Consider the following 268681-nt stretch of genomic DNA (forward strand, 5'->3'; position numbering starts at 1 on the left):
GTGGGCAGGAGCGTGTGATACAAGAACAGACTGGGCTCTACACTGAAAGGTACAGGAGACTCCAAAATCAGCACTGCCTTGGTCAAGTTTTCACTTCTGCACTCTGTCTGGCTCTCTTAATGGAGGTGGAAAGGTGTGTCTCAGTCAAGCTGAGCCCTGGAATTACAACAACACTAGTCAAGGACCAAAAGACTATCCAAGTTCAAAGGGAACGATATGCCCTATAATCAAAAGGTTGCCCTTGGCAAAATTCTGAACTAAAACATAATGCGTCCTTACAACATAATCTCAAATCCTTCACTTGTGGTCCACGTAGGCATCTACCAGCATATTCAGAGAGCCAGGCTGAGGAGTCCCAGACTGACGGGTCTGATGGACTCTGTCCCAAAATGTTTCTTCACATTCTGTCCAAGGATATAAAAAGTAATGTGTCTGGCGCAACCTCTATGAAGTAGCCTGAAGTGGGAATATTACATGAGCTTTTGTGCACAGATCTAGTACATAGATGGATAAGCTGCACTGTTCAGGGAACCACATTCAGACCAGTTCATGATCTCTCAAGTAGCATAAGCGTACATGGCCCAGCCTAGACATGCATCAGACTTGATAGAGTCCTATAGCGGAGAATACAGAACTGATTGCTGAGCAGCTCTGCAGAAGCCACCTTGGGTCTGGCGAGGCTAGCAGTGAACTATAGGAAGTAATTCCAGGCTGGTGCCAGGCTAGGTCGTGTGGAGACAGTAAACTGATTCCTCGATCACGCTCCCTTCTCTTACACATAGAGCTGGCATTACTGTTCACCTCAAATCACAGAGAACAGACTGCATGCTTTCAAAGTGCCAACAACACAAATGAAGCAATGCAATTACACTCTGGCCTATTGACGCATCACGAAATCAGAGGTTTTGACTGTAGTCACAGTGTGATATAGGATCATGTTTCACACAAAAATCAAATTAGGGAAGTTAATTGTCCTAGGGTCACTTCTCCATATATAGGGTTTTTTAGTTGCTTTGGGTTTTGCAAGTCAACCTCCATCACTGGTCTTTCCAGTGCTTAAAACTACCTTGAAATTGTACTGTTTTCTGCTGCAACAGCAGTAGAAACTGCTAAGCAGTAGTCACGTTGCTCCTGAAATGTAGTTATGGTTTTGGAATGAGTTCAATCCATCTGTGCTCAAACCTCAGTGTAACCATCTTCAGAGTAAAAAAAAATCTGATTAAATAATTTTAATCTACTGTTCTGTGTTTAGTCCAATATTTTTATACATAATTATTGGGTTTTAGTCAGCAAAAATTACTACATACATGTTAGGACAACATGTTTATGTTTAGAAAAAAATATTTCATTTTCTTTGAAAATACTTGCCAGACCTGAAAAATTCAGGGCATAAGCTGTTCACTGATTACCAAGGCTTACAAAGAAAGAAGCAGCCTCTTGTCGAGGCAAGTCTTACACACAATGGAATTTTTTGCACCTGCCCCATAAGAATCTAATGATACCCAGTGCTAGAATGCTGGAGTGACAATGACAATGGATAAACAAGGAAGATCCACTATCCTTTTTCATTGTATATGAGAAAAGACATTGTGCATAAACAAAAGCAGAAGAAAACAACAGGCCACAATTCAGACTATTCAGTGGATGGAGGCAGGACATTCATTTCTCAAGTCAAGTTGAGGGCCCAGAGAAGAATTTTGTTTGGCCCTGGATTGTCAGTGTGGGAATTAGACTGAACAGGAAAACTGAGAAAATATTCAATGTTATGATTATCAAACTCAAATCACAGTAACTTTAACGTGTCAGAAACGTTCCCTTAATACTCAGTATGACTTTTTTCTTCTTTTTTATTCCAATATTTTCCAGTTCTACACCTTTATTATTTTAAAAGTCTACAAATATAGGAAAAAGTCAGTCTTAGGTTCTTTTTATTTTCAACTGTGTATGTCAGAGATAGCTTTAGAACAAGCTAACATTACTGTGGTTCAGGTGTATGCAACTGGTACAGTTCAGTAGTACGTGAACAACTCTAAAACAAATGCACCATAGAACTTAAATTACCAAAAATAAACAACATTAAATGATGTAGGGCAGTAGGTAAAAATAATTACCTTTAGATCTTACACACTAACAGAAAAATATCTAATTATGATTGAAATTATGAAGTTCTACTACAGATTATTGAGATATATTACAAATAAAAAGAAACATGAGAAGTTGTTGTCACATTTGGGTTTTCTTCCAGTGATGTACAGTCACATGAAATCTTACATCAGTTTTTCATGAAATTAACATCTAGTTACTTTAACTACAATATTTCATGAGCTTATAATGGTGGGTTGGGTTTTTTTTGGGGGGGGGGGGGGGGGGTTGGTGTGTTGTTTTTTGTTTCTTGTTTTAATTTTTGAAAAACTTGCATGTAAAAACAAAGTAAAATAATGTTGCCGGTTGTTTACAGTTTCCTTATGGATTATAGGATTAAAAGCAGTCAGGAAGCTGCAGTGTTTTTAACATTGGTAAACAAATACTGGATTAAAGTGCAACAGTCCTTCTGACAGCACACCTGCTCTGCGCTGAAAGGAAATCTTTTCCTCTCTGCAGAGAAGCGACTTTTTTGTCGCTTTTTTTCAACTTTTTTTCAGCGTCAGGCATGTTTCTCTCGAAAGTCAGTGATGGCCTTCCACAGCGTGCATAGCATTCCTCCTCTGTAAAGAAAAATCATAAAGATGCTCAGGTACAAAGATACTCTCTAGCCTGAAAGCATTCCAATTTAGGTGCCTTCTGATTTCCTTGCTCTGGTTTTGACCAGTGAAATTCAGCGGGAAGGCTGATCAAAGGTGAAATTCAACATGCAATACTCAAATAGAGAACAGAGTCCTTTTCTGATTACAGTACTGGGCAATATTTCCACTTTTCAGATGCCTGCTGTTTGGAATTCAGACTTCTGGTCCAAAGGACCTCCATAACCCACAGCAGGCTGTCAACATTATGAAAGTGTAGATTACAAAAAAAAAAAAAAAAAAAAAAAAAATCTTAACACCTGCCTTTTTTTTTTTTTTAATTTTTATTTAGTTAGTTATTTTTAAACTGACTGGGCACACATACAGTGTTTGATAACTTCTACTCTTTCTACTTAAACATGGTTCTGCAGTGACCCACACACCTGGCATGATTAGGTGAAATCCAGAGTTAGTTGCAGTCCATAAGTATTATTTTCAAAGTTTGATGATGATGATAAACTACAGAAAGTTTTGCTGTCTCTACTTTTTTAAATAAAAGCAAGACTGTAATGCGATATCCAGTGTCTCCAGGTATAAGGTAAAACATTTACTTGAAAATTTTCCCTTTGCTTGCCTTTAATAGACAAGCTTATTTTAAAATAATTTAAACAATATCAGCTGTTTATCAGGAATGCATCAGTATACAAAGACATACTGGAAAGTGTTACTTATTTTAGATTAACACTGCACAGTCCAATAAATTGAGACTTGGTTCTCTTGTAACAAAACACAACTCCGGCTCAGCACAGTTAGTGTAACTTTGAAGAAGCATTACCTCAGTCTCAAACACTTCAGATCATCTCGCGTAACATAGCAGAGAACATCCATTAATGTATAGTCTTCAGCCAAGAACTACAAAAAGAAGTTAAAGTGAATGTTTTGTTAGAAATATAATCTAACTTTCTAAGCTTTATATACCATGTGCCCTTAAAAATACAGGTTTAGAAGAAACCTAAAATTGGGCCAAAACGTGATACATGTAACAGATTAATCCACATTGTTTCTAGAAATGCAGTGAAACTACTTATTTTATTTTTTTTTTTACTTTTGAGGAACCTTTGATGCAATGTGTAGGAGTGATAACTATGTGCAGGTTTTCTTAAGTCAGCTGAAATTCTGAGATGCTCAACACCTCTAATATTATATAATTTGCTGCAGAGCAGACTAATCTACTTCAGGAGATTTCACTTCAACATAGCTAGCTAAGGGTGAACATGTACCCTGCATCCAGGGTATAATTGGCAGGAACTGCTGCAATGTGTAAAGACACTGAAAAATTATGAACCAAAGCAATACTGCCTATTTACCAGGAGATTTTATTCCCTTATTCCTAATCAGATACAGGAATTATTAACAATACTGTATTTGTGTGAAGGCCTTCATATTCATGGCTTTTTCCTATCTTCTGAAAACAAATTTATCTCTTAAAATGCGCTAAAGTAATTTAAAAGCTTCGGTATCTTCTTGCATTGAGTCACAAAACCAGTACTGCAACTGTATCAAAGAGTGAACAGAATCATTGCTACCTTGTTTATTGTGGCCTCATCAGCTCCTTGAACACTCAGCCACTTTACCAGATCAGGATCTTCGGTTCCTGTGCCAGTGGAATGACGATGACAGACAGACAATCCAGGAATATCTAGAACAAGCATTTTTGAGAAAAGGTTTTGTGTTGCCAAAGCAACCTCTTGTTATTTTTGAATGCTAAAGAACTTTCTTCAGTGAACTTTCCCTTCAACCTTAGAATGCCAGTATCCCCATAAATAAAGTGTCAATTCCCAAAGCACACAATTACAGTTCATAGACAGTTATACACCAATTACTCTACTTGGTTAGGGGTACAGTTAAAATAGTGTGAACACTGATACAGATACATTTTCTGTCCTCTTTGAAAAACAACTTTACTGGTAGGAGCACATAATTTTCACTGTAACTGTTTCTACACTGACGTTGCATCAATTTAAACTGTTCAGCATAACTCATATGATTGGTGCGTAGGCAATGCCTTAGACTGAGAATCAGCTGCATTTGGAAAGCAACACTTCTTTGAAGCACATTACGTGGAAACATCAAACTGCATTAGCACTTCCATCTTCTTCAGGGCAGATATGTGTCAAACTCAACTTCCCTCAGTAAGCTTTAAGTTGTATTTACATCTCACCAATTAGATCCTCTTGAACTTTCAGGGTAACAAATGGAACAGTCCATAATTCAGGGAACACATACCTAAACATACTAGATTATCCTCTTTAGAAATAATATTTATTCTGTAGGATATGAGCCTTGTACTCTTCCATGTAATCACAATCAAAAATATTTAAATCATACCATTGCTTGTACTGTGATTAAGAAATTCAGTAATTTGTCTCCACAACATACATTCTTACTTCAAAGCAAACCCTATTAGAAGCAGCACAATAAAGCTCCTTTGCTGAGACTGGCTCAATAAAAATAACAGAAGTTTAGCTGCCACTGTCTTCATCTGTAGCCAGTATAAAACTTTTCCTTGAAAATTATTCTCACTTACTTATTGGCTGTGACCTAAGCCGTAGGTTTCTGATCTCTTGATCTTTTTCTTCTATAGCTTGATGTAAGAGGACTTGAAATTCTCTCTCCTTTTGAACTAACTCCTCCAATAACCTGTGAAGCAACAGGAAGGAAGCACACATTTCCTTAAGTAGTTTCAAATTTTCAGGACAGCAAAGATCTTAGTACACTTAAACTGGAACTTTCTTGACAGAGACAAGGATAGCCACCTTCAGCTTTCATAGGAATATCCTCTCAGTATAGATTTATTATGACCTATATCAAGATATAAATATTCACTGGTTCCTAAAGCTATAGCTCTTAAAAAAAAAAAAAAAAAAAAAAAGCCCCAAACACACCAGCCTCCATATACACATCCTCCCACTGAACAGGTGGTATGGTACAGAATTTCAGTGAAATTTCTACAGCCAAAACTCTGTTTTAAATGAAACTGTGTAACCAAGAAGAACAAATATCAAAGCATTTCATAAACCAAGGGCTAAACTTTGTGACATAATCCTTTGTAAGGAAAAAAGCCCCTTGACATCTCTCCAGCAGACATTTTCAAAGGTATGGCAAGGGTGGAGCTGTGATGAAAATGTGGTGAAAACTTATGGTTGCATTTCTTAAATGGGGAAAAATACATTCTCATCCACACAAGGGCTGTCTCTTCCTTACATACTAGGCACTTTGTGCCTACCCTTCTATGCTATATGAAGAGTGAGAAAAGAGGAGGCAAAATACCTTGTGTCCTCTCCTAAGCAATTACTTTTGAGAATGTCAAGCAGAAGCAAATTGGAACCTATGTTTGACTTCCTTCATAACACAAACACAGAGAGAAACCCAGAGAGATTCAGTGGTCAGCACCTTTCAAACTGATCAAAGGAAAATAATCAGAATACAATGGAAAATTAGTATGTGAAACTGCTGCAATTTGTTATTTTGGAAAAGTGTTTCAGTAAAAAGGAGGACTTGTGAACAGTATGTATTCAGAAACTTGGTCAGAAAAAAATTGGACATGGAAAACACACTTAGAAACTTATCACTGACTTCAGAGTCTTAGGAAGTTCTGCCTTGAAAGAACTGCAGCACCTTCATCCCTTTCTTGAAGCCCTTGTCAGCCTGACAACTATGCAATAAATGTTCCATTTTAGTATGATTTTGTTTCCTTTTTTCTTCCTTTTTAAAAAAAAATAAATATTTATTTATTTATACTAGTTGAGCACTGCAACTTTTTTTCTGGGACACAGAAAGATAGGGACATTCTGGAATTCAACTAGAGAACGTGCCACAAAAGCATCTTACGTGTCTTTGCAGAGAAGTAAACTGCATCCCATATGATTGCTTTGTAAAAATAACCTAGCCCTACTTTTAGATTGCATGTAGGCCTACCAGCAGCGTAGCTGCATTTGAGTGCTTCCACACCTAAGCTAACAATTCTTAACAAGTCCACCCTGCATGTGAACAGAGCTGCTTTGTGCCTCTACACACCCTCACAGCTTGGTTAATCTTGGTGCAGATATATATTCTGTCCAGACAGGTGTGCAGTCACTTTTCAGTTAATTTATTCCTCCTCTAACCATTCTGGTTGAAAAAGGCCTTCAGGGCCGATAAAATAATCAACTATTTTCTCTTGATAACTGCTTGCTGCTTATGCCAATAAAGCCTTACCTAATACTTAAACAACTGTCCTTATTATTTACCTCAAAATTTCTGCATGAATGTCAGGATGTGATTATTTGGCCAAAGGCTTTGTATTTGAGAAATTTACAAAAGCAAAGTGCTAGAAAACAGTATGTGTACAAATCGATTGCTTCTGATGCTACTCCCCGTCATAAACTTGGGAAGTAAAGTGAGCCAATCTAAACTATTTATGTATTTATTTAAGTGTATGATAAGGCAATCAAAATATTTCTCAGTGGTCATCACAAGCAAAAAATAAATTGTAACATAAGAACTCAAAAATACTGGTACTAAGAACAGTACAGTCTAATGAATTACTCTATGGCAAAATTCTTGGACACATTTAAAAGTAAAGTGCAATTTAACATTTTAATTTAAATTAGAACAATAACTACAAAGAATGTTCTAGCAGCATAACAGTTGTCTTACTGAAGACATTCTCCTTCTTTCAAAGTCATGTTCAAAATTTACTGAGGTCAGTAGGAAATCCAATGTCATAAATCAGATGCTGCAAAAGCTAAAATATCTACTTTAAACAGATTATCTGGTATATTTTAATGAAAAGAAAACAAAATATATAGAATATTATTTGGATAAAATAATGGAGACAGATTTGTCTCTGACATTTCTTAAACAAACAAAAAACCCAAAAGAACCACTTCTCAGGTTTAAAGTAGAATATGTATATTTCTGAAAAAAATCCAATATCCAAATCTCTGGCTTATTTCTTCTTTCAAACAACACACCTTTTTCCCCATCTTTCTCTGATGAACACAATTTATTTAATTAAAAGGTAGTGCATGCTGGTAAGCACAGATTCTGCTGCAGTGAATTCTGTGTACAAAATAAGTCTGAAGCAGTTTCCTTGTAGAGTTCACATGTGGCTGTCAACTAGCTTGAGTTCATTCCCCAAGAAGAACTATAGAAAAGAACAGCAAGTTCTGCCTTAATGGAAACAAAACATAACAGCATTCACCAGCCATACACAGCATATGAAGGAGAGAAAAAGCAGAAGCTTGGCAGAAAGCTCAACTTTTTCAGACCTTCCTTGAAAGGGCACCTGAAAACAAGACTGACCTTAACTTGCATCACTATTGTTTTGAAATAAATAAAACTAATAAAAGTGATCAGTCACAGCTAAACAATGACCATCATTTAAATGAACAGCTTGCAGCACTATGGAATTTTGATACTGTCACTAGTATTCTAGCACATATATTTTAAAAGCAAAACAATACATACTGTCACAAGTAGGCTAGTGTCTCCTGATGTCCAGACTCACCTGTTTGTCTCTAATTTTAGCCGCCCCAGCTGGACACTCAGTGATCTGTGAGCAGCCTGGGAGTCATGAGATACCGTAGAGCTGAGTGTGCTTACACCTGAGGTAGCTACTGCATCTTCCATGACAATGCAAGGCTGTTGGATAGTTTGATTCTGAGGCTGTTCATCTTGATCTTCTTCAACTTCTATATCGTCCTGATCTGCTGTATCACTTTCAGATGCAAGACTAAAATGTGGTCTCAATTCTATTGGTAACATTAAAATATAAGCAAAAGAAAAAATATTAAAGATGTTAAAAATTAGTTAAACACTAAAACGAAAGCAGACCTAAGTGGCTATTTACAGATCATCTTACAGCTTTGGTTAAACCAGACCTGAAATTTCTGTAGCAGGAGAACAAATGATATTATCTAGCGGTTTAAGAACACTCAGACCATAACAGCATCTTCATTTACGCTAATTATTATTCAGCCTATTGAATGTTCAAAAGCTCTAAAAACCAAAAATCTGGATGAATAGGATTCCAGATTTGGCTAGCATTTCATGTCAAATTGTGCTGAAGTACTACGTGCAGCAGAAATACTTTCTTTTGCTTAATTCGATTCTCAATGGTTTGTAGTTTCTTATGTGTCTGACCTGAAATGTTTTATTAAACAAATAACCATTATTTCTTTTATATCCAGCTATTTTTGTTGCTGTTGCTATTCTGGCACATTAAGCATTCTCTCATTATAAGACTACCGTGTTTACTAAAAAATTGTGTCCAAAGATATAGAGAGGAAATAACAAATAAACCCTTCTTTATGACAATTAAAAGTAGCATACATCCCTTCTCCTTATCAGAGAGAAGACTGCCTATTTTGTAACAATGTACATCCACAAAATTGCAGACACAAAGCTATACGTGTACTCTGGTTTCTGTTATTCCCTGTTTAAACTACCTACCAGAGCTTGCCAGGTATGCAAGATATGTACCCAAGATCTTATACTCCTACACAACCTATTACTGCAACAACATCTGTTTGTTAATTCTAACCATTTAATATAAATTTTCCTTCCTTCCTTCCTTCAATTGTGGCTTTTTACTGCTGAGCACTCCCTTTAGTCTCCTCACCAAAACATCTTTTTTCTGAATCACACTTGGGTTTTGTACGTTTTTGTCCTTTCTGCTGAAGAACTAACAAGTCCCTTCTTTACAAAAGGGAGATTCGTTCCTTGATCCATTATGTCTCTTCATTTCAAGAGAAATACATACCTTTTTCAAGGCTGAACATACTAAGACCAACAGAGCTGTGCTTCCTCTAAACGCAAGAAAGCAGATTTATTATACAGCAGTTACCCAAATATTGCTAGGCAAATAAGCCTGAATTTGCTTTGAACTTCTGCATCATGCTAATAAGAACAGAAGTTCATTTTGCCGTTGTTCACCACTAGGCAGTGTAACTATACATCATCTGCTTTGTACCACTCCTAAAACATCCCATAACTTTAAAAAGTGTTAAGGCCAGAGATAAATCTTCACATCATTCAGGGCTGGGGGGGGGGGGGGGGGTAGTCAGAGAAAGGCAAGGGGAAGCAATCAGAAGTAGGGTAAGGCAATTAGGGAAGAAGCAGATGATCAGTGCCCAAAGGCTACTAGGGCACAGAGGCTTTTGTTTAAGCTTGACCATGTACAATTGATGCTGATACTGAGCTGTATGGGGAAGAAGAGACTATTAAGGAGGAATTCTACAGTACTACTATTATACAGCAATAAAGTATATGCCTGTTAAAGGTGTTCGATTCTAATCAAAAGACAGATTTTCCTTAGGACTCAAAAGTAACACAGAAACCTTATTTATGCCTTGCTGGTTGTGCTGGGGATATGGAAAATACCAAGGAGAACAGGAAAAGATGTAACTGTTGGAATTTTCAGATCTCCTTGTTGATAATTTAAGACTTAACCCACCACAGAAAACAGGAACGTAAGTATTCTGACTTCAGACTTAAAGCATTAAATCATATATTTGAAAATTTCACCATTAATTCCAATGTAGAGAATAGGGGAATCACAAGCTTAAAAGTTAAGAAGCAGCAGAGAAACTAACTCTGGAAATACATAGAGTAATAACAGAATCGGCTACAGTTTCTCCTACACAGACTCCTTCCCTCAGCTAAGCCATGCATTCTACTTCCACAACATTTAAAATACAATATTCAAACTGCAGACACTGCAGATTTATTTTTTTCTTTTTGCTTTAGACAGCTTCTGACCAGGAGCCAGAGAAACTTTCAAGTGCTCCAAAAAGCAGGTCTTCAATCTACACTTTGTAAAACACCTTCCAAAATCAGCATGTGTTGGCAAGCAGCCTGTCCTTTGAATTTCAAGAGGCAGCGCTGTGCACCTCAAAAACTGCTCACTGTGCTGCAGAATTGTTTAGATTACACATCTTGGAAAGGTACTTTCCAAAATAACACGGACAATACGCTGATTAGTTTTTGAGTTGCAAAACAGACAAGTGAACCGGAAAAAAGGCCACTGCTGGTTTCAAAACCTTAAGTGAAGCATCATAATTACAGCTCTAAAGCACGTTTAAAGAGAGCAAGCAGCTAATGAATATTTGCTGAGTATTAAATTACTCACCTGGGACCAGAATAGTAATAGCAGTCTGCACCGCTTTTCGGATTATGCTGTCCAATGCAAACATCCAATGTGGCTTGATGTTATGATTTCGGAGAACTTTATTGACCTAGCAACACAGAATTCAGTTCAGGTGGTATATCCCGCACCCAACTTTATAATATATGTCAGCATTATATAAAGTGTTTGAACTTATAGATGCTGTATCAAAGCAGGCAATTAAAACTATTCCATGTTGTCATTAAATGAAGACAATAGCAACATTGACAACTTTCACTGTTTTATTACAAGTTGTACAACATTTTGTATTTTTTATCAAGTTCTAGTTCATGTGTTAGGTGATTTTTGATAATTGTGATACTGAAGTTTATTTAACCTTCACGGCTATGGAGATAAAGAGAATGTAAGCAAGACAAATACCAAGGACCACATTATGAAAGGCTTGTAATTTAAGCTAATTAATCTTGGGGGTTTTTTGGCATCATTTTCACTGCTTGCTCTGAGAAATACTTAGCTATTTTAAAGTACAATTGTAGGAAATATCAAAGAACTAATGTAATGCTGCTCCTTCTTGATTCAGAAAATAGTTAGTTAACCTTAGCTTAAATAGTCAGGGATCTTCATTTGTATGCTGTACCATTTTCTCTTTCCTTCTACTTTTTACTTTGTACAATCAGATAGTTTCTTACCCTGGGTCGCTCCTAATTGCCTACAGGGCTGCTTTCAGACTGCTTTAAACCATACTCCTAGGTGCCTCTATGGATGCTCCATGGCACTTGCAAGAATGTCTCTACCTTGGGGGAATTGTTTTCCAACTCCCAGATGACAGGGAAGAAGCAGGAGGGGTGACAGCGCTAGAACGAAATGCCTAGCCACAGTAACTGGCAATAGCACAAAACAGACTCGGTGCTGTTTTCCAGGCACAGAAGCAGCCCAAAGCAACAGATTCTGTAGGACTTGAGAAGTTGTAGGAAAAAACAAATATAACTGTATTTAGAAAATTATGAGGTTACTCAAAGCCTTATAAAAAAGGTAGCAACTAGTGCTTACTAAGAATGTGTCAAGAAGATACTTCACTCCTAGGTCTTTCTAAAAAAGGGATTAGTTCAACTTTCTCACATTGTGATAACCTCTCTGCAAAAAATGACTGAAGTTACACAAATGATGCCTTCAGAAGATGTGTAAAAGTTAATAAACGTTACTAATCATTATTTTCACTGCCCCAAAGCAACAGCATTCAGTAATACAGTAATTTATGTAGGTACCTGTACTGGGGTTGGCTGGAATGGAATTAATTTTCTTCACGGCAGCCCAGCTGGTGCTCTGTTTCAGACTGGTGACTAAAACAGCCTTGATAACACACCCATGTTTTAGCTATTGCTGAGCAGAGCTTACACAGTGTCAAGGCCTTCTCTGTTTCTTACGCTGCCCCGCCAGTGAGTAGGCTGGGGGGTGGACTAAAGGCTGGAAGGGACATGGCTGGCACAGCTGACTAGAACTGACCTAAGAGATATTCCCTTCCACATAATAATATCACGCTCACCAATAAAACTAGGGGGTTAGTTTTTTCTAAGGAAGCTTTTGCTCAGGGACAGGCTGGGCATTATTCTACTAGTGATGAGTGATTGCTTCTGCGTCAGCTGTGACGTTTGTTGCTGTTTCCCGCTCGCCCTTCACTTACTAAACAGTCTTTACCTTGATCCACAAGTCTTCTCGCTTTTTGCCCTTCCGATTCTCTCCCTCATCCTGCTGCAAGGGGGTGAATGAGCCACTGGGTGGGGGCTTTCCTGTACCTGCCAGCCACAGTCAGCCCACCACAGTACCCGTCTCCTCAATCCTATTGCCAATGGCCACCAGGTGGCACTGGGGCACTGCCTGGACTCGGGGAGCTCTCGGCAGCGCCCGGGGAGCCTGCCCTGCGCCCGGGGAGCCTGCCCTGCGCCCGGGGAGCCTGCCCTGCGGCCGGTACCTGGGCAGCAGCTGCCTAAGGGCCCCAAAGCCTCGCCCACGGCCCTCTGAGGCAGCACAACTCCTGTTTGCAAGCGCTTCGCACCTTCCCGTACCGACTCCTACCAAGGCACTGACATGTCTCTAGCCAGGTGCTAAGAGCTGAAGAAGCACGCTGTAACTTTGTCAAGAACACAACAATGCACTGTAACGTGATTCAGATATTTATATCACAGCACATAACTACTTTTTCTTGGTTGCTCCAATGAGGATATTGTGATTATTAAACCTTGTTACCCGAGATTACCTTATTAGGTCCTAAGAACAAGGGAACTACTTTCCCTCACTTTTAGCAATATCCCAATCTCTGCAGCATCGAGCTCTTGATACTGATCTGGATTTCAGTGTTCTACTATAGAAATCTAATGCTTGACCAAAAGAATTAAGACCGGGTATATATAAAGCAGTGTTTTTCTTTGAACTTTCTGTGAGTTATCTTAGTTAAACAATGGAGAGATAGTAACGAAAGAGACACTTATCAGTTAAAAAACAGCAACTTGTAATGACGCAGGTAACAGAGGAGGGTGAAATTTTTACTGAAATAACACGAGTCATGCAATTACCACCGAACAACTGATGCCCAGCAACATCTCTATCAGAAAACCAACCCAGATATTTGTGCTTTCCCCCCCTCAATTTTTTTCTTGACCTCGTATGTTTGGTTTTTTCTTCCAAGTGTCAAAACAGTATTAATATGAGGCTAAGCAGAATGGAAAGCTGAAGTGTACTCCAAAGTGAAGACTCAAAAAACTTTGGTTTTCATTTCACACATTAGGGTTTTTTTTGTAAACAGCGTCTAATTCTTGTCAGTGTAGTCTATGCGACAAACAGTTTACATGCTAATGCAATCCTTCCTGACAGCTCTTTTACTTGTCAGAGTGCCCAGGTTTAAATGCTAACAGAATCATCCACCTCAAACGCCTACTTGGATTGTCTTTTCATTTTTACTACATGACATCAGTCTGGACAAGTGATGACCAGCATGGCTGCACCCTCCCATGTTGCTTTTTCAACTTAATTATTAAGCCTAATTGCTTGTGACCAAACATTTAAATACATAGCTTAAGAAGAAAAAGCATGTGCTCTTGGTAAAGTAGCTATTTAAAGGTTATCCGTGTGTGTGTTTGGTTGCTCACTGGAGGAAATCCTAAATTTTGCACTAATTATTGACAGAAAAGTAACCTTTTTTCTTCCTTCTTATCCCACTGCTTATAAATTGAAGTGAAAATGTCTAGTTTGGCAAAAATCTGCTGCTAATCAAAAATACTAGAATAAGACCTCAGTACAATATTACAAGATAAACAGACTACTATTGGGGGCATAAAGCAGTTTAATGTATTAATTTATAAAAGAAGTTCAAGAGATCTGCATTTACGTAGGATAAGCCTGACATGCAGTGCTGGTCTTATTTACCAGAAAACCATCTAAGCCGAATTATTTTTTTAAAAAAGGCTTTCCTGCTTTAGTACTATGACATAATGTTTACACAACTATGCTGAACCTTCCAGATCTTTAATAGCAACATCTCAAAAGCTGTGTTCAGGGTCTGTGTCCTGCCAAAGGATCACATGGCAACCATGGCTGTCGGCTGAGCTTTTGTTATTACAGGTTCAAAGCCCTCAAACATTATTGTTTCAGTAACTCTGGGTGGAAGTTAATGAAGTTCCGTCTGCTTCTGGCTTCTGGCTTTTTTTCTTTTTTTTTTTGGCAGTTTTGGTGCACAAAGTTCTTAGTAAAAATGACAACTTACAGCGTCTTGAAAACCAAACAGCACGAGCTGCACTTGACTGATACCATGGCTGTCAAAGTCTAACTCCAGTTTCAGTTTTGAAAGAGTGGTTGCTATGATTTTACGATCGGTGGACCGTACAAACTCTCTGAGGCTGGAAACGAGCGTTGTGATATGTTCCCATTTTAGCTTGGGTTCTTCGGCTCCCTGGTAGAAGAGAGAGGAAAAGAAATAGTTTTTGACAGCCATCTTTTGAAACATACAAGCCAGAGGGACTTTAGCCAATAATGTCAGTTGGCAATATGGATTTCCAGAAATTCTACTGCTATAGTTAAGGAAAAGGCACAGTTGCAGGTCAGATAATGGTAGCAGCATAACTACTGCAGCAAAGACCTCTACCGCTGAGCTCTCTGGTAATGCAGATTACTTGGCAAGCAAGTAGCTGACTTCATTTTATATCAGTTCCTGAAATATACATGCACACTATAGTCTGTATGTCTCATTGTACAGGAGTGAAAAGATATGAATAAATATACTGTGCATTGAACACTACAAATTACTCTTAATTGCAAACAAACATGTACTTTGCATTGCCTCTAATTTCAGAGTGCCTCTGACAGACAACATGCAAAGTCCCACAGTAGCATTTAAAAGAAAAGGTTAGTCAAAGTTACACAGAAGGCTCAGAAAGAGACTAATTCTTTACTACATCATTTCCCTTGTTACAGAACTTCTACACTTACCTATTCTTAGAGCAGGTCTACAAATCTCTTACCTTTCTATTATAAATATTCATATGCCTATTTTTAAAATCTTTTGTGTTTTTGCATGAGCTACTGAAGTAGCAAAAGGCTCAAACACATTCATCAGAATAATCAGTGCAGGTAACTAGGAAATAGAGGACTGTATTTACTCTCCAAAATAAAATTATGCCAACTAAATATAAATTTCAATTCTCAATCTTAAAATTAAACCCGACATGGAAAACCATACTAGTTGTTCAACATGAAGTACTAGATGCTTATTCTGAAGGAAGCTAAATAATTATTTATATAGACTAAAGATACCTAACAGTGTTTTCCGTAACAGAAGGACATATGGTGTTTGGTTCTGTTGCATTTGCCATTTTTAAGCCATGAATGTTATAGCTGGCCAGACATAAAGAACTCTGCCAACTGTAGTTCATTAATTCTGATGAGGATCAAACAAAGATAATTTTATTATTTGAGACAGAGAGAAACAAAAAAAAAAAAAAAGAAAAAAAGAAAAAAAGAAGAAGGAAAAAGGAAAAAGCTCTAGAGCAGTCAAACATTCTACAGACTAAAGTACCCATCTCTGAGATAAAAGATCCTAGGCTCTGATCCTGATCCGCTTTGATTTGGAGAATTCACCTGATGATTAGCTATACTGAAGTGGATCCCTCACTCTGTCCTGCAGTAGCTGATCTTCTTTTCGTGTAAATAATTAAAAAGCCATTAGGGCAGATAGGTGGACACATAACACACTGTAGCCCTGGACTAGAAGATCCAAGTCCATCAAGGCATGCTGGGGACAGGGCAACCAGTATGGCTCCCTAATAAGAAGAGTGACCTATTTTAGGAGGGTCATTCTCCTCCCCTAGCCGACACACACGACGACTTTGTTGAAGTTGTTCTTATGAAAAGTTTTTGTGAAGGGAAAAGTACTACTAAAGCCTAAATCCTGATGAGGCCTAACAAGCAAGTCAGGCTTCCATCTATTGGTAAACTTCTTGCATTTACGCAGGACATAACAAGAAGCTAACTCAACTTTGCCTTAATTGCAGTTAATACCACTTCCTGGTGGTTTGAGTAAGTTTCCTACTCTTTGACCAGGGTCCCTCTCTCAAGGGAGAAAATAGTGTTTGGGAGTTAGAGTTCTGCATCCTCTCGAAGGGCAGACAGTTCCAGGCACATGTGCTTTAAACTCTTTGGCTTTACAACTCTGTGTCTCTCTGCTCCTCTCTTGGGCTGTTCCAGCCCCAGCTGAGGAAGGCATGAAACACCAAGCATCCTCTCTGGATTCTGTGCTTGAGTTTCAGCCCCTCACTATAACTTATTATTCCTTTCATACACATGCTAACAACTGTGTCTGTTATAGCAACACTCTAGCAAAGCGCAGATCACTGGCATCTCTTATTGCCTTCTATTTTAACACTTTCTATAGTTACCAGGACAACTGTGGGTTCCTCCCTCCCCCCACCAAGAGTTAGAAGCTCTTTTTATTGGTACAGCAGCAATTTCCAATTACATTAACTGTACTACATGCGTAAGAATCATATTTGTTTGCATCAGTTTCTAAACAGTACTATCTTTAAGAAGATGAGTCGTCACATTTTATACAAATATGTTTTAGACCAGCAATGCTGAGCCTTGAGAATGAAGTAAGTCAATTAACTACTAACACACACATTACAAACAAGAACAAAAAGTCATGTCATCCAATTACAGTGTTGCAACATTTAGCAGTGTAGTCATGACCTGTAATTTATTCAGTGTCATCCTGAATGATACATCATCATGAATTGTCCCCACAAAGGAAAGCCAAAAGGTCATTCTGCAATTATATTGTTTGCTGTAGCTCCCACTGTCACTCCATCTTCCCTCCCCCTCCATATGTGCTCCCAACTACTGTGAGGAAGAGCTGCAATTTCTTTTCTCCCTAGCTCCCTCTTTCCTCTTTTACGGCTGTTGGCTAGAAGGCAACGGTGCACCAGTCAGACATATTTTTTCTATGCAATAACTTAACATAAGGCTAGAGCAGGCCAAAACACCTACACCTCCCTCCATCAAACTAGTCAGCCAGAAGACAGAACTCTAAAATAGGGGCAAGGTAATCTCCTTCTAGGGATGATTGACCTGACAGCGTCAACCTGACCTGACAGCGTCAACCTGACCTGACAGCGTCAGTCCCATTTGAAAATCACTGGTAAAATATAATACAATGAAAACACATTTTTCTGTTGTCTGGCCAGCACTAATATATACATATTGTATTTACGAACAACACAAAAAGCACATGTAATGCAGCATAAACAATTTCAAAGCTTATTTTTAATAGCCCAAATAAAACAATAAATTGTGAAAGCTTACATGGTGTATGCCATCTAGATTAATAAAACTTTATTTTTTAATTACTTTACTATGTGTAATTTCAAAAGTTCCAGGTAACTGCAGATAAGTCTTCCAATTCCATAAAATTTTGTTGCTTTCTGAAATTACTTTACCTGAGCCAAAGCTTCCATCAAGTTCCTCACCACCTTCTCTTGGTCCTCAGTTAATATCCTGTGAAGGGTGGCTCTCCTTTCACTATCCTTCTTCAACATGAAAAACCCAGAGTCTTTCTCTTCAGGTGAAGGAGGTGCACTGTGATCCTCAAAATTTTCATCTGGGATGCTGAATGAAAGACAGTCAGTGAAAAGAAACTTTATAAAAGCCACCCCAATGCACACATTCCTAATCTACTGTGTAACGTAAATGCCAGATAGCTCTTTACCTCAGAAAAAGGGAACGGATTCCCTTCCCATCTTTTTCTCCACAGGATTTGGCTCTTGTTTTGAAAGAGAATGGATCAATTTTTAATTCTGTATCAGGCGAGACAGAACCGTATTCACTGCTGCTACTTGTATCTTCCACCAGAACAGGGACAGGTAAGGATATACTCCGAAGATACTCTATTCATATAGGAATATTCAGAAATTAGAATTTAATAGTGTCGTGACAGTTCTGAAGTGAAAAGGTTATTCTTTCAGAGAAAACAGAAAGACTCCAGTCTTCCCACACACCAATACAAAATACTAAAACAAAATCGACAAAAAACTCCTAAAGCTTATTCTTCTGGAATAGCATTCTCTTTCAGTTATGTTTTTATTCAAAAGCTTTCTGAGATACAGAAATGCTTGGGTCTGTGCAAGTTCACTTATGGAACTTTACCACTGGAGTGAACGCACATCTTGTATCACCAGTACGCACTTTCAGCAGTAGCAAAATGTTTCTACAGGGGAAGTCATCCCAGCACCTTCAAGATCTTAATTTTATGTGTGTATATAAATATATATTTTTATATATACAATACATATAAGTATATATACTATAACACATATAAGATACCTTTATTTATCAGATTATTTTGTACAAGTTTAATTAGTTCATAGTCTTTGATTAATAATAAACATGCAGAATTTTGTTTTTAAATCCAGAGCATACATTACTGCTGCAAGAAACTATTCATACCTCTTTCACATGTGCATATTTCAAGATGTACTTTGATAGCAACTCAGCATGAAGATTACTGTGTTTGTTCAGTTCCCCCCTCCTCCCCCCAGTTCATTTCCTGAAAGAGAGGAGTATCCTGTACCGAGGCCTGACAAGGAGTGTCAGATGCATTCCGCTTTTTTCAATCATAGAATTTACCTTAATAAAAGCCTATGTTATCTTTCTCCACAAACTTTGGCTCTATTGCTACTATAAAACAGCCATTTAGTTTCCTGTTCAAATTTACACTAAATGACCCTATAACAACAACACAGCTCTTCAAGTCCATACTACCCACCTGTCTAGATTAAGCCATAGCCTGGTAGGATTACAAATAGTGGTTTAAATTTGCACATGAATTAGAGGTTCCTAACAGAGAAAGGTCACTTATTTTCATAATTGTGCCCGCTTCTCTTTACAACATTTTAGTATGACAAATTACACCGGAATAAGTGATAACCACAAGTAGCTACACAGTTATGATGTTATGTTGAAACTCACCATTTGTATTAGTTGAAAGAACTGTTGGAGAAAAGCAAAGAAAGAAAAAAGTTAAATGTGCTGAAATTAACTGAGAAAATAAGCATAGTCTAAAAGATAAGTCTCTTCTTATTTTTATGGACTATCTGAACTCTTCTGTCTGCAGTCTCTAAAAGTGTAGTCTATTGTGATTTGAAGTTAATCTGCAAGGGATGGAAACCATGTTAAAAGTGATCATCCAGTGCCATCTCCTTTACCTGGTATTTTTATTTCTTTTAAGTACCATGCTAAAAATATACAAAAGATATTTTCATACATATATATGCAGACATAGAATATGTCATTCATACTCTCAAAACTTCTTTGTTACTTTCCATAATTTAGAACACTACAGGAAATGAGTATGTGAAACAAAAATAGTGCAGTGCATACACATTTGCTATGGGATAAAGATTCTTTTGCTCATGTAGAAAACTCCCCTGAGGGTCGATAGCATGTTCTAACCTTACACAAAATGTACTTTATGCAAACATTCTTTGAACGAAAACATATGCAAATTTAACAAACAAACAAACAAACAACAGCCAACCACAAAAGCTGCACAAAACCATAAACAGACTTTTAGAAACCTTTTGAGAAATATTTAGATAAATCACCTCTGTGACCACATGATAACAGAATTCTGCTACAACAGTGTTTCTGCAGCAAGCTGCTAGAACAGAAGGTTACAACTGGAGATCTGTGTTCATCTTAAAGACTAAATCAGCAGTTTCAGAAAACAGTATCATCAACAAGAGAAAAATTCCGGATTGAGTTTAGCAATGCTTATTACCCGAGAGCTTTGATGGGGATTTTCTTTTTTTGCTTGAAACCTTCAAGAATTCATCTATAAGTAGCTCATGAGCAAAAGCTCGTTTATCAGGATCTGGTTCAAAGCAACGCAATATGAAAGCCTTGGCTTCTGCAGACATGGATTCAGGAATCTCTGGGTGTATTTTAAACATTCCGACCTGAGACAAATAAAGGGAAAAACAATAGCCTACACTGTTCATTTCCCAAACACTAAATAGCATCAAAAAAGTGTATAGATAGTAAAAGTGGTATATTGCTTTTAAGTTTTGATGTTATATTTCTGTAACTAGTTTATTAATTCAGAGAAAAAAAAACTATTATAAACTGTATAAACAATTACATTAAAAAAACACAACTGCAAGTAGAGGCTCTTGCAAAGCAAAACCTGCTTCTTTTCTTAGGTGTTTTTTTGTTTTGTTTTGTTTTTTTTTAAACACCCAGGCTGCTGAATAGCTGCTATTGCTCCATTACTCTCTTCAAAACTAAACAGCACTCCCACTCAATTGAATCAGCTCATTCTTCTTAACATCCTCACTAACCAAGTATTTCCTTTATCTTCTCTTCCTGCAATCTCTAATTCTAGCTTCTCCAAAAGAGTCATAAGATTTCCTATGTTTACAAATACTGGCCTGAGTTATACAAGGAAGATGTCTGACCTTAAACATAGCTGCTTGTGGTTCTCCCAGTTCATAAAATGGGGGCTTCCCTGTAGCCATCTCAATGATTGTGCATCCCAAAGACCAGATGTCTGCAGCCTTTCCATAGCCACGTGGCCCTTTGTCTATGATTTCTGGTGCCATGTACTGAAGGGTACCTGTTTAAAACATACTCATTTTTTTATTACGTGCACCAATGAAACAAATAGATAGCTAAAGGACAAGAGGAACAAAATGACCGAGGAGCGAGCAGCATCAGGAGAGTTTTTTTTAAAAAAACACTCTATTATTCAAAATTCAAAAATTTCCATATGCATTCTACATAAAACTCAAAATACTATTCAAAAGATTACTTGTGCTAAAAGCATCTGATATCATCTACTGATCTGGTAATATAGCTTTTCAAAGTCAATGACAATTATTAAGAGGTTTCAGTGATCTTTGGACCAGACATAATTTTCATTTACTGTATTTATAGATTAAGATTAAAATAAGGAAGATGACCCTGAATTGCATCCAGAGAGGAAAAGCAACTGAAATCTGAATCTAAACCAGCAGGTGATACGAACCCTTTTTCTGAAGTAAGAGAATCAACCTGACACATCATTCTGCATTCTGTTTCATTTAAAGCAGAAGTAGAAGACCAGAGGATGGAATTAAAATAACAGTCACTTCTCATTTTGCATAATTATTTAATGCAGTGCCACTGCATGATTTAACATCCAAATCAAATTATCAGTCAGAATGAAGATCAAGTTAATGACAGGCTCTGTAGATTCTGGAGATGAAGGCAGGACATCCAAGCCAGTCATGAAATTAAAAAAAAAAGTTAGCCTTCGATCAGCAAGATGAAAAACCCATGCGCACAGAAAAAAGACTCAAATACAATATAGGAAAGACACAGCTCTTCTGTTGTACAGGACTTTCATGCCTCAAGTAGAACTTACAAAACAGTATTATTCTCTTTCAACAGTTCATACAAGTACAGTGTATAGTTTAAGATTAGGTATACAAAAAGTTATCCTTGCAACAACCTTTTACATTGATTTGAAGTCAATGAAAGTTCAGCAGCTGTGGATTCTGACCCTACATGTGCAGCTCAAGTGAGGAAACAGAGTCTCCTCTGGGAACATACCAGTGAAAGTTTCAGTACATGGGTTGATTCCTGCAAGTCTCTTTGAAGTTCCAAAGTCTGAAATCTTTAACACTCCACTGTATGTATTGATAAGCACGTTATCACCCTGAGGAACAGAACATTCAGAGCAATTATTTTTCTCTGCTGACTCTTCATCTAAGAGTTCTTGCATAGCCTGTTTCTACAATGCGCTCTTTAGTAACTAACAATTACCTCCTAAGGCTCTTAAGATGGGAGATGAAAGAAGAATCAATAGCGTTCCTGCCTTATGTAATCCCATTATCAGAAACTTCGTCTCAAAGTGAACTTCCCCTAATATAGGAATACTACAGGAATTCAGTTAAAGAATCTTAAGAGAGGGAAAAGTTTTGGTTTTGTTTTTTTTGTTGTTTTTTTTTTTTTTTTAAAGGGAATTTTTTCATCTGTAATCTCCTTGGAAGAGAACCTCCTAATATCCCATCCATAATCTTCTCCACTTCTAATAAGCTTTTATTAAAGTTCGATCATGTCATTGAAAACAGAAATAAAAAAATCCACTTTATTACATCTTAAGTGGCTATATGTCATTTCTTCTAAAATAAGAAAAATATTTTGTTTGTGCAAATTCAAATCAACAATGGTTCACGTACGTAACCCACAGTTCAGAATAGCGGAGAGGGTATGTGAAAATAAAGAACTTTCAGAAAAAAAGCTTTTAAATTACAGGACAAATAGTGTTATGTAACTGCATAACCATTTTTAGGGCTTAATTATCTGCAAATTCTTACCTTTATGTCTCGATGCACTATTTGATTATCATGGAGGTATTTTAATCCTTCAAGAATCTGCTTGGTGTAAAAGCCAATTGTCTGCTCGTTATTTTTTAATGGTCCCCATTTTGATCGTAGAAGAGCAGAAAGGCTGCCTATAATTTTGGAGAGCAAAAAAGTGAGAGTAAAAATCTAGTTAAGTTCTGCCTTGTCCCCCAAAGGAAAAAAAAAAAAAAAGTAACAACAAACATGAATCTCAAACCAAGTGCAGGGACCTATTCTATAACCAAAGGCCTCTCCAGGCAAATGCTTACTTGCATCATCATCGACCCGAGTAATTAAAAAGAGACTCTCAGTATCTCCACTGGCCTCAGCTGCAGCAGAGAAGCATATGCTTCCTCAAGCAGACAGATCAGAACACATTTAATTAATTAATTAATGTACTCACCTCCCTCCTATGCCTGGAGAGAAGTTGCCCGAAAGGAATGTCGTAAGAGTGAAAAAGGGTGGATGTGCACGTGCACGTCTCTGTACATACACCAACTCCACAGTTTCTCAAAAAACTAAGCTCAAGAAGTGGGATTTTTGTTGCGTCTGGCTGCTGGGAGTTCTTTGGTCTCAAACAGAAGCAACAGTCACCAATCACCTTTCTCTTGTGTTAGGTACCCGAGGAGGGCTCAGCCAACCGAGACTAGCTACAGCCTTTCTAGTAGGATGACCACAGATCATCTCTGATCTTGTACTGGGTTTGTGTGGCAAGGTTTTAGTAGCAGGGGGGTTACAGGGGTGGCTTCTGTGAGAAGCTGCTAGAAGCTTTCCCCCATGTTCAACAGAGCTAATGCCAGCTGGGCCCACTGCTGGTCGAGGCTGAGCCCATCAGTGACAGTGGTAGCACCTCTGGGACAACATATTTAAGAAGGGGAAAAAGAACCTGCGCAACATCACTGCAGCCGAAGAGAGGAGTGAGAATATGCGAGAGAAACAGCCCTGCAGACCCCCAGGTCAGTGAAGAAGGAGGGGGAGGAGATGCTCCAGGCGCTGAAGCGGAGATTCCCCTGCAGCCCCTGGTGAAGACCGTGGTGAGGCAGGCTGTCCCCCTGCAGCCCAGGGAGGTCCACGGTGGAGCAGATATCCACCTGCAGCCCAGGGAGGACCCCACACCAGAGCAGGTGGGTGCCCAAAGGAGGCTGTTGACCCTGTGCGAAGCTCATCCTGGAGCAGGCTCCTGGCAGGATCTACGGCCCCATGGAGAGAGAAGCCCACACTGGAGCAGGTTTTCTGGCAGGACTTATGACCCCACAGGGGACCCACACTGGAGCAGTCAGTGCCTGAAGGACTGCACCTTGTAGAAGGGACCCGTGCTGGAGCAGAACCCACAGGAAGTACTCATGTTGAAAGAAGTTTGCAGAGGACTGTCTCCCATGGGAGGAACCCCACGCTGGAGCAAAGGAAGAGTGTGAGGAGTCCTCCCCCTGAGGAGGAAGGAGTGGCAGAGCCAACGTGTGATGAACTGATTGCAACCTCCATTTCCCATACCCCTGCATTACTAGGGTAGAAAAAGGGAGAGAATCCAGGAGTGAAGCCGTGCCCAGGAAGAAGGGAAGGGTGGGGGGAAGGTGGGTTTTAAGATTTGGGTTTATTTCTGATTATCCTACTCAGATTTGATTGGTAATAAATTAAATTAATTTTTCCCCAAGTTGAGTCTGTTTTGCCCATGACAGTACTTGGTGAGTGATCTCTCCCTGTCCTTATCTTGACCCATGAGTCTTTCATCATATTTTCTCTGCCCTATCCAGCTGAGGAAGGGAGTGATAGAGTGGCTTTGGGGGGCACCTGGCACCCAGCCAGGGTCAACCCACCACAGATTTGTAGGTAAAAGGACGTAGCCTGCCACAGCAACGATCTGAGCTGCATCTGTAGCACATCCTATCTAAATACTGAATAAAAGGACTCAAGCACTTTGAAGACACAGTTTTCCCCATTAATTTAGGAAAGAGATGGTAAAGAATATTACATTTGCATGAAATACATCTTGTTGCAGTACTATAGGTTTTTATAATTTAAAACGTTAAAAAACAAAGCAACCAACCACCAAACCAGTCTCCCCCACAACTTACCACCTGGCACCTGTTCCATGAATATCTTAATAAAGCCATTCTCACTAAGAGAACCTAAATACTGGACAATGTTCTTATGTTTGAGATGTTTATGCAAAGCTATTTCTTCATGCAGAGGTTGGGAGTACCTGGAAAGAAAAGAAGCAGTTGATGCAATATTGACCTTCGGGAAGAAAGTCTTGTGTTTACTGTAATACCTAAAGTTCTGCTTTAGGTCCCATGAAAGACATTTACACTGAAAATGACTATGTGTTAAGATGCATTTAACAACAGTGGTTGTGACTACGACATACTAAAAAATTATGTAATCATATATGAATACACATAACATATATAAAATATATATAATACTATGTATACATACACACACAAAGTGTTATAAATGTACATAGACAGACTGAGCAAAACATAATTTGTGGAAAATTAACTCCTCTCCAGCCTAACTCAAAGAGAATGAACAGTTGGGCAAGCGGTTGGATTCAGACTAGTGCCAAAGTGAACTAGTAAACCATAAAGTTAGCGTATAATTAAAATCACCTCAAGAATGAAAGCTAATTAATTAAAATTGAAATGGTGATTTACATAGGAGTCTTATCTGAAAGCAAGAGTGGATAGCTATCAGAGTAAGAAAATAGGAAGCTTTTCATGGGGAGATATTGAGAAGAACTGATCAAAACAATTTCACCAAATGTAGTCCAAGGTAAAACATTTTTCAGAGATGTAAGCTTTTCAGCAGTCTTTTTGCCAAGAAGGTTTCTGGAGTCCAGATACTTCTCCAGTGTGCAACACCACCAGAGCTCAGCAGCTGATGTGCTCCCTGGGCCAGTCCAACCACAGATGAGCTGGAAGCAGGTCAGCTGCCAGATTCTGTGCATTGTCTGGCAAAATGTAAGCAATATGCTTAGAGTCTGGTGGCTATTTTCACTAAAGCACTAACATCTGCAGCCAGACCTTCAGGGTAGCTGAAATAGATGAAGGACACAGATCTCCTTCTGTTAGTGCAGACACGAGAACGAGCTGCAGTCTTGAGCAAGTGGAAGACATTCTGATGCTTACGCTGAGGGAGTACTAAACATAACTGCAAACTCAACCTTCCAGCAACTTGCCAAAAAAAGGAATAGTTTTACTGCCACCTTTACCAGGTTGGTCTCAGCATAGACTTCACAACAACACTGCTATGTTCTTGTCCCCTAATGAACTGGCAGAAAACTTTTATTTTATTTATTTACTGGGAAAAAGGGTAGCTTCCTGCTGCCTCAGGTTCAGGAGTTAGCTCTCCCTGGACCCATCGGAGTGCCAGTGCCAGGAATGCAATCAAAGCACAAATGCAATTGAAGTTGTTAGGGGAAAAGTGCCTGTAAGCTCCACTCCCTTTTGAGGCAGGTAGTTATCAGCTCACCCTAACAGCAGCATTAAGCTACAAGTGGAGGCTGAACTCTTAAAAAAAAAAACATAGAGAGAAAAGAAGAAAAAAAAAAAGTGGGCATCTGAAAATCCCTCTGGAAAACAACTGTTGCAAAAACCAAGGAAAGTATTTGGTTAATGAAAAGTATGATTATGCAACTCTGAGTCTATTTAATAAAAACTAATTTGAGTTTTTGTTTGCCTCTCCACACATGACTATAAAGATTCTGACTACGCTGTTAGTCATTCAGAAATGCAAAATCATCAGAGATTATATTCCTGAGTTCTACTAATAGGATATTCATTCAGAGCAGCAACAGCAAGACCATTATAATTCTTCCCCCTGCACTTTTAAACTGCAGTTAATTGAGTCTTGAGCAACTAAAATAATTTAGCAAATAAAATAAAGCCGTAAGAAAATTCTCCAGTGGGATGAAGCATTTATTATTTTAGAACTTGGTCATTAGGAAACTCTAAATGGTATGAAGAAAGACAAATTCTAAATCCTAGAAAGCTAGATCTTATTACCTACCTAACATGGTTTTACTTTAACTTGGAAAGTTGATATTGGTACTATTTTGTAGTACTGGAAATGCATTTGAGGGCAACAGTATTGCAGGAACGTTTCCTTTTCTTTCAGAATGTGTGTCCATAGTCTAACGTTTCCTGACAATTAAGTACATAATTCAGTAGCTTATACTTAACATATAGCTGTATTGAAGACTCACTGCTTTTTGCACAGAAATCAATGCATTTCTGGCCATGCTTTGACTTGGAACTTACTTATTTCTCATGAATCCAAAAGATGGTCATTTTTACTTTGAAAGTGTTAAGAATTAACTTCAGAGATGAATCTTTTTATTTCTGCAAATTTCTTTTGAAGTGCTAAAAGATCAGGTTATAATTAATCAGAAATAAATTAATAAATTTTTCTTACTTTGCCATTAAAAAAAAAACCAAACTTGAAATTCGTCCTGCAAGCCTGTAAATATTTTTGAAAGTCTAGATGAAAGACTAACAACTTCTTAATAATCTGTTTTCCAGTATGCTTTTCACATTTAACCTGAAACCTTTTCCATTGAAAAGTCTTTTGAAATGTATACTGGAGAAGAAAAATCTGGAATAACCTTTTTTTTCCTTTAAAGTAGTTCCTGCACTACTCAGGCTATCTTTCTATTAACCACAGTTGTTACAAACAACAAATTTCTTCTTAGCACATACAAAACTTGCAACTCTATTTTGAGTCAAGAGATTGTTTTATGTAATTGAGGCCATACTTTCTGAGTAATTATAACACATCTTCAAGTTAAATTTACAATAACAATATAGAGGATGGAAGGATTCCCCTAAATTCCCTTGGATTCCCTTTTCCATAACCTAAGTTCCAGTATCTTTAAAAGAGCATGAGTATGGAAAAATTATTAGATCACACACATACCCATATTTAACAGCCAATATATACATGGATTCAAAAAAATTTAGAAGGATTCATTTTTTAAACATCAAAGAAAAGAACAGCTAAGTGAGGACGGAAGAACCAAAGGAAGGCCCACAAGAGACCCACCAAAAAGAAACAGCTAGGACACCAGGTGGCATTACTGACCTCCCAGTCTGTAGGTTACACAAAGAAAACATTATGATCACACAGTGTCCTGTCAACATCTAGGCTTCAATACAATTTAAATAACAGTCCTTGATACTGGACAGCTTGTAGAGAATAATGTTCCTCTTCCACAAACGGTGGTTTTACCCCCAGGGACATACATTCTAGATAAAAGTGAGAGGAGTAACAGCCACTGTGGTGGGTTAGAATAGCCTCTTGTATTTACTGTTTTGAATACAAGCATTCTCTGAGGTGACTGCTATGTAGGGACAGGTAAACCCAACTTCCTTCCTGATATTAGTTGTGGATCAAATACTGCACAAACAAGGATACAGTTATTTCCTCCTACAGAGGAAATGCAGCATGCCAAAATATGGGAAATCCTGCTGCAGGACAAGCTATCCAGTAGATCGCAGTAGTAAACCAAAAAAGCCAAATGGGCAAAAGAAGTCAAGAAACTTGGAAATATGGATTCCATTCCTGACTGAAATGATGGACAAAAATTTACCAGTTGGTACACTTAATATTTTCTCTACATTCATTTAGCATGCGTTTCTTCCTGCTACCAAGGAGTATTCTGTCTTTATCAGAAAAGCTTCCTTCATAAAAGTTATTTTTTCAACCACTGGGAAAGGAGTGATTTATCTTTGTTAGCAACCATGGCAATGTCTTTATTTCCTACTTTTCATAGCGTTCCTGAACATAAGCATGAGTTACAGCCTTTGATAATATTTTACAGTCTGTCTAAGAGGCACTTTAAAGATCCAGGCACTCAAGTCACCTGTTAAGCAGCAGCTTGTACAACACTCGACTACAAAAAACAAAGGCTAATGTAGAATTAAAGCATAACTTGACAGTTTAATACAGTCAGTTTCATTTGAAAAATCTTATCTTTAGACTTGCTATCACTTTTATCACAATATTTGTGGAAATCATGTATTCAAAATAGGACACAGCAGAAGCCTCCAGATACACAAGTACTCACGATATTAAGCGTCTGGTCTTTACATGGCATCCTTTATAAATGAGAGATGGCAATACATATATAAAGAGACTCTGCATTAAAAAAAATGCAGACAAAATGATTGTTCCACATGAATTATTCTAATGTTTAGAGGCTCCATAATAAATGATGCACAAAAAGGACAGAAAAATAGCTTTATCAGCAATTCAGGCTCAGAAATTTCAAGCACACCACAAATCACAAATTTCAGTTGTTCTTTTATAAGGACATGCCTGAGCATGCCTAAGTAGATAGGGCTTGTCACTAGGTGTTTGAGTGGGATTCGGCACTTGAGCAATATTTCTTTTGGAAAGAAAGAGTATTACAAAGTACTAGTACCAAACCCAGTAAACATCTAAATTCTCAGTTGTGATCACTCTATTTAGCAACTTGGAAACGTCTAGTTGCAAAGACAAGGAACACCATTAAATACCACAAACAGGTAATTTATTGGCAGCTTTGTAGAAGAGGTACTCCTTGATCAGCAAACTGGTTGATGATGTTACTGATGAAATTATGTAATGCACAACATTTGGAATCAGCCACAGTTACTATACCTGCTGTCTCTCTCTGGGATTTCTTTAATAGCAATTCTGACTTGATTGCTCAAATCTCGTCCTGCATATACAATGCCATATGTTCCTTTTCCCAGAATGACTCGCTCGCCATTTTCATCATATTCATAATCATACTGCAAAACAAACAACATGAAATGAAACAGTTGCATAAGATTTATTCCATCTGACCCTGTGCTCCTAACTAAGGCATCGAGGAAGATAGTTGCTTTCTGCAGACCATGGAGAAGGAAAGAAAAACACTTCAAAATGACAAATCGGATACCGAGCCGACACTGACTCTCCACTGACTGTACAGGAAGCATTGGCTTCTAAGGTAGCCATTTCAGGTAAGTGCATAAAGCTAAGCTAGCCTTTACCTGTTCTGTGTAGTTACACTTGCATGTCTTGCTCAACAGCACCCGCAATTCAAGGGCAGGTGCTGTAAAAACAAGAGAAGACAACAGAGGGCACTCGGCACCAAGCTGAGAACTTTGGCTCCCACACAGACATAGACAGCAAGGCAGGATGCACTTAATTTATTCCAGATGCTCTCCTGACCTGACCACATCTTCCAAAACCAGCACAACCTCAATTTTGCCAGCACCAGGTCAACCAGCAGAGTGTGCCAAGGGAGGTTAGTCAGGATTGTAGTGTATTAAGCATGGTTTCGGCTGAATTTGAATTTCAAAGAGTTTAAGGCCAGTCTAGAAATGTTCATTAGATAATCTTATCTGATCTGTCCTCTTGTGTAACACAAACATGTAATTTCACATGCTCATGCCCATGCTAAACCCAGTAGTTTATGCCTAAAGTATTTTTTATTTTCCTCCAAATAAAGACTGCTATCTTTTGAATAAGAGAGAGAATCCACTACTTCTTCTAGTACTTTGTTTCAACAATTAATTACTCTCATGGCGAAGTCATGCCTCATAATTTGAATTTCTTTGGTGTCACTATTTAATTACATTTTTCCTCCACAGATTAAAGAGACCATTAGCACATTGTAATTTTCCCTGTAAAAAGACTTACCCGCTGTAATCAAGTCACCCACTGCTTTTCTTTTTGCTAAAATAAACAAATTGGGCACCCTGAGTTTCTCATTATAGGGTATGCTTCTATCCCACAAGTCACTCTAGAGGTTTCTCTGTCCCATCTTCAATTTCAGATGTATTATAAAATGCCAACATCAAAACTGGGACAGAGGGCTGTCAGTATTCATTACACAGCACTGACTCTCTCAGTTTTGGATGTCTCTAGAGCTTCAGGACACCAGATTTTTATGTGATAGGACGTGGGTTTAGATACTCTATCTTGTTCCCTGCCACCTAAAAGAAAGCCTAAACACCCTAAGTACTGCCTTGCACCAAATGGCCCTGTACTCACTTTTCAACCATGTATACGTTCAGATAGAAACCCAAGGTGAGAATACAGTGTGTAATGGCACACCCAGGCAAGCTATAACTTAGCTAACAGGGGTGGTAGCAGAAGTAGGGCATCCTAAGCTTCAGTGTGAGTTAGTGGGCTAAGGGTATAAACAGACTCCCAGCAGCACCAACATCATCATCTGATTTAAGTTTGCTGTTCATTGCTGTGCTTGCCCACAGATGGTAAGTAGCAAGGCCAAGCCCTACTCTACTACAATTATATCCTTACTTGTTGTGCAGACAACCTGCCAATAACGTAAAGTGCACACAATTCTAGCGATGCATAAAACAGACAACAAACAATCTTTAAAATTTAAACAGATGCTAATGCTGCCTGACTATGATTACGCTCTGAAGTAACTGTTACAAGACTCACTCTGTAATAAGCACGACTGGAGAATTCCAGAGTTGAGTACCTTCTCAAGCCAGTATGCTAACTGAAACACAAGAGATTTAGCTATGCTGGTTATAAAAATGCATGAGGACCTACATGAGGACCATCGAAAAGAATCATTAATTTATAAACAGAATAGGATAAAATTTTGTAAACAATAACTTGTCTAACTTCCTCCAGAGAAGGGATGTGTAATTTACTCCCTTCAGTGAAATGCTACACTAGAAGCCCCAAATTCTTAGTATGGTGGGGGAGGCAGGGGTGGGGTGGGTAAAAATACCTCTAGAGAGTCTCCGTCACATTCCCCTTCCTCTGTAGCCTTCCCTATTTCTTCAGTGATACTGTTCACCATGTCAAAAAACCTGGGACGAGAAAAGGGACGAGAAAAGGGACGAGAAAAGGACGAGAAAGGGACGAGAAAGGGACGAGAAAGGGACGAGAAAGGGACGAGAAAGGGACGAGAAAATATGCACTTGAGACAGTATCGGGACAAAGAGAACACTTCTCTAAAGTAATGAATGAAAAGAGGACTTACTATACTTAAGTATAAAAGTGTAAAAGTTTGCTTATCAGCAAAAAGAAAAAAATTATTTACATGCAGAATTAACAGTCAAAAATCTGCAGTTTTCCTACTTCTTTCACATACTCCTTTCATATATGCAAGACATCCATGATGTCTGAAATTATTAATTTAATTCATATTTCAAAATCTATGTATCAGGTGAAATTCTCATCCTATACCACCATTTCTTTATGTCCAATAAAAGCACTGAAGCATCACGAAAAGTGCCTAGAAGTCCTGCCTACACATTCGGAGAAGTTTTTGTACTGCAGGAAGGCTAGCTTCAAGTTTTTGCTTGAATGAAAAGGGGGTCTATTTTACAACTTCCCATTTAAAAAATATACTCTTACATATGACTTCCTTCTACCCCTTTGAAATAATGCAAGTACAAATACCATGTCATGCTAAGGTATTGCTTACTTGTCTTCTAAGAAGTGCTCAGATATGAAGGGGAATGAACATGGTAAAAGAACCTGCACAAACTAGAATGGATGAGAGAACAAGCTAGGGGCTGGGCTGGGAGGTGGCCACAGCCATTAATATGGAGTATTGCAGTGATTTTTGGTAATGTTTCAGCCTTTTTTAGCACAAAAAACCATGAAATTTCCTCTGGGAATGCCTTCTGGATCAATTCAAGACCACAGCCCTCAAGCTTATGGAGCAGAAACACAGCTTAGAGAAACTGAGACACCCCCGATTTTATGCAACAAACCCTTGCCAAGCTTTCTGTGGGGATACTGGTACAATCTTACTTATGTAAACATGATGCTAATGTAAAGGAAATCAAGTGTGCTTCTTCATAATTAATAAATAAAATTTTATTTACAGTAAATGAGAAATCTTGACCAGACCTTGTGTTACACCCCAAATGTTCCCACTTCAGAAAGTCCGTTTTAAGTTTAGGATGCATTGTTGGATTGGAGGCACCAAACACTTGTAGTAAGCCTTAATATGGTAAGTATTAAAAAAATAATCCCACAAAAGTATGTTAAAAAAAATAAATTAAATTTGTAATCATATTTGTTTCTAATGTTTGTCTGAGCTCGCACTTTGACCCTTCAAACCTCATACATCTCCAGGGTACTATAGTACTAAGCTTTCATTTGAAAGGTGGTGATCACTGAAAATGCTCAGATCAACTTTCACTACAGTTCTGAAACAGACGTCATTGTGCATGCAGATACCATCTACCCCATCACAAGCCATGTGTTTTTCTAAAATAACAACAGTGACACACCTCCTGCAATGAAGTTCCGTGCAGAAATAGATTTGAAAGTCGTCTGAGTTGTGCAGCACATATAGGAAACAGCATCGTTCTTCAAACTTCGAAATGCTGAAAGAAGAGCCAAACAGAACATGTTATTGGAAAGATGCATTTGGACTTCTGCTGGCTATGCCAAACCATACAGGTCAACCCATTTAACATGGGAAAACACCACATTAAACCTAAGAAGCTATGTTTTTTTCCTTATTGTAAAATTACCCTCTTGTATCCTCTAAAGTTCACATTCTGCTGTTTGCTGTCATTCAGCTTGCCCCCTCCCTAGTTCACACATTGCCCAAGAAAGAGTAGGAGCAAAGAAGTTAATAGGATTATTTCCATTGACCCGAGTCATTTTTGTCTTCAGTGCATTTAGGTAAGGCCCTTAATTTCCACTGCTGCAGCCAGGATGAAACATTCTTTCAGGATCACATTAGGAAGCTGGACTTTGAACTCAAATGATGAATTCTTCCTGCTTTAGAAATCAGCCACAGCTCAACCTGAACACAAAAATTTCTGATCACTTCCTTGTGAATTGGTACATTGATAGTAAGTTGGAAAAATATTTTAAAACTAAGTCAGCATCAAAAAATTAGGTGAATGACTCTACCACCCTTATGCACCCACAGCTTTCTTCAGTTTTGGTTTTATCTGCTATACCAGGAGAACAAAAATAATGAAGAAGTACGTATGCCATTTTCTTATGGATGCATAGATGTCTCAACAGAAGAGCAGAAGAGGTGCAAACTCCAGTATAGTTGTCAGTTTTCTACCCCAAGTAGGCTGCAGCTCTTGCAAAGATATCCTTTCACCAGAACTGTTTTATATGCGTGTCATTACTGTGCTCCTTAGAGAAAATATTAAACATTATTTGAAATAGCTCTTTCTGTAACTTTGTTGCATGTTGAGTGCCAGGTGTCAAGCTGATGCAGTATAATTGATTGTTACTATATTAGAAAAGGAAAGAAAAACATGGCTAGAGATGTTATAAGGGAATATAATGCAGTATTTGAGAAACCAAGACAAATTAAGTCTCCTTATAAACATTCATAAGATACTGGACAAAATCCACAGTCCTAGTGAAATCAATCTATTTTAGCTGGATCAAGATAGCCATCATGTTTTTAGTTAATTTATAACACAATAAAGTAGAATGGTATTCTATGTTGTGCCAAAGGATTGATGATTTGATTACCATAACAGTTTTTCTTTAAATATCAGGAAATACTTGTGATTTTCAACCTTTAATAGGTGTCTAAGGTTGTCCAATCCTTGTTTCCTTTTGATTCCCCTGTTGTAGACCCCTGTAACTTTTGATAACTTTAGACAAGCTGGGGGGGCTGCCTTTGATAAAGCTACGTAAAAGAAGAGCAAGCTTCATTATAAGAATATTTGTCTTTGGGTGTGGTGACTTATTTTTACTTTAGGGAAAATTTGTAAGTGATAAGTAATGTACAGATCTGTAAAGACAGTCACTGTCCCCAGCTTATAAAATAATTTTTAATTCAAGTTTTTCAAGCATATAGGTAAACTCTCCAGATGTAGAGTAACTGACATTAACAGAATTACTCATTCATTTCAAGTTCCATGTGAGTTTAAACATTTTACTGAATAAACTGTCAGTTTAAACCTGACATGCACAGAAGCCACTGGCTAACACAGCAGTGAATAAAAGGGTAAGAATGTGGACTGTACACAGAGGGCAGGCAAATTCATAAATATTTAAGGCCTTTAAGGAAATGCCTCCTTCTGACAGTTCCTGAGCACACGTAGTACCCACTGACTTATACGACAGCAGAATTGGGGATGAATTTGCGAAACTCCAAAGACAAACAGGGAAGCACAATGTAGTATGGCCTTGTGCCCAGCTCATCTTCATCCAAAACTCCCCTTAGTCAACAAGAAATACTGCAAATGCTGTAATCACTGCTTACTAATACTTCCAGATGAAGCTACAGATAAAACAGTTGGCAGCAACCACAGAAAAGCAGCTCGGTGGAACTTTTGTCTGTTTTCTACTAGTGTAGCAGTATAGACACCTTCCACTGTCGTAAATAAGTAGTCCGACAAGACTCCAAGAACATGGGATGGAAAATGAACACGTCAATTCTTAAGCTACAAAGAAAAGTGGATGAAGATCTAGATCCAATTTTTTCCCTATTTCTAACACTACATTCATCAGCATGACCTCTGAGGCACTCTCCCATGGAAACACTACAAGTAGCGGTTATTTTATAATCCAGAGCTTGTCCCAAACACTGAGAAAAACCCAATTTGTAGTTTAGCAACTTCAGTCTGCTATCTTTTTTTTTTTTTTTTATTTTTAAACTGGAAAAATAAAGACAGTATCTTCTTGCTCATATGATGTCAGTTCTGCAGAACTCTAGGGACTATTCCGTATAACCGAAAATGCAAAGCACCTTGGGGTAGCAGCCATGCTCCAAAGCTCTCATGAAGCCTTTAGGATTAACAGTATTTTTTGGCCCAATTCCATAACAAACATTTGTGTTTAAGACATCAAGAAGGCACATGACAAAAGCAGGGTTAATTTACATCGGCGCACCAACCGCTAATCTATGAGTTTGTTAGGCTAAACCCAATTACTATGACTCCCTACATACAGAGTATGTAGTAGCACTCTGCTGCTCAGAGAGCTCTACATACTTTCCAAGCCCCTTTGCAATTCTTGAGAGCTGAACTCTATTACTCATGAAATAAGATGCTGATTACACCAGCTGATACATAGCACACAGAAATAGCGACCCCTCAGTCACTTCCTTCAAGTATTTACCAAAAACATTAGCCATATCAATGCTAGATGTCTCTTCAGACCTGCTGTCTCCTTATGTAATGCAGTAAATATTTATGGAGGCCGTTGTTGAAAAAGCCTCCAAGATCATGTACAAAGACCTGCCTTGTACATTAAGGCTGCACTTCTAAAGCTGGTTCTTACTAGTCTAGAAAGGCTGAGAATCCTCATCAAGCTGCAAACTCCCCCTTCCTATACCACTTTAAGTCTAGGAGCTTCAAAGGAGCCAAAAATAGTCTTGATACAAAAATAGATTAGAAACAGGCCTGGTTCTGAAGGCTGTCCTACTCTGAAGAATACCTGCCTTCATAAAACTTGGAAAAAACGTGAAAAACTCTGAAAAATTAAGTGATCAGTAACATGCATATATTTGGGGGGGGGGGGGGGGGGGACAAGAGGGGCATATTCACTTTCATACTTGCATAAGATAAAGATTTCCCCCTGCAGCTCCTCATGGAGGCAGCCAGAGAGTTTTCTAAGAATTCACAGTGACTCTTGGCTCACTGTAAAGTCTTCCAAGTTGTTCTGGACATCTATCCAGATGAACTGATTGTGAATTTAATTGACAAGTTAAATGAAAATTGACAGCTTAAATAACAAATGCAGAAGGGTACACCAGAAACAGCAGTACCGACCACAGCATGGTTTAATAAGGGGGAGGGAAAGGAAGAAGATTACAATAAATAAATACTTTTTTTTTTTCCTGTTTTTAGAAGCACACAAAAACATACTGTAACCAAAACCCAAACCAGACTGAACTAAGTGTATCATTGCAATTTTTGCCTAAATTAAGCTGAATCCCACAGGATTGAATTTCTGTGCCTATTGATAGTTTGTTTTTTTAAGTTACTTTTTGGAAGGAAAAAGAATCATCCATCTGTCTGAAGACGTCCTGTAGACATAGCAACAGTTTTGTGTGTATGGAACAGTTATTATTAGAACAGAGCAATGACTATTTTAAAAAAAATGTAAGATTCCTGGCTTTTTTTTTTTTTTTTTTAAGATTACACTAAAAGCAAACACCAAAGTGGAAAGTTGCAGGATGCCAAAATACAGAGAAATCCTGGGGGGGGCGGGGGCGGGAAGAGAGACTAAGACAAAGAATTGATCCCAGGAGGTCACAGCAGTGGTAGAACACTGCTTTCTTACTATCAGAAGATACAAACTGCAAGGCTGGACCCTGCCAAACAGGGTGCACACTATGTTCAACCTGGGCTAGCAGAGCAGACCCACTAGCTCAGATTTGGCTGTTCTCTACTGACAATATGGCACACAATCCAGTAAAGAATTCTCCCTAGAAGAAGTCTCCCTAGTAGACAGAAAACATTTTGCTGAAATCAAGCAAATAGATGGCAAAGTTCCTCCTTTGTCATTATCTCACAAGCCCTGGCCCAAAGAGGAAAGTGTGCTGAAGGAAAGAAAGGTGGCATTGAACATATAATATCATTCTCTTCTGATCCAGTCTTGCTCATGTTGTTCCTGATCCTATGTTTTATTAATCCACTTTAACCTACCCTACATGAATTTCTGGGAGGTTAGGGGTTGATATCCCCAACCCCACCCCTGCCTTCTCCTGTTTACTCCCTTTTCTGCTCTCTCAGTCTTCAAGTTTTCACTTTGTGGTCTAACTACCACTCTGTGTTGACGGGCTCCTCTCCTTATAGGCCTCCTCTAAAACAGTTTTGCTGCCATAAACAGACACAGAAACAAAAAAAAAACCCAAATGTACACACTCACACCAAAACCCAACAGGTAAGCAATTAGGATATTGCAAGACACCCTGATCTTGTCGGTTCCTCATATCCTCCTGCTCTGAATACACATGTTACTTCCTGGCTTACATATTCCATGCACCAGGCAGCTGCTGGCTGTGACAGAACTCAGGTAAAATGACATGAGACATTGGCAGTTATTTTAATTCAATCTTAATTAGCATAGAGTAAGTGACTGCCAACTTTTAGAAAATATTAGTTCTTTAATTCAAGGGGCTATGTTAGCTAAGTTTTACATAATGAACTCTGCAAGTGGTCATTTCTGAATCTGGAATAAGACTCCTGGGGCTTTACTTAGAGCGGGGCATCTGTGAAAGTACCTGCAATACTCTGTGGAGTAACAGAGACAGAATTGGAGCAAAGATCCACAGCAGCAGTGTAATACAATACTCATTCAATTACTCTTTTAATTTCAAAACATGAAAGGGAAACAACTTACCTTACTCCTCTGATAGAAGCAGCACTGAAGTTCCACTCATGGATACCCTTCTGTAACATGCAGAACAAAATAAATAAATAAAACTTTTTTTTTTTTTTTTGTGAATGAAGTGCCAGTAGGCATATCTTCTAGACTGAAACTCAAAAGATGGAAAGAGAAACACTTGAATTACAACAGCCCATTACCTTTTAACAGTTATTTTTCAGGGCATTTTTTTTCCCCCCACCCAAAACCAAAGCAACAGCAGTTCTAGATACAAGTTTTGGTTGGTTTGTTTCTTCACTGTTTACTCTGCAAACACAATATATTATTTTAGAAAGCATGCAAGCAAATCAGAAGATCAGAAAGTCTGCCAGTATAGCCTGGTGCTGAATGTGGGGTCACATGCAACCCTCTGGAAAGTAGGGGGAAAAAATTCCACTTCTGAGAATAACAAGAGCTTGCTCTGCATGTTCAATGCCCTAGGTGTGTGGGAGGAGGTGGTGGAGAGAGCTACAAGCAGGAAGTCTGACACTGGAGAGCAAAGTGGGACATTCTTGAAAAGTAGGAGGAATTGCCTGGGGAAGGAGCAGATCCGAAGGCCAAGTGTCTAAAGAAGCAGAAAGGAGGCTATTTCCCTAGGAATCCAGAAGAAAGCAGTAAGAACGTACCCAAACCCCTAAGAGCTGCTGGAGTAATAAACAAGGCTACAAGAAAGAAGCCAACCTATGAACACACAAAGAGCCAGGACTCACTTATTTTCATATCTTTTAAATTTACATGTGTCACATTCAGCAGAATTGATTTCTCTCTGCAGACCGTCATAATGCTCTATGTTTACGTTCTAATAAAACTGTACTGTAGGAAATGGAAGGCTTTTGTATCTTCTAAAGAAAACATTCTCCTTTCAGGAAAAGGTGGAACTACACCACCTCAAAGTCCTGGCAACCTTGGAAGCCCACCACAATGAGCAACATATTTGAAGAACCTCCACTTTCTAGAGCTGAATGTCATTTGGCATTTTAGTGACCTGAGCAATTAAAAGGCACAGAAACATTTCTTGATGAGAAGTAATTTACAGCCTAAGAGCACAGTGTCAAGCAATCAAATGTATTCCAAAAGAGGACATGAAAATGTGTAGCTTATAAAACATTTCATGAATAGTGAAATATGCAGAACAGATACACTGCCAAAATAGTTGCACAATGTGCAGGAAATGACAGAGGAAGTTATCCTCCCAGCTATAACAGCTTTCTATAAGGCTTCCTACAACAATTTTCTCCTCTTCTGTAATTCCCTCCTTCCTGCTCAAATCACATTAAAGGTTGTGATGCTAATATAAAATGCCTAACACAACGTACCAAAAATACAAGCAAACATCTTTGAAGCACAAGCTTCACACTATTATAATTATAAAGTACAAAGCGGTTAACTCCAATATCTCTTCAATGTTAAATGGGGGGGAGGGTTTCTCCAGTGGCATACAGGGACAGGAAAATAGCCTGATATTAAGAAAAGGTAGGATTGCATCTTGAAGTGGAGGTACTAACTGACACTAGTATGAAACGCTTGTGAAATTACTATTCAAGCTGCCTGGTTCTCTTGCATGAAGAAAGACCACCAACTCAATCCCCCTGCTAAGGAGGGTGTATCTGAACTATCTTTTAATCCTCCCTCCACATACAAACTCTGACACTTTCCAATTTTCCATGCTTGGAAACTCTCTTCAGAGCTTAGCTATTGATACTTGTCCAATTCCCACTATTAGGAATAATCTGAAATCTAAGTAAGTGAAAATATATGTCCTGACAGGCAGACACGCTCAAGAAGTTAAACAAGAAGCATTAAGTATTGTGGGTTTTACCCATCATCTACGTGCAACTGATCTCTCAGATTCATACATCTTTTATTCACCACACGAAGTTCTCAGGCAATGAAAAAATATAAAAGTTCTGTCCCTCATAATCTTGCCAAGTTTTGAGTACATTGGAGTAAATATATCAGGCGTGCTATCCAAATTCAGCATCTGTTCTTTGGTTAGGCAAAAAACCACCAACCACCCAAAACAAAACTCAAAACGGATTCAGAAGCCAATGCAAAACAGAGACAGGCTGTTCTATTTCAAACTTGCAAACAGCACTGCTGCATTCCTCTAACCCCATGCGGAAAGGGCTGCTAAAATTAGGGAACTGCAAGGCAAAGGTAATGTGCATTCTACAAAATAAAATGCTATCTGATTTTTATAGGCATTTGTTTATGTTAAGCTTGGTACTATTAAAAGGCATAAATGTTAAGATATGCTGCTAAAAAAGCCATGGAAAAGGAAGAGGTCACATTATTTATCCTGGTATTGAGTGTCATTTGCCCACTGATTACAAAATTGCCAGATGCAGGCTCCACTGAGTTCCAGTTTGGATTTGAAACAAATTCAGTTTCTTTGTGCATGAAAGGAAGATCATACACTTCGTAACTCACAATTATGATCCTCAGAGCACTGACTGAATTTCGGAAAATAAGTAGAACCATTAATTTATAAGACAAAATGAACTGACACCTGAAGCACAAGCTGGGAAAGCTCTGACAGACCTATGGTAGGCAGACTGATATTAGGTAGTTGAAGTTTTCAAACCCAGCTGTCTAACCTGCCCTTGCAGTAGGAATAGGTGGTCTTTGCTTGTTAATCAGCCCCTAAAATACCTGTTTTCAGCCTAGTATGGATCAAAGTAAGAATATTCCTCTTTGCAGTGGGCTGACAGTTAATACATCAATTTCCTTCACAAAATCTCTTATAAGACAAATATTTTACTGGTCATATTCAACTGAAAAGGAAGCTGGTGTCTCCAAATTTTTCTAGTCCCTTTCTCCCTGTAAGGTTTCTGATGGATTCCAAGAACTTTGACAACCTTGCAACAACAGACTATAATTGTACAGCTGAAGGGATAACTACCAAGTTGCCCATTGCATTCTTTTGATAGGTATTACAGCTCACAGGGCAAGGATGCCTCCACTGCGTATCAATCAGATCCCAGGCTACTGAATAAGCTCACAACAGTAAGGATTCTGGCCAGAGCAAAAGTACTAGGGAGTGCATTTAAAACTGACCTTGTCTAATGTTATTGATTAACTCCAGCGTTTTTCTATTTTTGCTGCTCTAATGTGCAGAAAACACAGAGACACTCCCCAAATCAGGAAGGAGGGGAGAAAAGAGGAAAAAAAAGGTATAACATTCTATAAAGAAACTTTAAAAATGGAACAACAGGTTACAAAGTCTGCAATGCCAAAATACCTATCTACTGAACACCAAACAGGTACAAACTAATACATCCAAATCCTTCTCCCAGTCACAAGATGACTGGGCAGTCAAGTGACACTGATTATGAAAAAAGCTATGAAAAAGGCCATTGCTGAAAGTATCAAGCAAAATAGCCCAGTAGCTGAAAGATACATGAATGCACCTTGAAATACCATTTTTAGAATATTAGTGCATGTGCTTAAGCAAGGTTAACTCAAACTGGAACATAAGAAGTTGTGGCAATGAAACGCCATGTGTGGCCAGGACACCAAGCCTACTTGTTTTGCCTAAAAAAAACAAACAGCCCAAACCACTAAGAGATATTAGAATTCTCCTTAAAACTACTCTAAGGTAAACATCAGAGACAGAAAGGAACCACTTAAACACTGTGCTAGCAAAAGAACAAATGAGTATGAAATGGCAACAAATTCAGACTGAAAGCTAGAAGACTTAAAAGTAACAGTCTAGTTCACCAGCAGTATTCCACTCTAGGCTCTTCTAGAGGTGCAGTGGCATTCCCAAAGCACTTTCCAGCACAAAAGGTCATCTGTGAAACCTACACTAGTATTCGGAGCTTGATCACTTTGTGAAAAATTATATGGCAAGAGTTTCTGCAACAGAGGTGAACAGGATTCAATAATCCAGAAAATTCCTTCTAGCCCTATGTTCCTTCTTATGCTATAGATAAGCCACTTAACAGAATGGAAAGTATTTTTTGGAGGTAAACTACATACACACAAATAAAAGCCTACAAAACAAACAAACAAAAACCATATACAGGTAGTTTCTAAATAGACTAAATTCTGAATACAGAAATACTTTCAGAACAGATATTTTACAATAGAAAGGTTTACTCTGTAGTACTGACAAATCATTATTTACTGTACGGCAAATTTTGGTTTTGTCCAAGAATTGCATAAATTTATTTTTTATATTATTCTTAGAGGCTGAGCCTACTTAGAAAAACATCAGTCAGAATAAACCACAAATAAACAGAAATTCATTGGTCTAGGCAAACATTTCAGTTCATGCTCAAAATACGCTATTTCAGCCACTGTCCACTTACATTTTCTCATGTACTCACAACAAAAATGCTAAGCAGTATGGCCTCACATATTCTGCATACAAAAATATTTCTCCTTTAACAGACTAAAAGTACAAAAGCTGAAGGATGGATCACCTGAAAAATAGGTCTTCACTGTCCTATCCTGCAGGCAAACAAAATGCTTTCATGGAAGAATGAATGGTGCTAGTTCTTACAAATCCCACCATCTCCATTGTTGTGCCTCCAGCCGACTCAGCCTCCACTCACTCTTCATATACTCCCCCCATGTTTCTGTGCTCCTGTCCTTCTCTGAGGTTCTACGATGTCGTCCCTGTCTTCACTCTTACCAACATTTTGCTTCCTAAGCATCCCAGAATGCAATAATCATTCTAGGTTTTCCTCTCCCCTTGCATGTCCAGATTTTCTAAGCTCCTTTCCAAACATGTCTGGCTATCTCACACCTTGACATATGGACTTCTCAGCTTTTTCAATTTCTAGAACTTCTGAGCATCTATCTATCATTCTGCCAAATATTTCTTTGGCTTTTGATTGATTCCGCTCCCCTTTTAAGACACCAGTCTCTATTACTTTCATGTTAAAGGAGTATTTACCACAGCTGACAAGTAATACTGCAAGTACAGAAGACGATTCTTCTGTTTGTCTAAATAATTTATGTGACATTATTTGTATGATGACAGTATATTGTAAATTACTTATGAAATCTTAAGAAACAGACTTCTTGTATATTAGTCACCGATTTAAAACCTGAAAGGAGGTGCAAATTATTTTTAAAAATGTAGAGAAAAGATCCATTGAACAAGACAAACTTAAAGAAAAAGTTAAGAATGCCATATTAAAACAAAAAAAAACCATGATGGCAACATATATCCACAGAATCTTCCTGTGCGTTACTGAAACACTTTTCTCCTTTGCAGAATCCATCATTAGATTCAACCATTTACATGTTATATGCCTTATGTACCGTGCATACTTTTAAATTGTGAAAAAAGTTACAACTACAGACAACATCATGGTATACCTTGTCATCAGGCAGCACATGCCAGATAGATACAGTCTTCTCCTCGGCTTCACTGTTGATGGAGAGATATGAGGGCTGATAGATTTTTGTTGGTTCCAATATTAAAACCTTGTAGAAAAAATAAATTTTTAAAGAGTTGGTACAAAACATGTAGAATTTTAAAAAGTATTAAAATCTGTTAAAACTATTTCTGTAGTCATACCATAGCAGGAAAAACAGGGGAAACAGAATGAAAGGTAAAATTTTGGGTATTGGGCTAGTTTAGTAAGGCTGACAGTAACTTAGGTTAAAAAAAAAAAAAAAAAAAGCCAATTTTAACTTAGTTTTCATATAAGGTTATTACGTGTCAATTGGTAGCATGTATTAATTTTCCAAATTATTTCTCTGACAGCTATCACATTTTAAAATATTTCTGTCACAATTCATTCTCTTCCAATGCCATTCAATAACCTCCATCTTCCACGTGGACAGGATTCATGGTATACCTTTATCATCTTTTGGTAAAAGCGCATTTGGGTGAATCAGAAAAACACATCAACCTAGAGCTAGCCTGAACCGCTTTTGATTTAGACCACCATGAAGGGTAGCCACCAGATCAAATTATTTTTTCAAAAGCAACGGGCACCACTGCAAGAGGCTGACAGCTAAAGATTATAGACAATTTCCTGGAATAAGTGAAACAAAAACTAGAACCATCACGTAAAAGAGATGGCATGCAATGCAGCAAGATTTAGTCTAACGTAACCACTTAGTAAACAAAGCCAGCCACTCTGCCACTTTAATTATGTTCTGCCAGAATTACTTCCAGATCTTTAAAGCTTCCAGCATGCTTTAAAGGAAAGTCAACAAAAATTTGGCTATTTGAAGACGTGTGGTTTCTTATTAGAACTGTTTATTTATTTTAGATTTTCAGTGGTTAAAATCTGATGTCTAAAACACCAATTCTACATTGCCTGTGTTGAAGGTATTCTCATTCTTCAGAATGTAAAGTATTGGTATTAATTAAAGAAAAAGCTACTTTTCCACTGCAGCACACATAGGAAGATTTCTAGCCCTCAGTGTTTAGCTGAAAGACATTTATAAAATAGGACTAAGTTAAAGATGGTTAACAAACTGATAACCTCCTTCCTTTCTTCTGCCCTTCCCTCTCCCTTAAAAGCTCCAATCAAATATCATCTTCAAAATATCCAAGACACAGAATTTCTCATTTGAAAATTTTTGAAGTTCAAAGAATTGCTTTGAATGCTTGACTAGGGCAACTTGGTCTACACCTATTTAAAAAAAAAAAAACAAACACCACAACAAAACCATAAACACCTAAGCAGAAAATCTTTTAAAGAGCCATGGCTTAGAGTCACCTCCTACAGAGTCAATGAGCACACAGATACACTGGAAGAAGTGCAAGGCCAAATTTTAAAAAGTACCTAGGCATTTAACTCTGTAAATGATGATCAGTGGGACTTCAAATCTGTTGCTTGGCATCCCAGACACTTTTAACTTCTAAAATCTGGTTTAAACCATTTCACAGATCAGGGTCTTTAGCCTATAGCAAGTTACCCACACGCTGTGTCGTTTCTTCCTCCAAAGGCCAAAAAGAGGATGATGACACTGATGCTACCAGATAAGAGAGTAATTGACAGCTAAGTACCGATGGATAGTGAATTCCTTAAGTTCAAGCTCTGAGAACAATTCACAATAAGGAAATGTGCAAAAAACTTTTTAGAATAAATTATTTATAAGAATCGGGGAGAAGGGAGGGAAAAGGAAGTTACTATGTTTCGTTTTGTTGACTTGTTGAATGGTGTGATTTTCCTTCTGAATAGGCACAAATAGAATTTTTGTATTATGAGAAATCATGTACGTCTGTCTGCAACACCAGCATAGTTTGCTGTACAACACAAACTATGTGGTCACTGGGTTTATCTTTTGGCTTATGCTATCACAATGTTCTGTTTTGCTTTGTCTCTTAACAAAAATCCAAACCATTTGACTTGGACAGTTTTGTAAGTCAGAGCCTATTTTAAGTATCTAATTGCGCCATTTAATCATCAAAAAAAAAAATCTAAAAATAATATGGCCTTGTCTTTTACAAAAAACAGAGAATTCAAAATATTTTTTGCTTCCCTGCAAAACTTTACATCCGTTCTCCTCGGAGGAAAACCAGGCTCCCTAGAGAGTCTCATGTTGCTTTCACTTTACTGTCTCAAGCTGTTGCTGTTCAACACTTGAGTCTTCCTTATGGTTTATCATCTCATCTACACACGGAAGCCAAAAGAACTGTACAAAACAACCAGTATGCACTTCAAGTATCTGGGAGACAATAGCAACTGCTATTTAAAACAAAAAGCTGTATTTGCTAATGGTTAGCTGAAAGGAATACCCAAGATATTATTTCCCATACACATATAGTTAACATGTACAGGGAACAACAATCTTTTTACAGTATACTTTCAGGATGTTGTAGAACACCAGGGTATCTAATAAAAATTTTCAGCAAAATGTTAGAAATCAGAGAAGTGCATATATATGTATACTTATAGTGCAATGCTGTTGAAATACATTGTCTAGTAGCTGGAACAATAGATTTCTGACTGCTTGGGCTAATTTTTAACCTCTAAGAGCACAGGCTTAATTGGCAGTAGCATATGCAAGGCCTGCTGAGCTAGAAAGAGACTGGAATTAAATATCTTTTTTTCAAAACATAATATAGTTAATATAGTATCACCTGGAATGCACTGCAAAGGTTTGCTTTAGAAGTATACCCATCGGTAGGAAACACTAAATAGCAAAATTCTATCTTGACTTTTTTTTTCCTCATTACTTTCATATGGAACACACTGTGCAATCCCATTAGCCACATGCAATCAATTAAAACCAATCTAATATGCAGGCCAAATACATTTCTTCTGGACAAGCAGTTTATTGTCTGGCAACCTAAAAACAAGCAGTGTTTTGTGTTCATTTCCTTCATGTCACAATTTATTTAAAAAACCCAAACTAACAATGAAACAACCACTTACTGGAAATCGAACTACAGACACATCTGTCTTTGTGGCTTCAACAAGGAAGTCCATCCAGAAGTCCACAAGTTCCTGTTTGGCCGTATGTTGTTCTGGAGTCAGTTTCTTAAAATGCTGATATATCAAAATAGTCTCTACAATAGACTTCAGGTACCTGTGATCATCCAACCATACATAGATTATAAATTCAATACAGTTTGTAAATGATAATGTCTCTACCTTTAATCACAACTGAAACATTCACCACTGCAACACCAAGGCAGCCAGTAAGATTTTGGTTCTCTAGGATGGCTTTTAATAACAACAATTCCCCATTTAGAACTGGAAATGTAGCTGCTATATTAGTAACCTGAAATACAAATGAGTTCTGGGACACTCCTTCCTGCATATATTCCTGATCCTGTCTCCTATCCTAAACCATGAAAGCTTCATGAAATAGCTAAATCCTCTACCTATGGACCAAACTGAGCCCATGTCAAACTTGTTTCAGTAGTGACCAACCTCAAATAAATACCCAGGTGAAAAGTCCACTGGTTTAACTTTCTACACTGCTCTGTCCTTGTTATTGTATCTGCATTGGCAGTTGTTTAACACAGATTTCTAAAACACGACACTTCTGGAACTGACTATGCTATACAGATGACAACAGCTACGCTAAGCAGCCTTTGGCATTGCTAGGGAAGGACAACAGCAGTGCTGAATGTCTCCCCTAAATGCAGCTCTCTCTGTTGTTCTACTTTCTGGGGCTGATTTATGGGGCCTCTCCTAACATTGCTTTCTCTTGGCATTTTTGAAAAAAGTTGTAAACATAATCTTATGCAATTTTTATGAATTGCAATGAGATACACATGCTTAAAGAGGATTTACCACAGCTATCACCTTATTGCAATTAGACTATTCACGGAAGGTTTGTTTCCAGGCTTATGATAAGAAGGTATAATGTAACGTCAGAGATCCTTTTGGGAAAGTTCCATAGCTGTACATTTTCCAATCACCCTTCTTAGGCCATGGAGATATCTGGCTTAATGTACTGTATCTACTCCCCTTTGCACCAAGTGGGCTCTGCTGAACAGCCCACAACAGACTGGGCAGGAATTGCTCACAGGAGAAATCCTTCCTGAAACACAAGTGAGTGTGCTGCATTCTCAGAGTTTAATTCACAGACTTAAACTCCAAAGGCAATGGTAACAAAATCCTGACAACCAGGCATTCATAAACTCTGGAAAACTCTACCAGAAGGCTTCCAGAGAGTGCCATCCAGCTTCTCAGTAAAACATGCACATAGTAAAAATGGAAAACCTTGCAAATAAATACACCGTAAACAGCATTTCTAAAATATTTGGTCAGAAAATCAGAGTTCTTGATTTTGACATAATTCCTATGTTATGTGAATACAGAAGTTTAGCATTTCCATATTTTAGCACACATATGTACATTCCCCTCTGATCAGCTTTTGGAGACACTTTCTAGAACAAAAATACATCGGCTGTGATGTATGCACTCTTTCAATTGGCTGAATGACAACTTTTTTTGGCCAGAAAAGAGTCTCCCCAGCTAATAGGATCCCAGCCCTTGATGAGTAGGTAACTGGTGCTTACTTGCTGCCTATATCCAAAGCAGAACAGGTGCCGGGAGCCTGTTGCCAGCGCAGACATCTCTGGGCCTTTGCAAAACAGATGTTGAATCTACAGGGTTGTCTTTAATGCTAGATTTACAGCTTTTCTGTTCATTGGAATTTAATCTGCATTCTTCTCGATCATAATGAGATGCAACTTGCACCGTACAGCTCATTCATGTTCAAGTTCCTAAACCAGCTGGTATAACCAATAACCACCACAGTATTCCAAGGTATATCCATGCTTTTCTAGCCAAGCTGTCTGCATTTCCAAAACCTTTCAGGCAGTTATGACTAAACCCACGTGTTAGTACCACTTCTCTTCAGCAATGTAATCACTGAAGTATGGTGCCTACAAGCAACTCCACCTTTCCACTTTTGCCCTCAGAAGAGCCTCAAGCCAATGGTGAATCTGTCCTTCTCAGACATCAAATTAAAGACCCATATCAAATCTGTTCCTGAATAAGGGCAAAAGGGGAAGAGAGTCCTTTGTCTGGGTAAAAGTGCAGTGAAACAACACACAGACAGCAAAATCTGTTAAAGGAAATAAACCAAAACACACCCCAAACCAATCTCCCATCAGATAAATATGATGCCAAATGTGAAAGCTGAAGGATTCCAATGTTTCAATACATAGCAATGTACATGATCTTGTTTACCACCTTACCATGCTGGTGCCTTTAGCTTAAACAGCTTTTCTGAAGCCTGGATCACTCTTATATGGTCATTAGCCAACATACTGGCCCCCAAGAAAGATCCTACTTCCCAATAGCTCTGCAGTTTCTCCAAGCTCCCCTTTTTACCAAGCAGGCTGCTGATCTTTACTCCTGTAGTAAAAAGAATAATAGGTCACAGGAATTATTAATACAGTTTTAAAATATCAATTTCCCTGATTTGAAATCTATTAATTGCTTAAATTACCATAATTTCTCAATTTCAATGAAGATGGAAATCATACTTACCAGTTTGTGTTATATGCCTTCCAAACTCCCTAAGCGATAGCGGACTAGTTTTTTTTCTCCCCTCCCCCTCTTCCTAAAGGCTTCTCAAGAAAGGACTTTAAGACATCGCTGTCAGGACAAGGCCACAGTCAGATTACCTATGTTCTTGCATGGACCTCATCTACAAAGGTAAATTGGGGCCTTAGGCTACACAACATAGCTGTAAAAACTTAACAGATGCTGAATAAGGCACCTATTATGTTTTTTTCTGCTTTGTTTTTTTGACTTACAAGTCCCAAGCCCCAAACTTACCTTTATAGACAAGGTCCCATGCAGAAGGAACAGATGATCCACTGGGCTTCTTTCAGCAGTGATGTTCTTTTAATTGCCGCAAATCCTACCCCAATGAAAGACATCTATTAATATTCATAAGTCCCTCAGCAACTCAAGGCTATGGAGAGCCTCAGGTTTTATTTTGACTTGCTAAGTTTTCTGAGAACTACAAGTTTCCCTGTGGCCTTCAGGATGATTTTTAGTTCATATTAGCTGTTACATACTTATAGCTAACATGAGATACGCTACACCATCCCCTGCAAATAAAACAATTTGCAGCTTACAAGACAAGCCTCTTTACCACCATAGACTTTTATTCACTTTTCCCACACTACTCCGCTATGACAGTTTCCCTCCCACACCACGTTCTGTTGTCCTTGATATTAAGGCTGAGTATTCGCAAGAAATTTCAATGCAATTGTTGACCTTTTTTTCCCCCTTAACCTTCCTTCAGTAGCAAGCAGACTAAACTTCATGCTGGAAGCAGCAATAAATCTTATCAAGATGGATAGACACTACATTAGCTACATTTCAGTCTACAAAATTCATCTTGTTTTCTCACATTGTTTGCATTTTTATGTTATCAACATCAGACAAAAGATGTTTTTAAAATGTGAAATTGTATCCAAGAGGTCTATAGCCTATTTCACATCTGTATTTCACACTTTGTGCTCTCTTGCTAACAAGAAATAGTCGTGCTTGAGTAACATACAGAACAAAATAATACTTAAATCATACAAAAACATTATTTGTTCGCTTCTTGGGAAAGAAGTTTGTTTAGTTATTCCTGAAGGAAAAAAAATGCAATAGATTTTGCACAATATCTCAGATGCGAGACATGATGCAATGTACGTCACCGCCATCAACTCCACAACATACAGAGGTGACCATCTCTATGTCTATCAGCTTTGCAAGGTTTTAAGCCAGGGTGCTGTATGCATGCACACTGTCAAGAGACCGCTTGAGGATGTACACATTGGGTGTACATTGTCAGTGTAGGATAGGAAGGGGGAATTTGTGTCAAATGTGTTCAACTTCAGTTGGGTTCTAGAAAGCAAAACTTACACACTATGCACACAACACAGTAAATGGGAAAAATTAGTCTTCCCCAGGACCCTAGAGTAACACTAGTCAGCAATATCCTCAAAGGCTGAAGGGCTCTGCTAGAACATTTAAAACATTTGCATGCACATGACAGCAACGTACAAGAGCTGATAGACACCTACTAACTTCCACAGGCTTTGAATGCGATCTCATCACAAGGGAAGTAAGAAATTGGTATCACAGGGATACATGAATCATTTCAGATGGCTGTACCTTTGCTGGGAGGAAGGGGAAAAGGAGCAATTTAGCTGTGCGGAGGGCCTTCGCTGACTACTGGGCGATGGCACTCACAGTTGCAGTGACCGCTGACAAGCTATCACAAACTATTTGTCACAGCGAGCAACCGTACTGGTCTCTGGTTCACAGGCTTACATACTCCACTATGCTTCACTGAGTCTGCGGGAACTCACCCATCACAACCCTTCAGATGTGGTTAACTGAGCCAAAGCAAGGTACAAACTGAGTGTGTTGTTTTGATGAAAGGTACAACTCACATGGGAAGGGACTGGGATTACAGGTGTGGCAGGGAGAAGTGTTTGTTAGGAGGGTAAAACTGGTGATAGCAAGGATTTTGAGTCCCAGCTGATGGAGTAAGGGAGAGCTATAGGAAGATGGTGGGAAAAAGGATGGATGTGTAGCAGCAACGATATCTGAGGACACCACGTTTGGGAATCATTACTGTTACGTAGCCTGAGTGAACTGGAAGTTTTAGCCAAGTATTTTGTGATGTGGATCCTATTACCGTAGAGAAGACAACCTCAACCTCTCATCAAATTCTTCCAAGAAAGATGAGGTACTCAGTGCTAAAACTCACTCTAGTTTGCTGACCTTCCTCTACAAAGCTCATCTATAAAACTTACTTACCCCTGAAAAGCAAGTTGGAAAAATGCAGTTGCAGCATGGAGACATTAGCAATAGGTTCAAAGGACTGTAACTAATTTATAAAGGTGGGTGGGGCTTTTTTGTTTTGTTTTCCAGTGGGGTTGGTCTTTTCTGGAGGGTGGGGGAACAAAAAAAACCTTTCTGTGCAAACATGCAAAGTGAACACCTGCATGAATTTCACTCTGAGTTTGTGGTCTCCTTGTATAATTTCTCTTTAATTTATTTTGATTTCACCATCTTTAAAAGTTTTTTGAGTACATAAGAAAATCCAAGCAAAGTCAAGACATTCTCTCCTTCCATGATAAATTTGGCATTCAAGGGGGAGAAAAAAAAGCAGCAGCTGCATTCCAGTATATTTTATCAAAAATATTTTGCCTTAAAAATAAATGAGCCAAAATAGAGAAACAATTAATGCCAAAAAAGCCACTGTTTTTATAATGCCAAGAATATACCCACAGCTTGAAGAAAATAAGATACAGAAGTAGATATTACCAGTTAAATATTACTATGAAGGCTTTATAAATAAACTGCTTTCCTTGCTCAAATATTGACAGAGCAATTCATATTACAGGATCCTTTGTGTCTCAAAGCTGCACAGCCTGCAGAAATCATTACTGTCGATGCACTTACTGAGCACTGCATTTCTGTTTCAAGTTCTGCAATTTTGTACAGTTAAGAAAGCAGTACTGTTCAGAAAATAGAAGGAGGATTTTCATTAATGCTTCACATGATTATTTAGTTGTGGACTATTGTCTGACAAGTAGAGGTATGAACTTTTAGAAGGCAAATTTTCTGATATGATGCAGATTGGTAAAAATTCTCTTGGATACTGGACTTAGTTGTATTGGAGTTATTACATCACTGCCAATGTACTCAGATATGCATCTTCTAATTACAGCCCTCTAAAGTGCTGTTAGGGACCATATCCTTCCTTAGCCTTTCCCAACCTACCAATATAATTTCCATATAACCTGGCCTGAACTTTAACCAGCTTGCTCTCACCTCTCTCCCCATCTCCCACCAGAAGACAGACTTCCTTTAATTTCTGTGTGCTACAGATAATGCTGCAGGTGGACACCAAACTGAAAGCACTGCCAGGCAAATCTAACTACTGCTAATGAATGGTCTTGTATACACAGATCTAAATAAGAAGTGACATTGAAAGAATGACACATATTTAAGAGATTTTGGGGACAGGAAAAAAAAGAAAAAAATCAAAACATTTTCCCACACAGCCTCTGTGGTTTTGCTTATTTTTGTTTAAAACATTAACGTTAACTCAAGACCAATAAAATAATACGTTACCCTCAGAATCTGGCACAACTCAAGCCAGCTGACAAACGTCATTGTACAAAGACAAATGTACGGTCTTGCACCTGGGAAAACATAATCCAGGAGTGCAGCACAGGCTGGGATCTACCCTGCTGGGGAGCAGCTTTGTGGAAAGGGACCTGGGGGTCCTGGTGGACAACAAGCTCAATATGAGTGAGGAGTGTGCTGCTGCGGCAAAACAAGACAACAGGATGCTGGGCTGGATCAACAAGGGCATCACCAGCAGAGATAAAGAAGTCGTTATCCCACTCTACTCAGCACTTGTCAGGCCATACCTGGAATACTGTGTTCAGCTTTAGTCCCCACTATACAAAAAAAGATATGGACAGGCTGGAGAGGGTCCAGAGAAGGGCCACAAAGGTGAGCAAAAGACTGGGAAGCCTGCTGTATGAGGAAAGGCTGAGTGAACTGAGTTTGTTCAGCCTGGAGAAAAGAATTTAAGGGAGACCTTATCACTATGTTTCAGTATTTAAAGGATGGCTACAAAGGAGACGGAGACTCTCTTTTTACAAGGAGTCATGTGAAAAAGAGTAGGGGTAATGGGTACAAGTGACTCATAGGGAGATTCCAACTGGACACAAGAGGAAAATTTTTCACAATGAGAACAATCAGCCATTGGAATAATCTCCCCAGGGAAGTGGTGGATTCCCCAACATCAGACACTTTTAAGATTTGGCTGGACAGGGTGCTGGGCCATCTTGCCTGGACTGTGCTTTTGCCAAGAAAGGTTGGACCAGGTGATCCTTGAGGTCCCTTCCAACCTGGTGTTCTATGATTCTATGAACAGTGACCACAGTCTTATCAACAAGAAATCAATGACCAATGACACACATAGGGTCTATATTACATACGTATTTGAAAACTTGTTTCAAAATAGCTAAGTCTGAGGCTTAAAGTATCTTGAAAACACTTCCCATAACAAAATAAGAAAGATAGACACTAGCAGATAACAGCAGGGGTTGCTATATCAAGGGGTTTCAGCAGACACCAAGTAAATGTTTACTTAAGAGAGGGGCACAGTAACAGCTAAAAAAAAAAAAAAATTCCACCAAATAGCCACCGGATATTTCTCCACTAAATCATTCATTGGCCATGTATGAAACCTTAAGTAAAAAGGAACCTTAATTTCTGTAATGTTCTCCATACAACCAATAGGGAAAACAGCACTGGACAAACTCACAACAAGATGATACCAAACATCTGATCCCTACAAATAACAGCCAGATTTCATCAGTACAATTAATTTGTCCAAATCTAGTTGGCTGTAGCCTGTGTGCAATTGAGAAGTTTCTTTAAAATGGAGAGATTCAAATTAAACTACCCAATAAATACAGCCCAGCTTTGCTAAATTATCTGATTTAAAATTAGGCCAGCTGAGTGAATATTTGCAAATGCTATGTAGGAAGTAAAACGTGTATTTTTACCTCCTACACTGGCACAAGAATTCAAATTTCAGTGTAGGAGATGAAAGTATTCTATCTGACCTGAAAAGCAAAATCTCACCCACTCACAGAAGGGCAAATATAGTAGCTGAGGCAACTCTAAGCAGCCTATCGCATCCAAGTGAATACCGTCATTCACACCAGAGAACTTTAATTTCACTTCCATTATCTATGTGAAAGTAACCATCTCACTTTGACCTTCACACTCAAAAAGACCTTCTCTATGTAGAAAATTACTTACCGACATACAGTGCACGTCTAACTTCTAAATTAGAGCAGTGGCTGATTACAGATATATTCTGTGGAACAAAGAACATTGTTCCTTTCTCACTTGACTACCTCTTCAGGAGACAGAATGATAAAAAAGACTTTACAATAATGCAAGAATTATGGAAATTCATGGAGAAGAATGCCAGTTGAAAAGGATATGTTACTACACATCACAACTTTCAGTGCTTTCTCCCATACCTTCCCTGAAAGTATTACTAACTAATCTTGACTTTGCACTCTCCTCAAATCCAGCAAAATCACAAACAAAATGGACACTTTAATTCTTCCTTCTTAAGAAAGAAATTTTTTACGATGATGGTGGTGAGATGTTGGATGAGGTTGCCCAGGGAATTTATGAATGCCCCATCATTGGAAGTGTTCAAAGTCAGGCTGAGCAACCTGGTCTAGTGAAAGATGTCCCTGCCCATGGCAAGGGGGTTGGACAAGATGGTCTTTAAAAGGTCTCTTCCAACCCAAACTACTCTGTGATTCTATGAATACAGACATTTAGGAAACCTCAAAAAAAGTATTGGAAGAGAAATATTCTTCTCTCAGCCCATCCCAAGCTCAAGTGCATTTTCCCCACTCTCTGGATGGACTTTTTGTCCACATTCCCTACAGTTCTACAGGGGGTTTTGTTTGTTTATTTTTAAGAATGCTAGCTGGAACTGGATTGCCCCTTCAGGTGTTCCTGTTTCATGCAAATGATGCCCTTGCAAAGAAGGGCTGCCATTTTTCACTAAGCTCGGGTAACCAGTTAAGACCTTGAAACTGGAACCAGGTCTTCATGACAGCGCTCACCTGCAGTTAGGTGGGATCAGTGGTGGTGGGACAGACCAACTTAAATATTCACATGCTCACTATCAAAGCATTCATATACAACCATCGGATTTTTCCTCTACAACAGTGGGTGGTGTCATACTTTCACTAGAATGCGATTTCACTGTGAATTTGCAAGCTATAATTACCAACTTTCCGCAGCTCAAAAGAAGTATCAAAGCAATGTCCAGCTGCCAGGAGGAGTACTGCATAATTAATTCCTGACTGTAATGTTGGCTCCGACTCAAACGCCTTCTTGAACCTAGAGAAAAAACCAAACATACAAGTTTACTTTCTAAATAATGCGGTCTAATAGGGACATAATTATACTTTTAGGTACTTTAAGTGCTTATCTTCTGTTTACACAGCAAGAATCCATGGAAGCAAAAATATTACTGTTTTCCATACATGCTTTGTGGTTATTTTGGGGAGTCCATTATTTATACATCCTCCTCCCATTTCCTTTCCCCATACACAGCAAGCACAGACCCTACTCATCCATCCCAGTAAAGTTATAATATCTTACTAGATTTCCAATTTTATTTGGGATTAAAGAAAAAAATACTATGAGCTTGTAAGAGACCTGTTTCACAGTTATATTAATAAGTTCATTAATTTACTCTTAAGTATACGAATTTTCACTGACTTGAAACCTTAGATTCTATTGTGGATCTGCTACAGTGACATACAAGCATATCAAAATGTATAAGCACAAAAGCAAGCGATACATGAAGATACTTTGCATTTAGCTATGATTTCAGCTACTCCAAATCTTATTCTTTACTGGGTGTCTCATTGACATCGTCCTTATGAGTCTATTCACATAAAAAAAGGACTGTATCAGATTTCATTCCCCTCAAGAGGAAGCGAGCGAGCCAGAGGAACAGCAGTGGTATTCACCTAGCCTAAATCTTGTCTTAAAAGAAGTTGAGGGTCTTCACACAAACACTGTCCTCATGCTAGCAAAGCATGTTGTGGTGACAACAGCAGATCTACAGTGCTTTAAACTTGTTCTATAGAGTGAGAACATGTTTGGTTGCATATACATATACATACCACCCCCCTGCCACCCCGTATGAGGAGGCAAACAAGACTATCATATGTGAGTTAAGGAGCACAAGAGATTCAGTTAACACAACTCTGCAACAGTAAAAAGCAATGGAGTTTAAAATTACTTTCAAAAGGATGGGAAAAATCCAAACAGATGGATTATATAAAAAAAAATTAAGCAGGTTGTGAGATTAATATAGAAGGAAGGAAAGAAAAATAATCTATGCAAAACCTAAGAATTTGGCTTCCAGACCACACTTTGACATGTAAGCAAATCTAAGGCATTTTGATCCTAGCAGGCCAAAAATATGGCTGGTTTGTAATTTTTTAATTTTATTTTGTTTGTTGTTTTTCCTGCTCTAATGATTCAGGACTTTGCATCCTCTGCAAGCATAAGCTCTGCTTTCCAAAACTGTAAGACAGGTTTCTCTTCAATCTGGTACAGATACACTCTTGCTATACTCCAGCTGCCCACCTCCAAAGAACTTAATCATTAGACAAGAGTCTAGTCCTCTAAAAAAAAGCATGATGAGCAGAGTAGACTCAATTAATGCTTTTCTTTCATCATCTGCTTTTCCTTTTGTACTGTGAATTACAACAAAACAATGAAGAAAGTACACACAAAATATTTTCGCTCACTTAAAAAAAATAAACCACAACTCACAACAAAACCCAAACCCCATAAAACCCCACCGAACAGGATGACACTTTCATTGATTCTAAGCACATATAGCTAGAAGAGACCTGTTGGCTGGCATAATCTGTTTGGAGAGACAGTGATGTTAGCAACTAGACTCCCTTTATTGCCCCAGAGATCTTTCATGCTGTAATCCTCATGCAGTATCAGGAAAAGGAAAGATTGACAGAAGAAGAAAAAACCTTGCAAGTATTTTTGTTCCAATACAGGAGACTGTACTTTCACTTTTTTTGTTTTGCCCCCAAATACCTAATTCCTGGCATGACAATCAAAATTTCTCTAGTTCTTAGACAGATACAGACAAAACTTCAAAATTTAAAGATAAAATAAGCATCTCTCATGCGTTTCAACAGGTGAGCACATTTGTGCTGTAAACAGTGTTACTCGTACAGGCAAAGGAGGTGGAGGTGAGCTTAAGTTTGCAATATAGTTACTGCTTGCAGAAGCGCTGGTGAAACAGCCCCCCAGAAAACCTTTTCCCCTTTTCTTAAATAAGTTACCACAGAGGTGCCACCAGAGTTACTGATGTCCTCAGTTTTGGCCAGTGATGAGTCCACTGGAGCTGGCTGGAACTGGCTGTGCCTGACATAGGGCAGCTCCTCATCTCTTGTCAGAGACCACCCCTTCAGTCGCCTGCTGCCAGGAGCTAGCCATCTACCCCCAGCAGACCAGAAGGGACATCCTGGGAATTTTCATTCCTGGGTTCTGCCTTTTCTTTCCAAATTGCTTCCACATCTCCCTTCCCCACAGCAGAAATTCATTTTTCTAGCCATCTTTACATGCTACTCACACCAAGAAATACTGGTATCTTGGACCTCTGTAGTCTTATTTACCTCTCCTAAATTGTTATAACCAGAAGTGTAGTTTTGTATTTGGTGCGATCCTGTGCTGACATTCTTAAACCTGCCTTATAGCCACATAGCCTGCACAGCAAAAATTTACAGACAAAAAGTAAAACATAACCTGTAATAAATAATTTTGAACAGATAAAAATATTCACAGTTTCCCAAACAACTCATAAGCCACATCTGTTGACTGAACTGATTTAAATTCAACTGGTACAATTGCTGAACCTTGTCATGCCCCAAATACCACTGGAGGAGCCTGTGCAGTATCATAGAAAGGCGGTAAGTTTTAAAAGTCTGCCTATAAAGTAGAGGCTGGCTTAGCTGATGCGATTATGAATGCCATCAAGAAATTGAAAGCTAACATTTGGGAAAATGTTGCAGTGCAAATGCTGAATTAAGGAGATAGCAGTGAAGAGATTTGAATAAAGACTTGATAGCTTTGGTAAGTCTGATTTACACTGTCAGTATGCAACAAGAAAGTGACAGTTAATAATTAATCTTTCATCTCTTGTCTCATATTTATACGAAAGATGTATTTTGTTCTGTTTTTTAATTATCAGGAAAGCACACTGCCTGTCTTTTTTTTTTTTTTTTTTTTGAATAAAGTACCTCGACATCACTGGTTGTTGCAAAAACAGTGCTTTGGTTCTGCTACCAAATTCTCATTATCTTATGCAATTCACCATAATTCTGCATCCTCATTTCTCCAAGACTGAAATAATAACCCTTACCTCAAAATAAAGTTACACTACCATGGAGGTATTGCTCCCGCACACACCTTCCCTCATTGTGGCCTGGTGTAGCACTAGAGTAGGTCTGCTCCTTCCCAAGAGCCTTCCACTGAGTTATGAGTCAACCCTTCAGCCATGTCAAGCCTCTTATATGACTAACTAGAATTTAAATCAATGTCCAGCATAAAGTACAAACAAAAAGCAGCTGGCCCATCTGGTACAGCTTCCAGCCAAACTCGAGCTTGACTCAACAGAGATCACCTTGTTCTATGGCAGCGGGCACAGGGAGCAGTCTGTACAGGGTCTGACTTGCCAGAGACTTCAGGGATTATTCATGGGCTGGCTGGTCAGCATCCTACCCCGCTGCAGGAGCTGCCAGCCTGCTGTCCTTTCCCAAACTAGTATGCCTGACTGCAATCACTTCCCCTCATCAGATGTCTGAATATCATGACTGCCAAGATGCACCAGCTAAAAGTGTGTTCTACGTGAAATATCCTAGAAGTAATTACCACTTTTTTACATATAATCGTTCTTAGTTCAATTGTGTTCGAAAATGTCAAAGTTTTATCTATTCATAAGGCACTATGAATGAGGAAAAAGCAAGATGTACAATACCAAAAGTAATTTCTATTTATTCTATTTAGCCTGTGATAATGTGTAGTATTTGTATACAGGACTACAGTTTTCTTTTTACATTAGTTCATGACATGAGCACAATATTTTTTTTTTTTTTTAAAGAGAATCTTGAAAGTTTGTTATGGGCTTTGCCTCGGAGGAAATAAAATTTTTCTTTAATTCAAAATTATGAAGAGGGGGATGACAACAATATGCTGCATTCCTGTTCTTGCAACATCTTAAAAAAAAGTCCAATAAGCATTGCAAAACTGTGAAGCATGACCAGCAATTCTAAACTGTACTCGTATTCTGAGGCCACAAATGGTAAATAATTATATCTTATCCCTTACCAAAGACAGTTCTAATCTGAAGTTTACTGAAAACAAGTGATAAATGACGAAGGGAGAAGAAAACTTTCCATTCTAAGCATTTACTTCAACAGGCAGCTGATGAGCACAAGACCAGAACTAGAATCTGATGTGCAGGATACATAAACACAGATTGCCTGTTCCCTCATCTGAATCATAATGGAGAAAAGGAGCTCATCCTCACAGAAGTCTAGGATGGCATCCAGTGCCTCCATTTGTTAACTTATTCCACATAACAGTGGTTTAGTGCATTTCAAAAGCAATAAAAAACATGATACTTGCCTCTAAGATAAGAATTTGTCTAGCCTATTGTGTGCTACTTTGTCTATTGATGGGACTATAGTCCACTGTAATATGCATATACTATTTGGTGATGATGGGGTGATAAAACTTGTGCCAGCGTGAGCTTGTAAGAGTCATATTACTTGTAAGCATGGAAGCAAAAAAAAAAAAAAAAAAAAAAAAAAAAAGACAGACAGACAGAACGGTACATCCTAAGCATCAGTGCAGAGTTAAACCTCAGCATTTTTAAGCCTAGCTAGCTAGTGTCTATCAGATTGCAGATATGCCAATTGATTCACAGCTGATTGTGTGGCTCAGATTCCCAAGAATAATATAGTAAACAGGAGACTTCATATTTGGGAAAAAAGGAGGAAAATGCACTCCAATGAGAGCTACCTAAACTTCCAAGTCTCTGAGGCACTTCAAGAACTTTGTGGAACCAGATCTGTGAACAACATAAGTCTCTCATTCTTAACAAATAAGCAAAGAAGATTAGAAGATTCAGTGTATCCCTTAAGGATGCCAAATCCTTGGAATGAAAAACAGTTGAAATACATTCTTGTTTAAGGAATATTTTTCCAAAGCTAACAAAAGGACATAGACCAGGAAAACAGTACTCACCAGAACGTCCCTTTGTCCCTGCTTTCTGTATCTGTGAACCCAGATTCCAAAAATATGTCCTTGTAAATTCGACCAACCAGGCAGTACATATCTGAAGCTACTTGGTCTTCCTGTTCTACCAGGGGAATCATAATTTCTAGAGCTTTCTGTCTGTCTCCAGGCAGATTTCGCCTATTAAAAAATAAAAATTTTGTTTAAAACAACCAATAAAGTTAACAAGAAAGCTTTTCATGACCATGTTTGAATATATATGTATGATTTTATCCATGTAAAATGTGCCTCTAGACACAATGGATTATATTATATATCCACACTTTTTTCTCCCCCTTTCTTTCTCTTATTTTCCCCCTTTTCTTAATATCACGGGACACGTTTATAAAAGCCCTGAAACACGTTTTCTCTCTCTCAGGAAGCATCAGCTAGAGCAAAGCACTAACAGCAGCAACAAGAGCCTCAAAAGAAATTCTTAGAAAGATCACTTGTTACTTTCTTACAAAATAGAAAGATATGGACCTCAGGTTTCATATCTAATATTTCTTTCATAGTAATTCATGCTTTAAAGGAAAAAAAGATTCCATCTTGTGTTTGTGGGGTTTTATATATCTATCTCTCTCTATATATATGTATGTATATACACACACATTTTGATCGTGAATGTAAAGCAAAAAACCCAAAATGTATAAACCAGACTGAATTCCCATAATAGGGAAGGTTAGGAAGTGAAGCTGATAATATTAACAGGAGCACTTAAGACAAATAAACCACATAATTGCAAGCATTAGACACTTCCTGGTGACTCACAGTTTAGATACATACATTGTTCAGTATCAAGAGTTTAGAATTTTTTACATATTTGTGTACTGAACAAGCAAACGACTCCTTTCTCAGCAAAAACTATTCTTCAGTGGTTTGGAAAGAGTATTATAGTCTTTGGGAGAAATTGTTTGTAATATTTCAGTGGCTACAATTTGAATTGAGGAGAATATTTTAAAGTGGTTTTGTATCTGTCTTGCAAGCTTCACATTGAAGAAGTTTGCAAGAGAAAGCTACCTCCAAAAGAAAAAAAAACACAACAAAACACATCAAAAGCCACAGCCATCTTAAAGCAGATACTATTTGATCGGAAGTTCAGTAGTGGATTTTTTCTTCCCCCTCTACAAGAACACATCAAAGTTTTGATGCATCTGCACAGGTAGTGTCAATGTCAAACCTGAGAGAGCAGAGCATGTGTACTCGAAGTGATACCTGAGCCTGCAAGCTCTGAGCTCATGTATGCAGCTCCAGAAGGGAGTGATGTGGAAGAAAAGATTTAAATCAAGCAGAATAGGTAACAAAGGATGAATGAGTACTTGCATCATAACAAAAATAATTAAGAAAACAGAGCAAAAACACTTGCTTGAGCAGACAGTATAAAACGCTTTCCTGAGCAAAAAAATGCCAGAGTGTGCAAGTCTACGTACTGGGCCAACCTCTATTGTTATCTCAGCCTGATGAGAAAGACAGATGAAACCCAGTACTGCCTCTTTCCAACCTTCAGACTAGTCAGATTCTAACAAATTAGGAAAAGTCCCCTCAGACTACAGAGCTGCATTAGGCTCCCCAAGTACTTCTAGAGTGGCACAGCAAGGCTGGTGTACTCATTTGAGATGGACAATCCCAGGCCCCAGGGAGAGAAATCGAGTGCTCCTGGCTGAGCAAGTAACAGTCTCCTTCAGGTCTGTGTTACTTAGTTCCTCTGCCAACTGATCACTTGCCAGTTGTTGAAGGTTTGCTTCCTTTCGTTTTCTCTTCTCATATTGACCACTTAAGCAAAGGAACAAGGGTAAGTCTGCAGCTTCTTTGTTTTTCGGCTGACTTTCGTTACAGAAGGGCAATTTTCAGAATGGCGTTTCAGGTGGATAACTCTTCCACATCTTGTATCAACTATCACTAATCCAGATCAAACCAATAGCTACCTGAACTTAATGAGAACAAAACCAGTAAGACACAACAGTGTTTTGTAATATGAGCCATTTACATTTTGCTGGTCTCCAGAAACAGAGGTTGCCACTTTTCTTTCTGCTTACTCTTCCATCATCAATGTCCTCACACACTTTCTTGATTTAGGTCAGACTAATCCTGACTAATTGAGCCGCTCCATCCTTCCGTACTCATGACCTGGATTAGAAGCAAGAGGGACAGCTTCTTCCACAACAGACATTCAGATGTGCAGAGTATTCCAGACCTGCCTTAGCTCAGGAAACATCCTCTATATTCCCAATAAAGAGAAAGCTACAATTAACTCAAATAATTCCTTCCTAGCATACAGCAAAGCATAAACATTTTCATGGCTCTCATGGATTCCAGTGGAATGTACAATCTGGAGAAGGGAGGGAAAGGAAAATCTGAACCCCTTTGGAGGTACTGTGCAGACCTTTTGTATGAAGATACCCTCAAAGGCTACGTCTTAATAGTCACATCTATAAAAACAGACATTTCAGTCTGCAAGAAGTCTCAACAGAACCAATGAAGTCTAAGAATCTGCCTGAAAAGATTGTACTGCAGTTCTGCAGGTTTTTTAGTGCCCGAGTGAACTAGTCAAGTCCTGTTTTGAAAGGTGACTTTGTTTTAGAAAATGGTGACCCTGAGGTCTAAATAACTTCTTAAATATCCAAGGTACACCTAGTGACCTTTATGAAGGCTACATAGAAGCAGCAGACACACGCTGGATTATTTAATCTGCAAAGCTCCACATATTTATGGCAAAGCAGGAACAAAAAGGGCACAATATTTATACCTTCATATACTTGGTACAAAGGAACAAAAAAGGATCTGGACATTTTATTCAAACAAAACAATGCCAGATAGCTGTTTTTCATGTTTGTTTTGTTTCAAAAAAAGGTTTAGTTTTTCAGCTAATTACTTGTGACATATTTTGACATCACTTCGACATGACATGCAGTTTTGAGGCTGTTCAGCAAACCTGAATTACAATATTCAAATCTGTGAGAAGCAGAAAGATCTGTAGACATTTTCTACATTTGAGAATTTCAATGCTGACACCTGGTCTACTCCTCTAAATGTCAACAGCAAAATGTTCGTTGTGATAACAGCAAGGAAGCAGAAAACCTCTGTAGTTTCCTCTAAAAAACTCCCCCTTTAGTGCCTTGCCCAATTGCCAGTGTCCTAGAAAAAGAAAAATCTAGGCTTGGCTCTCATTTAACCCAAGAAAATAGTGCATGCTGCTCCATGTGGCACATTTTGTGCATGTTATCAGAGAACATGAAAATTAGTTATTATAATAAAATCTTCTGATGGACACTTGATGAAAGTTCTCCTCCTGTCTCCTGACACCACCAGACCTCAGACTTGAATAAGATGATGTCTAAGTTAGCCCAAATGCTGCAGCACTGCCACTCATACAGCAATGTTAAAAGTGTATTTCATAGAGGTAAAATACTGCTAGGTATTTATTTGCTCTGATTTAGGTACTGAAATAAAGAAATGATACAAACCTATGGAAAGACAAATCAAACACATTTAAGGAAAAGGAATGGAATTTGACAGTACAAGAGAAAGCAAGCTTAGATTGATCACTAAGCTCAGAGTCCCCAGAGTTGCTTCACTGAAAAACCCTAGATGTGCGTATGAAGATTCCAGTAGGGAACTTCACCAGGGACTACCAAGCCTGTGAGAAGTCTGCAGTTCTGATTTACTGTTCAACAGCAGAAGAAAGAAAGGATTCTTACCTGTTCAGCGCAAACGCATAATGAAACCTCACATGGTGGTGGGAAGCCAAGTCAAAAGTAGGCAGTTTTTCTAAAGTTTTCACCAGTTTCACAATGGAATCATAATCCTTTCAAAAGAAGGGAATAATGAAATTTTATGTAGCTCTACTGAGGTATACCTATATAAACTCCTCTTTGAACTAAGCACCTCTTATTTCATACTAAGAAGTATTTTCAGTTCATTTTAAGTTTTACAGATTTTGGTTTCTTCAGTCTCAAACTGTAAACAGCCTGGCACTCATCAGAAATGTGAATATGCACAGTATTTAGCAGGGACACGCAATTTGGTCTCCTGTACTGCTTCAACATGGACCTGTGGAAATTTTAGTGCATTTATGTCATGATTAAAGTTAACTTCAGGGACTGAATGCATATCAGAGTTCATATTGTACAGACATTACAATGCTAACTGCTTCTGAATTAAGGCATCCCAAAACTCTGAAGTAGGCATGAGCCACAAAAACACAATAAAATAATCTTTCAATACCACAGTTTTTAAAGTAGCTTACTCTCTGACATATTTAAAAACCAACCAAACAAAACCAAAATTGAAACCAAACCACTTCAAAATGTTTAAGGAACAACAGTTGAAATTCTAACAAAGTAAGCAATTACTTGCACCGTTCCAGAAGCCGAAATGCACATGAATGTGTTATGTTTCCACGAGAAATGTCACAAGCATGTTGACAAAGAATACATACACGTATCAATAGCAGAATGCTACCATAGCCTTTAAGTAGGAGACACTACAGGATGTTTGTCACATAGTAACTCTGAGATGGAGAAGAGTTATTCTATGTTGTGTACTTTTTAGATGCTGTTATAAAATAACAGCACTTACCTGCTATGAGCAGTCTAACTACAAAAAAAAGTAAAAAGCATCAGTGAAGATACTGTAAAAGATTTTTACTAGTGTGCATTATTTGTATAGTTTGTTAGCAAATATGTGCAAAATACACTGAGAATGTAATTTAATTTGCTATGTTTTAGCTGATCTTAGGGCATAGGATTCATACCTGGATGTCTCTGTAGGACAGCAGCAAGTTTATTACAATGTCAGCAGACAAGACTTCAACATTATCCACTCGCTGTCGAATCCTTGCCAGCTCTGCTGCAAGCTCTTTGCCTGTGTAGAGGTTACGGGCCTTCCTGATGTCGTTCAGAATGGATTCCCGGAAATACTGGCTGGAGATAAACAACTTCACGTCAGCAATTTGGGACAGGTCCCTTGCATTTGTTTTTCTGGCCTTGCAGCTCTCCCACAGTGTATATGTGGAACAATTATTGATAGAGCAGTGTCAATGGACAGATTTGGCCAAGGTAAGTCATTCATTATTAATTTGTCTCAACAGAAGGCAAAACATCACATCATCCTGAAGCAAGAGTCTGACATTTATATTGCCAGCAGGAACATATGAGTTTTAGACAGGGGTACAAAAAGACAACTCACCTTGAACTGGCCTGTGCCACCTTCAAGAGCTGAATAAATCGATCCACCAGAGGTAAGCATATAGGCCCAAGCAGCGACTCAAAACTGGGCTGCATTAGTTCTGTTAGTCCCTTCATAAAACTGCTATCACAGCAGTACACCTTGTTATGTGGAGTTATCATATAAGGAACAAATATGTAGTTACCAGTGCACATCTGTAAGGAAACAAGGTGCAATATTTAGGGCAGTTATGGTTTGACAAGCCTAAGCATACAACAACTGCATATACTACCTGCAGAATTTCCCCTGTTAAAGGGAGATCTGCTGCTTATTTCAGCAAAACCAAGGGTTTACCTATGAAGCTCCAGGGTTACATAAATTCAGTATGAAATACACCTGAAATGTATTCTTTCAGATTTCTGAACTTCTTCCTCCAAGACGAGTCTTTTTAGAAGCATCGTGTTGACCTTAAAATAGTCATTAGCTCAATGGCAAAACAATTCTGAGGGCACACTCTAGTCACCCCAAAGTGGCAGGCAGACTAAAGTGAAGCTGACGTACTCTTTTCAAGCTGACTGATGTTCAGAAAAGAGCAAGCACTCTGCAATTTAGTATAGTTAGGCTCACAAATGTTGAAATCGATAACACAAGCTAGTTGCCTCAAAACAGGAAAATTGTAGAGAAAAACTAATCCTCATATGAACTGCAAAATGACTCAAATAGTTTAGCATAAAAAAGACAAATTAGATTCCCTGCTATGTGGCAAACTTTCTTGGCCAGTGGGACTTAAAACTGTTCATGTTTCAGAATAACCACTTATGGAACACCTTAGCATTGCTAAATTGTATTGTTTTCTATATACCAATGTATGACAAATACATCACAACAACAAAAAAAAAAAAAATCATTTAAGTTTGTCTTCCAGGAAAGAGGAAGGCAAGATGTCTGGTGCCTGTGGCATGCGTGTGAGTACGGATTTATGCACATAGAAAATTTGCTGAGTATTTGTGGTTCTGAAGGGTCTTAGCTATGAGACAGCACACCATCAAAATCAGGAGGAGTTCTGCCATTTGGCTCTCAAAGCTGACTCCACTACTGAAGTGGCCAGCAGCCCAGCAAGAAAAGCCTTAAGGAAGCAATTCTTGAGACCCATCATTTCGGTGCCCCTAAATTACTTCCAAGGTTAATTACTTTCTGGTCAGTTTCTTCTGCTTTCCCAGAAGTCAATATAGCAATGAGGACATCACTTCAGAGTTTTCCCTGGCAAGCTGAGCTCCGTGCATTGAGAGAGCAGCGACTGAATAGTTTTCAAATGCACAATACCAGCTGTGTGCTTAAAACAGGCATTTTAACATGCAGTATTAGATTTTAAAAACATGGAAGGATTGAGGTACTCCAGTCTGTATGAATGTATGTGTACAGTTATATCAGTAAACATATGTTTGGGTACAGATCAGAGATTGGCTATGAAGAGTGCAAGAATTTTTTTATTTTTTTTTTTTAAATTACACCTATTATGCTATGACACTATAAGACCTCACTATAAAGGCAATCCCACCCCCACTTCTGAGGGATATAGACAAACTGTAAAATGTAGAAGTAATTGATGCAGGCAATTACATTAGGTCCATTGAGCTCAATTAACCTAGAACTTGGTTGGAGATTATTGCATACACACACTTGCACAAGGATGAATTTAGTCTTCTGCCCCCAACAACTGCAAAATGTTACAGCTGAATAGCTAAGACATTTTTTTGTGCATGACTGTAGCAATTCCAAAGGAAATTTGAGAACTGGGACGTGTATGACATTATTTTTAAGAAGCAATTAAGAAGTGTGATTCTAGAACCCAAACTGCTCATCTTTATGATAGAGAACTGAATGGACACTTCTCAAAAATATGCTACCACGTAAGGGGATCACACACTTTTAAGAGTGAATGGATGAACCTTTGACCCTGTTAAAACCTAATAAGCCCCACAGTCAAAAGCAGAGAGGAAATTATGAATTTGCTGGAACTGGTTTCTGCAATTACAGGACAAGGGCAGTCAGTGACTGGCACAGGAACCACTATTAAGCATAGGCAGACTATTCTCCAAATTTCCTTTTTTAAATAAAGGAGAAAAAAATTTGGGAAGTCAGAGCCAAGAGAAAGGGTGAAGTAGCTACAGATATCCTGGGGCAAGCATTTTACTTCCTAATGTTTATTCAGTGCATTAAAAATAAATTCAAGACTGCTTTCAGGAAGGCCTTCTCAGACCTCTGGCACACTGTTCCCAAAGCTCAAGTCTTAATTAAAAATCAGCTCTGAAAAAGGATGTTTCCAGCTTTTGAAATCCACAGAACCCAAAGTTTATCCTGGCGTGATGGTCGGGCCACCTACAGAGACAGTACTGGAGTCTTCACAAATAATCCTACAAGCAGGAAAACTACTCTTCCTGCAGAGGCCAAGTGCCTGAGTCCATTACTGAGCAGGAGCTCTTGTAAACTGATCCCATGTGCACCTTCTGGAGGCAGTAGGTATCTATTTTGGTGGAACAAGAAAGCCAGCAAAAATTAGCTTACATGCAGTTTTCCTGGTACCTGGGCAGGGCGGGGGGAAAGCTGGTTATATTACAGAGCTTGCTATGGAAGACATGCAGACCCAGTAGCCTTTGAAAGCAGTGAACTAGGAAGAACTTAAAAGACAGGAGAAACCACTGTGTGGGAAGAAAACAGAAGAAAGTAAGATCAACTTGGTTCAGAGGGCCCCCAGGGTTCTCAGGGAATTGTCTCAAGGTAGAATCTCATCTTGATCCTTGGTGGCAGGTACCATGGGAATAACAGTAGCCTTTCCCTCAGCCAGGGCGTTAATTTGGTCATTAACTTAACCTAGACAGTTACGTTTTGTGGGGAGCTCTGTATCTCTGAAACCTCTCAAATTTGGCTGAAATTCATCAGACAGACAAACGGGCAGATACGGAAAGAGGGTGGAGGATGAATAAAAAAAGTACAAGCTCTTAAGTTTAATTTCCTTAGGATATAGGCTTTAACAAAAAAACAACAAAACAAAACAAAAAACCCACAACCCAAAAAAAAAAACCTCACCAGAAAAAAACCCCACGTGCAGCAAAGTTAAGAAATACAAGAAATATTGACCTCAGTTTCACTTTACTAGCTAAAGAATACATTAGATATTTAACAGCTGAACCTGACAAAGGCAGATATACACCAGCTCTGATGACAAAAAAAAACCCAACAAAAAACCAACAAAAAACCAAACAAAAAACCCCAAAACAAACAAGAAAAGGAATCAAAAGATATATATTATTTATTAAAGGTGGTGGTGGAAGAACGATAACAGTGACGACAAGACTGCTCTTGTGTAATGAAGTCTATAGTCTCCCACTATGGAGAAATATATTTTGTCACCATCACGAATTCTAATTACAAAGAGTCCAACCCCGGCTGCATTTGGGAAATGATTGGGATGGGAGCCCAAGAGGACCAGGCTGTGGGGGCTGCAGCTGAGGAGCTGCTCCAGTGTCAGACAGCTCTAAACCTTCTTCCCCAAAACAGAGTGCATGACTTGCTTCTTTCCTCATTCCCAGGCTATGCAACCTCTGCCTCAGCCACTTTTACTTCCTTTCTCACCCTTCCTTGTCAAAATACAAGCTACACTAACTTAAGTCAGAAAGGATCAGGTGGTCTTTCTGACACACCCTTCCTATCTGCTCACACATTGCTTTACATTTTGACTTAGTGCACATTATTCCACTTGGAAGTTTAAATACATTCCACTTATCCTATTAAAATCTACCCTGTAAAACTCCATCCAAACTCTGCTTTCACAAAGTCTGATATTCTTTCCTAACCCTAATTAACTTCACTCCATATTCTAAGTTTGTTGAGCACCCAAGACAAAATTGCTATTTTCCTTTGATCCATTCCTCTGACTTGCTATACTATGTACAATGAAAGTAACAGAATCAAGCCACTCAAGAAAAATGGGCAATTCTTGAAGGAACACCTTAAATCCAATTGCAATATTCTCAGCTACATCAACACCCTCTAAAAAAACATGAGTAGCATAAAGGGTCTTCAAAAGTGGGTAGGAATAGACTCCCCCCACCAATCAACAACAGGTGCTGGAAGTTTCATTTTCCAACCCTCTTTCTTTATAAATCCCTCATTATTTCAGGTTCAAAAGCTCAAACTACACTAGTGAAAGTTACAAAGTGACTGCAGGTGACCCAAGTTGTAAGCTGAAAGACGTTACTGAAAACATCAGGGGCTGGGACAGGCCATGACTGTGCATGCAGATAGTTACTATGGTTCAGCCTGATGCACAAGAACTCAGGGTATTAGATAAGGTAAACTTGGCCTGAGCTCTCAGGTCAGCTGAACTAGTTATATCTAAGAGATAAGAACATACATAACTTCCCAGGCTTTGGGCCAGCACACTCAGTACCTGGCAACATAAGGCCACCTTCTGAAAGACTATCTGTGCCATAGCCCATTTCATCAAACCCGTCAGACTAATCAGAAGGCAGAAGTACTGGCTGGAGCCAGCTACACATGCTTAAATGCTTACCACAAAGTAACAAAACCTGTAATTCATTTTTGCAAATGTTTTAATTGGTTTATATTTTTCTAATGTCCCTTCCTCACTTACTATGCAAAATTAAACAGTTCCAGAGTGTGTGTAATTTCAGTTTAAATACAGCCATAAGATTGTCATAATGGCTCTACAGTTACAGAATTTAAGATTATGCTGCTGCTAGCTAGACCTACTGGTCACTGGAACATTAAGCACTTCTTTCTTGTTTGATATCCTTTCTCAGCTTCTGAAAAGAAATTAATATAGCACCTACTTGTATTTAAGTAGATAATAAAGATGCATTAAAGAGATAATAAAAATGCACAGCATATAGCTATATGTTAATGATCACAGTAAGAATATAAAACAGCCCTTCTTTCAATATCCTCCTCTAATACAGAACTGTTACTTGTAAAAGGGACATCTTTTGGGGACTTCAATTTGGAGACAATGTCTTCTTAGAAAGAACATCATGCAATAAGGTAAACACTATTCTCTCCCCCGCAAATACATCTGACATAGTACAGAAGATTTTTCTCTGAAAGTTGTACATATTAAGATGACATGGTGCTATACAAATGAGCATTTCAGTTCTGCCCAATCAATTCTCAGATCTTGAATTTTACTTCAAAAGGAAGGAGAAAACCCTGCAAAATCCCAGGGAGCCAATGGTGTGCAGTCCTCTTGATTCCCTGAGGCTCTTTACGAACACTGCTCTGTTGGAATCATTTAACAGTCAAATATCCACAAACAGAAGAAAGCTGCCTTCAAAGACAAGAAGTGTCAAAGAAAACAAAAATCTCCCAAAACAAAACCATGATGTTTTACTCGGTGGGAGAATCTAGCAGAATCCCATCTACTTGCCTAAGCTTCATGTCAGCATCCAATGTAACTTTTTTTTTTTTTTAATAAATAAATAAAATCAGCTGAGGTAATAAAAATAGCAGTATCACTCACAAGTAGGAACTGTTCTTCCTGCTGACTTTCCTTTAATTAAGATCAGCTTTTTTGCATTTCTCCTACTAGATCTTTTGAGAAATATCTGCTCTTATTTCAATTCTTCTGATAAGATTTTTCTTAGAGGTAATTCTCCGACTGCACATGGTGTTACACATAGCAGATGGCAAAATCCTAAACCAAGTTATGAAATCTATTCCCTCCATCCCCCAAACACACCGTAAATCAATATGTGCTGATGTTTTAATGAATACAGACTCAGCTTGGGTTTACTTCAAGTCCCACCCACATGAATGACAGCCTTGCTACTGATTTGAGAAGGAACATAAGTAAGCCTCGCACCTCAAATGACATGAAGCACAGAGACTGGGTCTACTCTTTTAAATACTTCATTTTCTTTGGAAATATATTCTTTCTTTATCTGTCCAGCAATAACGTTCTATTGCAGCCATGCCACATCCTAAATGGTTGTTAAAAAAAAAAAAAAAAAAAAAAAAAAAAAAATCAGCATACACTCTATATGGTCCTTTCATCATATTCACATAGGAAAAAGAGTTCTAACTTTTTCCAAGGAAACTATGTGCCAAATATATTAGCCAAAGAATTCAAAAAATGAAAGAACAAGCAAGAGGTAGTGATGTATCATAAATACATACCACAGTTGTCATCATAATGAAATATTTACTGAAGGTTACTACATAGCATTTTTACATACTTGGATACCAAAAATCAAACTGCCCCTGAATCCTTTGTCAGCTGTGTGAGGAGTATCAAAAATGTTTCCCTCTATTTCCACAGGGAAAGAGACAAATACCTAAACATATCCTATGGGATCTACAGTCTTCTAGCAGTACCTATATGGAGGCTCCAAGCTTGCCGACGCCTCTGGCATGCCTCATCCAGGGTCACTCATTCTCCCACTTCTGCTGAAGGAGCACTACACCAAACTGCCTCCCAAGCTACACCTTAAACAGGAGCCAATTAGGAAGGGCCGTGGAAAACCAGTAAAAATTACAATCTCTGATCCCTCCAAGTGTCAGGAAAGGAAAAGACTGTTAAGAGTCCCCAGGCATACAACATTAACCCTGTTGCTTAATCACTGATGCCTGCGAGTCAGCTGCCCAGCAGAACTGTTCCCATGGCCTTGCATTCCCTCCTCCGATCAGGCCAGCAGCTGTACCGTGGTCTCCCACCCCGGCAGCTCCCGAGGCTACCCATCACCCCAACCTGGTGCAAGCAGCAGCCTGAACTGAAAGGTGAGCACTGTGTCGAGGTGTTACTGCAATTGGTTGTAAACCACATGTATAATGCATGCACATTAAACTTCCTCAGATTCAGCAAGAAGCGAAATTTTAAAAAAATTGAATAAATGGCCATTTGGAACCTGACCTGCAAATTTTCTCCAAAGCTGGTAAAACTCAAACCAGGGAGAATTAGGATGAAATAAAAACTGGTGAACTAAAACAAGCAAAGTACAGCCACGAACTGTAACCTTTATACCAACATCTCCTTGTGACTGAAACTCTTTACTAGTAATTTCTAGAACGCCTCTGCTGCTTGGTTGACCTCAAAAATCAGATAAAAGAAAAAACTAAACTTAAGCTTTCAAATATCAAAGAAACTGCCTCCTGTCGAAGTTTCACTCCCTGTAAAAATGTATGAGTTTGGCATTACTGCAGCATTTGGAAGAGGTCCAACTAAATAGCTATAAAACCACATATAACAGGAAATGAGCCTATGTTATCTTGCACTGCTCTGCCCTGACAGGCTCCAGGCAGCTTATCCTAGCTATGCAACATTGTATTGACTATTATTAGGAAGCACAAAAATCCGATCAGAACAAAGAACAAAACAATTGGTAATGTTTGTTTGTTTGTTTTTTCTCCCCACCAGTTTTAGGGATACAACGTTCAGGAAAAGCAAACACAAGGCATTTCAGTTAGACAGATATATATAGATACACACACACATGCACTTGTTTTGCAGCCTTTTTAATCCCCTGGTGCCAGGGATACCATTGTCCTGTTACAGCTGATGTTTGCATGCTATTAAAAAACATGTTCTAGAACAACAGGGCTAAACTCCTAGTTTATTCATATGTGAATTTCATTTTTGCATATTTGCAACCTCACATAATCATTCATATTACTATTTTGGTAAGGGTGGACATCAGTCACAGACTCTTAAGAACAGCACCTTCGTCATACCCATTTATCCAGGAGTCTTACAATTTATGAGGAAACATGATTTTCATGAAGCAGGAACTATATTCAATAGCTAGGCATGCGCCAACATTGTGAAAAGTCTACTTCCAGGTAATTTGTCTGACATCATGCCAAAAAATAAGGAAAAAGGAGAAGAAAAAAAAAAATCAGCTGTGGAGTTGCTAAGCCAGTTTCACTGACCTCTCTGTTCTAATCCCTGGGAAAATACTTCCTCCCAGAAAAGATGTTATGTGGGCGTGCTTGAAAACATCTAAGACTCTCAAGGAACACGTCCTTTTTGTGGCATACACTGAAACATTTCTAAAAGTGATAAAAGACAGTTTCACAGCCACCTATCCAAATTTAAATGGAAAACAGAACAATCCTTTCTCAAACAGGTGAAGGCCAAGTTATCACACCTCTTCTTGAGCTTCAGGGACTGCCATTTAAAAACAGGACAAGAGAACAACTCCCCTTTATTGTACCGTACCAGTCATCTCCTGCTGGTTTCCTGGTAACAGAGCTCTTCCCCATACCCTCCCAAGGACATTACATTAGTCACACATCATTTTCACTAGATCCTGGGTGACCAGAACAAAAATACAGAATGCAATACGTTCATTTACATGAAAGGCCTTACAGTTCTCTTTCATTTTGTGTAAAGGCCTAACTGATCACTTACCCACTTTCATTAGAGAAAGGCAAGAGATTTTTAGTCTAGCACATCATTCACAGCACTGTGTGAGTCTCTGAAAAACACTTTTTGGTTAAGAGCTGTACAGAAACTCTAAATAGAATGCTCTGCTTTTTTTTTTATTTTAAAAAAAAGTAACTTAAAATGCAGCATTAGGGCCAAAGCTTACACTGGTTTTGAAGCCATCTTTAGAAACTCTTATCAGCTATAGTAGGTAACTGCATCCTTTTCAAAGAATCATGTTTCATACTGGCAGAAGTCAGTATTAATCCATGAATTTCACTGTTAAACAAAAAAGTAAAACCAGGAATACTGCAGGTTTTATGGCATTTTAACACTGTGGGAAATAAAACCTGACCAATTTCTAAAATTAAATAATTCATATGACCCTTAGAAAACTTTATTCAAATATATTGAATTGTACAGCACATACATAACACCTCAGGGTATCTGCACACCACTGACTAACCACTATAAAATTATATCTTAGCATATATGGCTACCAGTAAGTCCCAAAATGAAGCCAAGAACAACTCAACATGCCAGATATATATTCTGACATGACTGGCCCTGCTGCTCCAGCACAAACCACATTGAGAAAGCAGTGTTCTCACAGTCAGAGGTCTGCCTCCCTTGAACTTTGGAGTGAGAAAGAGAAGAGGGATTTGCAAGGCCAACCTCAGAAACCAGAGGGATGCCAGGTGCAGAAACCTACAGTTTAATGACTGACAGTCACAGACAGACTACTGGGATCTGCACTGCACTAGGACTAACAGGCTCCAGGACTCAACTTCCAGAAATAAATACACACACACACTCTTTCTTTATAAATATACATATTTTCGTAGCTGTAGCTAAGGGTTTCTAAAATGGGCATCAGTTTCCAAATAGCTCTCCTTTTCAAAAGAGTATTTGTTAAAAACACTGAAGAACACTGTACAGAAAAAGGCAACAGAAAAAAAACCCCTACAAGATGACAGATGTAAATAGTGTGCGAAAAAATACGACAGACAAGTAAAGGCAACAAGGAAAATACCACTGATAGATGGAGGCAAGGTAAGAAGTGAGCCTGGTACCTAGCAACGAAGTGATATACACAGATTTGCTGCTAGGATTTCCAGAATTCTGCCTCTAACTCTGTAAAATACAGTAGGAGAGTGTTAAATGATTCAAGTGGAAAGCATAAGATAAACAACATTAAATGGAAGAGAGGTTTGGAATGCCTGGAATTCAGCTGGCACCCAGAAATCATACTTACATTATTCTTCTGGCAAATAATTTCCTAGAATAAAAAAAAAAAAAAAGAGAAAAAAATAATGTTGATAGCACTGAACAACTACTAGGAAAGATACCTGATCAGCATGACTTGCTAATATTAATGTTTACAGACACATGACAGGAAAAGACTAGTTGGTAGATGTTTTCTATGGTTATCAAATCAATATAAATCAGGTATTGTCTCAGGAGAGACAAAACAACTATGGAACCAAGTAGATACATACATCCTATATATACAGACAGGAGCATATGTAGTGTATCTGTATATACATATATACATGCATACATGTACATACCCCTCCCTATATAAATTTTTCTATAGGGATGCTGTTCAAAAGTTGACTATTAATACACATGCATTCATATTTGAGAAGTTAAATATTGTAAGTAACATTTTGCTGCCAGCAGAAGAAAATGTGAAGAATAGTAAAAGCAGTATTTCTATGAAGTTTTAAAATATTCTGAAACTGGTTGAAATTCATGTTGCTCTAGTAAGCCTGATGCAAAGAATATATCTTCACATTTTAAATGTAAAGTTTCAGAGAACAAGAAGCCAGAGCACACACAGATGAGAAGAGCTGGTGCTTACACTCTAATCTGGGTGGTATAGCCCAAGTGCAAACCAGTTGTGGACAGTGACCTTGCTTTTAGGAAAATTTGTCAGCAAGTTCTGACCCCAGCAACTGATTACCCTGCCAGATTTATCAGACAATGATGCTACTACTCCGCCACACTGGGACCGGTGAGTGGCTTCACCTACACCACAGCATCAAAAACAAACAGTGTCAAACCAAGGCACCTCAAACTTTACAGGTTGCCCAAGTCAGGCTTCCATAAAACTGCTCTTCGCCCTCTTGAGGGGGCATGTTTCACCTGTGACTGTTGCTAGCTTTTGAAGTGTGGGACATAAATACGTTTATATACATAAGTATACAAACCTATACATATACATATATATATATATAAATAAAATCATAGAACTGTTTGGGGTGGAAGGGACCTTTAAGATCACCTAGTTGAACTCCCTGGCATAAGTAAGTATTGAACTTCCAATACTTTCACTTGATCAGGTTGCTCGAAGCTGCATCCACCCTGATCTGAATGTTCATTCAGAGGAATATTCCACCAGCAGAAGTTTACCTACGTGGCTTTGTACCCCAGTTAAATCATGTGCTGCAGTTTTGTATTTCCTGCATTTCCATGACCATTTTCAGTTTTTGAATACACCACCTTCTATACAAGATTAAAATGGCCCACACACTCCTGCATTGCTTCTACTCTCTCTGGTGATTGTAACAAATACAGGAACAAACGTTATCTCAGAAGATGCCCAGGCATGCCCACAACTACTTTTTTCAGGCAGTCACTAAATAATATGGAAGGGGTCTTGCTCTCTGAAGACTTTTCTGCAAACTATCACAAGCAGAAACATGGCCTCAGCTCAAAGCTAAAGGAAACTCAAGGGAGTCTTTCAGTGGGCACTGTACCAGTGGCAAATGGGACATCCAAGTCTCCCCATGCAGATTTGGGCTTCTACTGATGTCAGTAGGAACCCCGCACGTGACCCATTTGCAAAGTCCAGCTCCTAAACTAGTAAAAAGTTCTCCCAAGTGCCCAAGGAAGCCTGGTGTTTCACTCCAAGTGATTTTCAGTGGGAGTTGGGTATTTGGCTCCTTATCCTGTACAATGAAATTCTGCTCTGCTTATACTGTAGATCATTGTACTTGCAAAACTGAATTCAAGCCACAGATAGATCTTTTGTCATTAGCAGTTTTATTTTTAGGGCTATCTGTATACATTTTGTCTTGCAAAAAGAAAGGAAGTAATTGGATTGCAACCAGTCCAGTTGGCCAAGAAAATCTGGAGGATTCTTATCCCTCAGGAAGAAACTGATTTACTCAAGGTATGTCCCTCCCAATAGAGGGCCAAACTGCAAATAATGGGACAGAATCAAAACCAAATATCCTGCACTAGCCAGAAGCAGCGGAAGCAAACTCTTCATGAGAAGGAGCAGTGCCCAGAATGCAGTCTGACTCACCAAGCTGCTTACTTAAAATGGTTTTCATCAATGCCTAGAATGGAAGCGCAATAGCATAAAACACCTCCTCATCAGAGCCAATGAATCTGAGGGAGGGAAATAACTGAAAAGGCTGCCATCCAAGTTGTCTGCCCTCCTCCACCCCCATGGAAGTTACTAAACCTTTACTAGAGTTGCAGGAGGAAGCAAGTATCAACTCTTTGGCTGACACAATTCACAGCCCCATAAATTATCTTAAACCACCATCATGCCTTAAACCAATCTACCGTATCATGAACTGTAGCCCTGAGGACCACACGCAAGTTTTGTTTTTACTAACTCTGCTACACTGCTGGTAATCTCCAGCACAGCAAATCCTGCAGGTACCTGATGTAAACAGCTGTAACTCAGCAAGACATACCAGAGGCCATCTGGAGCCCCATCAGATTGGCAGAAAACTGCTATTTTACACAGGAGCTAAAAAACTTAAGGATTATTTCATTGTCCCCTACACACTACCATTCTCACACGGTTGTTATTACTGTAACAATTTACCCCAACACCAGTAGCTCCCTTGAATGACAAACCCATGTATTTAATTTCTCATGTCAAATGTGTCAGACTTCTGTTTCCGTAAAGAGCCATTTAACACCTAGGTATTTAACTCACTGTGATAGTCATCTAAATCTTTCTCTTGAGAAAACTAAACTGAGTTTTTCAGCATTTCACTGCAGACATGTTTTCCAGGCCTCAGAATATTTTTGCTATTCTTTTGTGAACCACAGGTGGCATCTGTATTTCCTATGGAAACAGAGAACCTCTTTCAAGAGCTGGACCAACTGTGACTTGCCCTCACCCCCCATTTTTCCATTCAGGGCTACCTTGAGTGACTGCAGAGACTCCGCATTTGTATCACAGTAGAGGATAATGTTGTTAGCCATGCTGAAGCTCTCCCTGACTCCCAGATGGTAGAACAGGGAAGGCTGACGGAAGGCATCGCTCATCTCTACGACAGCAATATCTGCAAAAAGAAATGGAAAATTTATTGTCAATGCCACACATTTCTGACAGCCAAATACTTCTAGGCCATGCCTCTTCACACAATTTGCTTTGATAAGATGACCCAATTTTAAGTAGGAAATAAGAGATCTAGAGGGATTTCCCCATTTTAGCTGTTATGTCTGAAATTTGAATATAGTTGGCAGGATGTGGTTTGATTTTTTTCTCTTTTCTTTCTTTCTTCCTTCCTTCCTCCCCCTTTCTTTTCTTTAAATGAGACCTTTATTTCCTCAGGTAAAAACACCACTAATCAAGAAAAAGCAAAAAGTTCATTTAGTGCATTGGAGGATAAAATCTGTTTGGTTAATCTCCACATGATGACTGATGACCTTATCAGAAAAAAAAAAAAAAAGAAAAAATTACATTGGATATATATTTTCACCCTCTGTGCAAGTTGCAATAAAAATTCATGTAATACATTTACATCATGGAAGAACATACTGTATAGATACTGTATTAGAAGTTTGGAAGAAAAGAGCTGTAAACTGAAAAAAAGTAAAGTTCCAATATAAGTTACCATTCAGTTCTATTTTGATTCACGTAGGACTAGAAAAAGGCAAGGTACAGCAGAAGAGAAGGAAAGCGGGTACAGCAGAAAAGAAAGGAAAGCCATAGAAACTCCCATATAAGTAAGAACTTTATTGTGCGGAGAATTCTGTTCACAATAATTTTTACCTACATGAATAAAATGAAGCATATGCACAAATGCTCACAGAACAGGAAATGTAGTCCACAATTTCTCTTAAAATGTGCGTTTCACTTGCCCAGATTCACACCAAAGTAAACCAAAAGGCAATTACAAAATGTACAAAATGGCAGCAGAAATAGTTAAGGCTTCTATTATAACAGGCAGCATATTTCTACTGCAAGAGGCTTGTGGGATCAAGAGGACAAAACAAGAAAACTGACTCATCTCCACCTCTCCTGCAAATACCCTTCTGTTTCTTCACCCAATTCAGTTTTTATCTTTCTTTCAGAATTCCGCCTCCTCCCCCCCCACCCCCCAAGAGAAATGAATGTACTTCTGTTAAGAGTATAATAAAAAAAAGCAGCCTGGTTTCCAGTGTCTCTCCCTGCTTTCCCATTCCCACAGATGCTTTTATGACAGAAAAGACAGATAGCAAGACAAGCTCTGTATGCAAAAAGCTTATGTACCGTCAAGTTTCTCCACACTAATTGACCTAATAAGAGATTCTACCTCAAACCACAGTTTTTTACCTTGCCTATTTACTTACATCATCAAAACTGTAATGAAGATATTCAATAAAAGAAAAGCCTTGTGGACATGCTCTCAACTGGGAAGGCAGTAAGGGTGTCTCTCCAACTTATTGAAAAGTAACATCTTTGAGACATCTACTTTTCAGCCATACGTTACTGTAACTGGCCTACAGGCTTAGAAATTATTAAAAAGCTGAAAAAAGGATAGATACACACGGGGATGAACAGACAACATCTGCCTATACAAGCTTAGGCTCTTCAGGAAACAAGATTAAAAGAGGAGACTAACATGGTATAAAAAAAGGGATTCCTCCCCCCCCCCAAAAAAAAAAAAACACCCTAATATTAAAGTATGCTTTCTAAAAGTTTCATAATTTGTGTTCTAGGAAACTCCCTCTATCCAATTTCACATAAATATCTGCAGTGTAGATTCCACCAAATACATTTTATTGAAGCAAAGAAGGCAGTGCATTGCTAAGACCACACATAAACTGACTTCCATTAATTTTAGGAAACAGACATCACAAAAGCCAAATAAGAATGACACTATTGGTACTATATTTTGTTTGGGTGAGATTAGGGCTTGTTTATTTTCTTTAGGAAGTTGCCATAATACAAGCTCTATTTTTAACTACTCTTACTCATATAAAAGTCTAGTCTTGAGCAACTGTAAATCTATGGTACATTTCTGTTACACTGACCAGGAGGAAAACTTGCACAACTTGCCATGACTTAATTCTCAAATCTTGCAAATAACGTGCTCTCGTTAGAGTTGCAAAACTAAGATTAAAAGAGAAATATTACTTTAAAAAGAAAAATAAAGCGATAGCGCTAGATCGAAGTCAGAATACAGAAAATACTTTAGAAATCCTATGTTAAAATGGCAAGTTCCCAGGACCACGAAGAAGGAAAGAATAACTCCTTAAAAAAAAAAAAATATATGTGTGTGTATATATAATGCATGTATAAATATATTGTCAAGATCAGCTGGCCAAATCCATTTAACACAATCTCAGGGCCACACCACAAGAAATGTTCTTGGGTCCTGTCCTATCCCTATCATAGCAATAAACAAAAAAAAACCAAACAAAAGCCTTGAGTGACTTAAACAGAGGAGGGAAGGACCACAAGAATAAGGAAATATTTGTAAGAAAAACTACACTAAGACACTGATATAAACTCTATTGTGATACTTGTATTCCTTGTGTAACTAAAGATGATCTCTTTCCTTTACATGTTAAGACTTTGGTGAAATCCAAGTCTTCTGGACAATCTCATTCGATAAAGCAATATCTTCCTTAGAATAGGTCCAACTTCTGTGATGTTCTCCTTGCTCTAGCAGTTATGTATTTTAAGATGAAGACGTCATTCATGACAGAGATCATATTTCTAAAGTCCAGGTTAGCACTCAGGGCTAGCACCACAGTTTCCAAGGGGAACAGCCCAATTCTTACCTGCAATTCCAAGAAGCCACAAAAAGTATGCAAACTTTTGGGATCCGGTGTCTATCCAGTAAAAAACAAACAAACAAACAAAAAAACCAAACCAAAACAAACAACCCCCCCCCAACCTATAGCCTAAACCAGCTCTTCTCACAGACTCATTTCTGACTATCTTCTTTCACAACATCGGGAGACAATCTCCTCTGACCAAAGATAAGGATAAGTGTATGGAGCACTGGTCAGAAGTTCAGAAGTCAAATACAAAGCAGCAAATGGAAGGTCCTAAAAAAAGGGTAGTGCTAATGATTCCTGCAAAGCACCTGAAATGTACTGTCAAGTACACTACAAAGCAGCTAAATACTATATTCAATTACATAAAGTATGATTAGAACTTTTGCAAAGCTGAGCAAGACTGATGGTTTTCAAGACAAATCTGAGTCAAGTAAACATACATCAAAATTCTCACTAGTTCGGAAGAGCCCAGATTCAGCTAAGCCCAAAAGAACTGTTTGTTCATCAGTATATAAACTGCCAGAATCCCATTTATCAGGCTCTCAAACTCTCTTTTCCTCAGATGAAATTAATCTAATACCCTGCTGCAATGAAAGATTGTATTTTCCAGTGAATGGAAAAATGTTCCTCACAAGTAGCAAAATGGTATTTCACTAAAAGTGGAAGAATTATCTCTACAGTTACACTGGAACAAAATCCACTTACCAAAGTATTTGCAGTTTCAGTTTCAAGACAAGTAAAACAATAATTGGCCAGCACAGGAATCAGGGTAGAGCCCTCTCAACCCCTAAGCCATTAGGATGAAGCACTTTGAAGACCGGAGACTGACAATTCACTCCAAACGCTCTTGCACATCATCTATGTCACAGCAAAGAAAGTCTGTTCAGGCTCCAGCAGACTAATGAGCAAGGTGGGTATGGAGGCACACTGTGCAAAACAGGAGCCAGAGAGAGACAGGGAAGTGGAACAACTGCAATTCTTGCAACCCCACAGGTTGCAGGAAAGAATAAATTTTATCCCTTACTTTGGTCTCGGGCACAAGATTAAATAAATTAAAATGGACCTGGTTACAGATCACCAATACTATTTAAAGATAACAGGGATAGCATGGTCTTCGCCTTTGCTACTCATCTTTGACATTACGGCTAAAAAGTCTTATACTAAATCTTACAATAAATTATTGTGTCTTGCTAGTTTATGAACAATAAAGTAAGTCTAGCCAAAACCTTCTCTCCCATCTCCTTAAACAACTGGCATGCCTACACAGATGTGACCAAAGTGTACCATAAGCATGAGACTAGAGCTTAGCTCTGGCCTAGGCAGCAGAAGCAGCATAAACGCAGCAGCAGGCAGTTCAGTAGGCTAAACAACCCCAAGCTCTACCTGCCTGCTGACAGCAGGCAAGCTGCCTGTAATGAAGCTGTCTACCTACACATTAGCTGGTTAACCATACACTGAGCTGCATACAGCCACAGAGCCGTCACACTCTATGTTATTAGGCTAACATCTACACCAACAATAGCTTGAAACACACCATCACATGTTCAAGAGAACAAAATATCACTACGCTGGAAATCGGCTTCCGATTACCCTGGGAAAACAGATTCATGTGATGGAATTGGAGGCAGTCGACTTGACCCATCTTGACTGAGAAGCCCAGGAAGAGGACACATCTCTGTGAAGCTTGACATATATTACAATTGTGTTACCAACAATTCTTACCTGCAGTGTAAATCCACTTCACTCTAAGCTATCTGCACAAAGACCGAGACCTTCACATACAACATCTCTGCCAATTAACCTTTCTTAAGAAATGGTAAAAAGATTACACATGGTAACATGGTGAAGAAGGGTAAATATCCATTAGTGGATACAAAGCCCTTTGCTCTTGGCTATTAGCAATGCCTTTAGTCACCCAGAAAGCAATAAATGAAATGCAGTGGTCAAAGTTCATCTCCTACTCCTTGTTTAAAATAGGGCAAAGAATGTTGAAACAAATGCTCCGAGATTTTGTACATGTACACCCTACATTTTGATACTGCCTGCTTACTACAGTGCTGCCAGGAAAAATGATGAATACAAACAGAGAAGCTATAAAACTAATGAATGTTTATGTTTGCTATTATCTTCTGATTAATTGGTATTAAACACGCGGCCATTGCCTTACATTCATCGTCCCACAATCAATCAGTGCAAAAGGAAACCTGATAATGACAACTTCTGAGACAGACCAATATTTAGGGTTCTTTTCCACCTGGGGATTAAAAGACACAGTAAAATACTCTTCTAACAGAGATATAGGAAGAAAACAGCTTGCGACAAAATTTATTGCAGTGCAAGTCTGAACACTAAGTGTTTTTCATACCGTAGTAGCAGGTCTCCATTCGACATTAGAACAATGGTTTTGACAAGCCATGATGACATTTACTATCCGGTCACCTTTCAGAAACAAGCAAACATCATCCTTACCTACTTCAGCTTCTTCATGGTTCTCTGTGCTTGGCATGGATATCTCCCTCTTTACCCAGAGACTGCCTACAAGAGGTAGGAAGGAAACCTGCTTGGGAAATCCCAGCACCACGTCAGTACCAGACTTGGTATTTCTGGTTCAACCATGCAAACCACAGCGTCACTGACTTGTCAGCAGCACTGGAATCAGACATTTCCTGTCAAGAGCACCTCATACATTTCCAAGACCAGAAACAATTGATGGGAGCCACTGGGGTGAGAACACCTAAACACAGGGGAACAGCTGACCTCCCAGGAAGCCCATCCAGCCAAGCCAGTCTGCTGGGAGAGGCTAGCCAGACAAAGAATTTCATAAAGGTGCCTGAGGCTTGGATAGGAGGAAGGAAAAGCAGGTAATGACCGTACAGGCACGTTAAGTGTGCCATATACTAGAGGAAAAGCACAGTATTTGTAGAAGCTCCAACTGATGTGCAAAGTATGCTCAAGGGCACTAAGACAGAGACATGGGATGGACATGTGCTAGTTCTTATCTAGCGTAAAGCATTGTGGCTCAGGATCCTTCTAGTAATCCTGGCTCAAGCAGTCTCATTTTTATGAAATGGAAGCAGAGATCCTGCATCACCGAAGTACAAACCAGAGCCAGTCCTGCAGTCTGTTCTAAAGTGAATTGCTGAGCACACGTTCCCAGTAACAGAAGCCCAGCAGTCTGGTGGGTGTCCCTTTCTGGATACCGTGTAGCACAAAGTAGAGCTCGAAATAATTAGAACACCTAATACTTAACCCAAAAAGCAACAAGTTACTTTTAAATACAACAATGTGGTGTTGCCCTCACGCTAGTATTAAGCCCAATGCTCCCTGACGAGCTAAACAGAGTTGAACTTCTCTTGAATTTCAAATTGAACTACTGCACCTAGACACATAAGCAAAAGTTATGATTTCACTTCAGATAAACTCTTTGAACAGCTAGCTGTTACCGTTAGAGGTGGTCCTGATGCTCCCCTGCCTGTTTGTATCAGATCTAGTGTGGTTAATACCCAATGAGACAACTGAGTAAGTCTATCTGTTGGCTTGGAGGGGTGGGGTGAGCGCACAGATCAGTCACCTCCTGGATCAGTTAGGTGATCTCACTTCCCACCCACACAATCACTAGGTCCTATACAAAGGAGGCACCAGACACCACAATATCTGCAGGGATGCAGCTGAATACCTCCCTACTTCTGCTTAAGATTGAGAGTCACAGATTGTTCCAGTGGGTAAGGAAATCTTACCCTCCAGACGGACATGGATGCAACATCCACTTGTTCAGGAGCCCCAGATACATCATCACAGGAGGAAGAGTTCCTTGAGGCATGATACAGCAAATAAATAAACACACACACACACACACACACCCCATTCCACCTCATTACAGATACCAATTAGGCATCTATACCCATACTGACAGACTCTGTATGCGACTCATTTTAGCGCTCTGGAAATCTGCTTAATAACAAAAATAAGTTAGCTAATCACTTAAAAAAGCAACCTTTCCTTTTTTTAAAATATTGATAGATGCTGATTTCTTGATACATAAGGTAAGAAAGAACAACTAATGCTAGCTAATGGATGACAGTGTGGCACAAGAACAAATACAAGCTGTCCCTGTATAAATTTAAACCAGAAATCACAAGAAAGTTCATAACCCACAAATCACAATGTTCTGGAGCACCTCCCCAAATGTTTAAATGATCGGTGGTGTTTGCTCTGCTGTCACATAGCAGCATTGCAAAACTTGCACTCTCTCCCATAATACATTGAGGTGCTTCTTAGAAAAAACAATGTGAATTGATTCCTGCCAACTTTTGTAGCTAATTGGCTCAGATCATTCTCAGAAAATCAAGTGCAAGACTTCACCAAGCAGAACCATCCAGACAAGGAGGAAAGAAAAAAAAAATTTTTGTTTTGTTTTGGTTTAACAACAGTTATTCTAAACTGAGAGCCTCTGAGTGAAACCCTGGCCTTGTTGACTGCACTATGCTTCAAGGATGTGAAGGGAAAAGAACTTCTTGCTTTTGTCATCCAAGGCTGATGGGAGCAAAGCAGAGGGTAGTTGCCAAAATACAACAGCAGAAGCTGGCAACTAACTGGTAACACAAAGAAAGTTCATACAGATGTCAGAAAAGGAATGAGAGGGGGAGGAAAAAATGTAGATGACAAATATGAAAGGGGACTGTGTAGGAATTAACGCAGCAAACTACATGGCAAAATCTAAATGACTAAATCAATGATCTGAAAACAACTGGAACAACGTAGAAAGGCTTTCTGCTGAAGAAAAAAAATAAAAGAAGAAAGCTTGAGATTAAAAAAATCCACTCTCTCTTGGCCCAAAACAAAGAACTGAGATGTTAACACGTGATTCCAACCCCCAGCAATTGAAAAAACCCACTCCCAGCTTGATGCATGTGGGAGGAACTCAGGATTAGGCAAGAATAAAAGATGACAAGCAAACAAAGAGCCATTTATTTAAAAATAACCTCAATATGCTCAGGCTCGCTGCATCTGTATCAGTCCCAGTGAAGCAGGCTGCCTAGTGCCAAGAGCACCAAATACTAAATATTATCTCAACTCCAAACTTCGCATCAGAAAAAATACTCTGAGTTCAAAGAGGTAACTAATGAGGCACAGCTGACGGCTTGAGCACATTGCAGGGCTAGTGAGTGTTAGGACCCGTACCAAATCTTAATGTGTTTTTAAACAATATACAAACACAACAGCAGTAAAACAAGGTAAGCTGTAGCAACTCAGTACTTCTAAATGTAGAAGTTTTGTCCAGAGGTTCTACACCACCGCAAATTTCTTTCAATGAAGACCAAGCACTCCTTTGGCCTGGGCAAGATCTTAAGCAGACAAAAAACCACAAACAAATAAATAAGAGATAAGGTGGTATCTGCATTATTATTTTGGTTTATGTTTTCCAGTTATGTGCCTTTAAGACACGAGATGAATGAGCGATTGATTATTCTCTGGAGAAGAGACTGAGACTACCCAGGAAGAAAGTACTTGTGGGGCCACAGGTGTGCCAACAGAAGAGCTCAGAGAAGAAAGAGTCCTACAAAAAGCAAACAGCCAGGCCTCAAAGGTGATGGAAAAATTTCCTGAAGTCTAAAGGAACGGTAGAATTTGCCACAGCTCCGAAGGTGCAGAGTTCCTTAAAACCAAGCAGGAAACAACAATTCACCTCAAGGACAGGATGGGCAGGAGGAAAGTTGATCAGAAGTTTTTATTTCTATTTATTTCTGCCTTAGTGACCTGAAATTTTCTCTACCTAAGAAGAGAAGTATTCTAATAAAATCTGACTATTTTCATTTATAATATGGTTATATATTTGGCTTCTCTGAGCAGCTCACTGTGACAAGAATGTCTTAAGCAGATCCACCTCCAAGCTTCAACACCCAACTCTGGATTCCATAGCAGCAGCTAGAGGGGTCAGATCAAAGCTCTGTTTAGCTCAGTATCTCCTCTCTGCCAGAAGCCAGCAGTCAATGTTGCAGAGACTGTAAGAACGGGGCAAATAAAGACCAACCTTTCTCAGTCAGCAATCCAGAGACATTTTCAGAAAACTCTTGAGCTACCTAGAAAGCTGAATAGCAACAACTAATTTAGCACTTAATATTGTGTGAATAATTAGAGCTGCTTTTCTTCATATATCTTACTTTACATTCACTATCACTGAACTTCAGCTGTCCTTTACCTGCCCATTTGCCTGGTACCATAAGACTTTCTGCAATTCTTTATAGTTTTGAGCAGGCTGCACACCAGCAAATATTGCCATCACACTGTTCACCAGTAGGAAGTTTCCAGATCAGCCATGAAACCTCTGAAAAGCCCAATTCAAAAAGAAAGTACAGAGCAATCCTTTCACCAGCTTATTTTTCTACTGGCAGCTTTGCTTCATTGCAAAACTGATCTTCTGTTCCATTCCTTTAAGAACCCATTCATCTGAAGGGACTAAAGATATCACCCTCAGTCATTTTGTCTCTTAAAGAGTCTTTGGTAAGTTATCCCATCAAAACCTTTTTGACATCCCAATATACTGTCTTAAATGGATCACCCTTAAATGGATGACAGGCTTACAAAAGCGTGATTTCCCTCTACGAAAAAACCATGTCAACTCTTCCCTACTGCCAGATTTTACCCATGTGTCTATGCAGTGTATTCTTTATTTATATTTTCAGCCTATTTGTCCTATTGGCATTACATTATCATCTCCCTTTCCTATGCTGCCAACACCAGCTGAAGTCGGAAGTCATGCACCATAATTAACAGCTCAGCTTGTTTCAGTTGGAGCTCCTTGAGAACTTTTGAGTCATCCTCACATAGTTCCTATGAGTTGTTACTGTTCATTTTATCAGCTTATTTTAAAACCTCTTCTCCTTGCAATTTAAATCTGAGGCAGGTCCTCACCCTTGTCCTTTTAAAGAAAGTCTTTCTTAAGATCATAGCAGGAAAGCTGCATCTTTCTCAAGTCCTCCTTTTCCATCTTGATTGTATAGGATCCCTATCTTGCTCCCTGTTGGTGAAGCATTCAAGAACACTTTTTTTTTGTAGTCTGTCTTTAGCAAGTATTGCTCAAACTCTTTTGGAAACTGTCTTACTAAGGTTTACATTTATTTTGCCATAGTTCTTTTTTTTTTTTTTTTTTTTTTTGTAACTTCTTCCCTCATCTGGACAAAAGTTCTCCTTTCAAAGGGCATCATTCCATTCCCTCACCCTCTTGGCAATGACACCTTCTGTGGGTTACTTCAAAATTTCTTTTAATAAGTAGCATGCATTTTCTGGAAGCAATCTTCCCTAAAAAGTCTTCATGCTATCTGAAAGCTTTTCCTCTTTTTAGTTACTCCTTTCAATTTCTTGTTAAGAAGCTTGTCCATTTTTACACAGATTCTAGTAGAAACGTGATCTGCACCAAGCCAAACTAAAAGGCCAAGACAGACTGAGGCAGAGTGTGTAGACCCTTCTGAAGAAGGCCAGAGCCATGCCCATTAGGCTGTTGAAAAAACTCCAGAAGTGTTTCTAATCCGAAGATGTAGAATTATTTCTTATATTATTTTCAAGTCATGGGAGTTAACATTTCCCAAACCAGTGATACCAAAAATGGTTTAAACATAGAAGATTCATGAGCAGCAAGCACAGACTGAAAAATACATACATAGTATTTCAAGAATATGATGAACAACAGCTGGAATGCTTGTACAAAACGGGGATGTTCCCAGACTTCTGGAAATTTGGAAGCAGAGGATTCTAAGAGATGTAAACAAACACATTTGTTAAATGTCTTCACTTAGCAAAAAAAAGAGATATTTCTACCCTAAGAAGAAAATATCTCTCATAAATAATATACTATTTGAGAATTTTAGGCCCCAAGTCGCACCATAACTAAAGGTACAAAAATACATCTGCCATCCCTGGTTCTCACGACCCTCTCAAAAAATCTCTACATTGTAGCATTTTCACTGCTGTGTCTAATGTTTTCCCAGGAACAGAAAGAGACTGAGAAAACTAAATGCCCAAGGCCTTAGGAGTGTCATGTGCCATGTTTTCTGATAGAAAACACTATCACCTCTTAAAAAGCACACAAATCTTTATTCATTAGGCTTGATCCAGAAAATCGTACATTCTTAGTAGCGCTTCTGCAATGTAATCATAACAATTCATATTCTGATAAAAAACTGATATGAGAAGTCTCATCTGAAGTATCTGATCATAACTGTTAAGATAGCAATATACTGTGTTGCTTAAACTTAAGGCTGGATCCAGGACTCAGGAATTTAATCTGCTCACTCCTACTTTTTTGCAATTTGTTCTTGAACATTAAGATAAACTCCAAATTCTGTAAAAACCACATGATTTTTCCTCATAGGATGAGAGTCTTTACTCATGATTCACAGTCAAACTGCAGCACAATATCACAAGGAACTGTGCAAAGTCATACTTGCATTCCTGACTTGTATGTCAATACGGCTAGAATTTGTCTACGGAACCCATTTGGGAAGCACTGTGAAGGACAGGAGAGGAACTTGTTCTGAAGTGAGACTGACAATATTCAGTAAATGTGAGTATTTATTATCCCCTATGCTTAGGGCTGCTAAAATAAAATGTAAAACTGTCTAGACGGCATAGAGAAAAGAAGAAAAAAAAAATACATATTTTGCACATACTAGCAGTCACAGAACGAATGAGCCAGCACTGTATGCTACTGCAAAAACCCCGCCACATTCTGTACTGTGCGAAGGGGAGTTTCATATGAAAAACGCAAGATGTCATTATCCTCCTCCACCTGGCACTCAAGAGACATCGAATGAAATACTGTGCACACTCTGGTGCATAACTGAAGGAAGAAAGTCAAACTGGCAAAGTATCTAGAAGACAGGAACAAAACATGAGAGTGAGAAGAGATTTAAAGACACATGATTAAGGAGGAATGACTGAACACACTAAAGTTGTTTCATCTACGAGAAAAAAAAAATTATTGCTGGACACATCATATGATAACATCTCACTGCATAAAAAGTTGCTGCCAAACAGAAGAGCAATTAAATTTCCCTGTGTTTGTGAACAGTAAAAGAACAACAGGACTAAATAAAAATTTACTTTAAATTAAAGCATAGAATAACATTGTAGGTTTTGTTTAAACATCTCTTAGAATACATTTGCTTCCAAAGTAAAGGAAACTTGGAACAGATTTTGGGGAACAACAGGCTATCTTTAAAGGCAACTGTGCCCTTGGGGGGATTGGAGGAGGTTGAAGACTCCTTGCTACTGGAAATTTCCAATAACAGATTGGATTCCTCATGGTGGGGTGGGGGCATCAATTAGCAACTCCATGGACTCCCTGCCAACCCTACATTCTTCTATGATTTGTATCGCCCTTTTTGTATTTACAAGCCACACTATTCTCATTTAACAAAAACCATACTGCACTGCTGCTTCTGACTTCATGCGATTAGGATGCTAACTTTGTCAGTTTTCTTCACATTTAAAATGCATTCATGACAATTTAATGATGCTTAAGTCAAATAAAATAGGAATGCTTTTATGCCAGTATCTACACTGCAGGTATTCCAAACAGTCTGTGTATACAGGTCTGATCTAGTACATTTTGATTATATATCAGAGGAACTTTCATGAAATACAGCAATTAACATTTACAATAAAGAAGCAGACAAACACACACCTCCAGCAGCCTGAGACCTCATTTTATTTACTCTTTACAAGACAGTGCACTTATCAGGATGCGTTGGATGAAAATGGGTAGAGAACTTCCCTTTCAAATTTCTGTGAAATGAAAAGACAAAATGGAAGATTTGCTCAGACCATGCTCAACTGCACTGTAATTAGTTTCAGCACAGAAAGAAAAATACCCAAGTGTAAAACAAGATGTCCCATGGAAAAAGTTCCTTTTACTCCAGCCTGTTCTAGATGTCTTTGATGTACTTTCAGTGTTTTTGCAGAAATGAACTGCACACACATCCCAACCAAAAGAACTTCCTAGACGCACCTTCTACAAAACCTTCCTCATATGTCTGAGTTACAGTAGGACGGTTACACTGTAGGAGGTGTAATGAAGGATGTTGCCTTCAGAAGTACTCCATATTAACCAAACTTTCTTCCACTTAAGTCAAAGGCAGTTACTGAAGGGCAAAGGAATTAAGTTACTGATAAGAACTTTTAAAAACAAAACAACCCCTTCCCGCTGGCAGACAATCGTTCCAGGGCAAAATATCCTGAGATTTATTGCCATTTGAAGAGCCATCCTTAGTTTGTATCCTTTACTAACAACAGCTACATCAACAGAAATCCTTTTTACACTTGTATCCACGTTTTTACGCTTGTATCCACCTCCAACATATCTACAGGCACCGCTTTAACCACAAGGAGAAAAACATAGTTGTCAGAAACTGGACTGTGAAAACATGTGTGCTAAAGCATCCCTAGGGACATCCCCACTATTACAGAGCCTAGTCACCAAGAAGAAATCAAGCTAAGATGAGCTTCATTTCACTGGAACCCAGGTTGCCTCAAGTACCCATGAGGTCCCAGCACATCCTAGGGAGGTCCTCTCAGACACACTCATCAGTGGACCCTAGTCCCCCTCCTCCTGATTCTGCTTTACAGGTCCAAATTCCAGGTTGCTGGAATTAATACTTCAAAAAACATGAGCTTAAACACTGAATTCCCTGGCCTTACTTTGAAGGTGACCCACAAATTAAAGATGCCAGAGAAAAGCATCCTGACAGGACAGCTCCCAGAGCTCTGCTGTGATGAAGCTAAGAAAGCCATCCAGGAGGCCACACAACAGTGCACAGAAAACACATCCCAGAGCCAATCTGGCACTACACTTATGGACAGTCTTCCTGCTATTTCAGATGCCAGATCCCCACCCAGTGTAAACCAGTGCACTTCTGTGAATCAGGTTATATTAGCTGATAATCTGGCCCCACCTGGCATTAAATAGGTCAGCATTGTCCCTCATCATCATTTGCATCTATTCTGGAAAACATTTATAATTTCATTTGTCTAGCAAATTAGTTAGAAAATTTACATCATCTGTCAATGAACTGCGTCAGTTTGGTCTTAAGGGTAGCACCATTATGTCAGAGCAAAAAGTCCATCTAGTCCAGGATCTTATCTCTACCACTGCCAACAGCAGATATTAGGGAAAAGAGAAGAAACAGAGCAACTGCAGAGCCAGCTGGTACCTCCTTAAAGCTTCTGGAAATTCAGTATCCTGAAAAGCACCCGAGTCATTTCGTGTGTCCACCATACATAGTAGATCTCAGCAAACTCATCCTTCATGAATTTTAGTCCTTTTGAAGGCTATTTAATTCTGTGCTTGCATGAAAAAGTGCTTCCTTTAGCTTCTTCTAAAGTTGCTTGCAGATAAGAGCTAGAAGGCCAAAAAATTAAAAACTAGTAAGTGTTCCTTAATTATTCTCACCTTCCCATTCCTGATTTTAAATTATGTCACCTTTCCCTTTGTTTTCCTTCTGAAGAGACCATATCTGTTCAATCTCCATCTGCATGGAAACAATTCCAGGAATGCTTCTGATAATCTTTTTTTTTCCTTGTCTGTCTTCCACGAAGTTACAAATTCAGTTTTTGAAATGAGATGAGCAGAGATGCATGCAATAACAAAGCCATGCCACATCACAGATTTATACAGCAAGTGACTTTTTAGTTTTTCCTCTATTTCTTTCCTAGTAACTCCTGACATTTTTATTTATTTATTACTCCCATGAGGTTTTCAGAAATTTATTCACAATAGCTCTAACCTCTGTTAGGCATCCTAACAGTTTAGAAAATAAGCACACTGTGGAGGTGCATTTCCACCCACGACACATGCTCAGCAGCATTTAGTACTTTTGTGTCTCTGTCAACTAATTTGCTTTTAAAATCAGTCTAGTGACCACAGCGACCAGTATTTCTCAAAATAAACCCATATAAACACTCCTTTATCAATTGCTTCATTGCTCACAGGTTTCCAGGTAGTAAAGCATGTTCGTTCCCTACAGGCACAACAATAAATTCACCATCTCTAGCACATTAATGTATTTATTGCCTATGTGCAAAGTCCTAAATATTCACTGTTTAAATTCAAAAGATGATTTCTCATTTTTTCCTATTCATCTGCACCTTACAAAGCCTATTTATGTCCCATTTCAAAGAAATCCTTGGAAAACAGAATTATATACCAGTCTCCCATACTTCATATACCTTATCCATTTCCAGCTCTTCCTTTTAAAATGAAAAAAATAAACATTTAAAAAAAAAAAAAAAAAAGAAGGAAACCACCACCACTTTCTTTCATCAACAAAAGCAAGAATTACAGTTAACTTAACACTAGTACTAAGGTTTCACCAGTCAAACATGATTTGAAAGCAGGTAGGACAATCTTCCCAGGGTTTGGTCAGACCTTACTGATCCATAAGTTGTAAGCACGAGTTTTGCATGCAGCCCTTGCAATTTAGCAGGGAAAAATCTGAATCCTTTGTACTACCTGCAGCACCCATCCACACAAATCAATCTACTTCAGTCGACATTGGTAAAGTGCACAGTAAACACCACAGTCCTGATTAAACTTAATTTAAAAGATCCCCTGGGCTCCACGAAAAACACTGCGTAGAAAGTATCTACTTCACACAGAAAATGAATTCTCAAATTTAAAGATGAGACTGTAATTTGAAGTATTCAGAAATTAAAAAAACAACCCTCCATCAGAACCTGACATATGTCACTAAAACAGCACACGGCACTACTACTTACTTCTATTGCAACAATTCACAAAAGATCTAGCCAGAATCAGTGCCTCGCTTTCCAAAGTGCGCTCCACAGCGTGGACTTAAATAATCCTGCCCTGTGACACAAAAGCCTCGAATCCTTTCAAAAATTTAAAGGGCCTTGTTAGAAGCTAACAAGGATGAAGAGTTTATCTCCAGCAGAAAGAAGCAAAGTTGCAGCCTTGTGTACAGTTGCAGATGTACAAGTTTGATTACAGTGCAAGTATTATTGCTAGCTACAAGAAAGTTTAGAACAGCTGTCCTTTTGTAAGCTTCATCTCTCACTGGTTCCTGAGGACAATGATTACAAAAGTTTTGGATAAAATAAAATAGAGCCCTCATCTAGCAAAAAAATGGAAAACCTGAAATTTTGAGAATGTTAGGCTTATAAAATTTAAGTTAATTTAGAAGACATACTCGAAGCTGAAGCATACCAGTTTTTCCTGCAAGCTGTGATTCTGATCCAGCTTCTTAATTTAGGCACGCAGTGCACAATCACTGAATGTTTGGAACTGCTGGCATAGCAGCTTTATTAGAACCACAACATTTTTTAAGTTCGGACAGACACAGATTCATCCAGGCTGCTTTATTCAGCTTAAGTTCATCTCCCTTTTACATACATAAAGTTTGAAATTAATTTCAGAATTTAAGATCTGACTCTTTGCACAGATCCACAGATCACATAGCTACCCCTCATGTCTCATTCAAGCCTGTCAGGGTAAGAGTGAGAGTATCAGTAAAGGGGAGAGGAGATACATGCCTTGTTTTTATTGAGGAGGACAAAACTTTACACTAGTTGCTCTACCAACATAACCGCGTGTGTGCACACAAGAAGTTAATTAGTATTTAAATTCCTGGGTTTTCACACTCAAATTTCCTGAGAAGCAACTATTAATTTGCAAACCAATACCAAAAATACTACAAAGCTAAAGGTACTACTGCTCACACTACCACACCATCTGCCACTAAGGCAGCACCGACTGCCCAGCCTCACAAGTTAACTGCAATATTGCATCCCACAACAGAAAACGGATATGACTCATCCGAGTTAAATTCTTAACGCTTGACATGATGACTGCCAATTGCTGCCAAACGAGATTAAACAGGTCTGATAAGCAGGTCCACATTTGGCTTTGTCATTGGTAACTCCAGGTGGCCTACGATAGCTATGATTTCATTCTCATTCAATTCAGTTTCACAGCAAGAAGAATAGCCTTGACTTACTGTTACCTGTCACTCTCTACACGACTACATCAATACTCAAACTTTACTTCCAAAGGCAAACCATCTTTGCATAAGATTCCAGTACCAAAAGCTGCTCTTATTTTGTTACTGCACTGATTTAGAGTTACTGCAGTAGATTCTAATATCCAACCACCATGGAAGAGTTTTTAAAACTTCTGGTTTGATGTTAAGGATCATTCATAGATGTTCTTGTCTTCTTAAAAGAAAAGAGTCATATCTAAATCACCAACGATCACAGCAGTAGCCCATCTGATCTAGCCAACAGCTCACAAACTCAGGAAACCCGAGTTCTCTCCTCAGCTCTAGCTACAGCCTACTGCCACATCTCAGAGGCAAGTCACTTGACTCTCTATCCTGGTTTCACACTATCCTTAAAACGATGAGCTTGCTATTCCTTCACTTGATAAAGTGCTTTAGGATCTATAGATGAAATCCACAAGTAGACATATTACCCACAAACAGGAATGGCCAGCATCACAACTGGGAGAAACAACTTCAAGATAAAACACCTGGAGCACTAAGTGTTGAATTTGATTCTGAAGTATTTATATATATATATATATACACGTTCACCAAGCTAGCACAACACCTAACTCCATGTTTAGAAAAAAAATAAATGATTTTTCCAGTAGCAGTTTTTGAAACAGAACTAACACCATAACTGTCTTGCATAGTGTCATATTTTTCAGTAAGAACAAGGACCAAAAGAATAGGAACACAGTCAATCATTTAATTTGAGAAAATAAATTACAAACTAATCCATCACCCAAATCTCTTGAATCACAGCAGACAGCAAAAAGTCACACTAACTAGTCCACAACTGAACCAAGGAAATGATACTAGAAGCAGCTTATGAATTCATCAATTCCAACTGGCTAAATCAGTGGTCTAAGAGAAAGTTTGATGACTGGCATAGGTTAATAGAGCCAAAATGGTAGGCATGACCATTTACATATTTAACAGGTGATTTATTTAAACTTATATTTCTATTCCCTCTGTATTCTATGTACAGGTAAAAAAGTTCTCATTCCAAATAATTTCTGGAATTCAATTAGTATTCCAAGTGGCCTGGTACCAAGTACCTAAAATAACTCAGTATGCAAAATCTAACTGCAAGAGTCAACATAGACTTCAAGCTCCATTCAGGCTGAAGTGATGAAATGGTAAGATAACAGTCATTTATGCTAAAAACAGAATTCTTTTTTTCCTACAACAATTACTGATGTGAATAGGAAAGCTACACAGATGCAAGTCTTTAAATAATTGCCAGCGAAATAGATATTCAGCTTTACACAAACTAAATAACCGACACAGCTGGTAAGAAATGCATCTCAGTTTGCATTTCTACAGTATTAACACTTGAATTCTCATGCTTCAGCCTCTTCTTCAACTTCTAAAGTGGAGAAAGAGAATCATTTAGGATCAAGAAATACTTGATACACTGCAAAAAAAAAAAAAAAGTGACAACAGCTACCACGTACTCATACACTCATTTTGAGCAGATTAACCACTCTTTCACTGAGGAATACCGAGATTTGTCCAAAAAATACCTGGATACAAAGACCAGCACATTAAACCACAAAACCTAGGAACCAATTCTGCCAGCATTGAACAAATCATTTACCGTAGCATGAGTCCAAATTAAGCCCCTGAAACTTCGTTTGTTTCTTTTTCAGTCAACCTTCTTCATTTTCTACACTGAAGGTTTTTCAGTATAACTACAGTAATGCAGAACAGTTATATTATGCTGAATTAATCACTGAAAAAATATTATATGTTTTATCAAATCAGGAACCGAGTCGTGTTCTCTCAGTCACGCCTTACAATTGGACTGACAGTCCAAACGTACTAAAATGGAAAATTAAACTTTTACATCATATACAAACATGACTTTTTGCATGTTACATGCAGATACAAAGGAACCGATGATCCATGCTGGAAAAGATGCACAAATGCTATACTTGCAATCTAGTTCTATAAGGTGTTTTTTTGAAAGATTCCTTTTCAACAGGCAGCACATATTAGCAGACTATTTGCTTGATGATTGTTGAGGCCCAAGACTTGCAATAGCTACCCACTGCCCTTGATTCAGCTTAAGGGCTCCAAAAAAGACTGAATTTGGAAGCTAAGATAGCTGCTGGAACTGTGCCTTCACAGATGCAGTATCTTTAACCCACCTCCCTGAATAGATATGGCACTGCAACTCTGCACATCCTCAGCTGTCAACACAAGCTTCAAATCTCTTCAAAGAAGCACGCTTGTTACACCTAAACTAGGAAACCAGTAAAGCAATGCCGATTGATCAAGCATCCCCCAGGCCCCACTTGTACATGAGGACCAAGTGGCCTGGAATGGCTTACACCCACCTTAAGTTCTCCTAGCATCAGGTTGCTGCCTTCAGACTGGCCACTGGAAATGCTACTGAGACTGTACTAGTTGGCCCAGGCCAAAACCATTAACAGCACAGGCAACTGAACTCTGGTATCCATGAATGCTCTCATTTGCTGGCAGAAGTGCGGTCACAACATTTCAATTTGAGTGGCAAAAATCTTTGAACTTTCAGCTGACGAGATGTCCTGAAGTTTTTGTTCCAATGCAGAGCAAAACCCAAGCAATGTTTTCAAACCTTCCCATAAACTGAGAGTTTCTGAAAAACATCAGGCTGAGAGCACAAACAGCTGGCACAGCCAGCACAAAACACACTCCTTAGCCACCCTTACCGGAACAGGAAGGGATATGAGGCAACCCACAGCGAGACAGGATCAAGAATAACATGAAACCACACCTTTAGGCAATCTCAACTCAGGTTGCTGACGTCCTGCTTTTGGTCTGTCCTCTGGAACGTGTGCTCAGCTCAGAGAACTTACTCAACAGAAAGCTAACCAAAAAGAAATAAAGGGGTGAGTTAGCAATCAGGTTGGCTCCCTGAGCTGCCTCATCACATAAGTCTCTCAACGCTGAAAGCAGCGCCAGGGAGAAGTGTGTTGGTCCAGTTTTTCATCCACTTAAGCTGCCACGGGACTGCACCTCAAAGGGATACAATGTAATCGACCTTTTGAGAGTAAGTGCATACAAAAATGGATTTTATGATCTTCTTATCCTACTTAGCACTACAGCTAGAGGCAGGCAGCAATATACTCTTAGCAGGAGGATAATTCTCTTTTCTGATATTGACAAGCATATTGCAGTAACTGTCACCTTACTTGTATTTATTTATTTATCAGCATTAAAGATTATTTGAAAATATGCCATGCCAACTAGGCCTTTTAGTGTTGGAAGTCTGAGACAGTTCTACTGCAAAAGTATGACTAGAAATTACCATGGCAGTAGCTCTAAATCAATAGCTTCAGATCATAATGGATAAGGAATAAATAATTTCTTATGAACTGAATTAAATCCTGAAGACAGGCAACTGCCAGTTTGCAACCAGTCACAGCATAAACTGAAATCCACTAAGGCTTGGAAAGTCTGCCTACCAGGAAATTTTTCCACTGGAGCTACTATTGAAGTACTTGAACAGAGAAGAAATAAATAGAGACAAAATATCAGGTTGTCAACACACTGGTCATTCAAAGCAGAGACACTTCTGGGACACTGCAGAAAACAGACCAAAATGCAAGCAATTAAGCAACAAAAGGGACTGGAAATTTTCCAGTTACACACCCATTTGGCAGGATTTGCTACAGAAGCTCTTGCTTTAGATTAGTCCATTTTCCTAGCACTTTTATTGCATTTTGGCCTTCTTGCATCAGCTGGAAAAGGGAGATCATGGGTTCTGGTAACAGAATTACTGGCAAGAATCCCTATTTTCTTGCTTCTTTTGTGGAGCACTTTTAGAATGCATACTTTTAACACTTTCTCCAATTTCCTTACAATTATGAAATACACCCAAATACGTTGAGGTATTTAAACCAAGTTAAAACCACTTCACACATAATGACCTACACAAACTTCTGTTGTTATTAAGCCTCAAAGAAATAAGTGCATCCGAGTAAAGCTTCAATACAAGCTCATTGAGTGGCAGCTAAATCCAGCCCATGAGACACTTGAAAACTCATCTGCAGACAGAGAGTTCTGGTCAGAAACCAGAGACCGGTCCAGCAAAAAGCCACTAGCACAGCGGGGCTGGGCTGCGTTGTGCGTTCTTGACCTTGGACAGGGCTGCCCACATTGGGCCCAGCCTAGGAGAAGGCTCGTCCAGAATCCAGCATACAGCACTTGTCCTCACTCCTAGCCCAGGCCAGAGGGCTTCCTCCCTCACGCTGAGGGGCTGAAGAAGTACTTTCACGCCAGCTACAGACCTGGACTCAGCAATGCCATGTGAAGTTCAGACTTCACCACTGCAGGTGGCCTTCTATGGCTGTAGTAAGTCAGGGTACCCATGTGCTGCCCTCGGTCTGTGAGAGCAAGTAGAAGCAGGGGGAGGTGGAAGGAGTGGGAAAAAGAGTCCTCTGCTCACTCTCGATCTAGGGGTAGGAAAGAACATAATTCCTCAAGAACAGACCAGAAGTAGGCAGTGCTGCAAGATCCCAGCACTCCCTCAAAGGTAACAGCACTGGCCACACCAGTCTGCTCTCACGACACGGGTAATGTCTTGTCTCCCTTCCTCCCTTTAGAGCTGCAGCACTAGGGAACATGCTCTTTCCCACCCGCTACCAGCACCCTTCCAAAAAATTAATTAATCCTCCTTTGTACAGCAATGCTATGACTGTACAGGATATTTTGGAAGTGCCACTTTCTTTCTGGTTTGCCCTGCAACCTCTCCTATGCTTCATACGTGCAACACTTACTATACCCAGAGTGGTTATTCCTGGTTAATAAATCAGGAAAATTCCCAAATTCAGTGACAACCCTGAAAGACATAAAAGGAATAAAAATCTCCAGCAGAAATAAAATGAAACTAGAACCACCAAGGGTTTGAGTTATACAGTCTCAAAATAAAATAAAAAAACTCCCGAATCTTTAAGAAGTTCTGTTCATCTCCTAATTAACATACACTCATAAAAAACAGTTGTGGAAGGTAGAGTCACATGGGCTTAACAGTCTTGAAATGTAAATAATATACAAATACTGAATTAATTAATCAGGGAAGTTTACCTCCTGAAATAAGTTCCATCATCATAAGCAAAAAAAATTAGTTTCTGCACAGCAGTTTGCACAATTTGCAAGGTCACTGAAAACCCCCCTAAGAGACTACACATTAAAGGACTCCAAGTATCATATGAAGGGTATTTATTATTATATGAAGTACCAGTGGAGTTCAGCTCTGCAGAAAACAAAAATTGAAACTGACCTCAAGGAAACAGAAGTGTAAATAAACTGAAGTCCTGTTTACACACACAGGTAACAACAACTTCTTTTTTTTAGTGAAAGTGATTGGGACAGCGTCACTGAGCCTTTTGCAATTGCACTTGACCGAGGAATGGTGACAGAGTTTGGAACTGACCAAATTTTGCTCCCAAGGAGACTTAGAAGGATTCCCAGTTCTTCACACCAACTGGCAAAAACTTCTCATTTCCAACTGCGATCTGGAAAACGTCACATTTGGGAGGCAAATAGCTTCTGCCCTTCTCCACAGATGCTGCACATCACTTCCACTGATGGCACGAGCTGCAAGGAGCAAGTGAAGGCAGGATGCAGCACACAACCAAAAACCTGGCTTTCACCATCATGCCACATTATTGCTGGCACATGGAAGCAGAACCAGTGGAGGGCATACATACATTCAAAAGCATGCATAGCTGTAAAAATCATACTGAAGGTGGAACAGTGGAAGTAGGAGCTTTTAATCTTATGGGTGTGCCGCTATGATGGAGTTAAATGAAACACGCTGTTATCTTATCAACATAACTGAATAAATTTATCCAAAGCACAAGAGCCCCCACTGCAGAACCATAAGTGAATACCGACAGCAGTACAAGCATTCCTTTCTTCTTGGTACGTCACTGAGTCTTCCTTGTTCACACCAGGGCTTTCTGTGCTATGGTCAGATAACCGACTTAGGCACTCCTGCACATCACAGCACACACTTCTGTTGGAAGCACGAAGTCCATGGGAAGGCGCCGGAGGACTTTCAACTCTTGATAATTACTTAACCTGCACCTTCACGCTTCAGAGACTGCAGGTATCAGTCTATATTCCCTAGTAAGCCAGAAAAACTGTACTGAAAGCACTATTATACCTGTACCAGACAGGTATTGTGTAAAGGGGAAGATGAGATAAAACTCTCTGCAAGAGTTACGGATAACTCTTGCATGAAAACATCACTGAAAAGCTGTCTTCACCACTGAAAGCACCAGCTGGTTACTCACCCAGAGTGCACACTCTGCAAGAGACATCCACTGATGCCATCAGCAAGCAAGTCCCAGAGCAACTCATTTACTTTATTACAGTAAGGGAGAAATGCAAAGCCGAATTTTTACAAGGGTATCTAGTTCCTAAATCAAAATGTACGTTTCTTGTGGGATTTGAAAGAGTGCAGATTCCCACTGACTTCAAATGAGTCAGTCTGTGGGAAATCTTTAAACCCCATGCTGCAACTGAATGCATCCCAAAGGTTATGAATAAAGGCGGACATGATTTAGTAGCTGTTGTTAGTAGCTGATCAGCAGCTCTTCATAACTGAAAGAAGGATTGTATCTGCTCTAGTCAAGGAATAAATTTGGTCTCAGAGGGGAAAAAAAAGTAATATACACTAAAAAGAAGCAGCCTGTGCTTGTGTGTCAAGCTCAGCCTGAGGCTCATTTTCTCTTGGAATACAAACAATTACAAACTTCTTACAGAAATCTACCCATCAGTGATTACCAGAAAATTCCCCCAATTGTCAAAACAGATTCTGCTGTCATCTGTCACACACATTCTGCTGTACAAGACTGACTGCTTCATATGTCTATCTCGTTCTAATGAATACTGTACTTCTAAGTACATCTGTATCGCTGAATATAAGCCCCCAGAGAAGCCATACAAAATAAGCAGCAGGAGACAACTGTGGACAGTGGATGTTCAGCGACAAACTAAAGCAGGGAGCCTATGATGAAAGGTGGAAGTTCCAGCAATAACTTCCATTTTATTAATCACAAATGTGCAAAATCCATATCTTCAATAAGCCACTGAGTTTGAGTTTCTTTGGGTATAACTTGCAACTTGCAGGTTCCCTGTGCATATGAATACAACAGTTCTAAATAGTGACTGTTCCAAAGGGCTGGGGAAAAAAAAAAAAAAAAAAAAAAAGGAACAAGTTTTAAATGACCAGCATCACAGAATACACTTAAAACTCAGCTTTGATGAAAGAAAATGAACTGCCATAGAAATGAAACTTGCACTTGCTTAACTTAATCTTATTTAAGACCATAGCAGACTGGAAAATTTACTAAGGATAATGGTGCTAAACAATGTATTAAGGCCTCTTCTACTTTTCACTTAACCCTTTAGGCTTTAACATAATTTGTTTCACTCCGTTGTCACTTGCTACATTTACAGCTTTTTGTATCCTCCTTCTTTACTTTAGAAAGTGACTAAAAAGAGAAGTCAAATCCTTATCATGGCTGCAGTAAATTCAGGAGTAATTTCTGTATGACACATCCTGTTCAGAGCTACAGAAGTACAAACTGCAGAAAAATCAGTCACAGGCTTTCTTCTGCATTACTCTCAAAAAGCATTTATCTAGCTCAATTCAGTGTTTTCTCCACTGGGGAATATACTTTCATGATGTCTGCTCTTACAGGTGCCTCACAATGAGTTTTACATCTCTACTGTATTTTAAGAGACCTTAATAATTTCATAACCTGCATTTCTCCCACCACTTCAAACACTACGCAGCACACAGTATTTGAAAACTAGCTCTAACACCCTGATGCACTTAACCGAGAAAGTAGCATTTCAAAAGCCTGTAACTTCTAATAATCCAACAAAAGCTTGGATGTGGACTGTCTATCCAGGTGTCTCACTGATATCACTGGGAGATCTAGTAAACAAGCACTGTTAAGAGCATACCCTAAATATTATTTACATTATAGCAATGGCTGGAAATTCACTCTAGGATCATGCTTCTGTGCCCAGAACACCCATACTAGATGCTGTACAAGCCTCGCAGCTGTGGGAGAGGCCCCAAGAAGCCCTTGCTGCACAGCAGAGCTACAAACTTCTAGGACAGGCCAGTGACTAAGTTTGAAAGGGAAGCCAGGTCTCACAGCCCACAGACCTCGACTCCATACATGCCCTCCATGCATCTGCTGCGCTCTTCCTCCTTCATATAGAAACTGATGGGATACTAGACTTCCAGTCACCTATTGACAGGTAGCCTGATGGAAGTTATGCATACAGTACCAATATTGGAATCTGGTTATAAAATTTACGGCTGGTCCAGCAATGGAAGTATTTGTGAATATGTTGTTTCAAGTCCCGTAATTTCTTCATAAATTCAGAAGTTTTTCACTAGCACTAACTACGAACAGGCAAAAGAAACTTTATATCAGGATTATATATTTTTTTTTTCCAAACTCGTCATCATAATTTTTGTTGTAGTGATAGATCATATTCAGGTGCTTCAGAATGAAATATTGTTTTACGTTGACAACATGCCATGCATTTGTTTTAGGTTTCTAATGCTGCCTTCTAATAGAGTCCAGAATCAACATCCAGAGTCAAAAGGAGCTTTATAATGCACCCCATTTAAATGTTACAATATACACTAAGCATTCAGACACAAAGATTCCATACTAATAACACCTCACATCCCTGCCATGTCTATCTTGAGAGTATGGCTATAATGATCAACTCTATTCTGCACACCACCTGCATTATTAAATTACTTAGCATTTCTTGCTTCAGCTCATCACTTGCAACATAGCGCTGCTGAAATGCAAAGCTCTTTCAACAAGAGTTCCACTGACAGTGGGACTAAACTTTTCTTTTTCCTTAGTAGTTGGCCTTGACTCTGAAGTTGGACAAGAATAATTAATCAGGATAATTTCTTCTGCTATGTTAATGAGAACTATAATTTGGAGCAGGGATTCTCCAGTCATGATGCTATAGAAACAATAGTGATGATTCAGCAGCACCTGGGGAAATGGCAGGGGACAGGGAGGTGGTTGTCAAAAAATTAAAATAAATCATGTGTGCAAGTGCTGCATAATCATGGAAAGCATGTGCAGTATTTCAAGTGTCTGACAAAACTCTGTTAGTGAATAAAAAAAAAGAATTAGGAAGTACAGAGAAAAAGGTGGTGAAAACCTCCTAATCATTCTGAGGGACAATATGGAATAGAATACAGCTTGCAGTTATTCTCTCTCTGGTAGTGGGTTTTTCCTGCTACAAACAGCTAATATTGTAGGAAGCATGCCACTTTTTGCCATGGAAAACATTCATGTCAACTGCTAGAGTCAAGAACATCACTTTTGAAAAGAACATCACCTCTTTTGGGTTTAAGAAAAAAGTCTTCATTAGTGTGTCACAATCACAGAAAGTCCAGGAAACTTATATAAAGGCATAAATCACTTTAAAAAAAATGAGCATCATAGAATTTAGCATATTTAGAGAAAAATAGGAAGAAACTGCAAGAATACAGTTGAGCCCTGCTACTGCTTTACTGCGTTTCTGTGTGCCTGTAAATGTTTATAAATGCACAATCCATAAATGTTCTGTAAAGTCTGCAGAAACAATTCAGGTGCAGACCATCTTCCAAACAAAGTTCACTTTCCACACAAATGACTGTACTGGCTCTCTGAAGATTCTGACATTTTGTATGCCAAGATTCTCCCCAAGTACATTGCACAATATGTTTCTAAGCCCAGTAAACTGACACTGACAATTTCTAGCCCAAGCCTGCATGAATTCTAAAAGCAATGATGCCGAATTTTAGAAACTATGATAAGAGGCTAAACCCATTTTATTATCTGCTATTTGATGAACTCTATTTTAGCCAATCATAGCTGTTATGGGGAATTCCCTCAATAGTCCCACACGACAGTGTTAGTACAAAATAATATCGTAAGGGCCATTCATTCATAAAACTTGAGCGTAAGAAGCTGAAGAAAAGCAACTTCCCTAGTATAACACAGCTTTAAAGTTACAAGGAAGATTTGTATGACAAGCATATCAGTCAAGCTGTTTAGCTTCCAAACCACCCTAAAACAAGTGACTGGACAGATTAGAGAACCCACAGCCTCCTCAGTCACGTACTGTGCGATCTTTCTTATCTTCTATTTGTCCCTGTGAGCTTGTACACAAAAGTCAGAATGCCTGATACTGTGCTTCTGACAAGTTACTGTTCTTTCAAAAAAAATAATTTTGTTCTGTATCTTAAATCTTGCAAGACACACAAGCAGGAGGAACACACACCTGAAAATACTAATCCAAGTGATCCCTCTATCCATGCATTGTAAGTTAACAGAAGTTTCTCCAAAAGACAGTGCAAGGTACTCCAGAATAAGACAGATTTCCGATAAGGTGTATCTCTCCCCAAATATGAGATTACTAACTTCTTAAAGAAGAAAGAGCACAACTTTCACCTTTACAGTACTGTACTCTACAGGTTGTTCAAAAAACCTCTCTTTATTAGTTATCCTGGTTTTGACAATTGTACACCACTTGTCTTGCTAGTCAACTGAACACTCACCCCGAACTTACCCTGCCCTTTAAAATCAATACAATTTAAAAGTAAATGCCAGATTACAAGCCAAATGAGGTATTTCTTTAATCAACAAAAATCTGCCTAATCCTAAAGGCCTGTGTGAAGAAATTAGCTTGACTTAGAGCACCTCCCTCCCATGAAGAGCTGACCCAGATTACTGATTCGTAGTATTTTTTTCTTTTACAGTACTTCTACCTTTTTTCTTTTTCTGAAACACTCACTTAAGATAGTCCTTAATGCATTTGTGTAATACAAAATGACCATGTAAAGATCTGCACAGAAAACAAATCATCCTAATTTCAATTGCCTAGAAAAAGATGAGAAAGAAAAAATATGAATGCTTACTTAAGACAGACACACTCTTGTGTGCCTATTCTCATTTATGGCTCAGTTTTCAAAAGGAACTGAGCAATTAAAGAAAGAAAAAAATCAACAGGATATGCAGATCTGGTCATTATAATGTAGACAAAATACCATTTAATTACAAATATCAATGGTTACAGTAACTTCCAAAACACCCTATCTACTGCATTGTAGAAAGGTTTCCCTGCTATATTTTGGCATATCTCTAATTGCCTGACTCTTTAAACATTCCTGAACTGTTTAGAAATTAAGCTGAATTTGAGAGACCTGCAAATCACCAGCAGCATCTTAATACAACTGGAAAACAAACAAACAAACAAACAAAAAACCAAACAAAAACCAAACCTCTAAGTATCCTCTTCATGAATGAAAAAAGCCTTTGAGACAGCTGATCAAACCCAGATACATCGAGTTTTACAAGAAGTCAGACTAGATTTTCCTCTCCTCACCTTACTATCTCTTTAGGTAGAAGAAAATGTGATAAATGTTGAAATCTCTATTTCTGTCAGACACACTTCCAAGAGTTTTCAGGGCTGATTTGACAACTGCTTCTCAAGATGCAACTTTTTTTATTATTTTTTTTTTTTCTGAAATCAAGCAGAATTTAAACGATGGAAGCAGAAGTGCTAGAATAGGCTCATTCTTAGTATTTGGTGCTTGAATGGTTCAGTTATAGGTAGCCGAGACCTACTCACTACTCATATGCATTGCTAATTATGCCTCAGCATTTAAGGACCATCAGTTGACTGAAGCTGGCAGAAGAAGATTATTAGGAGGCTAATCCACATTTAGAGTGGATGATGAGTATTTACATCTGAGATTAGATTTAATACTCCTTGAAGTTCACTTTGAAACAGTGAAAGGCATGGAGTGAACCTACATCAGAGATCAGCAAGAGTTCAGACTGTTATACAAAGCAGAAATTAGATATTAAAGAGGGAAGACTTGATAATAGACAGATACATTATACTGTAGCTCTTCCCCCCCGCCCCCTGTCAAATCACAGTTGATTTATATGCATTACAAGAGTTGAGAGGTTTATTATTTCATTCAAACAGTCACAAGCTTGATTTTCCAAACCTTCATAAAATCACATCACTCATTCTTGTAACTTAGTTGGCCTTTACACCAAGTCCAGTGAGACTTGATAACTTGAATAAGACCAATTAACCATTACTTAATTTGAAAGTACTTTTACTGCTAAATTATTTGATATTCAGTCATGCTGTATGATGTTCATACAGTATATTATTTAAATCATGTAGTATTCAGACATTCTTTATAAAAATTACTAATACCATCTTTGATCACTAAAAGCATACGCCAAGAGAGAGGACAAGAAGGGGAATAGGGAAGGACTGTAGGACACCTGTAAATGCCTCCCTCCACACCCCGTTCAAGCAGTTAAAAAAAAAAAAGTCTATGCAATAGTTACACCCTCCATTACCATCTTGGTTTTGTTCCCCACACTGCTCCCCATTTGCATTCTTCAGCTTACACAGTTTCTACTCTTTAATGCTGTTCTGTTCCTAACCTGAAAGCCATTGTTTTGCTAGCCTGAAGTTTCTGGAGAACAGCTAGTTCTTGAAAATATAGAAAGAGAGTGTACAAAATGCAACAGGAACAAACAAACAAGTATGAAAACTCACAGATCCTTCTAGACCTAAGTTCAGCCTCAGAGTCAGCAGCACAACACAGTTTTGGGATCACAGCTGGTTTATGACTCGTCAGCTCAGACAGTACAGCATGTATATGGAGCAGACACAAACTTCTACATCCAGCTCTCTTTAGTCCAAGAGCTGGATGCGATGAACTCTCCTACTTCTTTACATGTTTACGAGCTTTGCTACTAAAGAACAGCAAAGTATTTTTTCCTGTTTTGCAATACTTTGATTAAATTCCCACAGCCAAGTAGTACTGAAAGAAAAAGTAATATTTTCACACTTACAGTTTGCTCAAAAGACATTAAAATACGAAAACTATATTACATAAGTGTGCAGTTATGTAGCACTATATGCCAGACACCTACTGCCAGAATTAAAAGGGGCCCACTTCAAGTCTCCCATTACAAGAAAAGCCTCTGTGAACCACCGAGACCCCGCCTATTGCACAGCTCAGAGTCTAAAAATTAACCAACATAAGAGGCACAAAAACATCACGGCTAATTCAACTCCGTGAGCCTCACTACGTGACAGCTTCCACAGCAGAACCAAAAGTGACTCAGGTTTCACCTGCCCTGGAATGAAGAGGGTGCGTGAAATTTCAAATCTCTATCTTTTTGTGGAGAGTATAGGATCTATAATGAAGCTCTGTGGCCTTCCTGTTTCCACCTGTGAGGACAGCTCCTCTGACTTTTAAGAATGTTACCTCTAACGACACAGCTCTGCAAGAGGCACAAGGAATAAGCTGTGACTGCACGCTTCAGAATGGCCCACCTCACTGAACTGAAAGCAGGAGTCCGTGAGGCAAAGCTTGCAGAGTTTCAAAGAAATGACACACATAGGCATGTCCATGCCGAAGAGTCTTCTGCGGAAACTGGCTACAATACCACCAGGGTTGGTTGGTTTGTTTTGGGGTGGGGTGTTGGTTTTGGGGTGGGTTTTTTTTTTCCTTTCTCTTCCCCCCCCTCCCCAGGAGAGGTGGAAACTACAGTATCAGCCAAAACTTTTTTAAACGCTTATTTTTGCACGTATTCGCATATGCAAAAACCATACCACACAATAAGCTTAAAATTGTAGGTCAGGTCAATCTCTTGCTTCTGATTTTTTTAAGGCAAAAAGACATTAATGCAGAACTATAATTTTAGTTGTATGACGTCTTCGCAAATCTAGTAAGCAGGCTTTTTTAATTCTACGTTCACACCATATATCTGTCAATAACATAAAAAAGACAGGGCAAGTTTTGTTATTATTGTTAAAAATGAGGCCAAGTAAGTTGTAACACACAACCTCGGGTCACCACACCTTCAAATAAAGGTGTTACAATTTTATCGCTGATAAAGCTGGCAAACCGGGGTGAGAGGATGCAGCACGGGCTATTCTCGCCAACTAACCGGATCGGTGCGCGTAGCTCTTTGCTCATGCCCATCCACCACCAATGTTTTATGCAACCGCTACCAGAAGCACAAACTTCCAAGCACAAGCACACGGCACGTCCCAGGTACTGTGTCTGCACGAAGAAATCGTTGAGCTACACGGCTGGTGCCAAATACGCTTCTCGGAGCAACCGGGGCCTCGCAGCTCCTGCCTGCTTCAGCCAGAGCTCAGCGTGTTGGTAAAAACGTGCACCCTGCGCTCTGTTGGGAGACTGGGAGACAACAGCCGGGTCACGTTTAACCCACAGGTAAAAAATCACACGTGCTGATTCGCAGCACGCTTGCTGACAGAGAGTTTCTTCTCTAAAACGCGTTAGTGGGGGACGGGACGGGACACGACAAAAACAGGCTCTGACGCACTTTTGGCTCCCCACGTAACCGCCGTGGCCGCCCGAAGGGTGTCGCCGAAGCCCGGGGGGCACCGCGGGGCTCAGCCCCCGGAGGGCTCCGCGGCCGGAGCTGACCCCGCAGCGGGGGAGGGCCACGCCTGCTCCCGCCGCCCCGCGGCGAACCCAGGGCGGCCCGGGCCAGGGAGGTGACGGCGGGCCCGGCCCGGGCCGAGCCGCTGCCGCGGCGGCTCTCAGCCCCGGCGCGCCGCTCTCACCTGCGTTGTAGAAGCGGTCCAGCACCGCCGTCTCGCCGAAGTCCAGCTTGCCGAAGTGCAGGGTCTCCAGCGCGGCCCCCACCACCTCGCACGCCTCCCGCAGGCTCTGCAGGGCGCCGCTCTCCGCCGCCAGCAGCGGCCCCTGGCTCGCCTCGTTGATCACGTAGGTGACGGCGGTCCGCCTGCCGCCACCCTTGGCCCGCGCCGCGATGCCCGGGGCGGTGGCGGCGGCGCCGTCCTCAGCCCAGAGGGTGCCGGGCGGCGGCGCGGCCAAGTCGGGCAGGAGGCTGCGGGCGCCGGCGTCGGCCCCTTGCGCCCGCCTGCCGAGCGCCTCCTCGCAAGGGGGGCCGCCGCCGGGAGGGCTGGGCACCGGCAAGCTGACGATCCCCTCGCCGCAGTCACTCATCCCGGCGGAGGAGCAGCCGCCGCCGCCGCCGCGCCGCGTCCCCGGCTGTGCTGCGCTGGCCGGGCTTAGGCGGATGCCATGCCGCGCCGCCGGCCCCGGAACGGTCCCGCCGAGCTGCTGGAGGGAAGAGGCGGCCGGGCTGAAGCGAGGGGCTCCCCCGCAGGCGCTAACGAGGGCTGCCGGAGGCGGGCAGACGAGCACAGCCTCCTTCGGTGTCTGCCGCCGGCACCATGACGCGCCGCTCCCTTCTCCCCCGCACCTGCAGGGACTACCCGGCGAGCCGACCCCCGGCAGCCCGACCTCCTTCTCCTGCCGCCCGCAGGACCTCGCTCTTCCTCCGGGAGAAATTACTCGGCCGCGGGGGGGGAGGAACCACTTGTAGGACCGCTCTTCGGCTCCCCTGCTTTCGCCGAGCGACAGCTGCCAAACCACGGGCGGCACGGGCTGAGGCGGCCCCAGCGCCGGGCGCCTCCCTCCGACCCCGCCTCCGGGCAGAAATAACCTCCCCCCGCCCCTTCCCGCCTCTCCCCGCCTTAGCGTTCAGGTCGCCCCGCGTCCCGAGTGGGAGCTCTGGGGGCCGGTGAGCCACGTCGCGTCCCTACGGGGCTCTTCAGCCTGGCGGGGGCTGCCGGGGGGGTGTCCGCCCCCTCCCCCCGGCAGCCCCCGCCCCGCGGGGTGCCCTGTGAGGAGATGGCCCTCCCGCCACAGGATTTGGTAACGATTAGTCCTTGTCTTCCGCTATTATTCCCACCTAAACCTCCTTCTCTCTGTTCCCAAACGGCTTCAAGTTCAGCAGCATCAGCCTCGTGCTTGTCAAACTGGAAAACCACCCCACCCCCACCCCCCATCCCCCGCGTTTATTACATGTGTCGGTTTCTTATGCTCACCTGGGAGAACACTCGAACGCTTGGCAATTAGCAAAAATATTTCTTCGTGGAGAAGGAAACCAGTTGGAATAACTACCATATAGCCAAAAGCTGCGCTGACTTTGCATGGTAGGGCCACCCAGTCGAGGAAAAGATCCTTTGACATTTGAAATAGTATATAATATGAAGAGAGAACACCCCAAACTTTCAGATTATTTGCAGGCCAAGAGTGAATCTCTGAGGAATTCAAAATGGATTTGAAAAGAAAATAACATTGAGACTTCTGCAGTCTGTTTTTGAAAATAAATACTGTGAAATTGGATGGTTTATTCTTTTATTATTATTAGGTTTTTCTATTAAATAGGTACATAAGAAGGAAAAAATAGTACTCTACATATTTATAGTTATGTTTATATGTCATATCGATAGACCCATCCTGTTAAAATTGATCTCGTTAAGATTAATCAATTTGTTGGCATGAAGCCTACTCCCGTGTCATTGTTTTCCATTGCTTCTGTAGACAAAAGATCAATTTTGGACTAATTAGAAAAATTAGCCACTGCAGTACCTTCAGTACCTCTGTTTGCTTTTGCATTGAGCAGTCCCCTTTTTTGATGAGATATGCCTGGCATTTGCTTCTGCTGATAAGAAATAGGTAAATGGGGTGGGAAGATGACGAGCAAACTAAAGACTAATTTACAGGGAGAAGTTAATATTTACTAATCTGCCAGATACAGCAGGTTATTATTTCTTGCTACAGTCTGAATGGCAATCAGTGGTTTTCTAAATAATGTCGTTTTCCAGAAAACGCAGAATCAGTGCTAATCCATTCAGCATTGCAGTTACATCACCTTACGGGAAGCAAGAACAATATGTCTCTGTTGTTCTGGAGAACAGCCCGTGTTTGTCAAGTGCAGAAGGAAGTCATGGACTGAAAGGAGACGGAAGAAGCATGCTATTTCACTTACCATTACTGACTTGTGAGGCTTGCTTCTTTATTAGCATCACAACTATTCCAAATTCAAGCTAGTTTTTCTACTGATTTGGCTGGGAGTGAGGTTAGGCCCTAAACAAACAAAAAAAAAAAAAATAAAAATCAAAATGCTCTTGAATCTGGAATAAGAACCACAAATTGCCCACGTTTTTATAAAGTGAAAACATATTTTTTGATCCATTAACTCTGAAGTGAGCAATCAGACAGTTAGGAATTCTTGACTTTTAATGTTTGATTAGGAAATAATAATTCAAAGGAGTCTTTTAAAACCAAAATAACACCCCATTTGTTATCAGAAGTAGGCTTACCTTGTTCACTTGTTTCTCAAGTGCTGTAAGATTAACATCTTTAGCACCAGATGGTTTGCATATAATCACGATTCAGTATTGCCCTATTCTGGCTCTGTTTTTTTCTGACAAAAAAACCCCTTATAATAAGTGGTTAGCTGTAAATTTGTTGAAATAACGACCCTCTGTTCATTATATGTTTTTACAGCTATACATCATTGGCCTCTAGGTTTAACCATAATTATAACTTTAACATCCAAGAATTTGCCAACTTTTTTAGTTGCAAATATAAATGCAATTTTTGATGAGTGAGAAACAGCATATGACAGATGCCACAGGCTTGATTTAGCTACTTAAACTAGTGTAAACAAGAGCCAAGACCAAAAAAGGTAGTTCCAATGTATTCTGATTTGTAGAGATGGAATTTAAAACATATGTGCATTTAACATAACTCTGTCCAAATTATATTTTTCATGTTTTATGACCATCAGTGTCCAGTAGAAGGAGAGAAACGATTCTAGACTAATCTGCATATTGAATTTTGTTTATGGCAGTGCTGATGGAATTGATAGAATGGACTAAAATACATCACTACAGCTACTGGGTTTAAAATGAATGCTAAATTTCATCCATATTTTAAGGCCCTCTCATGTAACTACAGGATAATATATAGGAATGAGAGACTGGAGATACACTGTAAACTCTTCACTGATAAGCAGGACAAAGAAGTTTGCAGGAGTAAAGTCCAGTTTGCTTCAATTATGGGTTTAAAAAAAAAAAAGGTAAAGAAATTTGCAGATGCAAAAATCTGAACAAGATATTTAAAGTACATAAACTAATGCAATTTCTGTAAGCTTTAGACCAGAATTCTCACATGCAGTAGAAATATTTAACTGAAATAAAAATCTTGTTTCTAAAAACTATCCTAAAAAGTTAGACTAAGTATATCACTGCAGACAATCAGAAGTAGCCTTTATGCTCAATAGAGAGAAGGCAATGTTTAGTTACAAGGCAGTCAGCTGCCAGTCGTTCAGAAGAGGTAAATCTATGACTACATTGAACATTTAAAGCAATATTTAGGGACAAAGGGGCAAGTAAATAGACTGGTGGCCATTGTGTAGGGATGCAGCTGATCATGGAACAGTAATAACATGAGGAACTGCTTACCAAATTATGGCATGGTGCATATAAATGGCAGTCAGCAAAAACTGATAGAACAACATGGATACATCTTTGTGGATGGATATTTCATCAGTCAGGACTGTCCTTGGAGCCCTTGTCTTGCGAGCATGGTGAAGAATGTGCACTGTTCTTGCTTCATACCCTTTTCCCGCACAACTCTCACATTTCTTGCTAAATCTCCTTGTCTAAATCTTCCCTTGCTCCAGCGTCTTTCCCTCCTCTTGCTTCTTTTGTTCTTTTAAATTTCCAGAAAAGTCTGTGCTAACTGCCTCTTCTTTCCAACTTCCACAACCCTCACTTCCCCATATGAGGGGAGCCTGTTCCCTTTACACTCTTTCCTGCACACCCCTCCTTGGTTACATTAACTTGTTTATTTTCACTGTTGCCAGTTTTGAAATCTTATCACAAACCTTGGGATACTAAATGATTTTCTTAAAGCTTCAACTCATACAGCTTTATGACTGTATGGGAATTTCAGCTGGGAACATCCCTAAATTACTATTAGTCAATAAGAATTCACTGTTGTAGAAGAAAATCTTGATGGCGTGAAACTTAATGAATGGTTCAATAACTAAAAGACAGAAAAAACTTTACTGCAATCCCTAAGTATTTTCAGTGTTTTAAGCTACCTGTCCTCGCACATGAGGGAATAGTTTACAATCTACTTTCTGATTTAAAGTATTTTAAATAATTGTAAGATGAAGTGAGAGAAGTCACTGCAGCATAAATATAGCCTAAAAGTTACATACTAAGCAACTTCCATTTTTTTTTTGATTCATTGAAGTGATGTTGGATTAGGAAAAAAATAATCTCGGTGGAGCTGAGGGCTCTAGGTTTTGACGTGGAACATGGCTGCCATCTACCGCTGCAGGCGGGATACGGCTGTTTGCTGTGTTGGACTGTTCGGTTTCAACAGCTGCATATAAAATGTTACTGTGATTGGTGGTCCTTCATGTTTCTTCAATCTACTCAGCTGCTCAGAGGCTGAGGAGGAAATACAGTCATGTTTAGCAGCTTTGTTTGTCAGGCCCTTCTCTCTGCTTAAAAAATAGCTTTCCTTTCTTTAGTTGTTATTCTCTCTACCTTGGAATCTTTCTATGCAAATACTTTCACTCCCCCCCCCCCCCCCCCCCCCCGCCCGTATTATTTTGCTTCCTACTTCTAAGGATCTTCAAAACCTGAATTCACAAGCTTGCCTATGAAAAAAATTGTTTTGGGAACTATGGCTTCTTTCAGGACTTCCTTGTAACCTTTTATCCACTTCTTGGTCTTTATGTCTACAAAAATTCTTTTAATCTGTCTTTAAAACAAAACTGAGCCACTGATAAGAACTGCTTCCTGTTTGCATAACCTCTTCGTGGAATTTCACTCATTAGAAAAGATCAGCTAGATTTAAAAATGCACTCAATGAAACCTTTCCCATACTCAGATATATCAGTGATAAATTGTCCATAGAGTAACTGGACTTTACACCGTCAAGCACTTGACTCTCAAACAGCACCTCACAAATGGTTGTGTTCAAATTTACTTACTGCACCACTGCAGTGGCTATGTATATTTTCAAATGTCGTTATGGACATCCCAGTCACAAAGGGCAATTACATTAAAAAAACTTGCTCAGAATTGTCTTTTAACTTGCATTTTGAAAAGATACATTGATTTAAGAAGATTCCAGAAGCTAAAATTGGTGGAATTTGGCCTGGAGCAGCCAATACATTAAGGTATTCCTTTGCCCCAGGGTTAAAAACTCTGATCTGTCTGTCAATAAAGTAAGCCTATAAATTGCCAGTTGTGAAGCTTTGGGAGCTGCTGTCATAATCCAAAGGATACACTAAATTGAGTTTCACTTCCACTGAATTTGAATTGATTTTATTTTAAAATCCTGGTGGCTGTTTGATAAAAATATTTGTCTTCATTTTTACCATGAGATCAAAGAATTAGAAAAACTGCTGAATTCAGTGATCTGCATTTGACTGCTAGTTTAAGCAATTAGACATTTGTGTGGCTTTACAACAGATTTTGTAGTCAGGTTTAGTTTTAAATATAAGGCTGAGTAGCAGGAGGACATAACTACCCTCCAAGCTCTGTGATGTAACCTAGATTAAATCATCTAATTCACCTTTGCTGTACCTTCCTAATGTGTAAGGTAATACTTTTGCATTTTTACCTCTACACACATAGATGAGTCATTACAACTAATTGGAGTAGCCTGTGTCCAATTAGAATAATCTCTGCCTCTGTATTTTAGGTATGTGTGTATAGATATGTAACAAAATATAGATAGAATGTAACAAAATGTAACAAAGTGTTAGGATAGAATGTAACAAAAGCTGCAGCTCCTGGCCTGCCAAAATATTTATTTCCTAAGCCTGAACCTCCCCTCGCCCTTTCCTTTCAAAGGCAAAATTCCCACTGACTTAAACAGAAGTTGTCACGGGTGTAAGAAAACTTGACTTTGTTCATAAAAGCACTTCTGTAAAGCATAACTGCATCACAAGATGATAAAATATGCAGATCTATTCCAGGAATTAGAGAATGAAGTAGCTTAGAAGGGATTTTTAAAAGCAACGTACATACTTAGATTGAAGCACCTCATGTATGCAAGCTGATACACACACAATGAGCTGATGGACGTCAGACAGAGCATATAAAAGAACGGATTGTCTTTGCAGTTTGGAAGTGATCTCCTCCTCACCGGAAGGTGATTTTGCAGAATTGTTTACCATGAGAAACAGGCAGCGAGTGATCTGGAGGCTGGTCCGGGCCTCTGGTCTTTTAATTACCAATTACACCGGGGTACGTGTGAAAGCCTATCGAGTATGAAGTGATAAATTTCTCAGTAGGCCCTCCTAAGCCTACAGCTTTCCTCTGAACAGGTCAGAGGGCAAGGCCGCACCGGAGGGGTAAGCCCCAGAGGCCTAGGCTGCAGCTACCACCTCTGCGGACTCGGTCAGAGCGGGACCCGGCAGCCGCTGAGGGCGGCTGGCGCAGTGAGGCAGAGCGGGACGGCCACCCGCGGCCGGCAGCAGTTCCGCTGGAGCCCAGGGGCCCCTCGGAGGCGGCGGCGGCGGTACCCTCTCCAGCCGGGCCCACCGGTGCAGCCCAGGGGGCCGGGGCCGGGGCCGGGGTCGGCGCGGCCAGCCAGACTGACAGCGTCCTGGGCCGCCCCCCTGCCATCGCCAAAGATGGCGGTGGCGGCGGCGCAGCTTCGGTACCGCCCGGCGGGCGGGGCGCTTCCGGCGGGGCCGTGCGCGAGGCGGGGGCGCGGCGGCTCCTCCGCGCCTCGGCCTCGGCCCCGGCGGGGGCCATGGGCACGGCGGGAGGCGGCGGCGGCGGCGCCGGTACCCTGCGGCTGCCGGGGCTGCACGGCTACGCGGCGGAGTTCTCGCCCTACTGGCCGGGGCGCGTGGCCTGCGCCGCCGCGCAGTACTACGGCATCGCAGGTGCGGGCGGGGCCTGCGCGGCGGGGAGGAAGGCGGGGGGAGGGGGTAACCGTTAACGTGCGCTCCCGGCGGCGGCTCCTCACGGGTCCGCGCTCGCTCGCGGCTGGAAATCTGGGTGTCCGGAACCACAGTCCGTGTCCGTAAAAGCGTTTGGGGATCTCCCTTTCCGTTGCTTTTGTTTTGCTTTGGTGCAAGGTGTGTTTTGTGCGACGTGCACGACGTGAATGAAATGCCCGAAAATATCTTCTTGAAATTTTAACTGTTCCAGTCTCAGTCACTGGGAGTCCAGGTAGGCCCGGGCAGCTCCACCGTCCCGCTGAAGAGGCGAGCTGAGCGTTTTCTCAGCGTCGGGGCCTCTTTCGTTTCCAGTGGGAGTATTGCTCCTGAAAGCATTCCTTTTGAATAAAGTTTCTCAATGTGGAATTACTCTGACGATATCCTAGTCACATGGGAAAGCACTACGCGTGTGTGTTTTCTCAGAACTGAATTACTTGCTTCATTTCTGGTGAGCTGTGTTTGTATTACTACATTCAAGGGGTGGGAAAAAAAAGTGTTATGTCTGCTGTGTTATGAAAAGGAGAAAAAGGAACCTCGAGCTGGTATGTCTGTAACATGAGGCTCACGGGGAAAATGCACTTTTGTGCTTCATAAGGTGTTTCTCTTCCAACCTCACCTACAGGTATACTGGAGTAAAAAAAAGAAACAAACAACACCAACCCCCCCGAACCAACCTGATGTAAATGAATTACTGTTTTAGAGAACATGAGACAACAAGATGTTTACTTATGCTACTAATTGTTTGGCCTCTTAAAGTTTAGGTGCCCTTTGTATTTCCATACCGGAGTTACCTCAGAACCACAGTAGTTTCCTTTGGCGTGGGGGAACTAGTTGTGATGTTTTGTTTTATTTTGCTGGTTTAGGTTGTGGAACTCTGGCAGTGCTGGAACAAAATGAAGCTGGCATTGTTCTGCTCAGGAGGTAACATAGCTTTTTGTTTTATTTTTGCAAGAGAAAAACTTATTATGTACTTGTGAGTACAAGACACAACCCAAATATTTGGGGTTATTGTTAGCATAAAAAGTACTGTATCTATGCTATGGGATCTACTGAATTGTACATGTCTTTGTATTTACATACAAATGAATGTATTTGTATTAACATTGCATAGATTTTGTTACAGGAAGTAATCTGGACTGTGCCCTTTTCGTAGTGTAAACAGTTTTATAGAAAACTGACAGTGTAAATTAAAAGCAGCCTCTCTGCCCTAGCTTGAAATTAAAAGTTTTAGCTCTTTAGGGACAGTGCATTGCCACCTAAATTTATGCCCTTATGATTGACTTATACTGAAAATAGAACAGGAAGCTATGTAAAATTATGGAGGTCCTTCTTAGGAGATCCAATATTCTAAGGGTCTGAAAAGAGTGTGATTTGTGTTCTGGATGGGAGGAGAAGAAAGGTTAGGAAGGAGGGAGTTTAATTGACCTAAATTTTTTTTAAAGAAAGTTTTGAAACAGCGGTTGTTCAGATTAAGAGGGCTGAAGCAGAAATGCTTAACAAATAATTAATCATATTCAGAGAAATTGTTTTTAATTTATAAGTATAAAGCAAGACTCTTTGAAGCTGTTAAACACTCTCTTAGTTCTGCTAAGTGCTCTGGTTTAGTACTGTTTATTTCTGTGTTTCCAGTGACTCCACTTGTTTTGTGGTAGAAAGTCCTGTAAGTTCCTGAGCCATAAGCTGTGTCATTTTCTCTATGGAAACATTCTGTGTGCATGCCTTTCCCTCATCATTGCTGCAGGGTGCCATGAAGTTTAACCTGAGCTTAGCTGAACCTTCAGTGAAAAGAGTGTAAATAAATTCATATTTACCATCAGACAACAGCATGGTCATTGATAGTTGTTGCAGAGCAACTAATATATAGTATCAGATCCCATATGATGAATTGTTGGTGTGTTGAAAGCCCTTTTAAGGGAGTGTAGCCATCTTTAATATGTTCATGACTGTCTTTCTGTTGGTTTTTCACTATGACTCAACTTCCTAATAGTGGTGTGAATTGGACAGAGCTCTCCCAACACAAAGTTTTATTTCTTTGTTTACCACAGTTTTTACTGATAGAGAGCTCCTACCTCTGTAGCAACATCCTGTAGAGACTGTAGATCACACTGAGATGTGGTACCTCTGTCTCTGTTTGCCTGGCAAGTTTAAGATTGAAACCAGCTTTCTTTGTGTGTGGAAGGTCTTTGGCTCATTTATGCTTTAACTTAGATCAACCTATTCTGGCATCCAGTTGTAAAAATTGACATTATAACAAGTAAGTTACTTGTAAGGAGATGTAGTGGAAACTCAGATGTATAAAAATGCTTTTTAGCATAGTAAAGTGATTTAAAGAAATACTGTCTTTGCGTGTAACTAGTCCAGACTTCTTATGTCATACTTTCTCATGGACAACTATCTTAATTGTTCTGATTTAGTTTTGACTGGAATGATGGCCTGTTTGATGTGACCTGGAGTGAGAATAATGAACATGTGTTGATCACTTCTAGTGGAGATGGATCTCTGCAAATCTGGGATACAGCTAAAACCAAAGGTCCGCTGCAAGTCTATAAAGAGCACACTCAGGAGGTAAAATTAAAAAATTTAATGGGCGATCTAATGTTTGACTTATTAAAAGATTTCTTTGTGGACTTATCAAAAGTAGGTTTTGTTGTCTGTTTTTTTAACTTTGTTTGGGTCCATGGTTTGAATTTATATCTTAACGTTATTTTGAATATAGAGTGAATTACCTATTATACATATTTGTATGTACATTCATACACTGTAGGAAGTACCACTTAATTACATGAATCTAATATATTCAGAAATAGCGTTTGTGGCTTCTTGTAGGCTAAGTAATCATTGTGTTGTATGAAAGTACTGCAGTCATTCTGTGATTTTTAGAGAGCATTATTGGATAGGTCTAAATCAGACAGCTGATATATATAGCAGTGTTATCCTTGAAGTTATAGAGTGATACACATTCTGTAGATCCTTAGGACTTCTGTTGTACTCGGGAACTGCTTGTCCTTTTCCATCCTAACATCTGTGAGATTCTACTCAAATAACAGTAGTCAAATACTGTTACAGCATGTATTTTTTTAGCCTTGATTTGATACCGTTGCATTTGATTTTCTTAAAATCTCAGTTTCTTTCTGCAGTGCAATATGGGTAGATAAAAATTCTATGTGCCTGTTCATAAATGTATTTGCATATTTTTAAGGGTGTTTATGCTTTAGTATGTTTATCTTCACTCAAGTGATTTTCTACCCTTTTTTTTTGCTTTCCTTCTAACTCTCCACTCACTTCTGTCAAGTCTTTGAACTGTAGATGCAATTAGTTTTAGCCTGGATTACTGATGCTTTATCTGAATGACAAATCTGAATAAAATAACCTAGTTGATATGTAGTCAATAAAAAATGATGGAGGAAATCCAGTTTTGTATTCACAAAGACCTCAAGATTTTTTCAGATATGAAGCACAAAGCTAAAAGCTGAGTGACTGCAGTTACATGACAGTCAGTCTTCTGTACCTTATTTCTTTGTAATTTTGCTACTTTGGTTTAATACATATACTATGTAAATAAAGAATTTTGAGAGATGAGTTTATAGTTGTGATTGGGATTTTATGATAGCGTTCAAAGGCTGATGGTAGTAACAGAAAGATGTAGGCAAAGCATAATGCCAATTATTTTTTTTCCCTCTGTCATTTTCTCATTGAAATACTGTCCATAAGTTTATTTTGGTTCTGCTACACCATCTGTTGTTTGTGTAGTAAACACTTCAGTGTCCAAGTCTTAGTTTAGCAGGTAGCATGGGGAGGTGGATGCACTCAACCATGAGTTAAAAAGACAGTATAGGACACAGTGGGCTGAGTATTTATTGTGAGATATGAAAGGTTTGTATTGATTCTTACAAATGTGCATTAAGAGGGTAGCTCTCAGAGGGAATATACTGAATAGTTTGTGAAAATGCTGGCAGACAGTGCTCTTTAAAATGATTGACTACCTTCCTAATGCTTAATTGCTGTCTGACATTTCTAATGACAATTTTGTCACTGCGTTTTACAGTATTTCTAATGCAAGATTGACAGGGATCTGTTTCTTGTTTTCTAAATGAGATTATTGTCCATCTTCAAAAAGAGTATCCATTTTTAATTTAAAAGTGCATCTCTATTATCGAGGGACAATGAGTTTTATTCCAGCACTAACCAACTGCTGAATCTCATGAATAAATTAGTCTAATATTCTTTGGTTTTGATGAAGTCTCACTGGAATGTGAGACAATAGAATGCTTGAATTAAATTTGTCTTGTAAAGTGAGCCTGAACACTTATTTTGAACTATTTTTATGTTTTTACATCTCTTTTTTTCATCACATTTTCATCTTGCCTGAGGCATTTCTTGCTGCTGTTTCGGCATAAACTAGTATTAATGTATTTTATGATTGAAGATAAAGTACTGAAAGATTAACAGCTAAGGTTTATGCTCTGTTATTAGTCTTTCCCAGTTGCTCAACACAGCTTCTATTGAAGCATCTGTAAATTTATGTTGGATGATAGCATGAAAAGGAAAGAAAAATAAAAGTGAACCTCGCTTGTTTCTCCACACCTTCTTCTTGTCGTAATCTTCCCATTACCTGGACCTGTCACATGCCAGATGGAAAATAGCTCTTGTTTTTTTTCTGAGCCTGTTATCTGTTCTGTTTGTAACTCTTGCCCAAAGGGGAATTTGCCCAGGTTCCATTGCCTCCGATGCAGCTGCAGAGTGCTGGGCAGTCCCAACCATGTCTGCCTTATGTACACAGATCTGTGTCACAACACGTCTTCAATGGATCTATGTGCTGATAGCTTGTGAGTGAGCTGTAAGCCATATGTGTGCTTTGCCTTATCTGTGCAGTAGATCTGATACATCCCAAATATGTGGGGCTAGGTGAATTGTGTGACACAGGTGCGTATTTCTTTCTGGAAAATCTTGGATGTGAATATAAGAGCCAAACAATTCAACTGAGCTGACTTCATAGGGCTGCTGTATGAAAGTAGTATAGTGATATGTTTAGGGGCATTTCCAAACAGCAACAGCTTAGCAGTTGAACAAAGGCCATCACACAGATTCAGGGTGAAGGAGAGAGGCTAATGTTTGTGAGGAGCTTGGGAGCCATTTTGGAGAACCACAATGTCTTCCATTCTTAAAATATGGGCAGGTACTTGTGTGTCTCCTTTGTTATCATTTTAATAGGACGAGTCAGGTTGAAAGGAAGGGTGTTTTAATGAGCTGTAGTACTGGTAGTTAGCTGATAGAAAAGTCAAGAGGTAAAGGCATGGTTTGGAAAACCAAAAGAATTACCTCTCAGTTTGTTATTTGGCTTTTGTCAAGTACTCTCTTGAGTGTCTTGTCCATTTGGATAATAAGCCCTTCAAGGAAAGGAGCTAGCACAAAGTGGTGCCAGAGCAGTGTGCTTTTCTCAGTATAAGGGAAGCAGGACATTTTAAAACAAAAAAGGAAAGTTGCAGATAATGCACTTTGGGTTTTTTTCTGTGGGCAGTGGTTGCCTTCCACTTACAGGAAATAAGCAAACAGATGAAAAACAGTTCATTTAAGATGGATCTAGCATAGACTGAAATATTTCTTAGGAAGGAAAATGCTCAGGAGTAGCTAAATGATACCTTGATTTCCCTTCTCATACAGGACACTTTCCATAGAAGACTTTGTCTTTGGCTGGATTTTTTTCTAGTCTAGCATCTCTGCTTTTTTGTCTGGTGACACAGATCCAAACATTTTCACTTCAAAACAGGGTTGCTGTCATTTAATGCACAATTCCATCTATCCAAGACAAACACAGCATCTAGTATGTTGACTTGCAGATTAGATCCAGTGCTGTGCTAGAACTAGATTGTCCCAGCTGGAGTACAAGTCCTCAGTGGTTAGTGGCCCAACTATTGACAGCAGTGCCACCTACTACTGGTAGGTAGTGGCCACGTTTCTGAGAAGTGTCAGGAAAGGTCTGATTGGGTCAGGAGGTGAAGCAAATAAACTGTTTCAGCTAATATTTATCCACCTTAGCATTGAAATCGTTGATGTCCCACTGCAGCTTGTTGAGCCATTTTGGTGTGAGGTAAAACTAGGCAGAAGAGAATGCACCTTCCATCATGTAGATAAAGATATGGTGCATTTAAAGATGGAAGTTGTACATGTTCCTGAGACTCAGATTTGAAGTATTTTGAAGAACTACCTTAGAGTGTTTTCGCTGAGGTAGCAGAGCTGAAAAATCAACAGTGAAGGATGAAGTTAAGGTATCTTCTGTCAAGGCGGGGACCAACGTTAGAATAAACTGTCAGAGAAGAGGGAGCTTATTTCTACTGCACAGTGAAAAGCAATTTCTTAATAGCTGAAATGATGAGTCATGAGGGAAGTTGAGTTTTTTATTTTATTTGTTTGGTGATATGACGGTTAAAAAAAAGAGTGTCACAGAACCTGGAAAAGATGAAAATCAGGAGTATTTTATGGCATGTATTTCTTATGAGCATTAGATATCATAAAAAAAACATTTATTATTGGTCAGATAAAACCTCAAAGTCAACTCCATAGTCGGCTCTGAAGAGAGATGGCATTTATACTGCTAGCAATTAGAAACTGTAGATATTTGAATAAAATTGGATCAGAGATAAGAAATCAGTCTGAATTATGGCGTTTATAGTGGTAGAAACATCTACTGATGGTGGGTCTATGTTGATTTTGTTATAATATGTTTTTTTTCTCCATTTTGGTCCATCTTCACTTTTTTTGGTACTTTTCTGAGCAAATATGTACCTTTAATGGCAGACTGAGATATTAAATTTAATTTTTGTTCAGGTAAATGGCGTTGTTGGCAGCTTTGTGGTGCTTGACTGATGTGTTATTTTAGCTGATTATGATACAATCTGCAAACCCAAGTCTATTTTGTGAAACTTTGGCTAACTAGAATCTCAAACTTGTATTCTAATACTCTTTCTAAACTAGGCTGTTATATCATTTATAGGCATATAGTGTTGACTGGAGCCAAACTAGAGGAGAGCAGCTAGTGGTATCTGGTTCATGGGATCAAACAGCCAAGCTGGTATGTTTGTTTTCTGTTGAAGGTGAAAAATGTAACTTGTTTTGGATCTGATAATACTTTGTGTTAAGAAACAGCATTGATTCACTTTTCCTCTTTATTTTTACACTGAAACTGAAATTCTGTTTTAACTGAGATGTTGCTTTATCCCTCAGCTGGTATCAGTTTAAGTGTACAAATACTTTTCATGATATGTGGTAAAAAGTTCATTTAGTCCTTTCTGTATGCATAAAGTTCATTTAGTCCTTTCTGCATACATAAAGCTTTTTTTATGTATGAAGCCCTTTCCTTTATTACTGAATGTGTACCTCAACAGTTTTCTTTTTCCTTTATTCAGTGGGATCCAGCTGTGGGGAAGTCATTATGCACTTTTAAAGGCCACGAAGGGGTCATTTACAGCACTATATGGTCTCCGCACATCCCAGGTTGTTTTGCATCTGCCTCAGGTAAACATGATGGTAAAGGGATTCTCAGAACAAAAAAAACCTTGTATGTTATTGGATTAGCTCAGCACTTTGTCCAGCAGATGGTAGTGTGTGTCATACATAAAAATGGAAGAAGGAAAGAGAAACGTATTGCTGCAGCTAGATTTGTAGGTTCTGTTATGATCTGTAAATCATCCTCTTGGCCATTTAAACAGGGATCAGCAGTTTTCTAGCAGTGACTTCAGTGACCTTGTGGCAATTTTTTTTCTGTTATTTTATGTAGCTCTCTTTCATTCACCTCACTCTTGTTATTGACCACTAAATCATGTTATATGCTTTATTTTGTGTTCTGGCTTACATTTTTGTTCAAATTATCTCACGTGTCGGTACACTGTTCGCTCTGTGAGAAACATAATCAGTTCCCGTTGAACTGTTTTAAGTACTGCTGGAGATCTCTGTGCCTTGTTCTTTGGGAAAGGTAATCGTCAATTTTACTTTTCTGCTTTGGCCAGTGCTATGAATCTCGCTGGTCAATACAATTATAACTGAGTTGGGTGTACCTAGAGGCAAAGAGACTGTAAGGTGAGGTGGCAGTGTTTTCCAAACACTGCTCCTCCTCCAGAGGCACAAGGAGCTCTGGAGTGAGACCTAGAGCCTAACTGCTTACTAACTGGGCAAGAGGTACTGTGAGCCATGGAATTCATTTGGGAAATAGGGGGGCAGTAAGACACTGCCTTAATACAAATATTGGTAGATTAACTCCAGTGGCTTAAATTTCTCTGAGTTCAAGTCTGTTGGACTTCTGTACTGATTTAAATAGAAATGGTTTAGCTCTTATATCAAGACGGTAAGCAAGTATAAATATGTTTTCCTGTTACTGAAGTTAGAGAGACAGTGAGTACACACAGATACTGGTGTTCCCTATTGTGTTGGAAGTTTGATGAAAAAGTGCACATGGCTTTCATAAAATTTCAGTCTGGCTATTTCCATCTGACTCTGCTTGCAGAGTTGAACTAGAACGACTAACACGTTACACGTATTTGTTGTAACATAGTAGTGCTTGGAAGCCAGATGGTGGTGCAGAGATATTTCCAACTTATTTGAAGATTCATTGAGGTAACACTTAGTGAGGTACCTATCTAATAGGATGTGCAGAAACTTACAGGATTGAGCCCTGTACACTCTGTTAACAGTTCTACAGAAATGCAGCTATATGCTAGAAAGTACTAGCTAAGTACCATTTGGTCAAAGGTAAGTGGAGAAAACACTGCTTAGTGTTTTTTGCAAATTCTAGGGTATGTTATGATCTCTCTAAACTCCTGCTCAGAAGCCTCCCCTCCATGGTAGTCTTACTCATACAAATTTCTCATATTCTAGATGAACAAAAGGACTTTATTGATCCAGCCAGTTACTTCAAATTTGATTCTCTAGGCTATGAAGCCAAATTCTCTTCGAATACATTGCCACTTGAACAATTTTGGGAAACATTGATTCTTAGATGCTGTATGTGGTGGTAATTAAATTGGGTACAGCAACATAAAATTGATCTGTTCTTTGAGCGACTCAGTGGGTGCAGCTGTTGGAAGTTTTGACTAAAACACTAGAGGGTTCCAATTCTTTTGTGAATTTTACTTTGACTCTTGAAAGGGACTAACGCATACTGCTGGAGCCTGAAGCTAATCACAGTCAGTTTTCTCCAATTGATGACTCCATAGTATTTTATAGGAAAAACAACACGCACAAAAGACACAATATTTTTCTTCTGTAAGTACTACTCGCATGTGAAATAAAAATCTTATAGTGTAATGCTAGGTGTAAAATCATTAGGTAAGAGAAAATGAAGTCTTCAAAATGATGGTGAACTTTCTTGCGGTTTCTGAAGTAAAACATCTGGTGTGCTTTTAAATGAAATAACTTCATACTAAAGATCTTGCATAGAAATCATGACATGCTGATGTGGAAAAGCTTTCTTTGTTTGCTTTTGGGTTTAGTTTACATTGGAATTTTCCTGTGGTTTGATTAGATTAGTTCACCACAGAAAATACATATGGGGAGTTTTTCTTTGGTCGGCGGGACTGTGGGTAGTAGTAGTCACGACCCACTAGCTCTGGGTATAAATGCCATTTCCTTATTGCAAGAAGGGCATATCACACAGTTTATGTTCAGAGAGTTTACTTCACTGTTTAGTGTTTAATGACATTCTACTCTGTCAGTCAAGGTATGTGATGAAAGTCAAGTGGAACTGTTCAGGAGGCTGGACCTCCTCATTTGAAACTTGCCATGATCCACACACTTTATAAGGATGACAGAAAATTATGGGACAGAAAGCTTAATTTCACTGATGACTGATCTTCTATTGAGCTAAAGTTAAAGCTGGAGAAGAACTGCAATCTCAATGTGATAGTACTGTGTCGAACAGTACAGCTGTTCCCTTTGATAGGCTTGGTGGAAGGGTTGGCCTGAAGTTTTGTGGTCTCTTCTTTTGCAACTTTGTGTTGTATTGAAAATTAGTAACTGAAAATGTGTCTGGAGGGAAACTTTTTGTACTTCTTTAATCTCCCTTGGTTTTGTAAACTTTTTAAAATGATAGCTTTTTGAAGCGTATTGTTGAAGGGTATTGAAACATTCCCTTTTTGAAGGAGTCTGCACTGCTTTAGGATTGTAGTGTGTGTGTGTGTTCTTTCTCTCTTGCCTCTCCTGTCCCCTTTCATCCCACCTCACACATACCTACTCACAACCACGTACTTACTCATACCTTAATAGTATAAAGTCTTAGCACTTCAGATGAGAAATGAACTGTTTCATGTTGCAGCATCTTCAATTTTGCATGTGTTAGTAAAATAAGTTAGGTATGTTGTTAACCATAGATAGGGAAAATGTTGGGTTTTAAATGCTTCCAATTTAACTAAATTTAAGTAAAGCAGTGCACTTTTAAAAAAATATTGTTATTTTAATTTTAAAGATGATAAGCAAGAGGGAAGGAGATTTAGGAACCTTTTGCATGCCTCACCCCTGCCCTTTTTCTGCCTTTATTTGAATCCACATAGATACCAGCAGAAGTTTAATTTCCACTTAACTAATTAGTTTGTGAACACTGAAAACAGAAAAACAAACATAACTGCAAGCTACAGTAAAATAGCTGCTCAGAAGGACCATTGTGTGCCTAGACAACTTTTGCCTGAAGCTAATAAGGTTGAATCTTTGCTTTTGGAATATGACTTTTTCTGAAACTATTATGATACTAGAAAAAAGAATACAAATGGAGAAAATGAGAAACCTAAGACTGCAATATAAAGCAGCTGAAAGAATTTGATACTAAGTGTGGTTATTTTGCTTCATTAAGTCTCAGATCTGAATACATGTAGGAAAACTAAGTTTGTCTGCAGTGGACAATAAAATGCAATTGAATTACATAAGAGAAGTATGTCTGATGCTTCAGTTAAATTAGCTTTTATTCAGCATCTAATACACTCCCATGTAACATTTACAGGGATGTGTGAGGTACTTTACAATGCTGTTGTCTTCATGTACAATCATTTGTACTCTCAAGAAGCAAGTAAATGGCTTATCTTTTTTTTTGTTTGAAATTGGGAGTTAATAGTAACAGAACAAACTGTTAATTCTGTATATGTAAATAACTGCTGTTGTGATGTCAGTAACAATTTCTGAGCTGATAAGATAAGCAGGATGTTCAGGTGTACGTGTGGTACCAAACCAGAGCCCTGGTAAATGTCTGCCTTACTCTGAAAAAAACAGCGATGTGGAAAATGTCATTAAAGAAGTGACATAAATATTTAACAGCATCTTCGTGGCTAAAAGGGTTTAATGAGTCATTGCATCATTTACCCAGAAGGTCTTTTTCTTGATTTTTTTATTATTATTATTTATTTATTTTTTATTTTTAACCCAGAGAGAAATTGGTGAGAAGCACGTACAGGAAATGCCAAATGCACACAACATTAGTGTAAAGTCAAATGTAAATCAGTTCTACTAAATTATTGTCCATAACTGCAGAGCAAGAGGCCTTGCTCAGTCCTGTGGCTTATAAAGAAGCATCCTTTATAATATCAGCTGGTTTTATTGCCCTTTAAATTTAACAGTGGGAAGTAATTAATGAGTACCATTTTACCCTTATCTGCATGACTGTAGTATTCTTTGATACAGCTATGACACTGGCAGATGAAAATATGAATGTTTTGGATTCGACACAGCCCAGGTTTAGAACAACTGCTAGCTTTTATCGTAGTTACTGGGACCTCTGTTTTAATGCTGCATTCATTTTTAAATCATTACTAGACTCCTTAAGTTTACTGATCAGGGCAGATACATGGTTTTCATAACATGTTAAATAATGAAAAAGGGAAGGAAGTGTTTCTTAAATCTGCAAGATAATTTCTATATTCATCACTATTTAGATCAATTAATTGTATCTTTGCTCAAAGACTTATTTTTCAGACTGAAAGCCCAGGGCGAGAAATTTTCTCATACCACAAGGAACGATCATTTCTGAGAAATTTTTATTATGTTGACAAAACTGTTGGGGAACTGTAGCTTTGCTGGTTTACAAATGAACTTGTAAATCCAGCCTCCACTCTTTGTACGCCCTTGCATTCAGTGCTAGACTTTAAGATTAAAATTAAAAAACATTGTTTATCTCTTACTCTGTTTTATTGCCAGCCCTGTCATGGTGATTTGCCTTTTAAAAAGTTTGTCTTCTTGCCTACTGGTCCCTTAGTGACAAATGTGTGTAGTTAAGAGGTTGTCAAGCTGTAGTTTCATAAATCAGGCTGGCATGTAGTCTTGGCAGACCTTTCTGTGTTTTGAGATCCAAATTGTGAAAGAAAAGTAAAAATGAACAAATTATTTTGTATGAAAAAATGAGCTGGGGAAGGTGTACATCTACTAAGAGGATGGTTACTGAATTATTTGGAAGGGAATAACCTTCAGTGCACTCCTCAGTAGAGAGGTGTAAGTTCCATGTGTAAGTTAATGGACAAAATCTGGGGTTGTCAGGTCTGAAGCTTCAGCTTGCATTCCTGCTTCAGAAGTAGCACAGGGCAAAACAAGGAAGCTGTTGGGGAGTGGGGCTTGCAGACAAGTAATTCCAAAGATGTCTGTGTTTGTTCAGGTTCCTAAAAAACTGAAGGAAATAATCTTCTGTTCTGCTATGACAGTGGTTTGTCATGAGGTCCAAAATGCTATAGTTAGAGGTTTATATTCCAATAGTTGTGTGTGGTGCAGGTCCACTTGTTGCTTCTTATGAGTTCTTTGCTGGTTATTTGCTTGTTGAATGTGCTAGAAGAAATGCCATCATGAGCAAGGTTCAAGGCTTTGCAAAACTTGATCATTTTTTTTGAATCCAAATCCTAGAAGGATAAAAGAGTAAGAGGCTTCAATTTACTGCATAATACCTTGTACAAATCAAGCATCTAGAGAGCAAACTGACTATGGAGTTACTGTGTTTTGTTGCACTTTAGCTAAACTGCTGTTTATGCTAGAAGCTCTTAAAATGGAATTTACTTATTTTGTTGTGTCAAAACTATGTAATGAAGTGAGGCGGGTGTTTTAATTTGCAGTCTGTTGCTTCAAGACCTACCAGCACAGTATAGTATTCATCCGAGTCTTGTGCTTGATAAGCTTTACTGAATCAACCTCTAATGGACAAGCTGACACATTTTTCAGGAAATGAATTTGGCCCTCAATTTATAGTATGTGCTAACTATAGTAAAGTATTGTATGAAGCACATGCTAGAATATAAAGCATTTTCAGGTTACAGTATCTTATATTAGAATCTTCTATTGTAAAATAACAGTTTAGTGTTGAGAAGAAAAATGCAGTAACAGGGTTTTTTACGATGAATTAATGTGTTTTGGGTCATTTGGGTTAGAGCTAGGTATCTAGCCAATATTGCCATTTCCTGAACAATGGCTTAATAGTAAGTCATAAGTTAGGTTTCCACTGGTAAATATGTTTACTTGAGATCTAGGTTGTGCTACATGGAAATAGATTTTATGCATTCAGTAGAGTCCTGTTGGATGATTTAAATAAAGCTGCTATGGTAGCACTATTTCTGTCTCTTTGTGTGGAATTTCATGGGCTTTAGTAATCTTGTTCTACGTTCACTTACGCTGTCTATAATAGAAATGGACAGCATGATAATTTTAACATGCCTAAAAAAGTTGGTTTTGAGAGTCATGAGATTTGGGTTCTGCTTTTTATTGTCCCACAGATTTTCCATTTGATTCTGGCTAAATAATTTAATCTGGTTTAGTATTTAAAAAATATATACAAGTAAGCAAGTAATGTTAATTTGTAATCATTAAATGGTACTGCAGAAGTACTTACTTTAATCAAGATTTCTTTGATGTTATACCATATATGCCAATACTTGTGTCTTTTATGCTGAATTATTTTCCTCCAGTACATTAAAGATATGTTATTTGGGGTTTTATTCCTCTTGATGAGACAACAGTGTCAGAAGATCAGATTTCTTGCTTTAGAACTTAAATCAGATTCATTTTTCTAGGTAAAACTTTAAGCTAACAGTACTTTAGTTCTTGAAAAACATTGTATCTGCCCTGGTTAGAATCCTTTTTGCCTTCAGATAGTGTTTACGGTTTCTTGGGCTTTTATTAATCTCCCAAATACCTAGCTATTTTTTATAGTTAATGTTGTACCTCTGCACTGTCTGGCAATGATTGCTTAGCTGGTTGTTGTCACAGGACTTAGGAGATTATGATTTATGGATTTGAGTAAAATACATCTGTGAGTAAAAAGCCAGTATTAAACCTACATGAAATTTAAATCTTAAATAATCTTTTCACTATCACACATTGTCATTCACATTAGCAGTCTTTATCCCATGTACCGGGATGATGTACTTGTAGATTAGCATCTCTTTCAAAAATTTTGAATAGATGAGTATATATTGTGTAGTTTCACTGATTCGTCCAAGATTTCACAAATATTCATTAAAATGAAAGAAAGCAATTACAATATACAAACAAATCTGGAATCATAATTATCTAACAGACCAGCAAAATCTGTTGCCATAGAGAAATTGCTTCTTACAAAAATAGAAATATTTTGTGGGGGAAATGTTGGCCACTTTTGTGGTTGTTTACTTTGGGATGCCAACTGGAAGTGGCTGTTAGTGAATATGATTGTACTAGGTGTGCTTTACTGGCACTTTCTATTATTATTATCCTACTACTGCTTTACCATATGGAAGAAATGAATCCTTTGTAATGCAGGTTTGAAGGAGTCATGGAAATACCAAAATTTTTAACAGCAATTTTTGTTGAAATTAAATGTAAAAAAAAATAAAATAAATTATTGTGAGGTCATGGAAAGATGTTTGATGTAAAAAAAAGTTTGTTAAAATGTGTAATGTGTCAGGATTACACTGTTTATTAGCCTTTTTTTTTTTTTAATTAATCTGATTCTTCCACTTACTTAAATGGACAAATTGAATTTGCCTTTGGCTTTAATTCAGTCTGTTCTATTCACAGAAATGTTCACTTGCATGTTATGTTTCTCCATTAAAGACATTTCACAAATAGTGCCAGCCAGAATTAATAACAGCTAAGTCTAGCATTTTCAAAGAAATTAAAAAAAAAAAAAAAGGGAAAATAACTCTTTCTTGTGCATCAGCATTTTCTATTAAAAAAGAAATAATTGGGGCAATTGTATATTTAGTGTCAAAATTGTTATTGGCTGAGTAACTTAGTTTTCCAAATGTTTTTGGCCCTCATAGTGCTACTGTGGCCCATCTCTGTAGCAGTTCATCGTAGTTCACCTGAATTTATATATTTATTTGCTTGGCAAAAATGATCCTGTCTGTAGTGAAATATGTGTTTCCCCTTCAAATCTATGTTATCGGATGAAATTAAAATAAAAGCTTTTTAAGAAGTCCATTATAATATCTCAGAAAGATTTAAGACTCAAACTGAAATCTGTCCTCTGCAGGCAAGCAGATTAGCAAGACTAATGGTGGGTGGATGGGCATGCTACCTTTTTTTTTTTTTTTTTTTTTTTTGCCAAGACCCTGCTGGTCATGTTTCTTCCTCTCCATATGCTGCCTTGTTTTTATAAGCACTGTAGTGATGTTTGGGGCTTCAGCTGACTGCAGGGTGTCATTGTCAGCAGTGCTATACATATACTGAGCATCAGTCTTGCTCTTGACAGTACTAAAATAGGCAAGGAGAGTGAAAACCATGAGAAATCATGTATTGTTCCTACCTTACTGGTAGGGAATTTATCCACCAAGAGTACAGTATCTCTCACAATCATGGAGTCTGGGGAGGAGCCAACCAACCATCAGAGCAAAGCTTCCCATGATCTGTGTAGTACCACAGTCATAAGGCTATTCTTGTGTCATGTAGTGGAACCAAGCTCTCTCTAGCTTCATTTTTGTATTCAAACTTTCCAAGCATTTTATGTCTTTTTTGCAAAGTCTACAGAGCCTGGTCGTTTGTGCAATAAGAATGCTGTTCTGGCTCTAAGGATGGTTTTGTTTGAACTGTAGCCAGTTCCTTGAAAAAAGCTATAATTTTGTGTGCCCAGCTGTGTATTTTAAAGCCACTGACCAACTGGGCACTAAAACCATCAAAATGCTTGTATCTAAACAGCATAAATGTCATAATTATTCATGATAACCAATTTAAGGATTTCTAGAAGAGTTTCTGGTAAAGAAACATTAGTAATTTCTTCAGTAGCAAGGTAAAACAGTGTTTTTTTAATTTAGGTAGTATTGATCCGTGCTTTCTGTAGGAATCACGGGTGTTTGGATACAGCTTCTAGTGATTTCGTTTGTCTCTTGAAAGAACACAGGCCTAATAATAAATTCTAATTAATTTTCTCTCTCTGTAAACAAATGAGCTGGATAACCCATTTTTGCTGATACAAAGCTAAATATTCAGGGTTAATGAGAGAATCATGATTTAAAAAATTGAAAAGCATGGCTGTCTTGTCAGCTGATGCAGTTTTCCCTGCCTTTGTAAGCCATTAGGAACTGAACTTTTAAGAATGGTATACACAAATACAAAGGATCTTTAGGGACAGAAGACAATTTATGGCTGGAGGTGAAGAGAGAGGCTCAGGTGAGTCACAGCTCTTAAGTTAAGCTGGACTCCCTTCGTTGCTCTCTGAAGACCTCTGTGTGTGTGCATTCACATGTACAGGTGTGTGTATGTGCTCTGAGGTTAAAGCTGATGTTGCCTTTAATATGTGTAGCAGTTACAGCAGAATGACTTTATCTTCTGATATTTCAATAAATGAGAGTAACTGTGCAGGTTTTGCACATGATGAGTACAAGTAATGCATCTTAAATATTCCTTTCATTGAAAGAATCTGGAGATAAATTGCATTTTAAATAACTGTTCACTTTACTGCACACCAAAAGCATGTGTCTAGGTACTTTTTCTCAAGTGGCTTGCAGGGAAAGTTTTTTCATGATTCTGGTCTTCTAAGTCCATTTTTAAATGGACCTTACGCTCCTACTTTAATTAAATGTTATTTAAGTATTTTACCCCATCTCCTTTTAATCAAATCAGAGTTTAAAAAATAATGGAAGTGTTAGTAAGAAAATGAAGTTGTCTTTTTTTCTTTTTCTAATGAAAGAGCAATAGGAAGTTCTGATTTCTTTTGTGCATCAATCTGACCTCTGTGTCCATAATGTGCTTGCTTTATTTGGCGTAAGACTCCTCATATAATAGTTTGTATTTTATACAGCTAAGAAACAGTTGTCTGCTAAGTACTAGTGGATTAACTCTATTCCATAACTGATTCAACAATGTTGAATCAATTTCTTTTTGTTTCAGGTGACCAAACTTTAAGAGTTTGGGATGTGAAAGCCCCAGGAGTCAAACTTGTGATACCAGCCCACCAGGCTGAGATCTTGAGCTGTGACTGGTGCAAATATGATGAGGTATAAACCTGTTCAACCACCTGTTTTCCTAACTGAACCACTCTCATTAAATAGCAGGGGTTTTTACTGCAACATTAATGCATCTTCTCTTTATAAAAATATGTCTAGTTGCTTTATTGCTCTCATTCACTACTACACCTTCAGAAGAGCATTTTTCCAACAGATAGATGGCCCAGGTAGATTAGAGGTTTTGCTTTTTCTTTTGTATAGCGGACAGAATAGTGCATAGTGGAGAAACAGTTTGTATTTCTCTGTTCTCTTTAATTTATACACTAGAGACCTCATTTATTATTTATTCATCTGTATTGTTTGATTTATCTAACTTTTGTAGCCAACATACACATGACTGCAATTTAATAACTAAATTGTCCTGATATATCTGTGTTTTATCAAATCATCAGAACTTGCTGGTAACTGGTGCAGTTGACTGTAGCTTGAAAGGCTGGGATTTGCGGAACATCCGGCAACCAGTGTTCATCTTGCTTGGTCATACCTATGCTATTAGAAGAGTAAAAGTAAGTTGTATTTTATTCCCATTGACCACCACTGAATTGTTACACTTTTTTTTCTAGAAAGCAGTAATATTTTATATTGCCTAATAACTAGGGAAAACCCAACAGATGTTGAAGATTTTAGGTGCTACAGGAACTGTTCTTGGAAACCTTCAGTTTAGCACTGTAAAACCTTTTGATATTTAGCAGACTGCTGGGATTTCAAAGTAAATGACACCTTCAAAGTCAATATATTTCCATGAGGAGTGTTTGAGAGCTTGAGAGAGGGTTGGGAGGTTTACTTCAGCTAAGTTATATGGGAAATTTCAGAAAGAGGAAATACCTTCCCTTGTTTGTTTTTAAATGGTGCTGTGCCTTTTTCTTTCGATACAAAGGGTCAATATCCACGTAAAGCAAGGTATAGAACTCACTGTGAATATGTGTTTTTGTGTATACAAAGAAAATGATAATATGTTCCAGAGATTTTGAAACTTTATGCATGAAAGGCTACAGATGACTATACTGGATCTGTGTACTACTAGATCACCCACCAATAGGAATTTGTTCTAGATGCACAATGACATTTTTTTCATATTAGTGCTTATTATTTTTTTATATTAGTCAGATAATACCTGATCCTTTTAAAGCCTTTCAGGAACAGCTATGTTTATTAATATTTTCTAGGAAGTCTGAACTGGTATGAAATAATTATTCTGGGTCAGTATTTTGCTTCACATGCCCTTGGAATTTTTGATGTGTTTCTAACAACTTTAAAAGTTACTGTGCTTAGGTTGTAGTCTGTCAGAAAAGCGCGTGTTTCAGGAAGTGAATCCTGTTTGTGGCCAGTCAGCCTGAGAAGCTGCTGCTCCTCCTTATCCCCGCTACCTTTGCCTGCTATCCTCGCTGGTGGTGGCTGTCCAGTCTGTTTTTCTAACTTAATTCCTACATGACCATGCTCTAATCTGGCTCTGTGAAATGTTTTCCATAGCAGAAGAACATCTAGCAGTGGTGTTTGAGTTTGGTTTTTTTCTTGTTTAAAAAACAAGGTCATTTTGCAACTCCAATTTGACAGCCATTAAGATGGATGAATCAATACACTATCAATCAATACAGACTGTAATATTCTTACTCTCTGACAGTGGGATCTTTTAAAAACAGCTCTGCCACTAAGGGATTCATAGCACATTGTCTTCATGATAAAATGGAGAAAGTGAATGCAGAATTGTTATTCACCATAACCTGTGATAATAGAACTAAAGGACACTTCATTAAACTAGTAGAAGATGGATTTACAAGCAGATGGAAATACTTCTTTTACACATCAGATGGTAGACTTCTTGAATTGGCTCTCTGCACAAGGGGTTGCGTAGGCACGCAGTGTCATCAGGTTCATGGATATCAGCTGGTTGATAAACAGATACTAGAAGAGCTAGACAAGGATAGCATCTCTGATTTTCCTACTCTCTATCATCCTGGGCTGCATTAGGAAGAGCGTTGCCAGCGGATTGAGGGTAGTGATCCTTCCCCGCTACTCACTGCACTAGTAAGACCACATGTGGAGTGCTGGGTCCAGTTCTAGGCTTCCCAGTACAAGGGAGATGTGGACATACTACAGTACATCCAGCAAAGGGCCACAAAGAAGATTAAGAGACTGGAGCCTCTGTCCTACCAAGAGAGGCTGAGAGAGCTGGGACTTGTTTAGTGTGAAGAGAAGGCTTAGGGAGGATCTTATCACTGTGTATGAATGATTGGGGGAAATAGAGAAGACAAAGCTTGACTCTTCTCAGTGGTATGCAGTGAGAGGACCAGAGGTGATTGGTACAAAGTAAAATACAGAAGATGCCGTGTAAACATACAGCACTGGGCTTGAAGACTGTTGGCCTAACCAGGTAGGGTATCTTTTATATTCTTATACCATCTTATCTGAGTTTCCATTTTATGGCCCATCATGCTCCCTGTTTTCTTAAAATGCTTTGAAATTATTATTAAGAGTGGGCCAGCAGTAAAATTTTCTTTGTACCAACTTCTGAGATCAGTTCACTGAGTGGCTTTAAGATGATGGTGGGGAGGCTATATATGCCTACACGTGCAAGGGAGAGGTATGTAAGAGTACATGACTTCTGTTCTGTCTTAACAGGCTTTTATAGTTTCCATTTCAAGATAGACATGGTCCCTGTGGACAGAAGATATGAGAGTGTGGGCCAGCACATAAAGGTGGTGTGGCATATCTACACTTGTGTGGTACAACTCACCAGTCACACTAAATTAGAGAGAGAGACCAGGATGCTACCTAAATACAGGCAGCTGTCCCTACCAACTTCCCTTCCTCTGCATTGTGGTGACACAAGCAGTTATAAAGCTTTGCAGCAAGCTGGCTCAGCTGATTTTTCTGACTGAAAATCCTGTCCCTAAAAGTGACTAGTTTCTGTCTGGATCACTAAGCTGTCTCAATTTGTTGCTTAACTGCACAATTGCAAGCCCTGACACAAAGGAGAGGGGCAGGAGCACACAGCCTGAAGTGGAAAGGGCAAAAGGGATGGCCACAAGTCTTGGCAGCAGTGCACTCTTAAATTAGCTTAAACCAACCATGAAATCACACTCTTCAGTTGTCTGTCTTTTGTATTCTGTTCATTTGTTCAGGGTTGTGTTGACTGTCAGATCTGAGCCTGGCAAGGAATTCTACCCATCATGATACTGTCAGGATTCCTGCAGATTTCTTGTGGTCTTTTATTGCAGTACAGGGTATTATCAGCACACTGAGGTCATCTGAAGCCCTTTACAGGAGATTTTGACATTGATGCATTTGCTGCTTTCATATTCTTAGCTGGCTTCAATCTCATACTGAAATGTAGTTATGGTTTTGGAGTTTACCTAAAAAGATATTTGGATGAATGATCTGTGAAATACTGGAGGTCAGGATAGATGATATGTTGGTGTCTTCTGTCGATATGTAACTGTTCAGATGGTAAAATTGTAGTATCTTATAGCTAAGTGGAACAGAATTTTAAAATACTCTCTTCTCTTTGTAGCAGAAAGACATTATGCAAATTCTTTCACCGTACGTGTGTAGTCCTCTGCTAAGTATTTTGATAAGAGTTTGCTTAGGTAAGTTTCTAGGATAATTAAGGTTAATGCCAAAGCTTTTCAGCTTTGACAAGTTGGTTTTGCTTCATCTGAAACTATGTGAACAAAGACACAAAGAGGGCATGTGGGAAATGTGCCATTGGTTTTTACTGCCCATCAGACTTCTTCCCCTTTTTTTCTTCTGCATCACAGGAATATGAATAATAAGATGTTTTGTTGTGATCCCCTTCCCCCCTCCGAAAAATTGTAGGAAATCTGGAGAGGTTAATGTTCAAGCATGCACAATGCTCAATTCTGCTATAGTAAAGAGAACTCTCAGCAGAGTTCAGCAGGCAACAACATACACTGCTCTTTTGGCAACTTGGGCAGTTGTGGCTATAGCCCAGGATTAACTTTTGACTTTGTAGTAGCTGTGAATAATATTGGAAGCCTTGCAGGAAGAATCTTGCCTGTGAACCATGATGAGAGGGACCTGCATTTCAAACTGAAGTTATGTCAATGACTTTTCTATTTCCTGTTGAGAAACACAGACCTTAAAATAGTTGGAAACTGAGAATTACCAAAAAGCTGGAGCCGAGGTGAACGATTTTTGCCGAAGTGCATCCTTTTTGCTGCAGTTAGAGTCTGTAGAAGAGTGTATTCTGAAAAATACCATGCAGGAGAGGAAGAAATCATGAGGTGACATTATACTGCCTTCAGTTTTTCAACTTATCTCCAATTTTACAATTTCTGTAAATAATGTCAAAAATTTAGGGCATGGAATTGATGACAGTAATCTATCTTGTGTTCTGTGCAGTATGGCACAAATTTTCTCTCTGAAAATAATGAACTGGTAACACAGCTTTTCTGAAACTCGCTTTATATGAGATGATACTGTTCATATGTATGTCCTAAAACTTCTTAACTTTACAGCAGGGTCGTTTGGCACTGCTGTAATGAAATCAAACCAAACCAAGATCCCATAGAGCATTCCTTGTAACTAGAAGTATGGCAGGGCAATTTGTTGATGTTGTCTGATTTGTTGCAGCATGATGTGGTACATAACAAGACAGTTTTAACTGTTTAAACTTTGGTAGCTTTCTACTTACAGTAAGTCTATATATGTTCACAATGTTTTTACTTTAAAAGTTGTTCTGTTTTGTTTTCTTGCAGTTTTCACCATTCCATGCAACTTTATTGGCATCTTGCTCCTATGATTTTACTGTGAGGTACAGTATTTTTTTTTAATTGGATAAAAATGGAAAGATAATCTATTTTAATATGGCTTGCAATAGAAGAGTTCTAGAGGGGCCGTACTGAAATGCAGCTAATGTTGCTAGTGGATATTTTCTCTCTTCATGAGCTATGTTGAAAATGCATGGGTTCCTCACTTACAGGCTAGCTCAGTCACTGTTCTGAGTATCTGCTCTGACAGATGCTTTCTGTAATCCTTTTCACATCATTCTGCTGAACGTAGTTGCATCTGGCTGTGATAGTGTCTGATAAGAAGGTAATAACTTGTTAAATGAATGTAGGTGGGTGACTTTGTATGTTTCTGTGACGTATTTTTATTTAAGCTTTTTATGAACAATGTTTCTGTCCTACCAGGATTTGAGGAAGCTTTATTATTGTTTCACAGCGTATATGCTGAAGTTCTTTAGACAAGACTTGTGCAAGTTCCCCTGGCTGCCCAATATATCTAATACTGCTGAGGATTTTATAGTACAACTGATTTAAAGCTGATTAAAATTCCTAAAGGAGTTTGACTTCGTATTAGAACTTCTCTAAGACACACAGTGTCATAAGTCGGTATACTATGAAGTGCATTCCTGAATATTTCAATCACATTCTTTGATCTACCTTTTAATTTTATAACATGGACTGAATATAGTAGGTAGTACATTTACAAATAGGAGAAGCCCTCTTGCCTCCACAAGTGACTGCAAACTTATCCCACTCACTCAAATCATCCCAATTGATGTCACTTCTGGTTGTGTCCTAAGTGGTCTGACACCAGACAGAGAAAGGTTCTGTTTCCTAAGGAAAACTTTGTTAACTCTCAGTGCCTGTATATGTTTCAAAATCATAAATATATATAGTCTTGTGCCATAACATCATATAAAGTTGCATCATGAAGTTAGTGTGTTAAGCATTGTAGGAATTTTGTATATTTTCAAAAATCTTACTGGAAGAGTGGTATAGCTGGAACAATCTGTTTTCACCTGAGCTCTTGGTTGCAGCTCCCAGAACGCAGCTAACAGAAATATGCAGGAGTGCAAAGGGGCTCTGAAGCTCTGCTATAGATGATGTGGGACTGCTTGAGACTGTACAGTGACAATGGTAATGTTCCACAGGGAGACAGCTGCTGAAGCAGTTGCCCTTGGCACATGTGAGTCCTCAACCCTCGATAGCACTAGAGACGATGTTGCCTTCCAGGTCTTAGGCTGTAGGGAGTGCCTCGTGCCTCTTCTTGGGGCTAAGGTGATGGTGGCCTCACCTGTGGGAGGTGTGTTCTCTTTGAGGTACTGAGGTGAAGGAGCTGCAGGAGGTGAGCAGGCTGTGTACACTCAAGGACAGTGAATGCAAGATCGACAGGGTCTTCACAGGTACCCTTCAAAGGTGAGAGCCCAAATCCCACAGTGCAAGGAAAGAGGGACAGTAGAGACTATGCTTCAAGCAGTAGAGGATAAGGGTAAAGACTCCCATGATGGGGGAGACTGGAAACTTGTGACTTCTGACAACACAGATTGGAGCTAGAGAACAGATTTAGTGCCCTGGAAATGGGTGAGCGGGAGCAAGCTCAGTCTGGGGAGACGTCAGAGTCAGCTGAGCCTGAATCAAGTGTCTGTACCAAAAGAAAAATGTGAATCATCACTGGAGACTGCCTCCTGTTGCCTTCTCCTCTTGAAGTATATATGTCTGCCAGCCCAACTTGATGTCTTGGAACGTTTTGTTGCCTCCCTTGGGTTGAGGTCCAGGAGGTTGTGCAGAGCCTACTAGGATTTGTCCAGATTCAGAACACCGCCTTTCCCCATTTCCCTGTATGGGTTCTCATGTTACTGAAGGAGGTGACCATGAATGTATCAAGAGTGGCTACATGGCACTGGCAGCCCTGGTGGTGTTTTCCTTGATCCTGACAGTGAAGGAGAAAGGTCCAGGTAGGAAAAGACATCTCCAGCAAGTAAACACTTGGCTGTGTAGATGGTGTGACAAGCAGGGCTTTGTCTTTTACGACTACAAGGTCCTCTTATAAGCAATTGGGTACTGCGAGGCAGGGATAAGATCCATCTGACAAAGTAGGGCAAGGGCATCTTTGCCAACAGGCTTGCTAAGCCAGTGAGGAGTATTTTAAACTACGGATAACAGGGCAGAGTGACCATAACCTGAAGAGAAGCAAAGCATGAGGATCAGAGAAGAGTGTGGGGAATAGCATAATGCCAGAGGCTTTTGCACTTTCTGTGTAGAAGCAGCCTGACACCTGTGTAGAGCAGAGGACACAAATGGGGAATTAGAAGTCCATGTGTGGCGGCAGAGGTGTGGCCTCTTGGGCATTATAGAGAAATGGTGGGACCACTCACAAGACTCAGGTGCTGCAATGGATAAAGGCTCCTCAGGAAAGAGAGGCCAGGAAGGCGAGGTGGTGATAACAGTAAATCTGTGAGTTTAGCCATCCAGTCACTCCCTTAAATTTTCAGTCTCTGCGTGGGCTGGTTCCTTTCAAAAAATCGTGCCTTTCTCTTGTAGATTAGAACTGGATGGTGAGCTTGTGTACTACTCTTGTCCCCCATAGGCATGTCATTATTTCAGTAAAGGACTTAAGTGCTTGAGAACCTTTCCTAAACTTATGTTAATTGTTACTCATTTGCTTACTGTAATAATGAGTAGTGCCTTGCCAGTGGTATGCACTGTCATGTGGTTGGTGCCAGGAGCCTGACAGTGTAAGTGCTGTGATGTCCATATGTATGTAACTTTTTGGACTGCTGTACCAGCATTCTGTCTTATATAAAGTGCTTAATTTTATTTATGTTTAAAATGCACTTCTCATAGAATACTGCACAGTGGTCTGTGGAAGGTTATTTATGGGATCTTACTTAACATCCTTTACTGATGCAGTGCCAGCTGGTTTGCAGCATATCGTTTCTCAAAAGGCTTCTAGGTCTAAAATAAAAAGTGGTAATTGGCTTCTTCCAGTGGTCTTGTCTGAGCAATAAGACTAATAATCAGCATACTGACGCATTGAAGTGACTTGATTGTGTGTCATGCTCTTCTCATTTTTGACACCAACTATATATCCTTCAGGTTTGGCACTAATACAGTTTATGCAGTACTGAAATCTAGTGCAATTTCAACTCTGACATTTTCATACATGGAAACTGTCAGTAAAGATGAGGAGAGTTCCTAGCTCATATACCAGGGTGTCTGTAAATGCAGAGCTTGGGGATCTTTTCACAAAATGCCACTCTAGGCATTTTTTTCTGTCCAAACCATTACTTGCTGTGACTAGGGATGGAGGGCAGGGTTGAAGAGGTGAAATACAGATTTTTAGCAGTTTTCTAAAACTATGAGTTTCTGAGTTTGGTTATGAGGGAACAAACCACAGAGAAGGCCAGGTGAAAGTCTTTGGAAAAGGTGGTGCAAGCAAAACATTCTGTATAATGGAGGAAACTTGTTACCACAACACTTGGTAACATCTCTCTTAAAGAATATAATATGATGAATATGTTGTACCTCTACCACATATCCTGTACTGTCATTTACATGAAGAAATGTAGCTCACAGTAAGAAGTAGAGTTCACTTAGAAATGTTCAGAGTTTGACTGGATGCACCATACATTCTACATACACACATGCGCACATATGCTGTCATGTATGCACATGCATATACACACATGTGTACATGTGGGCATGACTGTATAAACACATACATACATTTCAATTTAAGAACAAAAATACTTGATAAATGTATAAAGGGTGGAGGAGAAGTAGGGATTCCAGTATATGGTATTAGTTTTGGATCTTGTTGAATCTACTCAAGGCTTGTGACATTTTAGCCACATTTGATAGTAATTCATACAACAGTATGCTATGGCAGTCCTTTAAAAACAGATTCATTGATACAAACACTGTTATTTTAATAGCAGCTTAGTTATGATATTGTTCTTTTATTTTCTTTAATGTTTCTGTTTAAAGCTCAGAATTGTCTGTAAGCATTAACACATAGTACATAACTGGATACAGCGTAGCTTACTGTTTAAGCTCTGTAATCTTAAATGTTACTGAGACTTTGTAGCTTGACCAAACAAACACAAATCTTGGATAATGTTACCAAACTGCCATGTAAGAGGCAGGGGTTTTGTTTGTTTCAGGTAGAACAGCTAGTTTGGCGCAACTGGCTATCTAAAAGCAAAAAATAGTAGGTTGAAGGCAAAGTTAGCAATACTTAGCTTCATCCTTTGCAAATAATAGAATGATTGCATGTGTGCACTATAGTCAAGCTACTGAAAACTAGTTCACATGCCAACTTCATACTGGGAGCTAAGAAAAAGAGGGTGTAGATTTGAACTTGTTTTTTTACGTACTTGGGTATAATGATTTGTATTTAAGCCCTGTCTACTAAATGCCTCATTGAGACACCATTTCCGTACTCTTTGGAAGAGTTCAGGAAAAATTAGCTTAATTAAAGAGCAGTTTTAACACAAATTAATCATTAAAATGCCAGGAAATGCACAAAGTACTGTAACGTTTCCAGGACTTATTTAGGTCTGCATGCATGTTCTTAAACCTTATCTCTATCAAAATTCAGTTTGAAAGAACATCAGTGTCATCTCTTACTGGAATCAGTGTTTTATATTTCTGGACTCTCTTCGGTATATAAAAAAAAAAGTCTTGATGCATTAGGCACAGAGAGTGCTCACCAAAATCTAAACAGATCTGATAAATTACAGAACTTCATTAAGCTGGTATCAAGCCAGATCTTGAAATTTATTCACAGAAGCTTGCCTCTGAGGCAAAAAGGTGATTTTTGTTGAAAGTTGTACTATACTGGACATCATCTCTGCAAGATGCTTTAAGGTAAACCACTGTCTCCAGCTCTCCATCGCTGTGTACAAGTTCAGTAACTTGGATCACAAAGAAATCTTGAGAACTTCTGGAATAATGCTGCTCATAAAAGAAACTGTCTTTCACTTCCGTTAATTATCCTTGTTGTCTTTTTTGTTTCTTTTTTTTTTTCTTCTTCAATGTGAAAAGGTGGGTGTTCACTTATTTGCTGTCTTTTTTCTTTTCTTTTTTTTTTTTCCAAATGGAAAATGTCTTCCTGCTGATCAAAATGCTTGTCACTCGTGGTTTCCAGTGTGAAACTGAAAACTCTGCAGTAGAAGAACCTGTTAATTTGAATGTCTCAGTTGATGATAGCTCCTCCATCATTACAAAAAGTCGCCTTGATAGCAGAGTCGCTAGTAGTAGTCAGAGCTTTGGGCATTACATCTGACGAAACTAACAAAATTCAAAACCGACTGTACTGTGCAATTATGATTTAACTGTTTGTTGCAACTATAGAATTAGTCAAAATCACTCATACACCAGTGTAAAGCATATCTGTTCTCTTACATGTTTCCTTTTTGGATTAAAACAAGAATTTTTGACATGCAAATGAACGCCTGTGTTCTTGTATTTTGCAGGCATTTTCCTGCCTGCACATGCTAATTTTCTTTGAAATAAGTATTATGAGATGGAATTTCTCTTAAAACTAGGAAAGTGTTGGTCGCAGGAGCTACTCGTCAAACGACTCAACCTCATAAATAGGTTAATATTTTTTATCTATGGAATCAAATTTTCTGTTGCTATGAATAGCACTATAATTTTGTTGAAGAATACAGCAAAGGGCTGTGTAGGGTTTTTTCTTTTTAATTTCTTTTAATAAATAGGTCTGTATAAGTGTTAAATATTTGTAATTAAAACTTTCAAGTATTTATACTTGAATATTTAACTATGGCAGCATCTGAATATTTTTTTTCTTATGGAAAGTGTGTCTTTTTTCTTCTAAATAACCCCTTTTAAATTTTTGGTTGTGAGGCTATCTATTCTTTCTTAGTTTGTCATACAAATATGTTTAAATCTTTCTCTACACAATGTATCGTGCCTAAAAGGCAAAGGTGGGGTTTTTCTGTGGACCGATGAGGAAACAGAAGCATTGAGAGAAACCACACATACCTACAGTATTATCTGTATGTTAGTGACAACCACTTCTGTATTTCTCAGGCATCTGACTTACACATAAAAATGTGTAAAACTGACCTTTCCCTGTGCTTGATGAAAAGTGGGGCATGTGGCAAAGTGAAATGAAGCTCCAGTCTAGAATCATGATACGAAAGGACAGGGAATATTTAGAAGCTCTGATGAGACCATAGATGCCCCTAAGTTAGGGGTTTGCATCCCATTCTAGTTAATTTGTGTTTTGGCAAGTAATTGGGAAACAAAGAGTAAGCTGGATAACTTCACTCTCTAACTACACTTAAATTACTGTGAATCAGCAGCAATGAAGTTGTTACTGTTGTACACCAACCAGCCCATATGGGCTCATGACTTCATCCTTCAAGATTAGAGTGGTACATGATGCTGCATCTTGTGCTGCACTGTGTATTGATTTAAGCTAAAAGTAGTAGAGAAGACTTGTACTTGCCTAAATGGAGTTTCTCACTTGCATTTCTTAGATCAGATTGAACATTTTAGTGATGAGAAATACCTTCATTTTGTGAGCATGCCTTGTTTTTCAGGGCACTCTCTGGTTTAGGATCTTTGGTTGATACCTCAATAGAATGATGATGCAGATACGTTCTAAGGTTGGCTTCAAGCCCATGATGATGATGAGAGTGAAATCATTGTTTGGAGGAAAGTATTAAAGTTACTTGTAAGTGTTGCTAATTTGAAGATCTTTAAAAGCAGAAGGGATATTTTGAAGGCTAGTCACTAGTTGTTCTTAAAAGTTATTCTGTTACATTGTGGCAGAAGAACTGAAATAAACATAATTTGCAATCTGCCATTTTACCTTATAGGAAAAATGTTTGTATGGGATTTCATTGTCAGGACATCAACTCACATGTGTAATAGGAAAAAACAGTGGTGCATATGCAGTTCTATTAGAGTCATAAATGTGAAAGTGGTGTGCTTTGTTTTCCCATACAGTACATAGGAAGTATACCAAGAAGTTAGCATTTCAGCAAGAATTACTTTGAAATAAAGCATGTAAGATGAGTCCTTGGAGAACAACTATGCTACTGGAGCAAACTCAAAAGTGAAACCTATTTCAGAATTACTTTTTTGGATCCTGTTCCATTTGATTTGGCTCTCAAGCAATTCTTCCTCTTCTTTGATGCTTGTGGAAGATAATACTTTAAATAAAGGCTTTCTTCTATACCTGAGCTGCTTCATAATGTTGATACTTTACTGGAACTGTAATGAAATAATCTCATAAGGATATTATTGTGGAAATAGTTAGATGTCCCCAGTTAATGCCTGAAGTAACAACGTTGCCTTGATAGGCCTGTATCCAACAGTAGCTTCACAGTAAGTTTTGCTCCAACAGCAGTTTTTCTAGTTTGCAGGAAGAACTTTTGCAGGTAGCTATCTTTGCACAGGGATTAGAGAATGGGAGCAGGAGAATGAATTGCGTGATACACATGTAGTAAACTAACACTGAGTTCTGGGTTGCTCTTGGAAGCTTCTTGGTTATATACATCCATATGCTACTGTGACCTCTGCCTGATGTAGTTGTGTGTGGATGGTGGCATTAGTCATTGAGTAGGCTCTTATGGAAAGCAGCAAATAGCTGATTCACACCCACCTAAAAATACAGTGTATGAAGACATCTTTATTTGAAACCTAAGAGCAGTAGTAAAGCTTTCATGCATAAATATTTATCACTTTTTGTTGTTCCCCAGAAGGAAATGGGCTTGAGGAGTTGTGTTCTTTGTGCTCCCATCTGTGCATTTTTCCTGAATCATTTCCTGAAGTAACTTTAGAACCTATTGACTTTCACTAGTAATTATTTTTATATCAAAAAATCAAAGGTCCCAGATAGTCTGTGGAACTTGAACTAAGTTGCAGTACTCAAACTCTGTACTGCTTCTGACTTTTTGCAAACATGACTCCATATAGCAAACACCAAATTGTCCTACTCTTTTTAAAATTGATCAGAAAGTCTTTTCTAAGTGTTTGTTAATGTAGACCTGAAGTTGTCTCATTTAATCTTAGTTTTCAGTTATGACCATCTGTCTTTCAAGAGTTAGTAGAGAGCTAATGTGGTAAGGAAGGCTACCAATATTACTTAGAAACAACAAGATTTGTTTCTTTACCTTCTTAGGAACAAAGGTGGGAGGATGAAAATGCTGAGATGGTCTTTTGCTCCTCTCTCCTGCAAAATAAGTTGTTTATCTTAGATCTCAGGTACTAGGAAAAAGTTAAGAGGGTTGTTGCTATGGCATAGCCATTGTGCTGATACCACTCTGCTTGTTTATGAAGGAAATAACTTCTACATGTTAAACAAACTGACCCTGCTGGCTCCAGTGTTTGCTATTTTACCTGAATTTGTTTTGAATATGCAGTGCTTTCAGTGTAGTTGGTGTACTGGGGAAAGAAACAATACTTAGTAAGAACAGTTCAGTATCAGGAGCAAGGCAGAGACACCTCAGTGATTCTTACAGAAGTAGTAAAGCATATGACTGACCACTGTGAGAAAATTCAAGCTGTAGAAAATTTGATTACAGCTTCCAGCCCACAAAATGCACTGTGCTTTGCAGCCTATGGAATTTTCTAAGCAGTATATACAACCCAGAAAAGAAAAACAGATCTTTCTGTTGTGCCCTCATGTGATGTCTTGTCAGTGTGTTATTACCCGAAAGTTCTATTCCTGAATCCTTTTTTCATGACTGAGGTTTCTTGTTACCTATACTTTCATCCCATCTTCTCTTATGCTTCTTTTATCCTTGCTGTTAACTGCATTGATGGACATTGCATCTAACAGGAGAGTAGCTGGGAGAAGTAGAGCACTTCAGAAATCTGTTGTCTAAGCATTTATATCAACCATGTCTGGAAAGAAAAAATTCTTTTTGAAATATGAATTAGTGGAATTAACTCTATAATGCAACTGATCTTTGTAATACAAATTTATTATTAAATTATAATATTAAATTCTGTTTTACAGGAACACAGTCTCAGATTTGAGACTAGGAATGACCAGTATCTCTAAATGAACATGTAATTTTCAGTAAATAAGGACCCCATAGTGAACAATTTGAAAAACTGAGAAAAATCATAAATCATGCTAGTGTCTTTCATAGATAAAATTCTGCAGCCATTAAAAAATATAACAAAAGTATTCCAGCCTACATTTTGTTCTCTTTTAATAATGTCCCAATGGCTGCTCTTTGCTGCCAACTTTTGATCTCAGTTTCTGCAACAGGAGACAAAGAAGGTTTTGCCCAGTGGGGTTTAATTTATGCAAATCAGCAGATGGCTTTGCAGGAATATGATTTGTTATGTTTCCTAAGTGGATGAGTTTGCTTTTTTAAATACCCTGGCAGCAACAGATTTGTCAATATCTTGCATTATATTTTTGAAATGGCCTTTCAATTACTTTAATTGTGGTTTGTTTGATTCCCACCCACCCCACCCCCCGCCCCACTCTGTAGATTCTGGGACTTTTCCAAGCCTAACCCTTTGCTGGAAACAGTTGAGCATCATACTGAATTTACATGTGGACTGGATTTAAGTCTTCACAACCGTGGTCAGGTAAGAGCTGGGATGAATTTACTTTTCACTTCCTTATTATAGCCAGTGTGGTCATGGCTGGACTGCAGGACTCGGATGCTGAATGAGAGCCACCAGATTGCAGAAAGCTTCTGGAAGTGAGTCTGGCTTAATGCTTATTAAATAAACATCACTTCAGGTCCATTTTTATTTATAAAGCTGTTACTCGTGTTGGGCAGGAGAGATGGGCAGGACAGACAGAATTGCAAAATCAGATAGCTGAAAGCTACATTATGCTCAGGGAAGATGAGGTAGTTCTGTTTCAGAAGGAAGAGTAATAGAGAAGGGCCTAGAATGCCAAGCTGAGATACAGCGCTTCCTTCCATCTGCTTAGGATGTAAAGTTAAACACTGGTAGTGTCACACGTGATACCTGGTTTGTCATAGTATTTGGAGTACTAGAAGAGGCTTGATATGTAGTTAGAATTCTAAAACCCTCAGCTATTGACATGAATGAGTGGAACCCATTTTATCAGGGGCACTTATTTGTGTGTGGATTGTGGTAGGATTCTCCTCTGCTTCTGTTGCTACAATTGCTTCTATTCTGTAAACAGAGGATTGTTTGTAGTATGAACTGTTTTTTTCAGGCAAGAAAGGCAGAAAAACTAATTATTTGCTTTAAAACAAGAAAGCCTATAGTTTTCACACAGAAATTACTCTGAGTTAACTGTAACTAATGCACTATTTAATGTGCCACAGATATCATTTGCATCTAGATTCCATTCTAATTCACAGTGAAATTAATTTTTTCACCCCAGATAAAGTGACTTGTAACATCTGCAATGAAATTCTGAATGGACAAAGCAAATGAAACCATCATAATTTCTGCTACTGATAAAAAGACACAGGAGGAAGGTGTAAGTTTGGCAAAATACTTTGCTTAATGTATGTGGAACCATTCTAGCAAAATGCTAGCTTGAAGAGTTTCCTGCCTGGTTGCTTGTTACCTTAATTCTGTTGCCTCACAGGTGCTGGAGGAACTGTTCATGAGGCTGTGCTGTGAACCACATAAGGGAATTTGTAAGGCTGAAAAAAAATTCTCAAGTTTCAGGTTATTTTTAATTGGGGCAGGGCAAGAATAACTTAAAGGCCAGTTGCTGGGAATTAAGGCTTCACCCTAAGTGAGTGCATAGGTATGATTCTGGCTGAATTTGGTCCAGAGGAAGCAGCAAGCGTAGCATAGTACGTTAGAGCCTTACAGTGTTACGTCACTGCATGCTCTGAGCCCAGTTTAGCTTTCCATGAAGTTGGTGTGGGTTTTCCATGGATCTGAATGAGGCAGGAAGATTTTTCTTCGTTTTGTATTGAAGATGCGATTACATCTTGACTACAAGCCAGTTGCAGAGAGCCCTGTGTGTTACAGAGTAGATGTCAGTGGGTGGTATTTCTGACTGTCTGGCTAGATATGACTTCTTTTTGTAGGATTTATCTGTCAAACTTGAAGTTGCTGCTATGTGGATATTCCTTCTTTTGTAACTGCAATGTATGGAATAGCCTCCTTGACACAAGGTCAAGTTAACATTCATTGATGATAGGTAATGCATTGAAAGAAAACAGCTGCACATGCATTTGTATGTTGGAAAAAGGAAAGTGGTGGTGTGCATACCCATCTACGTTAGGGTATTCATGCATCCAGGTATTTTTTTCCATGCAGAAATTATACAAGTCCTTTGTTGGACTTAATGCACAAACACTGTAAATCTGGGGTACATATCCATATAGCCTGCATGCCAGTGTGCCTTCCAGACAGAAGTTTGGCATCTGCAACAGCTTTATTATTCCTCTGGGGTTTTTTTGTGGAGTTGATTTAATGTGTTGTGAGGGTTGGATATCACAGCAATGCAAAATGTAAACATTCTGGTTTTAAAAGAAATTTTAAAACCTGTGATAGAATTAAACTGTAACTACAAGATGAAGAATGAACACTTACTGAATACTTACTGCTTCCAGTATGAGTGTTGCAGCCTTTCCCTGGCTTCTACATTGATCCAGTGAAGATTATTTGCTTAAATTTTATGTTGCTGTTCCCAATATGTAGGTTGCCTTCATGTCTGCTCTCTATCAAGACCTGATAGTGAGCCATTGTTCATGGATTTGCATGACATGTGATTTTTACTGTATGCTTGGAGGAGTTACGACCTGAGATTTGAACTCCTCCTCTCCTCCATGCATGCAGGTTATTTTATTCATTTATAGTTAAATTAAGTACCATTCTGGTCATTAACCTTTGCTTTCATTCTTAATGATATTTTTGTTGTCTAGACAGACTATATTTTCTTTGGCTGTGCCCAATGAACTTCAGTATTTTTGAAGTATCTTTTACATGTCAAGAAAAAAAACAGTCTGTACTTTTGAAAAAGGGTTTAGAATAGAAACTGTGATTAAGTATCTGACCTAGGAATTACAAGACATTCCTGTGGAACTGATTGAGCTTTGAACAGAATCCACAGGCAAGAGTAGGTACATGCAGGCAAGCTAGTCCTTGCTAAGGGGAGGCAACACGTGGGGGAGAGATCTGGTTATAAGAATGGGTCCCAGGTTGTGAAGGTAAGTATTAGCTAGATGAAACAGAAAACTTCTTTGTCCTTAATTAAGATTCTGATATCTATTTTGGTGTATCTGCCTCTACAAGTGTTTGTTGAAAGCCTTGCATTTTAATAAAATCAACTGTTGTTTGGTTTGGGTTTTTTTCCACCATAATGTTGGTGTCAGGTTCATAACAATTTCAGACAACTAACAAACTTTCAGGTGCATAGAAAAAATGTGCATTTTACAGTGCAAAGCATTAACAGAAATGGTACTCATGATATTAAGGGTATTTCTCTGTTAAACTGTAAGTGATGTGAGAGCTTGCAAGGTAGGGTGTCTAGGAGAAAATACTCCCAACTCCAGCTTTCAGCCAAAGTAGCTTTATCATGCACAAGAACAGCGACAAGACCCTAAGCACCAAAAATCCTTTAAATTTGTAATGGTGTACAGTATTAAGAACTGAACAAATCCATTTACCTTGTCAGCAGTATTAAGAGTATGCAGTTTTTTAAACCAGACATGATAGTTCTTTCCAATGTTTGGGGAAAAGAAAAACAATTAAAGCTTGCTCCTTTCTATATATGTTAGATAGGCATAGGATGTATACAGAGAGTATGAAAATGGTAATAAGCTATATACTATTCCTCACTGGGGCCTGATAGTGCTAGACCATATATTGGAATTGTAGTCTGTAGCTCATCGGATTTCTTATTTCTCTCCTGATACTTACTTTCCCTGCATGTGATCTGTGAATGTTCTGATGTCTTAAATTATAATACTCCTTTAATCCTACCTCTTACTGAGATTTTGCTGTGGTTACCTACAGCGTGTAAATATGAACCTAACTTATTTTGGTATTATTTGTGCAGATTTATTTAAAAGCAGCCTTTTTCTTCTGTTATAGGTTGAGTGTGACATGGCAGTCATGAATTAATTTTAACTGTCTTGTAGGCAATCTATCAATGACACAGATAGAACGTACGGATACTGTGAACATTCACCTTTTTTTTTGTCTTCATTCTGAAATTATTTCAATAAGTATATAAAGAATAGAAAATACAGATGTACCATAGATTTCTTTAAATCATGGACAAAAAAAACCCAACACTTTCTGTCGTAGTTCTAAAGCTGTGTTTTGCTTAAGACAAATGTAAGAAAAACTGAAGCTCTGAGTTTTGTCTGGAAACCTTTCTCAGCCTACATCTCATGTCTCTTCTGAACTCTAAAGCAGTCAATGGAAAGTACAAATTAATGCTTTCCATTGAGCCAGGCTTTCTATCTTGCTGCTGAGAACAGGATTACGTGTTTAATGGGAACAGGAGAGGAATCTTTCCATTTCTCTGTACAATGAACAATGACATTCCTAAATGGCAAGGATACGTGATTTTCAACGGAAGTGATAGCAAGTGGTGTAGTGACTTAGAACACTTGATATATGAAGAGCACATTATAGATCTGTGACATGCCAAATCAGAACAGGACTTCAATGATATACAATACTGAGGTGCTCCCTTTGGAAATTAAAATTGTTCTGCAGCAAATGAGAATAAACCAAATGTCAGTTCTCTAGTCCAAAATCATAGAATAGAATCATAGAATAGTTTGGGTTGAAAGGGACCTGTAAAGGTCCTCTGTTATCTAAATGCGTGTTAAAGTCTAGGTTTAAGAATAACTTATGTACAACACAATAGCAATCACTTAACAATTTTCTTTTACTGTGCTTGTGTGCGTTTGGATGGCAATTATAATACAAATGGGCAGCTAGCTGTCTAAATAGCTGTTTGTCTCAACATGGTTTGGGAGGCAAACTTGTTTAGTCTTCTGTGTGGCTGCACCTCCTCGCATAAATATTCCCCCCAGAGTAGATTGGTTCACATAAAACTGGTTTCTCTTACTTCTTTGAAGCACCTGGAGCTCTGGGATATATCAGTGCAAGAAAGGGCCTGGCCACAATTCTTACATATTGCATTTGAAAATGGTGATGGGTGATAACGGCAGTACACACATATCATACCAAATAATGAGGAGACAGTAATAATACCAGTGCAGTAACCATAAAACTAGTCTTGTGCTCTGTGTTATGCTGTCCTTGTGATCCAGCTTCCCTGAACATCCATTTTCTTCTCCCTAAAGCTGTGGGGTATCACCAGCATTTTATGCAATACCCCAGTCTGCTCCTTCCTTCCACCTGGCCAGAGGCAGTTAGAACTGAGCAGAAATGTGTGCTTTGTAGCATCGGTCTGTTGATTCCCATGAAATGTTGCTGTACTGATGGTATCATGACTTTTCTTATGGCATCACTATCACTAAAATTTTAAAAGCTGTAATTTCTTACTAGTTGGAGGGAGGTTATAGCCAAACTGTATACACTTGAGCTTCATCCCCTGAAAGTAACTGAAATTTAGTTCTAAATTCTTCCAGTTTTATGGAGAAATTTTTTATCATCTGTCAAGTTTTGGTGTACAGGCTTGTTCTGCTACCTGTTTTCAATGTGTTGCATTAGCTATGCCATCCCAGCAAGCAGGAGAATGGACAGGATACTGGGTGCTGAAGTTGGCTTAACCAGTATAGCCAAATACAAATGCCGAAGATGTCTTTATTGAGGCTGTTGTGCTATGTATTTTGCTGTTCATTTAAATTAATTGTACACCCTCAGCAGGCCCAGAAATGACTGTTTCATGTAAAAGTGGAGTTACATCTTGTGGAAATGTACAGAAAAGCAGAGACTTTTTCTTTTGATCACTTGCTCTTATCTTTTACACTTAATTGCCAAGGAACTGATAGCTTCCACCCAGCTGTTGTGGCTATCACACTGCTATAATTATATCACTATCTGTACTTCTTTTTAATCTCTCCTTATGGTCTTTCTCCAGGATGCTACTAAAGTTATGCAGTTAGTGATCCTTTGAGATAAAAAGATCCTACAGCATCTGTTCTTTTACTTCATTTCAGAGTGGATTTTTGCATGGAAGGATCAGATTTAACCAGCTGCAAATGTTAAGCCAATTTGAACTCCTTTACAGAGTTGGAGGGGCAAAAGGGAGGTGACTTTTCTTACTGGTGCTTATTATGTGGCTTTCCCAAACTGTTAAACTTTCACTGCATAAGTCAAAGCTAGCCATTCATGAATAATGGTCACCCTTTGCCATTATCAGCAGAAGTCTTATCCTAAGGTGTTTGGAAAGGTGGTTGTCAGGCATTGCAATTCTGTAAAAGCTGCAATGTCAGCATACTGAGAGTACAATGTACTTTAATTTTGATTCTGAAGTACTGGGAAAAAAGTGGGAGGCAGCAGTTTCTTAATGCACAAGCAACACATTTATTGTATTTGATTAGGTGGCTTACAAATATTTTCTACTTCTGTAAGCCTTGTCTTTTACTCAGTGTAGTGGATTTTGTTTCTTTTCTGCATGGTCAATAAATCTGTTTGAGAAGTCCCAGTGAATTGCACTTGTGAAACTCAGTGGAAGACAACAGGATTTTGCAGATTTTACCAAAAACATTGTTTGGCTTACGATTATCTGTGATGATATCCCAAAAGGAAGGAACTTACCTTAATTCTGAGCTGAAGGATGAGTTTGAAGATTGGATAGGGTCATTAGAAAACACAGTTTCACTGCATGTAAATTGACTGCATTTGGGGTCACCAAAGCTAGTATCAGCACAGAAAGGCCTTTTGCAGTTCCACTGTACCTTCTACAGAACTTATGATTGACTTTAACAATTAAAAACAATTCTTGAAAGACTAGGGAGGTGTCTTTCCCCTGATCTGTAGAGTACAGAGCAATTGCTACAAATTCTGTGGCGATGCCGAGGATTTCTCTCTAACCTGCAACCTGCATCTCAATTTCCTTTACGTCTTACTGATGAAATGCACAGTCAGAAGACTTGCATTTAGAAATGTGTAGCATGACTACCAAGTCATCTTCCTGTTGCCCGTGTCAGAGCAACAAAACAGATGTTGAGACAGCTCTCTTTTTTAGATCAGTTCTTTGTGACATATCTTTGCAATCTGAAAAATAATGTCCCTCAAGTCTTTTATCTCTTCTCTCCTCAATGAAGAAATAGCTTCTTAACCAGTATTTGGAACATCTGTTTCTGACAATCATAGTTTGAACCTAGATCTTTATAAGAACTTCTGGTCCAGGGTTTGGTTTATTTTGTCTTTACTGGAAATAATAATTAAAACAATGTGTGGTTTTTTTCAAAAGTAAATTAAAAAATGATTGGTGTTATTGCACATTGAAAATAAAAAGTTTTAATTTACAAACTCCCATCACTTTTACTCTCATGTGAAGGTAGGCATCGTGTGCAGTTCACCCTGGCAACTGTTGACCAAGCAAAAGGCCACAATAGTGGTTTGGATTTTCTAGTACAAAATAGGTACTGAATGCATTTAAACTCATGCATGATCCATTATGCACTTAACCAACCAGTTTTAGTGATCACCTGTGAAAGTAATTTTGATGAGTAGCAAACCTAATAGTTTGCTTTATCTCCATGTAATCTCCATCCCACGTGCTTACAGAGGATGCTCAGGACCCTTCAAAAATACATAATAATGGTATAAATAGACCATTAAATTCTGTATGAAAAGACACAAGAAGGTAAGATACTAAAAGAGGACGGGAAACACAACACTAATGGAAGCAAAGAACTGAATACTTTTTCCACTGTCTTTTCTACAGAAAAAAGACAGGTCCTATTAGTTTTATTTGAAAATGGGATGGGATGGAGAAAAGCTGAGAAGAGAAATGGGTCACTCAGACACATTTGCATATTATCCTATGATTTATTATGAGCACTCTGCACCAAGATAATTCCAGAAATACTCATCTAGAGAGGGCTGTCCTTTCTTCTTATTAAACCCTTTCATAAAGGGGATACTGAACTCAAAGTTTTTAGTTTGTTATTTTGGATGTATTTAATCTTGGTTAGGACTTGGGCATTTATTGCGCCTTCAAATATTGAAAAAAAGTTAGCTACTAATTCGGGAGATTTCTCTTGTTTTCTTGCTTCTGAACAGTAAAGAGGCAGAATGTCATGCAGGTAATTGCACTAGACTGAATGGATTGCCCTCGGGTCCTGGAAAAGGTCTAAGTCTATTGCAAAGCGAGATGATTGTGATGAATAGGAAACAGAGGGCCTGTCAGAGGAGTAAATCAGTTAGTGAATCAATGGAATTGGCTTTGATAAATGAATGGATGTCAATATTAAATCAATTGGTGGGAAACACTGTTATACTCTGGGACAAGGATAAACACTTCAATAAAATACAGGATAGCTGTTTCATTTCAGTTAAACTATGATTTTCTAGTCAAGCAATCAGCTTCCTGTGACTGCAGTTTTTCATTTGCTTGCTTGTTTTTTGGCTTTACTTGAAGGGAAATAGAGTGATCCCCATTTTATGTGCTTCAAATAGACTTGCTTAAATATCTACTGGCAAATAACTTGGCATGATGTTTATTCTGCAGTAATAACAGTACAGTACCCCTAGCAGATATACTAGTACTGCAACTTTGCTACTGAAATAGAAGTATTGGAGACAAGTAGTAAATGTCATTTTGCTGGACTGCCTTTGTCCCTTATAGCTTTAGTTATAATTAAAATTACCAGGTTTAGAATGCTTTTTCTATTTATGCTATTTCTTGATGTAATTTACCAGTCAGTGTAAGGTAGAATGTTCTTGTTTTACAATTAAGCTCTAGTTAGTCTCGTTTCCCCCGCAACTTCTGATAGTTAAAAGTTGCTACAGTAGAATTTTGTGCTATAGTTAAAGAGCAATTTAGTATTCATAAATGATAATGAAAATTCGATGGCATACAGGTGTCCAAAATATTCAATAGTATAAGGATATTGTAATTTATACAGTTCTTTGCAACTGAAATAAACTGTCTTCTACTCTGTCTGCATGTCAGCTTAAACAGAAAAAGATGTAAATCATGCACACTCTAAATACTGAAATCGGTGAGATTTGTTTCAATCCGAGAGTAAAATTTGTCCACAAGACAGTGGACATTTTCACAGAAAGCCTTGCTGTTCCTAATGGCAAGGACTTTTATCAGGTATGCAAATAATGTGTGAGTCCGTTTTCAATTTTCCTTTGTCCTTCATCCTACCACAGGAGGATTTTCTCTGCCTATTAGTAACATCATCTTATTGATCAAAATATAAACTCTAGGAACTTGCAGCTTTTTTTATGCTGTATTTATTTACTGTGGTGTTCTAGATCATTCCAATGGAATTCCTGCTGCTATTTTAATATTTAAATAAAGTAGGATTTAGCCATTTTATTTTTTTTTAAAAACTAAAGTGCTTTAAAGTATGTAGTTAAAATGCTCATATGTCACATGAGAGCTCACAGTTCTAAATACTTTTAAAGCACTTATATTTAATATCCTATGTTCCCCTCTTCTGGGGAAAGGCATACAATGGTCATAAGACCATTGTATAAGATGGGTCATAAGGAAAAAGGCAAAATAAAAGAAGACATTTTGTAAACTGATGGCAGTAGCTGCATGAACAGGCACTTTTCTCTATCCCAGGGCTCATTTTAATCATTTCTTTTTGAGGCAGCGCTAATCTATGAGATACTGCAAAGGGGCCTGTGGAGGCTGTCCATCAGTTAATGCTGGCTGCTGCACTGTTAGCTTACAGTTGTCCCCTTTCTCTTACAGTCTTGGCTTTTTGGAGAAAGTGTTAAAGAGAAATGGAAATGCTCTTGCATTTTGTAATGTTGTTCCATGCTGTAGTGTCCCAGTTTCCCATACATACCTGTTTGCTGTTCTTCGCATGTGTATTTTCATCGAGGTTTCTGATATCAGTATTCCACTATAGACTTCCTGCTACACAGGAGAAGTTGATACGCTGTTATCTGCTGTGCTTTATTTTTCTTCTGTTTGCTGGTTATGTTTTCATCTTTCATGGGCTATCATTAAGTCAATGAGTTGGGCAAATTACTGCAAGTGATCCTTTTCAAACTCCCTTTTAATATCCCCTGTTTATTTTTAGTGTTGGTAGATTAAATGGTTCTGTAACTATATTTGTTCAGAGGCTACTTCACGGATACTAATTACATTAATAACAGGTGGGAATTCCCATGGGATTTTTTCCAGATGTTATCTCTCTTTCTTTATGAAAGTAGAAAGTGTTGCCTATAGAAATACAGATACTGATCCAGAGCTGTGGAGAATATTAAAAAACCTGTGTTTTATGTGACTGCCAGTTTCTACATAGCATTTAGTGGAGGACTCAGATTTTCTTTTTGGTATGATTTGGGGGACTGCAATGCAGCAGAACATTATATTATACAAAGCTCTATTATGTCGGATGAATAGACTGACACATTGTCAAGAGATTTTTTTTGATCCATTTAGATGTATATGGAAAGCACTTCAAATAACTAAGTAGAACCAGCTAAGGAAGCAATAAAAATGAATAATAGTGCAGTATAGTAAACACAAAATGGGCTAATTATAGTCTGAAATCAAATATTGAAGTTGGATTTCCAAATTTTTAGTGTGCAGCTGTTCATTCTGGCTCTAGAAGAGAACAGGAATTGCAGTCTGCAGCAGAAGGAAGCTTGTTGTGCAGAGGATCCAATACTGTATCCTTTGTGATCCCAACTGGAAAGGACATTGTAAAAATAATGCAAGATGGATTCAGCTAGATTTACTGGCATATATTTGTGGTGCTCATCAGCTTTTTCTCTTTAGCCCTCCTCTTTCTTCTTCCCTTCGCCTTAGTTTTTGTCTCCCACAGTATTTTGTGAATATGTATTATAGGTCATCTACTTGAGTAATTGTCAGTGTGGTTAACCCTTTCACTTTGTTACACTCTAAAGTGCATTATCAAATAATTTTCAAACCTAAAGCATTCTATAGTCGTCTTCTGTGGAATCTTGTTATTTATTAAAATTTTTTAATGCTATAGAATTAGGTTAACCTTCTGGTTTCGTGATTTTAGGTTCATGCCTGCATCTAGAATAGAGCTTGAGACTTGCAATTCAGAAAAGTTTCAGTTATATTGGAATCAGTCACTGTGCCATTGGCACATATGGCATCACTTCCCATCAGACTGATGGGGTCTAGGTAGTGCTTGGAGCAACATCACCACCCCCAATTCTCAATGCTCAGCAGACATCTCTCCTCTCAACAGAAGACAATACAGTGATCTTGTAGCTTATCAATGTGAGACTGAAGTTCTGGCTTAATTATTCAAGAAACTTCCTGTGTCATTTTGTTTTTCCATTCCTCAGGTCTCCATTAGAAAAATGTCTATAACAATTTTCCATATCTGCAAGTATAAGAAAGTTGTTCACATTTGATCATGAAGTGTTTAGATATCATTGTAAAAGGGTCCTGAGATGCTGTAAAGAGAAGAAACGCCACAAGGACTCCACTTTTGTGTGTCCTTCCTTAATTTCTTTCTCAGTTACGTTCTTTAGCCTATTTAGAACAATCAGCTGAAACCCAAAGATTTCCCTGCTTTCCTCATGGGGACCATGAAAAATATGAGATTGTTAATTTTCATGCATCTTAGTAAAGACAACATTTTAAAAAACAAAACAAAACTAACCGCATTATTAGATAATTTTGAAGAATTGTAAATCAGACTACCAACCAGCATTAACTCCACAATATGCATTATTTTCTTCTAAGTTCCATCTGGTTTTTGTAAAAATAACACTTATGAAGGTTCTAAATAGATTTTGTTTGCTTTGTAGGTGGTGGACTGTGCTTGGGACGAACTAGTCAAGATCTATACTCCATCATGTCTAGCAGTTCCTGTTAGAGAAAAAGTGAAGATCTGACACACCAGGAACCTCTCTCTTCCTCTACAACCAGACTTGTGCTGAAGTATCAGCTGTGTCACTAATCTTAGTGTCTCTTTAAGTAAAACTCTGCTTGAACAGAGCATTTTGTGCTTAAGCGTGTGGAGATTTTAGGGCTTGGTTTACAGTGCAGGTAGTACTTGAGCCAGCAAAATGTTCAACAGCTACTGAGTGGCCATAGCAGGTATGAGCTGGTATCTTTAGAGTAGAATCACCAACACAATATTATGACCTGTCTGGCTAATGACGAGAGCAGAGGCCTGAATCTTCGAGTAAAAGTAACTGGCAGTGTATTTTGAGAGATTGTCACTGTAGAAAAGACAAGACAAAAGCGGCTTTTCACTGTAATGTCAACTGAGGTTTGTACCACTTGAATGCATTTATATTTATATGTTTTGCTGTGACTCGCATTGCATTATTCTCTTGTGCAATATGACGAATACTCCTGGTAGACAGTAAATGTCATAGTTTATAGCCAGCTGATTCATTTGACCTTTTTGATAGCCGCTTCACAAAGATGGTAAAGATTATTTTCATACATTTTTTCTGTTAGATCTCCTTGAGTAAAACAGTTGATGAAGTCATGCAGAAAGATACTCTGATGATAGAGAAAATGCTTAGGAAAAAATGAAATACATACAACACTAATTGGATCACAGTCCTCAAGATTTAGAGATAGGACAACCATCTCTTCTATTAGACTTGTCTTCTATTTTCACTTGAAGTTTTTCCAAGAGATAGAAGAGGAATGTGGCTGTATATTCAGTGTTTCTGGACCTCTGACAGCCTGACCAAAGTGAGAAATGATGTCCAGACCAGTTGAACCTGCATACATGCAGATTAACTGCATGACATAAGCATAGCAGATCCAGTGTGGCCAAGCTATTATACTTAAAAAAATATGCGCAACGTTTTATAGGTATGTTAAGTACTTCACATGCCTGCTTTTACTCCTCAGCCCACATGCTGGTATTTTCATCTGAGTTTTTCTGGGGCAAGCAGAGATGTTCAGTTTTTGTGCTTCTCTAGTCTCCTTTAAATACTCTTTCAGGATCCAACTGTGATACTCCTGCAGTTCTCATTGGTATGTGTCAGGCTTCTCCCCTGGTTTCCTGCTCACTTTTTTTTTTTAACCTTCTTAAAGCTCTCTCCCTTCTGCTGTTACCTCATATCAACAATCTTTATCATAAAAAGACTCTTTGCAAGTCGGGGTCTTTGCAGATCTTTGGTCAGGTTTTCATAGTCTCCTGCTAATGAATGCTGTACACTTCAGGGTTGCACCTCTCATATATCAAGCAATAGCAGACACTGCCAGATCTGTTGGATGCTTTGAAGAAATGAAAGAAAGAATTCAGCAGACCTAAGAGCTGCAAGTTGCAAGGAAAGAATCTCCCTGTCTTGGAGAAAGAGCCAGGGAACTAGCAGGTAGCCACAGAGAGATAAGCATATATTGATTTGGTGTTAGGGCAAGACAGAAAGAAACAGTCTTCTCCAACATGAGAATTTGGATCCTGATAGGATCTTATCTTATTCTGAGTCAGTGCGAACTGACCCAGAATGCCATCTTCTCAAGCTGAATTAATAACAAAAAGTAGATTTTCTTTTTTTGTGATAGTGTGTTGCACCAAATTCCAAATGTTTACTGCACTTCAATTCTGTGTGCTGGGGAATGATGCAACGATAAAGCTGTGCTGCATACAGCTTTCAGCAGTACCATGGGCCATGAAATCTAATTTTAGGCATTAAAATTGATTATTTCAACTTTAATAGTTTCTCTACTCTTCTGCTTTATTGCTGTTTTCTGCTTAGACTACAAGTTACTTGTCTGAGTGGACCATATTGGTGGTGGGTATGTATTTTATATGTGTATTTCTGGGGGGAGGGAGAGGGGAGGATATTCCAGAATGCTGCCATAGCCTAACAGTTGGAAGGGGAAATTTAGAAAATGTAGCACGGGGGGAAGGAATTCTGAACATGCACACTCAACACGTGCATTAAATCTTTTCACTGCCTTCTCTCCCTTCATGTCCTGGTTAGCTTCAGTGCTGAGGGTTGCTGCATCCGGATTTAATTCTGTTGAAAAATGAGCGCATCCGGAAGATGCACATAGTAAATAAAAACTGTGGCGTTTAATCTTCCTGCATGATCTTTGAATGGAGAGAGCATGCTGTAACATTTCTGCACTGTAACAGAAAAACCAGTCTGGCAATAGTTGTTGCTGATTCTTGAGTCTCAGGGAATGTTTGCTATAATTGTTTTAAAGAAATACTTTTTATTTTGTGACCATAAAACTAGCTTCTGATCTTTTTTTGTTTACTGAAACAGACCTTTAATGACAATAATCTTAAAGATGTAATGTGTTCTACTTTTAAACTTGTTCCTGTGGAAGATTTTGTTTTATAGGAGCCCATAGGTTTCTCCTTGATTCAAGAAACATATTGATTAATCATATTCTAAAGGAGTGGATTTGCTGTTCTATAATGCTATTAAATTAATTGCACACAGTATCTTTGGCTACACTCTTGTATTTGCTTCCCAATTAAGAAACGTTGATCAAAAAGTAAATGCAGTGAAAGACACTGGGAGTATCTTTTAAGTAGAATATCATAATCATGGTTTATATCTTGTATGAATACTGAGTGACAGTCACGTTTTTCCTCTGTACTTTTAGAGACCACACTTTGCCTAGCTGTATGTCCCATCAACTCTGCATTTTGATAAAGGAAAGTTATTTTAAATGATTCTTTTTGTCTGCTTGCGCAGACTACCTGTCAGTGATTAAGTGATCTCTTTCTTCTAGCCAAGTACAGTGCTGGCCTCAAATTTTGCTGCACAGGCATGAGTGTGTTAAGCCTTTCAGTAGTACTGCTCAGTTTTGAATGTGCTCAGGGCCATGTGATGGGGAATGGATACAACTCTGCACAACACTTCCCCTATATACTTCGTGGTTGCATGAGACCCTAATTAAAGCAAATTATGCGTTAAACATTTTATATATATCTTTACCATTTTCATCCAAGAAACCATTTAAAAAAAATTATGTCCTTAGGAATTGGACACCAATTTGTTCCACATTTGTCTGTTTTTTTTTCTCTCACCCGTGTCATTGTACCTAGGTGAAATGCAGAACTGAGAATAATTTCCATCAAAGTATTAGAGTTAAGGCGTCATAATCATCTCATTACTGTAGGGAACCACAGAGCTATTCATTACTATGATCTGTGCCCTACTGCTAGGACAAAAATCTGTAAGAGTCAACTTAGGAACTGAGGTGCTCTCTGGACTCAGAGAGTCAGTAGAGTTCTCGGTTCTCTACTGCTGTCTCTGGACACAAGAACAGCTAGTGTGAGGGACGTACCTTCACTGCAGTGTTACCTCAAATGATGTCTCTCTGTTGCTTTATCCAATTCCTTCCCAGTGAAGTGCAGGAGAACTCATCTTTTCTCAGTGTGGAGTGGTGGTGAGGCAGTGGGAGACTAGTACTGGGCCTGGCCTGAATACATGTTGAGAAAAGGGGTTGGCAAGGGACAGCACCTTCCGCCCCCCTCTCCCTTGCTGTGTATAGACAAGACTAAAATTAGGAGTGCCATGAGAGATGTTGCAAGAGATGCTGGCCTTGCAACACAGGTGAGTTCCAAGAGATAGGATATGGTACCTGGGACATGGACGCTCGAGTTCCCAAATTCAGTGTTAGTGCAGCCTCACCTTGAGTACAGTGTGCATTCCTGGGCCCCACAATTTAAGAAGAATGTGAAGGTCCTTGGATGTGTCCAGAGGAGGGCAACCACCAAAGCTGGTGAGAGGGCTGGAAGGCATGTCCTATGAGGAGTGGCTGAAGTCTCTGGGTTTGTCTAGTTTGGAGAAAAGGAGGCTGAGGGGTGACCTCGTTGCTCCCTACAGCTTCCTGAGGAAGGGAAGGGGAGAGAGGGAGGTGTTGATCTCTTCTCCCTGGGATCCAGTGATAGGACACATGGGAATGGCTCAAAGCTGCACCAGGGAAGGTTTAGACTGGACATCAGGAAGCATTTCTTTACCGAGGGTGGTCAAATGCTGGAACAGGCTTCCTAGAGAGGTGGTCGATGCCCCAGGCCTGTCAGTGTTTAAGAGGTGATGACTTCTAGTCAGCTTTGAAGTGGCCCAGGAATTGGACTAGATGATCATTGTAGGTCCTTTCCATCTGAACTATTCTATAATTTTTATCCTTCTGATACACTTGTTTTTCTGTTTCAGTCAGGGAAGCATTTAGCCCCCAATGCAGACTTGCAGCCTGATCCTCTGCAGTGTCAAGAGACTCACTTCTCTAGTGATAATTTCACTGGTGAGGGGACAAAATTGCTTCTTCCAGAGGTTACACTTAGGTGTAGTCCCAATTACTACAGTATTTCCAGAAAGCACGATTAGATTTTTTTTTTTCTATCTGCACTTACTTGGCAGAAGGTAGGGGGTTTTTTTTCTCCCATGTGCAAATACTGTCGCAGTGATCCACACATTCCTTTAAATTGTGCTGTGTGGGGGCTTGGGATGAGTCCAAATGGAGGCTGGTGTAAATGCATTGGCACCAGTTCTTTAGTGGGTTTTGAAGCCAGACCTGGTCTCTAGTAAGTATAAATGCGAGTTTCAACTTTTATATGCCTTAATATTTCATGTCACTTAACTGCGAGTTTACATTTTATGCTGCAGTGCAGCTGCTGAAGTGGGTGAAGGCCCCGAGGTGGAGCACCCCGTGACACCAGGGAGGTGACCACAACTGACATGTCATTTTGCCTGAAGACTTCTGGGTATTGGTCTGTGCTTTCCTCCCACCCTGAGTTAGCAAAGATTAAACTTCCAAGTGTCCTGATTGCATCCATGGCTTTTGTGACTGAGGTAACCTGGGAAATTCAACCTGGTATTACTCTCACCTTTTAAAAGGAGGCATACACAGAGAGTCCTGGGTTGTTTGGGTTTTTTCAGTGTTTTAATATTTCAATCATTGGAGTTTTTAATCAATAGAAATGTAAGTACTCAAATATTATTAAAACTAAAGATTTGCATGTAAAAAGAAGATGAAAATACAACTGCCTTGGTAAGAACCAGAGAGAGAACAAAAGGGAAAATAAACTGTTGTGGAAGACAATTAGGGAACACTTAAAGTCAATAAGGAAAAAGCCAATTTAAAATGATAGGTATCAGGAGAATCCTCACATCAATTATGTAAAGATGAAGAAGAGGTGAAGGAGGAAAACAGAGGCTGCAGTTTTGAGTCTGGTGAGTATATAGTGGTCTTCACAAAGTCAAGTCTTGTTCTTGCATTAATATCAGGCTCTGTAATGGGAATGGGGAAAGGAAGGAAGGTGAGAAAATGCCAGGCAAGAAAGAGGGAGTGAGAACAGTAGCTTGATAAAAAAATTAATAAATTGAAGATTGAAAAATAAAAGGCAGGCAAGGTGGAGACAGCCTGTTAAGAAAGAATATTTATCCAGGAACACGTGAAAAAGTAGAAGGAAGCACTGCTCTGTCTGCAGTAGTCACAGGCAGAGTCTACAGCGGCCACTATGCCCCTGCACAAGCACAGCTGATGGCATTGAAGTGCAAGGTGGGCTTGTACTCAGCTCCCGGCTTCTGGAAGCAGACTGCAGGTTAGATTTCCAAACATCACTTCTGTGTCCATCCAGGTGTTTACCCCACAGGCTGAAAAAGTTCCTTTAGTTTTTGCTTAGAGAATATTATTTCTCTTGTGGTTTACCTCTGTTTAATTTCAACGGTACCCATGGTTTCCTTTCCCTCATTACCAATTTACATTTTCACTTGTACCTTAATGCATACCTCTGTTGTTTCATTTTATAAGCATTTGCCCTGCCTCTTTTCCCTGCCTGTACCAGCTCCACTGCTAGTTGTAACCCATGAAATTTGTAACACGTCCTTTGGTGCGACTGATCCCCATGACCACCACGAGCCCCTTGCTGCACCCAGCAATAATCCTGGGCATGCACGGCTTCTCTTGGTTCAGACCAAGAGCCCAGCGCTGTGGGTCCAGTGTGTTTTCCCTGCCACTCCTCCCTACTAGCGTGGTCATTTTGTGCATACTTGCTTGCCCGGCAGCCCTAACGCCTGCCCTGCTCTTGCTGAGAGCTGCTGGCATCAGCAGCCCTTTCCTGTGATCCTACAGGTCTCACGCAAACACCGAGCTGTGCAAGAGTTTCCAGTCTAATGGCTGGGAAGAAGTACAACTGGCTTTGGAAGCTGGGTATGTCTGGTGAGGTCTATGAACTGAACTGAGACTGAAATGTAGTATTTTTGTGCGGAAATCTCTCGGAAAACAGTTGTGACTTTTTCATACTGCTGAAATGCATGCTGTGCTTGTGTGCTAAATTCCATGCGAGCCCACCAGAACTGGCAATCCTTGTCAGGATCTGGTCTACTTTTTTTTTATGGTACGTCCTCCAAAAAAAAGCTTTGGGTGTCAAGCATGCTATTTTCCCCCAAGCCGGTTCTTTCTAGTACCGTTCCTGTGGAGAGGGGGTAGGCTGGTTTTGTTTAAAATAAAGAATAACATTGCTAATCTCATATCGATGGGTGAAAGGTAGTCTCAGTGCTGATGAGAGAGACCTAACGTGTATGATGCTAAAAGAAGGCTCAAGATTATGAGGCAGCTCCGAATAAAAGTATAGTTTTTAATTCCCTTATGTTGCCTGGCACTGCAGGAGCCTGGTAGAGGACTGGCTGTCCGGGAGAACTGCTTTTGCTTTTCCCTTGGAGTCGAGGTGATCTATTGCGGTCTCCTGCTAAAACCTTCATCTGGCAAGTCGAGAGAAGGGATTAGTTTAAACAAACTTTACCAGGCTTTAAAACATCACTTTCGAAGGCTCTGTGCGGTTACCAATTTTTAGTGACTTTCCTTGAAAAGTCCCCCTGCTCGAAACAGGTTCTCGCTGCTTGCTTAGCAGCGGCTCCCGTCTCTCCCCTGTTCCCCGCCAGGGACGGGGCCCCCTTGGGCGAAGGTGGGGGGTGTCGGAACCCCAAGGCGAGGAAGCGGGGGGGCTGCAGGAGGGATGCCGCCGGTAGGCTCGGTGGATGCTTTTTCCCGGGGGGACGCATGTTTTCGGGGAGACAAAAGCGGTACCGCCCCGCTTGTGCACGCGTGGGGGGGGCGAACGGGGACGGACACTTGCGCTGACCTCCCCGCTCTGGGAGACGTGGGGTTTCCCGCGGGGCTCCCACGTTATTTTCGGGGCGGCGCGGCCGCCCCGCGCTTACTGCCCTGGCGTGAAAGCACAGCGGGGCGCGCTGCCGCCGCCCGCCAGCCCTCCTGCGCCCGGACGGGCTGGGGAGGGCTGGCGGGAGGCGGCGGGGGAGACACACGGGGGTGCTGCGGCGGACATCGGGGGCGGCGCACCGAAAGCGGCGGCGGAGACGCGTTGGGGGTGGCGGGGGGACACGCGGCGGGGAGGGGGCGGGAGGGGCGGGGGGGGGGACACGACACGCGTCGGGGGAGGCGGCGGCCGCCCCGCCGGGAGCGCGTCCTGCCTCCGCCCGCCCCCTGCCTCCGCCCGTCCCCGTTCCCCCCCGCCGCCGCCGCCGCCGCCGCCGCCGGCGCGGCGGGTGGCCGGGCGGGCGGCAGTGCCGCGGGCCCCGTCGGCGGGTCGGTGCGCGGGGAGGATGGGCCGGTGGCGGGGCCGGGCGCGGGGCGTCGCGGTGGCGGTGGCGCACGGGCTGTGCTCGGGCTCGCTGAACATCCTGCTGAAGTTCCTGCTGGCCCGCTACCACTTCGCCTTCCTGACGCTGCTGCAGTGCCTCAGCAGCGCGGCGGCGGCGCTGGGGCTGGAGGCGCTGCGGCGGCGGGGGCTGGCGGCGCTGCCGCCCTTCGGGCCCCGCCTGGCGCGCCCCTTCGCCGCCGTGGCCGCCCTGGCCACGCTGCAGTCCACCCTGACGCTCTGGTCGCTGCGCGGCCTCAGCCTCCCCATGTACGTCGTCTTCAAGCGCTGCCTGCCCCTCGTCACCCTCCTCACCGGCGCCCTGGTGCTCCGCGACGGCATGCCCTCGCCCGGCGTCCTCGTCGCCGTCCTCATCACCACCTGCGGCGCCGCGCTGGCCGGTGAGTGCGACCGCCGCCGCGCCGGAGGGACGCGACGGGACGGGGCGGGATGGGACGGGACGGGACGGGACGGGGCGGCCGGCCGCGCCGCCTCCGCACCGGCAGCCCCCGCCGCTCCGCCTGGGCTTCGGGGCGGGACGGGGCGGGCAGCGGCACCCCGCGGGAAAGGTGCGAGGGTACGGCGGGGGGGCCGGCGTGCAACCCCGGGCGGGGGGGGCAGCCGCAACCCCGCTGTGGCAGGCGCGACCTCGCGGGGTGGCTGCAGCCCCGCTGTGACAGGAACGACCTCACAGGGCTGAGCGCAACCCGGCGGAGATCGCCGCGGCCTTACGGGAGCCGGTGCAGCCCTACAGGGGCCCCGGCAAACCTGTGGGAGTCGGTTAGGGCTAGAGGTGCAACCTTATTGCAACCCTGTTAGGGAAGGTGCAACCCTACAGAGGGAGGTGTGGTCTTACGGGGTGTGGGTGCAGCCCTACAGGGGTAGATGGAGTCTTCTGGGGGCAGCCGCAGCCCTACTGGGCTAAGTGCAATCCCACAGGCGTAGGCGCAACCTTTGGGGTCAGCTGCAACCCCACGGGGCCTGGGGCCCTGCCTGTGTTGATTTCCCGTCGAGGTGTAGGCGGGGTGGGAGGCAAAACTGGCTCTGTGTGGCCCGGCAACACTCCTGGGTTGGGGGCTGCCCCAGGGGACAGGGCACACACACACGGCGAGTACCTTAAGCTGCAAAGAAGCTGACGGGGCTCAGCAGGGAGGCTCTCAGCGCTTGGCATTGCTCTGGGGAGCAGAAGGAGGGCCGGGGGCCTGGAGGGCAGGGAGCCCCGCCGGCTGGAGCTGACGTGTGCCCGCACTCGCAAGAGGATGCCCAGCGTTGCCGTGCGTACGTGCGATTTCAGCTGCAAATCTCCCGTAGTGTCTTCACAAAAGAGAGAACGCAATCTGATTTTGGCTGTGGGATTTAGGAGGAGAGTGGGTAATGTTCGACAGGTTTGCAGCACGCGCGTGCACACACACACACACACACACACACAGAAAAGATACGTCTGTTGGGACATAAGTGTGTTCAGCCTTGGGAAAAGCATGACGAATCTTAGGAGTTACGGAAAGGGCACAGGTGCCTATTTCCTAAATATCCCCTTAGCCCAAAACAGGGCTCTCTTTCTGTCTCCCATGCAAAAACCATGCTGGTTTCTTTCTGTGACTCTCCTGACAGGAGCTGGTGACCTGACCGGTGATGCTATGGGCTATGTGACAGGCGTGCTGGCCGTGCTGATACACGCTGCCTACCTGGTGCTCATTCAGAAGACCAGTGTAGATAGTGAATACGGACCCCTGACAGCTCAGTATGCCATCGCTGTTTCAGCCACCCCTTTTCTCATCATCTGCTCCTTTGCCAGCATGGATTCCATCAACGTCTGGTCCTTCCCGGGGTGGAAGGACCCTGCCATGGTATGCATCTTTATCGCTTGCGTCCTGATTAGCTGTGCCATGAACTTTACCACCCTTCACTGCACTTACATTAACTCAGCTGTGACCACCAGCTTCGTAGGGGTGGTGAAGAGCATAGCAACCATCACAGTGGGCATGGTGGCATTCAATGATGTGGAGCCCACAAAGTTATTTATAGCCGGTGTTGTGGTCAACACCTTGGGGTCTATCATTTACTGTGTGGCCAAGTACATTGAGACCAGGCGGCAGGGCAATTATGAGGACCTGGAGAAAGAAGCTGAAGAAGAGGAGGGGAAAAGGCAGGCTGGGGACCAAGCACTGTTTGCGATGGAGGCAATTACCCGGGAGAAGGGGGCTGAGGAAGCAGCATTGGAAGCATCAGCCACGGGGGACAGCCAGGTCAGAGAGGAAGAGAAGGACGGTGCTGAGAAACCTGCCAAGGGCCCGGCGGTCCAGGGAAAAGCCACTGGCTCACAAGAAGTGAACAGGAGTTCGCTGAAGGATGCCTATCTTGGAGTATGGAGGTTGGTGAGGGGTGCTAATTATATAAAGAAGGATTATTTGATAGAGAATGAAGAGCTACCAAACCCTTAAAAAGCAGGTTTGAAAACTGCTTGCTTGAGGACAGACACCTGGTTCTCTGTACAGGGGGAAAGGCAGAGCATACATTTCCACATCAATGCTGACAAATCCAAATCATGTAGGATGACTTTACCTCATTGTCAAAAAGCAAAAGGTCAGAGTCTGCTCATGCTTTGGGCTTGCTTTCAGCTGCTTTCAGTACATCAGTTTAGACCCACCACAGGTAAAGGTGCCGAGTCCTCTGCTGTGGACACAGAGAGAGTTGGGTAATGGGAGGTCACGGGGTGCTTGCCCAGCAGCCTGGGCTATGAGGGACATCAGTACCACTGAGTCAGTTGGCAGTGCCAGTGACATGGTGGTGGCCTGTAACTTAGCTTGTGTCTGGAGCCTTGTGACTTTTAACACCACTTGGAGGCTCTGTTGATGCACTGCCGTATCTGTATCTGTCCAATTATAGGTACGCTATATAAATATATTCCTACAATATATAAGCTCCTACTAACTGTACTTTTATGTGCTCCTCTGTGTCAATACAATTGCAACGGGGCTAGAGGTTGTGCCACTTCAATTATATTGGTGTAAACTCACCCTCTTAACTGAGGGATTGAAACTCTCCCTGATTCTGTGGCCAGGCTGGGCCTTGAACCTGGTTTACATTGGGTGGTTTGTGTCTTCAGCACAAGTACTTTTGTCTTGCAGTGGTGCACATGAGAGCAGAACCAGATCCGAACCTTTGAGAAGCTTTGGTTAGCAAAAGAAGGATGTTTTTCTATGAGCTTTAACTACATGTAGCATTGGAAATATTAGCTTGACCCAAATAAAAGAGTTTGGAAATGTTGGTATGTATGGATTTGGGAGGGCTATAAAAAAATTAGGGAGAAAGTGTGTGCCTTGTGCTATCCCCTCCTTGTACCCTAAAGTTGAGTGAATCGGAGCCTGGGCTGGGACCTAGATGTCCTCTCCATCTCCCTCTCTCAGAAGTACAGGCTGATAACAGAACTGGGGACACCATCTTGCCAGGGTTCCCAGGGGTGCTTTTGCAGGACAGGTTTGCTATATCCTGGCAACGTGTTAGGACATGGTTTTGTGCCTATCAGCCCTCGCTGGCCCCCCGCTGGGGTGTCTAATGGAAGAAAGCGCAGGCAGGCAGGCAGGCAGGGAGCTGCAGTGCGCTCCGGCAGATCCCACGGCCGAGCGCTCCCGGGCTGGGATGTTCGGTGCGCTCGGCACCGAGATGTCCGTGGCTTTGGTGGAAGCTGCTCCCCTGTGCCCAGACTGTCCCCACGGGCTGCGAGGGTCAGAGCTGCCCTGCCACCCCGGCCGCTCCTGTGGGAAGTGGGAAGCATGTCCTCCGGCAGGGCGTCTACTGAACATGCTAATATTTTGTACCACATACCTTTAACAGGAAAGACTGGGAAAACAAATCTTTGAGTATTTCTTAAGCTGCAGATACCCTTTCAGTAGGTGGGGTCCTCGGGTCAAACCTTTGCTGAGAGCTAGGCACTGAAGAGATTTGGCTCTGAGTCTTCCTCATCCCAAAAGGGTGCCCCAGCCATCAGGCCGTCTTGACCACAGGCTGAAACAAGTTGTTATCATCTCCTGAAAAAACGAACCAAGTTGTTTATTGTTGTTGTTATTATTATTAGTTATTAAGCCACCAAACTGAAAATCAGTTATTCCCACAGCCCTCATTAAGCCTAGTCCAATGCCTTCTCAAGCCAAGGAGGCAGCATTAGCCTCGCAGCGCATTCGGCACTGCAACCCGAAATGAGCAATTTACCCAGCGGGAAATGTTGGCAAAACTGATCTCTGAGGGAGCTTTAGAGTCATGTCAATAAATGCAGGCAGAGGCGCCAGGGGCGCCAGTATGTTTTCTGAGTGAGGGCGGAAGTTGGGTGACCTGGCATCACCCAGGAATTTTGAAAGAGACAGCTATAAAGACATTGAGGCTAAAAGCCTGCAGCTGCTGAGCTGGGGCACAGGGCGTTGAAATCTGTACATCACATGTTATGTATAGCTTGTGAGTATCAAGAGATTCTGGCTATATGCCGAATACAATGTTTACTTTCTGCTCAAGGTCCATACAGCATCTTTTGCAAAAAAAAAGCACTATTTATTGTTTGTAGGCTAATATAATAGGGGTTTTGTTAGTTTTTCAAATGCATACTAAAGCTGTTTGTGCCGATGACTTACAGTTCCTGTATTACTGAACTCGTTACGATATTGAACTGCATTGTAATCGTACAGATGGCTGAAGAGAAACCCACATTTCTGATCTGTCCTCACTGTGGTCAGTGTTTTCTGTCCACCAGGAATGTGGATCTTTTTACCACCTGGATACCGCCAGTCTTAGATCCCATAGTGTATACTCCGTGTTTGGCACGTGCTGTAGAAAGCTCTCCCCCTGGACTCTTGTTGCAGGATTTTTTCCTGGGAGAGTTCAGTGTTTTGCCGCTTACTGTTGTTGAAGTATTAGTAGAAACTTGTGGAAATTCAAACAGTTTTGACTGTTAAAAAAGCTGCTGTTACAATGTTGTACATTTGCATGTATAGTTGAAATGTGATTATATTGTATTCTGTTTATACCTGTAAATTCCCCCAGATTAAAATGGGAGTTTGGCAAATGCAATCCACTTTTTCAGTAAAAGAGACTGTCTCACAATAAAATAAGAATATTGCCTCGTGCGGAGGTATTTTAATAGCATCAGCGGAAGACTGCAGAACGAGGAGTGGGAATAAAATGCACTGCTTTCCAAAAGCCTTCTGGTTTTCTTATTGTTGCTACTCTGGGGTGCTCATTTTTGGTTCATTTATAGTTATTCTTGTGCCTTTATACCATCCAAATTTCCTCAGCATGTGACCGTACACTATAAATACTGTCATGGACAGAGGGACTGAGGACAGACAAAGGAACACAAGCATCTGAAGTGGCCAAGTCCTCTGTACCCCTTGAAGTATCTGTAGTTCTCAGCAGTGATTTCTTTGGTTACATATTGAAGATGGTTTAATGTCGCTAGTGTAACTGCTGTAACTTCAGAATACATACAAATAAGATGATGCTCGTTATTAATATTTATGAAATCATTGCATTATTAAAGGACTTAATATTGATTTTATTTTACAATGTTAAGTATTTGTATTACCAGCTGTCTCACATGGCAGTCCTAGGAGATGACTTAAGCATTAATTTTTACCTGTTTGCTTCGGATCAAAGGTATATAACATGCCCGTGGCTGAAACTGGGTTGGTGATTATTGCAGAATTCGTCTTAGAGCTCCACACAAATGTGCCTGCAGGACAGTTTAGAGAAAGAAACTGTCCTTCTTCCAGGATAATGAATGAACCTAATGCACAATGACTGCTTTGAGAATAAACATTAATTTCAGTGTCAACACATCATCAAGCAACACCTGCTCTAGCACTACTGTATCACACGGACATGCACACACACGCACACAAATACACACACAACAGGAAAATGACAGCCACGCTGGCTATCTTTTCTAAAACATATTCTTTTCTCAAAGAAATTAAAGAGAGGCCAGAGTATTTGGAGGCAGGGACAGTTAACATTTCTAAGGATAAGTAAAAAAATTGCATACATCGCTGACAAACTGATCCTGCATTTACTATCACTTCCTACCAAAAAACAGGTGAGAGTGAAAGAAATTTTACAGTTTATTAAGCAATACTCCACATCCCTGTGTATGTCAGGGGACAGTTTACTGCCAGTGCTTAACAGCCTCCTGTAATTTGATTGTCTGTTTGCTGCAGGCAAAGGCTTCAGAAGGCAGAAAGGTGCAAGCCCATCAGCTCTGGGCTCTAAATTAACACTTGAATATTTTGCTGCTTGCCATGGTTAAGGTTTAACACCAGAGATTCCCATCTCCTTGTCCTCTCTGCCTGTGTCCTGTATAATTTCACATATCGCTTTGACGTTTCTTCTGTGTTTTTTTAACCTGAAGCCTTTAAGTGCAGCGCAGGCAATCAACTCTGCCTCTCAATTAGCTGCTATATTCATGCTTCAGTAGCTTGTTGGAGGTCATCAGGAAGGTTTTCACTTCAACCACACTCCTGTCGGGAATTGATGAGTGTGCACATGCACTCCTTTCTCTTCCCTTGTTCCCGCTGTATTTCCCAAATCTTGTTTCCAGTGTCCAGCCTGAAAGCCCCTGCCAGTGGTGGAGGACTTGCCACAGAGGCTTCTGCCATATTCACATTTTTTTCTTGTTTTCTAGAAGGGCAGGGAGGGGATGGACTAGCGGGATCTTGTATGTCCAGATTGTTTCTTGCTACCTTCGTGCATGTTTCTGCACACCAGCTCCCTGCTTACCAGCTCCCTATATAGCTCAGCCATGGCTGCATACCAGCTTCTTGTGGAGCTGGGCCAGGGCTGCGTACCAGTTTCCTGCGGAGCTGGGATGTGCGCAGGGTGGACGCAGGAGAGAAGGCCCTCGCTGCCAGCCAGCCAGTACCGAAATCTCCTGGTCATGCCCGCCTGTGTGGATATTTATTATACATGTAAAACCAGAAGGAGATTTTTTCACAGTAAGAGCATTCTGAGTAATAAAACTATAAACCTTAGAAGAGGTTGCCATCATTATTGCTGATGAGCCAGGCTCATTTTTATTATAGGTGGAGACTAGGAAAGCCAGCCACACTTTAGGGCTAGACATTGTGTTTGAATAGGAGAAATGAAAGCCTGGGAAGAGACCATGAAAACACTGGTCGAAGAGGTACATGGAATTCGGATTAGGACGGATGGAGAAAATATGAGAGTTTGCAGAAAAGCAAAATGCTTCAGTTCGTATCCCTCTCACACACCCACATCCCTGGGGAGCTGGAAGCCAGCCCCTCCACCAAATTTCAGCTTGTCACTGTTCTTACAAGGACAGAATAGTGACAGCGTCAGAAACCCAGGGCCAAACAGTGTGGTGAATTTTCAGTGAATGCACTTGAATTTGGGGCCCTGGAAGAGTGATACACATGAGGAGAGAGGCAGAGTGAATGACCTGGCTGGGGGGAGGCAGGTAGATCTGCTGTTTCTATTTTCTTACTGGACATAGGTAAAAAATTCTGCTCTGGGCATGTTAATTTTGTTGATAAGTTTGTCCTTTATCAAATCAAAGCACTGGCAGTACTGTTCTCAAAATTACACCTGTTTTTTTATTTATTAGGTGCTATTGATTTTGTTCCTGACAAAATGAGACAGATTTCAACAATTCCTTAACAGAATTCAGGATTTCTCTGAAAAAAAAAGTACTAACTGCTAAGATCACGGACTGTTTTTTACATGACATGGGAGGGGGTCAAATGAGAGAGAGTAAAGAGCTGGAACTGGTCATGGTAGTAAACCAGTCAGGTTTACCGGCTGCTTGTAAATACTGAGTACCATCAGTAAAAAAAAACAGCTACAGGCTGCTGTCTATATCACCATTACTCCTTGCATCTTGATTTGGCTTAATTCTCTCAGGTGAATTTTTGGTTTTCAGAGTATCTCTGCAAATCTGTCCTTGTAGTCTATCCAATTCCAAACTGTGTATGCTTGATTAAAAGGTAAAATACAGATTTTCTCTTCTGATGGCCTCACCATGAGCCCACCCAGGCTCTGAAGGGGAAAGAGGTTTCCTGTGTCAGTGCGCCTTCTTGGGTGAGTTCAGTGGCACAGAAAATGTCCAACAACGTATGTTACGACAAGCATACAAAAATCAGCTAAATATGTCTTTATCACAATTTTGAAGGAAAAAAAAATTGCATTTCCCTCAAGCATAGTGGCTGACAGGCCACTGGGTCTGAACATCTGTTGAACACTAGAAGGCTGACACACACAACACAGCCAACAGTGCACAGTCACACGATTTTGGCCCTGGGAGTTGAAATATTTTCTAAAACAAAAGAGACCAGGATGCATTTGCATGGTGTCATGGAAGAAATTCTTACCTTAGGGTGCAGGTCTCCGTGAAGAGCTCCTCTCCAAAGAGGAATCTCTGCCAGGTCAGCAGCACATTTCAAGGATTCCTGAGACAGGGTTGGACTTTCAAAATTGCTCAACTTTTTTTTTTTTTTTTTTTTTTTTTTAATTAATAACAGTTAAGCATGAGCAGAATGGTCTGTAATATCTGGTCATGTCCTCAGGTGCCTTCTGGGTGCCAAACTCTTCTGAATCACTTGAATGTTGCAGTGGCTTGATCAAAACAGGGCTAATCATGCTGTATCAAGCTCTGTCTTCCAATACAACCAGTGCTATTTCCTTTTCCATTTAGAGGATCTACTTAACCATGATTAAGTATACTTAGATACTCATAAAGGTCTTTTATAGAATCAACTGCTCCAAGTATTCAACACTACAGTTCAAGAGAGATACTAAGCAATAGCTAGCTACTGAAGAGTAGTCATGGTTTCATGTGCATGTGTCACATGAAATTTGTTCTCTCTGGTTTATCTTGCTTTCCTTTAAAACATGCAAGATGAGAATGACAGCCAGAACTGGCTTTTTGACAGAGGATTTTGCAGGAAGAGTTCTAGTTATTTGTTTTCCAAGCTTTAGAGTTTCCCCAGTTTTACCTACTTCAGTGCCTTTCCTCAAAACTTGCAAATTTGGGTCTTGACTGAGCTTTGGTGTCAGTTTGGCACCGCTCTTATTCTCTTTCTGCAAACTTCACCTCTGCCTGTCCACCGGTTGCTGGTCAGGTAGGGCACAACACAGTCCTGGGCCTGGCACGCACCCTGTGAGCTCTCTTCAGGGAAATCAAAGCTGCAGCCAGCAGACAAAAAGTGTCAGATCCCACACGCCTTGACAAAGACAAGGACACGCTGTTCTGTGGTTGAGCTTCATTGCTGATTTATACTCATCATGAACAAGCACAGTGAGTAAGGCCTTCAGCATCAAGGAAGCTTCACTGCAGCCCTGCATTTTAAGCAGGAGTTGAAAGTGGAGGAGATTATTTTTTTGGTGGGCCTCCTTTAGGTGCATTGCATAGATCCAACGTGCTGGCCCATAAATTGGTGAACCTTGAAGACCTGGGCTGCCGTGTGAACGCAGATTCCTAGGTGGCAATACAGAGCAGTCACTGCAGCACCTTCCCGATTGTCATTGCGGATGCTCTCATGCGGTAGTCTTTGCTTTTGTACCAAAACATTTAAGCATAGGTTTATTTTGTGCCTTGACCAAGCCTTCATTCAGTAGGACATGAATGTAAATGAAAGCCTTTTGCTGCATTAGGGGCTCAGTAGTGGCTGGTGTTTCACCTCCCCAGCCCAAGGAGAGGGTTAGAAGTGGGGTTTGGGATTACTTCTCTATCCCACTGAGCAGAGGCCTGTGCTTGAGGGGCTAACGCTCACAATTCCAGCAAAGCAACGTCAGGGAAACCCCCCCACCCCCAAATCTATTTACTCACATTGCTGCAGCAGGACAACCGATGATAAACGTACCTGCTGCAGGAGAAGGGAGGTCTTGCCAGCTCAGCATGTGCCATTGGGTTGGGTGGCACAGCCGTGCCACCGGGGAAGGGCCACCAGCCGCCGGGGCTGTGCCCTCGACCAAGCACAGCTGTAACTGCAGAGGCTTCGGGGAGCAGCTCTTGCCACTAAGGCTGCAGGGGTGAGCGGCCTCCTGGGGGGTCGGGGGCTTGCCCCTTTCCCAAAGCACCTCGGAGGGAGCTGGCACACCGCAGCTCACTCGGCCCCCTCCCTGCGAAGGGTAACAGGTCAGCTCAGGCGTTCAGTGGCATCGCCGTGAGGGAGGGGAATGGTACAAATTTTACCTGTGCAATCCAGGCAGGCTATTACCAGAGCAGAAATGGTTCCTTTTTTACTTTTTTTTCCCCAGTCACAGCTCCCTCTATATTTCTGGAAGGAAAAATTCAAATCTGCTAACAGGGTTTTTTTAGAAGAGAAGATTTATTTAAGAAGCAAGTTCCCGCAGGCAATACAGCGCTGAGCTTGCAAAATATTTCGGTGTATGGAATGGATTAGGTTGGTGGCTGCCTTATTGTCATTGCCTCCGAAGTGGCTGGGAAAACGAAGATGTAAAGGTAAGGACTGTAACAATGAATGAGCTCTGTAAAGCGGCTCTGCTACAGCAAACCTTCAAACCTGTTTGAGAATGTCAGGGATTTAGCATTATTCTTGAGCTGACTTGACAAACAAATCTGGCATCTTTACGGTTGAGCCTTAGAATAAAAAATGCCATAAATTCAATGTCCTGCAAGATAAGGAGTAGCCAGCTGATTCCCAGGGTGCAGGCGGCACTGGTATGCCCTTGCTATCGGTGCACTCTGCTGCGATGAGATATCTAATTTAGGTAAGTGCATTTCCAGCATTAGGGTGCATGAAGTCTGACTGTGGGTGGCTGCCAGTAGAGACACACAAGATCAATTTTTTTTTGCAGATGCACACAGAAAATGCTCTCATTTTAACTAAAATGCTAAGCTTGAGTAATAATATAAAAGTATTATAAGCTATCAAGAAAGAAAGAAAGCCAACAGAAGCAAAAAACCTGGAGTCCCACAGACACATTTCCAAAGATTTACAGTGCTGTTGCTCCGCATTTTTCAGTCAGAATAATGAGTAAACATCTGAGTACTAACGAGATGGACATAGCTAATTTGGATTATTTTAAATCCAGTGTCACTCTCTGATCCAGATGTAGGTGCAGGGAACCCATAAGGTGCTTCAGCAGGAGCTACCTGGCTCTGAGTCATCCCCATCCACATATTTTATGTGACAATGCCTGAACTGGCATTCACATTGCAGTATTGTCAGATAAAAAAGAAAGCCAGAAGTGTTGATTTTTTTGGGGCCACAGCCTTCAGGCTAATTTAGTAATCTTTGTTTCTGCTAACTTGCGTTCTTAAAGACTGGTGAGGTTTTGGGTGAACTTCTCTATTCGCTTTTGGTCCGTCTGATGTGTGAGCTAAAGATTAGATGATCCACCAAAGCTGACATTTTTGTTACACCAGTTGTGACAGGAGTTGCTGTGTTCCAGGACTAGTGCATATGTTTAAATAAAGTCCATTAGACTTGGACTATAGCTGGGTCTTTCCTTGCTGGCCTCTTTTCAACTGTAAACAGAATTGCACTCCCTCTGAAATTGTGCTGTCACTTGCTTTTGCAAGAGGAGGCATGAGTATTTGGGAGTTTCATCCATTGATTTGTTCTGTGGGTTAATTCTGTAGATTTGGTGAGATCAATGTGCTTCAGAAAAAGTAAAGAGCCTGTTCTCTTCTGCTACACTGGCACAGTCCCATAATGCCAATGAAATTGATTGGGAAAAAGTTGGTTCAGGACAAATATGTCCATCATGAGCTGTAAGCATCTCTCCTGGCCAGGAAACGATGCATGTAAAGCTGCAGAGTTCTCTGCTGTGGCAGCAGAGAGGAGCATAAAAAACCTCCTGTGAGGGGAATGTGATTTGGTGTACCTGCCACAGGGACTGCTGAGGTGTTGCTCAGGATTTTTGCCTTGTTACAATTTCCCATGTTGTGCAGCAGTTCCCTGCGGGCATCGTATACCTGCATTTAGGGATATTGGAGGCCTTTTTACTGACTATTTTTTCTCTTGGTGCTACACAGTTTTCTGTCATTTTGTCATTAGTTAAGGTTTTCACCCTACTCCCTGTGTCCAACCACGAACTCTATGCTGGGAGATACCTGCCTCTTGAGTTCAGATGCAATCTACAAGCTGTGGATCTGCTACTTGGCAAAATTCAGGGGAAGAATGTCTGATGCAGGAAATGGGGAGCAGATGAACTCAGTGGGGGCTAAAACCTTCCTCCATCAATGGCAGATCCACTTGAGGAGATAACTGCCCTTCTCCTCCTTCCAACCGCCCATTGACAGGCTCCCCATCTCAGTTGCAGGCTTCCTTGTAGCAGGTCCTGCATAAACAGTGCATGGGGCTGGGGGACAGAAACCTTCACTGCATGGTGGGGCGAGAAAAACTGTAACTTTAAAAAAAAAAAAAATTCTTAAGTTTTAATTTATTTTTTTTTTATTAAATGTTTACTAAAATGAGCAATTGCTTATGCACTAGAATTAGCTTCCCTATTTGTACTGCAGCTATGCCTAGACATCCCAATGTGTCTCTACCGTGCTAGATATACTCTGTGAATTCCTGGACAGTGTTAGACACTGGTAGAAGCAATATGAGCATTAGACCCTGAGCTGCAACCAACCCCAAACTGCTCAGCTTTCCACATTATCTGACACACCACCTAGCTACACGTTTAACTGTTCTGTCTGTTACCACTCCTGCATGGTGATCAACAACAAATAAAACACACATGGGTAAAAGGATGCAGAAAGGAGCTGTCCTGCATTGGCAGGAGTAAGATGATGACCACATTTCTGTACTTCTAGAAATGATTGTGATTACAGAAACTACCGAAATCTATGATTCCCGTTAGACCTTAGATCAGTAAAGCTGTCCTGCGTTAGCAACAAGACAAGTTCAGCAGACCATGGGTAGTGTGGTTTTGTACAATAGCATTTGCTTCAATTATCCAAATGGTCCTTTGGGTGACTGCGTGTAGCTGTTAACTCTGTCTGAAACAGCGAGGGGATAAAACCACTAAATAATGCAGTCCACAGACTGACTTTAAGGGCTTCTTCTTTTACTTGTCTAATCCCTGCTAAGAAAGTCCAGTGGTACAGAATTGTTCATTGGTTGAATTAATTTTGACTTGGTGGTTTGCAACCTTCAAAGTGAAGAATAAGGCATGGGAAAGCTAACAGACTAAAGGCAGAGTGTTAATATTGGTATTAACTGGAATTAATTTGCTTTAAGTAGGAGCATCTCAAATTAAAATGACTTAGTTGAAGATCTGAAATGGTTAATCTTTAGTTTAGCTAATAGTTATATTCTTCTATTCTTTACTGCTCTGCTGCATTTCACACTGTCAAATCTTGGGCATGTCTTGCACCACTGGCCCTTCTGGTCATATCTACATTGCAATTGGTGCAGAGAGATTGTGTCCATGTTATGTGACTAGTCAGTGCCATCAAGGGCAGACTGTCCACATTTGGCTCTAAGTTTTCTTTGCGTCTAATTGCCCTCAGGTATAACTATCATTTTCATTGTGGCTTTCTTTAAAGTAGAATTAGCTGATATAATGTGAGGACTGTGCTGTAGCTCTGGGCTAAAACCAAATAGAAATGGTTAATAAATATAGAAAACCACACATAGATCAGGAATTCCTTTGAGATGGAAATGTGTTGAATCTGGGAGAGTATTCAGAGGATGTACCATGCACAGCCTCCTGTTCTCATCCTGGGCACCTGCTTATGGTGCTGCTGAGGATGGAATACCAGGGAAGCTGTACCTTTGGTTTGACCCAGTATGGCCATTTATACATTTTCTCTAACACCTTCTCTAGGAAGAAAACCTGTAAAGGTTTCCTCAAGATACCCTCCATCTTCAAGGATCTTAGAAAACCTGTCCTTCAGCAATGTACTTACTCCCTTCTGCCCCCAATCCTTATTTTAACAACTGTGCTTACCTGCTGTTAATGTATTTGTTGCAATCTCTGGCTTGGTTTTTATCCTCTGCTGTGCCAAAATAGTGACTCAGCACAGTTAGAAGTAAAGAAAGATCCTTGCAAAAGGCATTGAGTTCTGATAAAAAAGTTCACCAGCACTAACTTGCCTTCGAGTGTATGCCCTGCTGGAATCCCCCACCTCCTCAGCTATTAAACACCACAGTAATCACAGACAGACATATATTATTTATAATTATGGTGGGCAGTGCCCGCTTATACTGTGTTCCTAAGAGAATACCCTGTAAGGGAATGATGTACCTGCTCCAACCCCCTCAAGGAGCTACTAGACAATCCCCAGTTTACAAGCACAACGTGCAGCTGTGTCAATAGATAATCATCAAAACCTCCATTTTACTACTCCCACCCATCATGTCTACAAAACACTTAACTGGAATCGGGCTGGTGACTTGTTGTGTAACACTGAGCAGTGGCGTGCAGCTGTAGGAGGAAATGGTCTTGTATGCTTCCCGTTTGTTGTATTGTCCTGGTTTCAGCTAGAATAAAGTTAATTTTCTTCTTAGAAGATGATACAGTGCTGTGTTTTGGATTTAGGATGAGATTAATGTTGATAACACACTGATGTTGTAGTTGTTGCTAAGCAGTGTTTATAATTAATCAAGGACTTTTCAGCTTCTCCTACTGCCCTGCTAGTGGGGGCTGGGAGTGCACAAGAAGCTGGGAGGGAACACAGGCAGGACAGCTGACCCGCACGAGCCAGAGGGGTATTCCATGCCATATCGTCTCATGCCCAGTATATAAACTGGGGGGAGCTGGCTGGGGGACACCACGGCTCAGGGAATGGCTGGGCATCAGTCAGTGGGTGCTGAGCAATTGTATTGTGTATCACAATTGTATTGTTTTGTGTATTCTGTTATTACTATTTTCCTATTATTTCCCCTTCCTCTCTATTAAACTGTCTTTATCTCAACTCAGAAGTTTTGCTTTTTTTCCCCCAATTGTGTCCCCCATCCCACTGGGCAGGGGAAAGTGAGAGAGCGGCTACGTGGTGCTTAATTGTTGGCTGGGCTTAAACCATGACATGTATCCACCATTTGTTTTCTGCTCCCACATCCTTTGCAGGCACCAGCACTTTGCATTGCAGGATGGAAGAAATGTGCTAGGGCTTCAGGGTACTTTGTGACACAGAAAATACTCAAAAGTTGCTCAAAATCATGACCTGGATGATGGATGTAGCTGGATCTTATGTGTGGCAGCAGAGGACAGTTTTAAAACAGCAAAATCCTATAGCAAATTTCACATACATGAGCTTTTATTGACAGTACAGCCCAGAGCCAGATGCCTCCAATACTCTCTAAGTCCTGATGCCCAGACTTGTGAAGACCTAGTCAACAGAGAAGAACCTTGATCTAACCAGGCTTGAGGCTGTACTAAATCAAAACTTCCCTCATCGTCATTCTGCTCTGGTTTTCCCTAGTGATGAGCCTACACTTGTTGACTCAAGGATAGTTTGGTCTCCAGTAAGACACACATAGGCCAGTACCAATCTTACAAGTACTGCGTTCTCAGAAATTTCCCAGCTAGTGAGGCCTGTCTGCTGACCAAGTAAGAGAAAAAGTGCATGTGCCATGGGCTGCAGATGAATGGTCAGGCATCATATTTATGCTGTGTGTGCTCAGCCCAGGAGTATGTCATCCAGACGAGCAACGGCTCTGTGTGTGCATGTGTATGCAGAAGGTAAGCGGAGGCATGGCTCTAGATTGAAAGATATTCCTGGGCTCTGCAGTCAACCACGGCTGACTGAAATCTGTAACTGCATCTCTAAAATAATCCCAGGAGTGCAATAGTAAAATGCTTCCATTGATTTTTATATTTAACATTTTAATTTGAAGACTAACACTTGATCTGATTTGAAATGACTGAATTCAATGACAATTTGATTCACATGGCTGGAAGATCGGTTAAAGCACTAAAAGCTGAACATATGCAAGGCTGAACTTTCCAAAGGCACAAAACAAACAGTGGTACAAAGACATGTGGCCACGGATCACAAAACCTGATTTTAATTGCTCTTCCCCCTGTGGAGGTCTCTACCCCTACATCAAGGTGACCAGCCCCTCCCAGGGGCCAAAGGTGTATTTATATACATATATATATATATATATATATATACTGAGCAGATGAGCTGCAGGCTTTCCTGAACTCTGTGTAGTCAACAGGGCTGCAAAAAAGCAGATGGGTGCAGCCATGTGTTGCACCTAAGGTTTGATCTCAGGAGCTGAACCCTGCACCCTCCGGCTGTGCCGGCCAGCTCTGAGCTCACCAGTTGTCTCCTGTGCCTTGGAAAGAGCTGAGACAGTCACAGTCACCATGGTAATTTTCTAACTGCTGCAGCAAGGAGAGGAGAGCCCACCCAAGAAAATGCCAGCACATGCTCCTTTGGTGCGGAATTGTAGGGTGTTTCAGTAGCTGAGTAGGTACCTGTTCCCAATGGGACTCTTTGTTCTGGAGTTCTGAACTCTCTGTTCTCCCACTGGTCCCTTTCCTGGAGCCAAGGATCTCAGTGGTTCAGCTCCTCATCTCTCCGTGTCTGCCCAAATTAAATATGCTACTACAGTGCTCACTAAAGAGTGAGGTGATGGGGGGACCTGGTCTGGGTCTTTCTAGCAGTGATTGGATGTAGAGGTGGAAACTGGTAGTAGGACTGAAGTGCTGTAGGTGGTTGGTGGTCTGACTGAAGTGGTTTTGTGTTTGGCCAGTGGCAGGAGATTCAATGACTATGGACTTCAGAGACAGGCAGCAGCTGAGCAGTATTTCTGTAAACACCTGGACATATCTCTGTGTGTGTGTGTGTGTTTCTCTTTGGGCATGTAGCTTTCATTTTTTCCTTGTGCTTTTGCAGTAAATGCGCACAGGTTTAATTTTGTAAAGTAATTGACACAACATCAAGTGGATTATACCAACTTCATGCAGTGGAAGGACTCAGGAATAATTCAATCTCATGGACTGATAATATTTAGAATTTGCACCCCAGAAGTATCTGGAGAACACAGACAAAATCAGGTCCCTATTGTGTTAAGCTCTGCTTATACAAGGCATGGTCTCTGCCCAAAGACTTTGCAACCAAAATAAAATGTTGAGTGATCCTCTGCAATTGTGTGTGCTACTGGAAGATAAAACTGCATCAAGAGCATAATAAAATTGCTCACATTTCACAAACCTGTCAGGGCAGATAGATAGCATTGCCTCATCTAATATGGGGTTCCATCTGTGGGTAATCTCTTATTAGTAAAATACATTATGCAATATTCCTTAACAATTCATAATAGCTTGTATATGAAGAGAGGCAGATGAAGTAATGAAGAAAGCTCACAGGTGTAGAAGTGAGATAAAGAAGGTGCAGCAAGTCCTCCTGTAGAGCAGCTGCCCAGAGGCTCTTTTCCTCTTTACAGAAAAGTCCTCTGAGCCCATGGTGTATTGTTCGCAGCGAAAGGCTCAGCTGAGCTGTCATTTGGGATCATACTTTCTGGCGTTCTGTAGCAGTGAGCTGAGCTTATATAATGCAGACGGAAAATGTTGCTGCTACCTCTGACAACACTTTTCACTCTTCGGTAGAAGAAAAAAATCTGCCTCTGACTGTAAACCCAAGTGTGAGAGACTGAAGGAGTTGTTAATGCCTCAAACATTGTGGTGGGGCAAGTTCTGCTTAAGGACTAACTCTGCATAATGATGAATTCTACCTAGCAAGGAATCCCAGGTGAGAAGCAGCCCAAAAGGGGAGGGAGGGCGTGCAGGAGGGTGCACAGCTCCCTGTTCTGGTGTGCTGAGCTGGGCAGCTCACCATGCACGGCCAAAGATCACGTCTGCAGGGAAGGGGAAGTTATTCCCCAAATGACCCCCAGGCCCATGGCCCAAAGGCTACCTAATTAGCCTAATGAGTTTGAGTGCCCGCCTGAAGGAGGGGCAAGGATGATAAAAGGACACCAACTGAAGCCCGATGTGCATAAGCCCCTTAGAACTGGACTCATTGGCTGACTGGACCAAAAGTGGACCCAGGACAGGTGAAATCTTTCTCCTCTCTCTCCCCCCTGCCCCGCCTTCTCTCTTGATTCTTTCTCTCTCTCTTTTCCCTTTTCCCTAATCCCTACCCCTCATCCCTTTAGACGTAAACTGCTGACCAAGTCTGGGACGGGCAGCGGATCCAGCCGCCCCCAGGCTCCTCTCTGAGAAAGAGTCTAGAAAACAAGGGGGTCTGCTCGGAACCTCCTGACCCAGCGGGAGGGCTCTCCTTATTGTCTTCCCTGAGCTAATTCCCATATAAGCAAGGCCTGTAGTATGTGTTTGGTGATGCATGGTTAGCACATACTACATCATTTACTGACATAGTTTCATGCCAGTTTTCGTTGTTGAGCATACCAACTTTGGTGGTGAGCATGCCAATTCTTGTTGTGAGCAAATAAAAATTGAGTTTTGTGAGTTAAAGTATCCCAGGTGTTGTTTCACCTTAATTCTGACCTGGGAATCAGCAAACCTGAGTCATCGTCCTAAGAAATTGGGATGTGACACCAAGTAAGACAGAGTAAAGTGTGGGGTTTTCTAACAGTTTCTTGCTTCAGAGAAATACTCCTGCCTGTTGGGTTACTGCTCACATAGACTTGGGTATGTATGAGTATCACTTACTTTAGAAGATAAATAGAGCGTGAGTGGTAAACAACTTTTCTTATGTGCTTCTTGTTTAGTTAATGGGAGTTTCACAGATGACTGCAATGAGACCGAACAGACCAACAATGAGTGATCATTTGGAAAAAATCCTGCTGAATTTCGTACTGTGATAAAAGATGTTTAATGCATTTCACTAGTAAGTATTAGTCTATGCTATACTTCTGTACTATGAATCTCATGTTTTGGAGGCTCTCTACTAACTACATTTTGAAGATGGTATTTCTGTGGTAACATAGCAAAGAAAGAGCAGTTACAGGATGCTAGTCTTCATTAGTTATGCAATAATTACCAAATGGCAAACTTCAATCTTTAGACAAATCACCACGGGCACTGAGCAAACAAAAGAACGGAAACACCTTGCCAACAGTCATCTCCAGAGGCACTGCCTTGTGTAGCATTCCCTATGTTAGCAGGTCCGGGTTGGCAGTGTGATGTCTGGCACGGGTTGGCACCCATGCCTGCCCCGAGCCACTCGCAGGCCTGCGACCCTTCTCAGGGGGCAGAGGACTCCACCGGGGGAGGCAACAGGGAGCCTTGAAACCAGGCACTGCTGTTCCCCAAGCCTTCTGCAGGGCTTTGAAGTTCTCGTTCCTCTTCTGTAAAATGGGTTGTGATGCTCCTGGCTTGGTCCACTCTGGTGATTAGCGTACGAGTTACTCTCAATACGTCCTTATTCTTCCTGGGAAGATTATCTAAGGTATGGATTGCCTCAGGTGCAGAGACATCTGAGGTCACTCTGTGTGACAGCATGGGATTACTTGGACTGATTTACATGGGTGTAGCAGCATGTGAACAGAGCTGCACTGCTCCTGAGCTGCCCAACTCACACGTCTGGCCCCAAAAGCCCTGGTGAGGAGGCTTTCTGTGCCTCCGTAATGTTTTATTTTGTCTGTCTTTTTTTTTTTTTTTTTTTTTTTAAATGAGGCTATCTACTATTCCTGATAACAGAGACCATGCTATGGGACCTATAGAAGTAGCTACTCAGACATCTGTGATGGTGTACCTGCTGTCCTTGTCAGAGACAACTGCTTCTACAGTGGGGAACAACGTAGCCTCCAGAAGCAAGTGAAAATGGATGCGAACACCATATGCTGCAGATAGAGAATGATGGGGTAGTGATCGTCAGAAAGTTGCAAAAGCATAGGGAAAACCAAGTTTGTCTTCCCCAGAGACTCCCTATGTAGCCCTCAGTTTGGGGCTGTCCATGAGAGAGGAAAAAACCCTCAGTGGCGTCAGGCTTCAGCCTATTACTTCCCTGTCCTTAGAGCCAGAGGGTTTGGGGATTTGAAATTTGGAGCTGGAGCCCTCACAGGAGGACTTGCATTTTGTGAGAGGCAGCAGATGGTTGCCCTGTGCCCGGGAAAGCAGCAGCATTGCCCCGTCACAGCTGAGCATAGCAAATTCTTTTCTTTGGATCATGCTGTCACTTCTGCGTTGTGCAGCAAATGCAGCGCCTGGCTCCTCCATCCCTTCCCCAAGTAACAAGCGTGGCAAAGGCTTGAAATATGTTGAACAGCAAGCAGCTCTTCCACTTAATCTGATATTTGCTGCAATACATTGCATTGCATTACAGTGCTGTGCTTCAGCCTCAGATTTTCCTATGGCCTCTGCAGCTTTTCCAGTCTCTGATCCTTCCTGAGTGTTTATGTGAAGCCACTTGTGATTTCTTGAACAATGTGTCTCTGCAAAAGAATAGGCTCCAACAAATCAAAAAAAGTTCTGCATTCTAAAAATAAAAAGAAATTTTAAAAGGGCTATAAAAAACTGAGTCATTGACTGGATCCAGATGATCTACATGAGAGAGAGAACAATATTCAATTTGTCTAAAAACCCAAGTTTTTCTCAAAAGGCGCTATAGAAAACTGTTCAGAGGCATAATGTAAATTAGAAAGCCACCAACATAGTTCATACTTGAATGAAACTAATTCACACAGGATGCAGCAAATAGGGCATAACTACAGCACCACTATTATTTTTTTATACCACCAAAGCCTTTCTTTCCTTTGAAGATGAGTAATTGTAAGGAATACAGCACTTTTGACTTCCTATGTAGAATTATTCTCCCCAGTCTCTCTATGTTGCACAGTGTATTATGATTAAAGCTAGCCTCCTGCCCCTTTGGTTGTTTTTCAGAGACTGTCAGTGTTTCTGATGGACTGAAGTTATGCTGCCGAAGAGTCTGTGTATGAACATAAGAGCATGCTATTTATCTTCAAAGAGAAAACCAATTGAGAAGTCAACAGATGTCGATTATTTGGGTTTCTCTGAAAAAGGGATTGCTTTAATTTAAATAAATTCCAAAATGTAAGTGAACTCAAAGCAAAACAGAAATTACTGGTATTATCTCTGCAGAATTGCTACCAGGTCCATATCCTCATTCTATCTATGGTGTTCATACCTTCTGAAAATCTGTGAATCTTAAGCCATTGATTCAAAGTAAGATCAGGTTGTTTACAGTGATCTGAAAGTGTTCCAGGGAGCCTGGGCAATATCAGTTTTATCTTCCAGGGCAGTTGTCCTTCCAGGAACAGGGCCCCCATTTTCTAGCAGCTCCACGAGGAAAAAGATGCAAGCAGCATAATTTGCTTTTTCTGATGCTCTGGCACAGAAACTGTGCTGTGGCTACATGCCCAAGTGCTAGTGCAAGGTGAACACTGTTTCCAGGCCTCAAATGCACTTTTGTGGCATTGCTCTAGCAGAAGGGGGAAGCACTTGCTGTAGAAGAGGCATCCTTCCCGTCACTGCATGCGAGGCATTACTGCTTCCCTGGCTTCACAGCCTCATGCTCTGGTACTATGGTCTCCTCATTTTAAGAGTGGCAGGGCATGGAGGGTTGCTGTCAGCACTTATTTTTGAGTATGATGGTAACAGAATGTTCCCACTCATTTTGAGGATTCGTGCCTGCATGTGACCATGCAGGAAACAAGGAGATGGTCCAGAAGTTGCTTGAAACATATTCATTATAGACCACAGCCAAGAATGGGAACGTCACCTATATGTAATGTAAAAACTGAAGAACTGGAAGCAAAATTTGGCTGTGTCTGCACTATTATTTGATCTGGCTGAAATTTTATTCTATTCTAACAGTATTTTTGGTCCCACAGAAGGGTGATTGTGATTAGCCTCTCAGTGAATTTGTTGAGTCTCTGTTCCCTGGTTTATAAATATGAACCTATAACTGCTAAGGATATCTGGGGTCATTTTGGTCCAGACTTTAATATAACCCCCTTCACTAATTTATGAAGCTCTTAAAAATGGTCAGGTTTGGGCCCTTTGCTGCTATTGAAAGGCCTTTCCAGGGCTTTGACTCTCCAATAATGAGAAACTTTGTTCTTATTTCTAGCCTATTTTTTCTCTCTGTGATTACATGCTCCATTTCCAAATCACGGATAGCAATTTACAGTTTAGCATATCCATCCCCCTGAATGATTTTGGCTATGTCCCCCTACTCATCATGTTCTACATCATCTTCACTGGTAACAGCTGAAGCAAAGGTTTGCTACCATCCTTGGATTATCCCTGAGTTTATGCCTGGTTGTTCAAGTCCTTCTGCTCTCTCAAACTGTAATAGTATGGGGTTTTTTCTTACATAGTTGCTATGAATCCTGCTCTTCTTTGAGACAACTTTTGCTGTGGATTGTCTCTGTCTTCTGTGGTTCCTATTAGTTTGTTGAAAGAAAAAAATAATTTGTTGAAAATATTTCTTCAATGGCTGGAGATATTGGGTGTGTGGAACTGGAGTATTTAAGTGGTGAAAAAGATAAATGGGTTCAGATTTGGCAACATCTGAGTCTTGGCAGGAGATATACTTCAATATGTCTGAGCCTGACTGGGATCCAGAAATCTACCCCCCCCACCCCCCCCCAAATCTCTCTAACAGCTTTATCAATTTGTCTATTCTGAGAATATCTCATACACACTGACAAGTCTGGTCTCCCCAAAAATTGTGTGCTGACTGCTGTGTTCTCCTACAGGACATCCAGAGGAGTCACCATTCTTTCCACTGTAGGTAGCATTTATATTAATGAATAGAATAGATAACCAGTACTGAGAGCAGAGACAAGAGTAGATGACTTCCCATTGTTAACAAGAAATGACACAGTTGCTTCCTCATATTCTTCAAGAGAGGTGGAAACTTTTCCTCCTTGAAAATGGTGTGCAGAGTGTTCAAATTGGTACAGATCTGTATCCGTCCTTGGGCAGAGGAAGAGGTTAAATTCTGCGATTCACTTTCTGGGTGAATGATCCAACCTTTCAAATATACCGGTGATACCATTACCACCTAGTGATCCTTCTTAAGAGAAGACTGAGCCCTTCTTGCTTTGAATACCTATTTTCAGAAGGTGTTTCAGGGCTCAGGATACCAAGTGTAGGAGCTACCTTTACACCTAGCACAAGGTGCTGACATCCCAGAAAGGCCTGATATTTCCTCTTGCACATTCCTGTTTTGTGACTTGGCTTAGCGCCATAAGATGGGCTCTCTGCCTCGAGCACTGATTGCTCTGGTGCCTCGTTGAGACACCTAACTGCCCCTATTCCTTAAATAGCAACTTTGGGCACCAAATCAGAGCTTGGAGTCCAGTCTGGTGCAGGTTCCTACACTTAAGATCTTTGTTGCATTTTGCTTTGCTCTCACTTTTTCTTAGGAAACTGAGAAATACAAATCTAAGAAATAATGAGAAAATAGTGAGAACTTACTGCATATGGAATTATTAAAAATTTCAGGCTACATCTCTGCTATCTGGAAAGAGGAAGACTGTGACAACCCTCAAACTGGAGAGGAACCTGGCAGGGAGCTTGTAGACAGACAGTTAAAAAGGGCTTCGGTATGTGTTCCCTTCTGGGAACCGCTCTCCCAGACCTGTGCACAAACACGTCAGGGGCTTCTCCTGAGAGAGGCTGAGAGAATCAGGGTTGTTCAGCCTGGAGAAGAGAAGGCTCTGGGGAGACCTTATTGCAGCCTTTCAGTACTTAAAGGGGCTTAGAAGAAAGATGGGGACAGACTTTTTAGCGAGGCCTGTTGCGATAGGACAAGGGGTAACGGTTTTAAACTAAAAGAGGGTAGATTTAGACGAGATATAGGGAAGAAATTTTTTACAGTGAGGGTGGTGAACCTCTGGCACAGGTTGCCCAGAGAGGTGGTAGGTGCCCCATCCCTGGAAACATTCAGGGTCAGGTTGGATGGGGCTCTGAGCAACCTGATCTAGTTGGAGATGTCCCTGCTCATTGCAGGGAGGTCGGACTGGATGACCTTAGAAGGTCCCTTCCAGCCCAAACTGGTTTATGATTCTGTGATTCTATGATTTCTGTCTTTCCGTGTGTTCTTCAGCCAGCCTGTTGGTGACAGTTGTGTGTGATTTAGGGCAGAGATGGTGGCGGGTAAAGGATGAGCTGTGTTTCACCTACTTCCCTTTCAAAAACCCTGCTGATGCAAGGGCATTTGACACAGATTCCTCTCTCTGAAAAGAATAAAGAGAAAAACAACCACGCTAAGGCTATTTCTAGCCTAGGCTCACTCACGCAATTAGAACACCTGCCAAGGGGAGACTGTGCTTTGTCTTTGTTTCGCTTGGAGAATACACAGCCGAGCTGGCTTGAGCCGTACACTTGCCAAGCAGATACCCAAGCTGCCTTCACCGTCGGAGGGGGGAAGACCTAAGCAATGTGTGTGTTTCTCTAGGGAGGTGTAAGTCCTAACTACAGTCTGTAGAGAGAGGTCCAGAGGTTAAGGAGTGTTAATCCCGGAGGATTAGCCCCAAACCAGGCCCAGTAACACGCAGGAGGATGGGTACCACCCCTGGCCCCGCCGCCCAGGGTGGAGCAGGTGATAAAGGGAGGAGCTCCGGGGGCGTTGGAGGAAATCCGTGTTTCGGGGTGAAATGGTCTTTCTTCTTTTTCTTCAAAATCCTTGTGTCTTCAAAAAGTAAAGGAATAAGGAAGCTTATGGGTTTAAGCTCAAGGAAAAAGACTGTCCTGTGGCAAAGACTTGTCAATGGCAAACATTTTAGGTGCTGGAGGCTGTGGTTGTCTCTGCCAGGGCATCCTAAGCAAGCTAAATAGAAATAAATTTGGGGTACGTGCTAAAATATCACCATAACTTTTCCAAATTTGATCAAAGATAACATTCTCTAACCAAGTACTTGAGCAGAAAATACCTTGAAACTTTTGCATGTGTCTTTAAAAAAAAGACACAAAGGAAAGTCCTGATCATTTCCCACCCTCTGCGCAGGAGCTCTGCGAGCCCCGGACGGCAGAAGCCACCCCACAGGCATTTCTGAGTGCCACGGCTGAGGCATGGAGGGGACAAACGGGCTTTAGGAGCCCAATGGGTTTCAGTGTGTGCTAAACCACTCCAAAATAACTGGTGCACACAAAGTGCTGCAATGGAAAAAGCTGCCACCCCACCTAAAAGCTTGTTAACAGCCTGGCTTGCAGGGGTGTGGATCCCAAGGACAGTTTATTTACCTGTGGGTTTAGAGAGACAAGTCCAGCTGCCACTTGCACTGGTTTAAAACTTCCCTTGAAGGGGGGGGGGGGGGGGGGGGGGGAGTGCTGACAAGCCTAGAGGCAGCTTCTCACCTAGGGACCAAAAATGAGAGGGGAAAAAGGTTTGCAAGGAGTTTGCGTGGTCATGTATGCCAAGTCTTGAAGGTGTTTGAGTCCACGTGTGCATTAGACGTGTGTTCTGAGGTTTTCAGGCTTTCCTATAAAACTGCTAATACGGCAGTAACTGAGTCCTGAAACTTTACAGAACCCTCAATCTGCACCTCTCCGTGTGCTGTGTCACGCAGCAGACTTCTTCATAAAAAAACTCTTCAAGAAGTCCTGGGTGACATGATTTACCTTTACACCATGGGCAAGATTTGTGGCTGAGTCTTTACTAGACTGACTAGCAGAATAGGGAAAAGTATAAAAGCTTGTGTGCAGAGAGTCCCTTCTTTCAGTCCCTTGGTGCTACTTGTTCTGCAAGTGCACGTATAGTCCTGCTAGTTCTGAATTCATAGATACAAAGCAAAATGCATTTCAGAGATCCTGGTGCCAAAGACATGTCTGTTTGGTGACTAGGACCATTAAAGGTACTGTTGTAGCAAGATGCTGGGCTAGCTAGTCTTGCAGAAAGGCTGTAGGTAGGAAAGGTGAGCTCTCTGTCCTGGGTCCGCAACCATGCGTCAAGCTGTGTTGTTTGGTGTGTGTCCCTGGAAGAGTTTCTAGCAGGTCTGTACTCGTTTTGGCTGGGATGGGGTTAATTTTCTTCACAGCGGCTGGTGTGGTGGTGTGTTTCGGATTTGTGGCCAAAACAAGGTTGATAACACAGGGATGTTTTAGTTCTTGCTGAACAGTGTCAAGGCCTTCTCTGTTTCATCCCACACCCCGAGCAATTAGGCTGGGGGTACACAAGAGATTGGGAGGGGACACAGCCAGGACAGCTGACCCCAACTGACCAAAGGGATATTCCATACCAGATGACATCGTGCTCAGCAATAAGAGATCGGGGAAAGGAGGAGGAAGGGTGGACATTTGTGGTTATGGTGTTTGTCTTCCCAAGTAACCATTACACATGATGGAGCCCTGCTTTCCTAGAGATGGCTGAACACCTGCCAGCTGATGGGAACTAGTGAGTGAATTCCTTATTTTGCTTTGCTTGTGTGCACAGCTTTGCTTTCCCTATTAAACTGTCTTTATCTTGTCTCACAAGTTTTCTCACTTTTACTGTTCTCACTGCTCAGCAGCTGTCACATGGGAAGACTCAAGCATACTTGGTTTCTTTAACATAAAAAGCACTTGGATATCCTCCCTCCCTCTGACAAAGCAAGAGCTTTGGGAAGGTGGGGATCTCTCCTCATCCCGGGGCATTCACAGACCTGGAGCCAGGCTCTCAGGCACTGCCCTGGCCTCCCCACTCAGTAGCATGACACATCTGTGCCAAGCAGCTTTCATAGTTCAGAGAATGAATCAAAGGATTTCCCCTGCAGCTCCTGGTGTGTGTTATAAGAAGTTGCAATGTGTCTTGGCAGCCAAAATGCTCCTGTTTCTTTCAGTTCTGCTCCAGCTCAACAAAAACTGCCCAAGGCAGAAACTGAGTCCCTGCATGTATTGCACTAGGCAGACCAAAGCTGAGAGAGGTTTGGGGAGCTTTCTAAATGTTAAACACGGAGTAATAGAGGCAGAAATAGAAAACAGGAAGAAATAATTTGGTTTGCCTGAAGTCCTACTGAAGTATGTTGCAAGCCTGAGGATTAAATGCTAAATCCCTGTGCTGGATCTGAACTGCTAACAGTTTTCCACCCCTAACTGAAGCTGCTTGTCCATGTTGGTATTTCTACTGTGCTTGTTGCTATGAGATTTCTATTTTTAATAGATAAAATTCAGACTACCTACTTCAGGTGCTTAGTTTAACTGAATTTCAACTGTGTACACTGGCTTTTGATGTTTCTTTACTACTAGGAGCGCTGGAGAGGGCACTGGATCGTGGATTAACAAGATTACCTTGGTGAGACTGCTAGGATGAGGTCCTTCCCAGCTAACTCAGCGTGGAGTCTCATGTACTCTCTTGCAGAAGAGACAAAAACAAGTAGTAATCAAATCAGACTGAAAGAAACCTAGCCATCTGCCCTGTGTCATGGTGACCAGAAGTTAGAAGATAAGCAAATTTACAAACCTGGTCTCAATGAGGTTGCTTGTTTTGGTCTTTATATATATTTCGTGGAAACTCTGATGGCCTCACTATAGCAGATAGATAGCTTTCTGATAAATGCTAATGAAGTTATGAGGAACATATCTGCCTTCTTACTAATGAAAAACATAACAGTCAAAAGCTAGGGAAAACAAGCACAACTGGCCCATCCACTTAATGGATTTTGATTATTGCCATTTACTGGAATATTTGGCTTTGGATCAGCGAGAAGCCTTGAAGACACGTTTCACCTCTGTCAGGCACTTAAAACACTAATTTTTAAGGGAGCCAGTAGTAACCTGACCTGATCACTGCACAAACTACAGATAATAGGTCGGATGGTTTTGCTTTTACAGGATGGACTTCAAAACAATCACAGGTATTAAGACGACACTTAGTAATGGGAGATTCTGCATTGCTGAATGCCACGGAAACATCAGGAAATTAGCCTGTTAGAGAGTGCTCCAGGCATTCAGAACAAAATCTTCAGATCCCATTTTCTATCTTCATTGCGTCTTCCATCAAACATAGGACTGAGCCCCCTTTCATGGAAGAAGGTGGAGTTTCTCTTCCAAACGCTCCAATCCTTGGTAGGAGAGACCAGCTCTCGATGCAGTCACTGAGGATCTCAGGTGCTGATCACGCTGCTTTTCAGACTTTCCAGCCCTGACAGAAGCAATGGTTTTCTCTCTCTCTCTCTCTCATTTTCATGTGGTGTTGAGAGAGAAGCTAGCAATTTGGCAATGGCTTCTACATGTCCTGCTTGTGTGGTTGGTCAGGATGCACGCTGGGTCTGAGAGAAGCACTAAAATATGATGATTTTGCTGAGATTTCCTTTGAGGTCAACTAGGAAAGGAAAATGGGTGTTAACCTTAACAGACTTGAGGAAACATGGCATGGCACAAACAACAGGGTAAAAGTTCTACTGCTATAATAATGTACCACTGCCAGGAGAATGGAAAAAAATAGAGCATATAATATTCAGACCTAAGGCCAGCTGCAACGTAATGTCATACAGCCATTCTGCTTTGGAGGGATGTTGTGGGTTGGCTGCTCTGTGTCACTTAATCTTGGGTCAGCTTATTTTTATTAATGGTATTGATACAATCTTGGAAAACAGGAGTATTTTCTACTCCATAAGCATAATCTGCATTTTGAAAAATAAAAGGTTTTGAGAAGCTTGCTTAGATCGAACTTGGGTTGATTATGGAGAGGTTTCCATTAAAGATAATGGTGTAAGTGGGGTAGAACTGCTCCTTCCTGAGAGACCCATTTATGAGAAATTTATTAGTTGGCATAATGGAAGAAAGAGTCTTTTCTCTTTGCCACACAAATCAACTGTGTTTGTTAATTGGGTAAAAGGTGATAGTCTTGCCGCACCTTAGTGTGTTGGACTGGAATGTGTTTACAGAGACCTGGGACTGTTTTGCCAAGGGCTGCGAAGTTGGGTAGTTCTGACACCTGTGTTTTTGGTAAACTAGAAGTACAATTGTCCCAGAGGATTGTGATGAAATATTTGTGACGTCAATGAGAAATCAAGGATGTTGCAAATACAGAAAGGACACAAATAGAAGTAAATTGTCTAACTAGTGGTGTAAGGTGATGAATACAGCAGATGGTTTGGAGGGGTTTTTTAGGTTCATGCTCACATTCATGTTTTAAAAGCCTTGGGATCAGTTTGCTGAGAAACTTCTGCTTCCTTAGTACTAGAGGAGCACACAGACCAGCTCACTGCTGGTTGCAGAGGCTCAGCAGTGCAGGTGACGTTGCTGCAGGTGACATCATTGCTTCAGGCCCTTTCTCAAGCAGCTGCAGTAAAGTCCCTCAGCGAGCAGGAGACTGAGAGAAAGGAACAGAAGTCAGATTTCCGATCACTACCCCTATTGTTCCTTAGAAGTATCTTTGCTTGTAATCCTTACAGAAACAGTTCGAATGCCAGCTTCAGGCAGAGGCTAAACTTGTAGGTATAATTAATTTGGAGCACTTTGCCAAATGCTTTCATTACTGCACATTGAGAATCCTAGTAGATCAGTGCTGGGATGTAGGCACTCTTGTTTCCAGGTAGCGACAAGTTCCTGCCAAAAAGGAGAGGGTAGAAAGCTCCTGCCATTGCCCTGGGGCAGGCACAGGGCTTCTCTACTCATCTATGGCATGATTAAATTCCTGATTCGGTAGAACAGAAAACAACCCTTAAACAGCTTTTACTGTTTTCCTTTGCTCTTTGGCAATGCACGCCATCTTTACCGCAACCAGCTGCACTGCCTGACATTAATTTTGCTGGCTATCCCTTTCTGATTGATAACTGCTGCCCTACTGTCAGGCTGCTTTTTGCCTACAGCTTAAAAATGTGAGGCCCAGGGAGACAGAGTGTAGGAGGAAAAGAGAGAATAGTGCTGAGCAGCAGAGCAGACTGCTACCCATGTTTTTCCACAGCTAAAAAATATGGGGGGGCTGTTTAAAATTTCTGATTGACCATGAAAGCTCTATGAAGTTTAATAAAATTTGTATTATGTCGTTATGGAGCTGGGTAAATAATAAACATTTGTTTCCATCAGTCTGTGAGCTATGCAAGATCAATCTTGCATATCAGGGAAAAGTTCACCCCAGGAATTTTTAAGATTTATCTTTAAAACCTATTTAATTGTAAAAATTAAATACTTTTTGTTTTCTGTTAGGATGCATATAATCTGTGGTAACTGCTTAAAGAGGAAAATGCCTCCGTGATCACACAGGAAAACATAAGCACATTCAGTTTAGAAGAAGAGTTATTTGGGGGTGTTTGTGTAAGTCCATTTAGCAGGAGACAAATACAGCACACTGTGTTTTTAAGTCCAGTGGGAGAAGAGTAAAAAGTCTCTACATTACATTGCACAACTGAGTCCCTGTGATCTTTTTGTAGAGGTAATTGTGCTTACATTGCAAGGAGCAAGAGGTAGTCTAAGGAACGTCATTTTCCCAGAGACAGGGTGAGAAACAGATGTACAGAAATATTATAACAACTGTCTATTTTGCACAGAGAATAATTAAGCAAACTTAGAAACACATAAAACCATTTTGCAACAGTTAGAGTATTGATGAAAAAAGATTTATCTTAGAACACTTGCAGAGCAGAGCTCATTCAGGAGGAGCACTGGGCCAAGTGTAAAATGGCTATTCAGAGCTCAAAAGACCAGAAGCGTGGAAGCTGGGATACGTAGTGAAGGGCATGACTGACAAACCTGAACACTGGTGGAGAGGGCCCCATCTCAGCCCAGAACAGGGCATTGCAAGAGCAGAACCACTTCCCTCAATCCATGCCTCTTCTGAGGCCAAGAGCAAAGGAGAGGTGTAGGACCAGTCCCACCAACAGCTTGACTGCATAGTGGGATTTTTCTTCACTATTTGGGTTGATGCAGCTTGCTGCAGAGTAGCATTGGCTGGCAACACTCACCGATAGAAAACAGAAGCACTTCATTCGATTCTTACCCTGCTCCCCGGCAAGATCAACCATATCTAAACCACCCCTGACTGATGTTTCTCTATTATTTAATTCTTAAGGACTGTCTACTTTTCCCAGGCTATCTACTCCACTGGTCTACTTAGAAGAAAGCAGTGCTACAAAATAAACAAGCAAACAAACCACATCCAGCAAGACACCATTAAAGTCAGCATTAATGAGGTGGTGGGACAGAATGGGCCAGCAGGGGGACAATGGGGAGCTCGCTCCACTCATCACAGCAGAGATTAATGACACGTTAAGATGGCTGCATGGCATGGCTTGCTATCTTGTCTTCCCTAGAACGCAGCTCTCCTAGATTGGTTTGGCTGACTTTGCCCTGGGGGTCACGTTTGCCAGACCTCTGATCTTCTTGTTGGTCATCTCTGGACTCTGCAGCTGGTTCACATACTAAATTTTCACCTTAAAATTTCACTTTTTTAATTCAAGGCAAACTGTGTATGTGTATAGCCCTTATATTGCCAACAACTCGCAGTAACCTGCACTGTGGTAACATACGGGTGAGGGGAATTGTGACCTTAGCAGTTAATGCATGGCACTGGGGAAGGGGGAACCTATGTTTTGTCCTCCCCTGTCCTGTACCCCACACTTACTGTATGATGGTTCTCAAGCCATTTTAGCCTTTACATGTATCAGTTTCCCTGTCTGTAAAACTGGAATAGCAACTCCTCTTTCTTTGTATTTAATGACTGTAAAATTCTTGGAGGGCCTAAAATATGAACAGAAATAAAAATCAAGGCCAAAATTAAAATACACAACTGATGTATTGAAGTGCTAACTTTCCTAATCCGTAACAGTCATAAACGCTTAAATCTTTTGATTTCTGTCACACTGAAGGTGTCTGGGTATTTTTTGAGAGTTCCCTGTTGATTTCAGTACAGGGTCCTGGCGAACAGTTCCCTCCACTCCCAGCTGCCTGCAATCACTGAGAATTTAGAAGCCCAAAGCAATTTTCTGCCCTGATGCTGAGCCATGCTGCTGTCAGCATGCCGACTTACTTTGGACAGCTGGAAGATGTTGTTTCTTAATGCCAATTTTTGGAAGGCAGAGCTGACGATGCATGTTTACCTACCTGGGCAAGTTTCTGTGACATGACAATGGTTTCTGGCACCACAGGAGTCACTGCAGCAATTTCGGATGCTAGTGGACATTTGCACTTGCTGAAGCTGCTGTCAGAGATGAGGAGCAATGCTAGCTTTCTACCTGGATGAACAACTCCTTGTAACTTTCACAAGGTAATGAGTAAGGCAGAGTGAGATCTAAAAGGCTATCTTGCAAGTCATCCAGAATTAGGACTGTTCCCTTTCTGCAGTTTTCTCAGCCTGCAGAGACCTTACAGTGTTGTAAAGAGCAGTGGCGAGCAACATGCATTCAGAGCAGGAACAGTCCGATTGAAAAATGTTGCTGTAATGCAGGATATTGTTCCCCCAGCAGAATGGATGCAAAACCCAAGAGCTGAAGAAGCACTACTGGAATGTGTGTCTTTTCTCAGTGAGCGAGGATTTTCATAGCTATGTGGTGCTAAGGAGCAAGTCCTCTTCTTAAAACCTAACTTAGTACAGGAAAATCTGTCTCAGCTATACTGATTCTGGAGGTTTTAGAAAACTGAGGTCTGTACATTTTGTTCTCTTTTTTATGTGTGCCAGAAAGGGAAAAGACAGTGAGAAATTAGAGACCAGCTTAGCATTCTTGCCGGTACAGATTACCAAAAATCTTTATGGTTTCTAGGTGACACTAAACATGAAAATGACTTCCTACACTTCCTGCTACGTGATGCTGGGCTGATGAAGCTTGAAACCTACATGCAAAATGAAAGCGGAAAAATCTTGACTTGTTGCTGTGTCTTCCTTTTATGGAGAACCCTGGTATTTTGAATGGACAATGGGAGATAGCTGAACAGGTTTTAACCTTCAACTTTGCAAGAATGAATCATGCCGGACATAGAAGCTGCAATTGTTCAAAAATATGGTGCTTGGAATAACTGTTTTTTAACTCCACTGTATAGATGAGCCAACATGTCTTATTTAAAGAGGAAAAAAAGGATTAATCAGTTTGAAGACTTGACAGCGTATAAGCACCATTATACCATTCAGCATATTCCAGGCAAGAAATGTCACCCATCTGTTAGCATTATTGTTGAAGAAAGACATGCTTGTTTGAAAGACCTACAGGCACTGGAGAATTTTCACAGCCCTTGGTAAATAGTCAATTGTCTTTGTTTTAAAATGTTCGAACCATGCTGCCGTTCTATTTTAGGTTTTCGCTTGCTTCACGTTCCAATCATTTTGTCTGGCTAAGCCTGTATTTGCAAGTTAGGCCTTATGGAAGTCATAACTTAACTCTCTTCTGATAAACTTTGATAGATTTTGTCAGTCCCAAATTCAGGAATTCATTCCTCTTTAGGGAATTGCTAAAGCATAAGCCTAACTTAAAATTGAATTTGAAATCAGTAGAAACCGAGCATGTTTCTGTGCAGTCATTTATTAATAATGTAATTTGAAATATTTCCTTGCTCAGGACATTTTCATATTGTGTGTTTTCTAGACCCTGAGGCTGTTTTTCAGAGCTCTTGCTATACCTACCTTAATATCCATAGGAAGAGCTGTACTATCTGATTAACAGTGTTAGCTACTCTTTCCAGAGCCCACCTCTCCTTCTAACCACTGCATTACCAGCACACTGCAAATTACTGGTCCATCACAGATGCTAATATACTGCTGGTATCTCCAAAATGCACCTGCTTACTGGCTGCCCACAGTGGGCCACTCCAAGAACTCTTTTTGATCCCACTTTTGCAGAGAACATCCTCAGCTCAGCCTTGTCCAGCCACCCATGCTCCTTTAGTGGTCCTCTGGTGAGGTGATGAGACTGCCCTGTGAAGTCCAGGCAATCCAGCTGCTCGCATCCAATGGCTGTGCAGTTTGGCTTTCCTTCTAACAATTTGATCATTTCCCTATGCTTCACATTACAGGTTATCCTGCATCACGTATTCCTCACCTGGCTAACTTCATGCACCGGGCGGGCACCCCAGCTGCAGTCCTTATCGTGCCAGGCACACAGCTCATACCGCATTTTTGCCTGCCGTATTTGGACTCTTCCATCTGCTCGTTCTCATTGTGCAGTTGTTTTTCCAGGGCCGCTGTAAGTCAGACCACAGGTATCCTGCACTCAGCTCCCCGTTTCAGTCTCTCCTTCAAGAACCCTGTCACTCTCTCTAAGTTGTAGGCAGCAAAACCACACTTACAAATTATAGTTCCTTTTCCAAAACTGTGTGTGCCCACACCTTGCTATCAGTTTCATCACCATTAGATCGCATTTTGATAGCTAGGTTTCCTGTTTTTCAAGCTCAAAAGAGCATTGCTTAGTCCTTTTATAGTAGTATTTGCCTTCTATCTTCATGGCTAGGCTTATTGTGTAAACTGGATGCAGTTTTTCCAGTAGCAGTCACAGCAGCCCTGCAAACACAGGTAAAGTTCTATTTTCATTGCCACAGTACTCAAGAAATATACATCCTTTTGTCCTCAATGTACTTCCACTTAGTTCTATTCATCTCCCACATCGTTTTCAAAATAATTTATTTCAAGGCTACAAAAAGCCTTATGTTAGCATAGCTTGTAGTCTTTGCTTTTGGCTGCATTAAGTCTGCTAAAGTGGCTAACCGAAGTTTAATGAAGTGTAATAAAGACTAGGGACATGTCAACTCTCTTACTGCTTGGATCTTGCATGTAATTAATAGTTGCCTCTTGCCTGAAATCTTGTAGGTAGAATGACAATTTTACATGGAAGTATTTTGCTCCTTGCTGAAGGTACCATGTCTGATCAGTTTCATTTGTTTCATATAATTAGAAGATTTTAAGGAAAAATACAAGTAACTTTGAGGATATTAAAAAAGCCATCGACAATTTACTGGCATTATATTGATGGAAATTGGCACCATTTTTTCTGCCTCATCAATTCCAGAACTTGACTAGCTAACCTGAAAAATTCTTTTGCATATAAGAGAAAGTTCTTAGCTTTGTTTACTATTTTCTTTCCCCAGCTTTGTTTGCTGTGATTATCCTGAGAACACTTTGAAAGCATATCTTATAAATATGAAGAAGGACTGTCTGAATAATCTAGTATCAGTTCTGAATTTAATGCAAATTCAGATCAAAAGGAAGCAACACTGAAAGTGCTGCACACTTCCATTACAAATATTTTGGTCCAAAAATTAACTATTATTTCAAAGCATAAATTTATCGTGAAAATGCATCTGTGATTGCAAGCATCTCAGTACCTCGTGCCCTGATCATGAGTAATGTAAACTAGGAAGGCAATGCCTTTTCAAGTACAAGAGAGGAAATAAATGCCTTAATTGTAATTGAAAAGCAAAAAAAAAAGGGGGGTAAGATACAGAGAACAGAGATTACAATGACCAGAGAACTGAATGAAGTGAGATTCTATGGTTTAGTTACTAAGTTTTCAAATTTTTATCAGCAATGACTTGATGTTAAATGTCCTTCTATGTAGTAACCGTCGGTGCAAGGCTTGTTTATCTAACAAAAAAAGAAGGAGCAGGCACCAGCAGCTGGCAAAGAAGGCCAGGGGAAATACAAACCAAAAGTAAGGGATACCCTCCTCTTCAAGGAAGGCTGGTTGGCAGCTGCACCAAACTGTTCAGGGAACTGAAGCATCCTCATCCTTCCATATGGAAGATAGACACTAAACACAAGTGATTGGTCTTAGAACAGCAGCAACTAGGTAAAATTCAATGGACTGCAGAGAAAAGTAAATAATTGTTTCCTAGCTATGCATTAGAGGCCCTGCATTGCAGAAGACAATCAGGAGATTATGCACAAAGAGGTTAGTTAAGAAATCTTTAGGATATATTGAGAAATATTTTGGATGACTTAGATGAGGCTGGTAGTAGCAGAAATTTTGACTTTTTCACATCTCCAACTATTTTCTTCTTTCATACTGAGCTATAACCCTCCTCTGTAACCTCCCAATGCACAAAGGCACTGATATTAGTAATTAGGTATAACATTGCTACATGACCTGTATCTTTACTATAAAAGCAGTTGAGGGCATTGTTTACATCAGATCAGGAGACATCAGCATGAAATATTTTACTGTCATTTCTGGTTTTAAAGTCTATGACTACAATTGAAATATGTCAGAGGATGAATAGTCACAGAAAATGCCAAGGTCATGCAACCAAAACATTACCCAAGAGAAAAGATACTGGTAAAGGTCTTCCTTCAAAAATACACCTAACCATGTACCTAGTTTGGAGGGTACAAGTTTTAAATATCTCAGAAAGGTTTTTTTTTTCTCTGGATTTTGCTTCTCCTCTTCATAACCAAACAAATCATTACTATGATTTTTTTTTTGGTATACAAAAAAAAAAAAAGTCCATTAAGTGGAAAAGTGACAGATAGGCTTTGAAAAGAAAAATATCATTTGCCCTAGTAATTAATTTCTAGAATAGCCTGTAATTTTACTATCCTCAATAAATATCACATGACATGGAGAAAAAGTAAACTTGTATCAAAAGTCCTGGTCAGTACACCAGATAATAAAAGAAAGCCCACAGGGACATTTTCTGGGTCTGCCAGGGCAAGTGGGATGTGTCTGAAGAAGCAGCAGTGTGTCTGGGGCAGAATTCTGTCTGAGCTAGTCACACCAGCCTGCCGTGAAAGTCATCGGAGAGGAACAGACACTTGCAGGACATAAGTCATACAGATGTTGTACTACGAGTGTCTAAGGCTGGGTGAGACACGCTCCATCCAGTAAGATTACAGGCATTTCACTGAATCCCTCTGTGCCACATTTTCCCCCCAGTTTAAAGTACGACTAATGCTTGCTTTCTTCTCCCTTACATCTGTTGAGCTTGTAGGCACACCTGCTAAAAGAACTGTTGCTGGTTGCATAACTGCATGGCTCAGTATGGAAGGGACCCCGCAGCTCAGACAAGTCTTTCAACAGAAATAAGTAAGAACTTCACTAAGTAGAAGAATATTTATAAAACGGAAACAAAATATATACTGGCATGCCCTTAACTTCCACAAAAGTCAGCTCAAACCATTACAATTAGGAGGAGTGAAACCTAGGAAAGACTGCACTGTGTCAAGATACATGAAATAGCCCAGCAAAATGTCATATTGTTGCTTTTTATTTGCTAAAAATAACTGTCTTCAAATGCTGATAATTTGTTTTGGTAGGATTACAATGTGAAAATCCTAACAGCACCCTGTGTAAAAATGTATCTTTTTTTAAAAAGAAGATAATCTCATAACCATCATGTTTTACCTCAGACGTTTCTGATGGAGGTCAAAATCACTTACATCATGTCTGGAAACTGTTATAAATAACATATGAATAAGTTGTTCAACTGTTACGTTCTTGAAAACTTCAATACATTAAGATGTGTTTGCTCCACTGAGTCTACCACTCTCTTTAGCAAAGTAAACAAGATTTTGCATTTTAGAATATTTTAGAAAATTATTGTTCAGTCTTCCATTTCTACATGCAGTCCCCATTGTTCCTTGAACTGCAGAAGATATGTGTCTTGGTCTTCTGATGATTCGTCAGATACCTTTTTCTCATACAGTCTGGACAAAATTCCCTCTTTGTCAGGATCATCACACTTGAATACTCCTTCACACACCTGATTTTCAACACTGGACAAGGTAGGAATATACAGTCTTCCAGTATGGGGATCCCAATCTACTACTATGGTCTGTTCACCCTCTTTCTCCGTAAGACCCTGTGCTGTTTTTTCCAGCTGAGGATAGGATGTCTGCCCAGATTTTTCAGTGTCTAAGTCCACCAAGTTGATACGGGTCTCACTCAGCAATTCATCTGCTGCATCAACCGTCTTCAAATTAAGTTCCTCTATTTTCTGTCCCAAACAAGGGTCTGCTGCCCTCACCAGTAGTTGGGGGCAATATGGCTGTCCTGTTTTCTTATTACCTAAGTCCCCCAAAGCAACCTGTGGCTCACCTGGTGGTCCCCTAGGGGCAGAAGTTTTCTCTTCTAGTTTCTGACTGGGAGTGAAGTCTTCAGCCCTTACATCATGTTCGTACTCTACAGTCCCTGCATTTTTCTGTCTGAAAGTATTGTTTCTTCTAGGCTGGCCATAAGATGTCCAATTCCCAGTTTTGTCCCCTTCCTCTTTGTGTGAAATATCTTCATGTGAAATATCAAGCAAGTGTTTTGTTTCTAGCACTTCTTTTGAAGGCAAATCCTTCCCTTCGGTGCCATTGTAAATGGTGTAGTAACAGGGACTTTTCCCTCCTGATAGATGACTGGATTCCTGACATGGCTTGTACTCATCCATGTTAACAGTGATAAGGTTGACCACTATTTTTTCACATGGTATGAAAACCCTTTCTTTGTATTTGTCAGTGTATTGCCATACCTGGAAAACAAAAAAATAGTTTTGTTTGAGTGAAGTATAATAAAAATACCATCTTGCTACTTCTTATACTGTCATATATTTTTAAAATATAAGGCTAGGCTGGACCTTACTAGGTTATTTCGATTTAGGGAAAAAGGAAATTCATCACATAAACATCCAGCGGTGTTAATATGCTCCACTTTTTTATGCTATCTGAAGTAAAACTGTATTATGACCAGGTCTAATATCCCTTCTCTCATCTTCCGCATGTTAAAATAGTGATTAGAACAATTTTGTCAAGTTCTGGTTTTGTTGCCACCAGCATAAACTCAAGTGACTTTGGAGAAAACATCAGAGTTGTCCTTGGGTCACAGATTACAGAATCTATTCCACTCTTTTTAACCAGTGAAGAGAAGTGCAGTCAAAACCACATCCCAGAAGCACAGTCAGGTACCATGTTAAGGTATAGCTTACAGAAAATTAAATAGTATCAGGTTTCCTTTCAGAGAAGAAGCTATACATCAGGTTGAAGTACAGCATATGGAGCCTGCATTGTGCAGTCTGTCACAGGCTGCTTTTGTGACCCTGTGATAGATCATCTAGGTAAACAATAGGAATCTTTCTGAAACGAGTAATGTTTCTAACAGTAGTAAATACTGTATGAGCAGTCACTAAAGGAAAGCGCAACAGAAAAAGAACAGCCAGAAGCTGCACTTCAGTGCTTTCAAGCTTGAATGGAAGACTAAGACCACTAATCAATGTACCATGTAGTCTGAAAGCTCCCCCAGGGCAGAAGTGCTGGACCAAAACAAACTGCTTATTCCACCTCCCTCTGACCACATGTGGTGCCCATGTGGAATCGTCTGTAGGTTGGGAAAGCCAGAGAGCGTCATTAAAATACCAGGTCTATATTAATTTGTTACCTTAACATTAACTGAATCCAGAGGTGGAGAAATAAAACTGAAGCTTCAAGGTGGTCATAAAAAAGTGCAATGGACATTAAACACCCACCCGCCCCCAACATACAAATTTTACATTTATTAGAGAAAAAACTCCTGGAGTTGGAGTTCAGTCTGCTATTGAGTGGGAATTTTTCACTAATTGGCCCTTTATGTTCTTGGACTGTAAACAGCTCTGTCCTGCTAGCTCTCCAAGGGAGACCAAGCTATCTCCCCCTACCATGTCCTGCATCCCAGGATAAAGAATAACAAAGATGGTGAAAGACTTTTTACCAGGGTCTGTAGTGAAAGGGGCAACCATTTTAAACTGAAAGAAGGTAGATTTAGACTGGATAGAAGGAAAAAATTCTTTACTATGAGGGTGGTGAGGCACTGGAAGAGGTTGCCCAGAGAGGTTGTGGATGTCCCATCCCTGGCAGTGTTCAAGTTCAAGGCCAGGTTGGATGGGGCTTTAAGCCACCTGGTCTAGTGACAGATGCCCCTGCCCCTGGCAGGGGGGTTGGACTAGATGATTTTTGAAGGTCCCTTCCAACCCAAACCACCCTGTGATTCCATGACTCGGTGATAAAGCTGGTGCCTCAACAAGTGCAGGAGGTGTCTTTGTGCACATCTGAACAGACTGCAGCTGCAGCTGCTCTACTCCTTCTGAACCCACAGCCCCTCTGTGAACATTTCTCCTGTCACCTCTGTGCTGCTCTAGATTCTTCAGAAAGATCAGCATGTTGAAACCAACTCCCTTATACCTCCCACCCCACAGCATCACGCAGATGGGATTAACATCAAAGTGTTCATTCATTATTGTAATTACATGTTTATGGTTGAGCAACTTGTTTAGAGATAGCTGTGAGAAAGCTCTGCTGGGCTCCTGAGCTGGAAACCAATAAAATTTCTTAGACTTTATGTGTTCTTTCTAAAAATTAACAAGCTTTGCAGGTCTAAGAAACTTGCAGACATTTTACGTAGAAAGCGTATTTGGGCTGTCTAACAGAATGCGTTTGCTCAGACATTTTGGGGTGTTAGGAAATGGTGCAATATTTGAAAGTATTTTTGAAATGCAGATTAAATTATCTGTGTGATGCACACGTGCTAAATCCTTCACAATCACAATTAAGTGGAAGAATCTGGTAATACCCAGTAACAGTCCAAAAGAACATCATGGGGTTTCAGTACTGCTTAATTATCTGCCCTTCTTGTTTCTGAATTCAACCAATTAATACCCTTTGTTCACTGAATCTCTTCTAGGTAAGGTGCTTCTTCCTAGATACATTTAGGGAGTGCTGACTTCCTAACAGAGCTTGCCTCTGTGCACCTCAGACCTTGCTTATGACAATGACTCTTCCCAAACGAACAGCTCTGTTCTGATCCTCATTAGCTCTGGTCATCTTTTAGATACAGTTGCTAACTTGAGTTATTACTCTGGTTTTCTCACATTTAATAACCCTCATTGAGATGTTCTTTTCCTAATCTGAGTGACAACTAGAGCTTTTATTTTTAGCTAGCCATGGTTTCATCCCAGCTGACCTGGAGCCACGGAAAATACACAGCTCTGCTGTGAGTGCCAAGGTTGGCAGTGACCTCCTGCAACACAGAACACTTACCAGGTTTGTTGGATGTTTCTGTTTGCTGACGTGAATATACCTGTGCACACAATAGCATGTCATTGAAATAAAAAGGACAGCCAGCATGACAGGCAGAACACATCCAAATGTGACTGTTATAGTCTCATCTGCTGTTTTATCTGTTAACAAAAAAAAGTTTTCATTGTACTGAGCAACTTTTGAATGTATTCAGATAGTAATGTGTGCATTCACCACGTTGCTTTTTGGCTATGGGATGCAAACGTTTTAAATAAACAAGGAATTTGCAGGAAATTTTTTAAAAAATGGTACTTGAGCTACAGGAAAATTTTTTATTATTATCTAAATTATAAAATAAATTCTAAAAGGAAGTAACAACTCCTCCCTCAGGTTCTCCTGTTGCTAAATTCAGACTGACCCATCTCTGCCACTCCCAAACCTCATTCAAGGAGAAAAAGTGTTATCCATTCACTTAGACTCAAAGAATGCAGATCCTTCTCCTCAGAGGTACTGACATACTTTCTAGCCAGTAGATCCCAGCTATGTTTTATTAAAGGTAAAGATTTTTTCATTGGTATAAATGCACAGAGAGGGGAGAAACAATGCTAGCTTTCACTCTCAGAATGGATACATAAAAAACTTAGAAACGCAATCACCATGATTTTTTCTAACCTGCATCTTCTCTTTGTAATTTGCCAGCTTACACATACCTTTCAATGTAGCAATGCAACATTCTTTGGAGAACCCACTGTGCAAAAGTGGTGTGGTGACACGTATCTGTGCACTGACACAATAAGTTGTTCCAGGTTCTAACCAGGGCACAACCAAGGTGTTGTTGCTGATGGAGAAGAACCACTGAAAGACATAAAAAAAATATTTATTTTTTTTCTCCCCCTTTAACTCCTCAGTTATGGAAAGGTAAATATCTTCCACACAACATGTGTCACAAGCACACATATTTTCTGGAAAGAATAATGATACTAAGAACTGCCAGCTGCATCCTTTTTTTAACAAATACAATCAAAACTCAAGTTATTTATTAGGTCATGTCCTCTCTGAATATTTCACCTTCCATTCAATCATTCTTCTACCACTACTGAACAACTTCATGCTTTATATGAAGTAGAACCATGTGCCACCATTAGCCCACATTCTCATGCTGATGCTGCAGTAGAGCTAAAGCATCACTCCAGCCCCGTCCTGACACATAGGCCAATAAAAGGCACACAGTACAGTTTCACAAAATCTTTCAAATTGGGATGTTCTGGTAAAGATAGGAGCCTTAGAATAATGGGTGTTATGTAAACCATGGAGTCCAAAGTAAAGTAACTGCTATATGTCAAGCATCTTTATGGAAAAAAAAACCCCAAAACCAAACAACCCAACTTTTGTCTTCCTCTAATTGTTAATCTTGGCATTTTAATATCCCTCTTGACAGAAGGTGACCTTTTTGGTGCAAAGTTTCTGTCTCAGTTCAGGAAATTCAGAGATTTGCCAGATAGAGGTTGTGCCTGGAGGATGGGAACAGAAGAACGAATGGGGTTTTTTAGCTGATCACTGAACTCCTCCTCATCTACTGTGTTTGCGCTGGGAAATACTACTTGCTAATGAAATGTCAATCTGCAGAGACAAGCAAATGAAGATGTTCAGAAGTAGTGACAAAGGATGGACTTTGTCACGACGTTTTGTGAGTATTGCCGGTAGACTGACTGGCTGGGGAGTGGCCCTGCCAAAGAGGACTGGGGACAGGCAGTGAGCTGAACGTGAGCCAGCAATGTGCCCTCACAGCAAAGGAGGCCAGCAGCATCCTGGGCTGTGTTAACAGGAGAAGAGGGGGCAGACGGAGGGGAGGGATTATCGCCTTCCACTCAGTGCTCATCAGACCACATCCAGAATACCGTGACCAGTTTTGTTCCCCCCAAAACAGAAAAGACTGGCAAACCGGAGTGGGTTTGTAGAGGATCACCAAGATGGCTGGGGCTGGAGCACTTGCCCTTTGAGGGGAGACTGAAGGACTGGAGTTTGTCCCAGCTAGGGAAGAACGGATGGCTTCAGGGGAACCTAAGAGCAGCCCCCAGGATGACCCAGGGAGGTCATCAAGAAGGCAGAGCCAGGCACTTCACAGTGCTGAATGGTGGGAGGATGAGAGACAATGGACGCAAGTTCAAAAAGAGAGGTTCAGATTGGATATAAAGAAATATTCTTTCCCTAAGCAGAAAATCAAGCAGTGGAACAGATTGTGCAGTCTCCGCCTTTGGAGGTTTTCAGGATGCAACTGGACAAACCCTGAGCTACCTGGTCTGAGCTCACGGCTGATCCTGCTTCAAACAGGACTTCAGAATAGAGATCTCCTGAGCTTCCCTCCAACCCAAATGATCCTACAATTTCTATGAAGTTATGAATCCTATTTCGATCCTTGCTATTGTGGACAAAGTGCATTTTAAGAAGCACAGAGCACAGATTTAATAGGTCCAGTTCTACAGCCTTGACAAAGCTTACCCGCTTCTTTGTTTTTTTGTTGAGGACAGACACGTTGTATTGCAGGCCAGGATACACCTGAAGCAGAGATACGGATTCTTCCTCAGGGCTTCTCTTCCACTTCTCAGGAGCAGTCAGAATGATTGAAATAGATTTCTCAGTAGAAGATACACTTACCATGGGTGGATCAATTTTAGCTGGAAAAATGAACATGTACAAAAAACAGTCAAATGCAGCAGAGGCACACTGACTTGTCCATGCAGTTTCTTGAGGTGGATGATATTAAATTTTTGTAATGTTTTGAGGTGTCTAGGACTTCAAACAATTCATTTATATTGCTAGAAAATTATTTTATCAGATAACTAAGAGGATCTTTATAGTGAGAAGGTGAACACTGACTTGGAATTTTGCCTAGGAATTCCTGTGACTTCGCGGGAGTTTACAACCTTGAAACTCCATTTGCTAAAACAAGCTAAATTACCAGTACGTTCTCAGATTATCTGGCACAGATAAGAGATATTGTGATCTAGAGTACTACTACTGATTGGTTTAATAGAGCCTTTTTAAAATCAGAGCTCTTTATACCGTGGATGTGCCACAGATTTTATTTGCCTTGAGTAAAGCGTTATCATAGCACAAAAGAGTATTCAGTATATACAAGACCGTATATTTAACACACATATATCCAAATTCTAACATTATTATTTCAATTACTTCTGCCAAAAGCATAAATGTGAAACAACTGCAAAAAACCCCTAACCTCATATTAAAATATCACATGCTATGAAGGTACATGCAGTCTGAGCACACAGTATTAATCAAGGCCATTGAACATCTGGCTGCTTGATTAGCTTTCCTTACTGTCTGTAAGAGGGTTGAACCTTGTGGTCTCCATCCAGTCAGAGCACATCCCATTTAGGAAGGCTTTAACGCTTGCGTAGTATTGTTCTTCATAGTCAGAGGTCTCACTGGAGAGGTCACACCATGTTCTGTTAATATTCCTGCATTCTGGCTTTCTAATCCATTTGCCAACACCGTATCTATATTGAAAAAGAAAGAGAATGGAGCTGTACAAAAGATATTGCCGTGATATTAGTCACCTCATAACATAGCACAGAAACTGATATTATGGCTGATAAAACAGTTTGCTTGTTATGCAGAAAACTGCAATTTCAAGGAATTCCCAATTTCAGCTGAGATAAAACACAAGATTTTCAAAAGTTTTTCATGAAAAATAAATCAGAGAAGGCCCTATCCAGAAGAGGCCATGTGGAACTAACTGGGATCTTACTGATACCAATCTAAGTCCAGTTTTCCTTGCACAGACCAGAGATCTCTCAGCTTCAGTCTCTACCACTTTAGTATAAACTCTAAACACAAGATAACAGAGTCAGGACAACTATATAGAGACAAAGAGTTCCGACAGAATGGTCAGTGGCTCATCCTCATGTACAGAGACAGATGATGCTCAGGGCATCCAAGATGAGTGGACAGGAAACTACTCATTGCTGACTGTCAATTCTTTTTCTAGTTTAAAAGAAAGACTCCATTGGAATACAATAAACTTCAAAACCCTTCTAGTTGAAAAAGGGGCATATACCTGCTACCAACAATGCCTCGGTACTGACAAGCTCTTATACACTCGCAGAAGAAATCAAGATTTCCTTAGAAAATTCCTGCCTGGATTTGTTCAGAAGCTCCTGCTCCTTAAATTCAGATTATTAAGAATTCCCCTTTGGCTGCTAATTAGTAAGGGTATGTCAGTATCACTCACCAGCATTTTCCACCCAGCTCGAGGCCTTGCTCTCCTAGGTAGGTAGAGACACATATGAATATTTTTTAATATTCAGTGTCAAAGATGACCATAGCTATGACTACAGACTCTTCTGTGGACCAGCTGTCCCTGCAGAGTCAGCATAGCTAGTGCTCTCTGAGCTCTCACCTTCTACACAATTATCTTTCATTCCATAATTACTGAGCACTCTCCCCTTTTCTAGGAGGTGGACTGTGGCTCCTCTGTTAGCACAGAGGGCAAGATCTGAGCAAAAGAGATTGCAGCCTCTGTAGTAGCCAGTTCAAGTTGCAGGAAACTTCTGGAGATCTACATTTGGTTTAGTGGCATGAAAACATTACTAGATCAAGGGAAGTGTTAATATTAGAGATAAACATTGGGAGCATGAGATCATCCATGACAACACTATTACACCTATTTGTAAGCTAAACCCAGAACCATCCTTCAGAATGACCCAGTGCTCTCTCAGTGGGAATAAAGGAAATGGATTCTGGTCCTCACTCAAATGCCTTGATATCCTACTGTTGTTGTTTGGGTCCCTATCTCAAGCGTGGTGTCCTCAGATGCAGTTTGGGTCCCTGCCTCAACCACAGTCCTCTGAGAGTGCTGAACTATGATGGCTTGATAGGCATAGGCCAGGCCCCAGTACAGTTTGAGGAGCTGCTAGTTTTCACTGGGGTAGACAAGGCACCCCTCTATCAGGTGGCGCGTCAGTTTGCCAGCATTGCTTGCCTGTTCGGGTCTAAAGTCCCAGGTTATGGGAGGTGATAGCCATCCTAGGAATCTGCCCAAATCCTTCCATACACCCTGCCAGCCAGGGACCGGTCGCTCGAGGGCACATTTCAGTATTGCCTCACCCAAAACTTGTCTTCTCTTATACCAGGTTGAGACCAGATTCTACAAAACCCATAATATACCACCAGTATTAATTATTAGTATTGAACAGCTCACATAAGGGTGAACAAGGACCTCAGGAGCCTGCATAACAAACCCATTTATACCAATGCCAGGTAGGGAGAGGGAGATGTATTCCCTCATCTCCTCCACAAGATAGCTCCCACAGCCCAGCAAAGCCATCAGTGCCAGGACAAAGCACATAGACATTGTTTGTATTACCATGTTCCCAAGTTCCTTCATCCTTCCCTCAAAATAGCTCCCCCAGCACAGTAAGGCCATCAGTGCCAGCGCAAAGCACATAGCCATTATTTGTATTACCATGTTCCGAAGCTCAGCAAAATAGAGATAAGCAAGCAGCCAACAAACTCCGTGACAGGCACAGGAGCTTGCCACTTAATAACCAGCTATAGCATGCTTAATGCAAAACTGCCGTTGTCGTGCCCCACGTCGGGCACCAAAAAGGACTGTGGTGGGTTGACCCTGGCTGGGTGCCAGGTGCCCACCAAAGCCGCTCTATCACTCCCCCTCCTCAGCTGGACCAGGGAGAGAAAATATAGCAAAAGGCTCGTGGGTCAAGATAAGGACAGTTTAATAAAGTGAAAGCAAAGGGCGCACACGCAAAAGCAAAGGAAACCAAATGATGTTATTCTCTACTTCCCATCAGCAGGTGATGTCTGGCCACCTCGTGGGAAGCAGGGCTTCAGTACACATAGTGGTTGCTCCAGAAGACAAAAATGCCCCCCCTTCCGTCTCCCTTTACTTAGCTTTTATATCTGAGCTGATGTCATATGGTATGGAATATCTGTTTGGTTAGTTTAGGTCAGATGTCCTGGTTATACGCCCTCCCAAGATCTTGCCCAGCCCCAGCCTGCCGTTGAGGGGGGTGAAAAATGTTGGAGAGACGGCCTTGAAGCTGTGCCAGCACTGCTCAGCAGTAGCCAAATCACTGGTGTGTTATCAACACCTTTCTAGCTACCAATGCAGAGCACAGCACTACGAGGGCTGCTATGGGGAGAATTAACTCCATCTCAGCCAGATGCAACACACCCAGAAAGGTGCAGACCTTGAAAATATAAGGGCCTGATTCCAATCACATTACCTGGTTTTCTACAATACTTGATAACTTCGGTGGATTTTCTCCCAGACTAGAGAGGCTTGCGGGATCAGAAGAAAACTGTGGGGGTGGGGTCTGTTAGAAAAGACCAATGAAGCATGGGGTGCTGTTAATATTCTATTAAATACTGCATCTCCAGATCCATTTAAATGTCTACAGATGTCAATCCACAGCATGGTCTTTCTTCATGCTTCTGTCTTATTTCTCAGGAAAGCCCCTGAAAGCTTCCATGTTGCATCCCAAACTTCCTTCATAGGAAGAAAGTCTCCTTACAAATTTTTTTTAACTGGACCTGAAGTAAGCAGTACCAGAAGTAAAAGTTAAAAACTGTACTGCTTAAGTTTAACCCACTTTTCAGTTCTCCTTTCTTTACTTTTTCGCAGCCCTATCTTGCATAAAGATTTTTTAAATTATTATTTAAAATGCTAAAATAAAAGTCAGTGGGGATAAAATAAACAAGCCAACTTACACTGAATACTTCACCTTGTAGAGTACTCCCTCTCCTGTGCCTTCTGGTGCTGACCAGTGAAGGACATTCTTCATGTTTATAGATTCAAAACGGACATTCCTAGGGTTGGGCAAAGAACAATACAACTGTCCTGAGAAAGAAAATAAGAAAGGAACAACATACGCTAAGAATCTGCAAATACATACGCTTCCAAGTTAGCCAAAAAAGACACTTATTTTCAAGTAAGCCATAAAATTATTTTTTAAGCAAGCCACAAAATTCTACATACTTCCTTTCTTATCATTAAAAGCACAAGGTTGTTGGCCATGGAAATTCAGTTTTTTCAAAAGTGCCCCTAGCTAGCGCAGTCCCAAATTCCATCTGTACCAGTGTGTTTTTTCTCTAGCAAAAATGGCTTTGCCATTTATGACAGACATTGGCATGGAAATATTCAGGGACTGGAAACTAAAGCTAGAAAAGCTTGGCCTAGAAGAGACATGCATTTTTTTAAATTGGGAAGGTATTAAAAAATCAGTTTGAATACTGAATAACAATTTAACACTGGAAATTATAAAAATATCCCTGATGCTACAGTAGAATCTTGTAGCTGAGTGGACTTTTAAAAAAATCAATCCAGTTATTTTTAAAAAGACACGTGGAGTCCACTGCAAACACAGCTTTACAACCAGAAGTATGACTTCACACCGGAGAATCAGAGTGGATGATCACAATAGCCCCGACATCATTTGATCATCCATGTTGATTCTCCAGAAAGTCAAAAGTGAACACCTACTGTTAGGTCACTCATCTAAATTGCTGTTCGTTGCACCAGCATTTGAAATGAATAAACAAGCAAGTCTGGGGCTCTTAAGAACCCCATTTCACTGCTTCTAATACACACTCCTAATCTAGTAAACTTAATGGAGATGCTCCCATTGCTAAATTGCTTGCAAAACCAAGGCCTGTGGGCCAAGGGGCAGAATCCCAAGCTCCAAGTTGTGACTCAATCCCCAGCACCTCCTGCCACGAGAGCTGTGCCCATGGGAGCAGCCCTGAGACCAGCCCTGAAGCTGCACGGCTGGGAAGGAGCTTCTCATTGTGAGTGGCCACGAGAGTACAATGGGGAAGGGAAAAAGTGAACCTGTGGTTCTTCTCAAAAGCCTTTAAGCTCTTCTTCCAGGGATGCAATTCTAGCTCTTGAGGTAACAAACAGACAAAAAAAGGGGGAAATAAAGCATATTAACACTAACAGTGGGAACCTGTCGGAATTGATAGTCCTCGACATTAGTTACTTCCTCAAGCAGACCTTAAGGGGTTTTTTGTAGTATATTTCACTATTACTAGAGTAATAGTGTTCATCCTCCAGTATATGCAACGTTTAGTTGCTTTTGTAAGTAAAAGTCACCACCATTTTCCTGGTTAACTTTCTGACTTCTAGCTGTCTTTGAGCCAAACAGTAAAAGCTTTTCTCTTCAATACATTTATTAAAACAATCTCCTTGCAATTCTGTAGAGACCAATTACTTTAAACTGTCTCGGTGGAAACTCTGGGTTTTCCAAGCCTCTAGCTGTATGTTAATGTTCAAAACAAACTCCGGTACATGCCTGCCTCTGTATCTTCAGATCATAAAGCTGTTTACAGAGGGTATTTCTGAAGTTGCTCTCTTTTTATCTTCAGCACTTAGCTAGTGTTCTGTGGCTTTAAAAATTTTTCTAGTTGGAGAACAAGTTTCAACAGGTATAGTTCTTAGGGTAAGCTTATTTATTTACAAGAAGTATACAGAAAGTCCCATTTCCTTGAACACTTGGACACAGAAATGCCCAGTGACAGTCATCTTGAAGAGCTCCAACTATAGACTCAGTCATAATTAAATAAAAAAAGTTTCAGGATGCCAGGGGATGCGAAAGCAGCAGAAAGACCTCCAGTAATCTGCTTTACTCTAATATTTGCTTCCAAGTGGGAGATACAGAACCTAGAAAATAAAAGGTTTTGATTTCCCCCAAATAAATGTCCTCTGCAGCTGCTTTAGGTGAAACGAATCCAAATGTGAAGATGAAGCTGCCCAAGACAGCCAAGAGAACAGCCTAAAATGGGCAACATCTGTTCAGTAAAATAGAAAAGCTCCTAAACCACTGATGTGCATGCTACCAAGAAGAACAAACCAAAACCAGCATTACATGGACTACAACAAATCATCAATGCATCAAGTTTCATTCTTTGTACCACATCCCAGCAGTAAAGCATATGGAGACTGCAGGAAATCCATCAACTGCATAATCAACAACTGGGAATAAGAGCTTACAAAAAAACAAACCACCCCAGTATCAGAAGCACACAATACTGCCCAAGCCCTGAGAAAGGCAACTACGCAATCTGTGTAGAAAGGGAGGAAGGGACTGAGGCACAAACAAACTTTCTGCTGCAATTCCCAAGTAGGAGGAAATACAAAGTAGGTATTTTCTTAGATTGCTGGGAATCAAAGCCATAAAAGGCTTCGCATTAAAAAACAATGAGGACAAACTAAAAAGCCCAACAAGGAGAGATTTAAGAATAAAACAGTCTGGAGGAGAATACAGTATTTACTGCATGGTCCAAAAACCTCCAAAGGAAAGATTAAAAAAAATTCAAGCCCTTAAACAGCAACAGATGAGAACATTTGTCTCTGGTAACTTGGGCTCTGAGCAAGGCATCTGTTCTGCAGTGGTCGTAAAAAGCAGAGGAAGATAAACTCTTCCATAGGTTGGTTCATCTCTCTAGTTAGGATGGACCAGACTGGGCGCATCTCTCTCCCTCCAGTGGAGATGGTGGTCAAGCCCAACAGCCTTGATCTCCACTTCCTCAGCAGCTGAACTTATCAGAGATGCACCTTGTCCAGGGAGAAGTGGCAGGAAACACTGTAAGTCTTTATGCGAGAAGGATAATCTCTCCTCCATGTCCACCACAAACAAGGAGAAAAAGGAACAGAGTTCAGTTTCAGCAAGAAGGGAGGTATCAGGAGTAATCCCTTATGGGAAGAGGAGCGACACGTGGGGATGGGTCACCTGGGAGGGCTGCTGGATCTTTCAAAGGGCAGATTAGAGAAACATCTGCCAGAAATGACACAAATTTAGCTGATTCTGCCTAGGCGTAGTGGGACGGACTGGGTGATCTCTTAAGGTCGCTGCCAGCCCTATTTTGATAGGCCTTCTTATACTATCTGATAAATCTGGCTTTGCACTGTGCAGTAATAAATTTGGCTGGGGTACTGCTGAATCAGGTGAGGGACAGCTAAACACATCCCTAACAGCTCATTTTTCACACCTTTTTTCTTTAAAAGTTTTTAAAATGTGTACTGCTTATCAGGCTAATCCGTAGTCACCGAGTTGAACTGGCTGGAGGCAGCCAGCTCATCACAGACGAGTGAAATTAGTTCCATTGCTTTTCTGAATAGTTTTTTGTTCACCTTACCTTTTGACATTTGTCCATCCTTGCATAAAAACATTTATATTCCTTGAGCACATTTTAAAGTAGCAAGAGTTGTGCATTTGTCTGTTACATTAAAATATTTTTAAACTAGTAACATGCAAAGGTGGGTTTTTGTCGAATTTTTTTTTTTTTTTTTTTTTTTTTTTTTTTTTTACATATGCCTCCTCCCACTGTGGTTTCTGTTGTGGTAAATGAAGTTTCAAAACAGAAACACTGACTGCAGTAGACAAGCCAATCTTCACATGCAGAACCCACAGACTGTATCTTTACAAGATCTAAAGTATTACAATACTGCTGGCGTGCTCCCACCTGCTCCCAGCCCAGTGTGATTTGGAAGGCAGAGGGACCGAGACCGTTAACTTTCCATTTGCTGCAAAAGCAGAGATTTGGTTTCTATTTCTGGTCTTGCCCCTTTAGTAAAGGCTTCTGTTTACCCTTACAACAAATCATGCAAGTTTCTTTATTCATCAGTTCTGCATCTGTGAAACAAGAATAAAACTACCATACTGCCCTATTTTTCTGGAAAGAGTTAAGAATAAACTCCTTCGTGTCTACTCAACACACAATAGTGTCGGGAGGTAGGCGTAGAAAACAGATTATATATACAGCTTGTATGTTCCATGGTTATCAGTCAGGAAAGGACTCAAGTATGTGCACCAGCTGCTTATTTCAGTATCTTGTCTTTTAACACAATACATCCAGTTATATTCTGATTTTATTTCCATTAACCAGGATTAATGGCATGGGTGTCACATGGAGTATTTTCAGTTCTTACTGGCCTACATGAGAGCAGAAATCACTCATACCTGTTGCTTTGCTAGGTTTAGTCTGTCTCATCAGTAGTCTGCAATGGCTGTCATCACTTCCCAGTATAACAAAGTAACTTCACTTCTTGAGTGGAAAAACCTGGAGCCCTTATTACTGTCTTTGGAAACTCTGTAAATCAAACCTTGAGTAATACCATTCCTTACATCGTCATGACTCTGCACACCTGAACTGGAAAGAAAGTAGTAATATAGTCTTGCAAACTTCACCACCGCAACAGAAGTCCTGATCTTAGAATAAGCTATTACGAGACTCTCCAAAATAGGTATGACTTAGCCTGAAAACACCTTCATGTGTGAGCCAAAAAACCCACTGACGTTAGTGAGATTATTCACATGAGTAAAAGACTGCACGGCAGGTGCCTCATCTTCTCTTTATGAAAGTGTCTGCTGGGTTTAAAAACCTGGTCACTTTTAATCACGTAGAGCTCCCTAGCGGGTACGTGCCTGGCTCCAGCCGGTACTGTTCAGAGCTCGGGTTTGGTTATAGCCGTATCTATCCATCTATACACACATGCATACGCAGACATAGATATATATACAATTATAAACACAGATAATTTCCACGTTACAACTATTATCCGTTCAGTGTATCTGCTTTTTATCTGCGAGGAGGCACTGCTGCCTATCTCCGTGACAAACAGCTGTGTTTAATGTCAATGCTGCAAAACAAATACAGCTGCAACTACCCGTGCCCTTTCGCTTCGAACAGATTTAACTTTTCACTTCAGTTGGGTGACCTAGCAGCTGCAAAGCATAAAAATACATAAATATGTAAAAACGTAGATATTTTTTCTGTACACTGGCTAATGTTCTGGGGTGGGGAGAAGGCAGAGGACCCACCGAAAGCTGACCTGTTGGCACAGAAATACCTCCTGTCCAAGTACCGTTGTTGACAGCACCGCTCTGAAGCAGAGCGATCCCCTGCTGTATTTTACTGTGGCATGGCTATAAGGGTGCAAACACTAAATTATCCAACAAAATAAACCAACAAAGAAGATCACAGGGCTTCTCTAGACAACTGTAAGGTATAATTTAAGACAGTGAGTGATGTTGAAAGCATTAAGACGGAAAGGTGAGCCTTACTGCAACAGAGCTTTTCCCAATAGCCACAGGAGTAAAACCCACGGACTCCTCCCCTACAGTCATCTCAGAATTTAAGAGAGGAACTCCTTTTCTGACAACAACAGAGAGTTTGGCTTCAATTGCTGTTGTATTTTCTGATACGAGAGTGGCCCTTGAGAGCAGCTCTGACGGAAGCGGCTCCTTTGTGCTGGACACCGAATTTATGGGGAACGCTGCAGGCACTCCCCGTGCCTCACCATTTGCAGCTGCCACTCAAAGGCCATGGATCTAACCCACGCTTACACACCTCGGGGGGAGGGCAGCCTTTCAAACAGGCCGAGGCCCTGATTCACTTTTTCCCCACCAGTGAAGCATCAAGCAATTTAGGAGTAATTTAGGACACCGAACATTCATTTCTGGTGATGCTGTAAGCCACTGCCCTTGCTTTAGTCTCTCTGTTCAGCTTTGGGTGACTTCCACCAAACTCCTGCAAAATCTTGCTGGCTCCTTCTATGCTGCTGCTCTTCATTTTTAAAGGAATTTTTGCTCTCTTTTCTCCCTCCAGCTCATCTGTTTCAATGGTTATGTTGTTCTCAGTGAAAAATATTCCCTCAAACACAGGCCTAAGCATAATATAAAAATGGTCACACTCCGTCAGAACAAATGTCCATTGGTGGCACTCGCTAGCAGAGGGTTGGGGCCGTCTTTTCTGGCACATCTGCAGCCTCAAGCAAGCCGGCACTGGCCACGCAGGAATGTGAGGGAGTATGCCAAGTGGTAAACAGGGGAACCGAGCCAAAATTGGAGATCATGAGTTACAGAGAAGAAGGGAAACCCATCGAAGCCAACGTTAGCAAATGTCATTACCTGCTATTAGTCATCTTAGTAACAATTTAAACAAATGAGTTAGGTTTTTTTAAACTAAGTGAGCCTGAAAGTTTTTCTCTGTGCCTATTCTTTTAGACTCAAACTCAACAGTCTGGATAATGAGGAAGAGGAGGAGGAGAGGCACATAGGAGCCATTGCAGCTTAGCTGCCTTTCTCCTAGTGGGTTGCTGGAGCTCTGGGACTCCAGGTATGAAGTTGGGCTAGTGAAAGCCTTTGACTTGAGCAGCGCTGGTGGGAAGGTGGGGAGGAGCACGGAGGTGATTTCCTGTTCAAGTCATTACAGCGCTCGAGAGCTAACCACAAAGCGCACTCTTGCCCTCCCAGAACTGGAGCCCGTCGCTCCCATCACAGCCTGCTCAGAGCGGGCACAGGGGAGAGGAAGACGGGGACAGAAACGGAGACGTAGGACTACATGAAAACCAGGTGGTGGAGCAGATGGAAAAGCATGAGAGAAGAGGTGGGGAAACGTGGGAGAAGGATGAGACTGGGGCATGTGGAGTTTGTTTTTGAAGAAACAGCTAGGCTGCCATTGGAAACAGGTGAACCTGAGGAGGTCATTTAGGGAAAGAGCGTGAGTGGAAATACAGCCTGAGGAATGGGAGCGATGCAGAAGAGGGACTGAAGCTGTGGCTTGCCCTGACATGCTCTCCTCCTCCGTGTGAAGCCTTGCATTTATTTATCCAAACCATGTCCTAACTTCCAAAAACACCTCTACAGAGAATATTGGTCAAAGAACATTCAGACTCAGTCCAGAAAGACCCAACTTCAGAAAGGAGGAGAAAGTTTTCCCAGTCCCTTGAAGGCTTGCTAGGAGACAGCTGGAGAGGGCCATGGCAGCTGACAACCATTCCTTTTTGCTAACTTGTATGACAGAAATGAAATAAACTGAATTTTCTTCCCACTGTGCTGAAGGTTTGCAAGTGCAAGAGTAGAGCTCACACTACCTAACCATGCCCTGCTACAAAAACCTTTCCTTGATGCGCTCCAGCAGGAGAAAGTTACTGTACATATGTTTTCAAATTCCAAGTGATCAATACTGGCCTGAAACAAAGTGAGTGAAATTCAAGGTGTGCTTGCCTAAAATTACTCACAACACCTTTAAGGCTTTCAGAGTCATATCCTTCAAAGGTGTTTTGTGTTTGTTGTTTTTTTTGTTTTTGTTTTTTTTTTTAAATTATCAAATTCAATGAGTTTTTGTTAAGTTTGGAATGCAAAAACATTTTTTGTCAAAAAGAACTAAATTCATTTTAAAAGCCCACTGTTGACACAATTCCATGACACAATAGCTGTTTTTTAAAACAGATGTTTTGAAGAGGTATAAAATATTAAAAATAGCCCAACTGTCCAGCATTTAGAGGATTTTCTTTTCTCCCTCAAACACATTTAGCAGTACCAATTTATTACTACTTAGATCAACTACAACCCAAGAGCCAAGAAAATGAAAGCTTAATTAGAATACCTCTGACATCTCACATTTGTTTTTCAAAATACACAAGGGTTAAATAAGCTTTCTGTTTGAAATATTGTTTAAATTATGCTGTGTGACAGTTATCAGCTGAATCCTGATAGACCACATTTTGGAACACTCCCAATCCATCCTTACATAAAATACTTTTTTTTTTTTTTTTTTTTTTTTTTCACATAAACTGAGCAAAAATTAGTTTTGGCTTTCATCATTTAGTGCTGGCTAATATCAGCTGGGCAACAACAGTCCATTTTGAACTGACAGCATTATATTCCTTGCCTAACAGGTGTTGCTCCTTGCTCTCTGACCTACTGATGGCTTGTCTAGAGAAGGGATTTTGCTTTTCTTGGAGTCCAAACTAATTTAGTTAGTAAAATCCCCCATTCTGAATCCTCTCTTGGGCAGGAGATTGAGTGTGATGTCAATGGAGGATGAGCACTTGCCTGCATTTCTGAGGGAAAAGCAATCCTCAAAAAATGCGAGTCAAACACCTTCTCCTGCATCCGAGACCTGAGAGGAAGGACCAACACTCCTAGCAGGCAATCGGGCTGCCGAGGTCACACAGCCACCCCTGTCCAAACGATCATAAATGGCCTATTCCCAGTCCCCAGCCAGTGCTTGCAAACGGCAAGAGGCAATTTCAAATTCACCCCGTGGGAGAGCCAGCACAGCTGTAGGTTTTATCTCTTGCAGGGTGCTGGAGACTGTCCAACGATACTCCGGCAGGCGTGAGGCAGCCTGCCGAGCATCTCTGCTACTCGAAGCACTCACAGAATTGTTTTTCCCTCTTGTGCCCCACGTTTATGCTTCTCCCCACAGATGATCAAGGACATAAGCTCCTCTGGGAAGCAACTGCTTGTAGAGAACTCACAAGAAATAAAGGTTTCGTGGGGTACTCACCCACTTCTGTTGGTCTCCTGTCAGGTACAGGCTGGTGTGTTTTGAGGCACCGTATGACTGCTCAGAGTGTCCCACAGTAATTTCAGATGTGAACAAGTCAGTATCTAATTATAGCTATAGTAGTATTTTTAATATCTTTCCTGTAGTCAACAAGCTTTTTTTTGTTAAAACCACCAGTTGTGATTTCTAGACTCATTTACCTGCCTACAGATCTAAACGGATTTTGCTGAACAGAGGAAGTCATTCAGCACAATCATCTACGTCTTTCACACGTAAGTTACAAAAGACTGGCTCAGAAATGGCGTTGAAGTCAGTAACACGCACAGCTGGATCCAAGGGACAGTGCGATGTCGCTGACGTTCAAAGGAATGGCCAGCACACTTTGATGAGATCAGGAGGAGCCTGACCATCGCCTGGGCTGGAGGAGAAGCTAGCTCTCGGTCTTGTTGGAGCTACTGCCAGTTGCTTTAGACTCAGAGCTGAACAGGTCTACTTCTGTGCCTGTCTGCTACCTCCTTACAGCGAGAAAAAGCCCTGTCAGCAATTACACATGCCTCAGCCTTCTCAAGGCACAGTTTTCAGTGCTTCTGAGCCACATCCTGTACATTTCTATTTTGACTACAGTACCCCTGAAGAGCAGGATATTGATGTACTTTCAGAAAAGACAAGGAAAGCCGAGAGAAGTGAAGCCTTTTGCAAACCAGCTGCAATAATAAAAACTAGCTCACCTGCTCCCTCCAGCCTTTAAGAAACTAGTAGGAAATAGATTAACCCCTTTCATCTAAGAGCTGTAATACCCACTCGTGTGCGTTCTTACGCACAGAGTGTGATTAAGCTCAAACACATAAATCTTGGTAGCAGAATGTAAGATCTTTTCACCTCCTGAAGCAGCATTCTTCTCTTACTTCTCTTTGGACAGATCCCTGTCTCATCACAGAAAAGGGAGTGGGAAATAGAAGGCTGAAAAATAGCTAAGCTCTCAGGTGAGATTTAACCCAAGGTGCTGGGGTATAAAGAAGGGAAGAAGAGACTACAGTCTTTCTCCTGTCCCTTCATTGACCTTAAAATACTCTTGCAGTAGCCAGGCAGACAGGAGAAGTCACCTATTTTCCACGAGAAAGAGATATCGTTTATTTAATCTCTTCATATGTAAACTATCCCATACCTCCAGTCCTACAACTTGTTTCCTTTTGTCTGATTTAACTAGTTTTACTGTACTGTTTTCAAGATAGGATGAGCAGTGGATAAAAACCTGCAAGTTAACTGGTACACCAAGTATAAAGCACAGATCTGTACATCATTTAAACACAGCTCTGCAGTAAAACCTCATTTTTTATCTAGAGATGGTCCAGGCTTCCAGATTTCAGGCTCTTATAAAGCTAAGATTCTTAAAATACAGGAGCTCTTGTTTGGCTCATAAAGGGTGATTTTTCTCTCTCTTAGCTATTAATCCTGTGGTTGTAGATATTTAACACCACTTCTTAGAGAAAAAAAATCAGTCAGCAGAAATCAATCTGTACAAGCCACAGCTATAAAACCAAAAGATAAACTGGAACCACACATGCACAAATGACTTGAGTAATCCTAACCACTTGCTTCTCTTGGAATTAAGACTATAAAGGCCACTAGAGAAGGGTAAGGTTATCATCTACAGTGGTGAAACTGAACGTTCGTGTGGGAAACTGCAACGCACATCTAAGTTTTGGACTTTAGTCACAAATCCCAACAGCGTTTGAAGCTTCTCTACAGAATGAACTACTTCCTTTAACCATTTCCATTCCTAATTAACAGGCAATAAGAATTTGTCAAGTTGTGGAAATCATAAGCAAAGCCAAGCACTAGGGCACAGATCACAGCATTGTCTGAAACAGTCCGGCATGAGATTGGATATTGGAGATGAAAAGATAAGGATGAGCCTTTAGACTACATGAACGTGACACTCCTCCTTCATATACTGTAGTTCTCCTTATGCCAATATCCCTTTTTATTTATTTCTATGTTCGATTTACTCTTCTCTCCTTCACAATGGCAGAGAGCCAGGAAATACCACATAAAACCACCAGGCTCAGCCCTCCCATATACTTCCACTCTTATTACTGAAGCTTAATGCCCTCTCTGGTAAACACACAGATTATCGCCACCAAAATGCAGTTCGATCCTGCTGAGTATATAGACATATACTAGGTAATACAAAATACTACATGCACAAAATTGTCAAGTTTTCAGAGGGTTCAAAAATCATTGTATTTTACAATATTTTTCCCCACTGTTTTTCTCATCTCTACCATTCATGAACACATTTTTTTCTTCTTTGAATCATTTAGCTAATCAAAGAAGGCAATTGTCTGTGAGTTCTTACTGCATTTGGGTAACATACAGCCATCACTTCAAGTGCAATCTATAAACTTCCCAGGACACAGACATCACAGAGTATATGCACAGGGCGATTAGCCTATTTATTATGTGCACACTGCATGCCTTACACATGAAATAACCCGATACCTCAGTATGCTATTTAACATTTCAGCTAATACTTGCTGGCTGTGTCTGTGCAATAGATCAGCCTCTTCCCAGATCCAAAACGTACCTTAAATCACCTTGTGTTAATACCAAAACAACTCAGCACTGCTCAACTTGAAGCCATGCAATTCACTTCTGTCCTTCACAAATTATGACGGGTGCTCAAACACCATGTATTCATGCAGGAATAAAAGTGGTTGTTCAGGCTTTGTTTCTATCACAATAAGCTGAGCAAGTTGCTTCTGCTGGCCCAGTTTTCAGGGGGAGTGAATTGCAGACAGCACTCTCCCGCCTCCCCTCGAATTCAGGAGCAGCACGCACACACGGACCTCAAGTTTTGAAGCCCTGGGTGTACGCCGACCTCAGGAAGCCTTCTCAAGGATCCACTGTGGGTATGCAAGGAGGAAAGGAAGTGGATTATTAGTGCTGGAATATTGCCTGCCTTCTGGATGGTTTTAACATGATAAAATATGTCTGGGCATCAATGTGGTCCCTGAACTCCAGCTCAATGGCTTAACTGCAAAGCCTATACTGTGACCCCTTTTATCCTTTTATTCTGTATTTCCCAGAAAAACAGCTTGATCACAAGGGATGTTTCGTACATTTCAGTGCTCTAGTAACTGTGAAAGAAAACATACTGAAATTTGCTTAAAGGGAGGCCTGAAGCTACTTCTTAAAATGTAGATCTATTTATTAGTAAAAATATGATCAAATGGAAGATGAAAGAAAAGTAAATTAAATCAGCTGTGTCAATGCAGACCAAGCAACTTACGCAACTATTAGAAAACATGAAAAGGGGGAAGGTTGCAAGGTCCCATCATAAGAAATGTAGTTGCTATAGCCATATACCAACTCCAGTAGGATCTAAGGCTATGTCTGCATTAGCAAGTAATGCAACCCACTACAAGCAGGTCTGTTACATGAAAATGTCAGTATTGAAAAAATCTTGTCTACGCTATACGCATTTCAGGTTTTTTCTTTTTAATATTGGATTAGCTTTACTTGCATTAGATATTCTGATGAAGGACATCTTCCAGGGCAGCTTCATTCAGAAGAAATCCAGTTCCAAGACTGTGTCACAATACAGACAAAAGCACAGTAAGAGAAATGATTGAGAGATTTGTTTCAAAATCACATGCCTTACCTGAACAAACACAATAAACATGCCTTAAATATATCAGAATGCTTCTATTTTTGCAGTACAGCATTCAGGCTCATTTCCCTTTCCTCAGAGTAAGTATATATTGCAGTATGCATTGCATTCTTTCTTCTGTATAGATCTATAAGACAGAGACTGGACTCTGTGGGCCAGAAGTTTAAAGGTTCCTCTAACTGCAGAAGAATGTGGTTATGGAAACCTCCACTAAGAACACGGGGCAGGATTTAAGATAGAGATTCGTAAATTAACGTTCTACTACTTCCAAAATTCAGGATGTTCCTTCCTATCCTTATGGGTTTCTTGCAAAAATTGCTAAACTCTCCCACGTGGTAAAAAGCAACATGCTACATTTCTTGATCTTGTTGATTAAACAATGAATTTTCCATTTCGCGTTTTCTGTGCTTCTTCATTTGTTCTAGAGTACAGATTTTTAAACGGTGAGTGAAACACCAATTTATAAAAATCCCACTGAAGTGCAGTGACAAGTGAAATCTTTGTCCTGTGCAAAGCCAGGTAATGCCCAAATAGCATGTTAGGTGGGCACAGATCATTAGACAGCAGTGCCCTAGAACAGAATGCAGTCAGAGACTGCTGAAACAGTAGATGTAATCCACTAAGGATAAAACTGTACCCGCTAACACACCACAGTGAAAACAAAAGGTGTTTTGCTTGACGTTTTGCAAAGGTCCAACTGTAAGTTAGCCTTTAAATGCTGCTGCCACAGAGTTCAGAAAGGAACTCAACAAGAGATCCCAAAGGGACGGGCACAGCACAGATCCTGTAAGATGCTAGAATTTGAGTCTCTGAAGTCCTGCTGTAAGACTGCTTTCCATGGCACTTGGGTCCTGGTATAATCCGTTCCTATTCTAGCACCAGATCAAGCACTCAGGGCAACCACAGTATTTTCAGGACTGCATCGGCTCCCGACTGGCAACCCAGGCTTCTTCTGTCGGAAGAAAGTACCCCAAAGGGACTCCTCTACCTATCACTTCACTTGGAGAAAGAGCAGGAGCAGTGTTATGACAGTTCTGCACCTCATATATTTTTTTCCATTGTTAGCAAAATACTGCTAGGCTGAATTAAACCAACTTTTAAGCAGTGTCACGCTGAAAGAGGTGAAAATGGAAGCTCTAAGCCTTCGGCGAAAGGCACAGCTCTCCCTTCCATGCTGGTATTGCTGACTGTCAACAAAACCCTGAAATTATGTCCAGCTAAAACCTCGGGAACGTGGAAACAGATTCCCTTCTCCTTGAACAACCATTAGACAAAACCAACATAAGCCCATTGACACTTTTCTAAACCTTCTTTGGAATCAAAGCCAGTAGTAGTCAGATTTTCATTTTTTTTACAGGGCAACTGAACGCCAGTTATACAGATTTTCCAAAACACTTGCATCAGCGAACTTAAATAAGATGAAAACGACATGGATGGTTACCTAAAGAGAAGCTGGCATTGGTACCTCTGAAAGTCACACAAAATCACTGATGCATAACAGAGTAGACTGTCAAACGAGTTAACTGAGACACAGTACTTTGTGCTACTCAAACATTCAGGGTACGAAGAACACTCCTTACCACTGGCCAGCTCCCACAGGATCTGGGAGCTTTGCTGTGGATTTAAACAGGAGCAGACTCTGTCCTTATATACTTGGTTTTGGAGGCAACATTTGCAGCAGAGAACAAGAGCATGAAGATGGTGTAGGTTCCTCAGAAGATCTGCTGAACTCTGCAGTTTTATACTCGAGGGATATAAAAAAAAGAAATCGCGTGTGATGCTTCTAACAGCAGCAGGGGACCCACCACGCACGCCCATTCAACAGCTACGGTTTTACGAGCTCCTTCCCACTGGGTACCACCCTTGCCCGTGCCGGAGGCAGTTTGCCATTTGAGCTGCTCCCCCAGCCCACTCCAGCTGCCACCTTCCCCGCTCCCTCTGCCTCCTTGTGCTTGGATACGTGGCTGTCACCGCAGGAGTGCTCCAGTCTACAGGTGGGAAAAGGGAACGGGAGCCACTCTGGATACTGCCACACGAGCTGAGCATCTCTGCCCAAAACCCCATCCTGCCTTTTGTGTTAGTCGGTCCCTCGGCTGCTCAGGTAGGACTCCGGCGCGTGGCGGCCGTCAAGCACAAAGGAAGATACAAACACCAAAGACACTTGGGGAATTACCCCGATGAGTATAGCAAGGACCGTCTCAAGAGCACGCTATCAACTTAGAGCTGAAAGTAAATTATCATGCGGCTTTGTACAACCTAATTCCAGCGTTAACTACGGAGAAAAGAAAAAGAGGAAGCGACATTACAGAACTACCCAGTCCTCTCCCTCCAGCTCAGCACCGGAGGCCAGAAACACGAACGCTAAATGAAGGCACCGCCGTCTAACACGAACGGCGCACCGCACCCAGCCCCGGCCCGCCCGGCGGCGGCAGAAGCCGCCTCCCGCCCGGGCCGCCTGCGCGGACTCCGGCCGCACGCAGGCAGAGGGAGCACGGCACGGCACGGCACGGCTCGGCACGGCTCGGCTCGGCGGGCCGGGCCAGCTCTGCCTGCCCCGGCCGTCTGCCGCGCCAGGACAACCGAGCGCAGAGACGACCCCCAGCGACCCGCGGCGCGGGGGGCCCGGCTCCCAACCCCCGGTCCGGGAGGGACGCGCAGCCCCCGCGGGGCCGGGACAGAGACCGGGGCCGGGACCGGGACCGACGGGCAGCGCCGCCACCTACCTGCGTGCGCCGCGGGGGGCGGCGACAGGAGGAGCGGGAGCAGCGGCAGCACCGGCAGCCAGGCCGCCCGCCGCGGCCAGCCGGCGCCCATGGGGGCTCACATCCCCCGGCCCGGGCTCGCCCCGCTCGCCAGCGCCGGCGCCGCGCAGGTGGAAGGAGCCGACCGGCGGCGGGCGGGGCGCGCAGGGGAGGGGGGGAGGAGCCGGGGGGGGTGGGGGGAGTGTGTGTGTGGCTATATCTTGGGGGGGGCGGGGAGGGAGCCGGGCGAGGTCGGATGCCTGACTTTTCCCATTACTGTGCGTTAAATAGTGCGTTTGAACGTGGGAAGAGGCTACGGAGCCTCCATCCCTGGAGAGACTCAAAGTCCGCTGAGCACCCTGCTTCACCTGACCCTGGCTGGACTAGAGGGTCTGCAGAGGTGCGTTCCCGCCTCAGCAGCTCTGGGACTGTGAGAAATAACACGTTTCTGCTGCGAGCAGAGCTCTCGCTGAGTTTGTGCAACCGTCAGGGAGAGCAGGAGGAGGCGAGGGAACCCGGGAGGGAACCCGGGAGGGAGCGCGCCGTGCTCCTGGGGTGCTGCAGACCGAATACTTGGGGAGGCTCTAGCAGCTACAAGTGCTGGGGCATGAGCCCTTCTCCTTCCCTCAGATGGACCCCTGCCACCTGACCTGATTCGCTGTCCTCCCAGTTGATTTGTTCCCTTCCAGCTTATCTCCTCCATCCTGGCACCCTTTTGCCGGTTTTTGGTTTCTCAGTCCTTTCATCGCCATTTCCCTCCCTGCCATTTCCCTCTCAGGCTTTTCTGCGTAAAAGGAAGATCACGCAAGCAAGAGCTGATACCTGACTGCTGCGTGTCAATCCGCTTCGCAGTGATGGTCAGTATGGGTTGTGTTGACTAGTAAAATGAGAGGCTGTGCCTGGAAATTAATGTCTTGCTTGTTTATCTAATTCCACTTTGCAGAGGAAGATTAGAAACTAAAAAACTGCATACATTAAATACATGACACCTGTTACTATAGTGGAGCTCCCGATGGACTCTCTCCCCAGTTGCTGTTTCCATGTGTTCCACACTAGTTTCTGTTCCAATTAGCTGTCTCTGTTGCTCCGTGTCTCCTCCCTCCAGCTCCTGTGGCTTTGCCCCCTGTGCCATCTGCATTAGAAATGGGGCACTTGGTGCCCTTGTCCAGATACAAAGGCCCACTCTGTGAGTGTGGTGAGAAAATGAAGTTTCTAGCCTCAATTCTGGCTCCATGGACAAAAAATAGCTTCCCAAACTTCCAAGCCATGGTCACAGGGCAAGTAATCCTGCTTGCTCATGGGCTTAAATATTTAAGCCCATGCTTAAATCACATGCAGTGATGAGAGGGCCTGTAGCAAGTTCAGGTACTCAAATGGGCAATGTCTGTCCTGTCAATGAATTCTGGCCAGATTTTTCACAGAGATCAAAAAGGTACTTTGATGAAAGATCATGCTGCTTTCTCTAACCGGAAAGTTTTCCGCATTCAGCTGAAACTTCTTGAACTCCTGTGGATAAACATTGTTGGCACTTTAAGCAGAAGTGGGGGGAGGAGGCCTTCTGGTGGTTTTTTATTCTGGTGGTATTTTATGTCCCAGCTGACTTGGCTTAAAGCCTGAGGAAGACTTAAGCCTGGCTTCTAGACTGGAAACCTTGTCACAAGTGGTTAAAGTATGTCAGTGTTATAAAGAGTGAAACTAGCCCCTCAATTTCAGCGTCTCCTTTTCCATTTTCTTTTTTTTCTTGAAGAAAAAAAAGCCCAACACGTTTGCATATCTTTCCTTCCTGCCACAATTTGGCACTGCCCATATGCTTTGCTATCACCTCTAATCTAATCTCCAAGAATCTAATTTTAGTGGGACAGGGTCTCTCTCATTTACATGACAGCAAATTTGCATTAGCTCTTAACTTCCGTAGATTTACTCCAGATTGATTGTATAAGAGAGTGGTTAAGAGCAGAATTTAACTGCTATCCAAAGTGCCTAAAAGACTGATTTGGTTGAATAATTTTTTCTTTATTATAAAACATAGTTCAAGAAGTGAAGTTATACATACAATGGAAAAAGTCAGAATACCATTTACAATTATGTTAATTTTGCAAAAAAATCCAGTCCTTGATAAGTTGATTTATACTCCTTTTTAGCTGTTGGGGCTATGAGATGGTGTCGGGATTAGCTCCTGCCTTTGTCAAACAAGCCTGGGAAAGAGATGATAATCTTTCCTGATAAGATGCTGTGTGGCAGGTGTCAAGGAGCAACTTGCTTCTCCAAGGAGCTTGCTGGCAGGCTTGGGGTATTTCTTTGCTTCTTCACCCGACCTTCTTAGCCCCAGAAGCCCAGTAGAAGGGAGGGGATGCTAAGCGTGACAGGGTTGGGGCTGTTAACTGGCTCAGATGCATCAGTTTGGGACTGCAAGGGTCCTTTTTTTATTTTTTACCTTTCCCTGACCACGAGAGATGCAGCTGAAATCAAGTCATAGTCATACTTTTCAGCCATCTCCCTCTCATTCTGAGTACTGCTCATGTTTCTAAGAAATATGTTTACTTTATGGAACAGCGCACATGTATGCTTGTATCCATGAATGCACACAGCTTTTGACTTCAACACTATCTGTAATCCTATGCTCCTTTCTCAGTCTAAGTTGCTGTTGACTTCTGTTGGAAATTCACCTGAGTGAGGCATGAAGTGTTTATGCCCAACAATGGTGGTACATTGACTACACTTGGGTGGTGACTATTATTAGGTGTGTTAACGGATGAAAAGTGAGTTAGGTGGACTGCATAGATATTACTGCAGATCATGCTTATTGTCCACAAGCAATAAAAAACCCTGTTTGGACAAAACGGAATTTGATTTTAGTTTAGAACATCAGGCTGCTGACACAACCCCCCTGAATCTGTGCCTGCTATTAGTGAAGACAAAAACTTTTCTGATACTTTTATTCCCACCAATAAAGAGAGCAATTGCCTCAGAAAATGATAGCCTATGCTTTACTCTGTAAATAGTTTAAATCAGGAGTGTAAATAAAAGACTCATTTCAATGCAGGTAGTATCAGACATTGCCAAATGTATTCGTAAAGAACAATGTAAACATGAGGAAGGAACTGGGAAGTTCAGAGATGTGGCCATGATCCAATACAGCTTTGCAAAACTGATCTTTCTATGGAAATACTTAAATGGTTGTAATTAAACATGCAGGGAACCTGCCCTGGGCAATTTTTAAATTATAGATGGAAAAGACAAACTTACACTGTTACTCAGAATACATTTCAGGAAAATTTTGCCTTTGCATTAATTCAATAAAACAGTAGCAGCTTAATATTCTTCATTGGAACTTCAATAAAAAGTGCTTGAAATATTAAAAGATGCTATCAGACTTACGTTTTGAAATCCAGATATAGAATGAGAAAGGCGTTGTTTGTGTTTTGTGCTCACTATAGGAACAGACCTGTGTGCCTTGTACATCCTGAATGCCAGCCACCTTGCAGTCATGAGTAAGAATTTTTTTGGTTTAACCAATTGATTTAGGGTTAGATTGGGATGCTTTTGTTCTGGTAATGTACAGCCTTCTGCCTTTCATGTTTGCAACCTCCTTTGCATACTCATAAGTTCTGTGCTGTTGAATCTTTATTCTGCCAGCCAGGTTAAAACTCAGGTGCAGGCTGCTAGGTTTTGCCGGTGCAATCAAGAGGCAATGGTCTTGCTGTTCAGCTCAGTAGAAGACAGATGGGAAATAAGTGCATACTGTCCACATCAACTGGAAGACTGTCCGACTTTGCTACCCTCAATGCTGTTAATTAAAAAATTGTAACACGACAGTATCAGAACTCATTCATTTGTGATTCTTCCTTTCTGGTTATGAAATTCAGTCACATTTTGAAAACAAAAGAAATAGTAAGTTCAATAGTATTTTTTCCTTATCTGATATGTGAATCTGTCCAAGCTTTCAAGGAGAAAGCTGAGGAGGGCAAAATAAAATTGTTCTGAGTAGTAGTGAAGAGAGTTTTGATTAATGACTCATGTTCCTCCAGACAGAGTTTATAGGTTATTCCTCATGCTACTAGTTTCAATGTAACAACAGTTATTCATCTTCCCCCATAAAGTACCTCTTGTGAAAGAGCTTCTTCATCACCTTGTTTCCTAAGATATTTTTGTCATTTACTATAAAAGACTGTATAAATGTTCATGATTTCCAAGGTATGCAAAATGGCAGTTATTTTCAGTCATAAGCTGAAAACAAAGGATAAGATGTTTGTATTTCACTAAGAGCTTCGATAAGAGATCAACAGATCTCATTTAAACAGTGCTCTTCTCCAGAACTTTAGAAAAAGAAACATCTCAGAAAGTCCTGCTATTGCTCACAGTGAACTGAAACACCTTAAAAATTGCTTGTTACATCTTCCTTTGTTCTTTGTAGATTGATTGACTGAACAAAACAAGTAATCTTAAACTTGTAAGTAAAACAAATCAGCATCAATCAAAAATCATTCATATACACAGCCGTAATTAGAAATATACCTTTACAGAGCATTCCCTAAAACATAAGTTCAGGTGAATAAGTACATATTCTAAACCCTGAAGGTCATTAAACTGTGGATCTTTTGCAAATGTTTTGCTTCTTGCCTCTTACAAGCTGTCGCTAAAAAATGCAAAATTGACCAAGGACAAAGTTCTGGTATCCAAGCTCCAGAATGTGTGTGGATCCTTTGCATATAGATTCTTTTCAGTGAAAAGGGTGGAAATGGAGATAGACCTCCTTGTCCACCACACCCTCTTCCACAGCAGCCAGAGTGGCAGTACTATCTGTGCCAGATACATGCACCAGATCTCTGTGCCAAATCTCTGTGCCACTGTCTGTCCCACCTGCAGCTGACCCTCATGTCCCCCACGTCATGGCTGAGTTGTAGCAAATCTTCCTCTGGAGACTCTCTTCACCATTGCAGGCCAGTGCATAGATAGCTATACACACACTCTGCTCTGGATTTTATCAATAAGGAAATTCCAAAGTAAGTGGTCTTGTCCCAGCAAAATGCCTCAGACTGCTGAATCTACCGTGCTGCCAATAATCACTCTAAAAATAAACTGCTTATTGTAAGGACTTAGAGCAGGAAAGCATGGTAAGCCTCCCAGTGACCACTCTTGTTAGTCCCTTTACCAGAGTTGTTCCCTGTCTCTGATTCAACTAAGAAGACTAATTATGATTCACCATCATATTACATCAGGTGTTATATGTAGGAGAATACGGCATGTGGTCTTGATTTGACTCCATCTACTGATATTACCAAAACCCGTAAAGTTAAACATTGCAATAAGGGAAGTGAAAATCATTCTTCCACCCTCAAAAGTCACAGCTGCAGAGCTATTTTGAATGGTGTATTTACAAATCCTGATTTGCATAGTCCAGCCAGCAGGCCCAAGCACTGACTACAGCCAAGAGTACTCCTCCTGTTTCGTAAAACCAAATCCAATGTGAGTTCACCGAGACGGAAAAATCTGACCTAGACAGAGAAGTAATAATCATAACAACACTACCCCCGGCTGAGCTTGACCCAGGGCACTCACTGAAGCACAAAGAGCTCTGAGAAATGTTTGAGGCCAACAGCGTGCAATATGAAGCGTGCCTCTGCATGAAGATCCTCTGCTGGTGGAAATCAGTTAATGCCTCCTCAAGAGGAAAACAACTGACATCCTTCCTGAAGAGACTTATTTTATCCTGTCGTCAGAAAACAACAACAGAATATTAGAAGGTTGCACCCAAGGATTAAGTGGGATCAAGAGCAGCCTGAATGGATTGACCAGGAATTGCCTATCACTCTGCTGTCTTTTGGGGAAGGGTTAGCAGAGGAAAATAATGATTCAGTAAGTCATTCGTATGTGTAGGTCTCACTGAGTTGGTCAAGCCATTTTCCGTCTTTTGTCGCCTTCTCTTTATTAATTTATTGGATAGCCAAGCAGTATGGTGAGACATAGCAAGAGAAATCCTGCTGTGCAAAGGAGAAAGGATCTGACGTGACTCCCAGGATGTCTCTCATGAACCTTCAGAAAACCAGGATCATGGTATGCTAAAAGAATGTGCCTGTCCTGCAAACCAGTCTTCTTAACTTGTTTATCAGAAACATTTGTAACCTTAAGATACAGCCCTGTAGAACAGAAATGTGTCTAGGAAACACCTGAAACATATTCCTGCCTGGGTCCCCAGATTAAAGCCTGCCCTTCATACTACAGCACCTGGCCTAGAAACTGCAGTCAGGTGTCTCAGTTATGTCCCCTGCTGCTATATGTATCATTCCTGGCCTGAGAAGTAGTATAATGATGCAATCTCAGCTGGGTTTAGGTCAGACATCTGTATTTGTGCGTGTGCTCACCAACGATTTTTGAGCAGCTGCAGGTTTTTTAAGGCTGGTTGGTGGAGGCACTACCATATTTGGATGGCTAACATGCCTTTAAAAAGTCTGATTTTAAGTCACCTGTTCAAGTGTTCATGTTTTGATAACACCACCTATTTTAGGTGTCTTCCTAAAATGGAGGCCTCCAATTCACTTTGGAAGATCTTGTTGTTATTAGTGCCCTTGCTCAGGTGGCTAGAAAGCCACACATAATTACTAATGGAGGTGTCCAGAGTCAGTCATATCTTAAGAATCAGAGAAGCCTGAATCTGGATAACTTATATCGTCAGGGCTCTTCATTGCATGTGCAATAAGGCTGGAGCCACCACGCACAGGGCAGCGTTCACTGCAGACACGTAGATTGAATGGCCATCACACAGGTAGGCATGGCACGTCCAGAATTGTACTTAAAGTGTGCTTGCTGTGGGGATCACCTTTCAGACTGTGGCCTAACTTGGCCTGGTTAGCACAGGGAGCACTGCCACCTAGAAATTACATGTGCAAAAATATGGGCATACGCAAGAAAACATGAATAAAGAAGCCATGAATTTAAAGGTTTTGCCATAACGTAATCAATGCAGATGTTATATTGCTCTGTTACATCCCCTTAGGAACTGATATGGTAATGTAAAAAAAGGAAAAGAAAAACTTTGCAAATACTTAATAAATAATAAGAGACAGTTGAAACAGTCATTCAAATGAATGGAGAAGGCTTAGTTCCATATAAATAATGAATGGCTTCTCTTGTCTTGAACTCCTGAAAGAGATGGCAAGTATGTAAGAGGGAGTGGTGACACTGTAGCAGAGTTTTGTTAAGGAAGGAGAGATGCCTGAAGGCAGGGGTTTTGTCCTAATGGTGAGAAAAAGTGCTTCCAAGTGAAGCAGAAGCACACACGGCTGATGTGACACGGTACTTCCCATCAGCTGCTTTGAGCTGCGGCACGCACCTGAAATGCAGTTGTTGGCATTAAAGGGTAGCTGGATGCTGTTTGCTAGAGAAGGTGCCATGGCTGGCTGCTGCACGGCACCTGACTTGAGTCAGTGGGGTTTGCTGGTTTGTGGTAAAAGTCTGAGGGTGCCTGACACTCAGTAGAGGCAGAAGGCCTTTGGCACTGAATACTGAGGGCTGCCGTACCACAGTGAGCAGTTCAGGAGGGTGGATGCCCCCCCGGGTCCCTTCGTCCCCTCTGAGTGAGCGGCAGTGTGGCGAGTACCCCAGCTGAGGTTCACAGCAGCTGGAGAGGGCCCTAGGAGGTGGGCTGACGGGTTTGCCATGGATGCTGAGTGTCTCTGCACCACGAGTCTGGCCTCTCTCAGGGCTAGGGGTGAGCTGTGCATCTCCACTCCACAGGTACAGTGAGGCCAGACCCTCCGGGGTAATGGTCAATAAAACATTGACCATTGAAACATACACATCCTGCTAAGAGCCTTTGGCACCTGCACAGACATTCGTTCCTGGGTAAAGGAATTTAAGTCCCTCACATCTTAAGTGGATACAGTCCTTCCAGGATCAAGTGGTAAATGTGGTTATTGCCACCATTTCCACGTTTAATTGAACTCGGCATGGAGTGTCACAGAATCAGAAGTGTTGGTTAAAAGAGTTAGATCACAGAATCATAGGATCATTTAGGTTGTGAAAGACCCTTGAGACCGTCGAGTCCAACCGTAAACCTAACACTGCCAAGTCTGCCACTAAACCACGTAATCAATCTGCCTGCCTTGGCATGGTCCAACCTCCCAGGCTTGGCATGGTTTGAGCACCCTTTGTTGCCTGGGCTCCTCCTGAGCACACCTTCCCAATAGTCTTGGGTAAGAAATGTGCGCTTGGGCGTCACCTGTCAGCAAAAGCAGGGATAGAACTGGACAGCTTCAAATGTCTTGTCGTCCTGTGCAAGTCAGGCTGACTTGTTTTTCTGATTTGTTTTCCTGAATCTGTGCTGCTCCTTGGTCAACCAGGTGGGAGGTTCGGCTGGCCTGTGGACAGCTGTAGTTGGAAGTAAGTACTAATGAACATCTGCAGAGGAAATGGGAGCAGGTCATTCATGAGGAGCAGCAGTAAAAAGGAAAGATTAAAAAGGATGTTGGAATACAGTCCTTGGCTGGAACAGGGTTCCCAGGAGAAGGGTTTCCTGCATTGCTGCAGCAAAAAGGAACCAGGGAGAGTCTGAGGTGTCTCAGCATCATCTGGAGGATGTAAAAGAACAGGTAACAATATGTTTTGTGCTGGTTCCTGCAAAGTGTGATACAAAGCCAAGTACCCTGATGGCTACCTCTCCTGCAATGTAGACTTTCTGAGATTACTAAGTCCAGCCTGTATTTGGTGTGTCTGGAGGTAATGGGAGGGTAGGGCATTCAAAGTAACTGGATGAGTGCTAATTGGCCTAGAGTTTTAATACAGTAATTCCTTGGATTTTTCTTTCATTATTTTTTTTTCTTTCCTGTCAAACTCCTCAACTGTAATAAGGCTTTGCTTCCAATATTCCAGTAATGCTTTGGATCCCTTTTAAGGAGATGATTTGCTCTTTCATCTGGTGAAATCCCTCATGAAGCCTGCGGGTGGATGTCTCAAGCCAGTCACACCTATGACTGTGTCTCTTAGGAACAGGACATGACACACTACTTCTTGAAGACAGCTGCTAATTTGCAAAGATATTGGCAATGATCATAGGCATCTTACTGTGGACAAACAAGGGAATTAGAATAAATTAATAGATTAATTAATAGTCTGTATCCTACTGCCACTGCATGCAATAATTTTTACTATGATGCAAGCAAGTCCCTTGAAACCCTTGGAAGTGGAGACTGATTTTAAAGCTCACAGAAGCAGCAGCATAGTGAATGTGTGCATATGGAGAAGTTTAACACTGCAAGAGTTTAATGAGGCTACCCATTAGAAATTAGGTATACGAATCACAGCCTTGTTTTTCAGAGGCTAGAGGATAAGTTTGCATCTGTAGTAGTAACAGCAATAACCTAAACAAAATTTTAGCTTCCATTAGAGTTGTTCAGAAAATGAGCAGTTATCATAGCTTCTTATTAAAGTTTCTGTTGATTTTATCCTCTGCTAACTCCATTATCAGACTGCTAACCCTTGAAATCAAGTTTTTACAAGTATTGTGTTGCTGTAGGAAATTGAAAAAAAAAAATAATAGCCTATAATTTTGAAAGCATTAGCTGTAACACAGACTGTTAACTTCTGCAGGAAACAAGCATAATTCCTACTCTATTTCCATACAACGGTAAAGAAGTCAATATAACCACACAAATGCCTGATAGCATGAATCCTTTTTCATTATAAATTCTATTAAATCTGAATTTTAAAATGTCAATAATTCACTCTCTCAGGAAACTGCAACTTCTGCATTACATTTATCAACATCAGTGTCATATAAAACACATTAGAGCATCTTAGCTTTAGAAAAATAAGTGCTGAATTTGTATTTGCTACAAAAATCTCAAAGACTTTAAAGATAAATTTGTGTTTGCTCACTCTACCAGCTATAATTAAAAAAATGAATAGAAGAATATCTGTCTTCATTGCCCTAGAGTGGTGTTATTTAGGAAAGTTGTACTCAAAAGGCATCATCTTACTGATGAGGATGTGCAAGCCCTTTGCAGGTCTCAGTAGTGTCCTGACAAATAGATGGCAACGTTCATCTCACTGAAAAGCAAGAATTACCTAAATGTAGAGAATGGATTTGTGGTCTAAGTTGGCTTCTCTTCTTTGCTGTTATGATGTGAAGAACTATTCTTTCATTTGCTTGGTTGTTTGGGGTTTTTTTTCTCCACATAAAGGGTCCTTTGGTTTGTGAGTAATAAGCGTCCTGCTCTTAAGAGCTTACACCCCAGCTTGAGAGGTATTCCTGATTTCTGCTGGACTTGCCAAAAGCCAGTTAATATTGTTGAGTTCACATCTGCCTTAATGTGTGCATTTGACTTTATAACGAAGCGGTTTTTACCTGCCTGTTACCCACTCTGCCACCATAGGCAATTTCTAGGCTTCTGCAGCTGTTTGGTGCTCAGTTCATGTAGAGTTTGCTCACATGGCTCTTTAGCCTATGAAAGGTGTTGAAACTCCTCCTGATGATCCCCCATTATGCTGTTTTATCCATTACTTTCATCCCATAAAATATTTATTCAGCTGAAAGTGGAAATGTAGTTAAAAATCTTTTATAAGGACACAGCAGGACTCCATCATTTGCTTTATCTTTAGGAGGCTTATGCCATGACATTTCCTCCACATGTACTTTTTTCTGGGATGGAATCACTTTCTCAGCCAGAAGGAGTCTTAGAGTAAAGGTTAGAGTCTCTTACCTCGCTTAGATAGATATGTCTTAGGATGGGCTTCTAGTATACAAAGTTTTTTCTCTATCAGTACCCTTGCTTCTTTCCCTCTCTTTCTGAAATGTCCAAATGAACTAAAAAATTTACCTAACTAGCAACTGGATGTCACCATTTTTCTCACAATATCTACTGCACCTTTTGACTGCAATGTTGTAACTCCTGTGGATGCCCAACAAACCCATAATGTGAGCTTCAAGTCAAGGCAGGCTGAGATACTGCATCCCCAGCAATGAGGTCCTTGGGGACTCACTTTGAAATTAAACTAAAGTAATTTTCAATATGGAATTGTTTTATTGTGTGGGTGCATCTGCACATAAACTTTACATTGGGTTCTGAGCAGCATATAAAGGCTTGCAAGAGATAAATTAGTCTAAGTAAAGCACTCATCATTAATCAGGGTACTAAACAAGCATGAGCGCTAGAGAATGAACACAGCTGCCACTTCATTTATCTTGCTGTCAGAAGGTAACTCTCCTACAGAGAGAAGCTCAGAAGTGGTGGCTTAGGGTCTTTTGTGTCTCTCAGCTTGCAGAGAATAGATATGGTTATACATAATAAATACATATCTACATTACAGGCGTATATGTTTTTATATACACAGACAAATACATCATATAGAAGCACATTTTTTACTGGTGTGTGTATACTGAGGTATGTGTTCTCAATAGTCCTAAGCTCTAGTTTTGAGCTGAAAAGTGAGAGGTATGGCTGTTTATTTCAAAGGAAAAAATTTACTGCTTATTTCTGTTCACACTGAGTATTCTGACTCAATAACAGAAATCTTGGCTACAGTCTTACTGTAGAGTTATCTTCTGCGATAACTTTCGTCAATACCCCCCCTCATGAAGATGTGATCTGTGTGTAGCTGATAGTAAATCAGAATGTCTTAGCTTTCATTTCAGAGTGAATATGTGATGCTGGAATGTAATAAAACCTATTTCATCATTTGCTCTGGGGAAAAAACAGATAAGCAAAGTACAAGTTACTGAAAGTCTCCAAGTGTTATTTTTATAGTAACTTTTCCATGTCAAAGGATATTTTGAAGACAAGCTAACCAATGGCTTGTCAGATACTAAGTTTATAGGGGAACAGAATCTGGTGGCTGGTCTTCCTTAATCTGACCTCTTGCATGAAAGCAATAAATCAGCTAGCCTTCCATGTCTCTTATTGTCCCGAGCTCTTGGGAAAAGGATGATTGAATAGGAAGAATTAGTGCTGCTGCATAGGGTTTAGCATAATGGATAGATCATTAAGCTTTTAAGTCTGGTATCCTGGCTTCTGCACTGGCCTACGATGGCTGCTTCAAGTAAGCAAAAATCTCCATACATAGCAGGGATGGTTTGTGCAGGGAAGGGGAAAGAGTTCCTGGACCAGAATCATGAGAACGGGTTGTCTGTGAGGCCGGGTGGCACTGCAGCTGCAGCGGGACAGCAGTATAAAGTACACAGGCCTCAGGAACAGAGACAGGGGCATGACACATGTATGTCCTCAGCGCAGTGGCTTACTCCACACTGCATAACCAGAGCTATGCACTCACTGTGACCAGGGTTATGCTATCCCATGGTGGCATCTAGACCTATATCTGAGGTATCTGAGATACCTATAGCAATGTGCCTACGGGAATATGGAGCTCTGTATGAGCTGCAGTACTCAGGTGGTTAGGTTTTTGGGGCATTTTCATGACTACCCTGCTAACAGCATCCAAACTAGCTAGGTTTGAAGTCAGCATAAGAGTGGACACCTAAACACTGATGCAGAACCTGCACTCATTTTGATGGCAGTGTTGATTGTGGTCTCCAGTTGATTTGAACAAGGATGTGTGCTTCAGGTGTGTAATTTGCTGTACTTGAGCCAAGAACCTGCAGGAGAAAAATACACCACCACTTAAGAGGACAGAGGTATTAATACGCAACAGTCTGGTAGCTGATAACATTAGATACTCAGGTTATCATGCCCTTGAGTATCCAGGTACAGGCAGATACGACACATGCTATAGGGAGACGTGAAGTCTCTTTTGCAGTGGTGGCTGGAGGCCAGGCAGGGTATCCTCAGTGCCTAAAATGTACTTGCTCCCCTGATTTAGGTAACTACATCCTGCCCCAGATGTATGTTTTCAGTGGAGCCCTATTAAAGTTGGAATGAAATGTCAGAATTAAATGAAACTTGTAGTCTCCTGTGTGATGTTTGGTCTGGAAGAGGCTGCTCAACGGTACAACTTCAGCTCCATTTGATTTGAACTTACCTCATAGGATGTGTTTCAACACTTGAAAACCTATGTCAGAGGACTCAGCTTGACAGGACTTCCCACAAGAGAAAAGAGCTAGAGGTAGACAAAGCTAGATGGGTGACACATAATCAGATCAACCCCAAAAGTACCCATTAGCTAAGCATAATCTTCATTTCTGGTAATTTTGATGAAACCACACTGAAAGCATGTGTCCATAATGTAGTTCATCTCTATAAAATCTTAGACGTTATGGTCCAGGAGCTTTAATTCATGTTTAGCAACACCCCACACTGATCATTACAATGCTTTGTATGTCATCTTGCCATCTGCCTACAGAGAGAAATTACAGTCCTATTGCATTATACTGTTGGGACCATGCTAAAATGTAAGAAAATACCTGAGGATTTTTCTGCTTGATTGATGCTGTGGTGTCTTGTCAAATAACAATAAAGGTAGCGACCATGTCAGTTTGAGCTGACTTACTCCTCACATTCACAATCTCAAGGAAATCTCGTTGTTGAAATATTTTGTACTTCCTCCTGTCTTATTGCGTGTTACTGACAAGTGGCAATAGCACAAGAGGTCGGAGGGACAGGCTGACTTTAAAGGAACTGAGAATAGATGTAAACTTGTTTCCAGCTGTGGTGACACCTCCTTCCAGCAAATCACATGGCAAAGTGGGGAATTTACAGAGGGACCAAAGCTGGAGACTGACTGGGCTGCCAAGACTGCCTACTTCAGAGGTGATCGAGTATCCAGCCAGCTACTTGGCTGCCTGGATTGTGTGCTTGTTCACAAACCTCTGTAAAAAGCTCTAGGCATACATTAGATGGAGATTTCGCTTTAAAAAATTAGCTTATTCACATCTAAAACTGCCCCCCTGGTGTTTTATTATTATTGCTTCTATATGGTCCCCTGAGCTTCGTTATCATCAAACAGCAGGTATACTGTCACTTGCCTGTTGCCTCACAAATCTCTCCTCAAGAAACCTTCAGTGATAGGTACTATTTCTGTACTACACTCAAGTCATGTGCTTAATGGTCGGGTTTTGCTGCTGTGGAAAATTTTTTATCATTTTTACTAATAGGATAAAACCAAATTGTTTTGGTCATAAGCATCTGAGTTTCTACAAGTTCTCTTCTGTCACTGGCATGTGTACTCATAGTGTAAGAGGTTTCACCCTTGGGAAATCAGATTTTCAGCTTCTACACCTGCTTTGTGGACTGTTAGTGTCAGTGTAGCTGGGGGGGAGTCAAGGGGGGGAGTCAAGGACCCATGTTTGTCACATAAATAAAACTGAAAAAAAAGTCAGAGTGTAGCTATATGAGGAAACTTGACAGGTTTAAAATTCACAGGTCACCCACTGAAACTTCCTTGCATGGGCAAGGTATGAGTGTCAAGAAACCAGAGGACTGTCCCATTGTCACTCCCTGAGGTCTGCAGTTGGCCAGGCAGGGGGGATGTCCGCTGTAGTCCCCCTTCCCAGGACATGCAGAAGTTCAAGAGGAAAGTGAGGCTTTCTACCTTTTTGGGTTTCTTTGGAAAGATCGTGGGTACTGTATCTAATGGCCAGATTTGAAATGCTCATGGAATTTTCAAAGCGGGTTCTCATTTTCAAGTGATATGCTTTTCAAGCTAACACTTAAATGTAGCCATACCGCAAATTGCAAGATGCTCTTAGGTGGTCTGCTTTAGATCGATGGGGGGTGTGTTGTCTCCCCTGGGGATGCCTATCCTCCTCCTGTCTGCCTCCTGCAGAGGACTGCTAGTCGGCACAAGGCTTGTGTAAGCCTTTATCTAAAGGAAATCTTCTGCACTTTTGCCAGGGCTCCATGGGGTAGGGAGACAAATAGGATTCATGCATTGCAACATTCAGCATTGTAATACTTAATTTCTAGGCATCGTGCCTAGCGCAGTGCACAATCTCAGGCGAAGTGCCCAACTTGCTGGGGCAAAGTCTCGCTGTTGTTACCTTCTCTTTCTTATTGCCATACTCCCATGCTGGAATTTTTCTGTGTCTTGCCTCTCTTGTAATCTGGCCTGTTGGTACTCCCTGACTGCTGCCTTCTTGCCCTGACCTCGCTTTTCCTGGAGTGCTGGAGAGCCTGGATGGAGCTTGAGGCTGTCCCTGCTGCACGCTGTTGAAAAGAAAAGGCGGCAGTGCAGGGCCCTCATCTCACCCCTGCGGTCTGCAGGGCCAAGAGTCCATGGATGCTGCTCGGATGCTGCTGCTCCCCTACGGGTGCAGGCTTTAGCACAGCCGGAGAGGAGCTGCTGCACTGCTGACTGCTCATCCCTCCGTGGCTACTCGAGAGGTAAAGACGGGTGTCATCAAAATCAGGCTGCTGGCACTGCGGTGTGTGCCGGGTGGGCTGCCCCGGTCCCTGCTGGGCTCCCCCCAGGGAGCAGCTCACACACGCAGCATTTGAATGCGCTCCTCCGGGACGTGTGAGATTGCGCTGTGCTCACCAGGGAGCCATATGTTGCTTGGGAGGGCTTTCTCTAGTCTCTGCAGTAACATAAAATCCCCAAATAATTACTAGTGCAAGGGAGCAGAGCACTGCATGAGCAGCAGAAGCACTGGGCTGTGAAATAGCTTTCTTCAACTTTTTCGTCTCTGGCCAAGGAAGTTGTAAATATATTAAAGAAATACTGATTTAAACCTTCTCACCTCAGGTGTACTTTGAGTGTTTTACAGGTAATGCCTTTTATTTTTCTTGTGAGTAAGCTTCAAGCCATTTGCTATTTATGCTGTATTTATGCTGACAACTGACATTTTTACGCCAGGACAGAAAGGAGAATTATACATGATGCAGTGGTAGGGATGTGAAAGAACTTTGTCAGGTGCCAGCAGCCATAGAAAAATTATTCCTTTTACTATAGGTAATAATACTACATGTGGTTCACTTTCAGAAAACATTTCCTCAATAAGCAGAACAGGCATTGCCTGCTCATTTCCGTAGACTGCAGTCTTCTTACAGAAGGTCACAGCTCTTCCGTAGCCATACGCTCCTCTGTGCCTGAGGAGCCAAATACTGTGCAAGGTAACAGTGAATAACAAAGCTAAAATCGCTTCAACGTAAAGTTCAGCAGAGTAAAAACTGCTGCTGCTTCATGCAATTCATTTACTATATAATAGTGCCATTGGTAGGAATCTGTTTTTTAATTACAACAGAGGTTAAAAGGTCAGGACATAGTGGTTAAAACACCTCAAGCTGTAGATTGAGAATCCACATTTTTGCTGACCTGAGAAGCAAATGAGTGGGCATTATCTGCCGAAGGAGAAAACACACTTTTTTGTTCAGTGAAAATGTTTTGCTACTTGTTTAATATTTTCTTTCAAGTAGCAAAAAAAAAAGGAATGCATCTTTAGTCATTCAGGGTGGACTCAGAGAAGGGAGCATCATTTCTGGTGCTGAGCCAACCATTCTGTAGTTTCCTGCTTCTGAAATGCAGCATGCCAGAATGCATTCCCCTTAAAATTACTTCACACTTACAATTCAGGCTGACCTTTAACCACTGAGTCTGTTGACTGTGATATAAACTCCGTCATTATCTTTATTGCAAAGGAAGACTTTTTTCCAAATCTGGCATTCATATATTACTTTTTGATAATTATTTCTGAGTGATAGGCAGTGTCACTAGACTAGCAGTCTAGTATTTGAGATCCTCAGACCAGAGAAAACAAGGTCCAGTTCCTTGCACTGCCCCTAATCTTTCTGTGTAATCTTAGCAAATCCCTTCGTTCAAAGGTGGTTGGGTGCCTGTGTGTCTTTACAAACACCTCTGAATCTCTTTATAGATCAGATTAGAGCCTTTCCCTATTTCACTGGTATATTGCAAAGATAAATATATTAAAGGCTTTAAGGTACCTTGAAACTAGGGGTATTTACATAATTCCTGTTGAAGTCAATGGTCTGTGAGTAGTGCTCTTCACGGCAACATGTTTCCTTTTACCAGGAGCTCTGCTAGCTGGCTTGCTGTTTAAATGGCTGTGGTCCCTGTGGTCATACAAAGAGGCTCCATGTTTGAAACTTTTCTCATAACCCAGAAAGTTACAACTGTTACTGTGCACCAAGTAACTGCAGAAGTCTTCCAGGCTGTGCAGCTGATGGCGTGGTAGAACTGTGGTTGGTCAGCCTTGGTTCACATCACACTTTACCTGCCCCACCACAACGGTTCTCTGGTTAGGATGAGCTGTAGCTCTCTGGCACTAAGTCGGATTCTCCTAACTCCATGGACTGAAAGGCTTCCTAAGCCCACGCTAGAGGAAAAAATTAGTACCAGAAGTCATTAGAGGGAGGTGACAGTATTTTATTATGAATGGCCTAGGGCATTTGCTGGGAAGACAAAGGGGGAGGTCCACCCAGTGATGAGATTACATTGGGAAAGAGGTACACAGTGACCATGCTCACAACATGTTTTCTTATTTGAAAAGGCTAAAATTGTTAAAACTGCAATTCTGAGCTCTGCAGGCTGGGGAGGTCCTGCCTGACTGCCTGTCACCATGGTCAAGAGGACTTTCAGTCCAGATGGTTTATTCATTGCCACAATTCTGGGAATTATTTTGTCTGTGTACTCTTTTTCCCCCAAAAATGTCATGGCTCAGGGCACAGCTTGTGCCTGAACTTTTTTCCCAAAGCACCAATGATATGGGAAAGATTATTCAACTGAGTCATTCAGGGATAATTTTTTTAAAAAACAAATAGCTTTCTGGCTGGCTGAAAGCTCAGAGGTTGGAAGCCTCCAAGTGCACAGCTGCAGCTGTAGGGGGTGTAGGGTTTTCTGCTCTGTGTTCAAAGACAGGGAGGCAATCTGCTCTGCCTCTCCGTAACTGGACGAGACTTTTCACTATGAGAAGATGTCGAAACGACTCAGTTGTTCCAGATACCATGGTTGGAAGCATTGGAAGGATCTAGTCACAAGGTCTTGCTTATATATTTTCTCACGTTTCCTGTCCCTGTCCTCAGTCTGGGACTGAGGACCCCGGACTTCTCTTTGCTCGTCAATCAAGAGGGAGGGGAGTAGCAGAGTAGTTTATGGTCACAGAAGTGATTAAGGCATTGCATTACTTGTGTCTTGCCACAATATGTCAGTATAGTCCCATGTATGGTTCAGCCAGACTTTATAGTTCCCTGGTTTATTTAGAAAATGTTGCCTTGGGATTTGGGATTTTGCTGTTCTTTTCAGCTTTGGTTTTTTTCCATCTGTGGAGAAATAGCTGTGTGCACTGAGTAGAAATGTACATCTTCTGAGACAGTAAAAGCAGATCTGTTTCAGGAACAAAAACCGTACTTGAATTTGTTTCATTCTCACGTTTTTTTATGCTTTTCTTTAAACAAATAAAGGGAGTGCAAACATTTATTAAAGCCTCAGTTCTGAAATGCACTATTCCAGGCACAACTCATGCCATGATAACTCACAACTCATGGCTTTGCAAATACAAAGAAATTATACCTATGACTGTGGTTTGATTTTTTTTTTCCTTGTATTTTTGAAATTGGGATTCTCTTTATCAAGAAATTCTGATTTTTCTATAGCAGTGAAACATTCACATCTGATGTTTTTATGCAGACCATGGCTAAGATGCTGTCTCTAAGCAAGCACATGCAGATGGCCTGTGTCACGGTGTGAAGTTAGCCATTGGGTTGTGAAAGCTGGTTCAGATTTTGGCACAGCCTATAGCAAGTAAAAAGTCTGTCCCCAGTTGTGCTCCACAGCCTCTCTGCAATAGCTGCAATACCACCCCAGACTTACAGTCATCCACACTCATTACATCCAGTACCACTGACCGGTACCTGCTCAGTCCTTACCTAGAAACTGTTCTTGCCACATGAGTAAATTGCTCACGAGGGTTAAGTACGCAGCCCCCTGAGTAATGACAGCGAATGCGTGATGGCCAAGAGGGAAGAGTGAACCTCTCACTCTTTTTTTGCTACTTGGCCATTAAGAAACTGTAAATAGCTCCAGGGAATTCTGTGTTCTCCATACCCCAAGGATGGCCTAGGACTTGCACTTACTAGACTGGCTGACCCTCTGTCAGTGAGCTTGTCCATGTTGTCCTCCAGCTAATCGAAATGCTTCAAGGCTGGTAGGAACATAATCTGCAGAAGGCCTTGATAAGTGTCTCAAAACCATTTTCTACTTAAGAACTATCACTATTAATATAGTATATTCATTAATACAAGCAGCTAGTTTCTGTGTTCTGTTGTGCCTGCTTGTAGGTTGCCCAAGGGATATGGATTTAACAACTTCCAGTCCCTTTGTTGGCCCACTGCCTGGTCTGACTTTACTCTTCATCTTGGTCAAGTCTTGAAATTCATTAGAAATACTAGCAGTGGCATTTGGATTGTAAATGCTAAAAAGATGATTTTAATCTTGCTTGTTTATGGAGGTACACCCTGTTCTGCATTATTCACCAGCTAAAATGAAATGCAGAGTGGTGAGCTAATACTCAGTTTGCTACATGTAAACCTCAGTAAGCTGCCAGGACTCCTGTGATTACACAGCAGAGGTTTCTTCTTGGGCATTGTTTATGCTGTTTTCTTCTTTTCTAGCCAGTGCAGCAAGGAAACGAGGTGTTGTGAGGTCTAATTTGTGAAACTTGCATGAAGTGAGCAGGAGCAGAGCCCCTGTCGCAGAGAAGAGGCCTGAACCAAGGTGGGGGAGATTCTTTGGTTTTATGTCAATGTAATGCTGATAGGCCAGTCTCTATTAGTGAAATCACAGAGGTGTTGTTAATAAGAAGCAGAGGGTGATTGGAGCAACCTCAACTTCTGACACGAGCGTTCCTCTTAGGATTGAAGGCTGTTCAGAACAATGTCCTTTTTCCTTCCTCCTGCCTCAGGTCATGGGTGTATTCTGTATTCCAGGAAGGGTTATTGAATCATTCTGCTTTCAGAGAAATAGCACCTCTCCGAAAGCATTCCCAAAGCTTACTGATTGCAGTAAGAGCTCTGACTTGATGTGTTAGATAAAGACTGATCAGAGCTGTCAAGGAAAAATTTCCCTTCCTCTCTGTCATGGTTTAACCCCAGCCAGCAACTAAGCACCACGCAGCCACTCAGTCGTTCCCCCCTGGTGGGATGGGGGAGAGAATCGGAAGAGTAAAAGTGAGAAAACTCGTGAGCTGAGATAAAGACAGTTTAATAGGTAAAGCAAAAGTCATGCGTGCAAGCAAAGCAAAACAAGGGATTCATCGAGCACTTTCCATGGGCAGGCAGGTGTTCAGCCATCTCCAGGAAAGCAGGGCTCCATCACACATAACGGTGACTTGGAAAGAAAAACACCATCACTCTGAATGTCCCCCCTTCCCTCTTCTTCCCCCAGCTTTATATGCTGAGCATGACATCATATGGTGTGGAATATCCCTCAGGTCAGTCGGGGTCAGCTGTCCCAGCTGTGCCCCCTCCCAACTTCTTGTGGCCCCCCAGCCTCCTCACTGGTGGGGTGGGGTGAGAGGCAGAAAAGCCCTTGGCTCTGGGTAAGCGCTGCTCAGCAGTAATGAAAACATCTCGGCATTACCAACACTGCTTCCAGCACAAATCCAGAGCATAGCCCTATACTAGCTCCTGTGAAGAAAATTAACTCTGTCCCAGCCAAAACCAGCACACTGTCCTACTCCAGGAAATTGAGACTTGGGATTAGAAATTCTAAAGCCTAGAAAATGAAGGACATGGGTTTTCTGCCACAAAGAATTTTATTTTTTTCACTTGAAAAACATAATGTTATGAAAGATATTTCAATAAGTGTTTTTTTTCTTTCAGTAAAATCCAATTTTTTTCATTGGAAACATTTGTCTGGAAGTGTTTTGATTGATTCTATTCACATGCAGTGCGGGGTCTTACGGAAAACCAGCTGAAGCTTCTCTGCTATTCAGTTTGCCATCCCTTGTTTGGTTCATTTCCCCACCTTACCCCATAACATGACTGACTATCATTGGACCTTGAGAGGTCATGTTTCCGGACACAACTCACCAGGTCTTGGGTTCAGTGATGCACAGCTCTTTCCTGTGATCATGTTGATGGCCTAGCTCTAAAATGTTACATTTGCTACTTCATCTGGAAGTAGCAGGATGGGTTTTGCTGTACTGGTCAGTCATGGTAAAATGAACAACATAATGTTCCATTAGATGGCTCCTGGTAATATGAGTCGGGGCTTTCAGCTGCCTTTAATATACAGCTGCTATAAAAATTAGGAAAAAACCCCTTTTCCCAGTCTAAGCCATTTTTGCCAGCTTTACTCCAGTGTACCACAGGTACTGTGTCTGCACACACTAAAGGTTTACACAGGTGCAGTAGCTCTCCCTTGTCTGTGGCTCTTTGCTTCTTTTTTCATGGTGGTAGCACAATCTGCAGAGCAAGGATTTGCATGCATGGAACATATACAAAAATATACAATATACAATAATAGATCTCCCTATGTCTCTGAGTTGGAATTCCTAGTCTTGGGGATATCCTGCTCAGCCCTTCCTATTGTTTCTGCTTGATCCCAGCCTCTTTTGTCTCAAACTTTGAGGACTGAAAGTACATTATGCTTTATGTCATTGTGTCTCCTGTTCTTTCTATAAATATACCTTTTTGTGGCCAACACCATTAAGGAACAACTTGGCAAGAGATGGTGGCCTTGTGCTCTCAGGGATGGCATTATACAAATACATCTTGTTGTGCAGCTGAAAAGTTTTAACTTATTTAATCCTTTTCTGAACTTTTGGCATGATTTTGAGGGATATTTATTGGAGTGGAGCAATATTTCAGCAGGTGAGAGAATCAGCTTCAAGAAGGTATTCAGAATGAAACTGCAATAAAGCAGTACCAAACTGGGTTCTCATTCAATTTCTGCAGTCTCTTCAAATTCACTTTTCAGAGTTTCATTCTTCATACTCCATTTTCCACAAGACCATTCACATGTAAAAGTAATCATTCAAATGCAAAGGGAAGGCCTTTGGCATTATTACAAAGGTGAAGGCACCCAAGGCACCCTGCAACTCCAATGTACACACCAAGATTTTCTCATCTGTGTTCCATCCCCATAACCAGATTTTCTCTTCAGATTTCTTAGTGTAACCCTATGAATCATATAAACATGACTTCAGGGTCCAGTTTATAGCTGGTAACTATCCCATTAGTACGTTACTGTAGCATTTCAGTGACTGGGGTAGAGCTTCAGTCACCCAAGCATAAATGTCTAGAGCATGTCTGTGAGATGTCCCCTCATGGCTTCAGCTGCCACCCTGGGGAGGTGTAGGTCTCCTGCAGATCTCTTGCTGCACCTGCCAACCATGTACAAATATTCTGGAAACTCAGAGGTATATTAAATGGCACTACACACCTGTGTTGAGGTGATTGAGTCCCACTGTGTGTCTATGCTTGTTTCTTGAACAGTTGCAATGAATAAGCATTTCCAGTAATTGGTGCTGCTTCTTCCACTGATAAATTTCTCTGTCCAGCTTTTGAAATTCTCTTGGTAGTGGCTGTTGGCTTCTAAGATTGCTGCTGAAATAGTTGAAATGGCTTCTCTGAGCAGAATATATAAACATTGTGCCCTTATAGGTATATCCTCTCCTTGGCTATGGACATGTATAAAATAGTTGTGCTCCATATATATTTAGCAGTCCTTTTCCAAGGCAGAAACTACTTAGTATCTGTGCCAGCAGCTATACTGTGTTGCTGGCCAAATCACTTTGCTCCTATTTTGTAAGATTGTTGAAATATACATTTCTGCTCTGATGCTGAAGGTTCTTTGCTTCCCAGTCCCTCTCTGTGCATACTTTGTCTTCTATCCTTGTATTGGTCACCCTGCTGCTCTGCAGACCCCTTCTAATTCTTCACAGCTTATATCAGCCTTTTCCAGCTGTTTTTTCCCCAGGTTTGTCTCCCTGATTCTCATTCCACTTGGGGCACAATTAGTGACTGCATGGACTCTGAAAGCATTTAAGTTTTATTTAACAGAATCAACTCTTATTGTTTTTGTTCTTACTGATATCTCTAGGAGCTTTATTCTTTCCAATATAAAAAAATTATAAGAAGAATTTAGCTCAGAAGTAAGAGCTTAGCCAAATCCTATAACAATCATGTGCTTGCCAGCTCTTAAAAAATACCCAGTGTCCCATAACAAGCAATGTTAAAAAATACTTGCTCATCTGTCATTACAAAATGAAAAGCAAGAACTTATGGCTGTTTCTTGGAAATCAGTATGATTTAAAAAAGACTGTGCTGTGTTAGAATGACATTGCCTGAAAGAAATTAATTTAATGACAAATTTCCAATTGCTCTTTTGCAGGTACAGCAATTAGCACAATGGCTTTTCATTGTCACCCTATTCTTGTGTTCAAAAGTAAGGACATCTCTGAAGACCCTGATCCTCAGAATGTGAAACTATTGGGCTGCATTTTGTCAGTACTGAAGGTATTTTAGGTATCAGTGTTGAGTCCCCACTGCCTTAGAAAAGAGCACAACATTAAAAAAATTAAAGTTGTTAGCGGTCTTCACTACTTACTTCAGATGATGGAGCCTTTTCAGAAATTCCCTTTTTGAACTTTCCTTGTAAGCGTCAGAGCTTCCCATTTTTCCCTATCTCAAGCCAAAATTCTGGCAGCAATGACTGCTTGAGCTGGGCCTTCAGTGGACTCAATATGTAAGACTTGCAGTAACACAGCCAGTGATTTCATCGTTTGGGGAACTAAATTTTCAAGTGGTTTTTTTTCCTTGGAAGCACTTCATAAACTTTATAAAAGATTCTGAAAGCAAGTTGCAAAGGAAACCATAATTTCCCTGATGATGAACACTGGTGTAATTTCTTTCCCTCTGCTTCTCTGAAGAAGTACCCTGGTTTTGTGTTGTGTCCTTTGTGGCAAACTAACTCTCAGGAGTTTGGGGTTTTTTTTCTTCTTTCTTCTTTTTTTTCTTATCAGACAGATTTTACAGACTAATGTCTTTGATCATTGTAGCAACCACTGAAATCCATAGGAAATCCACTGAAAAAGCACCCATTTATGATTAATTTCCTGCAGTTCGGAATACTTGAGAACATCTGATAGATCTGTGGCAAAAGCCAAAGTCATTTCACAACAGCATCCCACCCCTGGGCCACAAGAGCTGTTCGTAGCTGAGATCAAGTAAATAAACCCCAAGACCATATCTGATTAGTACAGATATATGGGAGGTATGAACAGGACTGGCCAGATGCTAGACCATATGATAAACACTGAGGATCATGGCATCATATAAAACTGGGCATTTATATGGTACAGCTGGCTATGCATAATCTTCTCCTAATTTATAAGGCTGAAGCATCTGGTCCATTGCTGTTGCTCTACCAGCTCTTCCAGAGCCCTGTTCTTGAATTTCTGGTAGTTGGGTACTGCTCTTCCGAGTGCTGGTGAAACAGAAAGTTAAAGCCATTTACAGTGGGAGATGAGCTCTTACTCCATCCCACAGATAAGATAATGTTCAGCCACCATCATGAAAGAAAGAAGGGTAGGCCCTCCTGGGATGGGCTCCACTTCACACGAAGATCAGTAACTGCAAACTCTAAAAGACATAATATGTCTTTCTCAATGGCAGGACCCTCAGCTGCGACACAAGGACGGCCAGACGAGGCCACTGTGACAGGTTGTGCTCATGACTGCAGCCATCCCCCTGTGCCGCGAAGGCGAGGGCTTACGGAATAGGTTGCACAAGTCCTGCTTTTGTCACACTGCTTAGTCTCCCCCACCCAATGTCATAGCCCTAGAAACCAGCATTTTTTTCTCTTTCCCGAAACAGAAGCTGGCATTTGGCACATTGTTAGAAAATGCTCTGTAAGTAACTAAAAAACCAAGACAAGGGTGTTTTCAGCTGGGCCTTGCAAACTTACGGCCGGAAAGAGTCGAACTGACAATGTAAAGGCGTCCTGCAGTGAGTGGTGTGCATGCGTGCTAACCACCATGGAGCCACGTACCACCCCAGGCAGCTCTGGAGAGGTGGACCCACAGCAGATGCTGTCCCAGCTTTGGCTGGGATAGAGTTAATTGTCTCCCTAGTAGCTGGTACAGTGCTATGGTTTGAGTTTGGCATGAGAAGAATGTTGATAACACACTGATGTTTTCGGTTGTTGCTAAGTAACATTTAGTCTAAAGTCAAGGATTTTTCAGCTTCTGATGCCCAGCCAGCAAGAAGGCTGGAGGGGCACAAGGAGTTGGAAGGGGACACAGCCAGGGCAGCTGACCCAAACTGGCCAATGGGGTATCCCATACCATGTGATGTCATGTCCAGTATATAAACTGGGGGGAGTGGGGCTGGGGGGGATCACCACTCAGCAACTAACTGGGCATCGGTCAGCAGGTGGTGAGCAATTGCATTGTGTATCACTTGTATATTCCAATCCTTCTATTATTCTCATTGTCATTTTATTATTGTTATCATTATCATTATTAGTTTCTTCTTTTCCATTTTATTAAACTGTTCTTATCTCAAGACCTAAGTTTTACTTTTCCAGTTCTCTCCCCCATCCCTCTGGGGAGGGTGGAGCGAGCGTCTGTGTGGTGCTTAGTTGCTGGTTGGGGTTAAACCACAGCAGATGGTCTCTTTGTGTCCACAAGGAGGAAGGGGAAGGAGGGCCAGAGCTCACTGTACCAGGTATTTCCAAACTGCAAGGAAGCCCCAGCTGTAGTTTAGAGCCTGGCAGAGCTGTTCCTCCATTCCCCCCCTCCCTCATGGAGATCTAAACAGCAGTGCAGCATACAGGCTAAGGCACCAGCAAAGTTGTTTTTAAAAACTACAGCATTACCAACACTATCTAGAAGCTGTGGGTGCAGATCACCCAACTGGTATGCGCTACAGCAAAGTACCTCTCCCTGCAGGAGTGCCATCCTGTGAGCCCAGTGGAGCATGTCTCGGGCACGTGCCACTAGCTCTGTGGAGAAAAAATACAGCGCCAGTCGTTTTAACAAGCCCTTCCCCAGTAAAATTACATGTGAGAGCAGAGCTGAAAGGAAATTTGCATTTCAAATGGAAAGAGAAAATTAGCTTTTTCGGAACATCATGAGGTTGGCAATAATAAATCCTGGTACCATCAGAATGGAAGTGGGTTGTTTCCTGCAACTCTTGCACTGCTTTCTGTAAGCCTGCGTGGTTGCTGAGGAAGTGAAACCTGGTTAGCAAACCTAACAGTGCAAGACTTCTTCAGACCTTTTATTGTTTTTCCCAGTATAAGTGCTGCACATTTTGTATAATTTTATTAAATTAAATTGAAAAACTTCCAGGTTTCCAATGTTTCCATAGATCCATAGCATGGCTGTATTTCTAGCCAGGTCTGAACACTTTAGGCACCCCTGTGGCTCTGCTGCTTCTTTTTTTTAATGTCTTCTTTAAGATTTGAGAGCCCTAAACAGTTTCATCCACTGCATCTGACATAGGTACAGTATCCAGCATTTTTGGAGTCTGTTTCCTGACTAGGGTTAGTAGCTGTTACCTTAATAAAGCTTTATCTTTGTGTAACAACGGCAACGTGAGTTGCCCTAAGGAAAGAAGTGAATTTGAGAAAGAGCTTGAATTACTTCAGATACTGTTTTCAGGCTGCAGATGAAGTCACCACTGCTGAACTATAAGACACGGCTATTTCTTAATTGTTTGCCTGGATGGTTTTATTGGGGTTCTGCCCAGCGCAAGAGGAGTGGCGGGGCAATGCTGATCTGAGACTTGTCGTGGCACTAGGTACTATACAGAGATTTAATAAGTCCCAAAGAAACTCGCCTAAATTAAGAAACTGTGTGATAGGGATGGGGGAAAACAAGTGGAAGAAATGGAAGAGGAGCAAAAAAGGAAGTGTGATTTTATGGTCTAGATATGTGGATGCAGCTAGATGCCTGCAAATCTAGTCATTCAAATATACCATGTGTTAGATAGTGAAAATATTTATTATATAATGCTCTTTTTCATTTTGGTAAAGGTGAAAGAAACAAGCATTCACTTAAGCACAGCCTCCTCCCAGATGCCTACTGCCAGGAGCCTGATGCTGCGCTCAGCAGTGCTGCCTCCAGGTCAGGTGTTAGTGACAGGCTGTGAAAAACGCTTTGGATGTGGCTTAAGTGAACTCAAGGTCTGTTACTTAAACTGAACCAATCCACCTTTGTGTATGTGAATCAAGGGAGAAACGGATAGTGATTATGTAGCAGGGAGCTTCATTTTTTCCCAGGGCTTGCTTTGCCAGCTTGTGTCTGGCCCACTCTTACCTCCTCTCATTTAAGTTGCAATAACAGAATGCAGGTAAGCATTAAGATGCTCATTAGTTACAGACCTTGCAGATGTGGAAAAGCCACTTCGTCTCTCCATCCTGGGGTGGCTTAGTGGATATCTACCCAGACCTCACCCAGGAAATCTTTTAACTTATGAGATGAAGACTTGTAGTAGTAAAATCATTAGAAGTCACAGGTTAGAGACAGCATCCATTCATCATTTACTGTGAAATGGTTGAAATAGAGGTCTTTTTCATTTAACTGTCTGTCACTGACTGAAAGCAAGCATCTTTTCTGTTTCAGTTTAAATGAGTTCCTGCCTAATCACATACTTGTTTCACTATCGGAAACGTTATGTTGAGGACACTATGAAGACATTGTGAGTGTGGGGTATGCTCCTGGACTACACAGTTCTGATTTTAAAGAAAGGACACTTTTTTATCTTCTGTTACAACTTTTGTTGTAGAAGAAAAAAAAAATCTCAAACTTCTATTTTATAAATTGTATTTTAATTCCAAGGTTTAAAATAGAACACCCCTAGAAACAATCTTAAGGGTATTTTCACAAGTGCTTTTGCCTTCTTTTCTTTATTGCAGTACATGACTATTTCCTTTGTAAATGCAAATATATACCATTTAAAATTGTAATATAGGACATACAAAGCATCCTTGGCCTTTGTGTAGCATAAAATGATTATGATGAACCAAATCATTGAATGCAGCAAAGGTTAATTTAAGAAGTATTCAAGTATGTATTCCAGGCATAGACCACAGATGTTGATTTACAGCTGGATCTGTGATGGGAGGTATCTTCCACCATTATTCCTGTAACTGGGAAGAGAAAGAGAATTGCCGCTGGACTGCGTGTTTAAGGTGGATGGTATTCAATTTAACTGAAAATGCAACACATGCCATTTGCCTGCATCCCTCCTGTACCTCTGCAGGTTGTTCAGCAGTCCAACTCCGACCTGAGTTTCCAGCCTTTTGCAGTACTGGGAAAGCAACCAAAAATGCAGGAAAATCACCTAGAAACTGACTCCTTCCTTAGCCTAAACCTGCTGACCAAGTTTCATGAGAGACCAGTGTTATGCATCATATTATGAAGCAGAAGAAAGAAAATCTTTCGTAGGTAGGGTACCAAGCTGAAAACAGACGCACAGGTTCAAATAATGATGCTTTTCCAGTTTTCCCCTGCTACCTCTAGAAAGGACCCAAATCTGAGCTTGCTAAGGCCAACAACACAGCAATCAGCTTTGGCATAGGTCTTTGTACACTCTGTGCCTGCAAGGCAGGATTGATAGTAAATTTCCCTGATGGGCGTATGATATGTGAAGATAGTCTAATGATTGAGGTAAGTAAGCAAACAGATTTTTCAGACCAGCTAATTGAGCTAACTCTTGCATTTTGGCCCATGGAAACTCATAAATTTGATAACTGATTTATTTCTAAACACATTACACCTGAAGAATGGCCATGAAAAGGACAGGCCCATTTGAATTAAATATATCACATAAATCCCTGAACAGAATTGCAGAGCTTGCAGCAGAATTGCATGTTAATAATGTTGGAGATCACTCATTTTCCTAGTTAATTATTACTTGACAGTGATAAAAACTGATGAAAGCAATACTATGTATAACTGCCCAAAGAAAGGGAAGAGGGAGATGTTTCTGAGGACCGTGCCAGCAAACAAATAACTATCCACACCATTCCTCTAATCTCCTTAGCCATATCATTCCTACCTGGTGTGAAACTAGCTGAGATGATATAAGAACTCTGGCTAATATTGTCATATGGGATGGCAGTTTTTATGCCACTTTTTTTCTCCTTTTGGAGAGTATCTGCCTTTGATGAGGGGATACTTCTTGACTTCCAGAGTCGTCTCCAATTTCAGCTGGTGACTTACCTGTCTCAGAGGCGCAGCCCTGTCACTGCAGCACAGTGCATTGCCTGCTGCTGTAGGCACTGCTGCGGTCCAGCATTGGCACGTACGATTTAGCCACGACGCAGTAGCTGACTCCGGGCCTCAAATTTTCTATTTTAATAACCTTGTCTTTTCCTTCATACACCGGGACTCTGTGTTGCTTCAGAGAGAGCGGAATAAAAACAGCCAGTCAAGCACATTACCCTAGCAAGTGTGTCTGTGACTAAAGTTTGATAAGAACAGAGGATGCAGAACAGCTCATGGACTTGCACAAAGACAACAACATCAATAATTTATTTATGATTTTAAAAGAAAATTCCCTCCAAAATTCCCCTCCTGTCCTTTTTTTCTTTTATCTAGGCCTTAGTGTATGAAATACTAAGTTGATGGGAAAGAATAAAGGGAGGAATTACAGCTCAATTCAAATATGATTCCTGAAAAATAGGCCTACTTTGTTTTCAAATACTTACCCAGTTATTGACACCCTCACAATCCCAGAAGACAACTTGCACTGTAAAACAAGAATAGTGTGCCCATACTTTCCTGGCCTTTCAATGGTAAATGTTCATCTTTGAATACGCACTTACCTCATCTAGCAAGTTGTTAATTATGAAGACTTGGTATAGCAGATCATAATAATTTGTCATTGGTATCTGGCTGCCTCTCTTCCTTTTATAAGGAGAACGTGGAGCCTGGAGCTTTATTATTATGGATTTGTTGCTATGAATCACAATTACCGTCGGAGGTCCTATCATAGCTAAGGAAGAAAACCAAAGCTGTAAACACAATTGTAGTTTATTCATAATGTTTCACAGAATGCAGTTTGAATCCATTCAACAATTTAATGTTCTTGTTACCAACGATATATTATGCTGTATTTACTTTTAAAGTGCCACTTTGTAAATCCTTACTTCTTGGTGTTATTACTTGGGTCATTTTGGGGGTGACATTTCCTGTGTTTGTAAATCTGGTGTTGAGCCAAACTTTCTGAAATCTCGCAGAGCTGCATGTTGCTGACTGCAGGCTAATCAAGCAAGCTTTGGATTCTTTGCCCCAATTTTTTTCCGCCCCCATATGTTTGGACTGCATAAAATAGCTATTTGAACCATTTCTGTTATGCCAAGGACACAGCTTCAATCATTACTTTCACATTTTTTGCAATCTGCTTGGTTAAACACAGCTAAGGGTTCAAGACAGTGCCTGCATATCTGCGTGTGCAGACCCCGAGATGTGGGGAGACAGGACAGCAGCTGCCCCACGTGTCTCTCCAGGAGGAGGAGGTGGCACGTGGCAAGATGGGCTGTTGCTGCTGCAAGGTACTGCTTTATATCAAAGCTTGTGTTTGCATCTGTACAGGAGGCTCACGGTAGTTTCCACTTCAGGGCTGTGAAGTGACCTGCACTGACATTCACAATTCAATTTTGCATTGACCAGTGAGCGAAAACTGATTAATTCATGGGAAACTTACTGGTAGGTACACTGGTACTGTTCAGTGTTTTGACAGTCCTCCAATTTCTAACATACTATGGCATTATGATGACTGTACTAACTAAAAGCTTTGCTCATGTCCTTTCTAAATATGCTGCAGCCAGGAAAACACATAAAAGTGAGAAGAATGGTGGCCACACAGTTCTCAGCTCTCTTCTCCCTTTTCCTCCCAAGCAGAGAACATTTCCTTCTTTTCCACCTTGTGTTCAGTCCTTCCAGCAGCTCAGAAAAAAGCTGAAAATAATTTGTGTGGTTCCATGCCTTGAGGAAGAGGTTGAGTTAGAGGGAGCCAGGAACTTCTGATCTCCTAATTATTGATAAGTGGCTACTTATCTGTAACTGGTTGTCTTTCAAGCGTGGGGAAAAGTATTTTATCACAACCCTTCACCTGAGAGCTACTGACTGGCAACTTCTTTTGGTACAGCTTTGTGGCTAGAAAAGGATTACTCATGTTTGCAAATTGTGAGCAGAAATGATGTATTCCATGCCACAGAAAATCCAATTCCTTTCTCAGAGACCCATATGTTTGCACCTACTTTCTCGCCAGGGAGTGAATCTACAGCTGAGGCTCCAGTCAGAATAGACGCCAGCTGACACGGCTTTCACTCTGCCGTAGTAAGGCTCTTGGATGTCAGAAGTCTCAGTTGTTAGGTCACATACATAGTTCTGAATCCCCCAGCAGTCATCTTTGTTTTGCCACGTGCTCTGCCCATACCTATGAAGAAAGAGGAGGAAGGATGTAAGCTTTAGCTATCGGCAGCTGGGTCCGTACAGATTTTTAACCTGTCTGTTTTAACTCGGCAGTAGTGACAAGTGTTCTGCTGTGGAATTTAACTCCCTTCAATTTGATGACAGGGAAGATTGATTTCATGGGCATTTGGGAGCTACAGGTTTCTGTCTTTTCTGAAAGAAGCCTAAAGCAGAGAAATGGGTCACCAGCCCTGTAGGAAGCCACCACATACTTGCCCCTTGGGAGAGGCAGGAGAGCTTTGCCTTAGCCAGTGTGTTCAATGACAGGCAGAATGCTGGCTTCTACCAGCTAATTTCTCAAAGGCAATAGTGATTTCAGGTGCTCACCAGGTGTGCCAGGGTCAGTAGCGTAACTCTTCTGAGGAGACCAGCCCCCAGTGCTGCCTCCAGTTTACCATGTGAGGCACCCTATGGCGCTCTCGTGGGGAAGGTGGGCCACCAAAATACATTAAATGTCCTATTGCAGAAGTACCTGACCTAGGTAGACCTGCTTCAGGCAGGCAGTTGGACCCGGGGACCTCCAGAGGTCCCCTGCAAAGTACATTTTTCTGCAACTCTATGGTGCAATGAGGGTGCAGAGCGCACTGCTGGAAGTGCTTGTTCCCTGCCCGCCTCGGGCTGTTCAGCTGCACCTTATGGGCTATTGCTAAGTGCAGCAAAAACGGAGAGCTGGCAGCTGAGCAGGACTTGGCTGTTCCCCAGCTGTAGGGAGAATATTCCGTCTCACCAGAGAAATCCTTTTGATGTGCCAAGCAGATGGGAGGCTGGAGTTCCCCTGGTACTTACACTTTATACTGCACAAAGTAGACTGTGTCTCTTGCCTCTCTGGCCCTCCCAGGCTGCCAATGCAAAGTGCTGTTGAAGTTTAACGAACGAAACTCTACCTTCTGCGGCTTAATTGAATCTTGCAGGTCTTGGTTTTCTAAAACTAAAATCGCTGCAAATAATAAAGAATGGTAACATAACGTGTTTGTCAGAGACACTCCTCTGTATTGAAATGGGGGAGTATTGCTACAGCTCATTTGGTTTCATGACTAGCAGACTGCAGGCAAATTAACTTTCATGGATCTCATGTTCAAAACTTTCCAAGTCACAGTGACTAGAATTATCAGTTACAGAATAAACACATTTAGTATTATGAAAGGAACACTTTTATGTGTTTGGTTGTGGTTTGTTTGGTGTTTGTTTTTTTTCCTTAGTGAGTTTACTGCTGTGAAAGATGCCTGATGAACACTGCAGGAAACAAACCCTTCGGATCAATTCACAAAGCCTGCAGTAAGCAGCCCCATCGGTAGTTAAAGTTGAGTGCTCTTTCCTCCGCACCTCAGCTTTAACATGTAGAGATTATAGCTGTTTTAACTGTTGTCCCAGCTGTGTTTATCAGCTCTTGCCTAATAAAAACTAACGTGAGATTCACTGCTTTTCTGATCTGCACTACTGGAAAAAGCTGACTGACAATTTTCAGGATAATCTGTTTTCCAACTGTGATAGTTACTGATGGCAGAATCAGTTAATAACCTCTCTGAAGCACACAAATCCTAACATTTTTCTGGGTTTCATGACCCAGATGACTGCAGCTTTATCCCTGCCATATCAGAGTCAGGTTAAGACTTGCACTAGTTGAACTGAAACTGGTAATACAGCCATGAATAAATTCAATGGGCAACATGCTTGCTTTATCTGCATTTCAGAACCTTGAAAGACAAAATAACAGACTAATTTGGAATTGACTGGACTTTTGAAACCTACCAAAAGATCCAGAGATTTCTTGACTCATCCAGAGATTCAATAACAGACCCAGTGCCCCCCCTCCCCCTCCCCTCCCCCCCCCTCCCGGAAAAGAGCAGAACGCCTTTACTTACTAGTTATCTCATCCTGAAGCAGGTGCATCAGTAAGCAGAGGGAGGAAAGCATGATCCCCCTCATGCTTAGGAGAGCAGCTCCATGACTGAAGAGCATTTCTCTTCCTGTTGGGCATGTCTTATGAGGAAGTAATTGTTAAACACTCCAGAGTTCCCCTTACTTTCAGCAGCTTCCAAAATCCCCGGTTTGGCTTTGGTTTAATTTAGCTGAAAACATATGAGTTGCTCTAAATTAATCATAAGCAATTGCTCTTACTCGGCAGCTGTGGTCACTCTGAAGTTTGGAACTAATTATGAAGCAAACCAGCATGAAAAATGTCCTTTTTTTTTAAAGGCACTAATTCCCAAATGGTGTCTGGCAGTACTGCTTTATCTGTCGTGGTTTAACCCCAGCCAGCAACTAAGCACCACGCAGCCGCTCACTCACTTCCCCCCCATCCAGTGGGATGGGGGAGAAAATCAGAAAAAAGAGTTAAAACTCGTGGGTTGAGGTAAGAATGGTTTAACAGAACAGAAAAGAAGAAACTAATTATGATAATGATAACACTAATAAAATGACAACAGTAATAATAAAAGGATTGGAATGTACAAATGATGCGCAGGGCAATTGCTCACCACCTGCCGACCGACACCCAGCCAGTCCCCGAGCGGCGATTCCCTGCCCCCACTTCCCAGTTCCTATACTAGATGGGACGTCCCATAGTATGGAATACACTGTTGGCCACTTTGGGTCAGGTGCCCTGGCTGTGTCCTGTGCCAACTTCTTGTGCCCCTCCAGCTTTCTTGCTGGCTGGGCATGAGAAGCTGAAAAATCCTTGACATTAGTCTAAACAGTACTGAGCAACAACTGAAAACATCAGTGTTATCAACATTCTTTGCATACTGAACTCAAAACATAGCACCGTACCAGCTACTAGGAAGACAGTTAACTCTATCGCAGCTGAAACCAGGACATTATCCCATGAATTTGTCACACAAGCTTGCTTGCTTGCCATGCTAAGATTTTTATTTGTTTGTTTTTCAGCTCACTAGTCTCTGAGAACTGAAGAACACAAGAAATTTTGCTGCAAAAATGGGATGTCATCTGATTTGGCGGCCTGTCTTCGGGTCGAATGCAAGCTGACAGAGTTTGCAGGTGTGTTTGCGGCAGGATGTCATCTAGGAATACAGCATCAGAGGAACAAGGGGCCGTGAAGTCTCTGCCAGCCATGCTGCTGGGCAGCGCATCCACATCACGCTGGCTGCTGGAGAGATGCTGGGAGGCTGGGGCGGCTGCAGCACTGCCAGCCTCTGGGCAGGGAACAGGGAGGTGAGCCCAGTCCATCGGGCCAAAGTGCCATTCTGGGGTGGACTTTCAGACCGCCAGGAGTCATATGCCCTGACCGGTGCGGGTGTGCCACAATGCTGTATGCACAAACATTGGCGTCTGTTGCTGCTGTCTTCCAAATCCTGCCTTTCCAATAAGCACATCCCTGCGAGCCTGATCCCAGCGCTAGGGATGCTGGGGGTCCCCAGCAAAAGTGATCTTTCTGCATGTTTCTAAATACTTTAACGCCATGTGTGCGCCTGCCTGGTGGGAGCCAGGTTTTTTGCTCCTGGGATGTATGCGAAGCTCAGCTGAGCCAGTCGCTGGTGGCGAATGTGGTGGCACTGGAGGCAGCTGGGAGCCTGCTGGCCCTCCTGCCCAGCCTTGCCCCTCACTCTTCCCTCCCCAAAAGCTCCCCGGTGCTGACGTCCACATGTACTTCACCGGTCACCCACCAGCACAGCTGGGCAAAAGTTAGGATGCTGGGCAAGAGTTAGGATGCATTCTCCTTTTGCAAGCTCATGTTGACAAGCTGGAAGAGAAAATGCAAAGTTTGTATGACAGCACAGCACTACATAACAACGCCCACCAAAGAAATAATGGATGTGAAAACTACCTGTCTGCAATCTTCTTTACTTTGGGAAAAGGTGGAAGCAAAACACCAGTCAGGTCAAAAAAGTGCAAGTTCTGGTTCAAATGAAGGTATTTTTTAATTTAAAGGCAACCGGTCACACTCAGCAAACTGGACAACATCTACTCAAGAAGGTGGCCTCGGTCAGATTCATGGGCACAGGCTACCAGTTCAGCTGATCACCTCTACTTCATTATCCAAGCACTGAACCTGCAGCAGATATATTAAAATGCTAGATGTGTAGCTTTGAATAATTAACTAGTTAATCCAGTTAAGGGAATTAAAGAAATGAGAAGGAATGTAGGAAAAAAAAAACCAAACCCAAACAAAATGGAGATAGAAGGCAGAAAGGCCACCCTGCCATCACCGGCTGGGAATTTGTTATCTATTCATTTCCCAAACACATTTTCAAAATCCAATGACCTTTAAGTAGTTCCCCACACCAAATGCAATTAGTATTTCATCATGTTATATAAGCTCAAGGCAGGAATAGGGAACTTCTATAAACCAGACTGAAATGTCATCAAAGTTTAGTCACAGGTTGTGTATTTGCTTACTTGAATTGTACCAACGCACCTTCCCGTACCCTGCGGAACGACCCGTTGCCGGGAGCTGAAGCATGGAGCTTTGCCAAAATTGCTTTTGATGGTGGTTCCTCCTACAAACTCAGAGCTGAGGGCCAGCCTGCCCGCCGCCCATGGGTTTCGCTCAGAAAAAGCTGCTATGCCACACCTAGCCCATGGAAAAACTCAGGGTTTACCTGCGTGCTGCACCCTGATAGCGCTTTATCTGCAATTGGGCTTGGCACTCTGAAGTAATCGGTAACTCTTCACATAATTTTTGTGATTACTGCAACAGCCGCTGGTAATCCCCAGGTTATCAGTATCCATAATGTTGTCCAATTTACCAACTTCAGTCATGCTTCTTCAGTGCTTTGTGTGATAAAAATAGCTACAGTCAAACAAGTACCAGCTACACACAGAGAGACATGTACATACATACACATCTTGAGTTTCATAGAATACATGTATAGTATGCTTGAAAGTGTAAACAATTGAGGAACACTATAGGATGATGTGCACTGCAATGCTATTTAAAATACAAATGACAACTTTTAAAAAACAATATTGTTTAAGAATACTCTGAGCCATATTTTATGAAGAAATGGAAAATGAAAATATATTACTTTTCCCCAGCAGAGTTCACATAGGTAGTTACGCTACTAGCTGATCCTAGCTTACACTGAAGCATCTTTTTAATCCAAACCTTTGTGAAGCAGCAGTGCTGATGTTTCTGTGAACCAACATAGAACCATGGGCATGAGGATTTTTTCCATTCCTGGAATAAAAACCTATCTGAATGCTGGGTAAACAGATTTCTTTCTCTTGAGGACTGGATATTGCTACACAGAGGTGAAAGTCAAGTATATGCTTGCTGGAAGCTACCTGACTTATCCAATCTGACTTGTTGGGTTTGGTTTTTTTCTTTTTCCCTTGAATGAGTTGTTTCCCATCCATAAGAGGAGAAAATTTAACCCTGGAACTGCTTCTGCAGCACCACCTTTGGCTTTTCAGATGTGAGTCTCTGATATTTCCAGTGGATGTGAGGGTGGGTTTTGTTTACATGCCTGGGTGAGGGTGCGGGAAGATGAAGGAAGGGGAGAAACTCCAAAAGCATACAGAGAATATTTCCAGTAACTGGCAGAGGCCAGGCGAGTCTCTCTCACATGCGGCATTTCACACGAACTGACTATAAAAAATGAGTGGTTCAGATTATTCTGGACCTGAAGACTATTCTCAATTGGAGCTGTAATTTTCAGTCTTGTAAGCAGCCAGCATGGACTCAAAGAAAAAACTGTCTTGGGAGGGGGCTCTGGAGGTCATCCAGTCCACCCTAAGGCTCAGAGCAGGGCTAACGGCAGTTTTAACCCACACTTAACCACTTTCAGTGCACGTTTCCCCCCCATATATCTAAGTGGGATTCCCCCGCTGCAACTTATGACAGCTGCTTTTTGTGTTTTGACTGGGGGCCTTGGAGAGAAGTCTGTCTTTTCTGCAAATACTTACATAGTTGGCAACTGCAGTTAGATATCCCCCCCACAAGCCATTGCCTCTCCCAGCTGAAGGGACCCGGCTCCCTCAGCCCCTCTGGTGTGCCATGTGCGGCAGGGCAGCCCTTCACCAGCTCAGTGGGGACCGGGAAAAGGAATCATTACACACACACACACACACACGAGAAAAAAGAAAGAAACCCCCCTCAGTCAGGCAGGAGGGACTTTTGGGACTTTTTCTCCCCTGCCCTTCAGGGAAGAGGCATTGCATCACACAGGTTCCTACAGACAAGTTTCTGAGGAAGCAAGGCTGACTTTCACTGCACAGTGCGTGCCTTCTGCTTCCTGCCCACAGGTATGAACTGTTCAACACTCACTGTTAAAAGGCTCGGGTCAGCATTTTAAAGATTACAGTTAGCAATTTCCAATGCTGTAGCTGCACCTCGATAGTGAGACATTTGGACATATTAAAGATGAAGATCTGCTGAAGGCTCACTGTGTAGCAAGTAATTATTTGCATATACGATATTTATTTAACGATGTGCAAGACACACATTGAATTGCACCAGAAAGTTAGTAACCAACACTAACGTTCTTTAGGAACTGTAGGTAATATGAAACCTCAAAATAGCTCAAAGCCTTTTATTTAAATGAGAAGTTTCCTTAAAATTGTCGGGTTTTCTCATTTACAAAGCTGTAGGGTTATTTTTTTTCCCTACTGCTAAGGAGTGCTGTAGCTTGTTTAAGCCCACTGAGAAAAGACTTGCTTTTCTTTAGGTTGTGGGTGCCTCACCAAATCATCTATAGACAAAAACCCACCAGCTTACAGACACGTGGAATTAATATTCCATAGTTCATTGGTTTTGCTTAGGTAATCTTAATAGTATAGAAAAGGTGCCAGGTGATCACTTAGACAACAGAAACTACAGATAAGCCTGGAGAGGTACAACGTAAACATTGCTCATGCTTTCTTGGTCCACCTACTAAAGCAAAGAAAGGAAGGCTCAAAGCCTGGCAGTGCCGATGCTCGCTCTCTCTGATGCACCGCCACCAGGAGCAGCTGAGGCAATGCCTGAAATACTACCAGTGTGGGTAGGATATGACCCTGCATTCATTTTATCGTAGGTGGTGGTTGGAAGTCTCTGTGGCTGATCA

The 268681-nt window shown here is 40.8% G+C and overlaps 5 protein-coding genes across 8 annotated transcripts; 2 read left to right on the forward strand and 3 right to left on the reverse strand.

Annotated features, from left to right (window-relative positions):
- Positions 1-2357: 2357 nt before the first annotated feature.
- On the reverse strand, positions 2358-110657 carry MAP3K5 (mitogen-activated protein kinase kinase kinase 5). Its single transcript, XM_049799839.1, has 30 exons — positions 109817-110657; positions 78246-78385; positions 75328-75351; positions 65657-65850; positions 65223-65391; positions 64168-64274; positions 60440-60610; positions 55377-55489; positions 48772-48931; positions 46490-46643; positions 43470-43577; positions 38115-38164; positions 33071-33166; positions 31552-31633; positions 29454-29587; positions 24887-25014; positions 22788-22924; positions 22021-22126; positions 20886-21043; positions 20210-20387; positions 19399-19419; positions 18140-18317; positions 17871-18039; positions 14648-14833; positions 10894-10999; positions 8272-8515; positions 5308-5420; positions 4307-4419; positions 3556-3632; positions 2358-2705 (listed from the first exon to the last, which is right to left on the reverse strand). Exons 1-30 carry the CDS (start codon positions 110220-110222, stop codon positions 2645-2647), a joined length of 4083 nt encoding a protein of 1360 aa, XP_049655796.1. The 5' UTR covers positions 110223-110657; the 3' UTR covers positions 2358-2644.
- Positions 110658-116813: 6156 nt separating this feature from the next.
- PEX7 (peroxisomal biogenesis factor 7) lies at positions 116814-161959 on the forward strand. Of its 4 annotated transcripts, none has more exons than XR_007505995.1 (11): positions 116814-116994; positions 117915-117972; positions 119466-119616; positions 124043-124120; positions 124455-124563; positions 134365-134471; positions 134873-134986; positions 139199-139254; positions 148714-148813; positions 149589-149687; positions 160085-161959. XR_007505995.1 is itself a non-coding variant. In XM_049800066.1 (10 exons), exons 1-10 carry the CDS (start codon positions 116859-116861, stop codon positions 160169-160171), a joined length of 996 nt encoding a protein of 331 aa, XP_049656023.1. In that variant the 5' UTR covers positions 116815-116858; the 3' UTR covers positions 160172-161959. The 4 variants fall into 4 exon arrangements, 2 of the variants coding, with proteins under 2 accessions (XP_049656024.1, XP_049656023.1); XR_007505996.1 differs by lacking the exon at positions 160085-161959 and adding an exon at positions 149799-157644; XM_049800066.1 differs by lacking the exon at positions 149589-149687 and having other exon boundaries at positions 116815-116994.
- Positions 161960-167828: 5869 nt separating this feature from the next.
- SLC35D3 (solute carrier family 35 member D3) lies at positions 167829-170785 on the forward strand. The gene is made up of 2 exons (XM_049800250.1): positions 167829-168266; positions 169477-170785. Exons 1-2 carry the CDS (start codon positions 167831-167833, stop codon positions 170304-170306), a joined length of 1266 nt encoding a protein of 421 aa, XP_049656207.1. The 5' UTR covers positions 167829-167830; the 3' UTR covers positions 170307-170785.
- Positions 170786-204977: 34192 nt separating this feature from the next.
- Positions 204978-230396, reverse strand: IL20RA (interleukin 20 receptor subunit alpha). The gene is made up of 7 exons (XM_049800145.1): positions 230330-230396; positions 215348-215477; positions 211937-212115; positions 211097-211272; positions 209308-209452; positions 208619-208758; positions 204978-206082 (listed from the first exon to the last, which is right to left on the reverse strand). The coding sequence occupies exons 2-7, from the start codon at positions 215419-215421 to the stop codon at positions 205171-205173; spliced, it is 1626 nt and encodes a 541-aa protein (XP_049656102.1). The 5' UTR covers positions 215422-215477; positions 230330-230396; the 3' UTR covers positions 204978-205170.
- A 27725-nt stretch (positions 230397-258121) lies between these two features.
- IL22RA2 (interleukin 22 receptor subunit alpha 2) lies at positions 258122-263870 on the reverse strand. The gene is made up of 6 exons (XM_049800098.1): positions 263540-263870; positions 262464-262614; positions 261464-261642; positions 260027-260196; positions 259422-259599; positions 258122-258346 (listed from the first exon to the last, which is right to left on the reverse strand). The coding sequence occupies exons 1-5, from the start codon at positions 263634-263636 to the stop codon at positions 259444-259446; spliced, it is 753 nt and encodes a 250-aa protein (XP_049656055.1). The 5' UTR covers positions 263637-263870; the 3' UTR covers positions 258122-258346; positions 259422-259443.
- Positions 263871-268681: the final 4811 nt, after the last annotated feature.

Source organism: Accipiter gentilis, chromosome 5, assembly GCF_929443795.1.
Source record: "Accipiter gentilis chromosome 5, bAccGen1.1, whole genome shotgun sequence".
In the NCBI taxonomy this organism is placed as follows: Eukaryota; Metazoa; Chordata; class Aves; order Accipitriformes; family Accipitridae; genus Astur; species Astur gentilis.

What these genes read in the sequence shown, in the direction of transcription:
- MAP3K5 (XM_049799839.1), bottom strand. Translation starts at nt 110,222, where the DNA reads ATGAGTGACTGCGGCGAGGGGATCGTCAGCTTGCCGGTGCCCAGCCCT. An exon ending in AGTCTCTGCAGTCACTCAAG is followed by an intron (nt 75,352 to 78,245) that starts GTAGCCCTGAAT and finishes TTTTTATTCTAG; the next exon opens with GAAATTATTTGCCAGAAGAA. An exon ending in CTAAAATTAGAGACAAACAG is followed by an intron (nt 5,421 to 8,271) that starts GTGAGTCTGGAC and finishes GTTGCTTCACAG; the next exon opens with GTTATTGGAGGAGTTAGTTC.
- PEX7 (XM_049800066.1), top strand. Translation starts at nt 116,859, where the DNA reads ATGGGCACGGCGGGAGGCGGCGGCGGCGGCGCCGGTACCCTGCGGCTG. An exon ending in ATAAAGAGCACACTCAGGAG is followed by an intron (nt 119,617 to 124,042) that starts GTAAAATTAAAA and finishes TATCATTTATAG; the next exon opens with GCATATAGTGTTGACTGGAG. An exon ending in ATGCTATTAGAAGAGTAAAA is followed by an intron (nt 134,987 to 139,198) that starts GTAAGTTGTATT and finishes GTTTTCTTGCAG; the next exon opens with TTTTCACCATTCCATGCAAC.
- SLC35D3 (XM_049800250.1), top strand. Translation starts at nt 167,831, where the DNA reads ATGGGCCGGTGGCGGGGCCGGGCGCGGGGCGTCGCGGTGGCGGTGGCG. An exon ending in CTGCGGCGCCGCGCTGGCCG is followed by an intron (nt 168,267 to 169,476) that starts GTGAGTGCGACC and finishes CTCTCCTGACAG; the next exon opens with GAGCTGGTGACCTGACCGGT.
- IL20RA (XM_049800145.1), bottom strand. Translation starts at nt 215,421, where the DNA reads ATGAAGAATGTCCTTCACTGGTCAGCACCAGAAGGCACAGGAGAGGGA. An exon ending in ACAAAAAAACAAAGAAGCGG is followed by an intron (nt 209,453 to 211,096) that starts GTAAGCTTTGTC and finishes TATGTCTTTCAG; the next exon opens with TGGTTCTTCTCCATCAGCAA. An exon ending in TTGCATTGCTACATTGAAAG is followed by an intron (nt 208,759 to 209,307) that starts GTATGTGTAAGC and finishes TTTTGTTAACAG; the next exon opens with ATAAAACAGCAGATGAGACT.
- IL22RA2 (XM_049800098.1), bottom strand. Translation starts at nt 263,636, where the DNA reads ATGCTCTTCAGTCATGGAGCTGCTCTCCTAAGCATGAGGGGGATCATG. An exon ending in TACTTTGTGCAGTATAAAGT is followed by an intron (nt 261,643 to 262,463) that starts GTAAGTACCAGG and finishes CTTTCTTCATAG; the next exon opens with GTATGGGCAGAGCACGTGGC. An exon ending in ATTCACTCCCTGGCGAGAAA is followed by an intron (nt 260,197 to 261,463) that starts GTAGGTGCAAAC and finishes TTTCTTCCTTAG; the next exon opens with CTATGATAGGACCTCCGACG.